The sequence below is a fragment of the Bombyx mandarina genome, chromosome A1 (genome assembly GCF_030267445.1).
Source record: "Bombyx mandarina strain Sakado chromosome A1, ASM3026744v2".
Taxonomy (NCBI): Eukaryota; Metazoa; Arthropoda; class Insecta; order Lepidoptera; family Bombycidae; genus Bombyx; species Bombyx mandarina.
Genome location: NC_143234.1, coordinates 6,311,782 through 6,562,039, shown reverse-complemented (window position 1 = coordinate 6,562,039; position 250,258 = coordinate 6,311,782). Strand labels below are relative to the sequence as shown.

The 250,258-nt window shown below is 38.1% G+C and overlaps 2 protein-coding genes across 14 annotated transcripts in view; both read right to left on the bottom strand.

Moving 5' to 3' along the window:
* Positions 1-35,578: 35,578 nt before the first annotated feature.
* cas (castor zinc finger transcription factor) lies at positions 35,579-170,287 on the bottom strand. Of its 4 annotated transcripts, XM_028182035.2 has the most exons (28): positions 170,247-170,287; positions 169,466-169,655; positions 90,066-90,139; positions 88,428-89,337; positions 88,189-88,354; positions 87,202-87,340; positions 86,105-86,209; positions 81,148-81,211; positions 53,530-53,614; positions 53,121-53,247; positions 52,473-52,613; positions 50,994-51,195; positions 50,476-50,698; positions 49,492-49,624; positions 49,003-49,145; positions 47,505-47,655; positions 46,456-46,860; positions 46,213-46,314; positions 45,315-45,831; positions 44,569-44,912; positions 43,540-43,650; positions 42,523-42,671; positions 40,698-40,823; positions 40,191-40,310; positions 39,605-39,700; positions 39,202-39,290; positions 38,611-38,760; positions 35,579-38,129 (listed from the first exon to the last, which is right to left on the bottom strand). In XM_028182035.2, the coding sequence occupies exons 4-28, from the start codon at positions 89,287-89,289 to the stop codon at positions 37,972-37,974; spliced, it is 4,908 nt and encodes a 1,635-aa protein (XP_028037836.2). In that variant the 5' UTR covers positions 89,290-89,337; positions 90,066-90,139; positions 169,466-169,655; positions 170,247-170,287; the 3' UTR covers positions 35,579-37,971. The 4 variants fall into 4 exon arrangements, with proteins under 4 accessions (XP_028037836.2, XP_089596033.1, XP_089596034.1 ...); XM_089739907.1 differs by lacking the exon at positions 170,247-170,287 and having other exon boundaries at positions 43,540-43,647; positions 169,466-170,011; XM_089739908.1 differs by lacking the exon at positions 170,247-170,287 and having other exon boundaries at positions 38,611-38,754; positions 169,466-170,008.
* Positions 170,288-217,475: 47,188 nt separating this feature from the next.
* The window catches only part of bent (projectin protein bent), a 155,731-nt gene continuing 122,948 nt past the window's right edge, over positions 217,476-250,258 (bottom strand). For 7 of the 10 annotated variants that reach the window (XM_089739458.1, XM_089739460.1, XM_089739461.1 and 4 more), the window contains 37 exons: positions 246,082-246,234; positions 245,320-245,469; positions 244,414-244,608; positions 243,930-244,134; positions 243,306-243,464; positions 242,569-242,773; positions 241,519-241,655; positions 241,164-241,373; positions 240,152-240,507; positions 239,855-239,975; positions 239,427-239,624; positions 238,378-238,497; positions 237,500-237,664; positions 236,572-236,742; positions 235,832-235,948; positions 235,084-235,249; positions 234,206-234,366; positions 233,342-233,500; positions 232,881-232,922; positions 231,803-232,010; positions 231,197-231,383; positions 230,711-230,865; positions 230,151-230,303; positions 229,474-229,603; positions 228,643-228,742; positions 227,839-228,004; positions 227,395-227,519; positions 226,162-226,357; positions 225,708-225,877; positions 225,062-225,180; positions 223,740-223,881; positions 223,011-223,177; positions 222,192-222,330; positions 221,320-221,437; positions 220,201-220,337; positions 219,257-219,426; positions 217,476-218,240 (listed from right to left, as the gene is read on the bottom strand). In XM_089739458.1, the coding sequence (XP_089595584.1) occupies positions 218,034-218,240; positions 219,257-219,426; positions 220,201-220,337; positions 221,320-221,437; positions 222,192-222,330; positions 223,011-223,177; positions 223,740-223,881; positions 225,062-225,180; positions 225,708-225,877; positions 226,162-226,357; positions 227,395-227,519; positions 227,839-228,004; positions 228,643-228,742; positions 229,474-229,603; positions 230,151-230,303; positions 230,711-230,865; positions 231,197-231,383; positions 231,803-232,010; positions 232,881-232,922; positions 233,342-233,500; positions 234,206-234,366; positions 235,084-235,249; positions 235,832-235,948; positions 236,572-236,742; positions 237,500-237,664; positions 238,378-238,497; positions 239,427-239,624; positions 239,855-239,975; positions 240,152-240,507; positions 241,164-241,373; positions 241,519-241,655; positions 242,569-242,773; positions 243,306-243,464; positions 243,930-244,134; positions 244,414-244,608; positions 245,320-245,469; positions 246,082-246,234 (5,979 nt within the window). In that variant the 3' untranslated portion in view covers positions 217,476-218,033. The remainder of the gene's footprint in view (positions 218,241-219,256; positions 219,427-220,200; positions 220,338-221,319; positions 221,438-222,191; positions 222,331-223,010; positions 223,178-223,739; positions 223,882-225,061; positions 225,181-225,707; positions 225,878-226,161; positions 226,358-227,394; positions 227,520-227,838; positions 228,005-228,642; positions 228,743-229,473; positions 229,604-230,150; positions 230,304-230,710; positions 230,866-231,196; positions 231,384-231,802; positions 232,011-232,880; positions 232,923-233,341; positions 233,501-234,205; positions 234,367-235,083; positions 235,250-235,831; positions 235,949-236,571; positions 236,743-237,499; positions 237,665-238,377; positions 238,498-239,426; positions 239,625-239,854; positions 239,976-240,151; positions 240,508-241,163; positions 241,374-241,518; positions 241,656-242,568; positions 242,774-243,305; positions 243,465-243,929; positions 244,135-244,413; positions 244,609-245,319; positions 245,470-246,081; positions 246,235-250,258) is intronic. The other 3 variants (XM_089739465.1, XM_089739466.1, XM_089739467.1) reach the window with 1 other exon arrangement.

The window sequence follows — 250,258 nt, the reverse complement described above, 5'->3', positions numbered from 1 at the left end:
CACCTACATGTTAGGGCGAAGCTGAAATAGCCTCTCAAGGCTTTCAGCATAGGTAGGGAAAAAAAAGAAAAATTAAATCATTATATCGATGAGTAGGTATTAGTTTGAAGAAAAAATAATTTATTGTTTCCGTTGGGTGTATTAATGTCGTTTTCGCTTGGGGAACAATCCTCTTATGAGCTCCATGTAATTTAACGCCACGCCAATAAGATAAGATACCTTTACTTGTTGATAAGAAAACATTTTTGCGTATCTAAGTTTAATGATAAAATACTGTTCTGTACGTAAACTAGGTACCCAGATATAATAATAATGTTGGCGTGAATATAATTATGACGTATTTTCAACGGTTACATGACGTATAATGTGCAATTTAGCAATAATAGCAAATGTACGTCTAAATATTATCCACTGAACATGCTTACAATTTATTGTTTAAGATGTTCTTGCTACTAAATCAATATTTTAATTCTTGTCTGTTTTTTTTTTATTTCTTGTAAAAACGTGCAAATTTAGCGTGAAATAGACTATAATTTATTGCACACGAACAAAATAATACATGACGAATAAGACAAAAATGCAATCGACGGTTATATCGCTTAGAGCGATCTCTTCCAGACAACTACGGCGCGTGCAGTTGACATGTTTTTATTTTTATTTTTTTTACTGCTTAGTTGGGTGGATGATCTCACTGTCCACCCGATGTTAATTGGTTACCGGAGCCCATAGACTTCTACTATGTAAATGCCGCCACCCACCTTGAGACATGAGTTCTAAGGTCTCACTTTTAACTACGGCTGCCCCGCCCTTCAAACCGAAACGCATTACTGCTTCATGGCAGAAATAGGCAGGGTGGTGGTGCCTACCCGTGTGGACTTGCAAGGCGTCCTACCACCAGCAAACAAATCAACAATAGCTCTCGTAAATCAGTGAGGTACTTGTGTGCCTTTATATAAACACAATACATAATTAATAAAAAAAAAGATATATATAGTGTGAAATAAATAAACAATTTAATATTACAAAAAAACTATATTGTTCTTATAAAAACTAATCATTAAAATACCAGTACGTTGTGTATAAAATATGCAACGATTTTGAGATCGATTTTTTTTCAAACTTTATAAATCGATTTCAAAACTGGTTTTATTAACTTAACGGGAGTTTTTAAGCCTTGGCCTAATGGTTGAGGCCAGTGGAATAATCTTACCGAGTAGTGTGGCTCTGTTGAGCTTAAATCCACTGGCTAGTCAATACAGAAATCCAGATTTTTACCTCCCGATGTGGGAGGCGGTATAGTTATTGTAAATAACTGCTTGCTAGTTAACAGTCTTATTTATCTACATATAAATATATTTTTTGTGATTGAGGCATTACTGGTGGCCCATAGGCCTTTCCAGTTTCACAAGGATAGGTGAGCGAGCAAAGGCTCAGCCAGAAGTGGTGGGATTTGTTAACAGCTACCCGAGTGCCTACAAGGGAGACCTAGACCAGTTCCATAGTACAACTTCTGCCCTAGCCTTAAAACCTGAATGTGCTACGCTTGGCTTGTAATCCAAATCCTAAAGATCTAAAAATCTAAAGACCTAATTAAAAATAAAGATATGAAAATATGACTTGATTAAAAATAAATATTTACATTTTAAATGAATCTAAAGAATTAATTGCAAACCAATGGTGCAATGATTACATTTAGGTTATCCGAGGTCGCCTCTAAGCCCGCGTTGCACGACACTAAGGCTATCTATCAAGTTGATTAAAAACATACGTATTTCCCCATATGCGATCCAGTAGACCGAATGGTAAACAGTCGACGTCGCCCTAAGCACGTCATTACGGATCCTCCCGATTCATTAACGGTGCTTTTAGGCACCTCAAGCACCGGTCACCATCCTCGCCGAAACCGTCATTTGCGACGAAGTAACTCGACGAGTAAATTAACCCATAGACACAGCCCACTGAGTTTCTCACCGGATCTTCTCAGTGGGTTGCGTTTCCGATCCAGTGGTAGATTCTGCGAAGCACTGCTCTTGCTAGGGCCAGTGTTAGCAACACTCCCGGTTTGAGCCCCGTGAGCTCACCTACTCGGTGAATCTAAAATAACCCTTCGAGGTTACTAAAACCGGTAGGAATATAAAAATATTCGTATTTACTTGAAATACTTTTTGTTATTGTCTTTTTTTCGGAATAACCGCTGCGCGCGTCGCACATAAAAAGTGGTCATTCGGTCAGAGTGGCCCAGACACTGTCATTGTTTGCTCGGACTTAACGTTTGTTTCGTTTTACGCTGTCCATATTACACACCGAAATTGTTAGACGAGCGATTTATGTTTCAAATTCAAAGTGTATACGCTTTTATTAGCTTCAGACGCATGTATGTTTGTAACGGAATCTTTGAACATGATTTTGACCCTCTTCAAAGTGTCGGATTAACTCGAAATTTGGTATACTTATTAAGGACCGATGACAATACAATATTTAAAAAAAAAATGAAAAATAATAATTGAATAAATTGAAATTCAACGAAAAAATTAAAAATAAATAATAGTTTAAAAAACTGCATGGTATCAGTAGTTATAAATATTTTATGAACAGATATGAGTAGAAGGGTTAGTTCGATAATATTTTGAAATGCACCCCACACTTTTTTTTAATATAAAGTCATTTTTTCTTACACTATTTTTAATTCAATCATTTTTTTAATGAAATCAAGCGGCGTATGGCTGTTTCGAGGTCAGCCATGGACAGGCTGAAGAAAATATGGGGGAATCGAAATATCACTAAAGCCACTAAAATCAGACTTGTAAGAGCACTGGTCTTCCCCATTTTTCTTTATGCTGCTGAGACCTGGACATTGAGAGAAAGTGAGAAAAAGAGGATAGATGCTCTCGAAATGTGGTGCTGGAGAAGAATGCTGCAAATATCGTGGACAGAGTTCAGAACGAATCAGTCAATTCTACAGGAACTCGGCATCAAGCAGCGACTATCCTCCATCGTTCAGGGTCGCATTCTCACTTTCTTCGGGCATGTGTCGCGGCGGGGTGACGACTCAGTTGAGCGCCTTGTGGTGCAGGGCATGATAGAGGGTACAAGACCGCGCGGCAGATCACCGTTACGATGGACCGACCAAATAAAGGCAGCTCTAAACGGTCCCGTTAGCGAGTGCACAAGAAGGGCCGCGGTACGCGAGGAATGGCGACGTCTGGTGAAGCGCACCACCAACCAAAGTGATGACCACGACCACTCTGCCAAGAGTGCATACGACTGAGAAGAAGAAGAATTTTTAATTCAAATTTATTAAAATTTATTTTCTATTTTTTAGTTGGATTTTCTATAAAAGCGTATGTTGTTAGTTTTTTAGACTATTATTTATTAAGCTATAGTTCCGAGAACGCTGATTGAATGACAAAAAAAACGAAAACAATGGCGGGTCTTTGTAACTTTTTATTTCTATTGCTCTGGTAGATAGACGAGCGTACGGCCCACTTAATGGAGAGTGGTTATCGTTGCACAGAGATGTAGGCAATGACAGGGCCAAAGTCAAGCCTGTTTCTACTGCTAAGCTTTGCGAAATGGCTCTTTTAAATATGACTATGACGTTTTGTGGCAATAAAGAAAAGCATGATGCGTGCGGTACCGCAATAGATGCTCCTTTCGATCTATTAACACTATTATTAGACGCTTTCAGCTCTAACACTTGGAGCACTCTTATGGACCTCAATAACCATACTCGTCGAACACTACAAAAAGTTTAACGTGCAACCTAACCCATACATCAGTCCACTAGTTTTCTCGCCGGATCTTCTCAGCGGGTCGCGATTCCGATCCGATAGTAGATGCATTAGTAAAGCAGCTGCTCTTAATCTTTCAGGTTTCCTTTAGAGTCACTCGGGCACCTTTTATTAAGTCCCACCCTGACCTCCCACATCCCACCATATCTCATACCCATATACCATACCCATTACAAGTCCCACCCTGACATAGTGATACTTCGGCCTTCGGCCACCAGTAGTGCTTCCTACAAAAAGCACGCATAGTGGTTTTTGCCATGATACCCTCTTATCCCTCGTTCGTTTCTGATGATAGTACACCAAGTAAGTATAAGTAACATCAACCAGCCCATTTCTATGGCGACTTATCTTACGACTTATCTCTCAAGACATGCGACGGCATTTACGTTCTATTGCACTCTATTCTCTAATTCTACGTCCAAAGGCCAATTAAGACCAACCGTAAGCGCGAGTAATAAAAAAGACGGCTTTCCCACCCATCAAACCGGAACGCATCATTACTTCCGTAAGTAATTATCTCATTACCAACGATGTTAACAATAATACATTTACAATGAAAAAATAAACATGCAAAATAGGTAGAAATAGCGTTGTAGATAGACTATGCCGCTATGTTTACTCTGTCTACGCTTGGTGAGAATCTTCTGAAATTTTACTATTAAATGTTAAAATTTTTTAATATCGACACCAATTTGATTGATTATGAACGAAAATAGTGAAATAGTGTTCTTTTCAGATCATCGTAGAGAAACTTCTTCTGTTTGTTTAAGCTAAACAAATTCTTCATCAAGCAACATTCGAAGATTCTCCCCAGTGAGGATTTGGTTAAATTGCTTGCCTATGCCTGTCGTATTGCTAATATTCAGTACCTACAACCAGGAGAAGTGTAAGAGTCTGAGTATCTGAAGCTATTTTTTTCTATTGCCCTATGCTGTTAATGTGTTCTCCATATTGAATTGAGGGTAATGATTTTTCGTCATGCATCGTTGCATCACTAAAAAGAAATTCCAATTTTTAAGCCTTGTTTAATGTAGCCGAGGCTTTGGACGAGATAACAGCGGATGACATCATCTGCAGATAGTGTAGTAGTTATTCGTGTGTGACTTATCTACTGAAAATTCAGAACATCAAATTACCTATATAACTATGTTTTTTTTTTATTGCTTAGATAGGTGGACGATCTCACAGCGCACCTGGTGTTAAGTGGTTACTGGAGTCCATAGACATCTGACACGTAAATGTGCCACCCACCTTGAGATATAAGTTCTAAGGTCTCAGTATACTAATAGTTACAACGGCTACCCCACCCGTCAAACCGAAACGTATACTGCTTCACGGCAGAAACAGGCAGGGTGGTGGTACCTACTCGCGCGGACTCACAAGAGGTCCTACCACCAGTAAAACGTAAATTATAATTTTGCAGGTTTAATTTTTTAGATTAGAATTAAAGAAAAGAAATTAAAAAGAAAAGACGAACAGTTTTATTTGGCGTGGAATCCACAAATTGCCTGAAAGATGGAAAAAAATTGTAGCCAGTGATAGTTTTTTTACTTTTCCATTAGAGACTAGTGATTTATTTTCACAAAAAAAAACGCACCTTTCATACCGGTAAACCTGGTCTACAGCGGGCGTTATCCTTGAGGCGACTAGGACCAGTTCCTAAAACAGCAAGCATCCAGAAGGTTCTTTAGACGTGCATTTCTTTAGCAGCGGTATCAAATCTCTTCCTCAATAAAATAGTCACCGTTGTTGATAAATGAAAAGCCAATATTCTCTGCGATGTTCAATTATGTTCAACCTTGAGTGTTTCCTGATGATTGCAGCGTTATTGTATAGTCGTACTATTTGTCCCTTCACAATTAAACTGCTAATTATATCGTTCCCACGGCTCGTGCTGGACAAATGCAAATTAAATTAAGTCTTGTTTGGTTTATACTTTTAGGGATTAATATCATTTATCTTGGCGGTCGAGGAAGTCTAAGCGCACGGAATATTTAAAGTTATCAAAAGAACAAAACTAGGTAATTTGGCTCAGAGATCGTTCAAACATCTAGTGTGATAAAAAAAAAAAAAACAAGGAAATACCCAATTGACTCGGTGGTTTTGTAGTTAGCGCTTCTGACCGATAGGCGTGGATTCGATTCCGATAGTGGGAAAATATTTGTATGATGATCAGATTTCTTCGCTCTTCTAAAGCCCATTGTTTTTTTTGTATTTAATGTTTTGCATTTTTATTTGTTTTGATGTACAATAAAGCATACTCTTTCTCTCTCTCTCTCTATCTCTCTCTCTTATTTATTTCTATTTAATTGTATATAAGTATGCATATCAGTCTTCAATTCCCAAAGCTATGAATTCTAATTTGTCACTATTATTGTTTTTGTTACTATCCTGCTCTTTCCGTATTTGAGCTGTTTTTGTATTGTGTCCTCCGTATTTTTTGCATAAACGTGTTTTTTTGTGGCCTTATTCGTTTGGTTGTTCGTGCTGAATGCATTCGCTAGCAATTTTCGACAGAATTGAAATTTGTTTTTAGGGTTCGGGCCATCAAAAGTAGAAATAAACGGAACCTTTACAATGCTATTCTGTTTGTCCATGTCCTAATATCATGTCGTGCGACACTTAACATTGTTTTCTTATTCTCGATATTAAAGTATCTGACGAAAGGAGTTCCTAAAAATCGCAAACATCTCAGTCAAGCCAAAAAAGTCAAAAGTTGAATAAAATAAAATGGTATTCTCAAAAATAACTTTATATCTTTACTTGTATCTAAATCTATAGGGCACTTTCTATGACCTTTTTTCCCTACCTAATCCCTAGTAGCCGGGCTATTCCAGCTTCTCCCTTACGGGTAGGTGAGCTCACGAGCACAACCTAAGAGAATTGCTAACACTAACCCTACTACCAATATAATCTTTATAATATTAAGCAAGTTAGTTGAAGGAAACCTGAACTTAGCAAACTAATACTTGCAGGTAAGGCATAAACCGTTACATACATAATGTATGGGCCTTAATTTTTTCCATCGCAAATTTAAGTTTGTGTTGTCGGACATTCAAAATGGGAATGCCAACATCACTTATGATTGCACTGATATATTTTGAATTAAAAATCATTTTAGTAATTACTCTTTTATTTATATGATCTTTCAATTAATTACGTCTTCCTATAAATTAATTAATTTTGCTTACATATTTTAAATAATCAAATAATATTAAAACTATTTTTAAACATTAAATGAAATAATTTTATCAATATTATGACGGAATCTTGTCGCGCGCTGTGACCTTTGTTTATATCTATCGCGAGCTCGCAAGGTCGATATGCGAGGGCGTTGGCTAAGTGTGCAGCAAGACAGTGGCTCTCAAATTTTTTGAATACTTATTATTATTTTATACGTATCCGATCGATTTGGTACCACTTATCTATTTCTGCTGAAACAGAGTGGGAAACAACGACTATTGTATTTTTTTTGTATTGCCTCGATGGGTGGATGAACTCATAGCCCACCTGGTGTTAAGTGGTTACTGGAGCACATAGACATCTACAACGTAAGTGCGCCACCCACCTTGAGATATAAGCTCTAAAATCTCAGTATAGTTACAACGGTTGCCCTACCCTTCACACCGAAACGCATTACTGCTTCACGGCAGAAATAGGTAGGACGATGGTACCTACCCGCGTGGGCTCACAAGAGGTCCTACCACCAGTAAATTGTAATACATACTATATAATATATCAATGACTATTATTACAATGCAATTGAGACTTCTACATCAAGTTTTGCTTAATTTTATAAAAATACTGATGGTGGACGGAATAAATTACACTGGCGGTAGGACGTCTTGTGAGTCCCTACCTTGCCTATTTGTGTCGTGAAGCAGTTATGCGTTTCGGTTTGAAGTGTGGGGCAGCCGTTGTACTGTAAAAACGGAGAGAGGTAAGAACGGTAAATGGCGGCATTTAGGTTGTAAATGTCAATGGGACCCCATAATCACTTAACACCAAGTGGGCCGTGAGCTAGTCCATTCATCTAAGTATTAAAAAAATTTGTATTTTCAAATTCAAATTATTACTTTTGCGAAACTAATGTAAAAATGCAAAATAATTTAATAATTGTATTGATTGATTTTGCATTATTTAATTTATAAATAACTCGTGTTGAAATTGTTATAAATACATACTACCTTTTCTATATTGTTACTTTTAATTTAATATTAAAAATATAAAATTTTAAATGCAATAATCAAAACAATTTTAATCTTGTAATAACAGTGCAAATATTAAATGGATAACTCCCACCCCATCCGCAGCACGTTGGTAATACCAAATTTTCAACTCAATAAAGTCGAATAAACTAAGCAGAATAAAAAAAGCAGATAAAGCAAAGGAACAAACTTACAAAATGAAATAGTCTTTTTAGATAATTTTAAACTTTGAGAGCCGCAGATAGTGAGTTACGAAGGCTGTCATCTCAGAATTTTTTAGATTAGCTAGAAGCAGATAAAACATAATATTCCTTAAAGCTGTTTCTTTTTTTGCTTAAAAAGCAAATGAAATCATATTATTTAACGCAAGGAATTCGTCGATGCTAAATAAGGCTCAGTGGTGTTCTATGGCAAACACAATTTGAGATTGTTTGAAGAGTGTTCACGAGTGCTCATTGTTATCAGCCCGTGTATTTCAGTCCCTTTTCAACAAACGATGTAAACTAATCAAAACTTAATGTGAATATTTCCCTTGAGGAAAACCCAACCGTACGTATTATAATATGAGACAAAAATAGTATTACAATTTACATATGTGAAAATTATAAAATATTTCTTTGTTTATCCGAATCGTTCTTTAGAATTGTTTATGAGAATATATATTTATATACGAAAGCATTCATAATAATTTGAAAGGTAAAAAAATATATTAGAGCCATTACGACTGTTTGTTGCATAGCAAACATGGATTTTGGAGTCGTCGTGGCCTAGAGGATATGACGTCTGGTGCATTCGTATCTAGCGATGCACCGGTGTTCGAATCCGGCAGGCGGGTACCAATTTTTCTAATGTAATATGTACTTAACAAATGTTCACGATCGGTAATGTAATAAAAATCAAACCCACAAAATTATAATTTGCGTAATTACTGGTGGTAGGACCTCATGTTAGTCCGCACGGGTAGGTACCACCACCCCGCCTATTTCTGCCGTGAAGTCGTAATGCGAAGGGTGGGGCCGCCGTTGTAACTATACTGAGACCTTAGAACTTATATCTCAAAGTGGGTGGCGCATTTGCGTTGTCAATATCTATGGGCTCCACTAACCACTTAGCACCAGGTGGGCTGTGAGCTCGTCCACTCATCTAAGTAATAAAACAAAAACACCAGTTGTGAGAACTAGATAGCAATTTAATTTGAAATGATAAACGAGTAAGGTAAAGGAAGTCATTTACCACAGAACCAAAGTTGCTGATCTAGTTGAAGAACCGATAAACTTTGGAGTAGACTCGAAAGAAGATCGCGAACCGGTTAAGATTAGTGGCCTAGTATCAAGGTAAAGGGACGATATAGGCAAGACGGTAGTAGATGAGATGAAAGTAGATATAAGCAAGAGGTAGTGGATGAGACGAGAGGCCCAAGAGTGCCTTGGGAGATGCCCATGTCTAACAGTGAACTATAGACCTTTAGTAATAATGAATGAACGAAGACATTTCTATTGGTATTGAAGTTGGGAATTGAGTCAGCCTCTACGTCAACTTTTTTTTCCACATTGAAATCCTATCTTAGTATTTTACGCGCGTATGAATCATTATTTTATCAAAGCGATAGTATTGTTTGATTTGACATCACGATACACTGATTTAGAATCGGCTTTGAGGAAGATAGTCTTGGTATGCACTATGATATTTTATATAATTCCGTGCTATGAAGTTTAATATCAAAGTTATTTTACTGACTGAATGTTGTTTAAAATTGCTTACTATGCCGTTATTTCAACATACGTACACTTTTCAGATTAAAGTTTTCCATTGAGTTAAGAACAAAACGATTGAAAATTCATTATAACGCAATTATTTTCATCGTTAGACAATAAACTCTGTGTCTGTATGCAAGGATACTTGCGGAATCAGTGTGTTTACACTATTGGAGTTATATATTAAAGATTTGATATGAATAATGCTTTATTTTACTATATTTTATCCTTTGACCTTACCTTATCCTTTTATTAAATTAAGATAAACAAAATTCAAACATTTAATAAATATAAAATAATTCATTTAGGGCGTTTTTAACTAATATGGCTAATATTTTATCAAAAGTTTTTTCAGGTGCCAATTGGATTATTTCGTATGTCCACAAAAACGACATAATTGTTGTCACGTGGGATACCAAGGCAGTTTTATGCCCGATATTATTTAACGACAAAACGATACTAATACTTATAATTGTCACGATGAAATCCAATTTCGATCAAGCGAATACTACCCCTGAATTGGTATTTGTTACTCTTCAACAATTGATCAAAAGCATGTCAACACCACTTAAAGCTTATCGGGCGAACTGTAAAATGAAGATTAAATTACAAAAATCATGTTATCATATCTCGTATCGTTCGCGAAAACATTACAAAATAGATTATAATCGCTTAAAGGAATGTTTTGTTAATGTTTATAAGGAATCTGTCAAGCAAATTCATTTTGCTTCGTCTATAATTTCTTCTGCCCTCAATTTCCGTATTCCCATGTCTATTTTCCCTGATAGCCCCTGCCATTTTATCGTTTATAGAGTCCACTTTTTTTTTTTTTTTTTTGTCTACGTACTTATGTAACTATGTGTTGCCCATTTCCAAACCTGTCTTAAACCGTCCTTAAGACTGTTAACTTAGTTCTTCTTTTTTTTTTCCTCCTACCTAAGCTGAGAGCCTTGAGAGGCTATTTCAGCGTAACCTTGACTAATAGGTGAGCTCACGGAGCTCAAACCTGACGACGTTGCTAACACGAACCCTAGCAAGAGTCGTGCTTCGCAGAATCTACCACCGGATCGAAAACGGGACCCACTGAGAAGATCCGGCTAGAAACTCAGTGGGCTGTGTCTGTGGGTTATTTTCTCGGTGAGCCCTTCGTCGCAAGCGACGGGTTCGGTGCGATCAATGGCCCTATACGGGGCGCCTGTGTGGGGCCAGTCCCTGGCCGCGGGGGTGGCGAAGCTGCTGCAACGGCCGCAACGCACCATCGCGGTCAGGGTCATCCGTGGTTATCGCACCATCTCCTTTGAGGCGGCGTGTGTACTGGCTGGGACGCCGCCTTGGGTTCTGGAAGCGGAGGCGCTCGCCGCTGACTATCAGTGGCGGGCTGACCTTCGCGCCCGGGGCGTGGCGCGTCCCAGCCACAGTGTGGTCAGAGCGCGGAGGGCCCAATCTCGGTGGTCCGTGCTGGAGTCATGGTCCAGACGGCTGGCTGATCCTTCGGCTGGTCGTAGGACCGTCGAGGCGATTCGCCCGGTCCTTGTGGATTGGGTGAATCGTGACAGAGGACGCCTCACTTTGAGGCTCACGCAGGTGCTCACTGGGCATGGTTGCTTCGGTGAGTTCCTGCACCGGATCAGAGCCGAGCCGACGGCAGAGTGCCACCATTGTGATTGCGACTTGGACACGGCAGAGCATACGCTCGTCGCCTGTCCCGCATGGGAGGGGTGGCGCCGTGTCCTCGTCGCAAAAGTAGGAAACGACTTGTCGTTGCCGAGTGTTGTGGCATCGATGCTCGGCGACGACGAGTCGTGGAAGGCGATGCTCGACTTCTGCCAGTGCACCATCTCGCAGAAGGAGGCGGCGGGGCGCGTGAGAGACGCACAATCCCGCCGCCGTCGAGCGGGGGCCAGGGAGGCGGATCTCGCCCAAGCCCTGGCCCTCTAAGTGTTTCGGGTCCCCCCTCATATGTCGGTCTGGGGACCGGCGAGGGGGACCTAAGAAGACGACGTGCAAGCTGCTCTGCACGCGTTTTACGCAAGAGCATCCGGGTGATGGAAGGCCGGCTATCCTCGACCCACGCTGGTTCTGGTCCAGCGGGGTATTCCGTAGGATAGCTCATTCTAACCGGCGCCATCTAGGCGGGCTTCGGATAGCCTGCCGACCGAGAGGGCTGGTGGTCGTGGCGCCGACGACCGCCGGTCCGGCGTCCCGAGGGGGAGGGTGATGGGAGAGATGTGCTCCGCACTAAACGCTTCACTTTCCCCCCTTTGCCTCTTCATGAGTTCTGTCTTATGCGAGGTTTGGACGTTGGTTGTTGAGCGACAGGAGGTTTTAGTCAGTTCGACTCTGACATGCCCCGCCCTCCATCCCCAGTCGAGGGAGGAAGTCCGGCGATTTCCTCCTGACCAAAAAAAAAAAAAAAGCGACGGGTTCGACGAGAACGATGACCGGTGCTTGAGGTACCTAAAAGCAACGTTAGTGGGTCGGGAGGATCCGAAATGACGTGTTTGGGGCGACATCGACTGCTTTCCATTCTGTCCGCAAGATCGGGAATGTCGGTTCTTCACAGATATCTCTATTTCTAGTTCTATGTATTCTTTTTAATTTAAGGACTCTCATTTCATGACAGTATTTTATTCCACGTTGTCCTGGTACGCTCGAAAGGTTGCAAGATGAATCTCAATAGATTACAAATCTTTAAATACTATTTTGTTTTAAGCTGTCGTTTCTTCTGAGAACATCCAGCGAGTAAGTCACCAAGAGTCACGTCATGGGATAGGTTTTACGTTGAACCTTTAACGCGAGTTCGACGAGTAACTTTACCGGGGTCCCTAAATCTGCTCCTAATGCTAGAGCAGCCAGATTCCGTTAATTTTATTGTGTTGATGCAATAGTATTTCCTCGATATTATATTTAATAAACCATTTTTCCTGAATATACGTAATCAGCCAAAATAAAAATAAAAACACGATATCGTCTTTTCCCTGTTTCGATTTTAGTACATCCTTCGGTTTTAGCGAATTGTTATAATTTTTATTACTTTATTAAAATTATAAAGTTATAAAATTTATTAAAACTATTTTTATATGTTTCGGATAGAGTTTTCGGGGTCGTCGTTTTAAGCAAAGCCGTTTTAATGATGCCAGTTGCTGTCTTGTAATTTGGTCATTTGTTTTGGAAAAATTGTTCGGGTGTAGAACGACTTTTGGTATAGACAATTTCTTAGACTGGGGGGTTTCTTGTCCAAACTCGATTCCCTAAAAAAAAGGTTATCTGTCTAAATTCAAATTTAGACTCTCCTCATTGTTTTCAGATTTACCTACTCAGAAAACAGTTTATTGGTCGCAGAATGAGTTGAACCTATATTTCCTCTTTGCATGTCATTCAACGTTCTGGAATTGAGTACAAGTTACACTAAGCATATTAGATAAATCGATTATCGTTATCGTAATAGCGTGACGTTAGCATAATAATATAATCCGTGTCTTTTATGGATAGTCGTAGTGCGCTGAAAAGTTCTAGATTATTTTTGGTCGATCTAAAGTGCGCTTTATCGCGTCGAATATAAAGATCTTTATAAAACGCTTGGGGAGCCTGAAGTGAATATGTTTTTATTTTCAAAACATAAATCGTCAATATGTTAAGGTCCTTGAAGTTGTCACCCCAGAATATAATTCTCTTATCTCTTATTTAATCCAGTAACAGGCACTGCTCTATTAATATATCAGAACACAAAAAAAATCAAAATTTAAAGTAGATTTAATTCTCAAATCGATAATTAAGAACATAATATGAAATTTTAATAAAAAAAATAACGTTGCCTTCAACGGGAAAAAAAGGAGAATTTCATCAATTTATTTTTTCCTCTACCTAATCGTTGGTAGCCAAAGGGGCTATTCCCACATTGCGCGGACCAGTAAGTGAGCTCACGGACTCATCCTGAGAGAGCAATGTAGTCGGCAGTCAATATGTATTGTTAAGGACAATGCGAAAACTACTGATCAGATTTTCATATAATTTAGATGAGGCCACGTTAGAAGTAGCAGCTTTCAAAGCTTCAGCAGCTTTTACTGCTGGTAGGATCTCTTGTGAGTCCGCACGGGTAGTTACCACCGCCTTGCCTGTTTCTGCCGTGAAGCAGTAATGCGTTTCGGTTTGAAGGGTGAGGCAGCCCTTGTAACTATACTGAGACCTTAGAACTTATATCTCAAGGTAGGTGGCGGCATTAGCGGTGTAGATGTCTGTGGGCTCCGGTAACCAGTTAACACCAGGTAGGCCGTGAGCTCTTCCACCCACCTAAGCAATTAAAGAAAAGAATCGTCAAAATCATCGCACTTAAAAATAGTACAACTGAATTGATAACCTCCTCCTTTTTTGAAGTCGGTCTAAAAAGCTATGGGGTGTACGTTCTAATACATACCCTGGTTATTGCAATGATTTTCAATTCTATTGAAGATTTCGACTATTTTAGCATATAGGGCGATGATTAATTCAGATAGGTAGGTAGATGAACAGTCTCCCGGCTGACCGGTCAAGAAGTAGTTCCGCGTCCGACGCCTATAGACCTCACAAGGCCAATGCTGCCATCCAACTTGAGACCCGAGGTTTGGGTCACGGGTTTTGCTTTTTATAACAGCTATGTTGGATATTGTCGGAGATTTTCTCGAAAAGTCTAGTGATTGCTTGCCTCGTGACACGCTAATTCTGCCCTTCGGTACCTATCAGTAACATGAAAATTATTACCATGAATGTAATGAATGACATACACTGGACGTAATCAGTTTAAGTTACAACAAATGTGACATAAAATTGTGTCCATGTGGTCAAATCTGTTAATAGCATGGCGCGTATCTATTTATTTCTTTTAAAGGGTATGTTAGTTAGATTATCATGTATTTTTCTCTGTTATGCTTAAATTTTACCCAGCCCACTGCTACTTCAATCTTGCAGTGCTTTGAGCAATTGCAATCATTACTGAATTTCCAATTTAGTCTTGCACGAAATTAATTATCTTTCGATTGCTCTTTGGCTAACATTGAGTCTTCTGATAAGATCTCTTGTAAGAAAACCGGCCAAGAGCCAATGAGACAAGACGTGGTCGTCTAAGCTAAATTATTCTTAAGTGGAAAGCGTGTAAGGGAAGACGTAGTGTGGGTAGGCCTCCCACAAAGTGGATCGACTTGTTGAAGGTCGCGGGAACCCGTTAGATGCCAATAGCGTAGAACTAGTTATTATGGCGGACCTTGGGAGAGGCATATGTCCGCTAAGAGCAGTAGTAGAACTTAGTACACCCTTAACTTAATACATTTAAAAATTAAATTTTAAAAACAAATAGAAACACTCCTAAATGGCAAAGCGAATTAACGATCAATACCACTTTTTTTTAAATCCAGCTGATACTGGACAGGATATTAGAGCGAAATGATATACATATTGTCTTGTTATCAGTTCTTGATGTTTATGCAAATTTTCAAGTCAATCGGACCTCTTGAAGTCAGTGACAATGACATTCAAAGATTCTATTGCGTACAAACCAATCACGCATACCAAGCAATAAAAGCGTTTTATTTTTCTACCTATGCTGATAGCCTTGAGAGGCTATTTCAGCTTCTCCTTGACGTGTAGGTGAGCTCACGGGACAAACCGGGAGTGTTGCTAACACTGGCCCTAGCAAGAGCAGTGCTTCGCAGAATCTACCACCGGATCGGAAACGCGACCCATCGAGAAGATCCGGCGAGAAACTCAGTGGCTATGGGTTAATTCACTCGTCGAGCCCTTCGTCGCAAGCGACGGGTTCGACGAGGACGATGACCGGGAAAGCGCTTTAAAACGTTCCTAAGTTTCTACTTCAAGTGGTTTCTGTTCTTTTTGTTATTCATTACTCCTCCTACCACCTACTACTACTTCCTACTTACTACTCCTCCTACCTACTCATCATTCTATTCATTACTCCCGAAAAGACAAGTATTAGTAACTTTAATAAATTTTACATATGAATTTTGAATTTTCGCAAGAAAAGCAGCAAAAATCTAGCACCCGTACGAAGCTAGATCCGCTGTCAGCTTTATTTGGGTTAAATAGGGGGCCCGATCAATAACAAATACATATTTGTTCCTCATTTAGTAAACGATTTTTTTTTCTCGATGCACTTAACAGATAACACAGGAGAAATCCTAGATGATGTCGAATGTGAAACTGTTACGCATGCCCCTCAATACCAACACAATATAAAAATTCATTCTAAATCATTCCCGGATATATTTATTGTCTTTGTGTAAAACAATTTGTTATTAAAAACGCAGCAAAACAGATTTGGCTTTAGTAGTGGAAACGGATATGATTCGTACCAACTCTTATATATTTTTATTTCAAACTAGCGACCCGCCCTCGCTTGGCTTCGGAAACATTAAATTTTATTATTGTTGATAGCTGAGTCCCGCGTTGCTAACCGCGGCTATTATCGTACCACGGATGACGACGCGGGGCGAAGCTAGTCTACAAAAGGCTATCAGCTACCTATCAGTGAAAGTCTTGTCAAAATCAGTCCAGCCGTTCCAGAGATTAGTCGGAACAGACAGACAGACAAAAAATAAATAAAAAATATTTTGGTTTAAATACTTACGCATTTTGTAAAAAAATGTTATTTTATTATTACAAACAGACACTCCAATGTTATTTGTTTATATAGATAAACTCAGCGTCAATCACAGAAATCCTTTTCTTAAAGAGTTCCTGGACCCCCTTCGTAACAGACCGTCTTGTGGGCATTTGACCCCGACTAGTTAAGCCTGCGTCCAGCTCTGTTCGAATGCATTGTTATCACAACGACCTCGGCGCTCGCTGCTGCAAACGCTGTGTATTATCGAGCTGTTTTAACATTGAATTATTGTTAAATTTACCGAAGAACGAACCGTGAATGACTCACGAATTGCGATTAGAACTATTCGAGGACATTCCCGAAAAGAATAGGCGATTCAAAATTTTTGAGAGAGAGAGAGAGAGAGAGAGTATTCTGTATTCTAGCTCCAACAGCATCCTGGCCATCATATTCTCTAGACTAGATGGACCTTTACTGAATCATTGCAGAGAGGTCCACAAAATTTGCTCGTAGTGCCGCTATTGCAGTCGTATGTAGTTTGTATGTCGTTGTTTTCTTTTATTACTGTTTCCTTACTAACTTATTTTTAAGAAATCACTGTTACTAACATTTATATGGATCATTATCTGAAATAAAATAATTTAATAATAATAATAATAATAATTTATTGTACACCAAAAAAATAAACAATGCGAAATATTAAATACAAAAAAAAGGACAATTGGCGGTCTTATCGCTAAGAGCGATCTCTTCCAGACGACCATCAGGTGGACAAAAACCCCTTTGGAAACGATTTTTAATGCAATTTTTTATTGAAATTTTAGATTTTAGTTAGTCGGATATGATTATTACCAGTAGACGTGACATACAACAATTAAAAGGATGCAATATTAATAAATATTATCCTCACAAAAATTAAATTTTATGTTATTGTTATATCCTATTGTTAGTCATCAGTATCGTGTCGTGCGATAGTATAGTCGTACAATAATAGAATGCTACGCGTTGGGGTACAGGTAAAAAAAAAATTCTTCCGAAGTACAAATTAAAACTGTATTAGCACTTAAAACACTTAACGGTCAATTTAAAATTCTCAATTCACTTCTTCCGCTTCGCTTCAGGTGATCCGTGTGCTGTTTCGCTTCGAGTAGAATCGCTTACCATGTCATCTCTGCAAGGCTTTTATAGTGCTGACATCTAAGTTGTGACATTTAATAAGTGATTTTGAGTTTAAATTTTAGTCGAGTAGCCGTATGCGCCCGCTTCGCTGGGCATTTCATATTAACATTTATTGTCATTATTATTAGGGAGTCCACCACTCATATAAATATTAGCCTATCCATTAAGTACATGTATTTTCTACACGGATACCAAGTTTCAAGTCAATCGGATGCATGGTTCAGTAGTTATAACGGAACATCCGTAAAAACCACTGTAGATTTATATATTAGTATAGATACGATATTATCCCTTGAGTTATCGAGAACAATCTTGACAAGTCGAGTAGTTTCGATTTGTGTTTCTGCTATATGATAATAGATGGCGTTGCACTTCTCGAGCGTTCTCGATCTTTTCTGCTATTCGACAATAGATGGCGTTGCTCTCAGGGGCGTAACAAGAATAATTTAAACTACTTATACGGTTTTATTTCGCATTTATTGCTGTCTTACCCTCAGTTTCTAAGGCGACGACCAGTCCTCCGTGACCACGAAAAATGTAAAGCATTTGAAACCTTGAAAATAATGATTTTAAAAGACGCAACGATAAATCGTAAAAGTAGCTTTACTTAGTCTACGGACACGAAACTTGCGATGGCCGAGCGATGGCGACAGCAGCGCGACGGCGATGTATACAAAAGCATTGCACAGTATGGGGACGGGCACGAAACGGGCGATGGCGGAGCGGGGCGATCGAGCGATGTACGGGCGATGATGGGGCGACGGCGACGCGGAAGCGACGAGAACAAACTAGTTTGGTTTCGTCGCTTGCGCGGGTACACAGTGTTGTGTTCAGTTATTATTTTAGTAATGGAAATTGATAATGAGGAATTTATAATTTAACAAGGAATTTAAAATTTCATTGAATGACACCTTAGCGCGTAATAAAGCGTAGAAAATTCTCCCCAATTGCGTCTTCGTTGATTTATTGGATGAACACCATCTCTAAGTAATAATAATAATTCCCTCATCAGGGGTCTAGGCTCCAATAGTTATTTTCGACGTAAGCTCATGATTCGTACAATACTGTATGAGCGCGACTGCTTGCCAGCTTGTTTCGTGCCCACGCGAGATATCGCTGCCTGCCCGCCCCGTGTCGCGTCGCCTCGCTGCCGCCATCGCTCAGCCATCGCAAGTTTCGTGCCCGTAGACTTAGTAATCACGACTCGAGGAAGGGAACATCGGATAATGCAACTTAGACGTCGGCGTTGTGATGTCCAGGGGCTGCGATAACCACTCAACACCGAGCGGGCCGGGAGCTCGGTCATATATCTATGAAATATATAAACAAAATAAGACGATGTAAATGTAACTTAATATAATTTCCAATTGATTTCGTGTCAGATTAGTGAACCTATTTAATAATATCGAGGGGTGATAGGCTATTCGGCTTAAGCGATATTTATCTTGGTAATTAAAGGTCCGTTGGCATTGCTGGCGTCGATGAGCGACAGTGACCACTTTCCATCAGGTGGGCCGTATGCTCGTCTGCCTACAAAGGAAAAAAAAGATATATATATATTATGCATCTCGCTTATCGCTCGCGTTTTTACGTACCTATTCGATTGAAAACCGTAGTTGCAATAAATAACCGCCAATTTAATATTTCTATGATTAAATAGCCCGGAGCACGCGACTGAGTTGTGAGTCTTGATTTTATGTAACGCAACGAGCATGCGACTTTTACATAAGTCTCTTTGTGAATTAACTAGTAGGTCGCCAATGCAACTGCAATTCGTATATTGACATTTCACGAACACGTTTTTTTTTTTTTTTTTTATTTTATTTATTGCTTAGATTGGTGTTAAGTGGTTACTGGAGCCCATAGACATCTACAACGTAAATGCGCCACCCACCTTGAGATATCAGCTCTAAGGTCTCAAGTATAGTTACAACGGCTGCCCCACCCTTCAAACCGAAACGCATTACTGCTTCACGACAGAAATAGACAGGGCGGTGGTACCTACCCGCGCGGACTCACAAGTGGTCCTACCACCAGTAATTACGCAAATTAAAATTTTGTGGGTTTGATTTTTATTACACGATGTTATTTCCTTCACCGTGGAAGTCAATCGTGAACATTTGTTGAGTACGTATTTCATTAGAAAAATTGGTACCCGCCTGCGGGATTCGAACACCGTTGCATCGCTTCAACACGAATGCACCGGACGTCTTATCCTTTAGGCCACGACGACTTCAAGGATACACGAATTCTGTCACACGTCGAAAGTATTCTATTTGAGGTTGTCGTATCAAGCGATGCTGCTATGCCGGTGCTCGAGCCTACGTACCAGTGTGCTTACAGTAACTAAACATTAATAGAATCATTACGTGCGTCCCTATAAGAACTAAAATAAATATATTTCTCGAATGGTTTCTTTGATACTGTCGTATAAGTACACTTCAGTGTGCGCGAGTTTTTTAACGTTCTCGATAACGTAAAAGTTAACTCTTAATTGTATGCAGTTGGAACAGCGCGCCTAGCGGCAAACGTACGCAAACGTTCCAAGTACATACAAAGTTGAGTTAACTTTTACGCTATCGAGAACGTTAAAAAACTCGCACCGAGCAGACAGTTTTTCTAGCGAAATACGTACTCGATTCACGTTCACGGCCGACTTCCGCGTCAAAACAAAAAGTTCGTGTATTAAAATTGAAATCCGCTAAATTTATGATTTGCGTAATTACCATACAATTGAAACATAGTTGTCAAGTCCCAAGGCGGGTGTCGGTATTTATGGCGTATTAACAAAAACTAGTGGTCCCGCAGTAGTCGAAATTCGACTATAATTAATTGAAATTATAAGTTTGAACACACAGATAAGGGTTATTTGTGTTTGAAAATTATTAAGGGTCTATTGTCAAAGATACGAAATGGAATGAAATGAAATGAGATGAGATTATATGGGATGAAATATCTCAGTAAAATAGTGGTCATTTACTGAGACTTTTTCTGTGTACTTTTTGCAGGATCCCGTAAAGTTACGCTCAGCAGATTTGTTTCATTTTCCCACATTTGTGCACTTTCACAGAACTACACTTTAGACAAATATTAATAAACGATATTTAATCTGTTCTCAATTTGACCACAGACTAAGAAAAGTTTGACAGTAAATAAATAGTATGCATGCGTGTGTGTGTCAAGTACATGGTAGGGTGTGTAATGATTTTTATTATTGATATAACGTATTTTTTATGCATAATTTAAAAAAATATTAACATTCTGAATTCCTTCTCTATATTATCTATAAGTTTGGGAAATTTCATACTCCTCCGTCCGCGCAATTTTCATAAAAAGGGGTTTAAAGTTTTTGCTTCACGTATTAATATGTAGGTACTAGAGGTCCCGCAGTAGTCGAAATTCGACTATAATTAATTGGAGTTGTAAGGTTGTACATTATTATGATTGTATTTTATACTTCTATAATCTCAAATTTCGCCAAGACTACACTATAAAAAATATTAACAAAGACAAACAATATTCTATTCTCAATTTGACAACAGACGTCAAGAACAAAAGTTTGACAATAAATAGTATGCATGCATGTGTGCGTCAAATACATGGTATGTAGTGTGTGTAATGTTTTCTTTATTGATTTAATGTATCTTTTATGCATTATTTAAAAAAAATATTAGCATTGTGCACTTCTTCTCTATATTCTCTATAAGTGTGGAAAATTTCATACTCCTCCGTCCGCGCAATTTTCGTAAAAAGGGGTTTAAAGTTTTTGCTTCACGTATTAATATGTATATAATAATAAAACTGGTCCCGTTGCTATTGTGTCATCGGGAAGGTCTTATATTTTATTTTTACAAGAAGTTTTGGGGGAATTGTAGACAAGAAGAAGTAATATACATAAAAACTATGCTATGATTAGAACATTTTCTATCAAGAAAGTATATTACACCAGCCATATATGTATATAAATAACTATATCTAAGTATTTAGTATCTCTTTTACAATACATCTTATTTTGGAAACGTTATTTTTGTTATTCGAAACATATTATTATTGAGTAAATTTTTGTTCTAATCTGCACACCTCTTACAAACAATTATAAGCGAGTTTAAGTCTGTTAGTTGGTAACGACAGTTTTGAATGTCATTTTCACTGAAGATAGACGCATAAAGAAACGATGATAAGAATATTCAACGAGTATTATTTCGCTCTAATATCATGACCGGTGTCAACAGTTTACGAAAAACATTAAATTAATTGTACTTGGGCTTCATATTTAAACTCGTTTTTTTTAAAATCACAAATACTGTTCCTTTACTGAAATAACTGTCTAAGTTACGCTCTCTCTCTCTCTCTCTCTCTCTTTCTGTGCATTCTATTTGATGTAATACTTATATCCAAGCAGAATTACGAATAGAACAAACAAATAGATCATTTTAAATTGAAAATTAGTACAGCTATTTACGAATAACTATTGGAGCCAAGGAAAGAGGAAAAATAAAACTATTTTAATTAGCAAATTTCTTTTTCCTATGTTACTTAACTAGCGGCCCGCTCCGGCTCCGCTTGTGTCTTTAACAAAAATTTCAATGATATTTGACGTTGTTTTATTTTTTTAAATAAAAGAACATTTATTGCGGCATAACTATAATAGTTAGACATATGCTGTTGCGACACTTTTTGTAAATAATAATGTGTAAATAACAAAGTTGTAGTATATTATTTTATTCTATCATCAATAGTTTTCGCAGGGCACGCGATGTAAAGAATATTTTAGGTAATTTTTTTACACCTTGGGTTACATTATTGGAGTTTTAGTAAGGATCCCTAATTTTTTTCAAAAAATATTATATTCTACGTCACTCGGGAATAGTGTAGCTTCCAAACAGTGAAATAATTTTTCAAATCGGTTCAGTAGTTTCGGAGCCTATTCAATACAAACAAACAAACAAATCTTTCCTCTTTATAATATTATATATTCCTTAATAACGACTTTATGAAGTAGTCATTTTTAAATTACAATAGTGTTGTTCTAAAACAAACGTGTTTTGTAAGTGATATTGCTATCTATACTAATATTATAAAGAGGAAAGATTTGTTTGTTTGTTTGTTTCGAATAGGCTCCGAAACTACTGGACCGATTTGAAAAAATCTTTTTCCATTAGAAGCCGACATTGTCCCTGATGAACATAGGCTACTTTTTTTAATTTTTTTTTTTTTTTTGGTTTCATGTGTGTTTTAATGTTTAAGAAACGAAGCGAGGGCGGGTCGCTAGTAAAAAATATTAGTGACACATATTGATTAAGAACAATGAGTTACTGTTTTTTTTGTTTTATTACACTAGTTAAATTAGTATATAATTAGCCAATAATAATTATTTCTATAAAAAGCCTAATAATATACTTCTGGAAGTTACACCCGCGACATTTGTCACACATTGTTGATATTACGTCAGAAAACTTTGCCAGTGTGTCAAGAAACACTGGTTCCATACCAAGTTTCATCACAATCGGATGAATGGTTTAGGAAATCAGAAGACAAACTTATGTACATACAAATGTAGATGTTTATGTATAATTTAGTTTACATCATACCGTTTACTTATATTGTGTATTACATACATAGGTTTAGATGTCTGAGTTGTGAGTTGCTAGGGCGCACTCAGAATGATATTTCAATTATATTTATTTAGATGCATATCGACGCTTGAAAGGCAAACGTGACTAAGCGACAATAACTGCTTTGTACATAAATTATATATTTCTATAAAAAATATATATTTCTAGGTCTATTAAAATCATTTCAATCTAACAGCTAGATTCGTTAAAATAAAATTTTTTTCAGGCATTTCAACTTTAAATGAGTCTACTGTAAAGTTTACGCATTGTCGCTTAGTCACGTTTGCCTTTCAAGCGTCGATATGTGTGTACATAGGTAAGTCCCACTTTTATGAGTGATTCGAATTAATAAAAAAAGTGTGCGTCTCTGGACGCCCTACAGAAGTGATAACACTAATTTAAGTTGAACTATTTAATATTAAAACGTTTCAATTGAGAAAAGCTTAGGCTATTACTTAAATTATATGTACAAATATTAATATGACAATTTAAGGAGCATTTTAACATAAATTGAAGAACATATAATATAAATAGTTAGAAGTTACATACGTTCTCAATACCGCTGCCGTATGCGTGCGAGAAAGGGATGCCAGACAGACTGGCGCCGTAACGCGTTACGTAACGAAGTGGATTAGCCTCCCATAAGAAGTGATCACTTCAGTATCTTATCTGGAAATTCTAAAGATTAATATAAGGAGAGCGGGGCATCACTGTTAATGCTTAGTGGAGGAGGCGACCATTTAAAAGGCACTTTTTATATACTAGTTAGACTAGGTGGAAATTTTTTTTCCTACCTTAGCTGATAGCGTTGTGAGGCTATTTCAGCGTAACCTTAACTAGTAGGTGAGCTCACGGGGTTCAAACCTGACGACGTTGCTAACACGAACCCTAGCAAGAGCCGTGCTTCGCAGAATCTACCACCGGATCGGAAACGCGACCCACTGAGAAGATCCGGTTAGAAACTCAGTGGGCGGTGTCTATGGGTTAATTTACTCGTCGAGCCCTTCGTCGCAAGCCACGGGTTCCACGAGAACGATGACCGGTGCTCGAGGTACCTAAAAGCCGTTAGTGGATCGGGAGAATCCGAAATGACGTGTTTTGGGCGACGTCGACTTCTTTCCATTCTGTCCGCAGGATCGGGAATGTAGTTACCGGCGGCCACGATGGAAGGGTTCTCGTGTCGTGCCGCTTTATCGAAGTGGAGGGGAAAGAAAGAAAAACAAAACTATAATCTAAATATACAACTTGTTTAAGTGATTTTTCGATCGCATCAGATCAAACTCAAACTCAAATCAAAGATCGGTTCAAAAGCGCTCGGTTTGACTGGTATTTAACTAGTATTAATAGAAATGTGAACATGTAAGAAATTTTACACAATACATATTTTTATGTAACTTTCCAACGTCATTACCAAGGGATTGAACTTTAAGTGCTTATTAAGCTGAGATTTTACATGACACATTCAGAATGTTACTATTGAAACATCGTCATCTGGGTACCGTTCAAAATCCTGTTTCTACCAAGAAGAGTCATGAGTACACATGGATCAACGACGATATCATTCGCTTTTCTATGTAAATTGGCAAGCAAAAAAAACCAGTTACTATTTTAAATACTGATTCAAATATCGTGACTCAGGTCCTAAAATAGTTAAAGAGTCATGATTGAAAAGCGGAGACGTAGTTAAAATATAAAAATAATTAGGTTTTGTCGAAATTTTAAAATAAAACCCTCTTTATACGTAATGCTAGATTATACTTAGTCTGGCCATAAATACTGTTACAATTATAAATAAAAAAAAATCTATTGCAAATAACATTTATTACTTTTACAGTGTGTTAGTTTAATACATAAATATAAAACAATTTAAAGTATAAAAAGCTTATTCGAAGTGGTCTCCATTGGCTGCAATACAGTCCTTTAAACGTTGAGGCCAGTTATCAATAGAAGCACGGACTCTTTCCATGGGAAAAATTGTCACTGCCAATCGTACGGATTGTTTTCGGGACTCCAAATTATCATGGCGCTTAGAGTAAGCCGTACTCTCTAAAACTGACCATTAATCATAATCCAGCCGATTAAGATCGGGACTAGACGACGGCCAGTCTTCAGGTCTGATGAAGTCCGAAACGTTCGTTTCCAACCAAGACTGCGTAGACCGAGCTTTATGACCTGGCGCCGAGTCTTGCTGGAAGGACCATTCTTGATTATTGAACATGGTGTTGTTAAGGGGCTTCACTACCTTCACAAGAATGGTATCTTGATACACTTGTGCCGATGTTTCGATACCTTTTTCACAAAAATATGGCTCAGTCACTCCTTCATAGCTAATACCCCACCAAACCATCACTGAAGTCGGATAGTGCCCACGTTGCACTCTGTCGACTAATTGGGAAGCTTCCTTAGAGCTTTGAGCATAACTATGGTCATTTTGTTTGTTAAAACGTTGCTCAATTGTAAAAATTTTCTCATCCGTAAACAAAATTTTTCTATGACCTCCCTTTGCGTGCCGCGTCAGTAGTTGTTTCGATTTTACCACCCTATTCTCTTTTAAATTATCAGTTAAGAAATGACCAGTACACATCTCTTATAGGCTGCAAGTCCTAAGTCATATTTTAAAATACGCGACATGGTTCTAGGTGCTATCTTCATCTCCCGAGATAAAATCTTTTGCTTTCGGACAGGATTTCTTCGAATTCTTTCCCTTACTGCTTTGACCACCTTTTTCGTACGACCACTACGTGGACGGCCAGATCTTTTTCTGTCACAAACAGAGGAGGCCTCATTGCACCTATTAATAGCCCGGTACACAAACATTTTACTAATATCAAGCGTATGGAGAGTTTTAAAAATTGCATTTGGCTCCATACCTACTTTGTGTAATGCAATCACAGCGATTCGGTTCTCTTTATCACCCCACTCCATTTTAATATCGCAAAATATTGTACAATGTATTAGCGCCAATATGAGAAAACTCAATGAGCAATCATATAAAAATGACAGATTCCAAATTCAAAGGTAATATTTTGTTTATTTTTAATTGTAACAGTATTTATGGCCAGACTAAGTATAGGTATAAGTTTACATCAATCATTTGAGTGGTTCTCGTATTGCAACGGCTTAAACATTACTTAGCTGCGGCGAATTCCTTATCACAGAACACAATTTGTTTTTTACTTGATTAAAATTACTGTTAAGGCTTAATCCCGAATCCCGAGTTATCTTAATTCGATTGTATTATTTCTCAATATCAATATAATTTACACAATAAAAAAAATAACTGTTCTCGAACTATTACGGTTTTGCTTGTTTTTGTCGCGAAATAAGTGTAGTAGATATTGCAGTCTCATTGAGTTCTGACCACGCCCCGCAATTAACAAATATTAGCAGATTTAGAATTATTTGGGATAAAAAAAAATCCTACCTATTCGTTGGTAGCCTAAAAGGCTATTATTCCAGCAGCTAGGGTAGGTGGCCTCATGGGCTTAACCTGAAAGAATTTGCTAGCACTAGCCCTAGCAAGAGTACCGGAGAATCTACCACTGGGTCAGAATCGCGACCCATTGAGAAGATTATGGTCATAACAAATATGGTCGTATTTCGACTACTGGGCGACCACTTGTACAATTAGTATCACCTAGTGCCTTGCTTCATTTTCTTCGTTTTTTGTTAATATTAAAATACAATACCAAAACATTAGAAGTATGTATAAAATAGTGTTTTTCACTTATTTACTTTTGAGTGTAAATTTTCCGCCAATAAGAGAGTAAATTATAAACCATATTACAAAAATTACATTTAAAAAAAACAGTGAACAAGTAGGTATAGTTGTACAACAGGCGATCTTATTGCTAAAAGCGATATTTTCCAGACAACCGTTTTATTTACAGAAATTCAGAAAAGATAGAGATACAGTAGCAGGTATGATGCGGTGTACAATTAATAATTTATTATTGAAGAACATACATTTAATATGAAATCACTATAATATGATTTATATACCAATATACTTACGTAAACATAATAAATCAACAGTATGGAAATGATAAAGCCTATACAAACAAACAGCAATTAAAGCAGATAAGTAATGTTCCATCATAATTCTTTTAAAGTATAAAAAAAATTGTTTAGAAGATAAGTACTATATTAATATAGCATTGAATATGATTATGAAGCACTGAACATTTAATAAATTTAGTGCGGTTACACCGTGTGCACAGGTGTATGTTAAAAGCGAATACGATTAACATCGATGGCTTGATGTCACACGTTCTTGGTATTACCTTGTTCAGGACTGCTATTTATAGGTTGTGGCGTTCAGCCATCACACAACACAAGACATTTAACAGATGCCTGAATCTCGCTTACAATTTTTTCAACATAAGCTTGCATATATACAAGTTCGGAACAACAAGATTTGGACCACATGAAGGCGGCGTCGAACGGTACTTCGATAAGCCTATGCGTCATGATAAACGCCTTATCGTTGCCGCCGCTGACTACTCCCCGAATCCTGATCACGTAGGAGCCAGTCACCGTCGACTCCCTAAATACTTCCTTACGGATCCATTAGATCCACGACTCTTGCTGTAGACGCCTTCAACTCTAGAATCAGGCTTAGGGGCCCGATCCGGTAGTAGATTCATTCGTGAAGCAGTAGCTCTTGAGTTGTTAGGTCTCCTGTGGAAGCGCTCGGTCAGCTGTTAGCAAATCTTCAAGCACTTAGCATCAGGTGGACCGTGAGCACGTCCAGCTATCTAAGCAATTAAAAAAAAGATTATACTTGTTAAATAACAAATTGTTTTGTAAAAAAAAATCATCGGCATGTAACGTTTTTGACAACCCTGACATCACTTAACCGGGGTGTGGTAACCGCGGAATATGTTTGTGAACCGTTTTCACACTTCTGTGTAAGGATGGCTTAGTTATCTGGCTTCGAACGTGATATTACACTAAAACATTTTAGTTCTAATAGCAAATAAGATTGTTTTAAAATAATGAGCGCTACAAGTCATAAACGTTACTTTGTTTCAGAGTATTTATAGGTTTTAAAATAAATTAAATAAGATCCATTATTTGCAAACTTTACAAATCACTTCAGTTGGCGCGAGTCGATAACAGGGATTCGAAATGGGATAATGATTTAAAATTGACGTTCGAAATTTACTTGATTAACATTAGATTATTCTCTTTTGATAGCGGACACACCCACTGAGTTTCTCACCAGATCTACTCAGAGTGTTCGGCGTGTGGCGGGATTTACGTTGTAGATGTCTATGGGTTCCGGTAACCACTTAAGACCAGGTGGGCCGTGAGTTCGTGCACTCATCTAAGCAATAAAAAACAAAAAAGCTAACCTATTGCGCGGAGTCATTCATCAAATTTTGGCGAGTAGTGGCCGTGAATAATTTACATATTACTTTGTAGTGGAGTACTTCGATGCTCAAAAAGGCTATCTTGTGATGAGATAATTATTATTACAACGAAAGCATACGGTGCTCTCATTATTGCTTCTTTATCTTGCAATTTTACCCGGAACAATGTCTAATTATGTGCCAATTTATCCTGACTTTTTGGGTAAATTTTCTGCGCCCGCAACACCGTCCCTTAACTTGAATTTCAGTCACTCTCGTGTTAATTTATCGAATCATACAAAAATATTTCGAATACTGCATGCACACTTTTCGTGACTGAGTTAATTGAGTGAATTGCATAAAGTTAAATTTGTGTTTTATCGTTGAATACAATTGGCTACGTATATCCGGCTTTGGAATGAGCTCCCCTCCACGGTGTTTCCTGAGGGCTATGACATGTCCTTCTTCAAACGAGGCTTGTGGAGAGTATTAAACGGTAGGCAGCGGCTTGGTTCTGCCCCTGAAATTACAGACGTGCATGAGCGAAAGTTACCACTCACCATCAGGTGGGCCGTATGCTCGTCTGAATATACAACAATAAAAAAAAATCGCAGTTAATTTTGTTTTTCGGTATAATTCCGTATTATGTTCGTTTAGTATAGCCGTTGTGTCGAAGCCCGGGCGTGTATGTATTTGAAGTTAGCATAGACGACAAGTATTCGGCGACCGGTTCGCCTTGGAAATCCCTGATAATTCATCGCTCATAGACACGCGAATCATTAAATATATTTTTATATTCAATTAAGGTTTTATAAATCTACATTGTAAGCATAAATTGATCGATAAATTTTAGTGGTATTCAAATAACGTTTCTTTCAATATTGAAAAAAAAAATTACTATTTCTACTTAATGTATTTTGAAATTTACGCATGTACGGCTCGCCTGTTTGTTAGTAGTCGCTCGTGGACAACAGCAATGCTAGTTAGAGACATAAATCGCCGCCTAAATCATTGATGTACCACTTATGTAACTAATGAGTATAAATCAATCTTTAAAAGGAGTACTAGAGGCGAAGCGTCTGGATTTTCGACGTGTATAGTAGAAAATAATGAAGAGCCTCAGATAAATAAGCTTGAAAATGTATGACTTAAAAATGCGTCAAGTATACATATTTAAATGCATGCAACACTCAGTCGCATTGAAAGAAGTCAGTTTATTCACTATCAAAATCAAGATGTTAGGGATAGACGATGCCATTTGTTACAGTTAATTTAGTTGAAGATCAAATGTAGATCATTTATTGCCAGTTCCTAGTTGCAATTATTATCCAACTAATTCACGAAAGATGAAAATTAGGATAGTGTTTAGTTTGAATTTTTTTTTTTATTGCCCTTGTGGGCAGACGAGCATACTGCCTACCTGATGGTGAGTAGTTATCGTCGCCCATGGACTTCAGCAATGCCAGGGGCAGAGACAAGCAGCTGACTACCGTTAAGTATTCTCCACAAGCCTCGTTTGAAGAAGCACATGTCATAGCGCTCGGGAAGCACCGTGGAGGGGGGCTTATTCCAAAGCCAGCAACGTTCCAACTGCATACAAATTTGAATTAACTTTTACGCTATCGAGAACGTTAAGAAACTCGCTTTTTTTCCTGCTTAAGCTGATCCTGAGAGACCATTTCAGCGTAGTCTTAAGTAGGTGAGCTCACGGCGCTCAAGTCGGAAGTTTTGCTAGCACTGGCCCTAGCAAGTGCAGTGCTTTGCTAGAATCTACCACCGGATCGGAAACGCGACCCACTGAGAAGATCCGGCGAGAAACTCAGTGGGCTGTTTCTGTGGGTTAATTTACACTCCGAGCCCTTCGTCGCAAGCGACGGGTTCGACGAGAACGATGACCGGTGCTTTTAGGTACCTACTCCAAGCACCGGATTCTATAACGGATCTCTTCCGGATCCACTAACCGGTGACGTGTTTTTGGCGACGTCGACTGTTCATCATTCGATCCGCAGGATCGGGAATCGCAATAAGCACACAGCAATCCTTCAATCATAAAAAAAATATCTTAAGGCCATTCTAATAATGAGTCATCTTCGTTCATACACGGCACCAGAGGCACGGCCTAGCCACTGTTTAGCATTAACTCTCATTTGAAATCACATCATATACATACTCACTTTCCACTAGGCGGCCTAAATTGTTGTCTGTCCGAGATGGTGAAAGTGTAAACAACATCGGTTTGAAGAGAAGCGCCTTAAAAAAACGTACGGCAATGTTTTTATTAAGTAGATAGATCGTGTGAATATTGAACTGTTATCTACTTAGTTCTCTGGACCGAAAATGCTGTTATATATTTTATGATAGCCAATAACAATTCGAGTATTTGTTACTGCCAGGTAAACGGTCAATACTATCTTGAAAATTATGTAATAAACGCTTTTAATTGTGTATTTTTTATTCGTTACCATAGATGACACATTTAATATATTTGTTACTTAACCTTTTTTTATTTTTATTGCTTAGATGGGTGGGCGAGTTCACAGCCCACAGTGGTTACCGGAGCCTATATACATCTATAATGTAAATACCGCCACCCACCTTGAGATATGAGTTCTAAGGTCTCCGAATAGTTACAACGGCTGCCTCACCCTTCAAACCGAAACGCATTACTGCTTCACGGCAGAAATAGGCAGGATGGTGGTACCTACCCGTGCGGACTCACAAGTGGTTCTACCACCAGTAAATCTCTGTTATATGCTGAAAATTAAATATATGTAACTGGAATGGAAACTGAATTCATTAATTCGTCTATTTCTTCAAACAAAACACAGACAGAACCACTAAAGCAGATTGGGAAATATTAAAAAAAGGAACCTTAATTTTCCAATATTCGTATAAAATAGATACTAATTCTTTATGGTTTTTTAATTATTTCTTGAAGTGTTTCCTGATAATAATAGGCCCAGCACTCATAATTTCCGATTAGGATCGAAATTTCTGTTTCTACTGTGAAATCATCTATTTCTGTGGGTATTCGATAACAAGCTTCTTTGGTCTACATAATTTTCAGCGTTGTATGATATTTCAAGAATGAAAAGTGCATAGTAATACAGAAGTTGAATGGATATACTATTGACACATCGTCCTACATTAACAACTTACTTAATTTCTGACTTGTTCTATGTAAAGTTGGTTTACGGACGATAGTTCTATGTGATAACGTCAGTAGCAGAACTATTCGAATTGCTAGCTCTGACGTCACGTGAGACGAGAGATAAATGTGTCATAAGCCAATGCTTGGGCTGATCGTGCCTCTCTATCGCTTGTTCCGCGCTCTCTCTTACTCCCTCAGGCTTAGGCGGAACGTGACTCTTTTGCGTTCGTGCAACCAGTGTTAATCTATACTATACTAATATATAAATATATAGTGGTTTTTACGGATGTCCCGTTATAGCTACTGAACCATGCATCCGATTGACTTGAAACTTGGTATCCATGTAGAAAATACATGTGCTTAATGGATAGGCTAATATTTATATGAGTGTTGGACTCCCTACACCAGTGGCGGGGGCGTTACTGATGAGAATCTTTATGAGGGTGAGAAGCCCGGGCGTGTATGTATTTGAAGTTAGCATAGACGACAAGTATTCGACGACCGGTTCGCCTTGGAAATCCCTGATAATTCATCGCTCATAGACACGCGAATCATTAAATATATTTTTATATTCAATTAAGGTTTTATAAATCTACATTGTAAGCATAAATTGACCGATAAATTTTTGGGCTTTTCAAATAACGTTTCTTTCAATATTTAAAAATAATTAACTGTTCCTACTTACGCTGAGAAGATCCGGCGAGAAACTCAGTGGGCTGTTTCTGTGGGTTAATTTACTCGCCGAGCCCTTCGTCGCAAGCGACGGGTTCGACGGGGACGATGACCGGTGCTTTTAGGTACCTACTCCAATTCTATAACGGATCTCTTCCGGATCCACTTATCGGAGGATCCTCCCGATCGGAAGGATCCGTAATGACGTGTTTTTTGCGACGTTGACTGTTTACCATTCGATCCGCAGGATCGGGAATCGCAATAAGCACACAGCAATCCTTCAATCATAAAAAAAATATCATAAGGCCATTCTAATAATGAGTCATCTTCGTTCATACACGGCACCAGAGGCACGGCCTAGCCACTGTTTAGCATTAACTCTCATTTGAAATCACATCATATACATACTCACTTTCCACTAGGCGGCCTAAATTGTTGTCTGTCCGAGATGGTGAAAGTGTAAACAACATCGGTTTGAAGAGAAGCGCCTTAAAAAAACGTACGGCAATGTTTTTATTAAGTAGATAGATCGTGTGAATATTGAACTGTTATCTACTTAGTTCTCTGGACCGAAAATGCTGTTATATATTTTATGATAGCCAATAACAATTCGAGTATTTGTTACTGCCAGGTAAACGGTCAATACTATCTTGAAAATTATGTAATAAACGCTTTTAATTGTGTATTTTTTATTCGTTACCATAGATGACACATTTAATATAGGGTAAGTCCGGGGTAGTTGGCCATAGTTTTTTCTAAGCTCTGTCAAAAATCAAATACTTATGTTTTTTTAATTATATTTATTTTTCATTAAACTTTGAAGAATCGACTATGATATTTTAAACAAAAAAGTAACAACTTCTAAAGAGATCACCTTATTAATTTAACTTTTTCTTAAATCTCAATTGGCCATCTCTCCCAAGGTATCCGGGTGTGATGGCCACAGTATTAAAGGTAAAATGGCCATAGCTTAATTCTAGACTTATAATTATTTTTTGGTCTTATTTTCTTCGTTTAAGTCTTGTTTTCTCCTCTTCGTCACATCTGGAACACGTCGTTTTAAATTCAGTGTAGTGTTCGTGAACTCAATACTGACACACTGTATATTGAAGCCACTCTTCGATGAGAAGTGTTTCGTAGTAATTTTCACCACCACGCCCAAGACAATTATCCTTTTCGAATCTTTTTCTTTTCTCATTCTTATCTGACAGTATTTTTAATGGAATATCGTCACTATTCTCAGATAGTCTTCGAATGGCTTTTCTTGTTATACATTGAACAGTCCTTTTATTGTATTTTTTCCTTCTTTGTTTTGACACATTTTATTACTTTCTTTTTTATACTTTTTTCTGCAGCATTTTTTCTAGTTTAGATGTTTTCTTTCGAAGTCAAAGGTGTTTCGACTTGCTTTGTTCATTTACGCACTTGGATTAATTTTTTGTGGACTAGGTGATATATCCTGTAGAATTCGAGATGGAAGTGTAATCTGGATCCTTACTGAACGAAGCATCTTTCGGAGTACTCGGGTGGAAAACATTAGACATCGTGGCAGTTTTAACGCAGGATTTTGGAAACACGATTATTAGGCATCTAAAACAAATAAGAAAATATATTAATACTTTGCAGAAAACATCATTTCTGTAACCACGCACCATGGCCATCATATACCGACTGCACTTGGCCATCTCTCCTTTTTTTACGGGAGAGATGGCCACAACAAAAACTAAAACAAGCCATGACACGAAACAAACCATTTTGAGATTTTAAAGTAGCACTGTTTGTATACTTTGCATTAAATACAAATATCACGATAATTTAAAGAATTTGATACCACAATTATGTAAAACATAAAACATCAAATAAATATTTACAATAGTCGAAACAAAAAACAAAGGATTTACTTACTTTTTATGCTTTTTTCGTCAAATATTTTATCGCACTGTTGCCTTTACGCACGACGCGCAGAAAACTAAACGTTAACCTATGGCATTTAATGAACGGTACCTTGAAATATTTCGATAGGCCATCTCTCCCATATGGCCATCTACCCCGGACTTACCCTATTTGTTACTTAACCTTTTTTTATTTTTATTGCTTAGATGGGTGGACGAGTTCTCAGCCCACAGTGGTTACCGGAGCCTATATACATCTATAATGTAAATACCGCCACCCACCTTGAGATATGAGTTCTAAGGTCTCCGAATAGTTACAACGGCTGCCTCACCCTTCAAACCGAAACGCATTACTGCTTCACGGTAGAAATAGGCAGGGTGGTGGTACCTATCCGTGCGGACTCACAAGTGGTCCTATCACCAGTAAATCTCTGTTATATGCTGAAAATGAAATTTAGGTAACTGGAATGGAAACTGTGAATTCATTAATTTATCTATTTCTTCAAACAAAGCACAGACAGAACCACTAAAGCAGATTGGGAAATATTAAAAAAAGGAACCTTAATTTTCCAATATTCGTATAACATAGATACTAATTCTTTATAGTTTTAAAATTATTTCTTGAAGTGTTTCCTGATAATAGGCCCAGCACTCATAATTTCCGATTAGGATCGAAATTTCTGTTTCTACTGTGAAATCATCTATTTCTGTGGGTATTCGATAACACGCTTGTTTGGTCTACATAATTTTCAGCGTTGTATGATATTTCAAGAATGAAAAGTGCATAGTAATACAGAAGTTGAATGGATATACTATTGACACATCGTCCTACATTAACCACTTACTTAATTTCTGACTTGTTCTATGTAAAGTTGGTTTACGGACGATAGTTCTATGTGATAACGTCAGTAGCAGAACTATTCGAATTGCTAGCTCTGACGTCACGTGAGACGAGAGATAAATGTGTCACAAGCCAACGCTTGGGCCGATCGTGCCTCTCTATCGCTTGTTGCGCGCTCTCGCTTGCACGCTCAGACTCAGACGGAACGCAACACTTTTTCATTCATACAGCCAGTGTTAATCTATACTAATATTATTATATAAATCTATAGTGGTTTTTACGATGTTCCGTTATAGCTACTGAACCATGCATCCGATTGACTTGAAACTTGGTATCCATGTAGAAAATACATGTGCTTAATGGATAGGCTAATATTTATATGAGTGTTGGACTCCCTACACCAGTGGCGGGGGCGTTACTGATGAGAATCTTTATGAGGGTGAGAAAATGTTAATTTTAAATATCCCAGCGAAGCGGACGGGTACAGCTAGTGGATTTATAAGAATCGTCAAAAATAAAATACATTCAATAGGATAATCTCATTTAATTCCTAGAACTCATGAGGTAAACAAAACTAAATAATATTAAACCAATGTAATCTCGTGATACAAAAAAAAACAGCCGCTCATTTTACAAACGGAAACGAATCCTGCGGGTAGTCTGCGCGAACGCACATTCGCAACACAATCTCTCGACGCAGCGAACAAAATACTGCAGTAATTGCATTAATAATCAAGAAACATACTACAATTAAAGCTACGTACGTACTCTTAATGCGATTAAACTATCAAAGGGAGGAGTCAAATGAAAATAGCATAGAGATAGAGAGAGAGAGATAAGATCGAAACAAAAAAAAATATGTAAAATTAGTTAACAAAACAAAATATAACAATTTATAAAACGTGTATTGCGTATTGATTTACGAAATATGAGTTTATGGTAGGTTTTTTTTTGTTAAAGAGGTTTGATGGATTACTTGTGGTTTATTCTGTGTGTTTGCAAATTTCATTTGCCGTACCATTTTATTTTTAATATACAAATAGCTACAAAATTAACGTTCTATTATTTTTATAAAAATATCAATCATTATTGTCTGTCTTTTTGTTGCATAAATTTTTTTAATTATCAAGATTATTAATAAAGGGACAAGTAATGACAAATTGATGAGTTTAGGTGTTTTGGATTTTTTGGAAAAAAAATATATTTCAAACATTAATTACATTATTTTAAGAATAAAAATTCATTTACTTCGTCTTGAGACGCTCGAAAGAGTCTTCAAATAAATCTATTATAAATATATTGAGAATAATTTGTGACTATAACGTTATGGCACTACAACGAAACGATTAAGAAAATTGAAGGAACAATAAAAAAAAATACACTGGGAAGTAGAGAGCTTAGAAACTGAATAACTTACTTATTTAATCAATATACATTGATGGTTCGAGTCTGTGTTGCCAATGCAAGAACAACACGTGAGTTATGGTAGAAAATAGTGCAAGTGACTTAATAATAGGAACAACGGAAGTGCTTAGTCTAGTAAATACTGATTACTAATTAAGAGTTCAAAAGTGATTTGCGAAGGAAAAACATCTCGACGCCAGCGACATAAGGTCATATATCCAATGACTTGTCCGATGTATATATTAGTTTTATACGCGATCAGTTTCAGATGGGATTGCTTAGAGTAATCGATCTTAAAATTATAGTCTAAACGTTGAGGGATACATGTAATGTTAAAATTAATTTTCACTAAAAACTAAACTGGGCGCTAGGAATATTATAGGAATGCAAAAGGTCTGAAGGATGTTTCATTGAGACTAATACTGTTTCATAGACAACTAATTTAAAAAAAAAGATACACTTACAATGAATTTATGGCATTATATGGCTACCTCATGAATTACCAAAATTAGCATTCTCTTTTCACTGTACATTAGTTCAGTATGATTACACATAATATTTTATACCATTTTGTTTTTTTATTTTTTATTTTTAACAAATACATTCGTTTTTCTAACATATTTTATATAATCCTAATCTTATTTACATCGAATTTTTGTTATAGAATTGACATTTTCTTTTTAATTATAATATTATTATTAAATAGCTCTCCTATTAAATATATTTTTGTATCTCTTTTTGATTCTTAATCTTAAAATCACTTTTAGAATTTTTTACGTTTACAATTATTCGTGTGCGGATTCTAAGAACTATTAAATATTATTTGCAATAGTTTCTGACAGTAATAAATGTTTCTACGTAATCATTTACCACCAGAATCTACTGGAAATGCATAATATTGTCATGACATTAACGGTACAGGCACAAACCGGTGTTTTTAACCCAAAAATAAATTTATAGCCCTAATTTTTCGACAAGTCTACATTAATAATACTATTCGTAAAAATGTCTTTTTTTATTGGGGGGGTAATAATAAATATAAATATTTTTTCTCAATATAAACTAACCTAAGATTGGTCAGGGTTTAGGAAATACACATTTTATAAGAACATGCGTTAGTCTATAACACACACGCTTGTTTTCCATACTTTACTACCTAAATACACACTTGGCATGTAAATACTAGTTTTCAATACATATATAAGTCATAATAAATTGCTTTATGTTTTAACATTCATAAGATTTACGGTTTTATTTGGCACATGATTTGCCACTTATTTTCGGTCCATAATTTAATTTGCATCTAAGGCACGATTTTATTGAGGGACACACACACATCTACGTAAAACAGTCACTCATATAAATCTAAAAGTTTTTTTTTGGGAGATTGGTAGAAAAAAACTACTAAACTCTCGTTACTGTTTTAGTACGAAACTTGTAATCGTCACTTTGGCGATAGACGTGCAGTGTAATTTTCCGATTTAGTTTCAGATACAAGTTTGTAAGTATGACTCTTGGTCAGTTGGTGCCGCTGGTCGAGGGTCCTAGATTTGCTTCTTGATGTTTGTACTTGTGTGACGTCATCTGGGAGAGGCCAAGCACAGCGAAACCGCACTGAAGACAGTGATAGTGGGTTTGCTTCTTACTGTGAATACATTGCGGTTCGTATCCACAACCTGTGAACAAAGATCATGTTTAGCTATCAATTTACTACTACGTCGTTGTGGCCTAAGGGATAAGACGTCCGGTGCATTAGTATTGAGCGATGCATCGGTGTTCGAATCCTGCAGACGGGTACCAATTTTTCTAAGGAAATATGTACTCAACAAATGTTCACGATTGAAAACATCGTGTAATAGAAATCAAACCCGCATAATTATAATTTGCGTAATTACTGTTAATAGCACCTCTTGTGAGTCCGCACGGGTAGGTAACACCACCCTGCCTATTTCTGCCGTGAAGCAGTAATGCGTTTCGGTTTGAAGGGTGGGGCAGCCGTTGCAACTATACTGAGACCCTAGAACTTATATCTCAAGGTGGGTGGCGCATTTACGTTGTAGATGTCTATGGGCTTCAGTAACAAGGCTTCATCTAAGCAATAATAAAAAAACTTCATGATGAAGCCATAGTTAAAGCTATATTGATTATTAGTTTTACCTTTGCTGGGCGGAAATTTCTCGAAGCCTGCCGCTTGAATGGAATCGAGCTTCTGGTGCTGGCGACGATGAGCGACCACTTTGTTTGTGTCCGTGCAAACGAAGTCGCACTTGAGACAGTGGAAATGCGATGCCTTGTTCTGGCCTGTACCTAGAAAATATATTTGTTAATAAATGATTCCTGTTGTGTACGAAGTTGAGGGTGTAAATGACAAAAAAGCAAACGGTAGGCGGCGGCTTGGCTCTGCCTCTGACATTGCTTAAGTCCATGGGCGACGGTAATCACTCACCATCAGATTTTGACATTTCCAGTGACGCCTCAATATCACAAAATAACGTCTTTAAGTTGGAAGATTTATTTTAGTACAAATCAATTAAATTTCTAAATAACATTTTAGATTAATCAACTTAATCATTTATCATGCTTTTTTTATTGAAACTTTAAGACGCGCAAAAGTCATTTATTAAGTTGAATAATTGATTATTGTTTAGATATTTATTAGGTTCCTTAGCGATCCAATTAGCGGGATATTATTGCGTAGGCCGTAAGCACATTTGTTCACTTTAGTTAATTAATTAAAGCAAATCGCACCGAACGTGGAAGCATGCGGACACTCCGGCCTCTGACAATAGACGTTGGCTCTGTATTGCTGGAAATCACCTCCCATCAACGTGTCCAATCTGCGAAAATGAAATATTATAAATTAAAATCAATTGAGGAATTATCATTATTAATTTTGAAATAGGAATAGAAATAGGCAGGGTGGTGGTACCTACCCGTGTGGACTCACAAGATGTCATACCATCAGTAGGTAGTTCGGATGCTCTCGTCAAAATGCCACAATCTATGTGTAATTATGTGACTTGGTAGATTTATTGCAGCTATGCCATTTGTTTTATATTATGTATTACTTATGTAAGAGGAACTCAATTAATTATTGTTAAAAAAAAACTTTATCAGTAATGCTAACAATATTGATTTTTTTATGACCTACCTCTCATGTCTGGCGGTGTGCTGCACGAATCTGGTCTTGTCACAGAAGGAATATCCGCAGTCCTTGCGAGTGCAGTGGAAGTGAGTTTGATGTTCCCTGTTAATAATTATTTAGTACATATCAAAATTTTATGAGTTCACGGTAGTTTTTATAGTTTTTTAAATCAGCGCCATTTCTCGATCTTTATGTTTTAGAGTTGTTCAACATATTTTCAGTAGACAAAATATTTTCATGTTGTTAGTAATACTTTTTTTTTATACTACTATATTGAATTATTTCATCTCCATTGCAAGATGTTTGCTGGTATCGAAGATAAATTGTAACATTTTACTGTTTTAAATTATCAATTATAGATGTCGCTGAATAAATGAATGAAATAAGTGTACAGATAATTGTTTCAAAAAAAAAAACCGTTTTATGCTTTGAACACGATTATAGCTAATAATAATTAACAATGTTAAAACATGCCCATAAAGGATCGATGTAAGCGTACCCAATTGATTTTTGTATTGTTACATCTTTATTTAATGTTTTGAACACTAGTTATAGTCGTAATTATGCATGCTTCATAGATTTATTTGCTTACCTGTATCCGCAGTTTTGATAAGCGCAGTCCTCGTTGAATCTGAATCGCAGGTAGCCCTCGGGGATAGGCTCGTCCTTCAGTACGCGCATGTGTGGACCGCGGGCCGTGTGCGTCCGACGACTGGAATGCCAATAAATAAATGAATATTAATGAGTTCATGGTAATAATTCGGATGGTTTTTTCTTAAGTCTTTTGCAAATACATATAAAACTTGTTTTTTTTTTCTTTCAGAAGTTTCAGTAAGGTGTAGTGTAATGGGAGTCAGCTCGGGTAGGTTTCACCGATCTGCCTATTTATGCCACGAAGCATGCATTCCGGTTTGGACGAGTTATAGAATACAGTTTAAACATCCTCCTAATGCTTAAAGATGTCATGCCATATCCATGGTCATTACTTAACATTACGCGAGCCATAAATAAATTTAACACAAGCTACCGCTTTCCAATTTTTGTTATGGCCCGCTTAAAATATTTGCACGTTATTTTTGAAAACCTACTAAACACTCACGATTTAGCGATCATTTCGGCTTCCTTGTCCATCCCGGGGGGCAGGCCGTGTCCCTGAATGAGGCTTTGCTCAAGTAGCAGATCCGGTGGGTACAGCATCGTTGGGTAAAGCGGGAACGGAGGCCCGCTGCGAGCGAGAAATGTTACAATCAGATTATCGTGATCTTGACTTAGCACTCACGAATGGTCTTAAAGACTTTAGGTATGAAAGTAGATGATAATGGTATTAGGGGGTTGTTCTAAAAAGACTTAGATCGACTGTGTGTAAAAGGATATGCAAGAGAAGAGTGGAGTGCAGAGATGACGATGTATTGAATGGAATAAGCGGACATGCTGTCCCAATCACAGAGTGGGATAAGGACAAGAAGAAAAAGAAGAGTCAAGGGTTTACAAGCAATAGGTATGTGTTTGATCAAGACTTGGATGGACTGTGTATAAGAGGACATACAAAAGAGGAGTGGAGTCCAGAGATGACGACGGCCTTAATGGAATAAGAAGACATGCTGTCATGATCACAGAGTGGGATAAGGGCAAGAAGAAAAAGAAGAATCAAGGGTTTAGTTAAGCAATATGTATGTGTTTGATCAAGACTTGGATGGACTGTGTGTAAGAGGATATACAAGAGAAGAGTGGAGTGCAGAGATGACGATGGTATTAATGGAACAAGAAGACATGCTGTCCCGATCACAGAGTGGGATAAGAACAAGAAGAAAAAGAAGAGTCAAGAGCTTAGTTAAATAAAATGTATTTGTTTGATTATATCATATCACAAGTGGTCGATGAAATAGAGTCCTGTGCTACCACAATACTAATAAATTTGTTAAATATTAATATCCTTGTACTAATAGTTCAATTACGCTTACAAATTAACTATCAATTAGGAAAACGTTCAACCATTATAGATCTTTTTTCTGAACTGGTTTATTGTTGGGAGCATTGTTGATGGCCATGGGCCACTCAAGATAAAGTGATCCGTGTATGCATCTACCTTTTAAACCATTAAAATCAGATTGATGCACACAAACTGACAACAAATTCGCTTATAAATATTTTTTTATATTATGCTATCGAACAACAAATGTTTTTATTAAAGGTGTCAAATCCATTGCGATTGTCATTGCCATTGTCAGTAATATAGATTCACTTAAATCACAAAAGTCATCTTTGATATAAAAAGCAAATTTAAAACATGCGAGGATGTAGGGAGTATTGTAAGCTCCTTGAGACTGGTACATCCTGCCATCCACCTATTTCTGCCAAGAAACAATCCGTTCCGGTATGAAGGTTGGGGCAGCCGATATACAATACTTAAGACAATAATAGAGATTAATGAATGAATGAATGTTTTATTTTATTTCAGACAACATCCGTACACGGGTATTTGGAATAGCCCATTAGGCTGCCATCGATTAGGTAGGGAAGGAAGGAAAAAACGGAACCAAAACAATAAGTGCTTATGTTTTTTTTTTTTTAATGAATATTGAATGATTTATTTTATTGCAGACAACAAGTCCATATGTGTACATAGTATATTGAAACATACTTAAAATTATAAAAACCAATCAAATAAAAAAGATACATTTATTAAAAATAATTATCAGTTGAATACATTTCAAATAATCCATTCAACTGATACTTACTTCGAACAAATCATTATTATTATTATTTTTATTTAGTCCGCAAGTGAACCATGGTACACTGGTTCAAGTACCGACAGATCAAGACCTCGTGTCTCAAATTAAGTCACTTACGTAGCACCAGATGAGGCGCGATATTTACGCAATAAAACTAGTTAGTTAATTAAACGGCTTGCTAAGGAGACTCACCCCTGAGAGAAGAGGGCCACTTGGGCCAGGCCCGGCAAGCCCGCCAGGGAGGCTGTGTACTGCTGCTGCATCTTCAGCTGGTCCTGGAGACTGCCTTTCCGGCCCCCGGCTAGGTACTGCTGCAGGAGGAGACTGTGGACAGCTTGGACCTGAAATAAAATATACGTTACACGAATGGTTTCCATAATGAGAGGAACATTTTATAAATTTACGTAATTATTGGTGGTGGACGAAAGAAGAAGAAGCTGTCTTAGGAGCTGATGGATCGACAAAATAATAGCAACAACAGGAAAAGATTTTTTTTTATTGCTTTGATGGGTGGACGAGCTCAGAGCCCACCTGGTGTTAAGTGGTTACTGGAGCCCATAGACATCTACAACATAAATGCACCACCCACCTTGAGATATAAGTTCTAAGGTCTCAAGTATAGCCACAACGGCTGCCCCACCTTCAAACTGAAACGCATTACTGCTCACGGCAGAAATAGGCAGGGTGGTGGTACCTACCCGCGCGGACTCACAAGAGGTCCTATCACTAGTAAAAAATGGAGAAGCAAAGCCAAGAATAGGGAAAAATGGAGTAAGCTAGACGAGGCTTATATCTGAATTTTTCTATTCCATTCTCTTCTATCAGCCGTCATCTGAACACTCACTCCTCTCTCTCTCTCTCTCATATCGTCATTCACACACTCCATACATGTCTTCTTCGGTCGACCTCTTCCCCCTCTACTTTGCACTACCATTTCCATACATCTTCTAGTCACATGCATCTCCTCTCTACCCATCACATGTCCATACCACGCTGTTTGCAAACAAAATGGGTTTATTATTATTGCCATTATTGGTGGTGGGATGTCTTATGAGGCTGCACGGGTAGGTACCACCATTTCTGCTGTGAGGTACAACTTCACGTGAACTGCCACAAAAATTCCTTTCAAGGTAACGTTTGAGTATTAGTTGGGTCGAGAGGTGGTGCAATCCTGGCAATAGCAGCAATACAATAACGGTCGATAGCTACCTGATCAGCAGGGTTGGGTTGTCTCTGGCTGGGTGAAGGGGCCTGGCTCGCTGAAGAAGAAGCCGTCGAGGGCAGAATCGATATTTCAGGATACTCCCTCTCCAACGTCTCCTGAGTAAAACATTGATAAAACTACAGTAAGAAACTGGTAAGGTATATCTTTAAATTATTACACGAAGCAAAAATTTTGTAGCCCTTTTTACGAAAATTACGCGAACCGACGAGTATATGATTTCCCACACTTATATAGTATATAGAGAAGGAGTGCAGAATGATAATTTTTTTTTAAATTATGCATAAAAATACATTAAATCAATTAAAAAAAGACATTAGACACACTACCATGTATTTGACACACACACATGCTTTCATACTATTTGCTTATTGTCAAACTTTTCTTATTGCTTAAAGTCTGTGGTCAAATTGAGAATAGATTAAATATTGTTTGTCTTTATTAATAAATTTGTCTAAAGAGTAGTCTTGGCGAAATCTGTGATTATAGGAGTATAATAAATAGTCTTCGACAATAGAATCGTAACTTATACATAATTTCAATTAATTAAAGTCGAATTTGGACTAACGGGGGACCACTAGTAACAATAAATTTATGAAAAACTAGCTGACCCGGCAGACTTCGTAGTGCCTCAATCGATTAATAAAAGACCTAAACTTTTGTATAAAAATAAACTTAAAACAAACAAAAGGAATCCATCCGACGGGGGACACATCAAAGGAAAAACAAAATTGTGTTTTTTATTTAATTCTGAGTATATTCATATCCATCTACCTTTTAAACCTTCTCTGGACCTCCACAAATAATTCAAGACCAAAATTAGCCAAATCGGTCTAGCCGTTCTCGAGTTTTAGCAAGGCTAACGAACAGTACCTAATTCATTTTTATATTTATGAAATTATTGATTACCAATTAAATCTTAGAAGAATCGTAGAAGTTTAGATTTTACTGCTTTTCTAACAAAAAAGTATGTCCGATAAATTTGAACCTATTTACTTTGGTTGTGGACGTCCTACCTTAGTGGCTGCCAATCCGGCGGGTGCTGACTCGTTGTTACTGTGCTTCTTCATCATATGACTGAACAGTAGCTTCAGATCCACGTACGCCTGACTACAATGAGGACAGTGATAGTGGAGGTTCATCCCTCCAGCAGACTTGTTCAAAGGACAGGTCTGGTCGTGGCACGAGGGTGGTATGGTCGGCCCGGTATTCTTGTGAGGTTCGAAGGCCTTCTTCTCAAAGTCTACGCGAGGCTTGAGGTCTTTCGATGGAGACGCATCGTAGATGCTCCTCGGGGATGGAGAGGAAGCGTTGCTTCTTAAATGTGACGACGGGTAAAACGTGCCCGTCGCTTTTACTACTGGAATAAATATTTATTTTATGATTAGTTATGTCGCTGCGACCTCTACTCATCTTTGAGTAAGTTTTTTATTTTTTTTATTGCTTAGCTAGGTGGACGAGCTCACAGCCCACCTGATTACTTGAGTCCATAGACATCCTACCTTGAGATAAGAGTTCTAAGGTATATAGTTACAACGACTGCCCCACCCTTCAAACCGAAACGTCATTACTGCTTCACGGCAGAAATAGGCAGGGTGGTGGTACCTACACGATCAGACTCAGTAGAGATCCTACCATAAGGCAATCAATCAATCGATTGATTTGACAAAACTAACAATTCAAATATATCATTTACCCAAATAAACTTGCCAAACATTGAATTTAAGTATGTGCTGCAAATTTTTCACGAAGTAACACTCACCAGAAACGTTATCTTGTTCCCTTTCGAATTCGCTTTTGATTGTGAAATTCGTTGCTGCGTATATATCGGCCTCTTTCGTCGAACCTACACTGTCCACTGACGCTCTCTCTTTTAAAGAATAATCTCTGGCTTCTTCGAAAGATTTATCTTGTTCGGATTCACTCTTGATGACAGGAGTGCCGCGTCCGTGCTTATGCGTTGCCAGCACGGAGTACTGAGTTATGATAGCCGGGCAATTGTTCCCTTGGGCGCAATGGAAATGGGACCGCAACTGGTTCTTGAAGCAGCTTTTCCCACCGCAATGGTCAAACGAGGGAAAGTGATCGAATCCGTCAATTAGGGGGGAGATCGAGTGAGATTCTCGCATGTGCGTCTCCATGATGGAGTAGGTTTCGCCAGAGAAGCTGCAGTTGAAACAATGCAAGTGGATCCTGGTCATTCTCAGTTGACAGTTAGGGTAATATTGGCTGCAGCCGTCCAAATTCGTGAACACCTCGAAATGGTGGAATTTGATGCGCTAGAAATGGAAACGAAGGTTTGAGGTTAAAATCGATTACACGTTAAGTGATATTCGTAATGACCGCTAAGGTTCGTTTGTGAAGTTGAAAGTTCAATCCAAAAAGTTATTAAGTGTATGATATTTCTTGCTCGAGAAAGTATCTTACCCTCTCTCTAGCTAATAACATTATTAAATAGTGGATTTCGAACTTATTTTATGAACTCTGACCCGATGCTTAAATCTGCATCTATTGCAAAGGACAAATTGGGTAATAGGTTGGTATTATTATAGCTATGTAGCTTATTAATTGGGATAGTCAATATCAAATGTCCGTACCACTCAATGAGGATTCGTGCATCCAAGCAGAATGTTCTTCAAAATGACTTTGATCATACTTACCGGAAATTCTTCGACCGTGGCGATGATGGGCGACGGTATAACCGAAGGCATCTGATTGCTTTTAGGGAGTTTGAATGACGTGAATATCGCTTGAGGTGTTATCTAAAAATATTAGGGAATCATAGATTTTACATGACATCGAAATCGATTTTTAAGTTATAAAATTGATTGTTCTTATTGTGAGGTTCGATTTTGTATCTCAACTATGTCTAATAGTGTTTTAATGAATTATTAGTTCCTTACATTGTCAGTCCAGACTTCGACAACTCTATTCTTCGGCGGCCTTCCTCGCTTCCTACTAAACATTTCGTCCAGGGAACTTGAGGGATTGACTTGCTGAGGCACCACTCCGGGATTGGGCCCAAGGTTAAGTTGCGCCTGCAGGTTTGGTGTCAGCTGCGGTCCAAGGCTCGGCGCCATTTGGGCCAATTGAGCCAAGTTCGGAGGGAGATTTGGCAAACTTGGAACTTGGCCGAGCTGGGCAGCCATGTTCGGATGTAGTTGAGCAGTTAGTTGAGGTGTGAAGTTGGGAGCGAATCTAGCCGCTAAGTTAGGGGACATTGGGCTGAGAATCGCATGCTGACGGTGGTGTTCTAGTCTTCTGAATGGATGCTCTTCGGACGACAAGATTACTGCACCGCAATTTTCCTGTTGAAGCATATTGGAGCTATTTAAAATTTGACTAGATCATGCTTCGTTGTCGGTCGGATTAACTTACTATCAATTACTTTAAGATATCTCATATAGGGAATTGGTAATCTATGAAGATCTGTATTTATTTATATACATACTCATAAAATCTAGTCAGCGTGAATTGTGACAGCAGTCCACTTAGTGGCCGGTAATTTGGTGAAATGTTGGTATGTACTGGTATTAGTTGAAACGATTTATCGTTGATATGTTCCAAGAATGAGCGATTATGAAACTGTAAAAAGCTTCAACTCAATCGGACAAACGATGCACGATCCATACATGACGAACGAACAAACATGTCATTAAAAGCAGAGAAGACAATAGCCATTAACCAAATGTCTTAAACTTAACGATTTATGTTATTCTAGACTAGTAGAATAATAAACTAGGCTAGTGGTTGAAAAGTTTCACATGTTTAATGTATGATTGACTGTATTGGTTTTGGTTAAAAATAGTATACTGTTTCGCGTCCAAATCATTGAACAGACTTGGGCGAGATTCCGTAAGGATACAGTTTAAGCCTTCAAAGGGTCTCCGCCCACGCGAGGCCAGACGTAATGGACGCAGGCGGTGGGTAGTCGGCAAATTCAATAGCTCACCCAAGTGCAGTGGTAGTGCGTGATGTCCCGGATGTGCTGACAGGCTGAGTTCCCGCACGGACTGCTCCTCGAGTACATCACGAAGTACGCCTCGGTTACCTGGTTCTGTTGTTCGTGTTCCATTGCGTGTTTCACCATCGTCGTGTGACAACTGATCAAAGGACGAGCGGACTTTAGCGCACATGCTGAGACTTATTGGTGGAAAATTAAGGAGCGAAATTATGTAATTTCTTTTATTTTATTAACTACTAGCTGACCCGGCAGACTTCGTAGTGCCTCAATCGATAAATAAAATAACTAAACGTTTGTATAAAATAAACTTAAAACAAACAAAAGGAATCCGTCCGACGGGGGACACATCAAGGGAAAACAAAGTTATTTTTATTTCATTCCGGGCATTTTCATATTTATCTACCTTTTAAACCTTCCCTGGACTTCCACAAATAATTCAAGAAAAAAATTTGCCAAATCGGTCCTGCCGTTCTCGAGTTTTAGCGAGACTAACGAACAGCTATTCATTTTTATATATAAAGAAGAAGATATAGATTTAGCATCTTTGAAAGTGTAAATGTAGGAAAATGAGACAAAGTCATTGGACGTAGCTTCTCAGCTTCTTTCAAAAATTCCACTGAAGTCTCACTAAATAATCATCATTTTACTGATACTTTTAATTCATCTCATCTTTACTCATTTCATTTACATCCCAATTTATTTAAGGCTCAAATTAATCAACTTCATCACATTTCACTTCATATAAATTTTCTTAAAGAAGCAAACTAAGTAGAAATAAAACTTGGCCTAAGGCTCTCGTTACTGGACCATAAAATCTTCAAAACAATCTCGGTTATGTTTATAGATTAAAGTGCAAATTTTAAATATAAAAAAAAGTGTGAAGTTCAATATTGTTTTTGAACGATCTATTCACGAGATGTAAAATAATTTGAACATATAGTAAAAATATAGCAAAAAAAAACTGTGTGTCGATTTATTTGTATGAACCTTAAACCGTTAAGTCGCCGTATTGAGAACGACGAATGTTTATGGGTAAACGAGCTCACAGCCCATCTTGTGTTAAGCAGTTACCGATTATTTCGCAAACAATATTATCCATCAAACGTGGAAGTCATTCGTGAACTAATAAGTACATATTTGGCATAATCGCTTTGCTCAATACGAGCATCTTATCTTTTAGGTCAGGGCTGTCCAAACACACCTTTGCAGGCTAATTAAATTTACTGAAAAAGCTGGAGGACCGCAGAAAAAAATACATATTTAAAAAAAAAACGGTAATTCCTCTAAAAATAATAAAAGATAACTTCACTTTTAAATTGTGTCATGGGAATGGAATGTTTCAAGATTAAATATAAATTAAACCAAATATTGATTTTATATTACAAAGAATTCTATTAACCAAAAATATTTTCTGACTTTCTGAGCGCTGCTTCAGGGCATATCCACAACATATCTAAAAAAAAAACAAAAATGAAGGTAGTCTGACCTGTGCGCCATCTTGCATCCGTCCGCCGCGCAGTGGTAGTGCTTGTTGAAGGCGCTACACTTGGTGCACTTATCGTCAGCATCCTTGCCCCCGGTGAACGTCTCAATGAACTTCCTCGATACTTCCTCGACTATTGCGGGGTTCTGTTGAAAATTCATTAGCATATATAGCGGTAATTAAAAATCATATTATAGATTTATTTATTTTTTATTGCATAGTTGGGTGGACGAGATCACAGCCTACCTGGTGTTAAGCGGTTACCGGAGACCAGTCATCTACAACGTAAATGCGCCACCCACCTTGAGATATGAGTTCTAAGGTCTCAAGTATACTTACAACGGCTGCCCACCCTTCAAACCGAAACGCATTCCTGCTTCACGGCAGAAATAGGCAGAGTACCTATCCGTGCGTACTCACACACATGAGGTCCTACCACCAGTATCCAGTATTTGTTGTTGATCTTGAAATGTAATGTACCGTGATACTTACGAAAGGAAGCGAGTAATCCGAGTCCATGATCTGATTGGAGATGTCATCGTCGATGTGCAGATTCCCAGGTGAGTACAAGCTGAGGTCAGCTCCTTGCTGCATCAAAGCCGATTGGATGACCGACGTCGGCAGTCTGAGGGAGATGAACTTGGTGCAGTGCAGAAAATTGCGAATCCTACCCACTTAGATACAAGAGTGTGCCGGCTGAAGTTAGCTTATCATTTTTTTATTGCCCTGTAGGCAAACGATCATACAACCCACCACGATGGTGAGTGGTTACTGTCGCCTATGGACATCAGCAATGCCAGGAGCAGAGTTAATCTGCCTAAAAATTTAGTAAAGTTGCAAATGTATGTATCGAGCCATTACAAAATAAAGACAGTCACACATAACCTCGTCAACCAATACAATTGCATTATACTATTATATGAGTATATTGTATAAGAACCTTATAAATCAGTGTTCAGCAAGTTTACAGTATGTAATAATAAATGAATAGCATACATATCCTAACTTATCTTTGTCTGAACTTACTCTGCCATACAAAATATAATAAACTTCCACAAATAATTCAAGACCAAAATCAACTAAATCGGTCCAGCCGTTCTAGAGTTTTAGCCAGACTAACGAACAGCAATTCATTTTTATATATATAGACTAGCGGCCCGCTCAGGCTTCGCTCGGGTATTTAACAAAAAATTTAGGTAATTTTTTTACACCTTGGATTACATTATTGGAGTTTTAGTAAGAATCCCTAATTTTTGTTAAAAAATAATACAGCCTATGTCACTCGGGGATAGCGTAGCTTCCAAACAGTGAATGAGTTTTTCAAATCGGTTCAGTATTTTCGGAGCCTATTAAATACAAACAAACAAACAAATGTTTCCTCTTTATAATATTAGTAGATAGATTTTGATTTGAACCCACCATGAAGCACGAAGAAGACCTGTAAAGCAATTATTGGCCGCATTGTAAGAAACTCACCCGAAGCTCATTTCTTGTTCCTTCCTCTCGTGTTTCCTCTTGTGTGTAAAGATCTGGCTGCTGGAATGCAGGACGTAGTTGCAGTGCGGGCGGATGCAGTGTATGTGGTTGCAGGTCCGGCTGAACCGGCAGTCCCGGTACGGACACGCCTCGTTCTTCATGTACTTCTTGAAGCCGTCTTTGGACAGAGCCTCGTCTTTGATGTGGTACGTCTTGTGTTTCTCTGCGTTGAACATCAGGGATGCTGTTTTATCGTCATTTCTCTGTTCTTTCTTAATGCGCTTAAGGCATCTTTTTTTTATTGCTTAAGTACGTGGACGAGCTCACAGCCCACCTGGTGTTAAGTCGTTACCAGAGCCCATAGACATCTACAACGTAAATGCGCCACCCACCTTGAGATATGAGTTCTAAGGTCTCAGTATAGTTACAACGGCTGCCCCGCCCTTCAAACCGAAACGCATTACTGCTTCACGGCAGAAATAGGCAGGGTGGTGGTACCTAATAATGTGTTTGCTCACCCATATCCGCTTTGTTCTTGAAAGTGTAAGTGCATCCAGGTCTCCTGCAGTGGAAATGTGTGGTCCTTTGCCCGGCGAAGATGCAGTGAGAGGCTGTGCAGCTCTCGGTTGCTCTGAACCTCTGGAAGCCTTCCTGGAGGATCGCAGTGTCCTTTCTGTGGTAGTTCGCATGCATCTGCACGTCTGACGTTGAGATGTACACCTAGAAGTAAGTTTTGTATGCGCTTATTCCAGAAGCTTCCTTATTCTTTATTATACACACAGTTAATACAATAAAATAATTGCGAAAAGTTATAAAATGGTGGTCTTAACTCAACAATTGAGTTCTCTACCAGCTAACCGTTCTTAAAGAGGGAGAGCTTTACGTAAGTGGGTAGAAGAGTACAATCTTTTCTGCTTTTCTTTGTGGTTTTCTGGAAGCTTTTCTGTTTGGGCTAATATGATAACCAATTTATCAATACTGATGGGATTTTAATTACAATACTGAATCGGTCACACTAAAATTAACCAAAGCACAGTGGTACGCAAATTTTTTCCCTAACCTAATCATTGGTAGCTTAACGGGTTACTTTAACTACTCTCATATCGATTAGAGGCTTTTTTTTATTGCTTAGATGGGTGGACGAGCTCACAGCTCTGGTGTCAAGTGGTTACTGGAGCCCATAGACAACGTAAATGCGCCACCCACGTTGAGTTATAAGTTCTAAGGTCTCAGTAAGTTACAACGGCTGCCCCGCCCTTTAAACCGAAACGCATTACTGCTTCACAGCAGAAATAGGGAGCCCGCAGGCTCAACTTGAGAGAATTGCGAACACTGATCCTAGCAAGAACAGTGCTTCGCTAAATCTACTACCGGAATTGCGACCCCCCTGAGAAGATTCGGCGAGAAATTCAGTGGGATCTACCTATGAGCTAGTTCATACACCGAACTCTTCGTCGTAATCGACGATGGCACGCAACTAAGTTTCATTCTTTCAACGTCTTATATGGTTTAAGCGGACTTTTTGGCGGGAACGCGAGGAGTGAAGTTGTGTGATTTGTTTTATTTTGTCTATTTAGTGTTTCTTCGGGTTTAAATGTGTAATAACGGTGGTTTAGTATCTGTGACTTTTGTATCTGTGAAATTGCACATATGTGGGAAAATAAAACAAAGCCGCTGGACGTAACTTCTCGGGATCCAACAAAAAGTCCACTGAAAAAGTTTCAGTATGTAAATGACCACCATTTTACTGGGATTATATTCATCCCATATCATCTCATCTCATTTCATTTAATTTCATCCCAGTTGATTAATGTCTCAAATTAATCATTTCATTTCACTTTATGTTATCATTTTTCATAAAAATAAGAATAAAAATTAAAATAAGACATGACCTAAAGGTCTTAGTTACCAGGTCATAAAATCCCTAAAATATATGGTTTAAATATATGGTTTAATCAAAGCGTCATCGAAATCTGATCTAATTCTCAATAGCTTACCTTATCACAGCCGTCTTGTATGCAATGGTAATGCGTTTGACTTCTGTTGTGTGGACAATCAGCGAATCTTTCCGAGCAATCGTCTAGCGGGGAATACCTCATGAAGCCGTGCGCTAAAGACTCGTCCCGTTTCTTGTGCCACTGCGAACAGACAAGGAAGGAATTAATTAAACGATACTGAAGATTTTCAGACAAGAACCAGCAGATGAGTAGATAGATAGTGTTTGGTAATACAGTGTGTCAGTTTACGTTTTTAAATGGAGACAATTTGCTGTTAATAGGTCAAAGAGTACCTCGTATGGAGTCCTCATTCTCGGCGACAAAAAAGTTGCCTTTTCATTAAAACTTACTTTTACGATTATTACTGGTGGTAGGACCTCTTGTGAGTGCGCGCGGGTGGGTACCACCACCCTGCCTATTTCTGCTGTGAAGCAGTAATGCGTTTCGGTTTGAACGGGTGGGGCAGCTGTTGTAACTATACTTGAGACTTTAGAACTTATATCTCAAGGCGGGTGGCGCATTTACGTTGTGGATGTCTATGGGCTCCAGTAACCACTTAAAACCAGGCGAGCTGTGAGCTCCTCCATCCATCTAAGCAATAAATAAATAAATATTAAAGCCAAATTCAAAGTTTTAAAAGGACGGTACCTTAAAATGCCGTATCATCTCTTCTTTCTTGCAGAAAACCCGAGCAGTGCAGTCCATGCAATGGAAATGCTCTCGGTAACCGAGATCTTTGCAATACGATGAGCCGCATTCCAATGTTGATCCATACCTAGTGATTTGAACATTCGTTTCAAAAACTCCTCAGTCTTACGCTAAAATGATTCAAGTAATAAATACAGAACAGAAAAAGCAGATGAAGAGCGTAATTTAATGAAATAGACTAATTGAAGTGTTCATGACGGCACAAGATAAGGCATCATAATTAAAACTATCTCATTATATCTGTATAAAGTAGCCGGCGATTTTCTAATATTAATGATGCCGCAAAAACTATATAGCCGCTTAATATCGTAACAAATTTATATCGAATACAAAAAAAAAACGAACATACCTCTTAACGTATCTAGAGTAATCTACGGTCGTCTGCAAAGAGTTCTTTCGGGCTTGGTCCAAATGATTCAGCGCGCTTAAAAGACCTCAACAAACAAAAAACATAAACGTACAATTGATATTACAAAAAAAAAAATATGCTAATACAACGAAACAATCAGAACTAACGATACATTCATCCCATTCCCTTTTCCGTAAACTTATTCTTTTGTTTGGAACAGCCAAATCACCTCCATGCATCATATTCCGACGAACAATATACTGTTTTCGTTGTAAGAAATTATTCGAGCCTCTAAGATTTGGAGTTAGCCGCGCTCGCGTTACCAGCTCCATCGTTAACCGTTTTTAGTTCAAAAAGAACTTAAACGTCTTTCGGGTTGTGTAAGCGGCCCCTCCCAGTATCAAGTTTTGGAGTATCAAATAAATTATTATGGTAATTAATCAATGTTTTCTCCGAGTCACTGTGGAGCGCTCTATTGTGAGTGATCGTTGACTCTGCGTCTATGTACATTACATCACGAAAGTGTTTTTGTGTGAACGCTTTTTTTTTAAGCGTGCTTTAAGATCGTATCACTTAAATAGGAACGAATGTGTTCTCTTAAACAGAAATTGCTTTTCGTGTTCCTTTATATAAATAGCGTTCTCAGAAAATTGTTCATTGAATTATGTACAAGATGACGCCATCCCGAAGATACAACTGTAGATGCGCTATCATTAACGTAATTACACTAAACACATACCACACATTTCGGAATTACTCAAAAATATACAGACTATGAAATACGTTTATTAAAATTCACAAAAAAAAATTCTTTGCCCGCCAGTACCCGATCTAGATACAAACACATGTACAAGCGTTGTACATACAAGGCATTGTATTGAAAAATACGGATCGCAGTGTACCGTTTTCGACAGATTAAACTTTTGACATGACGAAACACCTACTCGGAGTGGTATTTTTTACAGAAACGTTTTGTGAAAGACGAATTAATACCTATACTTATGTAGATTAGAGTTCGTAGCACAATGGATTTTAACATATGGGACGATAATTTCGAATTACGTAAGCCGTGCTGTGATACTCGCGGATATAATAATAGGAGAGGCTCGTACGAACCAAGTTATTATTAATGAGGTAGAGAAATCACTCGTTTTGTACGCTACACGCTTAAAATATTTAATGGATCACGATTTTTGTGATAGTGCAAATGTGGAACGTATTGTTATAAGTCAATAATTTTTCGGAATCGTGTTTATTGCGTCTAAATTGCGAGATATTCCGAGATAAGTGCACCAAACCGAGATGTAGATTGATTTAAGACAGATACAGAAACGGTGGAATGGCTTGTTCGTGAGTACACGGCAAATAAATAGATGTTGTTAATTTTTTTTTTGATACGCAACTCTGTTGGTAAAGAGGACGGGAAAGTCATGAGGTATTAGAATTCATTGTTTCGTTCCAGTGCCTTATTTTGTATTTATTGTTCAATATTTTGGGAGTTACGGTAAAGGGGCGATTTTTCACTGAACGAGAGCAAGTGTTGGGTAGACCGACAGCTCGCATGTTGTTGTTTGGAGTCTATACTAATATTATTAAGCTGAAGAGTTTGTTTGTTTGAACGCGCTAATCTCAGGAACAACTGATCCGATTTGAAAAATTCTTTCAGTGTTAGATAGCCCATTTATTGAGGAAGCTTAAAGGTTATATTATTACAAAATCACGGTAAGGCCAATACAAGTGGAGCACCAATAAAGAATGTTTCAAAATAGGGGTTTAAATAGCTCCTTAACATTTTATAATAAAAAATATTTTCACTCTCTACGTAAATGAAGTGGTGGTAAAATTTAGCGTTATGCCAAAGTAACTATTGCACGCGGACGGAGTCGTGGGCAAAAGCTAGTTTCTATATATCCAAACTAATCCTAAACATGTCGTTGTGCAGGTATCTCTCAAATATCTTGTGTTCTGTGTTATGTACCCACTACACATTCCCGCAGGGGTCTGTTCAAACACCTGTCTATACCGCTTAGCTTGCTCCACGATTTCGCTCATAGACTTTTGAATTTGGATTGTGAATGACAAGAATTAATAGATAGTTTAAAGACAAAAATAGAAGCTTTTGCGATTGGCCAATCCAAATACAAGGTCTTCTTCAATATGTAGGTACTTACAGATTTAGGATATATGAATATTAACAAAATTTGTGAGGGAGATGAAAAATAAAATACAACAGCTCACTATTCGTTTGTTTTCGATACGATTCCACTTAAATTACCCACAAAGGTAAAATATACAATTTTAAAACACAAAGTGTACGATAATGAAGAAAAACAAAAAGACAATGGACGAGCCTTGATGCCGCATCAGATAATTCCGTACATAATAAAACATTTATAAGAGTTGATTTTAGGAAATTTCGTAAGATATTGTGCCGGCTCATTCGGTCGAGACAATGGGCTCCCATAATGTACATAATGGGTTTTTGGACTCAGTCAACGGAACCTCGGACTTCGATGAAAGTTCTAATCGGATTTATGATTCGAAGAAAACTGGGTGTGACTTCCTTTGGGGATCGAGATGATTATCGATGACTAGTTGCTATCATGAATGCATATGGGCTTAGTTTCAATTTTTGTTGGTTTTATGCCATTGTTCCTAGTCTATACGGGATGCTAATGCTATGCTTGCCTATTTTTGCCGTGAAGCAGTAATGCGTTTCGATTTGAAGAGTGGGGCAGCCGTTGTAACTATACTGAGATCTTAGAACTTATATCTCAAGGTGGGTGGCGCATTTACGTTGTAGATGTCCATGGGCTCCAGTAACCACTTAACACCAGGTGGGCTGTGAGCTCGTCCACCCGACTAAGCAATAAAAAAAAATGCTACACGACACAACCTAAGACTAAGGTCTGTTAATGTGGTTTCCCATTATTGCCGCTCGTAGTAGGGACCACATCTCATATTCTTATCGACTGGTAGGATAGCCGTGATTTTAAAAGAGTTGAATCTTCTATCGCAGCTTAATATTAATTTGACTAAGAACCTCTCAGTCCGCGTAATGTTATAAAAAACTGTAATCTATTTTTAAATATTTGTTTTCATACTTAAAGCTATAAGAGGAAAAATCATGATATAAAGCCGTAATCTTATGATTGACACGCTCAATATTTTAATGTGTTATCATTGTTCAAATCTAGTTTTTTTTTGAGCAAGCTTATAATAACGTTGTGAATACGACACAGGAAAATTATTACGTAAAAACGTTTGAAATCTATTGAATTGCCGACAACAATGAACAGAAACGATCATAAAAACGATTTTGATACTTTAACGAGTGTCTATTGAGTTTTAATAAAATGATACAATGATACTACGTAATACCAAAGTAAATAAAGCCATCGTACGAAATATAATTAATACCAGGAACAAGGATGACGACAATTAATCGAAGAACAGATATACGAACAAAAAATCAAATTTAGAAGTTACGAAGAAGTATACAAACAAAATCTCGCATACCTAATTCACGCAATTTAAATTGTGAGGAGGATCCGGGTGCGGATGTCGTATTCCAAGATACTTCGATAGAGACTGTGCGAGATTCAACATTTAAAGTTCACTGATAAGAGACAAAATTTATAGTAATACAGTAGATACATGAACAAATCATCTATACAAATAAATAAAATTGAAGTATCTGTTTGTAACCGCTTTTTACTACATACATATTATGTACGTATTCTTCTTCTCAGTCGTGTCACTCTTGACAGAGTGGTCGTGATCGTCATGTAGTGTTGGAAGGGGCAGACTTGATGCGTCTCACGATGTCGCGCCATCTCTCCCTGCTCGAAGCCATTCTACTGCACTCATTTAAGGGACCTCCCACTGCAGTTTTAATTTGGTCGGTCCACCGCATTGGTGGCCTCCCGCGCGGTCTTGTACCATTAACGCTTCCCTGTACAACGAGGCGTTCTATGGAAAGACCATCACGTCGCGAAACGTGTCCGAAGAAATTCACCATTCGAGACTGTACTATACCAAATAGACGCTGCTTGATGCCGAGTTCCTGAAGTATCGAGACATTTGTACGAAAGTCGGTCCACGAAACTCCAAGCATTCTTCTCCAGCACCACATTTCCAGAGCGTCTATTTTCTTCCTTTCCACGTCTCGCACGGTCCACGTCTCAGCAGCGTATAGAAATATAGAGAATATTAGTGTTCTAACGAGCCTGATCTTTGTGGTTTTGGTTATGTTTCTATTTCTCCATACTTTCCTCAGCCCGTCCATCGCTGACCTCGTGACAGCCATGCGCCTTCTGATTTCGTCCATGCATCCGCCATTATTTGAGATTAACGCCCCAAGGTATATGTAGGCCTGGACCACGTCGCAACCCGCTATTTGAGTCACGTCCGGCGAGTTATTCATAGCGCGATCGACAATCATCACCTTGGTCTTACTGCGTCTTATTGTACGTATACCAAAATAAATTTTTTTACAGTTTTTGTTTGTCTGTCTGTCTGTTTGTTTGTTCCGGTTAATCTCTGGACCTAAGGAGTAACTTAGGCTGCTATCATTATAGAATAATTTTAGAAAAATGCAAAATATTGTAAAATATTATAAATGAATATAATTATTGTTAATTTCCAAGCGGACGAAATCGCGGGCACAGCTAGTTAAGAATACAGTTCGGATACGAAACGAGAATGTGACATGTAAATGTTGATAGTTTGCAGTGATTTAATTACTACTAGAGGTCCCGCAGTAGTCGAAATTCGACTATAATTAATTGGAATTGTAAGTTTGTACACTATTATGATTGTATTTTATACTTCTATAATCACAAATTTCGCCAAGGCTACACTATAAAAAAAATATTAATAACAAACAATATTTAATCTATTCTCAATTTGACCACAGACTCCAAGAACAAAAGTTTGACAATAAATAGTATGTATGCGTGTGTGCGTCAAATACATGGTATGTAGTGTGTGTAATGTTTTCTTTATTGATTTAATATATCTTTTAGGCATTATTTAAAAAAAATATTATCATTGTGCACTTCTGCTCTATATTCTCTATAAGTGTGGAAAATTTCATACTCCTCCTTCGGCGCAATTTTCGTAAAAAGGGATACAAAGTTTTTGCTTCACGTATTAATATATAGATATGTATATTATTCGATTGATAGTTGAGTCCGGTTGGGAGTAAAAATTAGTTTTATTTAAAAGGGATTCATTCTAAAGAGTTTTATTTGAAACATTACGTGTTAAATAAAACAAAAATAAAAAATGCATGACATTTGTGCTGTTCGGAACTATAATTGCAGTTCCTTGTTCCATTTTTCGGATTACATAATAATAATGCACATTAGCTCATTCCGGCTATGGAATGAGCTCCCCTCCACGGTGTTTCTCGAGCGCTATGGCATGTCCTTCTTCAAACAAGGCTTGTGGAGAGTATTAAGCGGTAGCCAGCGGCTTGGCTTTGCCCCTGGAATTGCTGAAGTCCATGGGCGACGGTAACCACTCACCATCAGGTGGGCCGTGTGCTCGTTTGCCTACAAGGGCAATAAAAAAAAAACAAAAGTGACCGGTAACTCTTGTTTGAAACTTTCCTACGATATATTCTCATAGGAATCAACGTGTACGTAATCCACTTCTGGCATTTGGTTAAGGTGGAAAAAAGCAAATGCCGCTACTACGCGTGACTCCGACACTATGACTAATTGAAATTAAATGTCACTTAAGATTTAGATAAACGGATTTAAAGAGTCAAAAATTGTTCTCATGATCAACATTTCGTGATGGATCCGTTATTGGAAAATGTATTTTTTGTTAGTTGTGTTTATTTTAATAAGCTTAGCTTGGAATCCGTGACATGTAAACTCAATTCGATAATAATTACACAGGAGAGAAAGGATTCTGTTAAAACTGGTCAAACTTAACACGTTGACTGGCATGTAAGTCACCGGTGCCCTACGTGGTATAATATAAAATATTATATAAAATATAAACGTTAATAATAAAAACGTTTATATATACATAGTAAATAATATGCCCTACGCGTTGCACTGAAGTAATTATGTCTATTTTTGTTACTAAGCGCCTGGATTACCTTTTTTTTTTTTTTTTTCGGGTAGAGGGCCGAACCTCCTACGAGGTCCCCGCGCAAAAGGGGCGCGCGGGGTATGTGAGAATCAACGATCTGCATGGTGTTGTGAGCAGACCGCGGGCCCAAGGATTTTAGAGCCCACCCACTAAACGACTCCCCTGCACTCTTACACCCGACGTCCGATCCCCTCCGAGGTCAGAACCCGGATGAGGTAGGGGGGCTACCGCGGTCAACACTACAACCAGACGGCGCGGCTCACCCCAAGGACGCCCAGCCGACGGAGCCTTCGAGGCGAATCGAAGGCTCTGAAACGTCGGCCGTCTCGGTACGGCAGCCCGTCGGGCCGCCCAGACGGTGCCGCTGGTGTCCCGGAATACCCCGCTGGACCAGAACCAGCCTGCCGGGTCGGGACGCGATACACCGTCGACCGGTCGCTCTATTCACTCCACAGCAGCGCGCTAGAGTGCTGGTAGCGCGCCGCGCGGCCTCACCCCCTCAGGTCGCCCCTTGACCTTCACCGGGGGGAGGCCGCCACCTACAGGGGCCGGGACGTACGGGCGTATTCCCGCCTCCGGCCCCCGGGCGCCTGGATTACCTAACTTTGCGTTCTTTTTTTCCTATCTAAGCCTTGAGAGGCTATTCCAGCGTATCCTTAACTAGTAGGTGAGCTCAAGGGGCTCAAACCTGACGACGTTAGAAACACGAACCCTAGCAAGAGCCGTGCTTCGCAGAATCTACTACTAGATCAGAAACGCGACCCACTGAGAAGATCCGGCGAGAAACTCAGTGGGCTGTGTCTGTGGCTTAATTTACTCATCGAGCCCTTCGTCGCAAGCGACGGGTTCGACGAGAACGATGACCGATGCTTGAGTTACCTAAAAGCACTGTTAGTGGATCGGGAGGATCCGAAATGACCGTGTTTTGGGCGACGTCGACTGTTTTCCATTCTGTCCGCAAGATCGGGAATGTAGTTACCGGCGGCCACGATGAGAGGGTTCTCGTGTCGTGCCGCTTTATCGAAGTGGCTTTTGTTTTAATGAATGTTTTAGTCCTGTATGTGTCTTAGACATAGATTCATTCTCAGTATCTACCGTCGATTCGTCTTTCTCAGAGTCTACTACTAGATATTCCGGTCTTTTAGTAAGAAGATCGAAGAGAGAAATCGACACGTTTACTTCACTACACAATCAACAAACCGGATAAACGGTAAATTCATTTAGCCAGAAATGTTTATAATAAAAAACTCCACACCGAGTTACTTTGGAAAACGTTGATAAGCCTATAAGTTGAAATTTAGGGTTGAAATTTCTCGAAAATCCAAAATTAGTGGATGCTTACAACGTAGAAGGCATCAACTTCCAAAATTTCAAATTTATCGCCGTAGTGGATTAGCTTCAGCATTAATGAATCAGTCAGTTAGGATAAATTAATTTATAGTGAACTGTCTATTACGGTTGTGGTCAGAACTTTATAATAATGACTATAGTATGACCGATGTTGGTCTGTATAATATGGTTTGTGATAGTCACACAGCGCAGCGAATTTCACTAGTAGGTTATAAATTAAAATAGTTTTTTTTATTCCCTTTTAGGCAGACGAGCATACCCACTCACCATTAGGTGGGTGGTTACTGTCGCCCATGGACGTCAGCAATGTTAGGGGCAAAGCCAAGCTGCTGCTTACCGTTAAGTACTCTCCACAAGATTCGTTTGAAGAAGGACATGTCATAGAGCTTGGGAAAAAGCCGTGAAGGTGAACTCATTCCAAACCCGGATGGTACGTGACAAAAAAGATCTCTGTCAACGCACTGTGGATAAACGCAGTGGCTCCAGGTAGTGTGGATGAGCTCTGCTCTAGTGGTGGGCGGTGCGATGGTAAAAACGAGATGATAGGATCACCTTTTTTTTTTTTTTATTGCCCTTGTAGGCAGACGAGCATACGGCCCACCTGATAGTGAGTGGTTACCGTCGCCCATGGACTTCAGCAATGCCAGTGGCAGAGCCAAGCCGCTGCCTACCGCTTAATACTCTCCACAAGCCTCGTTTGAAGAAGGACATGTCATAGCGCTCGAGAAACACCGTGGAGGGGAGCTCATTCCATAGCCGGATGGTACGTGGCAAAAAAGATCTCTGGAAACGCACTGAGGATGACCGCAGTGGCTCCAGGTAGTATGGATGAACTCTACTCCGGTGGCGGGCGGTGCGATGGTAAAAACGAGATGCCGGTATCATCTCAAACAATTCCTCAGAGCATTCCGCATAGAACTCCTCGTAGATGCCTCTCGATCAATAATTCGACGCACGGATATATCATTAAAGCAAAAACGAACAAATCATTTCTTGCGAACAATCCGTCAATTTATAGGATAAACGAACGTGGCCTCATAAAAATGTGATTTCATCCATTAATAAATTGTATTGTGTACCCTTTGACGGTTGCGTCCTCAACGAGTTCAATAACTGCATCAATTCCCTGCATCAGCTCTCGTCTTCCATCTAAATTGACATTTACTCTCTGCAAGTATGTCTAAAATGTAAATGCGGTTACTACACACACCGATCCACGAGAATACCAATCGTTCCTGCGTCAAAGTCGAACGCTAAATATCCAAAAACGAACTCTAAGATACAATTCTAAAGACTACAATGACGAAAATTACAAGCAACGTGTAGAGTCGACGAACGGCGATGGCCAATGTAACGTGAAACGTAATTCTGATTAAACTATTAATGTTTTTATTGAGAACGGGGATCAGATAATTCTGGCGTTCCAAAGTCAATGTAATAGTACATTCAAGTGAGGCTGTATATCGTACAGAGGAGGTAATGAGGCGGGGCGATGGGAGTACGTCCGCACAAAGACCTCACTATTCACATATACCCACATATATCCACTTTGGATTCTTAAGCTTATTAACAAGTTATGAAGTGGTTGACGACTTGTTTTGTGACAACTTGAATTATTAAAATAAGCAAAACTGTTTTTATTTAATTTAAAGGTACCACAAAAAGTTGATCTCACACTTGTGATATGATTTATAAACGGGCAGTTCCAAGTGCTGAACTCAGTGGAGCACGAATAATTGGCGGTACAATTTTAGTATCACCCAAAACTTACTTCAAAATAGAATAATCACCATGTGTTTTAATATAAAATTGGTGATGATTTTAAGGTCCAATTAGGGACCAGATAGGTATATTCTAACAGCAGCTTTAACAAGAATTTTTCGATTGACGGAACACAAGGAAGACTCAGAATTGATTATAAAATACGTTAGTTCCTTCCCGAATAACTCCAGACTTCTTATTGCTGATCACAAAAATCGTTTCGAATTGAAAATTTGTAATACGCAGTGCTATAACACAATCTAATCTTCAAATAAACCGTGTTATTGAACACATCACAAATACGGCTGTTCCTATGTAACTAATTGAATAAAAATTTGAATCTCATATCCCAATTTGTATGACCAGATGAATCATTGCGTTCAACGATGGTTCAATGTGTGTGATGACCAAATGCGATTTGCGGCCGGGCGAATGTTTATATCAATCTTTGACCTTTATGCAGTAGAAATATGATTGTGTTTAGAATGAAGCTTGATTCTAAGAACGCGATATTAAATTATGTTTGTTTCTACGTACTTTTTATTACGTTATTTCGTTTTAAGATGTATCAGATAAGGTTAAGCGTCTAGTTTTTTTTTTTCTTCTTCCTATATTCGATAAACGTATTGTTGTTGCGAGATATGTTCGAAAAGTTTTCTTGTACAAATCTTGTTTCGTTATTATTTTGCATTTTATCAACTTAAAGCATCTTTTGTTGCGTATGATTCCGATTAATCGAATTCTCGCTAAGCGCTGTGGTATTTTGTACGTTCTATTTTTATTTTCTATAATATAATGAAGCAGTCCATTCTTTGTTCTGCGGATAAATGTTTAATTTTCATTCCGTGTGAATTGAAATAGCCGATATCACTCATTCAAATCGCTCACGGAGGTTAAAATAAACGAAACTTTTCAAATACATAATTAAATCTACCGTATACATTACAAGTTTGAAATGAGCAAAAACCCGGGGTCATTCGGGGTCCAATTTTCGGGACCACTTTTTTACGTGCATTCCGTTACATCTTATTAATATTAGTTCGTCTACTTGTCGAGATGATGTATCTCGTCAAAACTAACTAGAGCTCCCCGTAATGCGTGAACCCCGAAACGACGTGGTTCTTTTAAAACTAGATGCATCACGGCAACATTTCTTCGGCCACTAACGGTCTATGAAACGTTACCGCCAAATTGTCTTATTACTTCGATCATTTGGTTTTGTAATCTCCCTACATTGTTTAGCGTCTTGTTAATTGTCTGCATTAAGGCATGTAAAGTCCATTAATTATTGCTGGTATGATTTGAGACGTTTACAAGGTGCGTTCGGTCATAAACTTGGTCGGCGAATGAAAGAGGAAAGATAATTATGAACGTACGCATGCGTAGATCAAATCGGGTTCCATCGGCCGATAAGGGATCTAGATATGTTGCTCCGACGATCGATTGTTTGAATTACGTGTGCTGATGCCGACTGTACATCCTTTTGTTTGATTAGTATGTTGTCGCTGAGTCTAACGAGCTCTATGTGTTGCAAGAAAAGTATAATCGATCCATTGTCGAACATAAACATGAATTACATAGTTTAAGACAGTAAATACAATGCAATTTACTATTTTATTGCTAAGATGGGTGGACGAGTTCACGTTTTATAAGATGTTAAGTGCCTACCAGAGCTTATAGACATTAACAACGTAAATGCTGCCACCCACCTTGAGACATCGTCTTCTCGCATTAAAACTGTATAATCTCAAACCTTACTAATTTTACAGGAGAATGTTTTAAAGGCTTAACATGTGATATTTTTAATATTAATCATCTTTGCAACATTTATTCTTTGTTTTTTACCAATTGCATTATCTGTCTTTTGAAGTAAGATAAAATTATGTATTAATTTTGTTAATAGTAGTCAAAACATAGGAAAAGAAAAAAAAAACCTAATCTACCCTCTTTTGACAGTATTTATGAGAAAAATACTGGTGATACCAAATGATTCCGCATAATAACCCAATTTCGAATATTTTTAGAAGTTGAACACTTTTAATGCGAAAAGACGACATGAGTTCTAAGTCTCGTAATAGCCAGTAATTTACAAGAATTGTTTGTTTCTTCTTCTTTTACTACCTCACCGTTTACATCCAGAGCAGGATTCCATTATATCCAAATAACCTGCATACATTGACTGTTTTAAGGCGATATTTTTTAAAGCCTACCGCCCTTGCAACGAACTGCCCGAGTGCGATGTTTGAAAATACAGTTATACATGTGTGCAGTTGTCTTGAATGGCTATCAAGAAATGCCTTACGCCATTGAGGTTAGGTACAAGAAAATGAATTCAGAAAACAATCGTCAAACGCACACGTAACTGAACCCCGATAGTCTCTCGTCCCGCACAGGCCGCGATTGGAGTAAATGATTCCGCATCATCTCGCTTAGTTTTTGCTCCGTTTAATGTCCTACAGCGCTTTAAGATATCCTTTTTACTTTATCTTTGGCACCGGCAGTCAATTAGGAGGAAGATATGCCGCAGAGGACAGGGTGTTCGTTTTGTGTTTTAAAATTTTTGTGTGTGCGTGTGTGTGATTGCTTTATTGTTTGTATTGAACGACATTTGTTCCAATGAATGATTTCGGTTACAAATGGAATGTTTTGTTGTGTTATTAATACTTTGGTCATTAATTGGTTGATCACACTTGATTTTAGAGTAGTTGGGGCCGATTTAAATGTATTCATAACTGTCATTCACACACACACAAGGAACTTAATTTTCTGTTAAATGAAGAAACAAAATAAGAATTTTATTAGCATTTAAAACCCACAAAATACACCGTAAACTAGTTCAGTATTAAGAATTCCAATACGTATTATTATAAATTTCTTTGCAATGCTCATTCATGTTTTATAGCTAGTTGTTGCCGGTCAGTTTCTTATGGGGCGGTCTGATACAAGGATCGTTTAGATTGCGGATGTAATATTCGATATACGGATTTGTTCTAATTAATGAGATATTAACAAAAAGACACGACGTTTTCTAAAAGCTGATTCGACCATCGAATTTATTTACTACACGCAATCTGGTTTGTCCATAGGAAATGGACTTATTTGAATGCTTAGTTTAAATTACGCGAAATTATATCTTATCTTTGATAATGTTTACGGCTTAATTTCGCGTTGATTTATTTGGATTCCTTTCTCCAATTAAAGCTCGAAGTTGAATAAACTGAGGAACCTTTAGATACTGTTAGTCGCTTCGGTGTGAATAGAAACGTGCCAGTATTGATGGTTTATTAAGAACCAGCGTATACTTCGCTTCGGTCTTCTTATTGAGAATAATTATGAGAAATTGATCCATAATATGCAAATCAAGTTTAAGTAAACATAAATTCAATTAACTGGATTAACGACGTGCAATCTCCTAAAATAAGAACAAACAAACAAAGATGCAACCTTTATTTTTTGTATATCAGGAGAATATTCCTAAGGGCCATATCTGGTCGAATCTTTCATTCATTAACATTAATTAAGTTCTGAAAGTTGTCTGAAGACGACCACATTGATGGATGCGCTTTGTGCGTACAATTGAGATTCATTGCGGCGATTCTAGCATCGATTATTCGATTGTTTTATTTGTATCGATACGCTTTGCCTGCGATTTCGATTTATGTCATCTTGCATTGAGGAGTTGGCCATTATTTTTCGATTAGTTTTTTATAGTTATATTTAATGATTTAAAAAAACTTTATTTATTTTGGATTTAGTTTTAAAATTCTATATGCAATTGTGGGTTTGAGACTTAATAAAAACGGATCTTGGTGGGTTCGTGATATTTGAAAATATGCATTACTCACGTACGCTCAAGGGTAAATCAAAAACTGATCGATTTTAAGATCAGGAGAGTGTAATAGTAATCGTATAATAGCGGCATAAACCTTGATGTTTGAATCTCAGTTATATCGGAAATTAATATTGAATTTTGTTGTTTTAATTGCCCAACGACTTACAGATTTTCTAAATAGCTCTTAAGATTATAATAAACCTTATGTAGACTTTGTCCTTATATACCAAAGTGTATGTTGGTATTTTTTTTTCCTACCTAAGCTGGTAGCCTTGAGAGGCTATTCCAGCGTAACCTTAACTAGTAGGTGAGCTCACGGGGCTCAAACCTGACGACATTGCTAACACGAACCCTAGCAAGAGCCGTGCTTCGCAGAATCTACCACCGGATCGGAAACGCGACCCACTGAGAAGATCCGGCGAGAAACTCAGTGGGCTGTGTCTGAGGGTTAATTTACTCGTCGGGCCCTTCGTCGGGTTCGACGAAGCGACGGGTTCGACGAGAACGGTGACCGGTGCTTGAAGTACCTAAAAGCACCGTTAGTGGATCGGGAGGATCCGAGATGACGTGTTTTGGGCGACGTCGACTGCTTTCCATTCTTTCCGCAGGATCGGGATATTTTGTATAATGTTACTAATTCGTTTCGGCAATATAGACGCATGTTTGACTTCATAGAATTCAATATTCCAAATTTAAGGCAAGCCAAAAGGCCGTGCACGCCTAGTCCATAATTCAGATACCAAATTTCACATTTTATTCCGATACGAAGTTTCGTAACGAAAACGGAGCGGTAATAAGAAAAGTAAATTGAAATTTAACCGCAAAAATACGACACGTTTGCTTAAGAAATAATGGTTCTATCGCTGTGTATTTGTAACAATGTTTGATGCTGATAAAAATTGTTAGTTCGTTGTAAGCAGTAACAAGCACTCGTGAACTTCAACGCTTGACTCAGGAACTGGCCTTAGCGGTTTCTGTTACAGAATTTAACTAAAAGTGTAATAAAACTATTTCCTAAAACAAAGTTGGGCTGACGATACGTTACATGACAGCAATGAATAAAACGCAATGTAAGACAAACTGATTCGCGGGGTCATCAGCCTCGAGGGAACGGGGAGGGCGGCTGTCAGCTGTGTACGTGTTTTTTAGCGAGCTTTTATGTGCTTGAACTATTTATCAATATATCGGAATTTTTCAACGACATCTTCAGAAACCTGAAGAAGTTCGATTAGCTTGATTATGTTCACACGTATCAAGATCCAATGATATTATTATATTTTATTGGTTTAGTCTAATAGCCTATGGATAGCCGAATTTAAAAAGTGATTTAATTAATTTTGAATTTACTTTTATAGCTCCATGTTTTAGTTATTGAGCTACATTTTATGCATAAAATTTTTGGTTTCGTTCTGTTATTGACATTTTTAATTGTAAAGATGTCAAGATGACTGCTTCAAACAAACGAAGGCAAACATTTCCTGATTTATTTTGTTTCTACCTGTTTTTCTAATAAAGATTTAATAACTAAAAAATTAGCCACGGTTAGCGTGGTATGAACATGTGATGCGTAGAGAGAAGATGCATGTGACTAGGAGATGTATGGATATGGGAGTGCAAGGTAGAGGGGGAAGAGGTCGACCGAAGAAGACATGGATGGAGTGTGTGAATGACGATATGAGAGAGAGAAGAGTGAGTGTTGATATGACGGCCGATAGAAGAGAATGGAAGAGAAGAATTAGCTGTGGCGACCCCAACTAGTGGGATAAGGTGAAAAAGAAGAAGAATTAAAAATTATTACGCGTACCTTCGGCTAATATCCCCATTCCTAGATTTAATACAACCGGGTTTTTTATTTCAACTATTAACAAAAAACTACTAATAACAATGGAAAAAGTGTTCAAATGTTAAACTGAAATTCTTTTAAGGGTACCTCGAACCAATAGTTAGGTTCTAGCATAATTTAACATTAATATCAATGATTTACAAATAACCGTTACAAGGAAACGCTTCGCCATAACCAGAACGGGAAATAAGACGAACCCACACCGAATAAACAATAGGATACGCAACTTGTACGAAGCAAGGAACATTTTACGTTGAGACGAGTAAAAACGAAGCAGAATCGAGGCTCACTGTACTGCATTATAATTTAATACAAAGATACAAAATGCAAAGGGCGAATGAATATGCAAAAGCGATGCCTAGCGTATTGAAATTGAGTTATTGTGTGCGTTCAATGTGTGCGTCGCTTATGCGTGTGTGTATATGAACCGATTCACGCGTGTGTGCACAAAGAAATGCATATTTTATGACGTCTGCTCACATTCGCGCGGTGCCACAAAGAAATTATACGCGCATTAAATCTGTGGAGGTGTTTTGGACTTTTTATTCGTTCCAGCTTACACGAATGTAAGGTAAGATCGGAGAAAATAGTCATAAAAGGATTTTTGTAGTACGTACGAAGATTTTATATGTTGAAACTGGAATAAATCAAGGTTACGAGAGTAGCTTGACTGGACGTTATAGAAATTGTTTAACTATATTTTCTTTTTTTAGATCGGCAAACGAATTCACGACAAGTAATAAGTGGCCAATCACTGATTTATCTAAAAGAATTACTTTATATATTTTCACTATTGTGGTAATGAAATAATTACCAGTGGAGCTTTCTGACACTAGAATCTCACAGCCGACCCTTTTAAAAGTATTTCAAGCTTTGTTGTTCATTTGAGGAGTTTGAATAGGTATAATATTAAATGCAATGATCTTTTGATCAAACTTTAAAGAATAGCATGAAATATTAGCATTAACAACTCTATGGTTTCTGTTGTTCTTTCGCCGAGAGGATGCAAGTCAGGGTCCTAAGTTAATTAACAAAAGACGCGGGCACATGTACATTGCGCGGATGTTGTTCGTATTGTTTATCTCCTTCCTTTATTGCACTCTGTTTATTTATTACATAGAGGCGATAATTAAATGCACGATGACAGCACATCTGTTTTGTACTGTTGAGTTCAAAATTCTTTGAAATACAAAAACGGAGATTCTTGGCCTGAAATGACGTGTAAACTTCTTACTATTCCCTCTCATGATCCTCAATGTACATAAACCGTGCGTAATATCATTATTATAACATATCTCTCAGCGAATTTTTAATCTTATTACAATTACTTGCTTACAGACATGTACTTTCTCCAGGCGGTGTTCAGATAAAATATTTCGTGTCCAAAAAACATAGATGAACAATAGTTTTAACTATGCTTAACACATTCAAACATCAAAATCGAAATAAAAATATTAGTTACAAATAAAGCGATCATTCGAATAGTAAAATCTAATTAAAGACCGAAAGATATAATCGATTAATTAATCGATTACGTTCGACACGCGGCGTTCGGCCTGTCTACCAAATTAGAACATGCCTTAGTATAATCATATGTTTTGTTCGAAAAAATTTAAGATCGAAATGTCGTGTGTAAGATTGGTTCCGTGAAACTAATTTCTATTTTTTCCATATCCAATTTTTCACTCCATACTTCACGGAAACATCTATCTAAGTTAAATTCTGCTAATTCATATGAGGGTAGTAGGTTAATAAAAGTTTTGCCATTAACTTTCTCTTACAGTTATCTTACAAATAAAATTTAAGAATATCATTCCGGCTTAAAGGGTGGGGCCAGGTGGGGCAGCCGTTGTAACTATACTGAGATCTTAGAACTTATATCTCAAGGTGGGTGGCGCATTTACGTTGTAGACGTCTACGGGCTCCAATAACCACTTAACACCAGGTGGGCTGTGAGCCGTCTACTCATCTAAGCAATAAAAAAAACAGTCTACAAATTCAATAAAAAAAAGGTATCTGCCGAATTTGATGTATTTATATTACTGTTCAAGAATGAGAAGGGCTTTAGAAAAAAAACGTGAATTGGATATTACTAACCTAAATCTTGTTTATTCATCATGGCGTTTTATTGTGTACTTAAGATAATATTTATTCGTCAATAACATGACTTTAAATGGTAATACGCGAATTACAATTCATAGACCGTCCTCATTGGTCATCGGCGCTTGTTATTAACACATTCGTATACAAAGTAAAATAATTATCTGTCAATGACTAACGTTTTGGGCTTCATTCATAAATGCCTTGTCAATTGGAATAGCACATAGTTGCGTCGTGTTTTTTGTCTTTTTCGATCGTATTTGATGTTCCTGCTATTGCTAATGCTATTCCTGTTAATGCCATTCCTACACAACACATTCCGAAACACATAGAATTCGTTCAGTCTTGGTAATATTGACGATTAAGATGCTTGCTTGTCTTTGAAATTTCACTGTGCGTAATCCTGCGCAATACTTTATCAAATATCATCGTTAAGTATGTTTTATGTATATTGCCCTTTTAAGCCGATGAGCATACGGCCCACCTGATGGTGAGTGGTTACCGTCGCCCCTGAACGTCAGCAAAGCCAGGGGCAGAGCCAAGATACTGCCTATCTATATCTTAAGGTTATTGTTTAGAGAAAGAGAGGGAGAGAGAATACACTTTATTGCACACCAAAACACAATTTAAATTCAAAAATCAGTTAAAAAGCAGATAGATTTGTACAATAGGCGGTCTTATCGCTAAAAGCGATCTCTTCCAGACAACCGTTGTTTAATAACATGTCCGAACTGAAAACGTTAAAGGATTAATTTAGTATTGCTGCCTTTCAATTTTTTTCTTAAATTTCCTCAATACGAACTCCAATAAAATTAGGGATCTCTAAGTAAAAAAATAAAAAATCTTCATAACTAATACGTAATCGGATGATATTGATAAATATTCAAAAAATCACGTTACTATAAACGAAAACATCGAAACAAACCGACTTTAATTACTGTAATTAACTGATTTTTAAATAAATTACAACTATATCGCCTCGGGAGCAGTTCCTAATAAAAATTCAGTTAGACAAAGACGACGAATATTCGTTGGGCGTTAAAAAGAGACGGGTGTAGACGATTTATGTTTATGGAGAAATGCGGGCGTTGTATTTTGTTTATGAAGTTTCTGATATTTAAATTCATACTTTCTGGTAGACTGGATTGAAATTTTGCATATCCCTAAATCCCGATACAGAAACAATTTTTATTTTGATTAATTTATTGTTTATTTATATAACTGGGCTGGTCACATATGTCGCAGAACGGATAACCGTTGGGGTAGACGTGTTCTGGAGTGAAGACCGCGAACCGGCAAACATAGTGTAGGACGCCCTCCTGCTAGATGGAGGCACGACCTGCGCAAGGCAGCTAGCAGTGACTGGATGCGTAGAACCGAAGATCGGGTTCAGTGGCGAGCTTTGGGGGAGGCCTATGTCCAGCAGTGGACTGCCGCAGGCTGATGATGATTTATATAATATATGAATTAATAAATCTAAAATACTAAGACTAACTTTATAGAAGAAATATGTTGTTCTTCGTGATTGTTTGATGATTATTTAATCATCAAACGGATAAAAGTTAGAGAAGTTCTAAATGAGTCGTCTATTATCAAAGGTGGCAATCTGTGCATTTGGACAAAAAAATGTTATTGATAAGTCAATACAGATTGATTTGAATATAATCGTCTCCTTCAAAGAATACGGTTCAAAACCTGCATTAAATAAAGGTTAATACTTAACCTGTTATTTATCTAAGATGTCGTTCAGAAGAGTTTTGTGACTGCTGTGTGCAAAGTCAATAATTCTTTTTTCTGATTTACCAACAATTGTCCAAAAGTCACATTGCCGGCTTTGATAATAGTCGACTCAAATATTGATGCTAAAAATAATGGTAGTTTTTTTATTTAAAAATGCCCTAAATATTTCTAAGATTTTGTATCAACTTTTCACCGCTTCGTATTAAAAAATGAAATAGCAAATTTTAAAGTTCATCATGATCAATATATAATTAATACTTTATACTCAAGCGAAACCGCGTGCTCTCACTAAGTGTATTATTACAATTTAATCACCCAACGATCGTTTCCTCTGAGAAATTGTAGAAATAGCACAGAGGATTCTCCAATAGGATTAGAAAGGGACGGAACATCTATAGATTTTATCGATATATCGAACAACTAATAATTTTTATGAGTTTTTAGAATAATTTCCTAGTAGTTTTGTGTTTAATTGTGATTTGGTCGTTATTTTATAGGAGATTGAGTTTTTTCGAAGTTTATGTTTAAAGGTTGATTGGGAAATCCGCGCTTTGCTCTTGTTTCTAAAATAGAATACCATGTTCGCGTGTTGGTGCTCTCCACTAGGAAGACCGTGATCATCTACTGATCTAGGCTATAAAAATCTTGAGAGATATACGGGGCTAAATCGGAACTGCCTTACCTCAAAAAAGTTTTCAAAATGCTTAGACATAGGAAGCTATAGCCCAGGCAGCCATATAGGCATTGTCAGATGTCAATGAGCAACGTTGACTACTTACTAGTCGTTAGCTCGCTTTGATGATCTTGATAATATTAAACAAAAAAAATTGACAATATGCCGAATACTTTCTTTGTTTTAAATTTGATATTAAATTTTCAATTATATTTCATGCCATATCATCTCATCTCATTTTATTTAATTTCATCTCAGTTGATTAATTAATGTCTCAAATTAATCATCTTCATTTCATTTCATTTCACGCCATATTGTCATTTTTCATAAAAATAAGAATATAAATTAAAATAAGACATGACTTAAAGGTCTTAGTTACCAGGTTATAAAATCTCTTATAAAAAAAACTATTCTTCAAATCGATTTGTATATCAGACGGTAACATTTACAGAGATGTAAATACGTACAAAGGTATCACTTAAAACTTTAACATTTTTTAGTACTTGTACAGACGTATTAGACGTAATAATTGTGATAGATTGTAGTATTATTATATTATATTAGATTTGTTTTCTCTATGTTTTGACCTGCGATCATTCGTCAAGAGCATAATCAGATTGATATCGGGTAGAGCCACTGCTCCGTCTTTCTTTAGAGAGATAGCATATCGGCTCTGTTGAGCCTTCTAATCGGGTGGAAGAGTACACTTGACAACGGATTTGGGTTGAGCTGTTCAGAGGTTATAGTTGGCTGCGAAGATCCGGCGAGAAACTCAGTGGGCTGTGTCTGTTAATTATCTATTTACTTTAATTTTATTATTATTATTATAGGCTAATTTACTCGCCGAACCCATCGTCGCAAACGACGGGTTCGACGAGAACGGCGACCGGTGCTTGAAGTACCTAAAAGCACCGTTAATGGATCAGGAGGATCCGAAATGACGTGTTTAGGGCGTCATCGGCTGTTTACCATTTGGTCCGCAGTGGCGGGTATGGTATGGTCTGTCGATTAACTTTTCTTCTTTAGTGTAATAAAAAAAAACCAAAATTTGTACCTATTCTTAAAATGACAATAACCGTTGAAAATATATCTCAATTACGATTTCTTAGTCCGCACATCAAAGGGATGAATATTGATGAAAATTCATATATTCAAATTTTATATGTACAGAACAATAGATCGGTAAGAGGTGAGAATATAAAAGTCTCCGGGCATGATGTTTCATAAAACGTCTCAAATGATACACGTCTTAATTAACTGGGCACTTTATATCAGTAATAATGACTTTATTATGCGCACGAAAGGCTTTTGTTCGGTTTGTATTATTAATAATTATTGTAAATGTATTATGTATGTATATATTTTGTTATATGATCGGTGATTATACGTTCGCGTGTTCGGCTATGTGTGCTTAGTGCGAGTTTTTTAACTTTCTCGATAGCGTAAAAGTTAACTCAATTTGGAACAGCGCTCCTAGCGGCAAAAGGTAAGTAAACTTTCTAACTCTATACAATTTTTTCTGCATTACTCGACCCATTCAGATGGGTGGACGAGCTCACATCTCACCTGGTGTTAAGTGGTGACTAGTGCCCATAGACATCTACAACGTAAATGCGCCACCCACCTTGAGATATAAGTTCTAAGGTCTCAGTTATAGTCACAACGGCTGCCCCACCCTTCAAACCGAAACGCATTACTGCTTCACGGCAGAAATAGGCAGGGTGGTGGTACCTACCCGTGCGGACTCACAAGAAGTCCTACCACCGGTAAGTGATGAAGGAACATTGTATAAACAATAAAGACTTAACTTTTACGCTGTCGAGAACGTTAAAAAACTCGCACTAAGCACACTGACTCGCGTCTGTGTTGCAATCACAGTACGCTCGCACGACAATAAAACGCAAATCGTCGGGCACCGGACGCAGCGCCACCATTATACGGTAAATGGGAAACGCTATTTGCCTATTTGGTCCCTCTCGACACTGGGACGGTGTTATTCAATAAAGTGACTTGCAATTAACGGTTTTGTTTGTTTGACGTCTCGTTTGATTTGACATTTGACAGCTGTTAGCAATATTTTATCTACGCTAGTAACCCCTGAGTTTTGGCGGGAAAATAAAATGTGTCGTGTGAATTGTTTTATCATAATTGACGGCTTTAAAAGGTGTAGTAATTATAAAATTATACAAATTTAGGGGAATCGAAGAAAATAAACATTAGTTCAGGGTTTTTAATACATTACAGACGCCGTCAAAGTTAAGGATAAAGAAGAAGAAAAAAAATTTTTTCCTTTGAAGATTTCTTAGGAGTGTAATACAGAATGAAGAGTATCAACGCAAAATTATCATAAAAAAAACTTTAGTCTATATTAGTTTACAGAGAGCTATGCAATATGAACACAAATAATAAAATACTACATCAAATAAAAACCTCCTTTCTTTTTTATTTCTTTAGGGACTTTACAGATTTCGATTAAATCGAAGGAGATAATGATTTTATATTAGGTAGCTCATGGCAACCAATTACGTCAGGGGTACAGCCGAGTCATTGCATGCCGTTGAGAAGACTTCGATACTTGAAGACAGATATGTCATTACGTCAGAAACATTTCGTAGAGAAGTTCATGCCAGAGAATGAAAAATAACAGCATAGATTAATGCATAATAAAGGTATGAAACTGTCCCACATGTTTGTCCTTCATTCTCACTCAATCATCTGTATCACTTAAATTAAAATTACAAGTATCTTTAGATTGAACAACATCAGAACAAAACAGAAACCATCCCAATAAACAATATATCGTTTTTCATTAATTTACCTGTGAATTGACTATACAATTAATAAAATTAAAGTTTTTGTCGTTCATCGCGATACGAGATATACATATACAGTTAAAGCTTCTTAATCGCGAGGTATATGTTCCATAAATATGCCGTGAATACAGAAACCGTGAATATAGAAAATCGCGTTTACAAAGGATATTCAGTTGGGTACCTACATATTGGAATCCTTTTTATCAATGTGTATGTACCGATTAGATCCACCAACATAGGAATTGGCTTGCATTTTTTAAATTTAATAGAAAAAAACGCGAACGAAGAAAGCGCGAATAAGGAGCTTTTACTCTATTGAGAACACACTGATTTTTATTTATATAGTGCTGTTAATGTAATTACCGCGAAGCCCTTTTCGGGTTATTTATTCAATTAATTTTTTTAAATCAGCTTCGAAAAGCGGATGATATGATTAAAAATATATATTACTTTCACGTAGCATCGTTTTAATATTATGTGTTCGTTTCTCCCTCCTCCTTCATGAAGCTAAGGGAGCTAAGCTAAGCTAAGCTAAGCGTACGGGAAGAACTGATGCAACGGGGAAGTCACGAGGCTCAGTAATGAGGAAAACGACGCGAGGAGGAGGGTTCGTTTCTAATTAATTGGAAGTAGATTGACAACCCTAAGGTACAGGGATGGCCGCTATGTGACAGTTATCCAACGTACTCACAGCCCTAAAATCTAATAGTTCCAATACAAGAGTGATGGCTATGTTCGATACTCTTCCTAATCCCCTACTACTGGTTCTTACTATACTGATAACTTACCAAAAAAGCTTAACATTTGAAATTGCTTTAAACGGTGCGTTGCGAGTACATTATGCGGCTGTTAACATTGTCCGCTCCCAGAGCGAGGCAATTGAATGAATTCGCTCTATTGAACAAGATTAGACCGCCGAGGTTTGTACAATTACCGGTAGGGGGACGTGCGCTTGTTTTATCGTTAATAAACACTGATATTGTGTATTCACCTTCCGAGTCCAAGATTTTTTTTTTATTGCTTAGATGTGTGGACGAGCTCACAGCCCACCTGGTGTTTAGTGGTTACTGGAGCCCATAGACATCTACAACGTAAATGCACCACACACCTTGAGATATAAGTTTTAAGGTCTCAGTATAGTTACAACGGCTGCCCCCCCACCCTTCAAACCGAAACGCATTACTGCTTCACGGCAGAAACAGGAGGGGCGGTGGTACCTACCCGTGCGGACTCACAAGAGGTCCTACCACCAGTAAAATTGATACCACCAGATTGTGTTATCTTGTTTGAAACTATCCTTAAATTTTGGTTATTCATCATCATTCATCATTCTTTCTTATTACCCTCTGCTGGGGTGTAGGGCTCGAATCAAATTTTTCCATTTACATCGGTCTTGGGTAGTCTGTTCTAGCTCCTCCCACGTCATGCCCAAGACCCCTAGCTCCTGCTCGACCTAGCGACGCAAGTTGTTCTGGGGCGGCCTCTCTTCCTTTTGCCAGACATTTTCCAGGTCAGTGCTCTCTTTGATAGGTGGGTATCGGGCTTTCTCAAAATGTGACCAATCCAATGCCACTTCCGCGTAAGGATCTCCTTCTCTATTGGTGTCTGCTTAGTGATACCAATTTTGGTTATTAGGATATTCTAGAACAATCCCGTTTCTGCCGCGAAGTATTTCATGTGTTTCGATTTGGGAGGGGGGAGCCGTAATGCAATTGAGATCCAGGTCTCATTTCCACGTTTTCCGATATAGTTTGATACTAGATCCGGGTTCGCCATTGGGTGCTAAATGAAACCTGTTTGATACTGTCCTTAAATTTAGGTTACTAGAATGTTCTAAAGCAATTCCGTTTTTACCGCGAAATATTTCATGTATCTTGATTTGAAGGGGGGTAGACACAGCCGTTATACAATTGAGATCCAGGCCTAATTTCTCAAGGTGAGTGACGGAATTCGCTTTGTGATATCCACGCGCTCCGATATAGTCTGATCCTAGATACGGCTTTACCATCGAGTGCTAAACAGATTATCACATCGCAAATTCCATAGTTCTCTTTAGATATTTTTGAATCCACGATTTTTACGGGTAGGTACAGCATTGGGTTTTAAATGGATTATGACATCGCGAATTTTATAGTTCTCTTTCGATATTTTTGAGCTCCCGATTGTATTGCAGTAATGTAAATGACTGTTTCGCAATAGGAATGGCTAATATACAAAAATGCGAGCTTTCAGGATTCCCCAACAGAACTACGTGCGAGAAAAGGTCTTTGAAATCTTAAAGCAAGTAGTTTATACAAGGTACATACAACACAGTAAAAGCTGGTTATAAAAGCTGTTCAACGTAATGAATTCGATTTTTGAATAATGCTATGCACTTCCGTTCTACAGTACCAATGAGCTTACACTAAAAAAACAGTAAAATTTTATATCTTTTCACACGAAAACGTCAAATACTCCCAGTGTTCGTGTTTTTTTCGTGTAGACGCGTCGAAACACGCATTAAACAGACAGAAGACACGCGCTAACGATAATTAGATGCGTTCATCAATATCATTTGAATAAGCGGTAATATTTAATTACTTGGCGACAGACAAAAGTTAGTTTATAAAAAAATAATAAGGTACTGAACATTTAATTTTTGTTCTTAAACAAAATAAATTAAAAACATTTTATTTTTATTTATTTTTATTGCCTAGATGGGTGGACGAGCTCACAGCCCACCTGGCGTTAAGTGGTTACTGGAGCCCATAGACATCTACAACGTAGACGTGCCACCCACCTTGAGATACAAGTTCTAAAGTCTCAGTATAGTTACAACGGCTGCCCCACCCTTCAAACCGAAACGCATTACTGCTTCACGGCAGAAATAGGCGGGGCGGTGGTACCTACCCGCGCGGACTAACAAGAGGTCCTACCACCAGTAATTATGCAAATTATAATTTTGCGGGTTTGATTTTTATTACACGATTTTATTCCTTCACCGTGGAAGTCAATCGTGAACATTTGTTGAGTACGTATTTCATTAGAAAAAATGGTACCCGCCTGGGATTCGAACACCGGTGCATCGCTCAACACGAATGCACCGGACGTCTTATCCTTTAGGCCACGACGACTTTTAAATATCGATGCAACAGCGGACAGGTTGCGGATGTAGCGTGTAACGCTTGAAGTCTGAATTTTTACTAACACTAACCGCCCGAGAGGGCTTGAAAGTGAGTCCGCGTTCGAAGTAAAACTTAAATCAAGCCGCACTTAGAACTACAGAAAAATGTTGCATTCTTTACATGTGCCCGTGAAAAGTAACGGGTCACTAATTTATTCTATGATCACTTGTTTCTGATATTTCGGCTTTAATTATCGATACAGGTACAAATATTTGATTTTTGTACGTCCGTGCAACGAACTCTGTCGGTTCTTGACTTCATGTTTCATTTGTGACGTTGTCATGTAAATTAAGCTGTTCTAAGTTTAATTCTCGTATTTATCTGCACTAGTTGTCCCGCAGTAGTCGAAATTCGACTATAATTAATTGAAAATTTCTTTATAAACATTATTATGGTTCTATTGTCAAACACTGTTAGGATTTTTTTATATAATCACAGACTTCGCCAAAACTACACTATAGATAAATAGTATTATAGACAAACAATATTAATTTATTCTCAATTTGATCGTGATTTGATCACAGACTTTCAACAGTAGCAAAAGTTTGACAATAAACGCAGAGTATGTGTGTGTGTGTATATGTGCTGTGTCAAATACATGATAGTGTGGGTAATGTTTTCTTTATTGATTTAATGATTTTTTTATGCATAATTAAAAAAATTATTAACATTCTGCACTCCCTCTCTATATTCTCTATAAGTGTGTGAAATTTCATACTACTCCGTCCGCGCAATTTTCGTAAAAAGGGGTTACAAAGTTTTTGCTTCACGTATTAATATATAGATTTTGTTTACCGTGTTCCGAAAAAATAGTTCATAGATCACATACTGCGTAACGTTTGAAGAATTTATAACAAAATTTACATATAAGTTTATCGTTCGCTATCCCTATATATGCTTTGATAGATGCCCTGTGACTTGTGTTCCCTAAGCCTGGTATACCTCGTAGCAAGTTCGGCCCCCTGTCCGAGACAGAAAAAAAACCAAACGAAACTTTGACAAACACTTTCAAATGGTTGTATATTTTCCAGCGTTTTGATAGGCAGCGGCTTGGCTCTGCTCCAGGAATTGCTGAAGACCATGGGCGACGGTAACCACTCACCATCAAGTGGGTTGTATGCTCGTGTGCTTACAAGGGCAATAAAAAAATCGCAATTTTTTTTTATTTTTATTTTATTGCTTAGATAGGTGGATGAGCTCACAGCCCACCTGGTGTTAAGTGGTTACTGGATCCCATAGACATTTACAACGTAAATGCGCCACCCAACTTAAGATATAAGTTCTAAGGTCTCAGTATAGTTACAACGGCTGCCCCGCCCTTCAAACCGAAACGCATTACTGCTTCATGGTAGAAATAGGCAAGGTGGTGGTACCCGTGCGAACTCAAGATGTCGTAACACAAACCAGTAATTACGCAAATTGTATTTATGCGGGTTCGACTTTTATTACACGATGTTATTCCTTCACCGTGGAATTCCATTACTTTAAGATAGGCTTGTGAGTGAATTATTTTAAGTGAACTAGTTAAAATCGAGGCAATGTAACACACGTTTCACACAACTGAAAACGCTAAGTACCTATTCGCGAAACGTCCTAAACGATTTCGTCGCGACCAGTCGAAGGTCCTAATTAGTGTTGCTCTCGACAGCCTCACTAACACGCATTGAATTAGCGTCACTGTAACTGGTTGCGATTTTAGTGCAAAATACACAGCGATGTCGAATTTTCAACTTTAACTTTAGATATTTGGAATGGATTATGGAATGTTGGCCAAGTAGATGGAAGATTTCATATTAATCAGACTAATTCGATTATTCATTATTATAAAAAAAAAAATTGTATTTAGAATTCGCGGTTCTTAATAAAATTACAATAATCCTTTATATCAGTGTTCAAATTTTTTCAGAATAACTTAAAGGCACTATAAAAGTTATTTAAAATACCTATTAAATCTGACGCTTGTAGTTTTTGATACAATCTGTGACGAGTTCGCTATTCCTTAAAAAAAATTAAATCAATTCACTATTTCTTTTTTGTTATTAAGCTTGAGTAAAAAAAATAGCATAACACATCCAAAATCACCGAGCACGGATTTTCTCCTGTGTTACGGATGCTGAAAATATAAAATGGGACGAAGACAAGTCCAATCGGGAATCACGGGCATACTTCTCAATCAACCAGACGATCATACATTAAAAGCTAACATTGTGTACATTAATGTTATTGACACTCACCACTGGCTTGAAGTTTTCTTTCTTGTGAATCATCAGCGTCCAACGATTGCTTCTGGAAGTAGCCCTGTCGGTACGAAAGCACATTAACAAATGAAGACATTTTTTTTTCCTACCTAAGATGATAGCTTTGAGAGGCTATTTCAGCGTAACCTTAACTAGTAGGTGAGCTCGCGGGGCTCAAACCTGACGACGTTGCTAACACGAACCTTAGCAAGAGCCGTGCTTCGCAGAATCTACCACCGGATCGGAAACGCGACCCACTGAGAAGATCCGGCGAAAAACTCAGTGGGCTGTGAGGGTTAATTTACTCGTCGAGCCATTCGTCGCAAGCGACGGGTTCGACGAGAACGGTGACCGGTGCTTGAGTTACCTAAAAGCACCGTTAGTGGATCGGGAGGATCCGAAATGACGTGTATGAAGACATGAGTTGATGAAGTGATTAAGTACTATTTTTAAGATTCTTGAATTTATACATTGAATGAAGGTGTTATGTGCCTATAAAACATATTAGACCTTAAAACTTTGTGTTTAAAGGCTATTTTTAGAACTTGCATGTGAAGAATTTTCGAAAATACAAAAAGAATCGCATCGAAGATAATTGGGTCCTTTTTAAGTCTGCTAGGAATAGGTGTAATCAAATGATACGCAATGCCAAGCGCCGCCACATTCTGGATAATATCGCTTCTTCTTCTCCTGCCGATGTTTGGAAATTTCTCGGAACTTTGGGTATCGGCAGATCGCGACGTTTGGACATTCCAAATATTATTCAATTAGATGATCTCAACCGACACTTCTCCACATCCTCCGTGATAGATCCCTTAACTAAAAATCAAACGTTAGCTTATTTGTCTGGCCTAAGGCGTCCAGATGTTGTCCCCTTTCAGCTCTTTCCAGTTGCCCCCTCTGAGATAAGAAAAGTGATACTTTCCATTAAATCTAATGCGGTGGGATATGACAACATATGTCGCCGCATGATTATAACTATCCTAGACTGTCTCCTACCTGCAATTTATCATATTATTAACTTCTCTCTTGACTCTGGAGAGTTTCCTTTCCTATGGCGCAGAGCTTATGTTCGTGCCCTACCTAAAATTCCTGACCCTTCTGTTCCTAATCACTTTCGCCCAATTTCAATCTTACCCTTCCTATCCAAAGTGCTCGAGATCTGTGTCCATAAGCAGCTTTCTCGATTTATATTTAATAATTCCCTAATTAGCCCTTTTCAATCTGGGTTTAGACCAGGCCACAGCACCATTTCCGCGCTTCTGAAAGTGACAGGTGATATCAGGGTGGGCTTGGAAGAATCCAAAATCACTATACTAGTTTTGGTTGATTTCTCAAACGCGTTTAACACCGTTTGTCACGATATCCTTCTTTCCATCCTCTCTCATCTCAACGTCTCAAAAGGGGCGTTGGATTGGTTCTCTTCCTATCTTCAGGAACGTCAGCAATCTGTTCGTAATGACGAACTCTCATCAAACTGGTGTAATCTTGAATCTGGCGTCCCACAAGGCGGTGTCCTCTCTCCTCTCTTGTTTTCAATTTTTATAAATTTTCTCACCCCTGAGCTACGGTGTGCATTTCATCTTTACGCCGATGATCTACAACTGTACGCACAAACCGATGTTGATCACATATCGGATGCTATTACCAAACTAAACAATGATTTAAAATCAATCAAAAATTGGTCCGATAGGTTTGGTCTGGCGGTGAATCCTACCAAATGCCAGGCGTTAATTGTTGGTAGCCATCGAAATATGAGTAAGATCAGTAATTTTAAGCTGCCGCCTGTTGTTTTCAATGACATAATCATCCCCTTTAGCCGAAACGTGAAAAATCTTGGATTACACATTGACACTACACTTGGTTGGAGAGCGCAAGTAACATCCATTAGTCAAAAAGTCATCAGGACCTTGCGATCTCTCTATCGGCTAAAAAATATGCTACCATCAAATGTAAAGGCCATGCTTGTGCAGACTTTAATTTTCCCTATGGTAGACTACGGTGATGTGTGTTACTATGACCTGAATGCAGATCTCCTCAACAAACTAGACCGCCTTCTCAATAATTGCATTCGATTCGTTTTCAATCTTAGAAAATATGACCATGTGTCCGCGCATCGAACTCGTCTGAAATGGTTACCGATCCGTCAGCGTAGAGAGGAGAGAGCGCTTACTACCTTGTTTTCTCTTTTGGACTCTGCCTCTTCACCCTCTTACTTAAAATCGCATTTTAAATACTTGAACGCAAGCCATGACAAAATTCTACGTTCTTCACATAATCGTCTCTTACAATGTCCTATCCATCGCTCAGATTTTTTACATTCTTCTTTCTTTGTACAGTCCATAATATTATGGAATTCGCTTCCCAAAGAAATCAGGATGATCAGCAATCGCTTTACTTTTAAACTCAAAGTTCGCGAACACATCCACAAAAAACTGGAAGAATCATCTCCAAACTAGTTTATTTCATTTTTCAATTATTATTATTATATTATATATATATATATATTTACTTTTAGCCATTCTTAACTATAATACTAAATTGTGTATTTTCATGTGTTATTGTGTGTAATTATGTGTATGTATTTATTTTACTATTTTGTACATAGGTATATTGAATTGTAGTATATGTATTCTATAATACTGAGATATTATTTTAAGGAAGATTTTTGTTTTGAGTTTGTTCTTTTTTTTTTGTTTTGTTGTTGTTGTTTGTTATTTTTTTTGTCAATGCACCTACCATGCATTATCTCTGCACCACCCTATGGTCGACTGGAAGAGAATGCCCATGGCATTAAGTCCGCCTGTGTACAAGTTTTGTTTTGTGCATAAAGTATAAATAAATAAATAAATAAATAAATAAGAAGGAGTCACGTACGAAGAAAAAGTACAAGTAACAAAAGTTTGTTGCCTGCCGGTTTTCTCAAAATTAACAAATTGTAACATATCCTCTTCATCCACTCATGTCTTCAGATATTTTTATTTATTTCTTAGGTGAGTGGACGAGCTCACAGCGCACTTGGTGTTAAGTGGTTACTGGAGCCCATAGACATCTACGACGTAAATGCGCCACACACCTTGAGATATAAGTTCTAAGATCTCAGTATAGTTACAACGGCTGCCCCACTCTTCAAACCGAAACGCATAACTGCTTCACGGCAGAAATGGGCAGGGTGGTGGTACCTACCCGCGCGGACTCACAAGAGGTCCTACCGCCAGTAACGGAAATATAATCTAAATTATTCAAAGCCATTTCAAAACTTGAATAACTTAATATTTCGCCACACTATGTTATAAAAGTATGTAGTCGTTTTGATATTACGGGAAAACGAAAAGTGTATTGCACTTGTAACGTCAAGAATGAAAATAAATAAAAATACATTTTGGGCTGTTTTTGGATCAATTTATGACCAAAAAAAAAAACATTTAAGCCGTTATAGTAGTTCTAATTAAGTTTTGTTTTGATATCACGCATAATTACAATTAGAAGCGCCCATATATCGGACATTAATGACGAATTTAACATAACTAGTGGTCCCGCAGTAGTCGAAATTCAACTATAATTAATTGGAATTGTAAGTTTGTACACTATTATGATTGTGTTTTATACTTCTATAATCACAAATTTCACAAAGACTACACTATAAAAAATATAAACAAAGACATACAATATTTAATCTATTCTCAATTTGACGACAGACGTCAAGAACAACAGTTTGACAATAAATAGTATGCATGCGTGTGTGCGTCAAATACATGGTATGTAGTGTGTGTAATGTTTTCTTTATTGATTTAATGTATCTTTTATGCATAATTAAAAAAATATATTAGCATTGTGCACTCCTTCTCTGTATTCTCTATAAGTGTTGGAAATTTCGTACTCCTCCGCGCAATTTTCGTAAAAAGGGATACAAAGTTTTTGCTTCACGTATTAATATATAGATATTGTATTATTCTTTATTTTTTCTATCTTTAACAACGCATACGAAAGGCAAGTTTCGATGACATTTAAGAAATGAAATCCAAACGAGTGAATTAATGAAAAGTAATAAAAATCAAGAATACATGATGTTTCAATTAAGTTATAATATCGTTTTAATTAGACTAAGAGCATCGTTTTTTTTTTGGTTGATTCAAACTAACCATTACGATCCGACGGAATTTGTAATTAATGATTTTTTTATATGAATTTTTTTAATTTGTCTTTTGTTTTTTTCTCAGCCTTTAGATTGTGCCACTGATGCCAAATAATTAATTGGAATTTGTTGTTTTACTTAAACACTTATGCTAGTGTTGACCGTGTCGGCCAGGTATAACTGCAACTGATCCCAATTCGCGGATGTCGTAAAAGGCGATAAGAAATTCACCGGATAAATGGGTGGCAGCGTTAGTATTGTGTAAAATGGTATTTATGTACAACATGATATTTAGCTCTAAATTGTTTGTTCATTTTTAAGTGTAAAGTAGTAACATTGTTTTTATATTTTTGATGTACATGTTCTTTTTTAAAACGCTTTAATTAGCTTCAGACGTATGTATGTTTGTAACGGAATCTTTGAACATGATTTTGACCCCCTTCAAAACGTCGGATTAACTCGAAATTTGGTATACTTATTAAGGAATGATGACAATTCAATATTAAAAATTGAAAAAAAAACCGATTTTTTAAATTCAACTAAAAAATGAAAAATGTATAATAGTTTAAAAAAACTAAAAAAATACGCTTTTATAGAAAATCCAACAAAAAAATAGAAAATAAATTTTAATAAATTTGAATTAAAAACAGTGTAAGAAAAAATGATTTTATTGTGAAAAAGCGTAAACTACTAATATGAAGGCGTTACTGATAGGCCCGAAAAACTAGTTAGATAAAATAAAAACAAGTGTTTTATACGAAAATCTTTCAAGCTTAGAAACACATAACACATTTAGCATCAAGTTATACGGTAACTGACCTGCATCTGCAGATTGGCCAGATCTTCGAGATTCTTCCTCATCAGCATGTTTTGCTGTTCGAACTCTGATACACTGTTTCCCGCGCTCGACGTTGTGGACTGTTCCTTGACCAATAAAATGATTTCATTAAAACAGGGTTTCGTCAAGAAATCGATAGACGACTAAACAGTTGAAATGCTGCCTATAAGTAACCGTGAGCACTCGTGATCAAGCAAGAGAAACAGATTTTGTGCAAACTACTCGTTAAGTTAAATATGCCATTGAATTAATCCATCGGAAGCTCGTATTTCAGATCATTAGATCCGCTTGACAATACGGTAATTATGGTACTGTTGATTAGTGTTACACGCAATTGCAAAGGTTTAGAATCATCCAGAAATCAGGAGTGGGTGGAAATTTTGATTTAAATATTTTCTATTGCCCCACATTCCTTTAATGTTGAAATGAAGCCTCAATTGAAAAAAATTAGCTATTTCTTCTTCTTCCTATTCGCACACTCTTGACAGAGTGGTCGTGATCATGCATCAGTCGGATCCTGCGAGACCGATGCTCTCGCGATGCGACGCCATGTGGCATGATGTTTCGCAGAGTGAGAGCAATCATTTATGTTAGAGTGAGTCACAGATTTGATGAGGTCGGTCCATCGTGTTGGAGATCGTCCGCAAGATCTTTTGCCCTCGACTTTAGTTACAATATTACATTATTTCGTTATCCGCCTAAGTGAGGAAGATAAACCTTCAAATGTTGAATCTTTTTCGCGGGGATTTGACACGCTATATAAAACAATTTCCGAGTCTATAGACACCACAACGCTTTGAAGTAGAATATCGATATTTGAATTTGAAAGTGGAGGAACTCAGGACTGCTTCGCCGGTAAAGACAGAAGGTCGTAATTGGTTATTGGCTTTGTGAAGCTTATTAATGAGAACTTAAAGGTCAATGAAACGTACTAATAAAACAAACTGATAACGGAAAGTACGCCTGTAGCTGGAATACGATCTCCTTCACAAGGAGTTCGTCTCCGTCTCTAAATAGAAACTGGATCTCATTGTTCAAGAGGCCACAATAAAATTATAGTTATCACAGCAGCTCTTACTTGACCATCAGTGTCCCTGGACACACTCAAATCGAGGGTCTGGTCTCCGTCATCAGATCCGCTGCCGTCTTCCTCCTGGGCCTGAGATCTATTAAACAGCCTCATTGATTGTTGGTTGATTATTTGTAAAGCTCTTTGTCTGAAACAAAATGATCATCACAAAAGTGAAAACTGAAAATGATAACGTGTTAGGTACTAAATATCACAATGTTAGGGAAGTAAGGTTAGTTATCCATGTTTACATTTTCCATTTGATGATATGGTTGCTATAGATAGATTTACAATAGGTAACGGCAGTATACGTTCGATAGTCTCCTTTTTTAAAACCAAAATCGTTTCCTTTTGAGTTCCGTAACTTTAGTTAATCCAAAAACAATTAATGCCAATAATCTTTTTTTCAATATCAACAAAAGAGAATTTGTCATAAAAGTAATTAAAATTAATCTAGATCCTAAGGTTGTTAGTAATTATGGTTGAATTTCGATCGTCAATCGACTAACATATTTTAGAATATAATATTTCTATCAGATATTGTTCGCTAACAGATTTTTACAGGCTTTTTTTAAAAGCGGCTTTCCGCACAACACAAAGAGTATAAAAATAAATAACGTATTTAAGCTCTTCTAATTGAATATTATTTAATCGACGCTCTACAAGACAAGATAATCTTAGATGTATGGTCCAGATTATCATTAAAAGACTTTGTCACTTCCTCATGACCATCTGGGGCACTGGCACCTTATTAAGAGGAGCAAGCACTAATTTCAATCTTGAATAATGGTGGTTATTCCTTGTGGATTGATACTGGTTTTCACCTATTTCTTGCCCTGATGCAACCCTATCTTTTTTTTGAAAGGTTAGGTAGTTATTGTAGTACAAAAAAAAACCACGAGCATATCTCAGAAGCTGAGTGCCAAGAGTTCAACCAAATGGGAATCTGTCTAACTATACAAACTATATAAATCTACATAACTATATAAATCTTACCTTTGTGCTTGCAATTCGTTATCCGGTGTCTTCGGTGGTGTAATATTCGTAGAGTCCTCATCCTCGGTAGCCGACGAGGATCGTCTGATACTTCTTTCGGTGCCGTCTTCCAGTGTTGAGTCATGGCGCCTCTTCAGACTAAGCGGTAGTTGGGTGAAAGGTTTACCTGTGTTAACCAAATGTACAAAAAAATTAGTAAATATTTGTAGTTAAGGCTAATTATGTATGTATATACACACCTTGAAGTGCTTCTAAAGCCCTTATCTGCCCACTTATGGCCTCAGCGACTTCATTAGAAGATAAACCGTAAATCCCGAGTAATTCCTTCATTGTATTCATAGCGTAATCTCTCAAGATTCTGTTTGTAGCATTGTTCGTGTCTCCATTAGATTGGGCATCGGTTTCTATCGACTCTTGATTTTCTAACCTTTCATTAGCGTTTATGTCCTGCCCTTTGTCTTCATCGGAATCAGAGTCCCTTCTCCTCGGCGGAGAGTTTGTTTTGATTAGTTGTGATATAGCAAAAGGATTTTTGGCACAAAATGTTTTGTTTTGTAAATTACTAAAGTTTAACACGGTCCTATCGTTTTCACTGGCTTGGGTCATCTGAAGGCTGTGGATGTAGGATCTCTGAAAAGAATCTACCTTTTTGTTTTCAGTTAACCTATCTTGGTAATTCGATTCTATATTCTCATTTGAATCTGTGCTTAATCTTCTACTGAGATCTACAGCACCTCCTTTTAATAGATTAAAGTTCTTCACGCCGATTTTAGCGTAGCCTCCGTCTTCTTTGTCATCTTCTATGTGTTCAGGAGTAGTTCTCTCATTTCCGTTGATTGAACTCCTCGTGTCCTCGCAGTTGCCTTCGTTCGAGTCATCAGAAAATGCTGACGTGTTAGGAGCACATCGAGGCTTGAAGTTCTTTCTTTTGTTCCGTTTGGGCATGTTGTAGTACGGAGATAGGTCGGCGCTGTGATCTTCTTGGTTGTCATTAGCTTCAGGCCAAGTTGGCGTTCCATGGCGGAGATATAGCGGTTCTTCTGGTGCCGGTTGAAGTCTCTCATGGATAGAATCTTGGTGTGCGGCCATCGCAGTAGTCATTGCAATGCTTGGACCCCTACCAGGACCACAACCCAAAGCGAGCCGGTTCTGCAGACAACATAGTATTAATTAATTCGTAGAATTAAATAAAAAAAATGGGGTATTTTTCTTCAGGTAAGAGCTACATATAATCACAGACAATGCTTTGAATAGAACGAAACTATTGAGTGGTGACTTCTTTTAATTGATGTTACACAAATATTTTGATCTCCCCGAAATTGATTACAAAATAGCGTCCGAGTTTTCACGTGTCATCCGTCTCACAGATGTTTTAAACAAACGAAAACACTCAATACAATATAACGTTTAATCAAAACAGTGATTCATTTTTGATTTATAACGAAACAATGTGAATCAGAAACAATAGTCTTTTGTCGATGAGATTAGCTGAATAATGTGGAATGTTTTGAATTTAAATATTCATTGTTTTTGTTCGGATATAAAAATTTGATATTTCACAATTTCGTTTCGTCAAGCTTTTTATGGGCTAACCGAGGAAGCTGTAATGCCAATGTGGCTTATCGGTTATTATCTAATAAGATAATCTGGACTTTTTTTGTCTTGCAAGGACTTATTAATAATAAAACTGTAAATTTTAAATTAATGATTTTTTTCAAGATTAACTACCTAACCACTTTTTAATATAACTAAATATTTTAGGTGAATTGACATCTAGCATTATGGATCAATGTCTAATATAGAATTCAGTGAATTGAAACTTACAGTAACTTATTTCTAACAAATCGCATAGAACCAAATCACATTAACAAACATACCTTATAATAAGCTTCATGGATCTATCATTTCTTAAACTTCTTAATTATTTAATCAGTCTTCAGAGGTGCATTGCCTGGAACAAGCAAAATGAAAAGTCAATTCTCTTATTCGTAATAACCGTATGGTCGCTTACGCGCTTTTATGATTTAGAGGTCTTTTTTGTTAACAAACAACATTTTTGGAGTAACAGTTTGGATGTGCCTGGGTGAATTGTGAGCTTGCAAGAGCAGATACTCCCATTGGTTATACGTCACAGTTTAAAAGATGGAACAGCCCTGACCAACAATCCACGTCGCCCAAAACACGTCGTCGGGTCGCGTTTCCGATCCGGTGGAAGATTCTGCGAAGCACTGCTCTTGCTAGATTTAGTGTTAGCAACGTCATTTTTGAGCTCCGTGAGCTCACCTACTAATTCGGCGAATCTAAAATAACCTCTCGAGGTTACTAGAATAGAAAGGGAAAAAAAATTAAGAAATCTACGTCTGATCTTCTGTTTTTTCGGATTTTATTTTTAATGTTTAGGGCTGCCGGGTAGCCTCAAAATAAGAATCTAATGATGATATATAATTAAAATAAAGATTCTCGATTGGAGTGTTCACTGAAAAGTTATTACCGAATAAGATTTTGATATTATAAGCGATGCCAATAAAACAGTACAGCTGAAGACGACCAGACTTTTTAAATTTATAAATATTCATCCTATTGTAGATCACAACATCTGGATGACAAAGCAGAACAGAAGAACATGATGCAGTGCGCCAAGATGTAGTACCAATTAACATTTACTGACATCGAACAATAAATAGCACTAAAGTCTGTTCTCTTTACAGAGTATACAATTCTAAATACTTCGCGTATGTTGTGATTTCAGACCTGAATACCTGAAAGACGATTGTATCCATAAAGAGAGAGAGCGTAAGACGTTATCTGTTTGTGGGATTATTAAAGATTTCAGATTTACTATATGTATATATAATATAGGTACATATCGACGCTTGAAAGGCAAACGTGACTAATCGAGGATGTGTGAACTTTACAGTAGACTAATTTAAAGTTGAAATACCTGAAAAAAATTCTATTTTAACGAATCTAGCTGTAGGATTGAAATAATTTTAATAGATCTAGAAATAAATATTTTTTTCGCATCGAATATGGTTATTGCCTATCATTTATGTATAAAGCAGTTATTGTCGCTTAGTCATCTTTGCCTTTCAAGCGTCGATATGTAATTACAACATTATTTGTCTAAAGAATCGTAATGCGTCACGACACGTCATAAATCCTGAATCGCGCCAACGACTTTTTCGGACAATCTCGATTACGTCACGAACTAAATTCGTTCGAAGCAAAAGTGAGATTCTTTCCGAATTTAATTTCGCGTCAATTCGAGTTTACAATTCGTCTGAGCCTCTCCTTCTCTTTATACGACTTATTACTACTGTTTTTTTTAAAGGACGACACACGTACTCACCTAACAAGTAGGTACATTCAACTGTACTATGCGAGTTCGTCTAATGGAAAATAACGGTATAAGTTCTTAACGAAATCATGTAAAATTACACACCACGTAATCTATGTTGTATAGATTAAGACCGGTCTCATTAATTCTATATCATTACTCATGTGAATAATTTTTAGAATACGCGTCACAGATATGTACGTGTATGCTTCAAACGTTTGATCTTAATACCTTTTTTTTTAAAGTTGATTAAGTCCCGTATTCAAATTTCGAATCTTTTTTTTTTAAATACCCTCAAGCGATTTAAATAATATCGTTGGATCGTTAGAATAAATTGAGCAGCAATCTAAATCGCGCTAACAATGATTTCAAGATGTTTGCATGATCTTCTGAGAAGTAAGATGATATTGGTGGAAAATTTTAGCACTTCAATAAGATGCAGTCGTGATTGGGAGCCAATTATGAACGTGCGACTTCTGACATGGACTCATTGGGCCGCGAGAGTTTATTAAAGTTTAATCTTAAAGCAGAATCTATCGGAAACCACTGAATCAATCGAAGAGAACGTATTACATTCGTGCAGTGAATGTGAAACGAAATACAAAATCATGTCTAAATGTTCCGATATCTGTGGTCTCGAGTCGCTACATATCACCAAAAGGGCTAGAGCATGTTTGAGCCGGGTCCTTGTAGTCCAATAGTGACCCACAACAGCGGAGAGCGACTAAAGAGGTTCAAAAATAGCAGTATGCATGTGAATACGTACAAAAACACCCATCACAAACTGTATGAATAAAAAATAAAGGTCCATTTCTCATTCATACTGACGTAATAAAATGTAACTTAAAGTAGTGTTCGTATGTAACAAAAAAAAAACAAATTCAGAAGTAACACGCATCGATCAAACAACTCTGAATTAATTATATCCAATACATATCAATGCGCTTGGCTTCATCCGTTGTTCGAATGTCAAATTAAAAATTAATTTATAGATTATCTGTGGGAAGAATAAAGTGAAAATAATCTATTGTCTTTGGCTTTATAAAAGTCGCATTAGGACTCGATTGAGGCTCTTTTGAGATTTATATAAAAGCAATCGATCTGTGATATAACCCAAATAACAATCTCCATTGTTTGTCGTGATAAGTTAGAACGGACTTAACTTCGTTGGCTAATCAGAGGAAGTTTTGCCGCTGACGGTAATATTAACAATGCCAAAGTACTGCCTTGTTCGAGAATTCGCAAACGAATGATTCTGTTACACCTTTAGTCAGTTTATTCTATATATTAATACGTGAAGCAAAAACTTTGTATCCCTTTTTACGAAAATGGCACGGACGGAGGAGTATGAAATTTTCCACACTTATAGGGAATATAGAGAAGAAGTGCACAATGCTAATATTTTTTTAAATAATGCATAAAAGGTATATTAAATCAATAAAGAAAACATTACACACACTATATACCATGTATTTGACGCACACACACATGCATACTATTTATTGTCAAACTTTTGTTCTTGACGTCTGTCGTCAAATTGAGAATAGATTAAATATTATTTGTCTTTAATAATATTTTTTTATAGTGTAGCCTTGGCGAAATTTGTGATTATAGAAGTATAAAATACAATCATAATAGTGTACAAACTTACAATTCCAATTAATTATAGTCGAATTTCGACTACTGCAGGACCTCTAGTATGTGTAAATACTACAATGATGGCGATCGATTTCATACCAATACCTGTCACAATTTGCCCAGTTTTTAATGAGATTTTGTTATTCAAAATCTGTAATGTTAATTGCGCGCGTTACACAATTCGAATTTTATTGCAAAATTAAAACACTCAAATGCAATAGCGAACAGTCAATGTACAGATTTCCAAACTATCTCGCGTTCAATGCGATCGTATTTTAATTCTATTTTCGAGAAAACGGGTTAGCCCCAAGCGAGGTGAGATAGAAAAAAAAATATGTACGTATAGTAACATTGTGTGTCGTGACGAAATTCTTGCGCGGCTCGGGTGTACAATTACTTAATATAAAATAATATTGTATTATGCTCGTTATTGGCAGCATTTCGTATGAAAGGTTACGACGGATTGAGTCATCGAATTCAAATTTAATTCTATACTTTGAAATTTTGAAAAAATAAAAAAAAAAAAATTATATTAATAGTGTCGTTTATGGTAAACTTTTTGCAGAGAAAGAACCGACTAATGCCACAGCTTACTAACCATTCAGCCTAAAATCATATCAAAAATATTTTGCAATTTTCTATTAAAAATAATCACACAAAAAAAAACAATGAAGTGTTAATGATTTATCTATATAAATTTAACTTGTCTTGATATTCTCCAAAATTTTGATTTTTATTTGTGTGGGTAATTTATTTTGGCACAGACAGTACGTTTGGCCTTCGTCGTCTTTCGTTAATGTGAATTGGAACGTATTCTACTTGACTATAAAGTTGAAATTAAAAATATTGTGTTTCAAGATGAAGCAACATTTTAATTTACATTAAGAAGACTTTGATATTTACTATTAGTTGCCGTGAATAATGAGACTCTGTCAGTAAGTATCTACAGTCGGCATCGCTGCGCCATTTTGAGAAGGCGGCACGACATGAGAACCCTCTCATCGTAGCCGCTGGAAATTACATACCCGACCCAGTAGACCGAATGGTAAACCGTCGACGTCGCCCAAAGCACGTCATTACGGATCCTCCTGATCCATTAACGGTGCTCTTAGGCACCACAAGCACCGGTCACCGTCCTTGTCGAACCCGTCGCTTGCGACGAAGGGCTCGACGAGCGAACTAACCCATAGACACAGCCCACTGAGTTTCTCGCCGGATCTTCTCAGTGGGTCGCGTTTCCGATCCGGTGGTAGATTCTGCGAAGCACTGCTCTTGCTAGGGTCAGTGTTAGCAACTCTCCGGTTGAGCCCCGCGAGCTCACCTACAAACGTTAGGGTGAAGCTGAAATAGCCTCTCAAGGCTATCAGAATAGGTAGGAAAAAAAAAAAAAAAAAAAAGTGAATAATGAATGCTAATTTGTCGAAAGAACAATGAAATTTATAGAAATAACTACATTTAAAATACTGTTTTTATTGTGATTCACAATTAATTGTAAAATTAAAGTCATTAAATTTTATGAAATAAAATTTCTGAGCTTTATTTATTCCCAACAAAAGTATTTGTAGTTTAAAAGCCCATGGAAACATGGTCGTAGCCCTTTGAGACCTGAGCCTCATTACTTAAGAGTGTTGCCAAACACGTCTATGAAAGTACAGTATTAATACTTTTCGAGATCATTTCATCATCATCAACAGCCCACAGTCGTCCACGGCTGGACATAGGCCTCTCCCAATCCACACCACTGAGCCCGGTCTGCGGCTCTCCTCATCCACTTCTTGCATTAATTCAAACTAAATAAACGACATTAGTGAATATTAAAAGTAGCCGAACATACGCAAAAAAGTAATTTCAATTTTAAAATAATACACGAAATCTATTTACAATGTAATTGAGCAAACATTATCAAAGACACCAGATAGTTTCTAGGTCCGGTTCGAAAGTTACGTATTTCTACTAAAATTACGAGCACGTGATGTTTTTTTAGTAATGGCAACACATTGAGGTCACTCGCAAATGGTTTCCGATTGCCGCGTTATAGAATTAGCGTAACATTCATTACAGAGGCGCATAAATTTTTCTTTTTTGGTTTTTTTTTTTTTTTTTGCATTCCTACGATAATATATTAGGTATGTAGTTAGTTATCAAATTATTTTGAAAAAGCAGTACCATTTGATAAAACACACATTTTATAAACAACAATACGAGTATAAGCAATCATAATTAATTGTATAGGTAATTAGTTTCATAACTTTTTGTTTTTAAATATAAAAATTTCAACGTTACGAAGAGACAAACAGCCATCCGGTTTCAACTCCGGTTAAATAATTATAATAAGTTAATGATCTAATAACATGTTCACATGTCCGTATTCCGTATATACGTAATGAAGTAAAACGTATCACAAAAAAACACTAGTATACTCGGCTTGGCCGATAAAAAATACATTTTGATCGTGAATTCACGTGCGACATTCGCGTTTTTGAATGTGTTTTAATTAGTCTTGTTTTTAAATTGACTGACTGGATGGTGCAGTAGTAAGCACTGGTGGGCTGCACTGGTAAGGACTGGTAAGCACTGGTAAGGACCTATAAGGAATTCCTAAGAAGGAATAATATCGTGTAATAAAAATCAAACCCGCAAACATTATAATTTGCGTAATTACTGGTGGTAGGACCTCTTGTGAGTCCGCACGGGTAGGTACCACCGCCCTGCCTATATCTGCCGTGAAGCAGTAATGCGTTTCGGTTTGAAGGACGGAGCAGCCGTTGTAACTATACTGAGACTTTAGAACTTATATCTCAAGGTGGGTGGCGCATTGACGTTGTAGATATCTATGGGCTCCAGTAACCACTGAACACCAGGTGGGCTGTGAGCTCGTCCACCGATCTAATCAAAAGAAAAAGATAATCATGGCATAGAGTAGAAAAAAAAACTTCAGTCCATCACAATTATTACATCTAATCTGTACAAGTACTAAAAATGGATAGTTTTATGTGATACCTTTTTACGTATTGACTAATTTGTAACTGTTACCGTTCGATATACAAATCGATTTAAAGAATAGCATTGAAAATTTAATGTCTAATAACAAAGAAACACTTAACACCAGGTGGGCTGTGAGCTCGTTCTCCCATTTAAGCTATAAAAAAGCGCTTCTGACTGTTGAGCCGAGGTTCAATAATTTGGGGCCAGATGTCTATGCGCGATTTGTTTACAGTTATTTATATATACGTGTTTAATGTATGTACTTTGAAGCCTAAAATTGAAACTTAATAATGAAAGAAACATCATCGTTCTGTTTCAATAGTTGATTGACTAACGCTTGACAGAGTTAAGAACGTATATTAAAAAAAAAAAAACTTTTGGAAATCGATAATCTGTCTTTTCGTATATCTCACTGAGAAGGTTGTCAGTCATTGTTCAAGAGCGCAATTAGTGTGCGATTCCATTCCGTGCGACAGAGATAGCACTCTACAAAACCGAAATTCTCCGATTGTCTCTTTCCAAGTGCCGATGTACAATATTTATCGTTGGATACTGTAGTGTGTAGATTCATTAACTGCTTAAATTTTTTTTCAATTAAGATTAGGATTTAAAAAATATTTTCAGAAATAGAAACTAGAGTTGAATGTAGTTAGTTTAAAATAATCGATGGAACAAATCTGGGCACGCGACGCGTGACAGTTGTCGATGTTGATCCGAAGTGATGTGACATGTAGACGTATTTTATCGATATGTCGATCGATTTATTTAGATTATGTTTGGCCTTATTTCGACACTAAAAATTTAATATATAAATTGTTTATCGTGTTGCTGCCGTCAGGCACGAGATAAAATCATTGTTCAAACAATATCTTTGAATTTAATACTCGGTTGCGCGGCCATACGTGTAAATAGCAATAAGTTATTTAATTATATCGGTATATCAAACCGTTTCGCAAGCAGCGAGATATTAGTTGAATAAACTAGATGTGTAATTAAATATAAAGCATTTAATTAAGCAATAAAATACCGTTTTAACAGTATAGGGGCTCTACTAATGCCATCCATGGGGCCGAGGATAGACGGGCCAGGCTGAGAAAGTTATTCAGGGAGGTTACGACCCTTTGCATTGAGGATTATTGACCCAGAGAAGAGGAGAATGCTAGTACCCAGACTGTGGGGCAAATGTATGAATTGAGGTTAAATTCCCGTTTTACTGGACTAATGGTTTATTAATTTTTTTTCCTACCTAAGCTGGTAGCTTGGAGCGGCTATTCCAGCGTAACCGTGGCTAGTAGGTGAGCTCACGGGGCTCAAACCTGGCGACGATGCTAACACGAACCCTAGCAAGAGCCGTGCTTCGCAGAATCTACCACCGGATCGGAAACGCGACCCACTGAGAAGATCCGGCGAGAAACTCAGTGGGCTGTGTCTGAGAGTTAGTTTACTCGTCGAGCCCTTCGTCGCAAGCGACGGGTTCGACGAGAACGGTGACCGGTGCTTGAAGTACCTAAAAGCACCGTTAGTGGATCGGGAGGATCCGAGATGACGTGTTTTGGGCGGCGTCGAATGCTTTCCATTCTGTCCGCAGGATCGGGAATGTAGTTACCGGCGGCCACGATGAGAGGGTTTTCGTGTCGTGCCGCTTTATCGAAGTGGCGCATCGACGCCGACTGCATATACTTACTGGTGGACTCTAAGTCCAGGACGTCATGGAGGTCGACGTTCCTGACGAACCACGGGGCTCCGACGGACTAATGGATAGAAACGCAGCATTTTTATAGCGATTATTTGAATGAAGATGTTGCATATCGTAGACCGTCCGAAGTATAGCATAGTCGTTGCAACATAGAGGTTAGTTATTCAAAATGGACAGTTGCATTACCATGTCACAGCCTTGAAGTCGACTATGTACCTTAACATACACATAATTACAAAGTGGTGGAAATCGATTCCTACTTATTTGAATCGTGTTATGAAAGCCACAATAGTGTATGTACGTTAGTCTAGGTAAAAAATAACGCTTAGACGAGTGAGCGAATTCACGGTCCATCTAGTGTTAAGTAGTTACTGGAGCCCACAGACACCAGCAACGTTAATAATCAGTTCTATAGTACAACGGCAGCCCCCATTTTCAAACTGAAAGGCATTCTTCTTCACGCATACTCACTCATGCTTACAAGACGCTCTACCACCAGTAGTTACACGATACTATTCCTGCATCGTGGACGTCATACGTGAATTAGTATTAATTACGTACTTCATTACCAAAAATCGGTAGCTGCCTTTGGGATTCGAATACCAACATAGTTGTGCATCGCTCGATCGAATGCCCCGGCCGTCTTATCCTCCAGACCACAACTTCAAGATCCACAGTAAATATTTAAATCGACACAATCATAACGAATCTCAATGCTAATACCATCGAACACGTATCGGAGTACGAGCGAGGATCCTCGCATCCTTAAACGTACGGCATTCCGTTTTCGTATCGGCCTTGGTAAGAACAATATCCAATAATAACGATAAAGGCTGTAGGTACATGCGGAGTCGCATTATTAATATTTAACGCGTTACGGGCTTTACGAAAACGGCGGTAAATACATTATATAGGTATTGAGACAGCGAACATTGTCTCTATCGACTTCTGTGTGCTTTTTGGAGTTGGAACAGTGCCCCTAGCGGCAAACCAAGGGAAGCTGTTTAGACTGGTGTTTTAAGCTGGTTTAAACTGTTTTTACTGGTGGTAGGACGTGTTGTGAGTCCACACGGGCAGGTACCACCGTCCTGCCTATTTCTGCTGTGAAGCAGCGTTTCGGTTTGAAGGGTGGCGCAGCCGCTGTATCTATACTGAGACATTAGAACTCATATCTCAAATTGGGTGGTAGGATTTGCATTATAGATGTCTATGGACTCCGGTAACCACTTAACATCAGGTGGACCGTGAGCTCGTCCACCCATCCCAGATTTTAGCTAGCTTTTCGCGATCGAGGATTAAAAAGACACGTGCTAAGCTGATCAATTGATGTTTACGGGTCTCACGTCCCAGCTGGTGTCAAGTTACTGGAGCCCATAGATATCCACATCGCCGCCATCCTCGAGACGTAAGTCACTAAGTCTCAGTTTTACAGTAAAACAGCTGCTCCACCCTTCAAACCGAAACGCATTACTGCTTCACGGCAGAACTAGGTGGTGGTGCCTTGGTATTTGGAGTCACAAGGCATCCTCTTACCATGGATTTGAGTGCAACAGTCGCAACAATGTCCCCTGTCGAATTTTATGAAGGAGGTCTCATAAAAAAAGGAACTTCCATTTAATTTGATTGTTTGCTTAAAGTTGGGTTGCATAGTGTAAGAATCGTGATTCTGCCTTATATGATCACGCTCCGATTTGTAGGCAGCAGCTTGGCTCTGTCCCTGGCATTGCTGACGTCCATGAGCGACGGTAACTACTTACCATCAGGTGGGCCGTATGGTCGTCTGCCTAAAGGCAATAAAAAAAGAAGAAAAAAATCGAATGATACTTTAAATATTTATATATTATATGCTACTGAAATCGCAAGTTGTCTAATACATTATACATTTCGCGTTCAGCACAAAACACTATGTATCGCAACCGATCGATTGTTTTATAACACAAAACAAAACTAACGATTTCGAAAAAATAAAATAAAAATCGATTTTTTAAGATCACGATTAATCAACACATCGATTTAGATTAGTCAACAGCGTTAAAGAACTATAATCGATCCCGATCTATAATTGCGGGGTTACGCAATTTGTTAAAAAACTTTAAAGCATTTATTATTTGGTTCCGACCTTTGCCCGACTTCGGATGAAAGAGGTACGTAATAGGTTCATTAAATTGTAATTATTAGACAATGCCGGCTACGATTGGTAACAACAATGGACATTGTGCCGCATTCTTTTCTCGTTCGTATTATTTCAAGGTTTTCTTAACACGATACCATGTTAATTGCTTTGATTATCTTTATATATATATTTTTCGGTTTTTATTAAAATTGCTTTGTAATGATCTGACGTGTACAAAGTTGGTGCTTACGATTATCCGCCATTTTTTTGTTATAAATCAAGTGTTGTTATTATTAAGAGATAGGTAGAATCTAAAATAGTGTCGGAAGTCGTCCGTTATAAATATGTGTACTTAATTCACATTATTTGACTAAATTTTAATAATAACTAACGTAAACATGTTTTAACATTTACAAAAAAAAACTTAAAATATTCAAGTCCGTAAGTCGCATACAGAAAAATCGTACCAAAGATTTCCTACATAAAAATTCGAACCGTACTAGACGACCTTAAATTAATAAATCTAATATTCTTATTAATAAAAATGTGACAAAACAGCAACAATATTTATTCAAATATACAACCTACACGCGTTATACATAATTATCACAATGGCGATGAAAACAGAAAAAAACGCCTCGGGCACCGTAATAAATTATTTTCGAGTTGGCAACTTGTAAAATTACAAGAGTGTGGAAAAGATAAGACGCCCACGCGAATAGATCGTTCTAATTAAATTATATCGATAATCGTCGATATGTCTCGTAACTATACGCGTTCGAAAATCGTTTTTGAATTTTATTGAATTTGAAGCAACTTAATTTGTTGTTGATTTTTTCTTTTCGTTTATTAGCTATTCTTGCTATCTATGCTTTTATTATTTAGTAACATTTTTTTTATTGCTTAGATAGGTGGACGAGCTCACAGCCCACCTGGTGTTAAGTGTTTACTGGAGCCCATGGACATCTACAACGTAAATGCGCCTAATAATAGTACCTAACTAATAGTACCTATGCATTTTATTTATATCGTGGGTAGAATTGTTTGTGATCGAGGTACTCGAACTTAAAAGGATTCGAAGACATTTTGGTTCAGAGAAAAATCATATAACATACACATAATCACAATATAATATTAACTTTATTAGTCACTACGTAAAACTGGCGCGAAGCCTACTTATGCTTTACGGCCAAGATCAAGGAGCCTCGTTCGTGTGAGCACTGTCTGATGACGGGCGGCCAAGTGCCACTGGCGATGCACGGGGCCACAAACTCAGTATGGAGCCTCAAACAGCCTTTCACCAAGTAGCCAAAGCACTTAAAATCTGAACTATCAGTTCTTTGACTTCGTACGTCGGTGGTGGGAATGAAACGCGTCCATGTTCCTTTGTCTTTGTTAAGTGTACTTTTGATTAAAGGGTTCGATTGTAAAACTTCGCTCGTATTATTTTACTCATACATGTTGTTACGTAATTGTTAATTATAATAATTATAATAACTAGAAAATGCGTGGTTACTACGCTATATCTTTACATATATATTTTAACAACCAATTAAGTCAACTGTAATACAAAAAAAGAACATCTTAAGCTGGAACTATTTTTAAACATGGAACAATCTCGGAAGCGCGTTCCGTAAACGGTTATAAACGGTCCAATAAAAACGATTAGTTTTGAATATTCAAAAATCGAATAGAATTCGATTTATTAGCCGCTGCCAGTGTCGGAGGTTAGTAACTATAGCAGAGCACAGAATATGGTAGATATGGCAATTTTATATTATATGTTTTTAAATTTTCCTTTTTTATGCAATAGTCGGAATGTTTTGGTCATAGTTTGATAATCTTAATTATTTTAAGTGAAGCATTCTAAGTTTAGTTGATAAGACTCTGTGATTATATCGTGGGTCAATTGTGTGGCGGGTATCAATATTTCCAATTAATTATTATACTTCACATATCGTAAACCTAATATACCTAATATATAAGTAAAAATACAACATACATTTTTTTTTCTAGTTAGTACGAATAAATCTCTCAATTTTAACTTTATATATATTATGAGCCTTTTTCAGCAAACCAAAATTAACGGAACAAAGATTTTAGACAGGGAATAAGATTTGTTATTCGAACAGGGAAGAATTTGTTATTCTATATTATTACACTTCGCGCTTACCCAATACGTTTAGAAATAGTAGCAGTACCTGAAAAGGCAAGTCGTAACGTAAAAAAGTAAGTTGAAATTATAGACAGATGGATCGAACAATAAACATCACTATTTGCAAAATTCTAAGTACAAAAATTCTACGTTTCATGTAAACGAACAAAACAGTTTTATTGAAAGATCTACGATCGTAGCGTGTCTACGTTCATCGTAGCTCTACGTATGAAGCGGAAGCTGCTTTCACCGCAGAAGACAATCGTTGATGCACTTTTAAATAGAGTTGTTTTTTTTAATTCTTCATAAACACACTAAATATATATTATGTGATGGTCACTATATCATAAGTGACCAATGTAATACTAATAACTAATTATTCAATTCAACGACGTTCAATTTAATAACAAACAAATTAAATACAACTATCTCATAATACTAACATGAAATTAACGTAACCAAAAATAGTGTTGTCTGCATCAAAACGCAAAATCAAAATGAGAAATTTCACAAATAAGAGCGATGCCCGTTATGAAACTCAAACTAATATATTTTAATTTTAGTAATTACAGCGTTCAATAATTTAATCGTATAGCAGTACATACAAGATGCATGTGTTATCAATCAATCATCCATGTGGTTCCAGCGTCAAAAAAACCAGTAGTCTGATGTTTTGATGACCCCTAAATATATGGTGAATTCGAAATACTAGGTGAAATATATTTATTATATGCGGCAAATTTTTTTAAATAGTGGCAAGCAGAGTTTAATGTTTTTTTTCATTTCTGTTTGAAAATATAATTTATTTGCAGAGTAAAATAAAATTTAACCACAGATAACTTAAGTAAACAAACCTAGCTTGTAGTTCACGACTTTTTGGCGGGAGCGCGTGGCTGCGCGGCGACCAAGGCGGTGTGATTTTTTTTATTTTGTTAATTTATCCTATTACGACTCTGACTGTTATCTAATATGCTAACAGAATTTTAATCGGTAGTGCGTGTTAAGGTTCTTTGTTTAGTTTAGTTTTAAATCGATCGCGACACTCAAATGGTGCTTTGCTAATCAAATGTCCATAAGCCAATCGTTTCATATAATTCAATTAAGCTATCAATAAATTTATACATTTTCGTATTGTTTACACCAAAAAAAGTCTCGGAAATGTGACGTACATACTTGCTCCCGCTCAAAAACGAAACTCCGAATTCGAAGCATACACATTAATCGAATAAGTCAGCATACTAAATTCAAAACCCGGAGCGAAAAAAAAAACTTAAGATTCGAATTATGATTTAGAACGTGTTCCGGAGAAACTCGCGCGTCCGTGAAAACGTCTAGCGGCGGTCATTATACATACGCGTAATGAGTGACGGGCTGGCTAGCGAAGCGGACATTTACGAGAAATTTATAAGACACTCTACTAATACCTAATAATTAATTAATACCTGATATTTCTCGTCTTTGTTTTTTTGTTTGCAGGATACTTTAAACTATAATTTAAAACCAAACCTTATTTAAAAAATAATTTTTAGTTACCTAAAATGTTGAACAATGCTTTGTTCCAAAAAGCCTAACAGTAATAATTAAACAAAAATTATAAGAAAGTAAATAACCATGTTTATGAAATTAATTAAATAGCTTTGACCTAATTTTTCTTCCACTAGTAGTCTTGTCTCTAAAACTATTAACCTTAATAAGAGTCCGCTTGGCAGCAGTGTACCTCAAAGATAGTGTACTTTATAATAATATAATGTTTCAAATATTTCAAGGCTAACCGTTCTCAGCTGTCAATCATAATAAGCTATCCGTCTTACTCTATCCCGCGACTAATCTTTCGCTCTCTCTCTTGTACTAGTGGGCCCAATCGACCGCGAGTTCTTTATTTGAAATTTTGGTTTTAAATGTGGAATGAATAAGCATTATCTGAGAAATCGGTTCTTTATTTGAATTTTTAATTTCTTTTTAAACATCGACTACTGGCTGTGTCCTCTTTGTTTATTTTCGGCCAGCATTTTTGTGTTTTAAGATTTATTAAGAGACGTAAATGTGGTCGAAGCTGTGTAACATGTGTTTTTTTATGTTTGTCGTTCAATTCTTCTTGTTTTTGATGTTTGTACAATAATGGTAAAGGTTCGCTATTATTATTATTCACTGGCAAACTGACAATATTTAGACGTTTTGCGTTTACTTCAAATTTTATTTATACTTATTTCATATATATATACAAATCCGTTTTTTAACAGGAGAAGGAGCTAACAAGGGGTCACCCATGACAGTGTCAAATCGTCTATTTCGAGCCATTAACATTAAAACAAGAGAAGATAATATAACCATACGTTTTCGTAAGAAACGAAGCAAAAATGAATAGCTTATTAAAGCATTTTAAGCACAAAACTTGGCCACCCAACGAATTATCAGTGTTTGTGTAATGCAATACTACAGTCATGAGATTGGAATTGAGGAATTCGATGTAAGACAATACTGTGAATTGCTGGCTCCGTCTCCTGTGATAATGTCGGTTTTTATTTTAACATAACAAAAAATGAATGATTCTTTGAAATCATAAGCACGATTCGATCGATTTTTTTTAAATTTAAATCTTGCTGTGTACTTGTCGTATAGATTGTAAATACAATAGAACAAAAGAACAATTTGAAAATGCGCGCGCAATTTTTTTTTTTTTTTGCAAATATGTATGTTCTATTCTACGATCGCTACAAACTCCCGTTACTAAATATTCTATATTCAAATATTAATTTTAAAAAAACAACAGAGGAATATGCAAGCATGTTTGTATTTATTGTCTTTGTCGTAAGGTCTCTATTAGTGAACGCACGTTAATATTTAATTAAATTAATTCTATTAAAAGGAGGGTCGTGTCTAATTTGGAAAATATTCAGCAATTCCTAAATAGGATGAGGTACAAAGAAACGTTATTTCTAAGTGGTCTAATGGTAAAGGAAAAATTATGGCATGACATTTTGAATAGCTGATTCCCTATAGATATTTTTATGTTCATTTTCATCTGTATAATGAGACCACCTCTAGCAAGGACCCACCACAGTACAATATTTGTAGATAAGACACGCGTATATCTGCGAAATTTGAGTAACATAATACCTTTTTATAAACATGGTCAAATATTAAAACACATTACTGCCTCAAGTATTCTTGGAACATCTATATCAAAACATTATTACTGCCGATTTAAGTGTGCTTTTTTGTATTCGAAAAGCGTTCTTAAACCATCGCAATAAGACCGTTTCGGTTCCGATTCGGAGGCAAATTTTAATATTGTGCTAATAAAGATTTGAATTTAAATGTTTGAAATTGGAACGCGTGCGTTGACAATTTTATATGCTTATCTTTTATACTTTATGACGATGCGTTAAAGTTTAGTATTGCATGATTTTTTGTTATCTTATTTTGTAAAACGCAGGTGTCCTATTGGCTGTTTATTTTTATTGTTTCACTGAAAGCTTAGGAAGCGTAATTTTCACGATCGCATTAATTCCCATCAATGCCATTAGATTCGACACTTTCATTCTCAATATATAACGTAGGTTTGCACTGAATGTTTAATTTTGATGGACTAGAATAATTTATAATTCATCACCAGCTTCTTGAAGCATTCTTGCAGCATTCTTGAATTCATTTAAATACGAGAGTATAATAATTTTTGTCGCGTATAAATAATTTAACTTGTGCTCTTTATATTCTAAGAAATAATTTACAATGAAACTGTTTAAAATACATCGGCTCGGTTTTTTTAAATTCGACAAAAACAATTGTAGAATCCGTTTATGTCATACTGACATCATCGGATACTGTCAATCCGCAATGTATGGATTTGGTGTTTTACATTTCAATGAGTAAAATTACATTGAGCTGAGAGTGAAAAAGCGAACATCGAGTTAGGTATACAGTTGTTGAAGTATAAACAAAATCATTCTCTTGAAATTTTGTAAACACGTAATATATTATTATTATTATTATTTAAACAAAAATATTCATTAAATACAATTTTAGTTTGCCGTCTTACATATGTATGTACTAATGTTATATAAAATGTATTAAACCACGCAAAAAAATCGATCACAGTCAAACCAACGCTGGTTTTTAATTGGCAACCCACTAACATCATTAAAACAATGCAGATGATTAAACTAATTTGCAGTATAAGTAACACCGAATGGAATGTGAAAAGGCCTCAGACATGCTTTTAATATTAAAAAGACGGTTTTCCATCGTTAATCGTTCACCATTTTCCTGTCAGCGAAGGACATAGTGACAGACACGTTGAAATCCAAGCTGCGCGTAGAATTTATAATGGAAATTATTAACAATATCGTTGGAAGGCATTATGCATTCGTTTTATTGCACACTATGTTAATACGAATGCACCTACTTACCTAAATATTAATATAGCGTCGAATACAATGACAGTGACGGTTGCCACATTTGTATAGTTGAAACCGTTCGAAATGGAAGCACTATTTTTGACAATGAGTGGACTGTTAGTTCGTTATTTTATGAATTTGTATTTTGATATATTGTTTTTGATCGCAACGCTTACGTTGTACAAATTTTAATCTAATTTCTAGGATAAAAAGCGGGACTTAGATTTGATACCGAATGTAAGGCATGTGGGAAGAATGCGTTTATTTTTTTTAAGGTCGTTTTTCTAAACGGTCTTAATTCTCGGTCTAAATTTCGGTCTCTTAAGGTCTAAATTCGTTTAAGGCAATTTAGGTCATTGTTAACTTGATTTTCGAGAAACATTTGAAAATAATTCTTAGAGATAAACTACAATTTTGTTGGTAGCAGACTCTATCTATATCGCACCCTTAAAATTGATGTGGTGTAACTAAAATTTTAATACATAATAGCGGTAGGCAACGGCTTGGCTCTGCCCCTGGCATTGCTGATGTCCATGGGCGACGGTAACCACTCACCATCAGGTGGGCCGTATGCTCGTCTGCCTACAAGGGCAATAAAAAAAAAAACACAGCTTAATACTTCGAACAACTTATAAACATGTAATCTACCAGTTTATATTAAACAGTCTCTTTTAGTCCGGAGTAGGACAAACGTACTCTTTCCGTCTCTTTCAAATATTAAAATCGAAAAAGGAAGAAATAATAATTTCGTCAATTACATTTTTGACGTTTATCAAAAAAAAAACAATAATTTAGGATTAATTACAAATCCTAAGGTTGCGATATATAAATTAATGCAAAAGTCGCATAAAACTCACGCCTATCTACACAACGGTGAGTACAATTATGTATACCTATATTGTGATATACAGACAATAACGCAGCATTCGTCTGTGTTTTATTTATAAGAATTCATATTAAACGCCACTTGAGACCTCTCAGTGTTTAGTCTGAGTTATACCACGTCTGTCGGTCAAATGTAAACTTGCATTTATATAAACAACTTCTTATCAAAAGTGTGGATACATATAACAGCTTTTTTTGTAAATTAATATAGTCATTTGATGCTTGTTTTTTTATTGCACTCGATAACGTGACGGAAGCAATGGAGCACGTAGCCTGATGTTTTCAAGATATATTTTTTTTTATTGCTTAGATGGGTGGACGAGGTCATAGCCCACCTGGTGTTATGTGGTTACTGAAACCCATAGACATCTACAATGTAAATGCGCCACCCACCTTGTGACATAAGTTCTAAGGTCTCAGGTATAGTTACAACGGCTGCCCCACCCTTCAAACCGAAACGCATTACTGCTTCACGGCAGAAATAAGCAGGGTGGTGGTATCTACCCTCGCGGACTCTCGAGAGGTCCTACCACCAGTAATAATAATTTCTTGGTTATTTTTTGTGGAGAATCCGTGTCGGTACGCAACTTGTTATTCAACGTTTTTTTTTGTTATTGTAGACATACGGGCATACCACCTGAAGGTGAGTTGGCGTCGTTCAGGGCCCACTGAGTTTCTCGCCGGATCTTCTCAGTGGGTCGCGTTTCCGATCCAGTGGTAGATTCTGCGAAGCATTGCTCTTGCTAGAGCCAGTGTTAGCAACACTCCCGGTTTGAGCCCCGTGAGCTCACCTACACGTCAAGGAGAAGCTGAAATAGCCTCTCAAGGCTATCGGCATAGGCAGGAAAAGAAAAAAAAATGGCGTCGCTCAGGGATGCGTAATGCGGGACATGTTATAGCGCTTGGGAGAAACTGAGGAGGGAAGTTAATTGAAAAGCCGGATGGTACTTGCCAAAAAAGTTCTCTTCAAAACACACTGTTAAAAACCTAGCGGCTCTAAACAGCATGGATGGACTTTGCTCTGCTGTTACTGGCGGTAAGACCTCTTGTGAGTCCGCACGGGTAAGTACTACCACCCTGCTTATTTCAGCCATGAAGCAGTAATCCCTTTCGGTTTGAAGAGTGGGGCAGCCGTTGTTACTATACTGAGACCTTAGAACTCGTATCTCAAGGTGAGTGGCGGCATTTACGTTGTAGATGTCTATGGGCTCCGGAAACCACTTAACAACAGGTGGTCTGTGAGCTTGTCTACACATATAATAAAAAAATATATTTCAAAACAATGATTGCAAGTTACCGTTTTTTCCTATTCGCTGGTAGCCTAAGTGGCTATTCTAGCTACAATATAACTGGTAGATGAGCTCACAAGACTCATCCTGAGAGATGAGAGATTTTGCTAACATTGACCCTGAAAGCTATCATGTCACCAAGACAATAGTAATAGATGTTTGAGCGAGAATTAAGTCAAATCGTAATCGTAATGTCATTTTTAAAACCAAAGAAACACTTTACTTACGTTAGAAACTTTCACGTAATTCGATTATTAAGCCAAAGCTCTTAAATTAAGCGATAAAGCTTGGTATACGAGTATACGTAACATCAATCAAAAACAAAAGCTCTGTTGTTGTAATGTAAGCAGTTAATCTACAACGCACGAGAGCGACCCGAAGCGGCTTATTGCCCAAGCGCCCTGTCTTCCAATCACACCGGTTCCGACCATTTCATTTCGCCACACAAGTCGATAAATTAATCTACTTAAATTATTATAAAAGACAGCGCTTTACTCGCGGGTTCGGTTGGATTTGGATACATTTTTATATGAATTATCAGAAATTTTCTTTGGATACACACTTGCATATGGTAGATAAGTTCATGTAGCGATTGGACAACATGAACTCCACAACCTTGAGACATGAGGCTGAAGTCTCAATGTTACAACGACTATCCCTACGAACTGAAACGTATGAGTGTTCGGCCTACCTACAGACCTACCATACATTTTACCAGCAATAATAAATTATGTATTAGTATTCTCTTGTATGCATCTATACTATATAAATCTATAGTGGTTTTTACGGATGTTCCGTTATAACTACTGAACCGTGCATCCGTTTGACTTGAAACTTGGTATCCATGTAGAAAATACATGTATTTAATGGATAGGCTAATATTTATATGAGTGTTGGACTCCCTACACCAGTTGCGGGGGCGTTAATGATGAGAATCTTTGTGGGGGTGAGAAATAATAATGTTCATTTTAAATGCCCAGCGAAGCGGACGGGACAGCTAGTCTAATATATAAGCGAACATAGTACTTTTATTACTCCGTCATTATAGTGGTAAAGGATTAGTAGGAATAATAAAGGATAATAAATTTAACGTGATTTTAAAGGGATAAGAAAGTGTCAATTTCATTATGTCTTTGTAGGTTGAGGAGCATAGGACCCGTTTGATGGTGAGTGGTTACCGTCATTCATGGACATCTGAAATGCCAGCGATCCATGCAAACCGCTTCCTACCGCTATATGTCCAAGCCACCACGAAAGAAGAACATTGCAACTGGCAAGAACCGATTTATAAAAAAACCCTTATACCTATGTATGTAATTGTATTTCCATTTACAAGCTAAAAACAAAAACACGATTCTTTTTTAAGTACACCCGTCTTCAACTCAATTACACGAGAATATCATTAATATAGCCGAATTCGGAATTATATATGCATTAGTGCAACTCAAAAACATACTGATCAGATAAGAAGATGGTGGTAGGACCTCTTGTGAGTCCGCACGGGTAGGTACCATCACCCTGCCTTTATCTGCTGTGAAGCAGTAATGCATTTCGGTTTGAAGGGTGAGGCAGCCGTTGTAACTATACTGAGACCTTAGAACTTATATCTCAAGGTGGGTGGCGCATTTACGTTGTAGATGTCTATGGGCTTCAGTAACCACTTTACACCAGGTGGGCTGTGAGCTTGTCCACCCATTTAAGCAGAAAAATATCGTGTGAAAAAATATCCAATCGAATTTAGTACTTCCATTTTTTTTAAATCGATCAACTGTCCACGTCATTTGACGCGGGCCGACATATATTTTTGTATTAGTTATATAGATCAATGTTAAGATACAGTTTCTTTGGAACCGGTCTAGTAACAATTGCATTCGTGAGACGGAAAAAAAAAACGACCACAGATCGAATAACCGTTGTGCTAATGACTAATCACGCTATTAATATTAAAATGTGAGAGTGTGGAGCGCGTATTATGTAAAAAAATTGGGTCGGCCATTTAAATTGTCGAGCCATTGTGTGTCTTTGAAGTTATTTTTCATATATCAATACCAGCTCGGTTAATGCTTAAAAATCACTTCTGATTCATTTTCTAATCTCCGTACGAAAATATAATTCGACGGGTGAAAGGCTTATGCGACTTTACAGGAGATCCATTTAAAGTGGTAGGCGACGACTTGGCTCTGCCCCTAGCATTGCTGAAGTCCATGGGCGACGGTAACTACTCACCATCAGATGGGCCGTATGTTCGTCTGCCTACAAGGCCAATAAAAAAATGCTTAAGCTTTTGAAAAAAAATCTGTAGTTATTTCAATGTGCTGCTATTTGAACACAACAGTGTGCTTAGTGCGAGTTTTTTAACGTTCTCGATAGCGTAAAAGTAAACTCAAATTTGTATGGAGTCTGGTACGTTTGCCAATGTTTGCCGCTAGGGGCGCTGTTCCAACTGCATACAATTTTCAGTTAACTTTTACGCTATCGAGAACGTTAAAAAACTCGCACTAAGCTCACTGAAGTCCAATTAAAAACATCGAATTGTCGATACTATAATAATACCAAATAAAACGGACCTTTAGTTACAAAAATAAATGATGCCTATTAAATTAAATAGCCTTTCGATATATATACATACATATATAAATAAATTAATTTTATTAGTATTGTACTTTACATAATACGCGACCGACAATAGATGTGCAACGTTTGAAAGTTGACAGATATAGTTTTAATGCCCAGGCAAAGGGTAAACCGATCAAACAGCCACTCTTAAGTTGACAGATGCCCATCGACGTCGCCTACTAAAAATTTTTAAACAACAGATGAAGAAACTGTAAGCGAGTTTTAAGATTACAATTTCGAGAGGCCTGATAATTCTCTGTTTAGCATACAAAGGAGAAATACCGTATTGCTTTTGAGTAAGCATGTCACTGCGTTTGTTGTATACGACCACGCCTTGTGGCTCTCGTCTGGAGCCTAATTAGGAATGACTAGTTATATTACGAAATTAGACGATATGTTGCTTGACAAAAGATTCTAATTACATTGTTGTAATGCTCTCGCGAAATTAGGATGCTGTGGTAACCCGTGTTGTATCGCAAGTATATATGCCGTGTACTGAATTCACTATGTTTTAATTATCTTGCTGTATATGTTTGTGTGTGTTGAACTTAATTTGAAAACTTACACACGCATTAAGAACCGAATCCAATACAATAATTTAATTTCGCTCTAAAATCCGCGTTCAGTAACGACAGGATAAAAAAATCAATTAATTGTTACTTCTATTTGCTGCTTAAGCTTTAAGTTTTTAAAATACATATATTACCTATTAGCTGTATCAGTTAAGTAAGTAAATTTTAGTAATATAAAGAACAAGAAACGGGAGATTAAATCGTAAAATTACTCTAAAACTCGGGAAAACTAAAGAAAATCCTAAAATTTATAGGTTTGTTGTTAGGATATTTAAAAAAAAGACACGTCGTATTTCATTTATTTAGTGAGCGAAAGTCATATCACAAACTAAAAACTAAAAATGAACACAAAGAAATGTTTATAAAAGAAGCGTTAAACAAAACAACAATTAATAGAGTTTTGTCTATGCGCAGTCCATAGACAATAAACAACGTTCGATCAGGAAGGCTTACTACGAACCGCCATTAAATTCTTGACACTTTCTTCATTTAAATTCATATTATATCCGGTGCAAGTCAGTCTCGTTGTGCACACACGTCACGGAGGCACGCAAACACAGACAAACCCATAGACACACATTCTGTGTTGCCGATCGCTACTGTAATAAAACGTTCTAGAATGTGCCCTGCTGTCTGTGACGCGTGAAGTTATACGATTCACTTAAATTAAATAGTCATAATGTACTTTTAAATTTTATTTCGATTTAAATGGTATTTATGATGCTTTTAAATCGCTTCGGACAACCCTAAAGAATTAATACTTAGTTATTTATGTTATACGTCAGAAGTCATCTAGTATCCAGGATCATTTTGGGTTGATACTCGACTATCTCGTGTGTATTAGATTCATATCACATATATCTAACACTATCTTATCGTGTAGAAAAAACCTATGACAAACAAACTATTAGACCTCAAGTTAGTTACTGTTAGTTCCATTTTCATACAAAGAAAACCTAACTGTCGATGAACAATTTGATACAAGTCGGTGCAAAAATCAAATTTCAAATAACCCAGTCGTCCAACCAAGAAAGCTGTGAAGTATTCGAAAGGTTAGAAATAATAAAATAAAATTAGTCAAATTATGTCGATAAAGTTCGTCCCTACTGTTTGGCATTTAAAAGGAAAATGTTTGTAGCTGCAATGTAGTTGCAAACCCTTAACAACATATTCGAGAAAATCTTAAACATAATAAAGATTTAAGCTCGCGTCTGTTATTAAAAAAATGTTCTTTTTCTTCTTTCTTTTTCTCCACCTTATCCCACCCACTAGGTGGGGTTGACACAGCGAATTCATCTATTCCATTTTCTTCTATCAGTTTTCATCTCAAGACTAACTCCTCTCATATCGTCATTCACACACTCCATCCATGTCTTCTTCGGTCGACCTTTTCCCCCTCTACCTTGCACTACCATTTCCATACATCTCCTAGTCACATGCATCTTCTCTCTACGCATCACATGTCCATACCACGCTAACCGTCCGCTCTTTAATTTGTTAATTACCGGGGCTAGTTTAAAAAAAAAACGAATTAAATTAAAAAATTTAGGAAGATTACGCCCAAGACTGATGTAAATGGAAGAATTTGATTCGAGCCCTACACCCCAGCAGAGGGTTATAGGAAAGAAAGAAAGAAGAAGAAGACTTGCAATTCGCTGCGACTCTACTAATACCATATTACTGCGTCTACATATTTTATTGGTAGCAGCGTTTAAAACATAAACATCTATAGTTGATAATTTATTTTCATATCAGATCATGTTCCTGATGATTACAGGACCATTCGGGAAGTCTACCCGTTTGAACAAAAGAATTATAATTATCAGAATCGGTTTAAGTATTCTCGAGAAATCGGTGAACATACAAAGACAAAGAAATGGTGGTAGAATTGTTAGCCTCCTCTTTTCAAGTTGATTAAAAAGCGTGATTTTGGTACCATAAATAGCTCCTTAACATTCTATTATTCAAAAATATTTTCACCTACGTAAATGAAGTTGCGGGTAAAATTTAGCGTTATCTCAGAGTAACTTCCACACGGACGAAGTCACGGGCAAAAACTAGTTGCATATGCATATGTGGCTATCAAAATACGTAATCCTATTGAACGCAAGTGCGTTATTAGCGGTTTATTAACAATTTAGATTCCTGACTCACGCTGTCATACGTGACGAGTGACAGGCAAACGTCAGTTTGACATTTCGGATTCACGTCATACAATGCGGTGTAGGTACGGCTTTGCTAAACATATTTGTGGAAAGTTTCACAATGCATGGTGAGTATCATGTTGTTATTATAAATTTTTATTTTTAGCTTATTTGGGTGAACGAGCTCACAGCCCACCTGTGTCAAGTGGTTACCGGAGCCCATAGACATCTACAAAGTAAATGCGCCACACACCTTGAGATATGAGTTCGAAAGTCTCAAGTATAGTTACAACGGCTGCCCCACTCTTCAAACCGAAACGCATTACTGCTTCCCGGCAGAAATAAGCAGGGTGGTGGTACCTACCCGTGCGGACTCACAAGAGGTTCTACCACCAATAATTAGGCAAATTATAATTTTTCGGATTTGATTTTTATTACACGACATTGTTAAGCATAATATTTCAAATTATTAGTTTAATTGTAAATTTTCCAATTTTCCTTTTTAAGCTGCATTACCGTCGTGAAGCTCGGTGATCGTTAAAGCTATTTGAATCTTAGACGTAAAAGTTCGAAAGTTTAACTTTACATAGAATATTTATAATCTGTGTCATTGGCACAGGTTTTTCTATAACGACATTCTCCCTTATACCGTTTATCAACTTTACCATAGATTATGAAAGACGTGCTAGCTAAAGTCAATATTTTTATTCAGATCAATATAAGCATTACATAACTAATCTAGATTTTGGATAAAAACAATGTAAAAAGAGAACTTTTTGGCGGGAACGCGAGGTGTGAAGTTGTGTGATTTGTTTTATTTTGTCTATTTAGTGTTTCTTCAGGTTTAAATGTGTAATAACGGTGGTTTATTAACTGTTTAATATCTGTGAAAGTGCACAAATATGGGAAAATGAAATAAAGCCGCTGGACGTAACTTCTCGGGATCCTCCAAAAAGCCACTAAAAAAAATCTCAGTAAATGAACATGATTTTACTGATATTATATTTCATCCCATATCATCTCATCTCATTTCATTTCATTTCATTTCATTTCACTCCATAATATCATTTTTCATAAAAATAAGAATATAAATTAAAATAAGACATGACCTAAAGGTCTTAGTTACCAGGTCATAAAATCCCTTCAATATAAAAAGACAATATATTTTTTGCAATCCTTTACGCAACAGCAATTAAAGCATCGATTTGAATTATTAACACAGCCGAATAATTGAATGCTGTAAAAGTATACGAGAACGGTCATTAGAATTTAATTATAAATTTTGTAAAAGTAAACGAAATAAAGAGACTTTTCGACACAAGTCAACAAGAGGGGTACGGTTTCTAAAATTAAAACTAGGTCAACGTTGTGAAACTTATATCGATTTACTCCAAAACTTGTGTAATATATCGAGTATTTATCTAAAACGATCTCCATTCAGTATTTTCGCAAAACATTCTTAGACTATCCAATTCACGAAGATCTCCGTCCCGGTTCCGCTGTCAAGTCACGATAGGCTTTAACTAAATGGACGCTGTAACAAAATACACGCAACTTATATTACAAAGAAATCCATTTGCCAAACAATAGTCCATATACGCGGCTCTGAATTCGATTATTTTATTTTGTAATTAAAAATAAAGAACAGCGTAAGCTCTATGCCCGCGAAATTCAAATTTGGAATACGCTGTTCTGAGTTCGCATTCTTAATTTTATTCAAATTATGTGTTCCTTCGATAATAATATTTTTTTTTATGGAAGGACTCGTAGACGGTCTTATTGCCCTAGATTTTATATTTGCAAAGAAGTCGATGTTGAGAGTATGCTTCATGTTTTCGAATGTTACACGCTCAAATTGCAAAATTTAAATTATTCATGTTCTTAATTAGCGTTAGAGGCGGTTAAGACGTATTAAAATTCGACAATCGTGTATATATGTTTTTGAAACAAACAGACAGTTTCGGATCGAGAAAAGATTAATGGTCCCGCTAACCGTACTAGTCAAATTTCGCAACACACAAATTACCGGTTCAAACAGCTCTGGCAATAAACAATTCGTCTACCAAATTACACGTAGAGAGAGAAAAAAAAATCGATTTCCGAGATCGAGTTTTGTACGAAATATGAACGTTACATCATTATTCCTAGAAACGTGTTCTAAACGTTTGAAATTTCAAAAAAAAAGGAACACCAATAACAGACGCAAGTCGGTAAACAGAGCTGTTATTATAACAGAAGGGGAAAAAATTTACTGAGGTCATCGACACGAGAGTGTTCCCAGCCACTCGAATGTTTTATAGAGAAAACACTTCAAAACGTATATTACTATTTCCATACTTTAATTACGTACTTAGACACCCACACGGATGCCCGCCACGCACACACAAACGTTAAAGTAATTATAAGATAAACATATGGCTTTTTAAACGCACCAACAACAGTCAAGTTTAATACTCGCGAGCGATATTAGGTTACTTTCCTGTGTGCGCGGCTACAAAGAATCTTTTGAGATATAAAACAAAACAACTGAAAAAGCGAATCTGAGTTCCCTGAAGCGATTTCGTTATTTACGCGCCAACAATTAAACGAACCGTTTTTTTTTTAAATTGCTCATTGTATTATTTTTTTTGTATGGAAATGTCACTGGCTTGTGACACTCGACAGGAAAAAGAACCCGTTCGACATTCAGATTGGAATAGAATTTGAATAGGTACGCGATTGTCATTGGTTGACAATCAATCATTATGGTTTTTGAAATTCGAATTCCACGACATACGTGAGCTACGATTTGATCGGTAACGAGAGAGCGGCCAGTTTTTGTATCTTGATATTATTAGGATGACTTTTTTTTCTGTTGTAATTAGCGATGGTTCTTTTAAGCCATGTTCGTGGCTTACTCTTAATAACCAAAAAGTTAGTTATTTAATTAGTTAGTTAGGAGCTTTTTTGAACAGCTAAAATTAAGAAGATTAGCATCGTTAATATTGGATTGTCAATAGTAGCAGCCTTTAGTTAAGACCGGAAGTCGACGAGTGACATTTGATAAATATCGGCGTTGATTAGCTACTTGGCATATAGGATTATACCAGTTGCGAACACACACTGTTTCTTAATTTGATCTACTGCTGTTGTTCTCACATATTAGGAAAATTTATTGATGTATTAATTTATTCAGTTTTTTTTTTTAGTTTTTAATTTAAAGCTATAAAAGGACATACGTGTTTAGGGCCGGTATTAAATGGTTACAGATTCGGAGACTCGTTACTGTCTTGCGGTAGAAATGGGTAGGGTCCTTAATTACTCAAATTGATAATGACAGTAATTGAATAAGCTAAAAATTTTGCCTCCTCAGGACTTTCCACTGATTGTTTGACGTACATTGCTTTCTCGATTCCAATTTCCGCCAACGATTTCATTTTACAAATTAACTGGTTTATCTAAATTTTTTTTTTTAAATAAAACGTTCAAGTAACGTTTTCAAGTGTCCGCCCACTAATCAAACATTAATCTTAACTAAACTTGTACTAACACTTGATTAGACAAACACTTCGGTAGCAGTAACTCGTAAATCGATGCTAGTGTTAGCAACGTCCTCAGGTTAGAGCCCAGTGAGCTAACCTGGTGAATCTAGCATAGCGCCCTTAGTTACCTGCTTAGGCAAGAAAAAATGTCTATATTCATATCAATTTCATACAACGCACATAAAATTTTACTGTACAAATGTAGTGTCATAGGGATGACTAGAACAGAACATTAGGGCGAAGATTGAATTGTATGCGGATGTTCCTTCTTCGGATATAGCTTAAAAACTTACCACTTGCACTTCGGAGGTTAAATAAACATACCTATAAGATAAGCCGATAGCGAAATCGAAGTGCTTGGAAGCTACGAAGCCACAGTCAAGTTACCAAAAAAAACTTAGCTTTTTACTGGTGGTAGGACCACTTGTGAGTCCGCGCGGGTACGTACCACCACCCTGCCTATTTCTGCCGTGAAGCAGTAATGCGCCCACACCAAGTGGGCTGTGAGCTCGTCCACCCATTTAAGCAATAAAAAAAAACTTAGCTGATCGTAGATAAACTAGAACTGCTTTGAAGGTTTAATTTAGAGTTTTTCTTTCTATATACATATCGACGGGTGAAAAGCTATTTGGTTTAAGCGACATTTCGCTTAATACGCAAAATTTATCTTTGTAATTAAAGATCCGCTTTATTTAGTATTTGCATCAACCAATTCAATGTTTTTAATTGAACATCAATTTGTGTTTACCACATTCAGATAGCTAAAGAAGTTTTTTGTCATGACATTTTATTTTCTTAAATATACATTAGTAAGTACGCTGTTCAAATATCGATCAGTGACCACCGCGGAAATAGTAAATAATACGAAAAAAAAAAAACGCGACACAAAACCGTTTATCAGAATCGATTACGAAAAAAAAAAAAAAAAAATTTAGACTATAAACTATTAAAGCGCATAGCGTAAATATACTTTCCAAATAATTATTATTCGTTACCAAATTACATGTGTGCAAGACGACCGGATTACGAACGTTTTATGATAGACCGCGTGCGAGCCAAAAACTTGAGTATAAATGATTGAGAGAGAAAAAAAAAAAAAACACACACACACACACACACACACACACATACGATAATAGACGTTCAATAACTGTTTTCCATCAAAGCCGAATTTCTAATCGAAATCTGACAGAGCGGATATTTGGAGCGCGAGGTACCGCAAGCGCCCCGGGCGACGCTGTCTTATCGTAATAATACATTTAATTTTTGTATGTTCGCATGTGTAAAACAAGAACGATGCTTGTACTGCTCAATCCGGGTAACGAAGAGAATGCACCCCCCCCTAAAATGTATATATCCGTGTAATATTCCTACATCGATATAACAGTTTTTATCTAGTCCGAAAATCAAAATTCTGAAATTCTGAAACGATAATCATCATAGACTTCCTTTTTTTGAAGTCGGTCAAAACAAAAATCTGCATCGTGTCATATCGCATAAGATCGTTTCTCTTCTGTTTTCAAATTTATTGAATCGAACGATATTTAGAGGGACATTTATTTATTAAAATGCAAAGATTTATCTAAGCTATCCATTATAAACCCTCTTTTTTTTAAAGTCAGTCAAAACAAAAATCTGCATCGTGTCATATCGCATAAACTCGTTTCTCTTCTGTTTTCAAATTTATCGAATCGAACGATATTTAGAGGGACATTTATTTATTAAAATGCAAAGATTTATCTAAGCTATCCATTATAAACCCTCTTTGTTTTAAAGTCAGTCAAAACAAAAATCTGCATCGTGTCATATCGCATAAACTCGTTTCTCTTCTGTTTTCAAATTTATCGAATCGAACGATATTTAGAGGGACATTTATTTATTAAAATGTAAAAGATTTATTGGTCTCTCGGTCATAGAGAACATTTTTTTTTGTCTTCAAGTGATTGGCATGTCCATTAAAATACTAGACCGAACTAATTGGAGTATTACACAATCGTTTATTATATCCAGTCAGATACAAATGATTCGGTAAATGTAAACCGTAATTTTGAAATTTCGAATTCGTGTTCTTTTTTTAACTGCCAAAATTACATACATTATTATTATGGTTTATTTTAATTACTTCTAACTCACTGACGCGATTTTTATATTCGAAAATGGAAGAGATAGATTTAATTTTTCTAATACTCAATAATATGAACTTGATTGATTACTGTATGAGCACAATATTTTATGTTACAGAATATTTTAAGAGCTTTTATTTCACGTCCAAAATTATGTAGTTAACGGTCATTATAAATCAGAATATTAATTCGTTCGCTCTAAAATTATTTTAGTAATATCGTTTTTGCCGAGAATGTTTTATGCAAATTTGATTATTCGAAGTACCGATAACATAGTATTATGTTAGTTCAAGTGTTTACGTAATCGTTCTAGATAGCTTTCATTATCGTAACTATTGCAGAGAACACAAAATTTATTTACTATTTTTTTAAATACCTCTTTCGTCTTATTGGGTTTACTTTGGTCCTTTTGGGTGACCGAGCTTGATGGTCGATCCGGTGGTAAGTGAAGTTGAATGCCTACGTTTTTTTTATTGCTTAGATGGGTGGTCGATCTCACAGCCCACCTGGTGTTAAGTGGTTACTGGAGCCCATAGACATCTACAACGTCAATGCGCTATCCACCTTGAGATATGAGTTCTAAGGTCTCAAGTATAGTTACAACGGCTGCCCTACCCTTCAAACCGAAACGCATTACTGCTTCACGGCAGAAATAGGCGGGGTGCTGGTACCTACCCGCGCGGACTCACAAGAGGTCCTGCCACCAGTAATTACGCAAATTATAATTTTGCGAGTTTGATTTTTATTACAAGATGTTATTCTTTCACCGTGGAAGTCAATCGTGAACATTTGTGAGTACGTATTTCATTAGAAAAATTGGTACCCGCCTGGGATTCGAGCGCCGGTGCATCGCTCAATACGAATGCACCGGACGTCTTATCCTTTAGGCTACGACGACTTTAAATTACTACGGCACACTACAATTTTTGCCGAATTTGAATTTTATTACACGATTTTCATTCCTTTAATGTACAGTGCGGAATATGTGCTAATTACGTATTTCATTAGAAAAATTGGTGCCTGCGTGCGGGATTCAAACACCGCCACATTTGCATCGCTCGGTAATAGTCCACCGGGCGTCTTATCTCTTAAGAGACGTGACGATTTCAAATGTCACCATAACTTGGGGATATAATGTATATCAGTCTTATGAAAGCTTTTTATGCGTTGCTCAGAACAACATCGATCAGACGACGTCAATTTTACAGTTGTTTCGTAACCGGTCGGATACAAGAAGGCTTGTGTCACGTCAACAAAGCGATCCGGGTTGATTTGCTCGCCACGAAATCCGCCATCATCGATCCTGACGCCGCATGAAATTAATTAACTGACGCAATAAATATAATAACAAAATGTATAGTGCAAATATTGTGCAGTTAATTCGGCAGACAAAATGTTTATTAATGAATTTCATATTAACAACAGATGACGCTTCGAAAATGTGTTGTTCTTTATTTAAATTTTTTGAATTTCGAACTTGATTTGTTTGTGTGAATTTTCGTTTTGGTCCAATACGGCCAACGCGTATTGACGGCCAACGTCCAATATTGACCAACTGCGCCGCGTGCGCTGTGGCATAAGTGTTTCTGGTAGCGATCGAGACTGTACCAGCTCTTATCACGGTCGTGCATCAAACTTAGCATTATTTTGAGAAGTAATTATTAATGTTAAGGCGGTTACCGAATTTCAGGTCGCCGCAGCACGGTCGACGGCCACCACGCAACAATGAGCTTAATGAATAATAGAAAACCGAACTGTCCAGGTAGCCGATACCGTCGGCAGATAAATGATGAATGCGTTTTCGGTAGATACTTTTTAGTGTAATTATCGTTGGAATCCAAGCGACTTTCGCTTCGGCCGGTATTATTCTGGTGAGAATTTTCTCGTCGTTCGCGAGGGTAGTATTATCGAATGTTTCCGACATAATAACCGCACGAGTTTTTCTCGAGGCCGATGATTTCGTTAAAGAATCCGTCGGCGCGTCCACTTCGTTCTGAACACCGGCGTAAATTTGACAAAGGTATTTTATGAACGTATAAATTCGCGATGTGCGCCCCTCATCCGATCGGTACACTTCAATACGCCGGCCGGATTCGGAGAAGCATAGGCTTTTTGTGCGGCCCGAGATCGGAACTCGTTCAATTACCGGCTAAAATTAATGATTGAACACATTTATACAAATACATTCACATGAGGCTGGCACTCACAATAGGATTACATCGCCATAAACGGCGCGCGGAGACCAGTTATGACCGCTTATGACTTGCTTCCATAGTTGCTGCTTAACATTTTTGTAGCTTTTGTTTTGAATAGGACTCTGTGCGCGTGCATTTTAATTCAGGCTTAGGTAGGCTGCTACGATTCATAATGCAGTTATCCATATATGAAAATTCATAAAACTCTTTTTTTTTGTTTTTTTGTTCGACCGGATCCTTTGTTTCAATACCTATAGGTTTCGTGCTGTTTTTTTTAATGTTGACTATTAGTATGTATGTTTTTTTAATTATTTTTTTCACTTATAATCCAAGAACAAAATCGTTTTCACGACCGAACCTGATTCGTCGTCAGTCAATCGTTGTTTGTCTAAATTAAATCAAAGAACTAAATCTTGCGTCACGAAATTATGCAGATTCGCTAAATTTTCTTAGAAACTGAATTATTACGCGTATCAATCTTTTGTGGAGACAAAAAATAAGCGTGGAGAATTGAAAAACGACTCTTCACCATTTATTGTCTCTTTTATGGATAACCCCGACCCGACCCATTAAAACTTCAAACGGAAGCCCCATAAAAGCGTATCTATTAGAAATAAATTTTAATAAACCATGTGAATCAAAATAAAAAATAAAAAATGTTACCGACATTATAAAGATTGTTGCTCGGATGGAACGATCCAATATTTCAAATTAGGAACAATTCAAATCAAATCTTCGAATTCTCGTTAGAGCAGGACGCCCGTAGGGTTGATGACCCGTTGATATGTCAGCACTCGACCGTCTCTTTCACTCATTAGTAACAAATAATCTACCATCTCGTTTCCCCTATGAGATGTTGATCTTGATACGTCACATTTTTAATAAACGAACTTCGTATGACATGGCGCACGGAAATTCGTTCGAATGATTAATACGGCCGCCTCGTTCTTATAAGAAACTAATATACTTTGTTTTTAAATGTTATTAGAAATATTGATAGCTTCATGTCATTGGACGTGTTTGTGATCACCCGATAAACTGTTCCGATGTAGAAAGTTTGACGGAACACAATTGAACGTCGGGGAACAGAGCGCGTGGGCAGCCAACGCAAAAAATGAACTACACACTCTCGGAGAATTTACATTTCTATGATGCTTTATTTTTTAATAGCTTCAACTATTCGAATGTGTTATTTGTAATGTCTAGTGCACGTCAATATTTGCATCGCTGATTCTCGATAGAGACGTTGTGAGTTCCGCTGTTATAAAACTCGATGACGTTATTGCCGATAGCGATTCCGTCTAGCGCTCGCAATCGTATTTTAATTTTGACGTTAATAAGTGTAGCCGTGCATAAACAAAATAAACGAAAAACGACTCAAGCGCTTATACTATAAAAAACAACTTCCAAGATGTTGCACTAGACATCAAACTGAGCGAACGTTTCATTACAATTTAAATCTCGAATAAAAAGTTCATATTTGACGTTTAACAAATTGTTCCTTTTTCAAATCGACCAATGAGACCATTGTGTTCGCTCCTAATGGTGTGTTCTATTTTCAAATCTCATTCTCTTTTCAAATCTCGCTGGCCTTTCAGATTCATTCGAATTTGGAATGCGTCGGTCGGATATGTATACGTTTTCCCACACGACTTATTTCGTGTCTTTTTAAATGAGTTGATTAATAGGATGTTTCGTTGGCGCTAATTGTTCTCGCTGTTTATGAATGACTCTGTAATCACACGGGCCGTATTGTGAGTTCTGGCGTGCTTACACAAACATATAGTCTCTTTGAAATAGAATCGACTGTGAAAATTCGAAACAGAGAAGCGTCACGATCGAATCCCGTATTAAAGCAGCTTTTCCTTTTGTATCGCACGATCGGACTGATGGTATTAAAATTTTAATCTGTAAAATGCATCAGTGAAATCCTCGAAATGGCCAAATGTCGCGCACACACGTATCGAAGCGGGAGATATTGCCGAAATGCATAAACATCAAAGGGTTTTTTTTTTGTTGAAAAAGATTTAAAATTCGAGGGCGCCTCCCTATTTAGTAGGCAAAATGGCGTCCGAGATTATAATAACGATTTTAAAAAGTCCCCTTCGACTTTTTTACGGTTTTTTTTTTGTCGAGATGGGGTTGCGTAAGTGGACGCGGGGTCCGAACGAAAATTTGACACTAGCACTTTCAATAGGGTGAAACTTTTGCATGTTGTGTCGGCCGCGGATTTCGCGATATTCGGGAGACGGCCGATCGATCGTGCGTGTCGCTTCAGGGTAGCTTTAAGCACGCCACTATATTTTATATTTATGACCGTGAAATTAACACGTATTAATAACAACGCAGATTCCTTTATTGCTTACACGACTAAACGGACCCGATGTTGAATGGCTACTGGAGCCTTTAGACATCAGTATCCGTTACCGCCAACCCCCTTGACATGCGAGTTCTCAATCTTAGTTATTTAGCAGTAGCCTTCAAACCCGAACGCATTTATTACTGATACGCGGCAGAAATAAGCAGGAAGGTGGAATACCCACCCGCGCGGACTCCGAAGTCGCCCAACCACCAAAGAAGTGGTTTGCTAATATGCGTCACTAATCTCACATAAGGAATTTTGAAGTGTTCAAAATACAACCATAGGTTGAGATTAGGAATTTGTTTCTCATCAATGCAATATCGCTATCGTGGTTCATAGTCTAATGGTTAATTAGTAATAATAACTGATTGGAAATTGCTAATAGTATATCTAGATGGCATTTAAGATTGCCAGTGATATTGAAATAGGCGATCCTCTTTTTTCTTTTTAAATTTTTCTACCTAAACTGATGGCCTTGAGAGGCTATTTCAGCGTAACTCTAACAAGTAGGTGAGCTCACGAGGCTCAAACCTGACGTTGTTGGCTAACACGAACCCTAGCAAGAGCAGTGCTTCGCAGAGTCAACCACCAGATCGGAAACGCGACTCACTGAGAAGATTTGTTGAGAAACTCAGTGAGCTGTATCGATGGGTTAATTTACTTGCGAAGCCCTTCGTCGCAAGCGACGGGTTTGACGAGACTGATGACTGGTCCTTGGGGTACCTAAAAGCACCGTTAGTGGATCGGGAGAATCCGAAATTAAGATTTTACAATGACGGTTGTAACATATGTATGCACTTTTTAAAAATTTCAGCAAATAAAGAGTAGATAAAGTCCAAATTTGTGAAAGCTGGAGATTTTTTGCGTTTTTTTGATCTCATCTACAGCCTTCCCTGCACTTTAAAAGCGAGCTCGACGAGGAGTCGCGTACGAAGGCTAGCGTATAATATATTATATACACGTATTCAATGAAAATATGTCAGAACGCGACGTTCTTTCTATGGAAAAATGGCGATAACGCACACCGATCAGTATGCAGGACCAAAGTTCGATTCCCGATCACGTTTCCGTGAAGATGTACTACGTTCCGCGTTCGTGCAACGCTATTATTATTATTATTATTGAATATAATTTATTTTTAATGACGCTTTCTCTAAATTATTTCGTTCGTAAATACTTTGTGTTGCCGTTCTATATAGCTATGGAGGTCGGTAGCGTATTGTGAATGTTAAATCGAAACTCACCTATGTTGCTTAGTTAGGTAATCAAATTACTACGATATAAAAATATGTATAAATGAGTGATCGTTGTGGCGAGGCTTGGGAGAGGCCTATGTCGAACGGTAGTCGTCTGTGGGCTGATAGAATAGAATAGAAAAAGATGCTGTTAAAATTTCCTTAGTATTGTTTATTTTGATTGGCGTTTGGTATTTTTTCAGAAGACGTTGTTAAAAGTTCGAGAATATTCTCTTCGGAATTTCTCAGTGGGTCGCGGTTCCGGTGGTAGATTCAGCGGATTTCTTGTGAGGGCCAGTGTTAGCAATGTCATTTAGGCTATAACTCACCCGCACCTCACGTTAATAAAACTATAGTGAACGAAAGAGATGAAAGATCGGCGTTGCTCTGAGTGGGAACGGTATGGCATGTACATTTTGGCCGTAGAAGTTTGATGAAAATGCGAAAATTCGGAATTATTTATCGGAACTTTATCCGCCCGTTATAAGAAAACCGTCAAACAGTGTTTGTTATTCATGTGATTTTATGAAATTTGTAAACAGTCGACGTCGCCCTAAACACGTAAGTTCGGATCCTTCCGATACATTAACGGTGCTTTTTGGTACCTCAAGCACCGCTCATCGTCCTCGCCTAACCCGTCGTTTGCGACGAAGGGCTCAACGAGTAAATTAACCCATAGACACAGCCCACTGAGTTTTTCGCCAGATCTTCTCAGTGGGTCGCGTTTCCGATCCGGTGGTAGATTCTGCGGAGCACTGCTCTTGCTAGGGCCAGTGTTAGCAACACTCCGGTTTGAGCCCCGTGAGCTCACCTACACACGTTAGGGTGAAGCTGAAATAGCCTCTAAGGCTATCAGCATAGGTAGGAAAAAAAAAAAACAATATGAATTTTCTTTGGTTACTTACGAGTCGTAGATATAATTAAAACTGCTATATCACAAGATATCATTAGTTTCTGCTTTGTGAAATGAAACTTAGTCTACAAATTTTTTTTTATTTAATACACCGTACTCGTCCATGACCACGTAATTGATAAATTATTTGAAATAATGTAGCGATAGTACAAACCGCATAATTAAATTATAAAAATAGTTTAAATAAATAATTTTGAATATGACTATTCAACAACGGCCTTATAAGTCTCCGATAACTCATTGATTCAAAGTTAACTGCATTTGACCATGATGTACAATACAATACGTATAAGATTTTTTAATTAAGCTCAAGAATTAAACAATGAACAAAGATATTAGAATAGATTCAGAACGCATTAATAATATTTAATAATTATTGTATAGTAGAGGGGACTAGTCTCGATTTGTATTTAAAGTTTCCGTAAAATTTGAGTTAACATCGACTTTGTCAATGATTATAGTAACTTTCTTTAGTCTGGTTAGCATTTAAGATGTTTCTGTAAGAATGCTAGAAGCAAAATGCTGCGGGGCATGATTGTATTTAAAATATCGATAATAACAGAAAATTATCTGCCCTGGATTATTTAATCAAGTATTTGAAATAAAAATAGATTTTCAAATATTTCTAGTATCGAATCTGATCTAGAATCACTTCTGGATTACGCACAATTTGGAGAGCCATTCGGCTAAAAACAGGTATTCTTATATTACATAGGCGTAAACGAAGAACAACTAGTCATATATAGGGACGATATAAAACAAATCACATGTCTATAAACATCAATTTATTATAACAATAAAAAAAGAAACGAACATTACAGAAGTCTATTCTAGTCGACATATCGCCACTTGAATCCATTGTGAAACTTCAATAACGCATGCGTAGCCCGCATATTAAAAACCGTGGCTCCATCTACGAGCGAAAACGGGAAACAATCGGCCCGTTCCATATTTGAAAAACAGTGTTTGAATATGGAACTATTTAAAATTTCGAATCCGTTGCGTTATCGCCGCGACGTGTTGGCGTTTTCCGATTGTTCTTTTTTTTTTTTTCGTTTAAATACGAAACGAGGACGCGCGTATTACAATATCCGTTTATTAGAGCTCACACTTGCCGGTCGGTGTCGGTTCACACAAGGGCCCGAATAACGTCGTATTGAATTATGGTCACTGCGCCGAATTTATTCGGATAATCATAAGATTAAAAAAATAAGTTCATTTTAAATAAACAATACATGTACATCAGAAACATTCGTCGTTCGGATACGGCAAATTTTGTCAACGAAAAATCGCGAATTCTTTTTTTTTCTTCCATCACTAAATATGGTATTCATAAAATCTCGTTTTCTTAGAACGCGATTAAGGGTCGCGCGCGAAGTGTACAATAATAAAATACGACCTGACCAACCGTGAACTTTGGAATGACGTATTTTGAAAACGAATTTGATTTTACGGGAAATTCAAAAGAGATCGTCTTTACTTACAACAGTTTCGTGAAAGAAAACAACTTATCCGTATGGATAGATCTATGGCAGACTCTTTTTTTAATTAGTCGGCAAAATAAACATTGGAGTCAATGTCACGAATTTCGTCGATATTTGGCGACTCGGATGTGCCCGTTTTCCGAAACCGACATAAATAATGTTAATACTTTACAAAAGGAGTTTTTCGTTGAATTCACAAAAAAAAAGCTGTTCTTGCGTCGAAAGCGAACCGAGGAAGTATAAAGATGTTCATAAATTATTCATTGCACTTTTGAGATTTTGTCACTCTCGAATAAAATGCGCGCGCGAATTTCAAATTTCGAAAGGATCGATTCGTTCCATTTTTAAACTTCCAGAATGGCGACCTACGTCCGGCGTTTTCCAAAGTGTGCCGCTATAACGAATAATTCTAAACTGACAGCGCTCCCACAATAGATACCTAATCTCTTCGCTCACAATTACATTATTAACGACAATTACATTTAAAAAAATAAAAATAAAAAAGAATCTCATGAATACAGACGTACAGACAATGAGCTTTAAATGCAAGTCACTTCATACGAATTATCTCGGCTTTGTTTCAAACACGGCCGGACAAAAACATCGTTTTCAATATCAATATGGTTTCTGAGTCGATACGCCGATTCGTAATTATACATATTCTATTATAATTACAAAACGTATACGAACCGGGTACTAATTAAACTTTCTGAAAGTCTTGTGTACTCATTTGTTGCGTTGAATTTAAATCAAGATGGCGATTGTCGGATGTTTTCAGCGATGAAACGATTTAAAGTTTAATGATATATATTTTTTTTATGCTTAGATTTGTGAACGACCTCACAGCCCACCTGGTGTTAAGTGGTTACTGGAGCCCATAGACATCTACAACGTAAATGCGCCACCCACCTTGAGAGATCAGTTCTAAATTCTCAAGTATAGTTACAACGGCTGCCCCACCCTTCAAACCGAAACGCATTACTGCATCACGGCAGGCAGGGTGGTTGTACCTACCCGTGCGGACTCGTGTCACCGCGATTCACACTTTGAGATCATGTGGATAGAAGAGTTATTTAGTTTGAATATTTTCTGTATTAATCTGTGATTTAAATATCGATTCTCGTAACAACGAAGCCACTACTATTGTACCGAAAGTGTGTTTACGAGAATGAAGTCTGCGTCAAGTTTTTTCGGGTTATTGGTATATATATTTTTTGTTTTACTGGTGACAAACAGTTTTGTCGCATGTGATGTCTTACCATTGACATTAAATAGCGAACAGTTTGAGAAGTCACGTCAGCTATTATCACATATTCTACCTTTATTGATAAGAGTATTCTTCTATCATACTAAAAACGCGAAATTTTCAAAAATAAATATAAAAATGTATGACTTTTTTTATTCAATCAAGTGTAATCCGTCGAACAGATTTAGATATCGTTTTCCTCTTAATAAAGTTACTTTTTACGGGAGCGAAGTCGCGGGCAGAAACTAGTTTTTTTTCTTTACCTTCCTATGCTGATAGCCTTGAGAGGCTATTTCAGCTTCGCCCTAACGTTTGTAGGTGAGCTCACGGGGCTCAAACCGCAGAGTTGCTAACACTGGCCCTAGCAAGAGCAGTGCTTCGCAGAATCTACCACCGGATCGTTTAGTAGCCGAATAAAAGTTTCGTGTAAATTAGGTACCTACTTCGATGCTTCTATTCCGAATACGAGGGCTCGTACCAAATCCACATACACGCGTACCTATGACGTAACTGAAATCGGTTCTGCGCTGCATACAACGTTCCAGAATTCACCGAAGTCCAGTTATAAGCTGCAGCGGCGTGTGGGAGCTGCGTGCATTAAGATAACAAGATTATATAGGGGCGAGTGCTTCAATTACATCCCTAAGCACGCTTACAATTTTAAAGCTAGTCGATTTCAAACAAGGGACAACGTTCTAGTGTTGTACTTGTCTATACTAATATTATAAAGAGATTACTGTTTGGAAGCTATACTATTCCCGAGTGACATAGGCTAGAAACTTTTTTGAGAAAAATTAGGGATCCTTACTAAAACTCCAATAATGTAACCCAAGGTGTAAAAAAAATACCTAAAATATTCTTTACATGGCGTGCCATGCGAAAAGTATTGATAATAGAATAAAATAATGTACTACGACTTTGTAGAACACCTTATTTATTACAAAAAGTGTCGCGACAGCATACTATGTCTAACTATTATAGTTATTTCAAAAAATATCGTTGAAATTTTTGTTAAAGACCCGAGCGGAGCCGGAGTGTGGCGCTAGTAATTCATATAGCTTTTTTTTAGCGTCTCATACGAACTTGAGATGAGAGTCTCGGTATGACAACTCTATTAGGTATTGAATCGGAAAGCATAATGTAATGCTAATAATATAGACAGATCGTAATTACGTCTATTAGAATTCGACATTCGTATCGCCGCTCAGCCTATATCGGTCATGAAGTAATCATTCAATTTCTAAGAAAATTTCTATATGATGTTATACATATGGTATGCTAATATATGGTCTAAAAGATTAAACACCCGGTATACTTGTAACAAACTACTATATTGACGTTCGAATCCCGCATGCGAGTACATATTTTTTTCCATAACCACCAAGCCCGCAAAAGTTATAATTAACACGATAGCTATACAATTGTGATATTAGCCTCAAGCCTCAAGGTACGGTCGCCTTCGCGGTGCGATGTCTGTATGCTCCGTTACCACTCAACAGCAGGTGGGCTGTCAACTTGTGCACTAGATGAGCCATTACGACTACCGCCCATCTAAATTGTTTGAAAAAAAAACCAAGACGTACACCAATGCTTTCTGTAGAATAACTATAGGAAACTATGTACCTTGGTATTTTTTTTTTAATTAAAAAGGTTTTAGTATCAATGTCATATGTCCACGATTGCTTCACAATTACTTTGTGAATTATTTAATTTTCAATAATAATAATATCTAATATTGAAATTTCGCACAATCGCCGGTATCTAGTTTGATTTCAAAAAAGGAACATGCATCTATATATATACAGTATAAACTATTGTCTTTTTGGATGTAATTACAACTCACTCGTTCTCGGAACGGTTCGTGACAAACCTCGTAAATCTTACAATCCATTTGCGTTTCGTTTTCTAAACATGCTTCAGATTGTACCTGGAACATTATACATACATATTATTATAATAGCACACAATTAATTTTGTAAATGAATTCGTTCACAAGCAAAATTTTCAAATTTAATCGAACTCATTTGTGATTACAACTATGTTCCGAATACGAATTCGAACCCAATTAGAACTATCGATCGACTTCCAAATTTAAAATCAGATAACCGCATCCGTATTGGACAGCACAAGAAAGGAACGAGCATGACGGCACAAATATTTTTGAAAATGGAATATTAAGTGAAGCTATTATACCGTCGAGTGATTATTATTAGGCTGGAAACGTGTTATTAAAAACTACATTTCGATTGTACAGGATGTTCGGAAACAATTATGCCGTCGTGCGTAGTCAGTAATGTTCGATATAATGTCGATTATAATAAGAAGTCCCCGTTTGCGTATTGAGGTCAAAGACTTATGTATGCTGGCTGCGTGTGATGCTATGCGTCAAGTGACCCCTTAATGTGACTTATTGGTTACTCATTTAAAGTGCAAGACTGGCGCAGACTACGATATCTTCGTTAGCCGCATCTTACGTTTGAGCATTTAGTTATTTAACCTTATAATTATTTTGCGGCTTTAACGACGTTAAATAAGTGATTTTGAAGATGTGTTATCAGAACTAGTCGTAAACGTCATTAATTAAAAAAAATCACCAAATGGACGTATTAAATCGATGCATAATGGATATGTAAGCTGCGGTGTGGGAACAATGTCATTGAGACGCTCTATAGAAAATCGCCTACGCATGTCGAAACAAAAACAGACCGCGGAGAGTTCCACAAAACATCATTAAATTCAATATTTCGTTTAAAAAGCACTCCACATATCAAAACCATTAATCACTAAAACTACCAACCTTCGAGGAGAACATCAGAATAAAATCGGCAATCGAAATAAAGCACTTAAACCGAAACGTCATTATCGCACAACATAAATAAAAACAACTGAAATCGAACGCAAAAATTGAATATCGAATTCGATTTAAAACAGAATACGATTTTTAAAAATACGAGCGCGGCCGAGCGCATTAATTAAAAATTCTCGGTAGAATATTCAAAAATAGAATTCGCATTCGAACGCTCCTTGTACGGACCCAAAGTTTGAATTTGGATGGAACAAAAGAAGGAGAGCGCGGGAGCAACCCTTTTAGCGCTGATAATCTGTTCTTTCGCCGTGTTGCATTTCGTTTTTTTATTGTTTTGTTGTCACTTTTTTGTCCGAACCAAGATTGTACACCACATACTTTACTTCGAAATAGAGTTTTTTAAGAACCGGCTCCGAGATTTATTTCTTTTTATTAACTTTAATAACGAGTCTCTACGTCCGTTTTATTGACGAATGGTCACGAGCAAAATGTTCTAATTTTAGAGGTCAGCATTAATTTGACATTTTGTAACGCGTTATTAATAAAAGCACTTTTACTAGACTATTACGAAATGCATCGTGAGCATGAGCACTGAAAAAAAAATGTAATTGAATTTCGAATGAATAATGGGATCACGAGTGTAGAGACTGGTTTCACATTCAAATTGCTTCGAAATATAAAATTTTAAAAATAGAACGCAATCCTTCCGCCCTCGGTCGGGCGGTTAGTGCTTTACATGAAATATTATTTTATGGAATCAACATCTGCGGCCGTGCGCGTGTGTGAGTGCGTATTATCCCGTACGAGTGCCGGCGAGGGGTTTATGTACACAAGTGAAATTACTTAAAAGTAACATGCTTCAAGTGGATGGGAACGTTTTCAGGACTACTTTCTTTTCATGTTCCAATTTTAGAATCACATGTTTAATTTTTATTGGTGTACAATATTAAGAGCCACCTCATAAATTTTTAAATATTTATATTATGTATATTAATGACTGAGCCGTACCGATGTCTAAATTGAAAGCTCGACGAAAATGTATCAACTAAAATATAACTTGTATTTCGCTGGACGGGATCTGAATTTATAGTTTTTTTTATGAGGATAGTTCACTCTTGCATAATGAAATTCATTTTACAATCCATCCAAATCGTCAAATCACTCGTGGCGGCCTCTTTTTTTAAAACTGGAACTAAAAGTGAAACCCTTCTATTTTTTAAATTGCTTTCGTCATGGCGCTCCCTTTGCCAGTAACACAATGCAACAACGAAGCCCCGTGGAATTTACTGTTTCTGTATAATTTATTATAAAGTTTTTTTTATTTTTTATTTAGTAATTTTTGTTCAATTCTCTTCGTTTTATGAATGTGTAAATTTGAATTAATACTTCTCGTTTTGGGCGTTTCAGATACGTTTTTGCTAATATTAATATTCCGTGACTTCAAAATGTAATCACAAATCTCGCCAAGTAATGGTCTACACGCGCTAACGACTAGAGATCCATCAGAACGAACGTTATTATTCTGAGATCCGCTCAGCTGTGTTAGTTTTAGGATTACGTTTTTTTTTTGTGACTACCCTCCATTTTAAATTTAACTCTTTTGACTATTTTAATATTTTTGGAACATTTTCGGCTTGGGGCGAGGGTTGCGTAGTTATGTGGGTGTTTTTAAAGTAAAGGGTGTACAATATTTTTAGTTTAAGTTCTTCGTATTGTATGCGGGCGACGTACGTTGGAATTAATTTTTTGAATTGATTGAATCGCATCGTGATATTGAAAGGGCCCTTTTTAGTTGCTGGAGAGAGAGGAAAAAAGGGTTTAGCGTATATATTTGATTCTGGGTGGAGCAGCTGAATTTTACTAGCGTTATTAAAATAATTCGACATTTTTATTTTTTATAGTCGTAATATTACTTTCAAGCAATTAAAGTGGTAATATTACTTTAGAACAATTGAAAATCTGCTACGAGGAAACCAAATGTTGGTAGTTTCGAAATTCGAAATATTAAATTATACAGCCCGTCTTACTTCAAACATCAGTAATCTCAAACACAATGGGACCGTTCGAAAATCAAAATTTAAACGACAAGTAATAAACAATTAAGCGAAATGACTTGTCGACATTCGATATTCGAATTTCAATAAAAGGAAGAAAATAAACATAATAATAACCTACACAATTAAATTCCAATAAAAAGTGACCGAAAAAAGGAAGAGTTCGGTTTCGTCGGAGAAAAAAAAAACGAAAGAATAGGGTTAACGTCCTTGCTTGCGTAGGGATGTGTAACGTTCGGGAACTTGTGTAACATATCGACAATTTTGTCGTCCATTGAACGATCCTTCAGCATACCCGATCCTGTAGACCGAATGGTAAACGGTCGATGTCGCCCTAAACACGTCATTTCGGATCCTTCCGATCCACTAACGGTGCTTTTAGGTATCTCAAGCACCGGTCACCATCCTCAACAAACTCGTCGCTTGCGACCAAGGGCTCGACGAGTAAATTAACCCATAAATGTATCTATGAAACTCGCTGGATCTTCTCAGTGGGTCGCGTTTCCGAGCCGGTGGTAGATTCTGCGGAGCACTGCTCTTGCTATGGCCAGTGTTAACAACACCTCCAGTTTGAGCCTCGAGAGCTCACCTACACACTAGGGTAACGCTGATATAGCCTTTCTTTCTTTTTATCAGCATAGAAAAAAAAGATCCTTCAGTGAATCTGGCAGCTCAGTTAAGTATTTAGTCGATACGAAACGACATTAGCAAAAGGGTTGCCGCTGCTAAAAGGACGTTTTATTAAAGCTTTAAGTTAATGACATACAGATATTATATACATAAGGAACTAAAACTATTATTGGCGTGGACCGCCAGCTACATACATAAATACTACAATCTAATTCCATTTGAATAACGTTAACGATAACAACAATGAATACTGGTCACAATTTGACGAACCATTTATTAAACTCACGTAAAATTTAATTAACTCTTATGCATAGCTAATATTGCCACATCTACTTTGGACTGCGCTCCTTTAGTAAGTTCTTGTATCGCCAATTAAAGCACATTTTTGTATGTATATATATATACACATATATATAGCTTATGTTGAATTAAAAAATTTATACATTTTTCGAATTACATACGAATAATTCGTAACTATTTCGTATTTATGTTACTACTAATATCAACAGACAACAATATGTATTTGTTTGATGGTTGTTTCCAAGCAACTTCGACTCCATTTTGCCATGATTTATAAGTTTTAATATTCCTAAACAAAATTACAGTTTGATTTTAAATAAATATTAGCAAGCAATGTATAAGTAACAATAATATAATATAATGCTGAGCATCACAGGAAGTTCACTCAAACACATATTGGGTACGGCACTGTGATTATTATTACGATGAATTGAATGAAACAAAAAAAAATGTTTGTTGATTTTTAAGTATGTATTTCTTAAACTAGACTAATCTATCTTAAGATAAATATTTAATTGAAGAGACCCAGCATCTAAAATATAAATTTAAATACTTCGGAAATTGTTTTTTTTTTTGTTTTATAGGGCGGATGAGCTCTCGGCCCAGCCGTTGTTAAGTGATTACCGGAGCCCATAGACATCAACAACGTAAATGCCGCCCACCCATGAATTCTAAGTTTTAGTTATACAATACGTCAGCAGCCCCACCCTCCAAGAAATAGGCAGGGTGGTGGTCATTTTTAACGTTTTAACTTTTACGCTATCGAGGACGTTAAAAAACTCGCACTAAGCACACAGGACGAAATCACTTGATAACACGATCTCTTACAAGTTGGGCCGCGGTATCTACCTACCTTCATTGCATGACTAACAACTTTTTTTATTAGATTAGAACGCCCATCGGTCTTTTGAGCCACGCATCATAGATCTCTACAGATGTTATATTACAATGTACGTAATTGATAAAAAACTGTCTTCCTACATCCGAGCCATACACAAAATCGCTAAAGAATAATCCGGTTAATTGAAGACAGTCGGATGAGCGAGTTAACAATCATACCAATACTGACTTGTAAATTTTAACGGATGATATTTTGTAGTTAACCTAAGGTTTCATTATGAGTATGTTTATGTTTACGGCTGCGCTCGTTAACGGCACGTCTCGTGTTAACATTAACAGATACATTACTGTTTACTGCGAAATGAATACGATTGAAAGTGAATAGTCGAATGTTAGTTCATTAGACTGCGGTAATGTTTCGCTTTAGTGCTCGTTTACAATTCATTTAATTAATTCTCTATCTCCGATCCTCAAGAATTTAATGCTAATTTAAATTATTTAGCGATAGTTCTCAGGAATATTTATATTGTTTTCTTTTAATAAAAGGCTCATATCTTTTAATCAGAGCATTAGGAAGAATAGGATCGAATCCTTTGCTTGTAAAAAATATATTTTCGCAATGCTTTTTAGCTATTTTGTTTTGTTCATTCTTAGACATTTTAGACATTTGTTCATTTCTTAGACATTTGTTCATTCTTAGACTTATTTGCCTAAAATAAAGTTTAAAAAAACCAGAATATTCTATAATTACTATGCACAACATCGAAAATCGAATTCCGCTTCTTAATTTGAATACAACAACAATATTTCAATAAATTCGCATTTCAAAAAAACGAAATAGGTAATAATACAAAAACGCTTCGGTACATGACGTAAATTGCGTTCTGCAATCGAACACTTAGAACGGAATTCATAGCTATGACTTAAAATGTCTAAATCGTGGCTCCCTTTCGCACTCACGCATATTAATTACATCACGAAAAAGACGGCTTATACACAAGAAAGTCAGAGCTATGACCTCTGAGGGCTGGTTATTCGCGTCTATACGTTTTGTTGTTCTAAATGTAACGATACGCATTTTGTTTGATCTTCGAAGTGAAGCGATTCGAATTTTGAATATTTGAATTGACTTTATCAGTGGAAATAGTGGTGAACTTTACGTTTCCACAATGCTTAGGGAAAATTAAAACCAAATTACTTATTTTTTAGTGGAAGTTTAAGCGTTACTTACGTTTAAGCGACATTTTTGAAAACTATTTAAAGTGTAAAATTTGGGAAGTTTGGAAAATTTTGGCTATTTGAAAATAATGAATAAGCTCAATTAAAGCTTAATTAAAACATCGAATTGTTGATACTAAACTATAGGTATATATAAATGAATTGCTGTTCGTTAGTTTCGCTAAAACCCGAGAACGGCTGAACCAATTTGGCCAATTTTGGTCTTGAATTATTTGTGGAAGTCCAGAGAAGGTCTAAAAAGTTGATAAATATGAAAATGCTCGGAATTAAATAAAAATAACAATTTTGTTTTTCCTTTGATGTGTCCCCCGTCGGACAAAAGTATACAAAAGTTTAGGTCTTTTATTTATCGATTGAGGCACTACGAAGTCTGCCGGGTCATCTAGTACAAAATAAAACGGATCTTTAAATTACAAAGATAAATGTCGCTTATAACAAATAGCCTTTCACCTTTCAATGTGTGTACTAGGTACTAAGAACATTAACATCAATATTGATGTTTCCATGATTGATGATTTTAATGTGACGAATCCTTCAAGCTCCGAGGAGGACGCGACCGAACAAGACATAAATAAATCATCTCAATTGTAGAAACACGCAGACGAATAAATCAAAACGATATTTCGTCGGCCCGAAGTAGACTATAATATTAATTAGCCCGAGCACAGAATACGTCGCGTATTTCATTTTAATCGGCGTTTCTAGTTTTCGCACAACGCGCGGGAATGCGCATACGCACCTGCCCGCCACTCCGTTACGAGCGGCTGACTTAAATAGAGCTCCGAAAACAACTGCACGGCGACACGAGGACAGCTCATAGGACAGTGGACATTATTCAACGACCAATTTAGTTGGAGATGCAAAAAGTACTGTAGCGCTTCGAGCACAGAGTTCATTTGATAGTGGACATTGCACGCACTTTGTATGCGTAACGCGTTGTTACGGAGTTATTGTGATATATTTCCTAATGTTGGTATGAAATTTATAATTGTATTTGCAGACGCATTCTAATGTAGCTTTGTGACGTAGGTATATTGGAATTATATTTTTTGGCGTTTTTGGTGCAAATAATTATGGCGCATAAATACCATAACGCGAATATAGAGGCTTTGGATCTATGACCACCCTTTCAGGCCTTCAAACTTGCGGCAAGAGAGAGAGAGAGAGACAGATTTTTTTTTTTTCACAAAATGATTTAATGGTCATCTACCAACATAATTATGTAAACTAAGTAACCTAAGTTTATGATGAAATGGATTTGAATATTTATATTTCTAACAGTAAAAGACGGACCAATGAAATGCAAAATAATTTTACTGTTTTCGTTCAAATTAAACACGATTGATTGTCAACTGTCTCAAAACTAAAAAAGCGCAAGTTAAAAATTATTTTTTAAATGATATTTCGCATCCCAATTAAAACACCTATATTAAAATTCTCTAAAAGATTATTCTTATAAATTATTATTCTTACTTGCAGTTAATGTATATTTGTTTCTGTTATATTTAATAATGTCCTATGCGTCAACGATAGTGATCAGGAAACAATGTACCTAAAGGCATTTTTCGTAAACCCGTAAAATACTTCGACAATTATAAAACATATATACGAAAGAACGGAATTACATTTGTTTCGTTCTATACAAATAGTTTTGTCTCGTTCTCCAGCCGCACGCGCCGCTATTGTGTCTGCTTCGTTCTCTGTCTCTTTCTAACGCCATAGCTCCGTCGCTTTCTGCCGCGCGTCAATGCAGTTTATTGTCGACGCTAATGGCTCTTATTACAAATGTAAATTTTCAGCGCGCGATCGCGTTGGTCGGTATTTTTATGTTCGATTTGTCTATGGTCTTAAACTGCAATAGATATATAGCTATTAAAAATAAAAACTTTATTCGTGTAGATTTTCTACCTAAGTGCATTAAACATAGGTGGGTGTGGTATAGGGGAATAAATTTTAAAAGAGATATCATGTATAACTGTCGTATATTACAACTCGAACGCTAATTGCCTTTCTGACCCAATAACTCATTTAAATCAAATGATTAATTAATCTAAGAACAAAGGGACCGTGGCCAAAGCAAGTTAGACCGAAATAAAATAGGCGACAGTTACCGCTCGTCCGACGCACTGACGGACAGACTTACCTATTAATCGCATATCAGGGCACTTTATTTATAAAACACATCCAAATTTAATTGGCATATCGGTGCGTGGTTAATTAGTTCGAAAACGATGCGTGCTGAAGCAAAACAAGGGTCTTCATAAGCTGGACGCTTTCACAACGGTTTCCCAACTGAATACCGTTCGCAAAAGATCTCACACGGCTGCCAATTTTCAGAAAGACAGAGCTAAAATAATTGCTGCAAACGCGCCCTATTTCGGGCCGCTGCACTATAGTTTAGATAGATTTAAATCTAGAACATTATTATCCGAGGACTGTTTGTTTTATTCATCGAACGTTGTTAGGAGGCGAACGAACGGGAATTTTCCAATTTTGAATACGTACCTACTAAATGAAAATGAAAAATTCGAAATTCAATTATGTTCGGAAATAGTTCTGAATTTAAAATTTGTATTGATATCAGACAGTTTTTTTTAATTCACTGTTTTCTTTTAAGAATCGATTTCAAATGAAAAAGGAGGTTTTCAATTTGAAGGGTCAAACTTTTTTTTTAAAGTTCACATAATTCAGTACATGATAAATCGGTACGTATAGGTACGACCGAACGAAAGTTTCGTGTACGCTATACATACAGCTGCACATAACTCCAGCTTATTGTTAGCTTTAAGCCCGAGCTATTAAGTTTCCTTGGAACCACTCATAACATTACCGAGAACTGTTTTATTTATATTCAGATAATTTTAATGAACGTCTGTACGCTATATGACACCTCAGCTGATAAACCAGATACCAAGTTTATTACTAATCATAATATTATGGTTTCGATTTCTCGGTAGCATTTCACCTTTTTGCGAACTTACGTAGGCACGTTTTGTCATGAGAAAAATAAATGATACGTATAAATAAATAAATAACTGTAAACAAATCACGCACGGTCGTCCGGCCCCAAAGCCCAAATTAGGATTCCCCGTGCTATGGGTACCAGAGACTGACAAACATACTTATATATATTTGAATAACGTAAGACGAGGAGCAAATAAACAAGTTCATGACACGAATATTTGCCCGATGTGGGTATCGAACCCACGACCCTCGGCGCAACTGTCAGGAGCGCTAAGTACTGCACTACCGAGTCAGTATGGGCGAACAGTTACAGGGATACATTCGCACCGCATAGCTGCTTCACCACAGAAAAGTATGGGTTGGCTTTTTTTAACCCATACAGGTAGCCTTGAGAGGCTATATCAGCGTTAATCTAGCGTGTCGGTGAGCTCACGGGGCTCAAATCGGAGGTGTTGCTAACATTGGCCCTGGCAAGAGCAGTGCTTCGCAGAATCTAACACCGGATCGGAAACGCGACCCACTGAGAAGATTCGACGAGAAACCAATGGGCTGTGTCTGAGGGTTAATTTACTCGTCGAGCCCTTCGTCGCAAGCGACTGGTTCGACGAGAACGGCGACCGGTGCTTGAGTTACCTAAAAGCACCGTTAGTGGATCGGGAGGATCCGAAATGACGTGCTTAGGGCGACGGTGACTGTTTACTAGTTGTTCGTTAAAAATACGTCCCAACTATACGATTAGGACGTATACATATTATAGTACTAAAGCCATCAAACTTATTTCGTGAACTGATGCTATATACTCAGTAGTGACGTTACGTAGAATGTTATCTCGCATAATCTTAGCAAATACATGGAAAAAGTAAGAAACTACTGAATTAGCTATAACAAAATTAAACTGCAACACGGTAGGTAATGGCAATACGAATCGCACGTCCAATGGCAATACGGATTCATCAGATCCAATAACCCTTGCATTAGACGCCTTCAGCTCTAACACTAGGAGCAGGCTTAGGGACTCCAGTAAGCGTATTCGTCGAACTTGACAAAGAGTTCGACGTGCAACCTAACCCATGCATCAGCTCGCTGAGTTTCTCGCCGGATCATCTCAGCGGGTCGCGATTCCGATCCGGTAGTAGATTCATTCGCGAAGCAGCTACTCTTCAGCTGTTAGGTCTCCTTTAGAAGCACTCGACAGCTTTAAACAAATCCAATCCATACTGGCTGAGCCTTTGCTCGACCACGTGGCCTGGAGAAAAAAAAAAACGAATCGATGCGAGTACTCATCCAATCGAGTAATAATTACGTTACAAACGTCTCGCAATGACATTCTAGATGGATACCTGAATGTTGGCAGTATTGTTAATAATCATTGGCAACGTTACAATCTAAGGAATTTTATTTCCACTTGTTTGTTCGTTTCCGCCCGTCGCACCTCGCCCGTCACATTTTTTCAATGTCCTCAAAATAGATTATTATTAATATTTAATTAGACGAATGAATGTTATTGTTTCTTCAATGTCGTATTTGTGTTTTTAAAATAACAATTATACCTGCATACAAAACAAAAAATATAAATAAAACAAATTGGATAACACTTTTAATTGCAATTTGTAGATTATCCATCAATAATTTATTTGAAAGAAAAAAATCTTCTTACGTAATATTATTGTGATGTATTCAAAAAAAAAACAACGACAATACATTATCAACGGATACATGATCAACGACCTCGCGTGCATCCAGTGTAATGTAAACCATTAAAATCGAACCCACATAAATCACCGAAAAACCCGTATCGAAATGTGCGAGTCTGGCGCGACTCGCCCATCCGTCCGCGTTCATATTTACAGCAATAACCGCCCAAGCAACAATTACATTTGCACACAATAAACGTTCGATAAAGAAAGCAAAATGAAGCGCTTTTCTAAATTCGAACTCGGAGCGGCCACGTTCGAAACACGAAAACGAATTGTCCAAGAGCGAGCTGGTTGGTGTACGCCAAAATGTCAACCGGTGACAAACAATTAGGAATGCGTTCTATTCGAAATTCAAACGGGCATTCGCATTTCGTTTATGAAAATTATAACAAACAATTTTGTTACGTACATTCGTGACGGTTTACGTAACAACGATTTTTTTTTTATTGCCTTTGTAGGCAGACGAGCGTACGGCCCACCTGATGGTAAGTGGTTACCGTCGCCCATGGACTTCAGCAATGCCAGGAGCAGAGCCAAGCCGCTGCCTACTGCTTAATACTCTCCACAAGCCTCGTTTGAAGAAGGACATGTCATAGCGTTCGGGAAACACCGTCGAGGGGAGCTCATTCCATAGCCGGATGGTACGTGGCAAAAAAGACCTCTGGAAACGCACTGTGGATGACCGCAGTGGCTCCAGGTAGTATGGATGAACTCTACTCCGGTGGCGGGCGGTGCGATGGTAAAAACAAGACGTTGGTATCATCTCGAACAATTCCTCAGAGCACTCCCCATGGAACATGCGGTACAAAATACAGAGGGACCCGAAGTCCCTCCGCAGACCCAAGCAGTTTACCAAATAATTTTTGTTACGTTTAAATTTTTACCAAACAATTCAAACATCCGAACGGCGTTCATACGAAGCAAACTTAAACAGCAAACTAGAATAAATTTTTTTAAACTATAATTCACGAAACCTCATCGACTAGACTAGAAATACGTCGTGTCAAACATGATCGTATTAATTTAATTTATTTATAGACGTTAGAATTTATCCACTGACGTATTTATATTCGTTCTAAATGTCACGGGAACAATGGATGGTCGGAGCGCGTTTGACGAGTAATCCTCGTTGAAGGAAGGCGGAAAGTTTGTTATGTAATGCACACGTCAGATTATGTTCTCTGATATGTTCGCTTGTGTCGTGCGGGGCGGGTCGTGAATTAGGCACAGCCGATGTCCGGTTTCAGTAAAATTTTATATTGTGTAACCGGTCAGCCGGCAAGTTGTACAGATTAAGCTAGATCTTCAAAGCGGACGCCATAATTGGAAATATCGAAGGCGACCTCAACATGTCTCAATCTATTAATTCGGTAGGTTCGTCTGTCGTGTATGCGTTTGTAAATAACTAATCTGATTGTGATGTTGTTACATTTGTCGTTAGAACCTATTTCAAAGTTTCTGTCATAGTATCCTCAAAGCACTGTAGGCGTGTAGCTTCAACAAATTGGTGTTTTCATACAATTTCGCGTAAATCACAGCAGTACGTCACCAGGCTTAATAGATTATGGGATCATGGGTAAAATTAATCTCATACTAGATCTATATACATATAAGAAAATATTAAAATCGATTTCTCTTTGTTGGTAGCACCGCAACAACGAAAAAAAAAAAAACGAGCCGGCGATGAGAGGAATTTTAATAAAAATCGTGATCGAGTTTCTAAAACATCAAATTATAAACGTCGTTAATAGTCCGCGAACCGCAGCGGAACAAGAAAATAATTAATACCAGTTTCGGAGCGAGAAACGAAAAACATTTAAAAACGGACGTAACAATAAAACAATACGACGGACGCTCGCAAAACGAAATAAGCACACAGAAAAATATGAATTCCGATCGGAACACTCGCAAAACAAAAGATGGCGGATTTTTAAATGAAATGAAATAAAATATAAATTCCTTTTCCAAGCGTGAATTCTTACATTTTTAATTCGGCACCGCGGAATGGTTCTAAAAACGTTCAGGTTCGAAATTCAAAAGCGTTCGAGAACGTTCCGGGAGTGGGCCCGGCTGACGAATATTCATTTTTATTGAAAATCGATTCCCGCCGAATGCCTATGAATTTTTATTTACACAAATTCTTGTCGGTTTTATGAATTAACTAGTACTGTTTGATGATTGGTGGAATCGTAAATAAACAAAATCGTATTTCGTGCACGAGAGATAAACATTTTTATCGCTTAGTTTTTAAATTATGCGCACGAAAGTATTCCTGAATAGACGCCCTCCATTTCAATAAAGAAATTATTTTCATAAAGTTCTATTACAGAACTTAAGTTTACCTTCAAAACTAAGTTTTTATTAAAGGCCTTTATATCTAATTCAAAACAGAGATACCTTCGCTAATTGTTCTCGTATCGTATGTGAATATTAGTTTAGTTAGACATAGTCAATGTTCACTGACCGCGTACATCGGCAATGCCGTAACTATGGTTAAGTTATTGTCTACGAAATGTTACACTAAGAATTTCCCCCGCAGAATACGTTAACTTATCCCAATTGTTGAGGTATATGTCTATGGGCTCCAGTAACCACTTAACACTGGGTGGGCTGTGAGCTTGTCCAACCATCTAAGAATATTTTTTTTAAAAAGGCCAGGTTTTCAGACCAGGACCGCGTTTCCGGTTCTGCTTGTAGCGTCTCCTAGCGCACATTAAGATGCTCTTTCACCACGTGATCAAATAAATATTCCAAATCGAATAGTAAGACAACAAAAATGTGTTTACATTATAATCGAACGTTCATGCGTGGAGCGCACAAAACACCACATGTCTTTCAAGGAACGCTGACCGAGACGCTGACGAGATGACGCGAGCCACGGACCAATATCCATTATTAACGTTTATTTGTTTACATTCGAACGAGTTCATTTTGTTGAACGACTCCCTTTTATAAAAATATTTAGTTGTTTATAGCTTCGATATTAACAATTTACTGGCAGGTTTTGGTCGACTTTGGGGGTTTTGGGATCCGGCTGTAGATGAATTCGCGAAGCAGCTGTAGTGACTCTGCCCCTGATATTGCTGACGTCTATAGGCGCCGGTAACTATTCACCACCAGGCCATAAGCTTGTCTGCCTACAAGGCTGTTTTTGTGACGAAGACGATTGAGCAACTGTTGACAACCCTTCTCGCTGAGCCGCTGAGTTCACCCGTCCTAACGAAACTGGAAATCACGAGGCACTACCCTACCCTTCCATCGCTGATAGGGAAACTGTAGAATCTGCTCTCCTATCTATTCCTACTGTAAAACATCCAGGCTCTTCATTCGAACGATACATACGTCAAATTCAACAGAACTGAGCGAGACTTCGGGCTGCGTTAATAAAATCTAAAATACTGCCATTATACATCGCAGTATTATTTTTTATTTTCAAACAAACATAATTTTTATTTTATTTATTTTATCGATTGTAAACGCAAACGTGTCCGGTGCAAAAGGAACAATTAAAAAAGTAGTAAACTCAAGAAACGAAAATACGTAATTGTATTAAATCACAATTACTATACGTCAACCAATGCGTCAGTCCCACAAGGATTTGACATTAAAACTAGACCTTCCACAATACGCCTTCGCAGAGCACTGGAGTTTTTTGGACACATTTCTCATAAAGGTCACAATCTCGAACAGCTGATTGTGACAGGTAAAATAGAGGGCAAGCGCCCCAGAGGAAGCAGTTTCACGAGATAGACCAAATTCAATCTTTTCTGAATATTAAGTTCTGCGATGCCCTTTATGAAGCCTAGGGTCGCAGCAGATGGAGGGAATTCGTACGTGAGAGAATGATGGAGTTGGAGAGTCACGACCCTCCGTAATGAGGAAAGCAACGCAGAAGAGGATACTTTAATCATCTTTAGTCCTAATAAATATTAGGCAATAAACATAATTTCCGTCATTCCCAGAACTGAATCCATTGCATAATTAGATTTTTAATACATCTGTAATCTGCCTTACAAACTTCATCTAATTTTTACGCCAAAATAAATAAAATGTCTCAATATTTGTCAAATTAATTATAGACGAAACAAAATCGAAGCAAATTATAATGAATAATGTTCCGAGCCTTTTGAAACTTTGAACGAGTATCGATGGATTATATTCCGATTACAGTGATGTATTAATAGAGATTCCCTCGTTTATTTCCAAACATCGATATAACTTAGGCCAATGTTGTATTTGTATCGATAATTTAAAGATCGAACGGGATTATCGGGATACGATCAAGTGGATTTTTATGACTGTACGTATGAGCTATGGTAGCGGCTTTGAACACAGCGGTGCTATTAATGATGACCGTAAAATGTTGACAGACCGCGAACATTTCTGAGCACCTCCCGTCTGTAATATGATGACTCAGAATAACTGAACTTAAATAATAGTCATTATATAAATATTATGGTCAAAGTGCGCGTTAAGTACTCTTGAAAAAATCTTGTAACCCAAACGTGCGACGATTTATCGTGTTGGAACTCAAGATCGGTATCGGATCGTTAGACGACTGAATCGCTAGTAGTCAATAGATAGAATACTCGTACGGTATTTGTGAGTTAAAAACAGTTAGCTACATGTTTTTTTTTATTGCCCTTGTAGGCAGACGAGCATACGGCCCACCTGATGGTGAGTGGTTACCGTTGCTTATGGACTTCAGCAATGCCAGGGACAGAGCTAAACCACTGCCTACCGCTTAATACTCTCCAAAAGCCTCGTTTGGGAAGTCCAGAATAGGGCAAAGTTAACGAAAAAGGTTAATAAAGTCGATCTAAGCATTAGAATTAAACCTTAAGATGTTCTTTTTTTTTAAAAGAAATTCATCCTTGGCTTTGCTATCGGTTTTTACGTTTCAAATATAATAAAGTATGTTAACGTCGAAACTCATGATTTATTATAATCGATATTTTCCGTGTGTAATTCATTTATTTCACATCACTATAATACGCGGAGCACTCAAAATATCTATTTTTAAGCCTAATTCTGTACAGTCGGGAGGTAAATGTAAAAAACTGAGTCGGAACACGGTTATGAAGAAAATGATTGATTTTATTGCTACCAGTAACTGTATCGATGTTTTAAAATACACGCTGGATGGATTTGTTGTTGCTTTTGTATGTTTCCCAGCCTGTTGTCTGGACAAGGTTCCGGCTTAATTAAATCATTCCTTGTTTAAAAATTGATGTTTTGAAATTATTTCTCTTTTAGGTTTACGTAATAATAATTGTAATAGGTAGTATTTGTTGAATACATATTTAGAAGTTAAAAAAAGAACTTTTTTTAATAATTGATGGAGCAGGTGACGAAATAAAAAATTCCATAATTCGTTTTTGTCTAAGATTCTGATAAATCGTAGATGAAAATAAACAAGAACAAAAAAAATTTAACAACTCAATGGATAGTTCGAAATTCGAATAACCCCGATGACGTTCCAGTGAAGCGTGAACTTGTAACTTTTTTTAACTTATTAGTAGGCAACGGGCTCGTCAAGCGAGACCATAGAGTCGCCGTAAAGCCCATGTTTAGCGCCACAATGGCGGGCGTGGTCCTCGAGCTAGCAGCGAATAATTACAGCCCCCTCCCCCCTCCAACCCTCCTCGTGTCATTGGGCATTGTCTTAACATCTCAAAGATGTGACCTCTCACTTACATACATGGTGTTAATGCGATAATTTCGCGAGGAAATTGACTCTCTTTTACTCGACTGAATTGTCACGTCTTATCTATCCATGCACAGTTATTTTTAGAAAGTTTTGAATGTTTTTTTTTTGTTTTATGATTTACACCTAAAAGTCGATCTTGACATAAATGTTTATCTTCCTCATAATTGATTGTCTACAACAATAGAATACTAATATTGATCAAGACATACATTTCCACGTTAACATATTCCGTCTAGTTTTCGATATTAGCATAAGCCCATTATAAATCGTATGGTTTTTATCTATGAGGTATGCGTTCGTTAAAGAATGTGATGGCCACCCCGCTTGCCTTATTGCGAATACGTGAAGCCGGCGCGTGCCGACCCCTCGCATACACAATACAACAACTTACGTAACCCGCAACGCGGACAGAATTACACAAATGCGATTTCTCTATCGCACCTTTCATACTCCAATGACAATACAATGCCTAGACAAATTTATTGGTTAATAAAAAAAACGTCTGGACGTAAAAGCGTGTGTTCTAAATTTCAATATTTCCGACGTCACTCGGTAAAGTAAAAAAAAAATCAAACGGAATTCTTATCTCGAACTCATCGTTCTAAATTCAAAATATAAGTGAAGCAATTGAAAAACGAAACGCACTAAGTTCATATTTCGAACGCGTTCCAAATTCGAATGTATTCAAATATTGAACGGCTCGAGATGGATTATGACGAGCGGCGTTGTGCGCGGAACCGACCGCTTCATCTTGATATGCTACAAATCAATTTTTTTTCTACACTTTTAATAGAATTTATTCAAACGTTAGTCACACGCGTGTTTAGAATTGCAAATAGTATTATTAATCATTAGCCATTTGATTCTATATTTTCTGAAACCGTGAAACCACAGCGTACCAAACTCAGAACATTCAATCAACCGAAAATTTGAATAAAATATTACTGGAATTTTAGAAATCACGATCTTAGACATGACTAGCTCGTTTCGGCGCTGCGATATGATCCCATTGATTGATGGGTGACCACGCTGCGTGTGGACTTGGAGCGTCCAATTTAATTTGATATGTTATTTTCTATATTATACAGTATTAGGGGCTCACAATATTTTGGTCGTGTTAAACCAGTGTGTTGACCCCAAACGGTGGAATGGACTAGTACGTTCAATGTTTTGTACTTAATTAAAAATGTATAAAGAATTTATTGCGTGTCAAGTATACGCCCCCGTGTTTGTAGAGCAGAATTCTTTTAATTGCCTCCAATTGGATTTCATAAAGGACAATCCGGCCGTGAGGGAGTGCTTATGAATAGTCGAAAGTTTTTACTTTTGACACTGACATTCGTCTAATTTCTTGTTAGCCTCAGATTCTTAATGGCGTTAACTCGACTACGTTTTACTGACTCGTATCCCCGAATCAAAAATATTAGTTGAGCGATGACTAAAATTAGCGGCAGTGATCGAAACGACACAGTTGTAACTTTAAAATAACAAACTTATACAGACACGGAAACGGATATAATTATAACACAGAGACAAATAGAAAAACAATTTCGAGAGCAGCCGTGAAATCGACTGTTTTAATTAACTGGATCCTAGTTTTTATTATTGATGTATAATTGGTATATCGGATACGTAACGAAACCAGTGAGCCGTTCATTGGAACGCATCAGTCATAACGAATCATTCACATTCTATTTTGAAAACAGAAATTTGAATATGAACCAAACGAAAGCAACATTTGAAAATGGAATGCTCCCTGTGTTTGTAATTCGTCCGTTTGAAAATGGAACGTCTTGTTCTTATTATGAATGCGTTAAGGATGCGCAAGAGCATTCGTCTGACGGTTTAGTAACTGATGCATTAATGTTTCGAATGTTTTTTTTTTTTGTTCGACGCCCGGAGATTGGTCATTACACATCTGAATATGTGCTCTCCAAAAAAGTAGCCTCACGATTCGGTAAAAAGTCGAAACGAGTCTTGTGATGTAAGTAGATAGCAAACGTGCTCTTTATATTATTAGAATTTGAAGTTTCCGGATTGATTTGAAAGTTTAACGGGGCGAGACTATTTGCTACCTGCCGCGGTCGGTAAATTGATCTCATAGAAACTTCTATAGTCTCTCTTTGTAAGCTCGTTAAGTAAATTGATTTTTCTTTTATAAATAAATTGAGTTCTTGGATTAAATTGGAATGTATTTTTGTACCTATCATGTTATTTGCTCTGAGCTAATGCTTAGCAAGCGTTCTCTGATACTATTTACTGCATATATTTAATTAAATTGAAACAAAAACGATTAAAATAAAAATCAATCAATGAACGACAACCAAAACATTATCAGAACGACACGAGAGCGCCCGTTCCTCACGTTCTCATAATTAAACTCTACATATTCCTTAAACACGAGAATTAACCCCAATTGAGGGAGCGCTCTATTTAAATTACTCATAACGTACTATACAGCTTTCTGGAAGCGTGTGACACGTCACTAATCTATCCGCCAGCTGAGGAGCGCGTCTCGTTTGAAATATGATGTTCGATTTTTATATTTAAACTTCAACAACAGAATTCGAATATCGAATTTTTTTTTCTTAATTTTTATTGAGCTTCGAACTCCTTTGCACGTGTAAAAATTCGTCGAAAGCGGTCGAATATAAATACATACACATTTTGGGACGATCGATTTATTAGTTGTAATTAATTTATTCAGAAAAAAAATTGGTATAATTAAACTAGTATCCAATAAAAACAGTGTAATAACATCGGATTCCTGTTTCATAAAGGCACATTTAAGAAATTTCTCACGGAAATTAAGTTTCGCAATAAACGAACGAGCTATTATGTTTTAATGCGACAGTCTTGCTTTATTTCTATTCGTGATAATCCGAACGTCGCCGCGTCGTATAGCAGGCAAAAGGACCGACAGTTAAATTTAAATTAGTGTAACGCAAAATCGATTAATATTTGAAAAATTAATTAGTTATTCAAATATAAGGAAAATAAATCCTATTAAACAATTTCGGTTGTCCATTAGCTATGCGATATCGGCCTAAATTAGCATCGCTCTATCTTTTCGTGTCTTAAAAGATCTAAAGGATTCAATGAAGAATAGGAAATTAAAGATTTTTTTTACCACTACCCTGTCTAATTCCAAATATAAGTAAATTTAGAGATACGAAAAGTGTTACATACCTAACCATCGCTGGCCATAAATCATAATCTATGATCACGTTAATGATTATTGGCCGTGTTCAACACAACACAACTTTAATCTGTCATTAATACCATATTATGAATTCTTAAATACAAAGCAATACTAAAATTATCATAAGCCATTCGAACACGTTCATTCATAACAATCTGATATTTGAACGAGTGCCGATCCGCCATCTTTGAAACAATGAACGTTTATTGTCTCTTAATTCCATTTTTGAAAAAATAATCCATTTCGCATTTCATCGGGACCGGTTCATTGATTGGTTCTTTATATTTGAAAATGAACTTTCGTAAAACGCACTTAAGTGCAGTATTGTGTGTGTTCCGAGTCGCAGCTGTTTTTAAACAAATATCTGTCAGGCGAATATGATCCTTATCGGTACAAGTTAAGAACGAGAAGCGACCGTAATTGATTTACAGGAACTACATGTGCGGCGCGACGACCTTAGTACCAAATACGAAAGAGGATGGGATCTGCAAGTTTTGTTGTTCGTTTCGTTGTGTTGGTACCAATGTAGCAATACGAAAGTAATTATTCGAATCGAAGAACATTTGAAAATGTTTCCCACTTTTGTTTGGCGCTCGGCTAAGTTTTTGACTAGAAGACTTGGCTTAGTTATCTTGGGCCATCGAGAAGTTTCAGCGTTGGGTTTTAATTTTATTTTTATTTTTATTGCTTAGTTGAGTGGACGATCTCACAGCCCACCTGGTGGTAACTGGAGCCCATAGACATCTACAACGTAAATGCGCCACGCACCTTGAGATATAAGTTCTAAGGTCTCAGTACAGTTACAACGGCTGCCCCACCCTTCAAACCGAAACGCATTACTGCTTCACGGCTGAAATAGGCAGGGCGGTGGTACCTACCCGCGCACACTCACGAAAGGCCCTACCACCAGTAATTACGCAATTTATAATTGTTGCGGGTTTGATTTTTATTACACGACGTTATCCCTTCACCGTGGAAGTCAATCGTGAACATTTGTTAAGTACGTATTTCGCGAAACGAAACGAAATGTGAACTTAGAATCGATTCATTAAATAGCATCCGAGTTCTCGTTCATAATCGAGACGGCGACAACGACCGACATTGATAGCGAAGCGACTTTATTACAATGCGCTGCTCGTATTTACAATGTGGTTTTTGCAGCGTTTGTTTATATGCGGGTAGTTTTTTTTAATTAAATGTATGTACGGCTAAACGACGGTAGCAATCAAGTATGTATAAGCTCAGGAGCACTCACTATGAGCGTTTCTGTTGAAGGCATCGCATCTTACTTTACTCGTATCTTTAGCATCGCTTAGCTTAGAAGTCGTCGTGGCCTAAAGAATAAGACGTCCGGTGCATTCGTGTTGAACGATATGCACCGGTGTTCGAATCCCGCAGGCAGGTACCAATTTTTCCAATGAAATACGTACTTAACAAATGTTCACGATTGACTTCCACGGCGAAAGAATAATATCGTGTAATAAAAATCAAACCCGCAAAATTATAATTTGCGTAATTATTGGTGGTAGAGCATCTCGTGAGTCCGCACGGATAGGTGCCACCATCCTGCCCATTCCTGTCGTGAAGCAGTAATGTGTTTCGGTTTGAAGGGCGGGGCAGCCGTTGTACTGTTGAGACCTTAGAACCCATATCTCAAGGTGGGTGGCGGCATTTACGTTGTAGTTGTCTATGGGCGCCGGTAACCACTTAACACCAGGTGGGCCGTGAGCTCGTCCACCCACCTACGCAATAAAAAAAAAGCTGTAACTGTTATTTTTCATTACCCTCCCCTGAAGTCGCAAAGCATCATGAAAAGCCGGCTGAGCTTTTTATAAGTTGTCGCTTCAGATACTTGGTCAGTCTGTCTTCCTCTCCAGATTAAGCCGCCTAGATCTTTTTCTATTTTTCTCTTCATATAAAAAAAAATGTCCAAAAAATTACCCGATTAAAATGACAAGTTTTGTTAATTTGGATGTGCTTCGTGTGCGACCGCCCTTACGAGTGTATCGAGTACTGTCAGTGTCAATCTGTCACGGGCCGCCCATCTATGGCCTAAACATCCATAGTAATTTATTGACTGCATTTACGACCGTAAACGGTAATAATTATAATTGAAATACGACATCAAACTTTTTGTTTTTCAATTATAAAAAAACGCTTGTTTGTTTTAAGATTGATTTCTTTATTATTGACGGGTGCGGGCTAGCCGAAGTCTTTTTAATAATTCTTACATTAGATTCGGGAGATTCAACCGAATATTGAAGCTTGGAAAGGTGTTTTGAACGAATCCACGAAGCTATGTCCGGTTCGGAGGAACTCATAAAGGGAAGATCTTCCTTCTAGCGGCTAAAATTGCTCAGTAGACCTAGAGTCTAAATGACATTTTGCGGAACATGTATACATGCAAACTTATCTTGAAGATGTCGTAAGCGCAATTTTTTTTATTTTTTTATTCCTTAGATGGGTGGACGAGCTGCCCTGGTCGTTAAGTGGTTACTGGAGCCCATAGACATCTACAACTCTCAGTAATTAACAAACACACCCTAACATAATTTTATCCATCCTATCACACTATAGGCTATCACACTCAAATCGTTTTCTGGCGCAACCTATCAGTCGGGTTCAGAAAGGGTTTCAAGGGTGTAAAATCAACTACCTTATAGTTTTGGGCAAATATCAGTGGTATTTATTAGCAAAATACAGTCCATGTTTTTATTAAAGTTGAATTCAGAATATTTTTTGTTTTGTTTTGGCACCACTTAGAAGTAAATATATTTAATTACACCTCGGAGTCCGCCATGGTGAGGGGAAATAGATGTGCCTATATCAATTTCTCTTCTAAATTTCAAACAAACAATGAAACATCTAGTTTTCTTCTTGTAACTGGGAAACGGTTGCACAAAGAAACAGACTTCTGTGTAAAGCCACCTTCTCATTCGTCCGTGCGTATATGAAGTCAGCGTCGGTAAGCTAATTCGTTTATCTACTATTCCCTTATCAAGGCCGCTGTCTACCAATATTCGCAGCATCAGCTATCCTTGAATAACCAATCTTTCTCGTAGGCACTTTACTGTGACTTTGTTGTGAGTCCGCGCGGGTAGGTAGGTCGACGAGGACGGTGACCGGTACAAAAAAAAAACACAATTTATACTCATCATCTTTCCACTTTATCAACGGATTGGATTCATTTTCTTCATTCTCCGGCCTTGACCGGACCATAATTGAAAGATAATAAATTTTACCTAACAGAAGAAAAAAAAATGTTATTTTACACACAAAAATTTTAGAGCCTCATGCTATATAAGAATAAACATTCGCTATTTTACAACCAACAATGTCTTTATTAAGAATTATTAATTGTAGTGTATTTTGTTCAATCATGGTTGTAAAGTTTTTTCGATGTTCTGTTCTGTTTTTGAATTGATTTGGTATTATTTATAGCATTATGAGCTTGAGGGTTCATTATACAAAATAGGTATAATTGGTGAAATCATTAAAGCGATATTTAGTTTTCTTTAGAGATATTTTCTTAATAAGGTAGCTTATTATAGTACGTAAATACGTAAATAATAGTGTTATGTAGCCTATGTGTAATCCCTCTTCATAGGAAGACAAATTAAATGTTAATTAGTTTTTAGTCGGTAGTGGTGGGAAGAAGATGATCTCAACAAAGCTTCAATCAATGATAACTCCGTGATCAACCATAGATACTAATTACAAAGGAAATCATGCATTTGTCTACATATTTTATGTAATTTTCATCTTTGAACGTAAATGCGCGTATATTAATGACTTAATTTCGCGTCTTTTTATAATTTTATTATTGCCGATGTTTCGAGCACTACGGTTTTCGTGGCCACGACCGTACAGAGTGTTGTTATTAGTTGCTATTTAAATATTATGGTAATAGGGATTAAAGCGTAAAGGAGTAAAATTATGTTTGCGATTATGGATGGAAATTCTATATCAGACATGACTAAATATTTGTTTCTAATTTCATACGTCTATTGTAGATGAAAATAAAACCTTTAAGCATTTGTACGATTCTTTAATATACATAATTAATTTAATTTATTTTATGTATATCTATATATTAAGCTTTAAAGTCTTAAATTAGAGCACAAAAATCGATAACGAAATCTATATATGTACCTATATAAAAATGAATTGCTGTTCGTTAGTCTCGCTAAAACTCGAGAACGGCTGGACCGATTTTGCTAATTTTGGTCTTGAATTATTTGTAGAAGTCCAGAGAAGGTTTAAAAGGTAGATAAATATGAAAATTCCTTTTTTTTGTTTTAAGTTTATTTTATACAAAAGTTTAGGTCTTTTATTTATCGATTGAGGCACTACGAAGTCTACCGGGTCAGCTAGTTAAATATAAAAATTAGAAACGTTAATCCGACTTTCCATTCGCTTCACCAGCGTTGACATCGACACGGACACCACTGGTCAAGCATAAATTGACAATAAGTTCCCTAAAACAAAAACTTACTTACATAACAACAAACCGACATAAAATATTTGTATGAATCACATCACATATGACTCAATGCCATTGTTCGTATACGTATACGACACGACTTTAGTAAATTAGGAAATGTGTTTTTTATTGGTAAAGCATATAGAATTACAATTGATCGTAATAGTGTGTGTTTCCAGTTAATTTCGTGAGAGTATTTCATACAGAGTCGTAGCTACTGCACGCGCAAGGCGCTCGGCGAGTACGTTTGTTTGTATTGGGTAAGCGAACGGTGTACTTAGTGCGAGTTTTTAACTTCTCGATCGCGTGAAAGTTAACTGTTACTGAAGCTAAGAATGTATATTACTAATATATGCCCAGGCGACTGGATAACGTAAGGCCGCCGGATTCCAATCCGGTGGTAGGTTCTGCGAAGCACTGCTCTTGCTAGGACCAGTGTTAGCAAATTGTATCTGCAGAAAGGGGACCTGGTCTTTTGATTGACTGTACAAGAGCTCCCAAAGCCCACAGACATCAAGATATGCGTTTCTCATTACCCACCTTAAAACATGAATTAGAAGTATCGATTGAATTCTACACGGCTATTCTTTCGAACTGGGATAATTAAAGAATGAACTCGATGACGTCAAACTCGATGACGTCATAGTTCAAGTTAGGTTCCTAACAGAATAAATCCTAGATGAACCGAAACACGTCAAGGTATAGATGCGAACCTAAAAAAATACAAGGAATTTTAATGTTAGGAAAAAAAAGATCCACTTTCATGTGCCGCTTCTAAATATTTACGATGCATTATGTAGTAGATTAGTTGTTAGCTCCTTTCATCAATGATCATTTGGAAATTTAAATTTATTGGTCGATATGACGTTTTTCTTTTTCCAAGACATTAAGATCTAAAATCTAAGACCTAACAACACGTAACAGACAAAACGTAGCGTATTAAATTGGTTACGATGTACGTGACGGAATCATATTTAGATGCAAAAAATACCTTATGCTGAGGGAATTTTTTCAAATATTAATTCAAATGAAATAGAATTTCGAATACATTCTTTATTAAAAACATTCAAATTTAGCTTACAACAAGATTGCTTAGATGGATGCATGAGCTCACAGCCCACCTGGTGTTAAGTTGTTACTGGAGCCCATAGACATCTACAGCGTAAATGCCGCCGCACCTTGATGTATGAGTTCTAAGGTTTCAGTATAGTTACAACGGTTGCTCCACTCTTCAAACCGAAATGCATTTCTGCTTCACTGCAGAAATAGGCAGGGTGGTGGTACCTACCCGTACGGACTCACAAGAGGTCCTACCACCACCGGTATGATGAGTGCAAAAAACATATTCTTATTTAAGAATCCCATTGGCAGATTAAAGTTTGAAATTTTTAAATGAATTCGATTTTTTTATTAAATCATTTACAGATTTCCATTAATCATGAATTCTCAAAAATGATACCACCTCAGGCGTACAATCATCTAAAAGATCATGCACATAAAAAGCAAATTAAATATCGGATTTTTTACTATGAATATTTGAAATTACGGCTATCGGTCCTCTTCGATGACCCAAATATCAAAAGTTAATGGTAGAGGAGCGAATGAACTACCAGAGAAAGAAAAGTCAAAAAGATTGACAAGTTTTTTCAAGGTCTTATTCACATAAGACCTATTGCCGCGATGCTAGACATTTCACCACCCTATTAGATAGAATATGAGAATCCAATTCAGTACCTATTCAAAATTTGAACTAATAAGAAAATGAAAACAAATTCTTATAAGTTGGAGGATGATGTTATAAAAGCAATCGAAGGTGTTTAGCGGCGTGAACTTGATGATGAAAGAGCTAACCCCTAAGTTTCTCGTGGGATCTTTTAAGGGAGTCAAGATTCAGATCCGGTGTTAGATTCAGCGAAACAATGCTCTTTCCAGGGCAGATGTTAACATATTCTTTCAGGCTGAGCCCAGTGGACTCGCCAGCCAGTCATGGGTTCAAGCTAACCCCTAGAACAGGAGCTCCCAAACTTATTTTGTCTACTGCCCACTTTGAGAATAAATTATTTTGTAGCCCCCCCATTTTTTCACTTACTTAAAAATCACTATAGCGAGAGCTCAGTCCGTGTCTATGAGTCCTCCTAGATGAAATTACAAATCGCCTCCCAAGCCTCTACAACGCCCCAACAACGCCCCAATTTTTTTTCTGGGTCTCTTACCATTCCCCTTTAGGCCTGCAGCGCCCACAAGGGGGCGTTATCGCCCACCTTGGGAAAGGCTGCCTTAAAGGGTACTTTCAAAAAATAATAATAATGATGACACTTTATTTGTAGTATATAAGCAAATGGACCTTATAAGATCTTATTTTAAGACCCATTTTGAAGTATGTACATGGTCTGAGAGACGTTAAGTTAAATCTCAACCTTATTCTTTTCTCTGATACTGGCATAACCTGACAAATCTGTATTATATTATGTAGATATGGCGAGACTCCGAAAAAAAAACTCGATTGAATTCTTCCAACACCTACAATTAACATAATAAATTGAAACACAATACACTTATAACATTACCAACATCTCATTGTTTTAAAAAGAGAGAAAACGTATTTTTTGTTTTCGATTTACAAAACAATCACGTTCGGTTTGATTGTTCGCTGTGACGTCACGTCCGGTCGCCTGATAAGGGCGGGTTCCGGTCGAAATCCGAACTGACCGAGAATGAGTGACCGAATGAACGGTTCCTCGCGACCTTACCCATCACTATCCACTATGTTAAATATTATACAACCGTTCTAGACCGATTTTTCGTTCATACCAATAATCGAAGCATCTCATTTAGATGTGGTCAATGAATACATTATGTGGCAAAATACTTTATAGGTCTTCCGCATCCGACAATGATACCAGGAGTTTATGCTTTCTGATTACATATTACTGAGGAATAGGCATTTTTTAAATATTTTTTTTTTTTTTTTAAATTCTATTTCATCTATTTTACGTTGCTACTATCTTCGGTTTCTCTTAAAAAGCATTCACACAATTACAGATACCGTGGTAAAGTGCACTGCGAGCCCGTACGGAAAGACGGTACAATGAAGGAAGGAACAATTCTGCCCATATTTACTGCGATTCGTTCATTCAGTCATTCGTTCCGGTTCTATTGAAATATGTATCGTCTCAAACTGGGTGGAGTCAATCGCGCTGTGATATTTATGGACCCCGGCACATAGCGCTACACGGGCCGTAACACTGCCCACTAATATATAGCAATAAAAACAGTCATAACATTAAAGCCGTTGTAATAAACAAATAATATCTAACGTCTCAAAGTGGGTAATGGTATTTGTCTAGCGTGACCACTAAACGCTTAACACAGAGCGGTCCGTGAGCTCGTCTACCCAATCGAAAAACAAAAAGACATTACAATAAAAATTACTATGTTAATCTTAGTAATTTATCACCGACAACGTTAACTTTTATAACACCTACATCACGTAGCAGTTGATGTTCAAATTATATTTATTGTTTTGATGAAATATCGCATGATTGTGTTATTCTTTTTATTATTAAGTACTCGGGAGCTTTTGAAGTCGTGTTGCAATGGGTAAGACTGGGTATACTTGTAACATTTTTTTAATTTTTTATTGCTTAGATGGGTGGACGAGCTCACAGCCCACCTGGTGTTAAGTGGTTACTGGAGCCCATAGACACCTACAACGTAAATGCGCCACCCATCTTGAGATATAAGTTCTAAGGTCTCAAGTATAGTTACAACGGCTGCCCCACCCTTCAAACCGAAACGCATTACTGCATCACGGCAGAAATAAGCAGAGCGGTGGTACCTACCCGCGCGGACTCACAAGAGGTCCTACCACCAGTAATTACGCAAATTATAATTTTGCGGGTTTCATTTTATTACACGATGTTATTCCTTCACCGTAGAAGTCAATCGTGAACATTTTTTAAGTACATATTTCATTAGAAAAATTGGTACCCGCCTGCGGGATTCGAACACTGGTGCATCGCTCAACATGAATGCACCGGACGTTTTATCCTTTAGGCCACGACGACTTCAAAACGATGAAGCGATTATGCCGTAATCCGGATCCTGATGCAGTTATGAATGCTAAAGTCTCCGGCGAGTGTTGTGGACGACTTCAATGATGAAGGAATGACACGGCTTAGAAAAGAAATTAGCAGTATCCTTGAAAATGTGTGGAGATATATGAAAAAGGGAAGATCTTCCACCGAGTGGGTGGTAATTGTTTGGTAGACCGACGATCCGAATGTTGTTGTTCGGAACTTGTATATATGCAAGCTTATCTTGAAAATGTCGTAAGCGAGATTCAGGCATCTGTTAAATATTTTGTGCACTGTGATACCACTTGCAGGTTTTAGGCAATCGTGCTGTATATAAATGAATAATACGATAACTATACAAACGAGATATGGATTTTGGATCCCAAATTCGGTAATCACTTAAAAACAAGCGACGGGTGATATTTTTCGCTACGGCAATAAATAATAAATATTTTTAAGAGACTAAAATGTTGTAGATTTGTTTTGTTAATTGTTCTCAGAAACGTCAAGAATAAGCAAAATCTTAGTTAAGCGAATACGATGATTTGTCAATCATTTTTCTGTTGCATTTCAAGCTTTGTAGACTTTACGGGTAAGACGATTTTACCTTGTGTGCTGTTTGTATAAGATCGTATTGCTGTTGCAGTTTTTTCGTCGTGTATGATCTCTTACCTTTTAGTTTAAATATGTATGAAATCCACTCGGAACAATAACGCAAGAGAAAAAATATAATGTTTAATTTGTATATATTATATGTAGAATAGGGATCGCAGCGCATAAAATAAAATTTACGCCGTTCCAAAATCTTCTGTTATAATAATAATTAAAAAGGAACACTTTTATTATGTCTTGCTCATTTTTCAACCATCTTCGCCATCTTCCTTTTCTCTGTCATTCCATCTGTCATTCTCTTCTCCATTTCTTTCCGTTTTCTCACTCACATTTTAACGTTCCGTTCCACACTCTTTTTATACGTTACGTTCTTATAAATCCTAGATATATTATAATATTCTATGTATTTATTTAAATTTAATTATATGCTCGTTTAAAAACACAGTATATTGTATATATAGCATTTAGTTTTTCTATAATTTAATAATCAATGCACTTACTACCTTATTTTCTGCGTCACCGTTGTTTGACCGGCAGAGTATGCTTTAGACATTGAGCCCGCTAATGTGCATTAATGTGCATGAACTGCTATTAATAAATCGACTGTCCCTACGTATAATATCGAAATTGAAAAACGGTACTTTACAGGAGAGCACTTTGAAGTTAATTTTGTGTACCAAATTGTCATTTATTGGCCTATCTGCAAATAATTTCAGATATATGGGAAACTTTTACTGGCAATTAAATGTATATCTCATTTTATCCCAAATTCTTCATAGTTTTTGAGAAATGTTAGTTTCGATACTTTACTACGTTAATCAATTAGTGTGAACAATCGAAACGGCCCGTTTCGATTGTTTACTTGGGAACTATTTTATCAAAATTATCGAATGTGACTCTTTCGATATTTTACGTTGTACATTTAAATTAAGAAAGTATCGCAAGTGTCACTTTCGATACAGTACGTCAAAGTATTTTATACGTTTCGATACTTGGCCTGTAAAACGATTTTAATTAAAACAAAGACAAATTTAGTTAACTAAGGTTTTAATTGATTTCATTTTAATTTATAAAATGAAATCAATAAAATTCATAACTAATATTGCAATCACAGATTTACATTTAATATAATGATATCAAATGAAACACACTTTTATTCTTCAGTTAGTTAAAAATAAAATATAGAAATAACAAACTTCTTTGAATAAAATATGAACATACTTAATTCTACAAAGTAAAAACTAAACAAAATAAAAGCTTTAAATTAACTTAAAATCCAATAAGATTCGCATTTCTTAGAGTAATTCTAATAATGATTTAGTATTCTTATTAAAATAAACATTTCTTATAATTACTTCTATAAATAATCATAAAAATTTTAAACACTGAACAAAGGAAAGTTTTAAAAAGGGACGTCTTAAAAATTAAACTAAAGCAGGTAACATAACAGATTCAGGTAAGTACAGACTGTAGGATAACTGTACTGTAATATTGTATTTAGTCTGAATCGTCAGTCTTCTTCAAATGTGTTCCTGCTATATTTCAAATTCTTATAATAACTATGGTATTCTTTGGGTATGGCTCCAGTGTTACTTAAATGAATTAAATCCTTATATGTATTTGGCTTCACGTAATGGTAATGTTTGACTCTACAATTTATTTAATGCGATATTAATTACTTGCCTTCTTCCATGACTTCTTGTTTCTATTTTGGTGTTTAAGCATGAAGGATTATTTTTAAGGTTGTATTTAAAATATAAACAATTTGGATCATCTTTACGCACATTAATTTCTTTAATAAAAATAAATTCCACTTCATATTTTCGTTTCTAATATCTTTTTTCCACTTGTGATCATCCAATATAGCTTAAAAATTAAAAAGGTAATCTTGAGTCATTTCCACTACATTATATGGGGTTTTATTAGTTTTAGACCAACGCACTAAAGCAAACCATTGATCTGGGGTGTATGTATATCAGTTCATTTGGACTCTTGCTCTTTATGAGCGTGTACGCTATCTCCTTCGTTCTGCGTGTGCCCTTGCTCTAAAAAGCGATGAGTAATATTGATTTTATATTCTTTTGCTAGATACATATATAAAGAGTATATTATTCGGTTACGGTTTTGGCCCGCGCAATTATCGGACCAAAAGAGAAATTCCTAGGCACCTTACTTTACTTTTCTGTTAACAAAATGAAGTAAGCAACTGCTTACTTCAGTTGCTCCCCTTTTGCCTGTGCACTCTGTCTACATATAGCACGTCTGTTTCTTCTTTCCAGTATCAAATAAAGTAAAATTGTACACACAGAGCTTCCGTTTATAATAAAATAATCCCACGTCACCATGAGGACAATTCAAAATTTTCTGGAAATCCAATGTGGCACAACTGTTTCAGACCACTTTTGAGCAATAAATTTATCATTATTTTTAAATTCTCTAGCAACAGTTTTAGTCTCAATAATTATGTTTTTCATAGGCGCTAATTAGCTCTTCAGTTGGAGAGTTTTCGTTAGAAAAACTGTGGCATTGGTCACATATATCGTATTCATATTTTAATTAATTATATCTGTATACTGGCGTAAAGTTTGCGCTTTGTTATTATAAAGATGAAGATTGTCCCAACCATTATTTAAGTTATATTTTTTTCATTGATAAGTTATTATCTAAATAAAGCTTGCTACTATGTTTTCGGGCGTAATGGGATTCAACTGGTTGAAAAGTGGCTACATAATCAGATACACTTTGAATAATATTAGAATCTATCTTAACTATATGGTTGCTTTCATCTGTTATCTGGTAAAGTAATACCTTCCTGATTTAGTTTTTGATGAGCAGTACGGACGAATTGATCCGTAATCGACAAGGTGTTCAAAAAAGTTTTAAGACAAACACGTTTATATTCGCAGGGATAGTTTTGATTTTCGACTGGATCTGGTAAGAATAACTGTCTTCTAGATGTCCTTTCAGTGGTAAAACGGTGCTTGTTTAACTTTTTGGTAAATTTGTTAATAAAATTCAATTTTTTAGCATGGTCAGCCAATTGCCAAAAACTTGTATGAATTTTCTGACGAGTTGTTTCATTACAATGTTCGCAGCAGTTTAATTTACAAGTTGCTTTACAAATCGGTCCCATTCCTTTTTTGTTATGTACCTTTTCATTCCTGTAAATATATTGTTGACCGGTATTCACTACAATTTTTCGTTTAACATCTATCCAGTTGTCTTTGCACCTTTTCCTTTCCTCCTTTTCTTTTTTTGCTTGGATTAACTTTAAAAGTAGATTTTCTTTTTTAACTGTAGATGACGAGTCACCTTCCAACAAGGTTATAAGTGGAGACTCACATTCAGTTCAGTTCAACTCAGTTATAAGTGACGCGACACTAGGTATGGCCACATTAGGAGAAACTATAATAGTGTCCATGTCTATACTAATATTATAAAGAGGTAATATTATAAAGAGGAAAGATTTGTTTGTTTGTTTGTTTCGAATAGGCTCCGAAACTACTGGACCGATTTGAAAAATTCTTTTTCCATTAGAAGCCGACATTGTCCCTGATGAACATAGGCTACTTTCTTTTATTTATTTTTTATTTTATTTTTTTGGTTTCATGTGTGTTTTAATGTTTCCGAAGCGAAGCGAGGGCGGGTCGCTAGTATCAAATAAGTTAATAAAACAAAAATTGATTTGTAAAAAATATAGTTCTGTTGATATGCATAAATTAATTAATTAATAAAACATACAAATTGATTTTAAGAAAAGCCATATTCTATGGTAGATATATCGAATATAAAAATAAAAATAAATATAATTCCGAATGAAATCATCGAAAGTGGTATTTTCGATAGGCTCGTTGACTAATGTACCCACGTATAATAATGAATGTACCAGATTCGATTACACAAGGAAATTAAACATCAGCGAATAATATCGAAACTGTCACTTTCGATACTCCAAAAAAAATGTTAATCGACGTACAAAATCGAATTTGGGACTTTCGATAGTATACTTCGGTTGAATGACAATTACTTTAAAATACATTGTTTTTGAGGTAAACTTAATTAATCACAGAATATTGTTAAGGAAATCAGATTAAAAAAAAAGGAGAAAATAAACATCATGCACTCGGAATTAATAAATCTGTTAATATACTTATCAGTTTTCCGTTAGAACCACATTACTTCAAAATTGCGTGGGAACGCGCGGGCGCGCGGGGCACCGCGTATACCAACGAAAGCGGTAGTTTCGTCCGCACGCACGCTTCTTGTATCCGCGTATAGTACCGAAATTAAACATTCGATTTTTTACGCTGATTGATTTGTTAAGTATCGATATTATACTCATTGAAAACATGGCTTAATATGTATTTTATAGCTTTTTCTCTTTTTTGTGTGAAAACATACATAAAAAGAAATATTTTAGTGACATAAAAAAAAATCGCAAATTTTCAGTTTCGATACTGTACGTAGGGACAGTCGAAATATGTACTATATAAATAAACGACCTTATAATCGAAAAGATTGGTAGGTTCTGGCGTCGCTGAAGTCCTAGATGATTACTGATCATCAAAGCTGTGGTCAGCCGGAGAATAATGAAAACACCAAAATAGTAAATGTTCGGTATGACAACACATAATAATTTTTTTTAAATAAAAAAAATCTAAACGAGTCTAGAAATTTGGAATGCAATGATTAATTAATTAGGGTAAAGTTAATAATGCCTTGCTTATTGCATTTAAAAAGCCGTCGTACTGAACATTTACCATTTTGTAAACATCACTATATAGTTCGGTAAGTCACCACAGAAATTAAGATTGAAACATAAAATATAGTTAAGAACTGATTTCTTTAATCCGAATCATCAAATATATTCCGGTGAACTGAAATTGAGGAATTCTATGAAGTTAATCAGATCATCTTGGACGGGGTCACAGGTGAGAAGATCCCGATAACAATCTCATATTACAACGCTAGATCTTATATTACGATGTTTCAACTCGAATGCTTTTTTAAATTATTTCATAAGTCATTTTATTTTTGAATCAATCCGAACTTGTTACTGCCATCTTTTTTTCTTAGATGAGTGGACGAGCTCACAGCCCACCTGGTGTTAAGTGGTTACTGGAGCCCATAGACATCTACGATGTAAATGCGCCACCCACCTTGAGATATAGGTTCTAAGGTCTCAAGTACCTATAGTTACAACGGCTGACCCACCCTTCAAACCAAATGCATTACTGCTTCACGGTAGAAATAGGTAGGATGGTGGTACCTACCCGTGCGGACTCACAAGAGGTCCTACCACCAGTAATATCTTGCCAACCCATACTAATAGAATCCTTATCTAACTTTCTAACATTAATCCACAAATCCTACATAGATTTTCCAATCAAGACGATTCACATGTTGACCGGTATTTTGATTACGATAAAACCAAAACATAACGTTTATAAAAATACATTAATTACATCGATTCTTAGACTTAATAGGTGAACGAAATCCCGGCCCGTTTGCAGACCAATGAGTTTCTCGCCAGATCTTCTCAGTGGGTCGCGTTTCCGATCCGGTGGTAGATTCTGCGAAGCACTGCTCTTGCTAGGGTCAGTGTTAGCAACTCTCCGGTTTGAGCCCCGTGAGCTCACCTACAAACGTTAGGGTGAAGCTGAAATAGCCTCTCAAGGCTATCAGCATAGGTAGGAAAAAAAAAGGCCCGTCTGCTAAAAAGTGATTATCGGAGCTGGAGACATCACAGCGTCATCCATCAAAGCTCAGAGCCAACTTCATGCTTAAAGTCATAGCTGCATTTGAATAAGGCATTCCCAACTTTCAAATACCAACTCTTCAGAAGTTGAACACGCTCTAGTCCTAATACTAGTATCACGCGTCACTGGTCAACGCGTGCGAGTAATGAAACGAATAGCTTGTCACAAGGTTCGTCCAAGACTTTTAAAGACTAGTGAGACTAATTCTACGATACAGGCGAGAAATACGGTGCCCGGTCCGTATGTGATACGTATCATATGCAACGGTGTTCGAATCTCGCAGGCGGGTACCAATTTTTCTAATGAAATACGTACTCAACAAATGTTCACGATTGACTTCCACGGTGAAGGAATAACATCGTGTAATAAAAATCAAATCCGCAAAATTATAATTTGCGTAATTACTGGTGGTTGGAGCTCTTGTGAGTCCGCACGGGTAGGTACCACTGCCCTGCCTATTTCTGCCGTGAAGCAGTAATGCATTTCGGTTTGAAGGGTGGGGCAGCCGTTGTAACTATACTGAGACCTTAGAACTTATATCTCAAGGTGGGTGTCGCATTTACGCTGTAGATATCTATGGGCTCCAGTGACCACTTAACACCTGGCGGGCTGTGAGCTCGTCCACCCATGTAAGCAATATAAAAAAAAAACAAATGATTATGTTAGTGTGATCGGTCTTTAATCATCGACTTTGACGTTTCTAGCCAGTTTCTGGGTGTTACTTCGTTCGGACCGTCACGCAAATACCAAAATGAGGTATTCAAGAGTATCCAACTATTTAGGTTTAAAGTTGTGTAAAAGCTATAGATCAGTGATTCTCAACCACTGTGCCGCGGCACTATTGTGTGCCGCCAAATTTTGCAAATATATAATAATGTTAATATTATTAAATTATATCATTTAAAAAGAAAAATATTTTTAACATGAATATATATTTAAATTCACAAAAAATTAAATTATTTTATTATTTGCTTTGCAGCCTTGCATTTATGCAGTGTGTTGTGGTAAGTAAATAATTTTTATCTTTTTCTTTGTGTGCCGCCAAATTTTGAAATCGTTAAATATGTGCCGCAACAAAAAAAAGGTTGAGAATCACTGCTATAGATAGATAAACGGTGGTTAAAGAATATTGCTTTTTTATTCCTAGCTCAGATGTTAACTTAGTGAGTCAGTCCAGCGTAACCTAGCGAGTAGGTGAGCTCACTGGGCCTTAATCTGAGAACATGGCTTACACTAGCTTTAGCAAGAACAGTGCTTCGCTGAATCGGAAGAGCCGAATCGGAAACATGACCCACTGAGAAGATCCGGCAAGAAACTCAGTGGATTCAATATAATCTCTACATATTACTCAATATTACATATAAACACGCTTATACACCTCTTGTGGGTCCGCACGGGTAGGTACCACCGCCCCGCATATTTCTGCCGTGAAGCAGTAATGCGTTTCGATTTGAAGGGCGGGGCAGTCGTTGTAACTATGCTTGAGACTTTAGAACTTATATCTCATGGTGGGTGGCGCATTTACGTTGTAAATGTCTATGGGCTCCAGTAATCACTTAACACCAGGTGGGCTGTGAGCTCAGCAATTTAAGCATTATTGTCTAAGCAATAAAAAAAAATCTCCCTATGTCCGTATGTGATTAGATCTTTGAACCTCATTTTCAAAGACTTCGAGACGCGTCTGATTAACCTGAAACTCTGCACACGGATCATAGTCCGATGTGACAATAAAATAACTTTATAACTTCACTCTAATATCACTGAGCAGCATCAACACGACAAAAATTTCATTCATTCATTAATTAATGTTTCTTGAATTTGAATTTGATGAAAACAGCGCAATGCATATAACGCAACAAAAATAATAACTAATTCAACATTAACAAAGCTCGGTTTCCAATAAACTAATTATAATAGTACCTACCCAAAATTAGTATTATACAGTTCATAATAGATGGCGTATATTTTCGATACATACGACTTTTTAATGTACTACCCACCTATCCAGTCTGGCAGACCAGTGATCGTAATGAAAGGAATGGTTGCTGACAACAAAAAACATGTGGTTTTATCTGATTATCGCGGAACGATTAAATTAATAAAACTGCCGAGAAAATCTATTGTATTTGTAATGCAATGCGCGCAATGTAAAACAAATAAAAAATGTCGGATTGTTTGCCATTTTTTGTAAAGGATTAGGACTAATGGCCCGGAGGCCTTTCCAGTTTCAGCAGAACAGGTGGGCGAGCAAAGGTTCAGCCAGGAGAGGTGGGATTAGCTAACAGCTACCCGAGCGTCTCCAAAAGAGATCTAATAACTCATGAGTAGCTGCTTCGCGAATTAATCTATTACCGGATCGGAAACGCGACCCGCTGAGAAGATCCGGCGAGGAACTCAGCGGGCTGATGTTAAGTTAGGTTGCATGTCGAACTCGAGATTCCTAAGCCTGTTCCTATTGTCAGAGCTGAAGGCGTCGTTTTGCCCTTGTAGGTAGACGAGCATACGGCCCACTTGATGATGAGTGATTACTGTCGCCCATAGACTTTCAGTAATGCCAGAGCCAAGCCGCTGTCTACCGATACCACAAGCCTCGTTTGAAGAAGAACATGTTATAACGCTCGGAAAAGACCGTGGAGGGGAGCGCATTCCAAAGCCGGATGGTACGTGGCAACAAAGATCTCTGGAAGCGCATTCCTCAAAGTGGAATTCACGTTATCTATGAAGTCCGACGCTGAAGTGCTCTAATCATCATCTACATGCATACATCTCAAAATTGTAGCCGACACTGAAATAATATTATTACATCCCAATATCATTTCTCTGGAAGAAAATCAATGCGTTGACCAGCTAACACAATTGAATTATTCTTTTATTTCGGTTCTGTTTGGCTCCGACGGTTTTAAATTGACTTTACCATTGTTGCAGCTTCGCCCTTAAGCAGAATCTGTATGAAGTTAAGAGCTTCCTTTCGTCCAAGTTTAGTAAAATTTAAAACATCGGATTTATTGTTTAGATCGGTCAACGGGCCCACGACCGACCCGTTGGTAATATCGCCGCCCATTTTGAGACTTTCGATCGAAGTCTCAATTGAATTGTATAAAGCATGACCCGTCATTCGAATGATTGCTTCACGGCAGAAATGGGAGAGCGGTCGCACGCACACGCATCCTCAATAATACCTGGCCCATAGCAATATCTAATTACTACTTTAAATTAGTTGTCCAACAAATATAAGCACCGAATAGAATGTACTTTTAAAAAGCACACTAGCCGATCGCAATGGACGAATACATGATTAAAATCGTATTAATCACAATCGTACAAGCAAGCATGGAAGTTAAGCTGTTTCCTAATTAGGCGTCCGTGATCACGAAGAGTGTAACGTAACCGTGACCGTAACGTATCCGATACGTCGGAAAATTTAAAAGTATTAAATAAACCCGAGAAAATTCCGTGAAAGCGTGTCAAAATAATGTTTCCTCGCGAATTCATTAGAAATACCAGTAACACCTTAATTAATTATAACATTTCCTACGATCTGATGATTCTGACCATTAGGTGATTAGAGATGAAATTTAAATGCAAATTAAAAATAACATTATTAAGATACAAGAGTCTACGAAATAAATAAATAAAATTATTTCCTATTAATACAAGTCAGGATAGCAACAAATTGTATTTGAAAATAAGTTTTTTAAGAATCAGTTAACAAATCAATATGATAAATGTAATTTCTTCTTTTTGTTTTTAAGAGATAGGTACAAGATTAAAATAATATTTTCATTTAATCTTAGCAGATTTTGTTATTTACTTATTACTTACTCATTGCATAGATACATTGAGATTTCGATTTTGGGGTGCGAATTTACTCTAATTTTTCAAATCTACATTAAAACTTTAATTGGTAATTTGTCTTATCTATTAAGTATTATCCGAATTGTGGTAGGTTTAGTTACTACAACTTTTGCGTTTATAAACAAAAATAGAACAGAAACTCACCTTAAATTAATTTATCCAAACTCGTGAGCACGCGGAAAAATTTATGAACACAATGTCACAGTTTTTCACAATAAATCCTTATTGTCACTCCACACACACTCCTGTTGGGATACGAACACAAAAAAAGTCGAAACAATCACAGTTTTCAAACATAAACAAACGTCTTTTGTCCTTTCCTATTTACAATGGCCTGAAAGAAAATGTATCAGACGAACTCCGCGGAAAGTTGACAGGAGCGCGCGGGAAAATTTCGAAAAAAGAACATAAAATAATAGGAAACACACAAAATGCACTAGCCGCGCGCGCCGTACACACGCGACTGAAAAAAATTGCCACATCTGCGTAAGACTCGGAAACTAAATCAAAATACTCGCTAGGAGAGGGACGAGTCAACCGAGGCCCCACCCTTCCCCCACCAGCGGCCAATACGCAAAAACATTCATAAAAACCACGCTCGACTCCTCCGCGAAATTATCAATTGTTTATATCACGAACAAAAATGTAAAGCCGATCGGATACATCTCGTCGAGGCCGCGCAACGGACTCGATATAAAACAATTAAGAATCGCACTATACAATCCCGACAATGTCGGAATATTTTAAACAATACGAGGTTTAATTTGTACAATTCATAATAATAAACAAGGTTACTGCGTCGCGACCGAGCAAGCGGACGGTTCTTCGAAATCGTTCGGTTTAAATTAATTCGCAATATGGAGGCTTAGTTCGGTTCTCGAGTTTTCCCGCGCTCCTGGAAATTCGAATCAGGAATGCGTATTACGATTGTGTTGCTATGCGACCGCGCGCTGCAGCCGCCCGGCCACGAATACGGACCGAGTCGGGCGCGAGATACGCCGGCTGTTTTTTTTTTCCGCCAAAAAACGCAAGGGCTCCTTCTTCGCTTTAGGGTTAAGTGTAACAAGAATGACATTTTTTTTTTTCATTCAAGTCTTACGCGCGCATTTGACCTTCGACCAGCCGTCTCTTAGGTCAGTTTCCGAGTCTTTTTTACCGTGCATTTTTTGTGAACGTTATCACGAGACGTAATGCGGTTATAACAACGATATGTGGCCACAATGTGTTACTATGTCTCGCTTGGCTTATGAATTAGTAACGCAATTTTTTCCTGCCTCTTACATACAGGATGTCAGTCTTTGAGATGTTCTAGGAATTTTACTGTTATCGATACTAGTGAAATGGGAAATAAATTGTTGGAATACGCGTCGTGACGTGAATGTTTTTCTAAACAGCCCTCGTGTTCCTGTGTATCCAAGATTAGTTGGGATATCAGCATTTGAAATTGAAGTCAAAGAATATACATTTTTTGGTATGATCATGAAAATTAATACATTTCAATGACCCGTTTAAACTAAGCTGTCAGATCTTATAATGTGTCCTGCTAAAAACAAAAATCCTCCACTCCCCCCTTTAATATTGCAGCATGTCCTACCCACAACACAGCCAACCCTCCTACAACACGATAGATACGTCCCTACAAAGACCCGTGTTGTGCGAAACCGCGTTATAAGACACTAGAAGCCAATACAAAAAGGAGAGTAATTTTTCTGAATGAAACATCTCTACTATACCTGTATATATTTTTTTTACATAAAAAATAAGCAGTAAATTTTCGGTTATTCCCTTAAAATGTGTGTTCATGTTGCATAATGTTATTCTCTAAATAGATTTAAACAAACGTCTCGTTGTCGTGTTGTAGAAGTACTGTTTTTTTTTATTGCTTATATGGTTTTTTTTTTTATTTATTGCTTAGATGAGTGGACGAGCTCACACCTCTTACATATCGAGGCGTCAGTGTGCCGCATCGCGCTGACGGGACACCAGCCGATCGTCATCGCATCCGTATATCTCCCTCCTGACAAACCCCTCCTGAGCAGTGACCTCGAGACACTGCTCGGTATGGGGGACGCGGTCATTCTGGCAGGCGATTTAAATTGCCACCACACTAGGTGGAACTGCCATCGCACGAATGTGAACGGTAGGCGTCTCGACGCGTTCATAGACGACCTCACATTCGAGATATTCAACCCCCCGACCCCCACGTGCTATCCGTACAACGCCGCGCGTCGTCCGAGCACAATAGATCTGGCACTGCTGAGGAACGTAACTCTGCGCTTGCGCTCCATCGAGGCAATGTCAGAACTCGACTCAGACCACCGACCTGTCGTAATGCAGCTCGGTCGCCCAGTCAACCGCGAACCAGATACGAGGACCATGGTGGATTGGAAGAAGCTGGGCACGTGCTTAGCTGACACCGCTCCACCAATCCTCCCTTGCGGCCCGGATTCAACTCCATCCCCCGAGGATACCGTCGAATCCATAAACATCTTCACTGATCACGTCTCGACGGCGATCATAAGATCCTCGAAACAAGTCGATGTGGAGGACTGCTTCCACCGCATCAGACTTTCCCCCGATCTTAGGGACCTCGTTAGAATTAGAAACGCGGCGATCCGGGCCTACGATCGATATCCCACGGATTCAAACCGGACTCGGATGCGTCGCTTACAGCGGGAGGTCAAATCCCGCTTGAGCGACGCCCGAAACGAAAACTGGGATAGTTATTTAAAAGAACTCGCGCCCACTCACCAAGCATACTGGCGACTAGCTAGGACCCTCAAGTCCGAAACTATCGTCACTATGCCGCCTCTCGTACGCCCCTCAGGCCAACCACCGGCTTACGATGACGATGACAAGGCAGAGTTGCTGGCCGATGCACTGCAAGAACAGTGCACCACCAGCACTCAACACGCGGACCCCGAACACACCGAGTTCGTCGACAGGGAGGTCGAGCGCAGAGCTTCCCTGCCGCCCTCGGACGCGTTACCCCCCATTACCACTTCCGAGGTTAAGGAGGCGATCGATAGCCTACAACCACGGAAAGCTCCCGGCTCCGACGGCATCCGCAACCGCGCGCTAAAACTGTTACCAGCCCAACTGATAACGATGTTGGCCACAATATTAAATGCTGCTATGACGAACTGCATCTTTCCCGCGGCGTGGAAAGAAGCGGACGTTATCGGCATACACAAGCCGGGCAAACCGAATAACGAAACCGCGAGTTACCGCCCCATCAGTCTCCTCCCGGCGATAGGCAAATTATACGAACGGCTCCTTCGTAAACGCCTCTGGGATTTCGTATCCGCGAATAAAATTCTTATAGACGAGCAGTTTGGATTCCGCGCCAGACACTCGTGCGTCCATCAAGTGCACCGCCTCACGGAGCACATCTTACTAGGGCTGAACAGGCGGAAACCCATTCCGACAGGAGCCCTCTTCTTCGATATAGCGAAGGCGTTCGACAAAGTCTGGCACAACGGTTTGATATTCAAACTGTATAACATGGGAGTGCCAGACAGACTCGTGCTCATCATACGAGACTACTTGTCGAACCGTTCGTTCCGATATCGAGTCGAGGGAACGCGTTCCCGGCCCCGTCACGTCACAGCCGGAGTCCCGCAAGGCTCCGCCCTCTCCCCGTTACTATTCAGTTTGTATATCAACGATATACCCCGGTCTCCGGAGACCCATCTGGCGCTCTTCGCCGATGACACCGCCATCTACTACTCGTGTAGGAAGAAGGCGTTGCTTCATCGACGACTTCAGACCGCAGCTACTACCATGGGACAGTGGTTCCGGAAGTGGCGCATCGACATTAACCCCACGAAAAGCACAGCGGTGCTCTTCAAAAGGGGTCGCCCTCCGAACACCACGCTGAGCATCCCCCTCCCGACTAGGCGCGTCAATAACCCCGCCCCCGCCGTTCGCCCAATCACGATGTTCGACCAGCCCATACCGTGGGCCCCGAAGGTCAAATATTTAGGCGTCACCCTCGACAGTAGGATGACATTCCGCCCCCACATCAAGACGGTACGCGATCGTGCCGCCTTCATTCTAGGACGTCTCTACCCGATGATATGTAGGCGAAGTAAAATGTCCCTTAGAAATAAGGTGACACTCTACAAAACTTGCATACGCCCCGTCATGACCTATGCAAGTGTAGTGTTCGCTCACGCGGCCCGCATACACCTAAAAACATTTCAAATTATTCAATCCCGTTTTTGCAGGATAGCCGTCGGGGCCCCGTGGTTCGTCAGGAACGTCGACCTCCATGACGACCTGGACTTAGAGTCCATCAGTAAGTATCTGCAGTCGGCGTCCATGCGCCACTTCGATAAAGCGGCACGACACGAGAACCCTCTCATCGTGGCCGCCGGTAACTACATTCCCGATCCTGCGGACAGAATGGAAAGCAGTCGACGTCGCCCAAAACACGTCATCTCGGATCCGCCCGATCCACTAACGGTGCTTTTAGGTAATTCAAGCACCGGTCACCGTTCTCGTCGAACCCGTCGCTTGCGACGAAGGGCTCGACGAGTAAATTAACTCTCAGACACAGCCCACTGAGTTTCTCGCCGGATCTTCTCAGTGGGTCGCGTTTCCGATCCGGTGGTAGATTCTGCGAAGCACGACTCTTGCTAGGGTTCGTGTTAGCAACGTCATCAGGTTTGAGCCCCGTGAGCTCACCTACAAAAGTTAGGGTTACGCTGACATAGCCTCTCAAGGCTCTCAGCTTAGGTAGGAAAAAAAAAAAAAAAAAAAAAGAGCTCACAGCCCCCCTGGTGTTAAATGGTTACTGTAGCCCATAGACATCTACAACGTAAATGCGCCACCCACCTTGATATATAAGTTCTAAGGTCTCAGTATAGTTACTACGGCTGCTCCACCCTTCAAACCGAAGATTAAGATTATATGAATGTATAATGCAGATTATAAGAAGATTTTGGAAAAAAAAATCTATACTAATCTATAACCGTGTTGTAAAATACAGTGTTATGGAAGGGTTACCCGTACTTACTATTTACTATTTATATACTTACTATTTAGTAAGACGTAAAGTCCCAATTTTAAGCCCGTTTTGATAGCTTATAAATAACAAAATCTAGCCTTTCACCTATGATGCATGTGGGTTCCGGTAACCACTTAACACCAGGTAGGCCGTGAGCTCGTTCATCGGTCTACGCAATAAAAAAGATACATAGGATCAGAGACAATGAGACACGTTCCCGTTAAAGCTAAAGAGCATGTAGCGGACATCAAGAATGGGTATAAAAATCTGCAGTTTGTCAACATGCCCCGGACAGTGGTGCCAACCGTTTTCATAAGATACTAGCCGTACTCGCCCGCTTCGCTAGGCATTTAAAATTAACATTATTATCTATTGTCATTATTATTAGGGAGTCCAACACTCATATAAATATTAGCCTATCCAATAAGTACATGTATTTTCTACATGGATACCTAGTTTCAAATCAATCGGATTCATGGTTCAGTAGTTATAACGGAACATCCGTAAAAACCACTGTAGATTTATATATTAGTATAGATTTCTATATTAGTATAGATGGCAAAATCCAAATATTCGCTAAAGAATAGAGAGAGAGGCAATTAAAATTAAAAAAAAATACCAAAGGTGTCGGGTCATCTAACAAACCTAGGAACATAATAGTATTATCGTGTACAACGAAATGTAAATATATATTTTTATATAGAAAATTAGACGTTTATGACGTAACAATGTTTAAATCACAATAAATAACTAGTAGTCCTGGCGGTCCGCGGTGAACACAAAAACTATGAAGTATTCCAAACTTCGGGTCTAATAAAATGAAAATATTTAACGCGAGAGAAAACCGTGAAGTAACTTTTAATTTAGTCACCAGTGAATCCGGGATTGAGCAGTTAGGTACGTGGATACATACTATACCATACATAGTCTGATGACATAGAAATAGTGGCGGTAGCTCGAAAAGAATTGAGTTGCAATATACAATTAATAATCGTATGCCATTGAATTAAGACTCAATATTCTTTACTAGTGGCAGGACTTCTTGTGAGTAAATTTTAATTTAGTCACCAGTGAATCCGGGATTGAGCAGTTAGGTACGTGGATACATACTATACCATATATAGTCTGATGACATAGAAATAGTGGCGGTAGCTCGAAAAGAATTGAGTTGCAATATACAATTAATAATCGTATGCCATTGAATTAAGACTCTATATTCTTTACTGGTGGCAGGACTTCTTGTGAGTAAATTTTAATTTAGTCACCAGTGAATCCGGGATTGAGCAGTTAAGTAGGTGGATACATAGTATACCATATATAGTCTGATGACATAGAAATAATGGCGGTAGCTCGAAAAGAATTGAGTTGCACATGTATAATTAATTAACAATCTTATTACATTGAATTAAGACTCAATATTCTTCGAATTCAAAAATACTTTTTCTTATTAGGTATATATGTAAAAAAAAATACTTTCATCAAGTTACGAAACTAATTGTATACAGTTCAAATGTCAAATGACCTAATGAGCTGAATTCAATTAATTCGCATTTTTGTTACGTTTTCGAAACAAGAATTATAATTGTTCGCACCCGGCTAGTGTCGCGGTAATCGTACGATCTGTATGTTGCCAGGAATGATGTACGGAATTTCCAAGAATAATTCGCAACACATTATTCGTTATTTGAATTACACTACGTTTATTTTTGTGTTGGCTGTGAATTAATTTCTAGATGAGACCAGTGTGTTCGAAATTTAAAAAAAATATGCTACATATTTTCTTACGTATTTCAACAAATTCTCAAAGTATCCAACAGAGACACAATAACCCATGCACCTATGATCGAGTCATGCGAAGATCCGTAACTATGTGACAAAAATTCAACTAAGTCGGTACTAGAGTTGTTGCTAACCCTATTTCACCGCTAACGGGTGTTGTAAATAAAATCTTGCCAAGGCAGCTTCGACTCATTGCTTTATTAGTATTGAAGCAGTTAGGTCAATAGCAGTAAGCAATCGGGACGGAGGGGTCGCCCCCCAAAAAAAAACACAAACACTACATTCTGAAAAGCGTAACCCCACATGAAAACAATTTGACATTCGTGCTCGCACTCGATGACGAATCAGAATCGATTTCGCTAAATCGGGAAAAGGCGCATAAAACAACACACGTATAAAATTCAGTTTCCCTTAAATCTTAGATAATTTTTTTGCAACAGCAACACACTATCGGTCGAATACTGCAACTCTAAAAATGTCAACGAATATTTTAGCGCAAGAACTAGAATTGCCCGCGCGTTACAACGCCACTGTCCGTATTGTTTTATGTTTTTTTTTTGGTTTGTAAATATATAATATATTTATGTTAGTTCATACTTGGATTGTGAAAGAATTCGCTTCTTTAGGGCAAATTATGCGGGATGTGTCGGTATTTTGTTTAATTGTCACCACATTTTTAACAACTATAATGGTTTTTTTATTATTAATCATTCCCTTTAAGTGCACGAGCAAGCTCTTTAGTTATGTCCATAACAATCAGCAGTCCGGCATGTATCTGGACTGGACATTTTCCAAGTCCGCACGGCTGATTACCACCGTCCAGACTGTTTCTGCCGTGAAGCATTCAAGCTACAATAACTGCAATATTAAAATACTATTTAGATCAACACGTCATTTTAGATCTGAGTACTTCAATTGTCACTTAACACCAAATAAACAATTTGTTGGTGTACATTGAAAAACGTGATTGTAAAATTAAACCCGCAAAATTATAATTATAATAAATATAAATATAATGCGTAATTACCTGTGGTAGGACCTCTTGAGAGTCCACGCGGGTGGGTACCACCACCCTGCCTATTTCTGCCGTGAAGTAGTAATGCGTTCCGGTTTGAAGGGTAGGGCAGCCGTTATAACTATACTTGAGAGCTTAGAACTTATATCTCAAGGTGGGTGGCGCATTTACGTTGTAGATTTCTATGGGCTCCAGTAACCACTTAACACCAGATGGGCTCTGAGCTCGTCCAGCCATGTAAACAATAAAAAAAACCATTATTTGTTTTGAACATCGAGAGAGCTCCGAAAAATAAATCTATTATCTACAAAGCTTTACCCAAAACTATAGCATTCCTAACAAAAACCTATCGCTAAGCTTCTTCTCAAAATTTAGTTTAATACCAGCAATGTTATGCGGATTAAAATTAGTAATGCTAACCACTTACCATCGTGCGGTTCGTATGCTCGCCTGCCTACATAGGCTAAAAAAATCTCGATCACAGCGTCCGAAGCCTTCTAATAACCTACTTTCATAATTGGCGTGTAAACTTTATAAGTCCCGCATAAAGTTATTTCGCACCAAAACACTAGTTTAATTATCATTTTAACAATAATTTATGTGTATTATCTATAAAATTAATCTCTATAGCACGTTTTACTAATGATGTGTTACAATTTCGATATATAATTTAGTGATGAAAAATTCTCATTAATTCACAGAAACAGTGGATGATTGATATCTCGAGACACGACAATGAATTCAAATACTATATGTATGTGATATGGCTAATCATCAATAACATTTCAACCTAAAAAAATGTGTGAATTACGTACAAAATTTCGAACACCCAGCGAGTTACGTTTTACGTGACTACAAAATCGAAAAGTTAGTCGCAATTAAGTCCCAGGAAAGAATCGCACATTCAAATCGTACAACGAAAGAATTGAACAATGATTAAGTCTATCAGCAAAAACAGAGTTGAGTGGACTACGCCTTTATATTCCTCTGGACGATTCAAAGGGCTCATAGTCTGCCATGGTGTTATGTTGAGACACGTCCTTCAAACTAGAACGCACGGCTGGCATGGGGCAGAACTAAACAGGAGTACCTAGTGATTTTTTTCCCTTTCTATTCTAGTAACCTCGAAGGGTTATTCTAGATTCACCGAGCTAGTAAGAGAGCAGTGCTTCGTAGAATCTCCGGTCACCGTCCTCGTCGAACCCGTCGCTTGCGACGAAGGGCTCGACGAGCGAATTAACCCATAGACACAGCCCACTGAGTTTCTCGCCGGATCTTCTTAGTGGGTCGCGTTTCCGATCCGATGGTAGATTCTGCGAAGCACTGCTCTTGCTAGGGTCAGTGTTAGCATCACTCCGGTTTGAGCCCCGCGAGCTCACCTACTAGTTAAGGTTGCGCTGAAATAGCCTATATTAATAATTTGCGTAATTACTGGAGGTAGGACCTATTGTGAGTCCGCACGGGTAGATACCACCACCCTGCCTATTTCTGCCATGAAGCAGTAATGCGCTTCCGCGTACTCCGCTAAGTATTTAAAACCAGGTGAGCCGTGAGCTCGGTCACACATCTAAGCATTAAAAAAAAGCGTTTTTTTTTTTAATCTCCAGAAATCAATGCAGTTTTACGTTCGATTATTCCGAGAATCTTCTCGATCGCAACCCGATACATATTTAATAATGATAATTAATTATTATGAAGGCAGGTAATATATCAATGATCGCGTTCTCGGCGGCGGAACAAAAATATGATTTACGGGCCGCTTAGATCGCTTGGAACAGCTTCGGGGACACGAAATTAAGTGAAATCACCGGAAAAATAATAATAATACTTATTGTCAAAAATAATTGATCATGTGAATATTTTATTGTCTATTACGTCTGTTGCCGCATTAATGCCTAATGAAAATTGATATGCTTATAAATAAATCGAAGTTTTTTGGTTTTAACTTCGGCAGTAACTGTGTCGGCCTGGCCGGTCATAGCTGAAGAATATCCAAGGAGCTTAAGAAGTACCACAGGGGTATGACGTCAGTAGTTCAGCTTGGCCGTAATGCGTATTAACACTATTCAATATTCAATTGTATTCTTTAATTAATCATTTTCTATTGTTTCTGCCACCACTCCCTAAAAATATAGTGTATTTTTTTTAAACGTCAGCTATGAATAAAACTAATTTGTAACTAAAACATCATTATGTCTTCTGAGTATTGCATAGTTGTTGGGCAGTTGTTAGCAAATCCCCCCCCCCCTCTTGGCTAGGCTCAAGCTCGTGCACGCATCTCGGCTAAGCTGGAAACTCCTACAACACCTGCAGTTTCTCCAACTCAAGTTTTCCTTTCAGAGGCGCCTTCCACCTTGAGACAGAGGTCAAAATCTCACTTGTATCATATAACGGGTGTCCAATCCTTCAAACCCAAATACATGACTGCTTTTCATCAGGAATACAGATGATGGTGTCGGTCCTACACCAGTGCGTGTCCACTACCACCGGCATTTAGGTAAATTATTAATTATTACGGGCTTAAAATTTTATAAAATACATGTAACAAAACTACTTTTGTATGCAAAAAAAATATCATCAAAATTAATCAAATAAATTTCATTGAAGCGGTAGCCTAATTAGCATATGCCACATCCACGTCTTCCTAGCCCAAGAACATCTACCATAAAGTCAAACAAAAGGACTTTTTGGTGGGAACGCGAGCATTGAAGTTGTGTGATTCGTTTTATTTTGTCTATTTAGTGTTTCTTCATGTTTAAATGGTTATTGGTTAATGGTTAATGGTAACCACAGGTTTAAACGGTGGTTTATTAACTGTTTAATATCTGTGAAAGTGCATAAATGTGGGAAAAGAAAACAAAGCCACTGGACGTTACTTCTCGGGATCCTCCAGAAAGTCCACTGAAAAAATCTCAGTAAATGATCACCATTTTACTGAAATTATATTTCATCCCATATCATCTCATCTCATTTCATTTAATTCCATCCCAGTTGATTAATTGTCTCAAATTAATCATCTTTATTTCATTTCTCTCTATATTATCAGTTTTCATAAAAATAAAAATATAAATTAAAATAAGATATGACCTAAAGGTCTAAGTTACCAGGTCATAAAATCCCTTAAAATATGTCAAACAAAGGCTGCAACAAAATCAACTCATTGAATATAGTGTTCGATCAGCAATGACGTCACTATTGCATTACAAAACATAGCGTATTGCAAAAACAATGGACAAAATTGGTGGTACGATTCCTTGTAAACATAAAGGCAGTGCTTTCGAGGCATCACGTCCTACCGGGGCTCACTCGCATAATAATCTGCGGCCGTCTGCGCGACTGTATGTGTGCGCGCAATGATACTTTCCACACATGAATTGTTACCCGTGTTAACAATAAATCATATGAATGTATTTGTGATCGGAATTGTTTTAGTGACGTTCGCTCGATTTGATAATCGATATCGAGGAAAGAATAGTCCGATTTCTAATAAGTCAAATTTATTCCTGAATTTGATAACGACATAGGATATTTAATTTTATGAGTTAATAAAAAAAATGTAATATCTTCTTCAAACTATGCTGAGTGTAGGTCTCTTCGAATGCACCCCATTCTCTTCGGTCTCTTGTCTTTCTCATCCAGTCTCTACCGACCACTTTGAACAGTTCATCGGTCCATCTCGTTAAAAAAAAAAAGTAATGTAAAACAAATAAAATGATTTAAAAGAGACGTTTTATTTTCTGCTAATAAAAAAAAAGATAAGACTATATTAATCATATTGCTTTAATAACAGCGTCCCCTCTTAGGCCTGTGGGATTTGAAAGCCGTTGCATCGCTCGATACGAATACACCGGGTGTCATATCATTAAGGCCACGACGTCATCAAATCTCATACAAAATACATTCAATTTCAACTCAATAGATTTAATTTTTCTCATGTTATTTCATCCTAATCAAATTTATTTTCAAATAAAAATAATAACAAATAAGAATTTGGCTAAAAGACAAGACTGCAGGCCATTATATAATTTAAAAAAAGGTAGCTAAAGTCCAAATATACATTGCAATTACTGTCAATTTAATACAAGATACCCTACTAAACTAATGTTACCAAGTATAAATACTCGTTATTACCATACAAACTGTTATCCTATGACTATCAGAATATTTAATAAGATACCAAATAGCATAGGAGATCTTCCACTAACTCAATTTAAAAGAAAATTATATTTATGGCTAATAGACAAGGCTTATTATAGTGTGCAAGAATTTTTAAATGATAAGTGTTGTACATAATAAAATATTAGAATAAGAAGTGATAGAATGTAAAAATAGATAGATTTAGTAAATTTTGCGTTAGAATTAATATAAAAATAAATTAAATTTTCGCATGCATAAACAGGCGAAATATATGAAACTATGTCCTATATCCATAATATCTTGTAAACTATATTTCTGGCGAATAAAGATTTTCTTTCTTTCTTTCTTTCTAATTAATCCATTATATATTAGAAAAAGATTTATCGATCGTTCAGCAAGCTTTAAATCGTAAAAAAGGTTTAAATCTTGCTATAACGGTCTTACAAAGCTTCGATAGCTCATTACGCATGACGCTGTAAGTGTGTAAGAATATTCATTATAAAAACTAGATAAAATATCATCGAACTCCCACAAGACTAAATAGTTAATAATATTCATGAACAAAAAACTGTGTTGTTGAGAACAAAAAGTAAACTAAGATATTCACTTATTTTTTGTTCCAAGGAACAAGAAATCTAATTAAGATTTTTCAAAATCTAGTTTTATCTGTATCTCAAAAATTGTCGATAAATTATTGACACGTTCCGATTAGTCTCGCCCCCTCCCTACCCGCGTGTGTTGCCGCGGTCACTAGACTGCGCGCTTGTGTGCGTATCGTGTAGCATTTCTTTCTCGTATTGTAATTTATTGGTCTGTAACGAAGTTAATTATTGCGATTTTTGTTATAAAACGTTGGAAATTATTTTTAGCATCGCATACGAGAGGGACTCGGATCGAAAGCGCTTTTTTTACCGAGAAACGTTCCGAGTCCTTTTTATCGATCCCCGTAATATCGATGATTGAGTATAGCGATGCCTTAAAAGCGAATAAGTTATTCGCGTTTGTATCGACAAAGTAGAAATGTCAAGTGGCAAGATAAGTTCAATACTTCGATGTAAATGGAACTTGTCTTTGTTTTTCATGTAAAGATAAACGTTTTGAGTTGTTTTTTTGTTTGTTTTGTTTCTTTGCAATGCGCCGTAGCCTAATGGGTAAAACGCCCGATTTATTCGAATATCGAGCGATGCGACAATGCCGTTCGAATCCCACAAGCGGGTACCAATTTCTCTTTTATGGAATGCGTAACCAACACGCATTTATGGATGATTTTAATGCTGAAAGAATAATATGTTCTAAGTCGAGATCGCAAGGCTTATAAATTTTGATTGACAAACGTCATCCCGGCTACTACTACTTCTACCTACTACTACTACTACTACTTACCTTTGACGGCTGGGATAGCGATTATACAAGAGAATACTAATCGAACTTGTATCTCAAGATGGGTGAAGGAAATCTCTTATCACTAGATTGACAGTCGCCATCTATCCATTAATTGCATTAAAAAACAAGGAATAAACAATGATTTGTTGTATTCAGGCCATCAATGCGCATAAACATGTTCCAACATACTAATTTTTTTGAAATGGCCAGGAATTTAATTCTATATGAAACCCTGCTGTATGAAAAGTGAATCTTAGCTTAATGAAATTAAAGTGATTTATCTAATATTGTATATGGGATGAAAGGATATGAACCGAATTAATTTTCCAGAAAAATGTTCGAAGCTTATCACCACATCAGTAGACTTTTTGAAAGCGCACTGGAAGACTAGCAATTTAATTTCAATCTCCAAAAGTCATACACTTTTACAGAAATAATAGCTTCGAGTTCCCGCCCAAAATCCCGTAATTAATGTGGTGTGGTATTGCTAAAGAAAAAAGTAACGTCCAATACCAGTCAACATTGATGACGTCACCTCGCGTCCTTGAATAAGCACGGCTTAGTACAAGCATTTAGACAAGTAGCATTGGTTCATATTTAAATACACATTAAATAATTACTAAAATAATTAATGCATACCATTCCGAGAACGGTGCTACTTTTGGAACACATACATACATTAATTATAAAATATAAATTATACTCATATTTTCTGTACTGAATTAGATATAATGGCTAAACTAGTTACATTGAGTTCTCACAAGAAAATGTTCTTAGAGGCATCGTCAAAATCGACAATAAAAAAAAACTGGATCGAATTTCAAAATAACATAGGGTTAAACCTAGTTCACAATGTCGAGACCTCATCAAAAAATAGGGTCATTTTTTACATTTTTGTATGAAAAAAAAAAGATCTAATGATATCAATCCTAAAATGATTCAGTTTTTGATGTTCGCAAAGCGTTAAAGAGAGACAACCCTAAAATTGGGGTGAATCGTGGGAAATTACAGGGGTCGAGAGATCCCGTTTCTTAGTTTAAAATCGCAAGGTTAATCTGTATTCAGCTTAAGATTTATTTTAGGCAATTATTTATGTGCGACTGTCAAAAATAGTTCCAAAAAAAAACCGCATATTTACATATTTTTATTAAAGCGAAAATTCTTACGTGGTTCATCCCTAATATATGCCAGCTCTAAATTTATATCCAGTATTATTCAGGTGAATATATCTTCTCTGGGTGTTCGCGGGTGTTATGAGATGTCTTTATCCCAACAATTAGTTACAGCCTAGCATGGCTCTCATTCTTAAATGACGCTAGTACTAACTACCTATTAGTATTGCCCAATAGTATTTTTATTGCCCTTGTAGGCAGACGAACATACGGCCCACCTGATGGTGAGTGGTTACCGTCACGCATGGACTTCAGCAATGCCAGGAGCAGAGCCAAGCCGCTGCCTACCGTTAAGTACTATCCATAAGCCTTGTTTGAAGAACATGGCATAGTGCTCGAAAAGCACCGTGGAGGAGAGCTCATTCCAAAGCCGGAAGGTGCCTGACAAAAAAGACGGGTGCTCATTATAACGGGTGCTCATCTGCCACCGACAGTGTTAATGCCGGTCACTAGACGTAAAATTAACTACGCATCGCGTTTAGAGATGGTCTGTATAATTTTTTTTTATTACTTAGATGAATTGGACTGATGGTAAGACCTCATGTGAGTCCGCACGGGTAGGTACCACCACCCTGCACATTTCTGCAGTGAAGCAGTAATGCATTTCGGTTTGAAGGGTGGGGCAGCCGTAGTAACTATACTGAGACCTTAGAACTCATATCTCAAGGTGGGTGGGGACATTTACTTCGTAGATGCCTATGGGCTCCGGTAACCACTTAACACTAGGTGAGCCGTGAGCTCGTCCACACGCTTAAGCAATAAAAAAAATATTTAAAAATATTTGATTAGCTCACGCCCCACTCGGTGTTAAGTGCTTACCGGAGCCTCTAGACATCTACAACGTAAATGCCACTCACCTTGAGATATGAGTTCAAAGTCTCTGTTTATACAGTAGTACGGCTGTTCCGTCCTTCAAAGAGCAACGTATTACGTTTAGCCCCTTAAAAAAAAGTTGTTTAACTTTACGGATCCCACAAAAGTGCACAACAATTTCTGTCGACTAATTAATTCCTTGAGCAATTCGTTAGAAGCCATCCCTGAATTTTCAGGAATTCCATGACGGAGTCCATGAATTTCGGATTTTCAAAATCGTTTTGAAGTCGTCATGGCCTAAAGGATAAAACGTCCGGTGCATTCGTGTTGAGCGATGCACCGGTGTCCGAATCCCGCAGGCGGGTACCAATTTTTCCAATGAAATACATACTCATCAAATGTTCACGATTTACTTCCACGGTGAAGGAATGACATCGTGTAATAAAAATGAAATCCGCAACATTATAATTTGCGTAATTACTGATGGTAGGACCTCTAATGAGTCCGCGCGGGTAGGTACCACCACCTTGCCTACCACTTCACACCAGGTGGGCTGTGAGCTCGTCCACCCATATAAGCAATTTAAAAAAAAACCTAATACTACTACTACTGCGCTGGCGCTATGACCCACAAGTGGGTCTTGGCCTCCGACAATAAACTTTGCCATTAATCCCGGCGCTGCGCAACACCTTGCCAGTTATTTTTTTTTTTTTTTTCCCTACCTATGCTGATAGCCTTGAGAGGCTATTTCAGCTTCACCCTAACGTTAGTAGGTGAGCTCGCGGGGCTCAACCGGAGAGTTGCTAACACTGACCCTAGCAAGAGCAGTGCTTCGCAGAATCTACCACCGGATCGGAAACGCGACCCACTGAGAAGATCCGGCGAGAAACTCAGTGGGCTGTGTCTATGGGTTAGTTCGCTCGTCGAGCCCTTCGTCGCAAGCGACGGGTTCGACGAGGACGGTGACCGGTGCTTGTGGTGCCTAAAAGCACCGTTAATGGATCAGGAGGATCCGTAATGACGTGCTTTGGGCGACGTCGACGGTTTACCATTCGGTCTACTGGGTCGGGTATGTAATTTCCAGCGGCTACTATGAGAGGGTTCTCATGTCGTGCCGCCTTCTCAAAATGGCGCAGCGATGCCGACTGTAGATACTTACTAAATGAGTCGAGCTCCAGGTCATCGTGGAGATCCACATTCCTAAGGAACCATGGCGCTCCGACGGCTATCCTGCAGAATCGTGATTGAATAACCTGAAGGGATTTCAAGTGGGTGCGGGCTGAGTGAGCGAACACTACGCTTGCATACGTCATGACGGGGCGTATACAAGTTTTGTAGAGAGTTACCTTATTGCGGAGGGACAGTTTGCTTCGACCACAAAGCATTGGATAGAGTCGTCCTAGTATAAACGCGGCGCGGTCGCGTACCGTTTTTATATGGGGACGGAATGTCATCCTTCTGTCGAGGGTGACGCCTAGATATTTGACCTTCGAGACCCACGGTATGGGCTGGCCAAAGAGAGTGATGGGACTAACGGCGGAGGTGTTTGCGCGCCTACTACGGAGTGGGATGCTCGAAGTGATGTTCGGAGGGCGACCCCTTTTGAAGAGCACCGCTGCGCTTTTCGTGGGGTTGATGTCAATTCGCCACTTCCGGAACCACTGTCCCATGGTGGCTACTGCGATCTGGAGTCGCCGATGAAGCAGCGACATCTTCCTACACGAGTAGTAGATAGCCGTGTCATCGGCGAAGAGCGCTAGATGGGTCTCCGGAGACCGGGGTATATCATTGATATACAAACTAAATAATAACGGGGAGAGCGCGGAGCCTTGCGGGACTCCGGCGGTCAGTTGACGGGGACGAGAACGAGTTCCCTCTACTCGATATCGAAACGAACGGTTCGACAAGAAGTCTCGTATGATGAGCACGAGTCTGTCTGGCACTCCCATGTTGTACAGTTTATAAATTAAACCGTTGTGCCAGACTTTGTCGAACGCCTTCGCGATGTCGAAGAAGAGGGCGCCGGTCGGGATTTGTTTACGCCTATTTAGTCCTATCAGAATGTGCTCCGTGAGGCGGTGCACTTGTTGTACGCACGAGTGTTTAGAGCGGAATCCGAACTGTTCGTCTATGAGAATTTTGTTCGCGGTAACAAAATCCCAGAGGCGTTTCCTAAGGAGCCCTTCCAAAATATTTTCCTATCGTCGAGAGGAGACTAATCGGACGGTAACTAGAAGTTTCGTTTGTCGGTTTGCCCGGCTTTTGTATACCGATAACGTCCGCTTCTTTCCACACCGCGGGAAAGATGCAGTGCGTCATAGCGGCATTTAAAATTGTAGCCAACATTGCTATCAGTTGGATTGGCAAGAGTTTTAGCGCGCGGTTGTGGATGCCGTCGGAGCCGGGTGCCTTCCTAGGTTGGAGGTTGTGGATCGCGTCTCTAACTTCGTCAGTGGTAATGGGGGGTAACGCGTCCGAGGGCGGCAGGGAAGCTCTGCGCTCGACCTCCCTGTCGACTAACTCGGTGTGTTCGGGGTCCGCGTGTTGAGTGCTGGTGGTGCACTGCTCTTGCAGTGCATCGGCCAGCAGCTCAGCCTTGTCATCGTCATCGAATGCCGGTGGTTGGCCTGAAGGGCGTATGAGGGGAGGCATAGTAGCGGTAGTTTCGGATTTGAGAGTCCTAGCTAGTCGCCAGTATGCTTGGTGGGAGGGCGCGAGTTGTTCTAGATAACTATGCCAATTATCGTTACGCGCGTCGCTTAAGCGGGAGTGGACTTCGCGTTGTAGACGACGCATCTGCATCCGGTTTGAATGCGTGGGAAGACTTGCCAGTTAGACACTTGGAACTCACATAAATTTCCTTCCACAGCGTCAGACCAGCGGTACTTGGGGGTCCCATCGGGGCGGCGTCCCCCCCTGTACACCCGTGTATACCCGATTTACAGCCCGATCCTGCTCCATATTTGGCATTATTATCCGGGTCAGTCCTAATAGTATCCTGAAGGCATCAACAGACCGTTATGACTGTCGGTACTTGAACCATTGTACCATAGTTCACTTGCGGACTAAATAAAAATAATAATAATAATGGTTGGTTCGAAGTAAGTATCAGTTGAATGGAATATTTTAAATGTGTAAAATTATTTTTAATAAATAATTATCTTTTTTATTTGATGGTTTTGTTAATTTTAAGTATGTTTCAATGATACTATGTACACACGTCCATATGGACTTGTTGTTGTTGTTGTCTGAAGTAAAATAAATCATTCATTCATTCATTATTAAGACCAAAACCCTAATGCTCCTTCAAAATTGGTTTGTCTTATTTCGGACTTGACGAATCCACGAGCTTACGGTCTACATATTGTGTTAAATGCTACCAGTTTCCATAGACATGAATGCCCCCGTCCGCAGACCTAAAGCGTATAAAAGCGGTCTTGTCTTTTAAACCAGAACACATGGTTTCTTTACGGCAGATCCAAGCTAACTAACACCCTACCTAATCTACTCGTACTGATTCACGCACATCATACAATCAGTGCTTTATTTAAGGCTCGAAACGGTATATTACTTTTTGGGAAGTAATAGGTCGGATGTGGAGTATGCTCAAAATACTTTCTAATAGATTAGACAAATAACTTTTGATTTGATGAGCCGTTTTCAAGTTATGATAAACACTATTTTCACGATTGAATCTAATTTAATGCATTCCTTGATGAATTCGTAACGTTACGAATAATTAACAACATTATTTTTGGTCAGGGTCTATTGAAAATAGTAAACGGAAGAAAAAATCATAATACTGACTATTTTTATAATTATTATGACTCGTGAAAAGCGAAGAAAACACTACGCAATTTGTATGTTTTTTTTTTATTGCTTATATATAGGGTGGACGAGCTCACAGCCCACCTGACGTTAAGTGGTTACTGGAGCCCATAGACATCTAGGACGTAAATGCGCCACCCACCTTAAGATATAAGTTCTAAGGTCTCAAGTATAGTTACAACGGCTGCCCCGCCCTTCGAACCGAAATGCATTACTGCTTCACGGCAGAAATATTCAAATGTTCAATGAACAAACAAAATGAAATTTGGCATTCAATAAAACTGTAATTCTTTTTATTTAGTAAACGGAAGAAAAAACCTTAACATTGATTATCTTTATTATTATTATTACGACTTGTGGAAAGCGAAGAAAACACTATACAATTTTTATGTTCAATGAACAAACAAAAATTGGAATTCAATAAAACTGTAATTTTTTTATTAAACCCTAGCCTGACTGACCCTGGGTCGCACACGTATCGTATGACCAAAAAACGCACAAAACCAACGTAAACCCGCGAAATTTAAGACTCTATAACTGACCTCATTTGACACAATAACGTGACCCCTTTATAAGTATCCTATTGAAGTCGTGTGACTTGCGACCCGGGTGACCTTTTCTCTGTAATTCTTTCTTGTCCGCGTGCAAAGTCATCTTGGTCACGATTGTGTTTTTTTTTGGACAATGACAACTGATTTTAGGGAATGTAAAAAATGTGTTAAGTAAAATGTTCGGTCAGTAGGGTCATGAAACGGAGATTAATAATAATACCCTAATTTATTTTAATTTATTTTTAAGTAGTAAATAAGTCCATCACGAAGGATTGTCAAATCTTCGATATTTACAGCAAACAAAATTTAGGAGCATATAACCTTTTTGCTCAAAAAAAAAACGAACCCGTAATGACAAAGCACCTTTAGAACCGCGAAAACCGTTAATAAATTCGGATTTCTCCTACAACAAAACGAGTTTCCGTAAAAATCTCAAATTACTGCAAACAACTATAAATCAAACTGAGAAAAAAAACTATCTCACGTCTCTTCCTTCCTAAAAGGGGTGAAATAAAAAAATACACAATACACAAACGGTACCCTTGCGAAAACAGTTAGAAGAAAAAAAATTAAAGATTTTTATGGAAAAAGGGAGTCTTTTACCGTATCTAACTCTTTCCCATGGGTCTTAACCTTGGCGAAACTTTTTGTCCAAAATTGAGACACCTTTGCCATCTTTACGCTTTTTTATTTAATGCCAATGTCATTTTTTGGCTTTTTTATCGCCAGAACCGATGATCTTAGGGCGAGGGTCGGGCCCTTATTGTGCTTGCCCTTTCATTGTGTCTGTGGAGATGAAGCAGGTGGGTCAGATACAAATGCTGCTTTTGGGTTATACCGATACTTACGTAATAATTATTGGAAGTGTTACCTTGAAATTATATTTTTGCAATGACCAAATGAATCGGAATGGCTTCGCGGCGGTCGCGGTCTTTATTAAGAAAATTTAAATGCTAACGTCTTCAAATCTCAACCTTTGTTTGTCATAGTACTATGTAGTTTAAATACTTCAGATGATTAATATAATTTCCATGTTTTATACTTCAATTTATTATTATTATTCTCTTGATTAATGGCAATCTGCCGATACGTTCAGTAATTTCTGCCAGTGTCGTGTTATGGCTACACATGGAACATTGTCGAGCTATTTAAGCACACTTTATATTATGAAAAGTATCCAATTTTGGCAATAATAATGGTGCCTGGAACAAACACAAAATTAATGTTACTATAAACTTACATATTACAAGCGGCCCGCTCCGGCTCCGCTCGGGTCTTTAACAAAAATTTCGACACTTTTTATATATAATCATGTGTTCTACAAAGTCGTAATACGTTATTTTATTCTATCATCAATAGTTTTCGCAGGGCACGCGATGTGAACAATATTTTAGGTATTTTTTTACGCCTTGGGTTACATTATTGAAGTTTTAGTAAGAATTCCAAATTTTTTTCAAAAGAGATTAAGATTATGATAGATATTAAGATAATGCCTATGTCACTCGGGAATAGTGTAGCTTCCAAACAGTGAAAGAATTTTTCTAATCGATTTAGTAGTTTCGGAGCCTATTCAATACAAACAAACAAATCTTTCCTCTTTATAATATTAGTATAGATTTATAATATTAGTATAGATAATAAAGTTTATGTACAGAGAATAATACACTACATATAATTATAATTTTATAGATTTAGTACTTATAAACTTAATAAAAGCACTTATAATACGGTCTGGGAACAGTGAGAGGAGGTGGCGAACATTTACCGGCCGTTGAATTTTCAGTTCGCTAATCACTTGGTCCCATATGAATGAGTTGTTCCAGCGACAATTGAGGAAAATGTGATCTATACTGCCGTCGTCCAAACCACATTCACACAACGAATTGTCATGTATTCTAATTTTATTTAGAAATATCGGAGAGCAGCAATGACCCAGACGAACCCTACAGAGCACAGATATAACAGGTTTCGATTTCTTTTTGAATTTAAAAAACCATGGTTTTGTAGGAATGGTGGGTTGGTTTGAAGCATATAAGCCTCCCTTCGTCTTGCTGGACTCTGTCCAGGAGGCTTGCCATGACAATTTATTAATTGCAATTTATTACCCAGATCGTTTTTTTTTAATTGTTTAGTTGGGTGGACGAGCTTACAGCCCACCTAATGTTAAGTGGTTACCGGAGCCCATAGATATCTACATAGTAAATGCCGCCACCCATCTTGAGAGATGAGTTCTAAGGTCTCAGTTTTTACAGTAGGTACAACGGCTGCCCCACCCTTCACAACGAAACGCATTACTGCTTCACGGCAGAAGTAGGCAGGTTGGTGGTACCTACCCGTGCGAACATCGGCACATTGCTTGATACGAATGCACCGGACGTCTTATATTTTAGGCCACGACGACTTTGTAAGTATAATAATATGTTCTTTCGATACGATCTCACTTATTTTACTTTAATTTGAGGCTAAGATTTCATAGATATCACGTGAATGTTAACAGCCACCTTGGAACAAGGGTCGATGTTCTATTTTAAAACAGCAAACCCCATAACAGCAAACGCATATCCCATCCCAAACCGGGTACATGATCGTATCGCGGCAGTAATAGGCTGAACGGAAGCTAATTTTTTTTCTTTTTTTTATTACTTGTTCTAGTAACCTGGAGGGGTTATTATATTCACTGAGCTAGTAGGTGAGCTCAGGGGGCTCAAAACGGGAGTGTTGCTAGCACTGGCCTTAAGAAGAGCAGTGCTTCGCAGAATCTACCACCGGATCGGAAACGCGACCCACTGAGAAGATCTGGCGAAAAACTCAGTGGGCCGGTAGCTATTCTTATCCTTACTGCCTCACAAGAAGCACTATCTTCAGTAATTTATTTAAAGAAATTGTACGTAAATTGTTTTAAGACTCTCAAGGATTTTCAAGGAAAAAACCCAATAAACATATTAACAGTATTAAAAATTATGAATTGTTTTAAACTTTCGCGGTTATCTACATTACAGAAACTAATATTTGAAATGTTCTTATCACGATATTCACATTTAATTTGTACGTTGTATTACGTGATATAACAAAGCAAATATCAAATGTGACTAAAAAATATATTCTACACTAGCGACCCGCCCTCGCTTCGCTTTCATTCCCGATCCTGCGGACAGAATGGAAAGCAGTCGACGTCGCCCAAAATACGTCATCTCGGATCCTCCAGATCCACTAACGGTGCTTCTAGGTACTTCAAGCACCGGTCACCGTTCTCGTCGAACCCGTCGCTTGCGACGAAGGATCGACGAGTAAATTAATTCTCAGACACAGCCCACTGAGTTTCTCGCCGGATCTTCTCAGTGGGTCGCGATTCCGATCCGGTGGTAGATTCTGCGAAGCACGACTCTTGCTAGGGTTCGTGTTAGCATCGTCGTCAGGTTTGAGCCCCGTGAGCTCACCTACTAGTCACGGTTACGCTGGAATAGCCACTCTAGGCTACCAGCTTAGGTAGGAAAAAAAAAAAATCGCTTCGGAAACATTAAAATTTTATTATTGATAGCTGAGTCCCGCGATGTTACCCGCGGTTATTTTCATAATGCGAGTGGCACCGCGAGGCGAAGCTAGTCTAACAAAAGTAGCCTAAGTTACTCCTGATATCATCAGCTACCTATCAGTGAAAGTCTCGTCAAAATCGGTCCAGCCGTTCCAGAGATTAGCCGGAGCAAACAAACAGACAGACAGACAAAAATTGTAAAAAATGTTATTTTGGTGTATGTACCGTATATAATTTCATAAAATTTATATGCATGGTAGTTCAATATTACTATTAAAATATAAGTATTAATTAAAAGCGGCTTTTTCAATATTACCTACAAACAGACACTCCAATTTTATTTATATGTATAGATAGTACAATCACAGACTTCAAAACCACCCTTCTTATCTGCCTAATTAATACTTATCATAAAACTGATTCTATAGTTTACCTTTCTATACGAAGGACGCAATGTACATACCTACTGTAACACAAAAAACGATAATTATGGAGTATTCTGTTCCCATTGCGTCTTCGAGAAAAATCTTTTTACACCTTATTTATGGATGAGTTTGTGAGACAAAAAAACGACCAAATGAATGATAATAAAATAACAGAAATTAAATGACGTGTTTAAAACGTTGCCATCCACAGCTTTTTTTCATCTCGCTCACGGAAAATGAACGCGCGCATCTGTCTCGCTCATCGCCGCGTTTCAACAAAAAATTAAAGCCGAAATATTTGGCGCGTAATTTTTCGCATAGTCCGCGAACAGTTTTGTTAAAATTTTGTAAATTAATAAAACGGAGCGGAGCCGACGGATTTTTTCGCGGTTCGGCCCCGGCTTTAATTAGAAATATTTTGAGATTTGACATTTTCCGTCGGCGATACCGCACGGAATGCGACCTGAAACCGACTCTAACGAAACACGATGCTTTACGGGTCTTTGTCATCTCATATTATTGTTAAATATTGTGAACTTTACAGATTAAATAGCCCCAATCGTATTGTCTTCTGTGTTTCTTTTACAAAGATACTGACTTTGACTTGGAATCGAATCCTATTTGTATTCCCTGATTTTTATTCAAATTGTTGTTAGCATCTAAGGGATGTACCACTTACACATATTTTGGTAGCTGAACCCACCAAAATATGTGTAAGTGGGGGGCTCAATCTAGGAGATATAAATCCGAATTTCATGGTATACTATTGACTACTAGTCAATAATTATTCAACTAATGAGGCGATCAAAAATGACGATGACATAATTTTAAATGACGATATATTATTAAATTACTCGTACATCATCCTACACTGGTAAGTAAGTGGCTTTAAACGCCGACACTGACATTAACATTGGACATTCCATTGTAAACAAGTTGCCGATTCTTGATATTAGTGAATTAATTTCGAGATTCAGGAGTAATTTTTTGACATTCGAATCTTCAATGGGAATAGTAAATAGACAAAATAAATAGAAAAATATCAAGACTTGGAAACGGTTACCGGCTCAGTAATGCCTAAAGAATGGGTACTGGGGCGCTGATTTTTCGACAGCATCAAAAATTAAGAGAAATAGAACAAATCACTTCACGCTTTTTTAATTACTTCTTTAAGCAGCCTAGAATGTGTTCCACGTGTAGATACCGTCATAGGCATTAGCAATGCTACAGCCAAACCGATCGCTAATTCGCATGATTGCCTATTTTATTGCTTAAAATGCTAAACGAGCTCATGGCTCAACTAGTACTAAGTGATTACCGAAGCCAATAGAGATCAACAATGTAAATGGCGCCACCCACCTCCAGATAAGAGATATAAGTCTCAGTTTTACAGTACAACGGCTGCCGCAACGCATTACTGTTTCACGGCAGAAATAGGAGAGGTGGTGGTACCTACCCGTGCGGACTCACAAGACGCTCTGCCACCAGTAACTACGCAAATTATAATGATTACCATCACCGTGGTGCTGATTCGTGAATATGCATTAAGTACGTATTTGATAAAAAAAAAACAAAATGTTACCTGTCTGCGGGATTCGATCACAGGCACGGTCGCATCGCTCGATACAAATGCACCGGGTGTCTTATCCTTTAGACCACGACGACTTCTTTGGCAAAAGACGTGCGCGCTTTGCTCTCTTAAATCACTTCATTTAAAAACTAGGGCCTTAAATATGTTAAGTGATAAGACTGTTAGTACGTTAAATTTGGATTCGACCAGTAAATTAGTTTTTATGTATACCTCCGATCTGGCTAGGGGTTTGTTGCGATGGTTCACAGTTGAAAGCATATGAACAGTATTTTCGTCTTCTTCGGGCGTAGTTGTAATAAACAATGGCTTTGCAATGTGCATCACGACAGCCCACTGAGTTTCTCGCCGGAGTTTCTCAGTGGGTCGCGTTTCCGATCCGGTGGTAGATTCTGCGAAGCACGGCTCTTGCTAGGTTTCGTGTTAGCAACGTCGTCAAGTTTGAGCTCCGTGAGCTCACCTACTAGTTAAGGTTACGCTGGAATAGCCTCTCAAGGCTACCAGCTTAGGTAGGAAAAAAAACTCTTAAAAAAGAAACACTAAATTATCAAAACAAAACAAAAAATCGCTTCGTTTCTCGTTTTCCCGCCAAAATGTCTCAAACGACGCATCAACCTCTGACTCCCAAGAAACACAGCCAAAAATTAAAGGAGAAAAGATATAATAATCGCATCCGGTAAATCTGAAATGTCTTTATTCCCACACCCGGCAGAAACATGACTCGGCAGCTTTGTCAAAATATTACGTACTTTTTATATGAAATTACCCCTTTACGATACATTTCTATGGAAAGGGTTGCTTTTTCGAGACATCTGATAGCTTTTTTTTTGATGCGATTTCAAGATAGCAGTCGTTATTTTGTGTTCGTTCCGCTACTTTTTAAAAATAGAACGGTTACTCTCAGAACGTTGTGCTTTGAAATAATATTACAGTACCTAATTAATTTTGGTTTGTACACGCTTTTTTAACACGCGATTTTGAAAGCGCTATCGTTATAACTGTATTTCGCAATTAACGCCAACTTAAAAGATGATCAACTTGAAAATATGCATACGCATCAAGGTCTAATGACAATACAATAACCATTAATAATAATATTAATAATATTTTGACGAAATTAACCTTACAATTGAAACAAGATCTTAATTTTTAGTTCGGATAGCTATAAATAATATGAAATTCCTACTAAAGAAGAGAGCAGTGTGTTATAATTACGTACATATTTAATTACTAAAAAAACATTTATAGACACTTGCAGAAAACTTTTATTTATTTATATCAATATATATTGTGTATATACATATTTTTTATTTATATATACTAAATTATTGTGCTGTACAACGTAAGTTTATTTCTGGAACATTTTAGAATAGAATATTGAAACACCTTATAATTTAATAATAATACAGTCAAGAAAAACTTGAGTTCGTATTGAAGCTAGTAACGGAACACAAAATGCTCGTGACATTTATTATGAAACAATGGTGTTCCGTACTCGACTAGGCTGACTAACAGTCGCCCACGCCAAGAAATACTAAATAACAAACGACTCAGAAAAAAAATTAATTAAATAGAATCGTAATTGTGTAATATGCGCCCGCGCCGCCATCATCCGAACATCTGTTATTGTCAACACACCTGAGTATTAAGCGTCTAGCTCTTTCTAACCTATACACTGACAGCGGGTGCGAAAGAAAAAGAACTATAGTTTCGGTCCGTACGAACGTGGAAGTAACAAAAAACTCTTGCTTCCTGTGTCTTTGGAATCATTGAAAAAGGAATAATGTTGTACGCAGTATATTTGAATAGTACAGATGCAACTTTTTTTTGTTTCAGTGTTAAGAATTCACATACATAGGTACATTCACGTACATTAAAATTTCATTTACATATATCCCTTTCATTCGGGTTTTAATTGAAAATAATGACATGTAAACATAAAAAAAGTTTGAAGGATCAGCAAGAACGTGAGAAGTGCTGTTTTAGAGGATTTCGCAAATGTATTTTTTGCAGATTTTTTCTGGGAATTCAATCACCATATTGATAACTACGCTTTCTTAAATTTATTCCGTTATTATTTTTGCTTCTATTTCTTTAGGTAAATATTGCAAGTAAGCATAATACGTTTGTTGTTGAGAGCACTTCTCAATGGCTTAAAGAATAATTAATATCCCTTTAGGGTTTTATGACTAGAGGTTAGTTAATGCTGATTAAAATCAACAACATGTAGGTATTTCAGTTCAATGTTGATTATGTGTACTACATATCGCCTTATCAAGGAATGTAATTAAAAGTTAACTATTACGAGTATGACAATAGCTGGTAAGCTGTCATTTCGTGCTTATTATAAACATAAAAAAACATGTTTTAATTTTTATTAGTATGTTAAATCTTTATGAAATAATATGTGTGTTCTTTTTATATACTACAGAACGTGAGTATAAGTTTTGACGTATTCCATACAATGTGGACTTTTTAACTATTCGAAAATAGAACGTTTTTAACTTAACCCTTCCATATTTGACAAAAAGAGTTTTATTTTTATTTTAAAATTTGGAACGCGACGCGGTCGGAATGAGAAATTCGTTCTTTTGAATTTAGAAACATTTACAAAAATGGAATTGTTCGTTCGACGATTCGAAATATGGATTTGAATGACGGATTTTTTTTTGTTTAAGTTATGTACATAATATTGACTATTGAATTTTATTATTTAGGCATTTAAAAAAATGAACTCATAATCTTCTGTATCTACAGAGGAAGACAAAGCAGCTAAGTACGATTTTGTATGTGTTCGATTGGTGCTGAGATATTGATAATGGATTGATCTTATTGTGTACGAAGCCAATTGGCTTCAGGCGTTGTTTTCAATCGTGTGACCGAAGGTTCGAGACGACTAATGCGGCTTTTCTAATACACGCATGAGATGAATAGATTTACGCTATCATAATATAATCATATAATGTTACATTATAATAACCATTTAAAAATATAAATAAATCTGAATTATTATACGATTCCTGTTATAATTTTTATCCTAAAGATTTTCTCGTAAAATCTAATCAAATTAATTTATTAAACAAATCATATTCCGGAATAATGTGATCTATCTAATAAAATAAGATTGATGTATTTTCTTCTTAAAATCTGTCCCAAATAATGATGATCCAAAAACACGGTTTTTAATTGAATATTCAATTTCGAAAAGGGCACATGTCGCATATTTTGTCAAATACGTTTTTTCATATACATGTAGTTTTGAGGCTTACCTACACCCATTTTATAATAATTCCAGTAATTTTCAATTGCTAATTAACATTAAAATATTATCTTCTTCTTTTTCTCCACCTTATCCCACTAGGTGGGGTCGGCACAGCTAATTTTTCTCTTCCATTCTCTTCTATCTGCCGTCATCTCAACACTCACTCCTCTCTCTCTCATATCGTCATTCACACACTCCATCCATGTCTTCTTCGGTCGACCTCTTCCCCCTCTACCTTGCACTACCATTTCCATACATCTCCTAGTCACATGCATCTTCTCTCTACGCATCACATGTCCATACCACGCTAACCGTCCGCTCCTTAATTTGTTGTTTACCGGGGCCACTTTCACACTTCCTCTGATATACTCATTCTTTATCTTATCCATTCTTGTCACTCCACACATCCATCTCAACATTCGCATCTCTGCCGCATGCACTCCTCTTTCATGCTTACCTTTCGTCGCCCAATACTCAGATCCATACAGCACGACAGGTCTAATGATCGTTTTGTAAATTTTTCCCTTGAGCTGTAGGGGCATTCTACGATCGCATGCGATCGTTGCAGAGACCTGTCGTCATTTCATACAACCAGCGTTTATTTGACTTGTGACGTCCCGGTCTATGTTGCCGTCGTTCTGGAGCATAGAGCCGAGGTACTTGAAGTCGGAGCAGACTGACAGGGATACACCATCTAAGGCGATTGGCGTGAAGTCTGAAGAACCACCAAAATCACAAAACATGTGCTCGGTTTTTGTTCGACTGATCTTCAAACCCACGTTTTCCAGCCTTTCTTTCCATTTTGCCAATCTCCTCTGTATCTCAGGCCCTTCCTCTCCAACGAGAAAAATGTCGTCGGCGAACAGCATACACCAAGGCGCCTCTTCCTGTATGTCCGATGTTAGGGCATCCATTATTAGGATGAACAGGTAAGGGCTTAAAGCTGATCCCTGGTGTAAGCTTACCGCCACACTGAACTCGTCGCTATCGCCAGCTGCGGAGCGTACGTACGTACTAGCTCTACCGTACATAGCTCGAACAAGCCGTTGGTATTTCCCTGGCACTCCTTTCACTTTCATGCTCCACTACAAAACCTCACGGGGAACCCTATCATACGCTTTTTCTAAATCAACAAACACCATGTGCACATTTTTACTTGCACGGCGATATTTTTCGCACAATTGGCGCAGGGAAAAAATGGCGTCCGTTGTACTGCGTCCCGGCATGAACCCGAATTGGTTCTGTGATACCTCACACTCATCTCTCATTCTTCTCGCTATCACTTTCTCCCAAGCTTTCATACTATGTGACATGAGCTTTATTCCTCTATAATTGTCGCATACCTGTATGTCACCTTTGCTCTTAAATACAGGCACGAGTGAACTTTTGCACCACTCGTCAGGCATGGCCTCTTCTTGAAACAATTTATTGAAGAATAAAGTCAGCCACGTGCATCCATCCGCTTTCAGAAACTTCCACACTTCTATTGGAATACCATCTGGTCCAGTAGATTTTCCATTCTTCATATCTTGTACAGCCTTTCGTACTTCTTGCATACTTATTTCCCTTACTACACCAGTATTTATCGGAACATTTTGCAGTTCACCACTCCAGTCATTCTCTTCATTCATCAACCTTTCAAAATACCTCTTCCATCTATCTCTTATTTCCTTATCATTTGTTAACACTCTTCCAGCACTATCTTTCACGCACTTAATGTGGTTAAAATCTCTATAACTACTCTATAACTATACTAAAATATTATCTCAAAAGTTAATATTTTAAATTTTACACTGCCGTCAGAAAATAATCAATTTTTTTTGATTTCCTGAACATTTTACATTTTCAGAGTGCATTTGCCCTTTTCTAAATTGAATATTCAATTATTATACACAGAAAATGGCCTATAAATGGTACAAAACAAACAAAATAAATAGAGCAGAGACGGCTTCCAAAATTCGGCGGCCGCACGTTACACGAAACCCCTTTCCGAATTTCGAATTTAAAAACACAACAAAAGAACGTAATACAATATCTCATTATGTCAAAAAAAAAAAAAAACAAAGAGAAAAATATGGGATTTGACCCAAAAAACTCCCCTCAATCAAAGGGTTAAAGAGCAGGACAGCGGGTTAAAGTACCGAGTTAGAGAGAGACGGTCATACAGACCCAACCCTTTAGCTGCACCTGGAAGTTTATTTGGAAGTTTGAAAAAGTGCAAATTTTCAAGTAAAATATTGATATTTTTTTTCCGATACAAATAAACCATATCTGACAATGCGTTCGTTATCTGTGCGTTTAGATGCTGGGTCATTAATCTTTAGCCTCTCCGCGCGACCAGTGACAGTTATTGTCAGTGTCACGTCGGAGGAGCTACATCAAGTTGTGTCATAACAGCTGACAGATCTCTGTTGTGACTGTGCTCTGTTAAATATCCGATATAACAAATCATAATTGGATGTTAATTATGATAATACATTATGATGATATTGCATGATGGTCGCGAATTCGGTATCCTATGTTATATTCGAAAAACAATTTTTAAAAACATACAAAACAATTATAAAAAAATATACATTTAAAACAAACAAACATACAAAATTGTTATGCTCGAAAAACATGGCAATCAACGTGTTAATATTCCTCAGACCTAAAATTCCTCAGAGCACCTTCCGGTAATCACGCTACAACTTCACACCTATAGAATAAAATAATCATACCAAACAACCCTAACAGTGAGATCGTTTATAGTAAAAATAAATAAAATATCTCAACAATATTAATATCGAAATATAATTAAAAACAAAAAGTGCACTGAACAGTAAATTAATTACGAATTAGTTTCCAATATTAACATCGAAAATGAACAAAGCGCAACAATTTAGATTATTAAGAGGACGGCTCCTACCAATGGTTTCACTTGTCGCTCACATCTCGCATTGGCTGCTTTTTTTTATAATTTTTTAACCTCGAGGGGTTATTCTAGATTCACCGAACTAGTAGGTGAGATGTTGCTAACACAAACCATAGTAAGAGCAGTGCTTCGCAGAATCTACCACCGGATCGAAAACGCGACCCACTGAGAACATCCAGCGAGAAACACAGTTGGCTGTGTCTGTAGGTTTATTTACTTGAGGAGCCCTTCGTCGCAAGCGACGAGTTCGACGAGAACGATGACCGGTGCTTGAGGTACCTAAAAGCACCGTTAGTGGATCGGGAGGATCCGAAATAACGTGTTTTGGGCGACGTCGACTGTTTACCATTCGGTCCGCAGGATTGGGAATGGGGCTTTTACTGCCCGTGTGCCGTGACGTGTACTTCTATATCGAACCGACTCGCTGACGACACGTCTGGAGCTGAGCCACTTCGAATACCCATAACACAAACTTATTGGTAGGAGGACCCTTCAGAAGAGGTGGAAGCTCTGATCCTTTGTTCACCAAAGACACTTAATCTCTGCGTCTTGTATCGTACATTCCAAGGGGAGTGCTCTGAGGAATAGTTTAAGATGTTTTACTAGTGTAAATTTTTGTACATTCAATACGACTAAAAACTGAGACCTTAAAACATATGACATGTCCCGAGGCGGGTGGCATTTACGCTGTAGATGTCCATGGGCTCCGGTAACCACTTAACACCAGGTAGGCTGAGAGCTCGTCCACCCATCATCATCATTCTTACTTCATACTCCTCAATCATATACTGTTTCTTCCATTTCTTTTATCTAGATAATTCGCTTAGCTTCTGATAGTAGAACGTCTTCTGACCACGTATGGGCAGGAACTAACACCTTGCGTATATCTGAAGCGAGGTAGTAAAGCGTTCCAATATCGAGGGTGGGGCTGCCTTTAGAATAGAATTGACACTTCTACAAAACAAGTCCAACGACTCATCGTCGCGTAGCGTATCTCTAGTAACCATTTCACAACAGCTGGTCAGTGATCTCACCGTCACCAGCAAAAATGTAAAACATTGATAAATCACAATGAATGCACAGCGTTGATTTTACTAATTGTCTCTTTAATAAAAAAAACTACAATATCTAAGATACTTAGTTAACACGATGCAAATGGTAAGGCCACAGGAAACGATAAAAATATAAATTTAAACGTCTCAATGCGATACAATAGCGAGACGAAGATAGTCCTTAATGTAAAACCAGACTTAAGGAGCAGCAAATGGGAAACACGAACAAAACCTTCACAATCAAATGAGGGATGCGCAGGAACTGAACTGAAAACGAACAAAAAACAACGCTATGGCGGATTGTTTTTAATTATCAAGTATCGGCATAAATCGATAGACGTCGCCGCGGGCCCGCCGTGTGCGGGAATACATCGAGTCGCCGTGCATACTCGAATATTTCGAAATGTATTTGGATTTATATAGGAAATATATGTGCCTACTTACACACGTATTTACATAAGTAGGATTAATTCCAAGTCCCTATGGGTTCTATATCTATTTATTCCATTAACGGTGCTTTAAGGTACCACAAGCATCTGTCACCGCCCTTGTCGAACCCGTCGAAGGGCTCGACGAGTGAATTAACCCATATACACAGCCCATTGAGTTTGAGGTGAAGCTGAAATAGCCACTCAAGGCTATCAGCATAGATAGGGAAAAAAATCTATTTATGCTGTGAAGCTATTGCTTGTTCTAGTTGGAGATACCTGTTTAACTATACAAGATTTTGACCTAATGCGTCAAGGTCAGCGGAACACCCACGCTGTGAGTGAGTTTATGGGCTTTGGCAAGATAAGTTTTAGACTCGTCTACTTTCCTGTAGTAATAAAAAAACTTGTAAGTATATAGCTATTATGTGTCAAATTCAAATATATAAAACATTGTGATTTAATGAAATATATAAAGAATGTTTAGTTTTGAATCGTGAAAAAAATAATTAAATCGAAAATTCTCCACACCATTCCGTGTCCTCTCTTCATAAAATTCGTACATACCTACGAAGACAGCGCCATTGCGAATGCTCTTTACATTTTCATGTAAAACATTGTTTTGTTTGTTTGCAGTTAAATCGCGGACAAGAGAATACTTGTAGATTATATTAACTTTAACATTTAAAAGAAATTAATGAGCACTTCATTGTTGTATTTTTCAATAGCACAGATATTACGAGTGGCTACAAAAATGATTTTTGTTACCTACCTAAGCTGATAGCCTTGAGAGGCTATTTCAGCGTAACCTGAACTAGTAGGTCAGCTCACGGGGCTCAAGCCTGACAATGTTACTAACACGAACCCTAGCAAGAGCCGTGCTTCGCAGAATCTGCCACCGGAGCGGAAACGCGATCCACTGAGAAGACTCACTGAGAACTCAGTGGGCTGTGTCTGTAGGTTAATTTACTCGTCGAGCCCTTCGTCGCAAGCGACGGGTTCGGCAAGGACGGTGACCGTCTTCAAACAAGCGACATGACAATAGTTAACAAACTACGTGAATTACCGCATACAATTTAGCTGAAAGCGGTGTTTTTATTGATCTAGAAGGGCTAGTCGATTCACACATTACAACGCGAAAGTCACTACCCTTTCTTTCTTTCTTTAGATTTGGAATCGAGTGGAAAACTACCGATTTATCTTATCCTAGATTTATTATACAATGTAATTCCTGATTCACAGCTTCGCCACAACATCCGAGTATTGTAACTCCAAAGTCGCTTAGTATCTCTTTGTCGTTCGGCGTATAAATAAATCGCGTGCATCGGCGCCTAAAATAAATCTAGACGCACTAAATTAAGCCCTAGAATACATCTAGTACATACTTAGATTGAATTGTCTTCAAATGTCAGTGTGCGTGGTATAAGACTGGAGTTTGTTTACCGCTCGTGTACTAAGGGTCGCTTTTGAACGAGCGCTCGGAGATCCGATACCGGGATAATCATTGTCATTATGTTAAGAAGATGATCTCATAGCTGAAGGTGTGGCTTTGAATGCAATATGTATGGGCTCTAAGTACTGAAAAGCTTATAAGTGACCATGACTTAGTTTACGTAACTACAATACACTGAACCTCAATCAGACCCCGATCGAACCCCCACCTACACGTAACATTATAATTATGTAATAATAATGTTGGTAATGGATTGGTAAGAACGGAGCGTATGAAAAGAGTGGAATGGAGCGTTATGATGTGAGTGAGAGAAAACGGAAAGAAAGGGAGAAAAAAATTACAGACAGAACGACAGAGAAAAGGAAGATGGCGAAGACGGTTAAAAAAATGAGCAAGGCGTAGGTAATAAAAGTGTTAATTAATTTTTAATTATTAATATAACAGAAGATTTTGGAACAGTGGAAGTTTTATTTTATGCGCTGCGATCCCTGTTCTAAAATAATAATAATAAATAATAAAATCATTTTTACTTTTCACACTAAATAAAATAAAATATAAATAAAAGAAAAGAAAAAAAGAAAAATGCAAAAGGAGGTGGCTCAGCTAATACTGTTCAAAGTTGATAAATCGAACTGCGCTGATTTTCAGTCACCCCCGTTTCCCTTTGGTTCATATATGTGCATATAAATACAATAGATATTTCCAAATAATAAGGGTCTGTGATAGTAATCTAAAATTCGACGAACTATTAACCGTATTCAAACCATAGACCTATATATTAATTCAAACCTTAACCTTATTCTGAAACATTTGTCGGATAATATCAGCAGTCAATTGTAAATGTAAGTGCTACTACACACGTCACCAAATAAATCGGTAAAACTTTAAGGAAATAAAAACATATGTATGTATTTATGTATATGCTTTATTAATACTCTCAGAAAATCCATGAGAATACGCATGTGTCAGGAATTCTAATCTCAAGTTTCCTTCAAAAACAATAAAAACCAAAAAATTCTCACTCACAATACGACCGCAAGAAAGACTAAAGTTATTGTGACCATGACTTTGTTTTGAACGTGGATTCGAACGAACCTTCCCTTTATTCGTGGTAGGGTTATACCTACGTACTTACCATGTAGTTAGTAGTTACCACTAAATTGAATGTTAGCAGTGAAACATACCTAGATTTGTTATCAAATAACGTCTTCGGCAACATTTTTAATGATAGGAATTCACGATGGGACTTTTTGGCGGGAACGCGAGGAGTGAAGTTGTGTGATTTGTTTTATTTTGTCTATTTAGTGTTTCTTCAGGTTTAAATGTGTAATAACGGTGTTTTATTAACAGTTTAATATCTGTAAAAGTGCACAAATGTGGGAAAATGAAACAAAGCCGGTGGACGTAATTTCTAGAAATCCTCCAAAAAGTCCACTCAAAAATCGCAGTAAATGACCACCATTTTACTGAAATTATATTTCATTCCATATCATCCCTTTTAATTTCATTCCAGTTGATTAATGTCTCAAATTAATCATTTTCATTTCAATTAATTTCACTCCGTATTATCATCTTTCTTAAAAAGGAGATTATAAATTAAAATAAGACATGATCTAAAGTTACCAGGTTATAAAATTACTTAAAAAAAAAAAAGAATTCACGTTGTGTTCTTGCATTTATCTCGTGTATATTTACAGCAATTATTATACCAGAGAACATTCTAGGTTAGATAACTTCTATAAAAAACGCTTAAAAATACTAAAAAAATAATCTCTTAAGAATTTATCCCGATTCGCTGTTAAATCATTGTCACTGTAACCGAAACAGAAAACTACCGAACAATGTCCGAGTCTTGCTTTATTTTATGCCCTCCCGACCGAAATACAATTTGGGCTTCGGAATTTGTGGGTTTCTTCAAAAATGATCAATGACAGACGGCGATGATGTAATGCTGCCTGCACCTTTGGAGTTTTTTCGAATTCTTTTGTGGGAGAGAAACAATAGAAACAGGGTCGATGACCTTATCGTGATAATGCTTTGGATGCGGTTTGTATAACGCTTTATAGAACAGTATTCATTTAGACTGTGCGGTGTCCTAGAAATCACTACCCTTCTTCCTGTGACTGTGGAGGGGACTAAAGAATTCACCAGGGAACCGGTGACAGCATCCTCTGAGTAGCATACCACGATATTGGCATTTATGACGTCCATTTTGGTATTACAGACGTCCAGGGCGACAGAGACTGCCTACGATCAGATGTGCCGTAGGCTCTGATAAGCAAGGGCAACTAAATCCAACCGAAATTACAGACAATGATACCTTCAGCCTATTTCTGCCATGCAGCATCACCCATTTCGATTTCAATAATGGTATATAAAATGGAATTGAAAATCCGACAGCTGGTGTCAATAGGTGGGTGGCGATACTTACGTTGTCCACAGACTTAAATAATCGCTTTATCGCCAGTCGCAAACATATAATAATATGTATTATGTTATGTATGTAATATATTTTTACTTTTTATTTTTATTGCTCTTGTAGGCAGACGAGCATACGGCCCACCTGATGGTGAGTGGTTACCGTCGCCCATGGACTTCAGCAATGCCAGGGGCAGAGCCAAGCCGCCGCTTACCGACCTCTGTCCTTGTAAACAGACGAGCATAATATGGCTAACCTGATGGTCACATTGACACTTGAGTTCTGAGTCTCAGTTTTGTAGTGCAATGCCTGTCCTTATAATTAGAGCGCATTACTGCTTTGCAGTATCAATAGTAATATATCAATATAAAGCAGTATCAAAATATATATATCGATAAGGTTATTTTTGGTGATCACGTGTCGTAAACATATTTAATTAAAGATAAAACTCGATTTTTTATTTGACTTTAAATTATTTCCGCTGTTTCGAATAATTTACGGTTTTGAGTGGTAGCCGGACGAATGTATTAAAGGATATTCGAAAATTGGGTATATCCTTATATCCCTGTCGTGCTAATTTGGAATAAACTCTTACTTAATAGACTTATTACCACCAGATCAGAAAACAAACTAACACGTGGTTTAAACATAATAATTTAGTACAGAGCAATAAAGATTTAATATAATACAATATTTTTTGTCGCGTACCATCTGGTTTTATTTCTTGAGCGCTATGACATATCCTTCTTCAAACGAGACTTGTGGAGAGATTCAATGATAGGCAGTGGGTCCGCTCTGCCCCTGTCATTGCTGAGGTCCATGTCCGACGGTAACCACTTACCATCAGGTAGGCCGTATGCTCGTCTAACTATAAGGGCAAATTACAATAAATGCGCAAATATTAGTGTAATATCTTCTTGTATATTATTTTGTGTTCTAAAGTGGGTTGCTGTACTTAAGAGAGTGTTTTGTATTTTCCACTAATATTAGATACACTATAGTCTGTACTTATGAAAGAGTTTTGTATTTTCCATTAATACATATTATATTAGATACACTATAGTCACCGTCCTCCTCAAACTCGTCGACTAATCCATAGACGCAGCCCACTGACTATCTCCCCAGATTTTCTCAGTGAGTCGCGATTTCAATCTGCTGGTAGATTCTGCGAAGCACGGCTCTTGCTAGGGCTAGTGTTAGCAAATTCTCTCAGGTTGAGCCCGTGAGCTCACCTACCCGTCCAGGCGTAGCTGAAATAGCTTCTTAGGCTGCCAGCGAATAGGTAGGGGGAATAAAATACAGTATACGATTTGCCGCGATAGTCGGTTTGGTTTTTTATCGCATGACCTTGTTCATTGGGGGCGTGGTTCGCGAACGCCTGTTCGATTCGCTGAGAAAAAACTGTAATTTTCGCGCGTTTTCCGCACATCGGCAGTGTCTTTTGAATCGATGCCAAAAATTCTGTTCAAGCAACTAATTACTCACAAAACAAAACGTAAAACACAATGGCAGTGCAAGTAAAGGATAAGATTTTGCTCGCATATGTTTTTTTTATTTGCTTCGGCCAAAAATGATTTAAACTAAATGTATAAAAACAAAAGGAAATCACCTTTTAAAAGAATCGTGTAGTAGGTAATATAAAACTTCTAAATGAACGACAGTATATACGTGGATAGCACTCGGTAATTTTACTGATACGATTGTTTTGTTTAATTTTTTATTTATATATTGCATGAGTGGACGAGCTCACATCCCACCTGGTGTTAAGTGGTTACCGAATCCCATAGACATCTACAACCTAAATGCCGCCACCCACCTTGAGATACGAGTTCGAAGATCTCAGTATAGTTACAGTGGCTTTCGTACAACCCTTCAAACCGAAATGGATTACTGCTTCACTACTGAAATAGGCAAGGTGGTGTGCCTACCCCCTCTCACAAGAGTCCACCATCAATAATGTAATATTAATTTGGAGCACGGTTTTAAGATCATAATATGAAACTAGTTTTGTGCTTAGATGCGTATGATTCTAGGTATTACAATAGGGCATATACCTCGATGATAATCATTTATTTCCCTTTTTATGGATGGTTACGGCAATACTGAACAGTCTTTCTCCGGTTAATAGTTCGAACAATCATTCATAACCACATGTATTATTAAATTTCGGTAAAAAATAACAACTTCACATATCTCATGTTTTATAACATTCCGACGTTGTACAATTTATTCATTGCGGGAATCGACCGTGACTTATTTTAATTAGATGCAGAGTCATGTAAGAACGCTTTCTTACAATATCTGTTGGATCTACGACTTACAAGCGATTATACACCTAATTAAGGTAGATTAAAATTGGTATTGCAAAATAAAACGTCAATAGATGTATTTTGGAATAGTTTTGAAATTTACTCTAAGATTTTCAGCATAAGTTACCTACGTAGATAAATTAATTTGTGAAGGTTATAATATTTATTTTTGCGTAATTGTTGGTGGTAAGGCATGTAACAAATCTAGACTTTTGCCTACTTTTGTCCAAGAATGTCATACGCTTCGGCGTGAAGGATGTAACTGGTGTATGTAATATATTACACAATTGAGATTTGCCTTGATGTTATAAACGCGGCATTCAGGTAGTTTTATTTGTAAGCTTTAGTAACCGATTAATGCAGATGGTTCGTGAACAAAAAAGTACTTTTGCGAGAATGAGCAAAATTAAAAAAAGCTACAAATCAGATACATTACTATTTTGGAAGTCGGTTAAAATAAATTAAGGGCACATCCACGTTCCCCAGTCCAACATCGGACCTCCACAAACCGCGTAAAGGAACCCAAAAACGGTATGATTTCAAAAAAAAAAACGTATTCCTTCGTCTGCGATCGTTTATAACGAACTTTAAAAAATCAAATAAAAAAAAAACATTGAATTTTGTTCGAAAACGAACGATCCAGTGATAAATATTGAAATATGGAATGGAGATATGAAGAATGTGACCATGGTTAAAACGCTTACGCGGCTAAATCTCGGGTTTGCTTCGAGGTCCATTGTGCTTTTTGTGCATCGCTACGTTTGCCGCTAGGGGCGCTGTTTGAATTCCATACAAATTTGAGTTAACTTTCACGCGATCGAGAAATTAAAAAACTCGCACTAATCACACATCGATCGGCTCACAGCTTACGTGGTCACGGATCGATGATTAAACTCTAAAAGCGCTGTGATCCTGGTCACTCATATACGTTAAATGATGTATCCAGATTGTGAAGAATTCATACGCATACATCGATATGTATGCGTATAAATTCTTGTTTAAAAACTTAAACTTAAAAAAACCACTTGATTTTTTTTTATTTATTAAAATCCTAACGTGTGGTCACATCGCTCCGTCTTAGTTCCCGTTCGTCAAGTTTATTTATTTATTTTTTAATTTATTATTTATCCTAATGACGTTTTGAGCACGAGTTAATGTCGGATCCCGACGCGGTCTGCTACTGTTTTATAGGCTATTCACTTGTCGGTCACGTCACGTATTGGCTTTATCATAAAAGACGATCAGACATAAAAATAAGTTATTTTGACGTTATGATAATATGAAGTTTTGTTCGTGTCAAATAAAACTGTTTTTTTCTATGATTAATTTTTGTAATGACAATAGATTTATTGACATTGAAAAGTAAATATCGTCCCCCGTCATGAGCGTTGAAGTCGTTCTATCAATGGGACACGGGAACTCTCAATTTCTCATACTCGGCTATAGCTGGGCGAACGAGCTCACAGCCCACCTGGTGCTATGTGGCTACTGGAGCTCATAGACGTCTATAACGTAAATGCCGCCATAAAAATGGAGACATTTCATTTCATAGTACAACGGCTGCCCCGCTCTTCAAACCGAAAAGCGTTACTGCTTCACGGCAGAAATTGCCAGGGTGGTGGTACTCACAAGACGTCCTACCACCAGTAATGACGCAAAGTATAATTGTTGTGGGTTTGATTTTTATTATACGATGTTATTCCTTCACCGTGGAACTCAATCGTGAACATTTGTTAAGTACGTGTGTTTCATTAGAAAAATTGGTACCCGCCTACGGGATTCGAACACCGGTAGAGTCGTATTGTTCGATATCTTTAAGCCACGACCACTTCAAAACCTACAAAGTATTACTGTTTTTTAGTTTATATCTTATTTCTTATATAAAAAGAACAAAAGTGTTGAATTCGATTTTATCAAGCACTACGGCTTTAGATGATCTCAATGTTATTGTTCTTTTTTTCAGATTACGTTTTATGTTAATGAGCATTTCTTGTTTTATATTAATATCAGTTTAATAATCTATCTTGGATGTGTTAATGATTGCTTTTATTAAAATAATTGACATTGAATTGAATTTTTCTAATGAAATACGTACTCAACAAATGTTCATGATTGACTTCCACGGTGAAGGAATAACATCGTGTAATAAAAATCAAACCCGCAAAATTATAATTTGCGTAATTTCTGGTGGTAGGACCTCTTGTGAGTCCGCGCGGGTAGGTACCACCACCCTGCCTATTTCTGCCGTGAAGCAGTAATGCGTTTCGGTTTGAAGGGTGGGGCAGCCGTTGTAACTATACTGAGACCCTTAGAACTTATATCTCAAGGTGGGTGGCGCATTTACGTTGTAGATGCCTATGGGCTCCAACAACCACTTAAGACCAGGTGGGCTGTGAGCTCGTCCACCCATCTAAGCAATAAAAAAATAAATTGAAATGATATAAATGTTGAAACGAAATGACCATATTACGTGTCGCAGACAAAATTCAATTATCATGTAATAATTCAGTCGGGAACAAATCACACATCTAGATTTAAACTAGGACGTTCGTGGCTTGGTCTTTATTCACACTTATATACATTCGAATATGTAAATAAATAAATATTAAACAGGCAACAGTAACTGCAGTCCGTATTCAATAAATTATTATATTTACTTAAACACCAATACGATTAGAGCTTGTGGCTTTAAAAATATGCCTCATAATCTTGAAAGTACTTTAAATTATTCAAATAATAATTTTACCGTTTATTTTCGCCGCGATGCGGATTTTTGTTTGGTGTTGTATGAAGATACTGCTCTTGTATAATGCAATGGAGGTCAGGAGTTAATGTCACAGAGTGGTGACGTTTGGTGAATTTGGTTAATTTATGTTGGGCGTGATGTGCCCTCGCTCTAGCGTGCTGGTTCCAGGAGGATGGGACGACGTATCGGTGGCTGCGGTCGCGTCGCAGTCGTCGCCAAACATACTGTGGAAGAGTAACCCGGTCGGCGGTGTATCGCGTTCTGAGCTGGCTGGCTGGTTCTGACCCAGCAGTATGACGTGCTGATATATCGCGGAGATCGACGTAATTGGTAGTCAACGAATGCCTTGATGACCCATCGGTAGGACGTCATAGAGGTGGCGCCGCGGGTCTGGTTGTAGTATTGACCGCGAAAAACCCCTACTCTGACCGAGTTCTGACCCCGGGCGGATATTGAATGTCAGGTGAAAGAGTGCAGGGAAGTCGCTTAGTGGGCAGTCCAAATTCCATTCCTTGGGCCCAAGGTTCGTTCCCAAAATCTGCGAACTATCCAGCCCCCAAGGCGCGGGGCCCACGTATGAGGTTCGGCCCCGGCCCGAAGAAGGTGAGGCGTGATAATAATAATATTTTTAAAAATTTTTGGCTAGTAGATACATATTCATCGCCACTCAACGTAACGATAATTGGCATAGTTATTTAGAACAACTCGCGCCCTCCCACCAAGCATACTGGCGACTAGCTAGGACTCTCAAATCCGAAACTACCGCTACTATGCCTCCCCTCGTACGCCCTTCAGGCCAACCACCGGCATTCGATGACGATGACAAGGCTGAGCTGCTGGCCGATGCACTGCAAGAGCAGTGCACCACCAGCACTCAACACGCGGACCCCGAACACACCGAGTTAGTCGACAGGGAGGTCGAGCGCAGAGCTTCCCTGCCGCCCTCGGACGCGTTACCCCCCATTACCACTGACGAAGTTAGAGACGCGATCCACAACCTCCAACCTAGGAAGGCACCCGGCTCCGACGGCATCCGCAACCGCGCGCTAAAACTCTTGCCAGTCCAACTGATAGCAATGTTGGCTACAATTTTAAATGCCGCTATGACGCACTGCATCTTTCCCGCGGTGTGGAAAGAAGCGGACGTTATCGGTATACATAAGCCGGGCAAACCGACAAACGAAACTTCTAGTTACCGTCCGATTAGTCTCCTCCCGACGATAGGAAAAATTTACGAACGGCTCCTTAGGAAACGCCTCTGGGATTTTGTTACCGCGAACAAAATTCTCATAGACGAACAGTTCGGATTCCGCTCTAAACACTCGTGCGTACAACAAGTGCACCGCCTCACGGAGCACATCCTAATAGGACTAAATAGGCGTAAACAAATCCCGACCGGCGCCCTCTTCTTCGACATCGCGAAGGCGTTCGACAAAGTCTGGCACAACGGTTTAATTTATAAACTGTACAACATGGGAGTGCCAGACAGACTCGTGCTCATCATACGAGACTTCTTGTCGAACCGTTCGTTTCGATATCGAGTAGAGGGAACTCGTTCTCGTCCCCGTCAACTGACTGCCGGAGTCCCGCAAGGCTCCGCGCTCTCCCCGTTATTATTTAGTTTGTATATCAATGATATACCACGGTCTCCGGAGACCCATCTAGCGCTCTTCGCCGATGACACGGCTATCTACTACTCGTGTAGGAAGATGTCGCTGATTCATCGGCGACTCCAGATCGCAGTAGCCACCATGGGACAGTGGTTCCGGAAGTGGCGCATCGACATCAACCCCACGAAAAGCACAGCGGTGCTCTTCAAAAGGGGTCGCCCTCCGAATACCACTTCGAGCATCCCACTCCCTAATAGGCGCGCAAACACCTCCGCCGTTAGCCCCGTCACTCTCTTTGGCCAGCCCATACCGTGGGCCTCGCAGGTCAAATACCTAGGCGTCACCCTCGACAGAGGGATGACATTCCGTCCCCATATTAAAACGGTACGCGACCGTGCCGCCTTCATATTAGGACGTCTCTACCCTATGCTTTGCAAGCGAAGCAAACTGTCCCTCCGTAATAAGGTAACTCTCTACAAAACTTGCATACGCCCCGTTATGACGTATGCAAGCGTAGTGTTCGCTCACGCAGCCCGCACCAACTTGAAGCCCCTTCAGGTTATTCAATCCCGATTCTGCAGGATAGCCGTCGGAGCACCATGGTTCCTGAGGAACGTGGATCTCCACGATGACCTGGAGCTTGACTCTGTCAGTAAGTATCTACAGTCGGCATCGCTGCGCCATTTTGAGAAGGCGGCACGACATGAGAACCCTCTCATCGTAGCCGCTGGAAATTACATACCCGACCCAGTAGACCGAATGGTAAACCGTCGACGTCGCCCAAAGCACGTCATTACGGATCCTCCTGATCCATTAACGGTGCTCTTAGGCACCACAAGCACCGGTCACCGTCCTGGTCGAACCCGTCGCTTGCGACGAAGGGCTCGACGAGCGAACTAACCCATAGACACAGCCCACTGAGTTTCTCGCCGGATCTTCTCAGTGGGTCGCGTTTCCGATCCGGTGGTAGATTCTGCGAAGCACTGCTCTTGCTAGGGTCAGTGTTAGCAACTCTCCGGTTGAGCCCCGCGAGCTCACCTACAAACGTTAGGGTGAAGCTGAAATAGCCTCTCAAGGCTATCAGCATAGGTAGGAAAAAAAAAAAAGCCACTCAATTTGTCATTCTTAGCAGTGTAATGATTATGGGCAATATTAAAGGGCGCTTTGTACTCCACTTCGCTTGTCAAGGTAGTCTCATGGAGACTTGCATTCTCTGATCACCTTACCATGAGTCTTCCTTTGGTCTTGGAACGCGGAGACAAAGGTGTAATGCAGTATATAAATTTAGATAAATTTAATTTGTTTTGCCTATTCGACTTGTTTGGCGTCAAGCAGTTAATGCAGCTCGTAAACGTGATTGCTGCTGCCCACATTGAAGATTCAGTTGCGACTAGCAGCAGGAATGTGGAAGCCCCGCTCTGACTCCAAGATATATTCATACAGACATTATTCGGCAATGCCGCCTACGCCTGAACATAAACCTATGTTCCTTAATCAATCTATTTTCTATGAACAATAACATGTAATAGAATATTGAGTTCGGTGATTTAAAATATGTGAAAGATGATTCTAAAACACAATCGATCAACAGACGAACGTTAGAGAGAAAAAAAAACGTCAAAAAACTGAAAGGAACCTATTAATCTATGATAATCATTCAAAATCGTGGTGGAAACATTACAAAAAAGAAATAAAGGTTCATCTCCACATGTCCGCTTTACATAATAAAGGGTGGAACACAATCCGCCGCGTCACTTCAGTCGACGCTTCGACGATCTGATTCTAAAATAAAACTAAATAATGTAACCATTTTTATACTTTCCGTGATATCGTACGATCGCCGTACGGAGTTATAGTATCGGACAGTTTTTTTTTTATAGGAATAGTTGCCCTTAAAAGAGTGGAGTTGCCGTTGTACTGGAAAACTGAGACTTAGAACTCATGTTTTGATGTTAGTGGCGGCATTTACTTTGTTGATGTCTATGGGCTCTGGTAACCAATTAGTACTAAGTGGGCTCTGACCTCGTCCACCTGTTTAACCAATAGAAAATAATTGAGAAATTACTGGTGGCCCGGAGGCCTTTCCAGTTTCACCAGGACAGATGGGCAACAGAGACTCAGCCAGGAGAGGTGGGATTACTAATAGCAGCCCGAGCGTCTCCAAACGGGACCTAACAATTCAAGAGCAGCTGCTTCGTGAATGAATCTACGACCGGTTCTGAATCGTGACCCGCTGAGAAGATCCGGTGAGAAACTCAGCCGGCTGATGCATGGGTTAAGTTGCACGTCAACCTCTTTGCTGACTTCGACGAGTACGTTTACCGGAGTCTCTAAGCCTGCTCCTAGTGTTAGAGCTGAAAGCGTCTAATGTGTTATTGGGTTAAATCTGTCATTGGATTTGATGGATCCGTGCAGAAAAACTGTATGTCAAAATGCAGAAACCTACATATTCCCAATAAATGAGTCACTGAAAATAACGTTTAGTGAGTGATAAATGGAACTTCTTTCACGGGGTAAGCGTTTTCGTTTGGCAGTTGCTCTTCGGAATTTGTAAGTCTGCAACTAGAGATTGTCGTTAACCAGATTAAAGACTTGCCGTATTTATTCTAATCGCAATAGCTGCAACTGCAAATGATATTAACAAGCTGGTACTGTTCTATTTCTAATAAAAAAAACCACTGTTTTTAACATTGTTAAACACGTAACGAAACTATTCTAATGCTATAGTCGTATTACCTGATATTTTTTTAATTTATTCCTCCCACTAATTCCCGACAATTCCCAAGTGGGCTTAAAGCTGTGAGTATAACCGAACATACCGATTGTCGTGACATGTCGTACGACAAATCGTCAATTGTAAGCAACCTCGCGCAACTACAACTCGTTCCTACGAGGATTTCATATTTTAAAAATACATTTTGAATACGTTCTGTGCTAAGTCACGTCCACTGTTGTTTGATTCGTGTTCTTTTCTTTAATTTGGTTTTTTTTTTTGGTCTCTCTACTTTTTACATTTAGATAAGCAATTACTGTACCGAGGTGTGTTGGATTCTCACTAAATGAAACTTAATTATAATTCTGGTAATTAAAAGCGTTAATACTCTATTGAACTCGATATTCAATTCTATGAAGGATGAGTTACGAATTTGGAATTCACGTTCAATCGTGTTTATTGCTTAGATGGGTGAACGAGCTCACAGCTCACCTGGTGTTAAGTAGTTACTGGAGCCCATAGACATCTATAACGTAAATGCGCCATCCACCTTGGGACATAAGTTCTAAGGTCTCAAGTATAGTTACATCCGCTGCCCCACCCTTTAAACCGAAACGCATTACTGCTTCACGGCAGAAATAGGCAGGGTGATGGTACCTACCCGCGCGGACTTTCAAGAGGTCCTACCACCAGTAAAAAATTTGGGCTATTGGAAACATGACAGTGTTCCGTTGGCCTCAACATGCTTGTATGTTCTCAAATCTCGTTGGAATGTCTCATGTTTCGTCTCAAAGTTTCAGAAATGGCAGTGTATGATTCGATCGAGAGGCACGTTTAAATATCTCAATACTTTGGTACTACAAACTACACAGATGCGTCAAATTAGACTTAAAGAAGAAAGTTTAAGAAACTTTATTTCTTTTATTATTCATTTAATGATTTTATGATTTATTTTTCATTTAATCTTCAATTTGTTTCAGAACTGAATGAACGAAGAGGGGTTATATAAGGGAGACTTTTTTTTATATTGCTGAGATTGGTGGATCAGCTCACGGCTTACGTTGTGTTAAGTGGTTACCGGAGCCCATAGACATCAACAACATAAACGCTGCTACCGACCTCGAGAACATGAGTTCTAAAGTTTCGGATTCTACAGTACAACGGCTGCCCCACCCTTCAAGCCGATATGCATTACTGCTTCACGGCAGAAATAGGCAGGGCGGTAGTGCCCGCGCGGACTCACAATTTTTACTGATTTCAGTAATATCACAGGACCTCATGTCCCATAACTATACTGAGACCTTAGAACTTATATCTCAAGGTGGGTGGCGTATTTGCGTTGTAAATGTCTATGGGCTCCAGTAACCACTTAACACCAGGTGGGCTGTGAGCTCTTCCACCCGTCTAAGCAATAAAACAAGCAAAAAAAAACATGGCGACTCGTTTACGAATATGTATGTGAATATTAAACCCAATTAAGGACAAGTCAAAATCACCTATTTAAAAATGGTTTTGTTTCATTGAAACACACATAAAACAGAGGGTATTTTTATATTATAATGAATTCACTGTTCATTGAGGAGACTTTTTGGCGGGAACGTGAGGAGTGAAGTTGTGTGATTTGTTTTATTTTGTCTATTTAGTGTTTCATAACGGTGGTTTATTAACTGTTTAATATCTGTGAAAGTGCAGAAATGTGGGAAATTTTAACAAAGCCGCTCGACGTAACTTCTCGGGATCCTCCAAAAAGTCCACTGAAAAAATCTTAGTAAAGGACCATCATTTTACTGAGATTATATTTCATCCCGTATCATCTCATTTAATTTCATCCCAGTTGATTAATGTCTCAAATTAATCATCTTCATTTCATTTCACTCCATAATATCATTTCTCATAAAAATATGAATATAAATTAAAATAAGACATGACTTAAAGGTCTCAGTTACCAGGTCATAAAATCCTTAAAAAAAACTGTTAATTGCCGCGGCAGTTCCCCAAAAATAAAACACGGTCGTTATTAAGTAATACATATTTATTTATAAATAACGCGCGGTCACATGATATAAATTATGTACAATTAAAATATTAACAGTTAAAATTTATTAAAAAAAAAAGATTTATGTATATATATATTTTTATTTAGTTTAGTTCGATGAGTCGCCCGTCGCGGCGATCCCGGTACACCATCAGGTGGCGGTGAGGATGTACCGGGGCAACCGGAACGGGCCGACCGCGATCCGTACGTGGCAGCTTTAATTATTCAAGCTTTTAATGAGAAGCTTCTGTTAGAGGAGGACGTATATAAAACAAAATAAATAAATCGCCCTTCGCGTCGCTAGGGACGATCGCTTAAACATTAAAATAAATATGTTTTTTTTTTTAAATTAAATAAAAAACCTTTACACACTTTTACTCCGAATTGTATAAAATCGTTTATTTAGCGTACGTATTATTCGTTTCCAGTTATTATATAGGGGGGGTGTCGACACGGGCGCTCACTAGGTGTCGCCTGTGTTCGCTTGTCGCGTCGTTTCGCTTCTGTCAATGTCAATGTGGTTGTCAATGTCATGGGCTAGTGCTCGGTGACGTTGAGATAGAAGGATGCGAGCGCGTCTCCCTTGGAGCCGACGGCCCGGGCCTGGTACTGGCCGGCGTCACCCTGGGCGGCGCCCACCAGCTCGAGGCGGTACCGCGCCTCGCCCTCCATGCTGAACCGGTACCGGGGCGAGCTCTCGTCCACCGGCTTGCCGTCCTTCAGCCACTGGAGCTGGAGCGGTGGCTGGAGACGGAATTCGAGTCAGCATATTCATACAAAACCAGCCAATCTATTCTATAGGCAGACGAGCATAGGGGCTACTTGATGGTGAGTGGTTCCAGTCGCCCATGGACTTCAGCAATACTAGGGGCAAAGCCAAGCCGCTGCCTACTGTTAAGTAATCTCCACAAGCCTTATTTGAAGAAAGACATGTCATAACGCTCAGGAAGCACCATGGAGGGGAGCTCATTCCAAAGCCGGATGATATGTGGCGAAAAAGATCTCTGGAAACGCACTGTGGATGACCGCAGTGGCTCCAGATAGTATAAACCGTGATTGATGGGAGGGAGGATGAGATCTGTGTTCACAAGTGAATTCTAAGACTTAGTTTTGCAGTACAATACTTGTCCCAAACCCCAAGCCGTATTACTGCTTCACGGTAAAATCATGAGTTGGTACGTACCCAAGAGACTTCACAAGACGTCCTACTACCATCAGTAAAATTGACATTAACGTTATAATATTTATGGGCGGAGGTAACCACTTCAAATAAGTTGAACTGTAAGCTGAATTTTAAAGTCGTCGCGGCCTAAAAGATAAGACGTCCGGTGCATTCGTGTTGAAGCGATGCACCGGTGTTCGAATCCCGCAGGCGGGTACCAATTTTTCTAATGAAATACGTACTCAACAAATGTTCACGATTGACTTCCACGGTGAAGGAATAACATCGTGTAATAAAAAAATCAAATCTTCAAAATTCTAATTTGCGTAATTACTGGTGGTAGAACGTATTGTAAGTCCGCGCGGGTGGTACCACCGCCCCGCCTATTTCCGCCGTGAAGCAGTAATGCGTTTCGGTTTGAAGGGTGGGGCAGCCGTTGTAACTCTACTGAGACCTTACAACTTATATCTCAAGGTGGGTGGCGCATTTGCGTTGTACATGTCTATCGGCTCCAGTAATCACTTAACACAAGGTAGGCTGTGGGCTCGTCCACCCATCTAAGCAATGAAGAAAGAGGGTTAAGTTCGCCGGTGCTGACCTTGTCCAGCTCTGCGGTGAAGACGGCGGGCTCGGTCGCGTTGACGGTGAGCGAGGCGGGGAAGGCCACGTAGTGCGGGGCGGGGGGCGCCTCGCCCGGCACGCGCACCACCACCGAGCACGACGAGAACGACTCGCCGGCGTCGTTGAACGCCTCGCACGTGTATGTACCTACATTACATATCAATCATTCATGACATAAATAAATGTTTGTAGGAACGGAACGGAGCGATATGGAGCATGACTGAGTGAGAGAGATAGGAGATGTCGTGTTAGGAAGTAAGAAAGGAGACGAGTGAATGCGGAGCATCTAGTTTTATTGCATAAGGAACAGGGAGTAGTTTCCGGACGCGACGACGCTGAGACGCATTGTCACCCGGAAGACGAAAGACGTTGTTACTTAAGACGAAATAAAGCGTCGAGTTTTTGTGAAGTGATCGAGCGTTTCACTGGCCCATCCCGAATTTAAAATACCACATGTATATAAGCGTCATCTATTGACATTAAAGAGAACTAAACTCGGATGCTTATATATTATATATATTATAACGACCTTTATGGCTTTGTGGCCGATAATATGTATAATAAATAAATTATGTGTAATAAATAAATGGGTTATCTAACACTGAAATAAATTTTCAAATCGGACCAGTAGTTTCTGAGATTAGCGTTTTCAAAAAAACAAACTCTTCAGCTTTATCGATACTAATATATAAATCTACAGTGGTTTTTACGGATGTTCCGTTGTAACTACTGAACCATGCATCCGATTGACTTAAACTTGGTATCCATGTAGAAAATACATGTACTTAATGGATAGGCTAATATTTATATGAGTGTTGGACTCCCTAATAATAATGTTAATTTTAAATGGCGAGTACGGCTAGTAATATTAATAAGTATAGATGAGATGATGCAAATGATGATTTCTAGTAACAAACGCACCGGCATCCTCTGGGAATATTTCGGCGATGTGCAGCTTGTGTATGTTCGCCTCGCTCGAGTACTGGAAGTCTTTGGACGGTTTTATCTCCTTGTTGTTGTGCAGCCAGACGACATCGAAACGTTCGGCTCCCACGATCCTGTTCAAATTTTTTTAATTTAGCGACATCTATTGATGTAATTCCGTACTAATCGATATACAATTATGTACTTTAACTGCTAAAATAATAATATACGGGTGGACGAGCTCACAGCCCACCTGGTGTTAAGTGGTTATTGGAGCCCATAGATATCTACAACGTAAATGCGCCACCCACCTTGAGATATAAGTTCTAAGATCTAAGTATACTTACAACGGCTGCCCTTCAAACCGAAACGCATTACTGCTTCACGGCAGAAATAGGGGGGGGGGGATAGTTTTGCAACTTTACCGGAGAGTCATTGAAAGGTTTAGGTTTGGAAAAAAAATTTCTAGAGAGAAACTTATTTATGCTATTTAAATGTAGTAAATATTAATTAAAAATATGGAAGTATTGATGTATTGATACTATATTAATAATATAATAATAATACTAATTAAAACGGACCTTTAATAACTTAATAACAAACATAAATGTGGCTTAAAGCAAATAACCTTTCATGCCTTGATATACGTATATATAATATTATATATAATGCATGTTCTTGAGACTTTTGCGGGTCGTAGACCTAATTAATACTTTCCTTACGGTTTAATTTCGCGTTTTTTACCATCAGTACATTATTTTTTACGTTTCCAATAGAGTACAATTTTATGATGAGCTTTAAAGTAATTACAATAAAGTGCATATTCGAAAATTTTACTGGTGATAAGACCTCTTGTGAATCCGCACGGGTAGGTACCACCGCCCTGCCTATTTCTGCCGTGAAGCAGTAATGCGTTTCGGTTTGAAGGGCAGCCGTTGTAAGTATACTTAGATCTTAGAACTTATATCTCAAGGTGGGTGGCGCATTTACGTTGTAGATATCTATGGGCTCCAGTAACCATTTAACACCAGGTGGGCTGTGAGCTCGTCCACCCATCTAAGCAATGTATAATGTATAGACAATGTATAATGTATATTATTCGTGGAAGGTTCGTACCTGCAGGACAGCGTGACCGGGTCGCCGTCGTTGACGACCTGCGAGACGGCGTGGTCGACTATCCTCGGCGGCTTGTCTCCGGCCTTCAGTGCCGCGCTGCCGGCGCTCGTGTCCATTGCTGTCGATACAACACAAAATCATAATTAGTTTCATACTAAGCCAACATTAGAGATCGTAGTGAACGTTATGAATAATTGCGTTAGTAACGTCAGACAATACAATGTTTTATTTTTCATGATTCAAAAAATTTATTTTTTAAGACGTGTTTATTAGCTATGTAACGAAATATTTGAGCGTAATTTTTATAGACTACAAGATGTGTGATTAACATGAAAGTTTCCAAACGTACCAAGTACCGATGACAATACAACAATTCGACAAATTCGCTCTGATCGCTCTGATATCCCCGGACCATTATCAACAAGATAAAATACGTTGAAATTAATAGCTAATTTAAAAGTGTTTTAAACGAAATATATTTATGAATTTACTTAAACAACAATGAAATGTCATTTTGATATCAAATAAAAGCAAATCACAATTTTTTTAACAGTTATGTTTGTTTATTGTTTATATATGATAATTATTTTGACCATAATGCGAGTGTATATCGACGCTTGAAAGGCAAACGTGACTAAGCGACAATAACTGCTTTGTAAATAAATGATAGGCAATAACCATATTCGATGCGCAAAAAATATATATTTCTAGGTCTATTAAAATAATTTCAATCCTACAGCTAAATTCGTTAAAACATAATTTTTTTCAGGTATTTCAACTTTAAATGAGTCTACTGTAAAGTTCACGCATTGTCGCTTAGTCACGTTTGCCTTTCAAGCGTCGATATATAGATTTAATACAAAAGTACTTACGTTTAACTGTAACTATACATTTGGTCTCCACCTCTCCCTGGCTGTTGGTGGCCTTCAGAGAGTACACTCCTTCATCCTCAGGGAACACCTCGTTGATGGCCAGCGACGCTACGCCGTTCTTGTATTTCAAGTCCACGACCTTAGAACGGAAATATTTATTTAGTTTCTTTAAATCATGGTCCAATTGGATTGTAACGATATTTGGAATCCATATGTGGTAAAGATGAGAGGGACTGCGTTATAGATTCCATAGTCCCATCATCAATGAAGTTTTTTTTTGTAAGAATCACCGACTGAGATATTTTAATTACATAATACACATATCATGAGGAAAAAAACATATTAAAATACATTCGTATTGTGTTATCAAAATACCGTCTTTTTAATCGATAAATGAGAGCTTATACGTATTAAACACAAGTACTTATATCCTCACTTGTTTGACCGACTATAACAGTTTAGTGTCCAAATATCAAAAATTAAGTACAGTTCTGACACGTTATTACAGATCCTCCCGATTCATTAACGGTGTTTTTAGGTACCACAAGCACCGGTTACCGTTCTCGCCGAACCTGTCACTTGCGACGAAGGGTTCGACGAGTAAATTAGCCCACAGACACAGCCCATTGAGTTTCTCGCCGGATCTTCTCAGTGGGTCGCGTTTGCGATCCGATTCTGCGAAGCATTATTTTTACTAGGGTCAGTGTTAGCAACACTCCGGTTTGAGCCCCGTGAGCTCACCTACTAGTTAAGGTTATGCTGAAATAGCCTTGCAAGGCTATCGGCTTAGATTAGAAAAAAAAGAAAAAAAATAGTAACCTCTGAGGAGTGCAGCGGGCTCGCGTCCTTGTACCAGCGCACGGCGGGCTCGGGGTCGCCGCGCACGGCGCACGACAGCAGCAGCGGCGCCGCGTCGCGCGCGCACAGCGTGGCGGGCAGGCTGCGCGCGAACGTGGGCGCGCACATCGACGCGTCCGCCGCCGGCACTGCCCACGCAACGCAACGTCATTGTACATCCATACATCAGCGAGAGAGAGAGAGATAGACAAAGAGAGAGAGAGAGAGAGAGAGAGAGAGTATTCGTTAATGTATTAAATATAAAAAAACTACAATTGGCGGTCTTATAGCTAAGATCGATCTCGTCCAAACAACCATCAGGTGAACAAGAATAGTTTGGAAACGAATTGATATTTTGGTTATAATATTTTGTATGGGAGAGTAAGTTCAGATAAGTTAAGATAAGTTAGTATATACACTATTTATAATGAGATACACTTGCCGAGCAAAGATTTACGAAATTATTATACAGTATATAATGCAATTGTATTGAATGAAGAGTTACGTGCGACTAACTTACTTCGCAATTCGATACATTACAGCTATATGCTATTTTTTTAATTATACTTAAACACCAAATAAACTTTATTATCAATTAATACGATATCGATAAATTTCTACGTTCTGTACATACAAGTTTTGTAATAGGAAAATTTTACATATATATTTAATTAGACTTTAAAAGTTCAAGCACACATCGGGAGCACTTACTTATCAATTCCTTGGTGGCGCTTCTGGACCGCGACGACGCGTCCGAGTCGAGTCTGGATCCGTACTTCTTCTTCGCGTCTACGGAGCTCTGGGGGGAGTACTTCGGACGAGGACCCGTCTTCGATGGAGGGTCTATCGTCACCTGAACATTTTAAATGAAACAAAACGAATTTAATTACATTTCAACATAATGTATCTTATGATATCCTTCTTTGAAGACGACAAGAAATTTATTCATAATCAGCTAACCCGACAGACTTCGTAGTGCCTCAATCGATAAATAAAAGAACTAAGCTTTTGTATAAAATAAACTTAAAACAAACAAAAGGAATTCGTCCGACGGGGGACACATTAAAGGACACACAAAATTGTTATTTGTATTTAATTCCGAACATCTTCATATTTATCTACCTTTTAAACCTTCTCTGGACTTCCACAAATAATTCAAGACCAAAATTAGCCAAATCGGTCCAGCCGCTCTCGAGTTTTAGCGAGACTAACGAACAGCAATTAATTTTTATTTATTCACATAAATCATAATGAGAAGCACAACTGCATATGCGATGCAAAGTTTAATCGAAAAACTGATTTATTTAATTACTAACGGATTGCAGTGACTTTTAGCGATTCATTTAAATGTGAATCTAAAAATTAAAGACATAAGGTTGGATTTTGTTTTACGCACGCAACGCATCGTATAGAATATTTCAATACATATCTAATCCTATATGACTTTATACACAGTCCAGTGGTAGGATCACCACATAACTATGAATACAAAAGTTACGAGTAGAGTCTGATGTCGAGCTTTCATGTTCTTACGAATCTATTAGATCCAATAACATTTGCATTAGACGTCTTCAGCTCTGACAATCTAAAATCTAATATTTAAATAACTTAAGATTTAAAAAAAAAAGACATGCCCGTTGAGTTTCATGCCAGTTCTCCTCAGGACGGAGGCTAGTTTTTGTGAATTGGCAGTAGTTCTTTTTTTATGTTCAACAAGTGTGTACTTTCATTTATGTTGAATAAAATTTTTTTTACTTGATTTGGTTTGAACACTAGGAGCTGGTTTAGGGACCCTGGTAACCGTACTGGTCCAACTCGACAAAGAGGTCGACGTGCAACCTAACCCATGCGTCAGCTCGCTGAGTTTCTCGCCGGAATTTCTCAGCGGGTCGCGATTCCGATCCGGTAGTAGATAGTTAGCTAATCCCACTACTCCTGGCTAAGCCTTTACTCGCCCACCTGTCCTGGTGAAACTAGAGAGACCTCAGGGCCACCAGTAATCCTTCATTTATAAACAATAAAAGTCTGGCTACCTTCGTCTTGGTGATGATGGGCGGCGGGGCGGGCTTCAGCGGCTTCTCGATATACCTCCGGTCTCCCGAGTGCAGGAAGTTGTGCACCATCCGCTGTTGCTCGGGTGACGTCACCTCGCCTGCGTCACGCGCTCCAAGTTAGTGGGGTCGGGCACAGATCATCGCACGGAGAACTATTTTTTCTTATTGCTTAGAATACTGGAGCCCATAGACATCTACAACGTAACCTACACCTTGAGATATAAGTTGGAAACGCATTACTGCTTCACGGCAGAAATAGGCGGGGTGGTGGTACGTACCCGTGCGGACTCCCAAGAGGTCCTACCACCAGTAAAGCTATTTGTTAGAATTATAATGGTTTTCTATTATAGTCACATAGTACGTATGAGGATTGCGAATGAAACTGTTTAAGTTAAAAAAATACTTCTACCCTCACAATTAACTTGTTCTCGAATAATTCCTAATTCCAGCTAGACAATACTTTGTAGTCCTCTTGAGGATCGTTACTTTGTGCTTCCCTGAAGGGTAGGGTAGCGTAATTTCTATTGCAACTTCTACGGGCAAAGGCATTATCTACGTAATGCCCGTGATCTTCGTTAACCATTTATTGGGTGTCTAGTTAAGATAGTGAAGCTAGAAGCCGTACCTTCAACGATAACGACGCACGAGGTCTCGTCGGTGCCGTGCACGTTGGTGGCGACGCACGTGTACTTGCCGCTGTCCTCGGGCCGACAGTCTATGATCTCCATGGTCACGACGCCGTCCGAGTGCGCCATCGCGTAGTCGTACTTCGACAGCTCGCGTTTGTCCTTGTACCTGTTATCAAACGACCGTTAGCGTTGTTGTCTTGCAGTGTGTGAGTGACAGAGGGACAGGGTGAGTAAAAGAGGTAGAGTGTGAGTGACAGAGTGCGATAGTGTGAGTGAGAGAGGGAGAGGGTGAGTGACACCAGTGGGATAGTGTGAGTGAGAGAGAGGGAGAGTGTGAGTGAGAAAGGGAGATTGTGAGTGAGAGAGGGAGATTGTGAGTGAGAGAGGAAGAGTGTGAGTGTGAGAGACTGAGAGTGTGAGTGAGAGAGAGGGAGAGTGCGAGCGACGTACCACTTGACGGTGGGCGTGGGCTTGCCGCTGAGACAGCACAGCAGCTTGCAGGTGTCGCGCGCCTGCATGACGCGCGGCCGCAGCTGGAAGGTGAAGGCGGGCGCCGTCTCGCTGGTCTCCTGCCAGAACGTGTAGGGCAGCGGCTCGCGGCGCCGCGGGGCCTCCGACACGTGCGTGCGCTGGACTTTGGGCACAGCTGGATGCACAAACATACACCATTGTTATACTGGTCATTCATTTATATACATATAAAGTTTATATTCAGAAAAAAAATCGATATGAAACGTCATAAATAGAATGAATGAAAAACTTAAGTTGTCATTGATCATAGTGCAATTAATCATAACTCAAGAATTCTCAGAAATAATTACTGATTGAATACGTTAGGTTATCGACAAAAAAATATTGTGAATTTCGGTCCTTAATATACACACACAAATTTATTAAATAAGAATAAAAAATAAAAAAATTAAGAACAAAGAAAAAATGTTTATCAACTAACAGGACTGACTAATTCTTCAGTTGTCTTCCAAACAAATTTTTTCTTTATAAATAATGCTCACAGATTCTACGAAAAATCTTTTATCACTGCACACAATGACATGAGCAATGAACCAACACCGATATTAATAGAAATCGAACTGAACTTTCAAATGGTCCACTGAAAATAGATTTGCATTCTCGACCTAGTTCCTGACCGATGACCGAATGACGACAGACACGATAGTGATCTCTACATTTAATTATCTCATTCGTTCGTCCAGAAGTTGCGTCAACGCGCAGTTTGAACGACCGACTCGTCGATCGATCTCGGACATTTCATTCATTTCATTCACTCATACACACATACAGTTCTTTCTAGATGACTTAATGAGATATAATTTGCAATATACAGGCAAGCATCGTTTTTTTTAGTCATTCGAAGTATAAACATTGATGATGCAAAATATTTTAATCTTTTAAAAATTAGCAGTAGTGCTTCTGGCAGAGTTCTTAATAGAGGCTAAATGGTATGTTGTAGAAAAGATCATTGCGAAAAATCGATCCGTCTGTATATACACGAAATCTATAGCGACGGTGTGCGTTGACATGACGAGTGTCTTGGCAATCGAGATGGGATTACCCTAACACGTGTCAATATGTGAAGAGAGAGAATCAATAGTTGACGATACGGTCAATGGTCGTATATAAATAGAAGAATTCGTTGTGTCGGTACGTCACAGAGATACTCACGTTGCACGTTCAGGAATACCACTTCCTCCCTGAAGCCGTAGTGGTTCTCCGCTCTGATGATGTACTCGCCGCGATCCTCCAGCTTGGCGCGGTTTATGATGAAGTAATAATCGTCGCCGGCGTATCTGTTCACAACAACGATATCAGGACCAAGAAACATCAAAGGGCCTTTATCTGATGCCGAGCCTACTGGTGGTAGAACCTCTTGTGAGTCCGCACGGGTAGGTACCACCACCCTGCCTATTTCTGCCGTGAAGCAGAAATGCGTTTCGGTTTGAAGGGCGGGGCAGCCGTTGTAACTATACTGAGACCTTAAAACTGATATCTTAAGGTAGGTGGCGCATTTACGTTGTAGATGTCTATGGGCTCCAGTAAACACTTAACACCAGGTGGGCTGTGTGCTGGTCCCCCGTCTAAGCAATAAAAAAATAGCTCGTGACGTACCTCTTCATGAACTTGACGGACTGGCGCAGCTCGTGGTTGTTCCGGGACCAGGTGACGGTGGGCGTGGCGCAGGCGATGATGCGGCAGTACAGCTTCACGGACTGGCCCTCGTAGCAGAACGCAGACTGCGGCTTGATCACGAAGCGCGGCGCCGCCTGCCGACGGTCTGCCGAGCGATAACCGACCTTAGTGCCGCACTCACAAGCTCCATTGTTCATTGCAAGCGTCAACAGACATGTTTAAGTTGGAAAAGCTATTTTAAAATATTTAGAGAGCGAGAGAGAATGCACTTTTATCGCACATCAACACAATTTACATTCAAAATACGGTCAAAAAGCAGATACATTTGTACAATAGGCGGTCTTATCGCTAAAAGCGATCTCTTCCAGACAACCGTTTAATTTACAGAAATTCTGGAAAATATAACAGGTATTATAAGGGTGATATATATATATTTATAAGGTGATTTAGACCGATGAGTATTATAGTCTTATAGTGTAAGTTGATGTAGAAAATAATATGTGCGTATTGTGTTGCTTTTGTTTTTTTGTAACTTAAATTTCTCTTCTCCGTTCACTTTCTACTTATATGTGATTTTGATTGTGGAAACAAACTTGATTATTGTTTTAGCAATTTTTTTAAATATTATATGCTTGTATTGTACTGTTTGTTTCCCAAATAAATAAATTATGTTCGTTATATTAACCACGACAACAATCGCTTCGGACCACACAAATGACGTCATGGCATTTTTTTCTTTTTTAAGAATAAGCTAATTCCGAAATCGTTCTAGGGTTAGCTCACCGAATTGTCCGTCGTATATCTTCCACTTCTCGATGAGGAGTTTCCTGAGCGAGCTGTATTCGCTGAGTCTGCCGATCGGCAACTTGAATGACGACCAGTTCTACAAACGAAAAGTTTTTATATCGAATTAGAATCTCGATGATTATTTGTTACAATCGTGGATGTGTAGTAGTCAACTTCACTAGACTCCGAGTACGCCATGAGTCATGGCGTCAAAGTTTCGACTAACACACAAATGGGTCTTCTGTACCAGTTCACCCCGGTGCATAGTGAATTATTTAAATGCCAGTGCCAGTAAAATATCTACTGTTACTAATAATTCGTGAACCTGAACACCTATAGGATATTATCTATACTCTATACTAATATATAAATCTACAGTGGTTTTTACGGATGTTCCGTTATAGCTACTGAACCATGCATCCGATTGACTTGAAACTTGGTATCCATGTAGAAAATTCATGTACTTAATGGATAGGCTAATATTTTTATGAGTGTTGGACTTCCTATTATTATTGTCATTATTATTAATGACAATAACTAAAAATGTTAATTTTAAATGCCCAGCGAAGCAGGCGGGTACGGCTAGTTATTTATTAAACCATAATCCTGTATACATGGATATCTGTTCTGTAAACATAAATCATGTAAGATGATCTTGGATTTTAAATACGTAAATTTATTGGTATTAGTCGAAAACTATTGAGATTTAAAATTCAGTACATTCGAAGTATCTGTATCATTTTAGTCAAAAGCTTATCAGTGTTATCGAAATTGCTGATGTTTCAAGAACACGCTGACGCGAGAACGCGAGCAGTTTATCGGTCCCACCTCGTATCTCTCCCGGAGCCTGTTCCTCATGGCTTCGTATCTCCTCGCCTCGATGGTGGCGGTGCGACTAGAGGCCGCGTCTCCGGCCAGCCACTTGTGAACCAAGCACTCGTGGGCGGTCATACGTTTTCTATAATAGCAACGAAATTAATTAATCTAAAAGTCTTGATGGTGGATCAAAATCAACTGATCATAACGTAGCTTCTGTAGAGGAACAAAAAAATTGACGCTCGTTCGGAAATCTTTACTATAGATGTAGCCAAAGTATAAAAAACAATACGAAACTAAGTTTGCAAATATTATAAAAACCAAATTATACTAGAAAAAAAAAAAAAAAAATTTGTGGACCTCAAAATTGATAAAATATAAAAAGAAAATTATACACTCACATGGACCTCCGTTAAGATTGATTATTTAGAAGTAACAGTATACATTGACGATATTGTAGTAGTAAGGGGAAACTTCAAAAACGACACGAACGTAGCAACATATTACTTACAGGTAGCTGACAACATATTTAATCCAAGGTTAGATTAAGGGAGACAAGCTGGACGCTCTTAGACAAGACTGAATACATTGTACAAGAACCACTTGAAGAACGTTAAGTTAAGCATACAACGCGAGTCCGTGCCACGACCACTACACGCAGACTAATGAGCAGTATTAATTATACGTACTCCTTGTTCTTGATGAGTAGCCTCCTGATGAAGTCCTTGGCGTCGTCGGAGACGTGCTGGAAGGCTTCCTCGTCGAACTCCCAGTCGCAGGCCTTCACATTCTTGAGCGTGTCAATGTCGTTGTTGCCGGCGAATGGCGACAGTCCGGATAATCTATTAATGAAAGTGGGTGAATGAAGAGGAGTGATATTGTGTAATTTTGTTTTATTTTGTCTATTTAGTGTTTCTTCAGATTTAAATTTATTTATTAACCATTTAATATCTGTGAAAGTGCACAAATGTGAGAAAATGAAACAAAGCCGGTGGACGTAACTTCTAGGGATCTTCCAAAAAGTCCACTGAAAATATCTCAGTAAACGACCACCATTTTACTGAGCTCCCATATTATCTCATTTCACTCCGTATTATCATTTTTCATAAAAATAAGAATATAAATTAAAATAATACATGACTTAAAGTTCTTAGTTACCAGGTCATAAAATCTCTTTAAAAAAATAATTAAAGGAGTTATACTTTATTTTTCTTTGTGAGCTGAATACATTGTCAACAAGACTACTTACAGCACATAGGCCAGTACTCCCACGGCCCACATGTCCGTGTAGAAGCCGACCGGTTCCCTCTCTACGATCTCCGGGGCGGCGAACTCTGCGGTTCCAGTCGAAATCTTCACCACTTCGTTCGGGTCCAGCTTCGTCGCTAATCCGAAATCGATGATCTGTTAACATTTCAAAAGGTAATTTAGTCACATGATAATTTGAAATAGCTACATCTGAAGAGTTGTCATCCAAGACTCAGATGATGATGACATGATTAATTATATATAGCGTATTTTTTATTTATTAACCTAAAAAATATTTAATGAATCAAACGAAGAAGCTATACTACTATTCCTTTCATTACTAGGTTAGTTGTATATACCGTATTTTTTATTTATTAACCAAAATTTTTTTTATTAATCGCACAAAGAAGTTGTACTACTGTTCCTTTCATTACTAGGATAGTCTAGTAATATATTTGAATCGAAATCCCTCTCGATTTTAACGGACCTTAACGTCGGTTCCGGTCCTGGTCTGGCACATGACGTTCTCGGGCTTGAGGTCGAGGTGTATGATGTTCTGCTCGTGCATGTGCCTCACGCCCTCGCAGATCTGCCTCATGTAGTGCGCGGCCTCCGCCTCGCTCATGTTGTAGCCGGGCTCCGTTATGCGCTCGAACAACTCGCCGCCGGACAGGCTGCGAACAAAATTAGCATTTATAGTTTTATTGTTTAGGGTCCAAAAAAATGTCGTGCTAGTAAAATTTTAAGGAAGCTTTATTTTTGTAAAACAGATAAAAGGAAGTCAAATGAGCTAAAAAATACTTTCGAAAACTGGTCGTAGGTCCTCTTGTGAGTCCGCACGGGTAGGTACCACTGCCCTGCTTATTTCTGCCTTGAAGCAGTAATGCGTTTCGGTTTGAAGGGCGGGGCAGCCATTATAACTATACTGAGACCTTAGAACTTTGATGTCAAGGTGGGTGGCGCATTTACGTTGTAGTTGTCTATAAGCTCCAGTAACCCCGAAACACCAGGTGGGCTGTGAGCTTGTCCACCCATCTGACCAATAAAATAATAAATATTGCGACCATATAGATACCGAAAAAAGAAAACTCACAACTCGAATATGAGCACCATCTCGTCATCGTCCTCGAAGGCGTCGTGCAAGTTGATCAGCTTCCTGTGGTGCAGCTGGTTCATGATGTCGATTTCCTTCTTGATGAGCTCCTTCTCCATGGCCCCGGCGACCGGGATGAACTTGGCGGCGAAGATGTTGCCGGTGGCGCGCTCGCGGCAGCGGTGCACCACGCCGAACGCGCCTGTGCCTACAACAGTGCGGTGCACCTCATGCGTCTGTGCCGCGACAGCGAGACCGGACTAGGGCTGTCACAGTCCAGTTCTATATATAGGTATTTTGGTTGAAAATTTGTAAATTCGTATTTAGGGCTGTTACAGTCCAGATCTATATATAGGTATTTTTGTTGAAAACTCATAAATTCGATTTTAAAATAATGACCTAATATTAATAGGTGACTCATTTGAATCTTATTGCTCGCTAATACGTGTCAAAATCGTCAAGCGCTAGTCCAAACTCAGGACATAAGGCATTCACGCAATATTTTATTTAAAAAAAAAAAACTATGTAGCTTCGTACTAATAAAGAAAAACATCTAATAGAGCGCATTCTCGTTAAGTATATAACGTTCATTGTACGTAAAATACATAATAATATATGATAATATGAAGCCGCAAAACCGTGCATTTAACTACCTACAAGAAAAATGTCCTTTAAGTGAACTTATTATTATTATTGTATCCTAGGGTCACTGGAAAGTGTTTTTTATTTAAAGAATGTATGTAAAATGTATTTTTTTTGTGTATGTGTGTTCGTGTTCGTGTATTACATTTTATGGACGTCAACAAATAATAAAATACTCTTTAATTAATAATTTCAATTTAACTAATTTTGGGTTTGTTTAAAAAAAATATACCACTAATAAGACCTATTTGTAGACTAAATCGATATTAAGTTTTCCAATAACCCTAATCTCAGTAACACATGTATCTAAGTTCATAGCGCATGCTCAATATTTGAAGGAAACAAAAAATTGCATTAAGTAAATATATAATAGTATGCGTGTGAGAGAGAGATGCAGATAGAGAGATGCACTACATCGATCTATTCACACACAGACCTCCGCTTCGATTCCTTTTACCGGTCGCCTTCACGAAGTCACCTGCGAAATTCAACTCTATGTACACTTCGAATAGAGTTCAACGTTCTATTCTGCATTATGTTAGTAAATACTATGTTAATGGTATGTAAAAAAAATCACTTAAATCTCACAAGCAACTTCATGAGTGCGGTTTAGTTTTAAATCGATAATAGCATGCGCATTTATCGAAAAAATCATCGATAGTTACAATCGATTTAAAAAACGATCTGGAATAATTCTAAGTACTGCCCTACATTATTTTGTTTCATAATTTCTCAAACAGTGTATACATGTGGAGTGTTCAAATATAAATAATTATAATATCACTACGATGCGTTGTTTCTTCTATCCTCCCTTAGACTCGATGTAGAAATACTCCGATACAAACACGCTAAACCATAGACAGTAGATTTCACTGAACAAACCCGAGTAGGACTCACCAATCTCTTCTAGTATGTCGTATTTGTCGTAAACCGAGCACGTGTTGATGTCCACGGGCTGCGGCACGTACTTGCTGTAGATGTCGAACACGTAGCTGTCGTAGTCCTTGACGGGGCCGTGGTCTGCGTTCGTGCGGATGCGTTTGCCTGATTCGTCCACTGAACAAAAAAAAGCTTTTATTATATGATATATCTAGTCGAGGAAATCTCTGTAATATGGAATCTGGATATTACGCAGATTTTTATACTAATTAAATTGGTGGCAGGGCATCTCTTGACTCCGTACGTATCACCACCGTGAAGCACTAACGCCTTTCGGTGTGAGGGGGGAAACCCGTTATACTATAAAAGTGAGACTTATAACTCATGTCTCAAGGTAGGTGGCACCATTTACGTTTTTGATGTATATAGGCTCCGGTAACTTAACAACTTTGATGATGTGAAAGACACAGCTAAGTCGACGAGAGCTGAAGAAAAGGTTGACTCTACCACTTTACGGAAAGGGAGATCATAGGAGAGATATTTCTTGAGGTACGATAGCACGTAGCCTCGGGTTTCTCTAAGATTTAACCAAACAAACAAACAATTAGACAAAACCGTCATTATAATTACAAATTGTTCAATCCAGTAGCGTAATGTCGTTTTGTTACTTATCACAATGCGACATTAATATGCGCCGCGAAAACAAACTTTATTCGCACTTTTTGTTTTGCTTAGATGGGTGAACGAGCTCACAGCCCACCTGGTGTTAAGTGGTTACTGGATCCCATAGACATCTATAACCTAAATGCGTCACCCACCTTGAGATATAAGTTCTAAGGTCTCAGTATAGTTACAAAACACGAGTTGCGAACAAAAGTTTACCCGGGTATTCCTTCTTCTTGAGTTCCTTTTTAACGATCGCCTTGGTCTGCACCAGGGAAGTCGGCTCGCTGGGGTCCGACCTGCCGTATATGTTCTCAGCGTACACCCTGAACTCGTACTGCTTGCCCGGGACCAGACCGGTTATAGCCATTGTCGTGAACCTGCACAATAAGCGATATTAGTATTCGATAATACATTTTAATATATACCTCTTGTTGTGAGTGTTCATATGTGATTTCAACGAATGGTGGATGATAATTATATTATTGTCATTGCATTACGCCGAACTTTACAATTTCCTCAATCATTTCCATCCAAAGGTTGACCGGAAATGTTCGATGGTAATTTATTTTTAAATTAAATTTTTCCCACTAAATTGTACTTTGTTATGTTGGTGTACTTATGTACAATAAATTGTTCTATATTGTGTTGTATTGACAGTATACAGAAATATTATGTAACAAGCTGCGTCAGTATAGGTTTAAGGTTATTAGTGAAACCGAGGGGTGAGTGATTCTTGTTATTTCTGCAATATTAGATTTATAAAATAACTAGTGCTCCCCGAATAGTCGAAGTTCGACTATAATTAATTGAAATTATAAGTTTATACACTACTAGCCGTACTTGCCCGCTTCGCTGGGCATTTAAAATTAACATTATTATATATTGTCATTATTATTAGGGAGTCAAACACTCATATAAATATTAGCCTATCCATTAAGTGCATGTATTTTCTACATGGATACCAAGTTTCAAGTCAATCGGATGCATGGTTCAGTAGTTATAATGGAACATCCGTAAAAACCACTGTAGATTTATATATTAGTATAGACTAAACGCGCAATGTAAAACAAATGATTGCGAGGGCGGTACAGCACCTGGTATTCCCGACCCTGATCCAGCTGGTCATGGGGTGCTCTCGCTTCTCGACCAGGTAGTTGGTGATGTCGGAGCCGCCGTCCCACACCGGGGCGCGCCAGCTCAGCGCCAGCGAGTCCACGCCGATGCTGTCCACCGCTGGGAAGCGCGGTGGGTCCGGCCGATCTAATTCATGATATTAGATTTTAATTTTATATGTGTATAGTGATCGTTTATCGATTTAATAAAGCTAAGTTATTTTTAGGTAAAAAATTGAAATAGTTTTTTTTTTAAATAAGAAGACCGTCATAAGTTGTAGAGCTGGAGTGATGCCAACATCATGTTAAATTTCCCCACAATCTCCATTAATTTGTACCAATCTGTGTATTGATGAGGGAACGCAATAATATAATAATATATCAACTGTTTTTTAAATTGGACCATCCTGCTTATTTTTGTACAGCAATAAGTTGGCACGTAAAAGTAAATACGAAAATTCGACCGCATATCAAATCCATTGTATTTAGATTGTAATGATGTTCAAATGTCCACACAGCAGTTATTCTCGTAAAAATCGTTAAGTAAGAGAGAATTCGGTAGGCAGCGGCTTGGCTCTGCTCCTGGCATTGTTGAAGTACATGGGCGACGGTAACCACTCACCATCAGGTGGGCCGTGTGCTCGTCTGCCTAAAAGGGCAATAAAAAAAAAAGAATATCTCTGGTGTCTTCTCGACACAGAGAGTCCTGGCAGCCGCGCGTGCAACTGACCGCTGATCTCGATGTTGATGATGGCCGTGTCCTGCCCCAGCTCGTTCTCTGCCGTGATCCTGTAGGGACCAGAGTCGATCTTGCTCGCGTCGCGGATGGTCAGGATGGCGTGACGTTCTGAAATTATTCGACATTTGTTATTCGGTCTTCATAATTCATAGTTTATTCTATCGATATTAAAAGTATCAATATACTACAGGACTACTAGCGCCACCTGTTATCCGCTGATAGTAGTCTGCAGTCATCCGCAGTGCCTACAACTACCTTTAGTAGCATCGCAATCCCATCAACGGTTTACAAACGGATAGAGAACAAATGTACACGGCTACATAGTTTTTAAAAAACTTAGTTTTCTAAATAGCATGTGTTTCTATTTGACAGCCGAACTAGGGTAATGTTTCATATTGTATTAGGCAATGACATGTTGACTGATTATATCTCAGTGGCATATTAAAGTTGGCCCTGTCTGAGTACGTGATATGCACTCACTTAGCGTATAGTCTCAACACAAATCGCTTCCTCACATTCGATACTCTTTCTAGAAACTTGAGAATTTCTACAAATGATTTACTATGTTATTAACTAAGTGTACCTAAGTCAATCATGTATACAATATTCAGCTGGTGAGCAGTATATGAGAAAGGCCGAAATAACAGTGCGTTACATAATTGGAGTGTCCTGACAAGATGTGGACTGATGGGACGAATGTTGAACATAGAGTGGCACAAGACAAGGTATACCTTTCCTTTCCACGTGGTAGTGGAGTCCAGACTCGATGGTCTCTCCCTCTCTGACCCAAGTGATCTTGGGTATGGGGTGTCCGGTGAAGGGAATCTTGACGACCACGTTTTCGCCCTTGTCGAAATAGGCGGTGACGCGGAACCGAGGTGGCACGTTCAGTTTCGGGGCGGCTGTTAGATTTAATAACAATTTAATATCAACAATTTAATATTTGAGAATAATTTATGTTGGATGCTTGGGTTTTTTGAATAAAATTTCCAAATCGACCTGGAGCTTGCATTTTCTTTATACAGGTTTTTTTTTATTTTTACGTTGCGAATGAGTTAGCTTGGCACGGCCATTAATTGAAGTGTGTGAAAATGGTGTAGGTAAACATAAATAAAATTTTGTACATTGCTCCTTAAAAATTCGTAGGCGTTAACATTTTAATATTTGAGGGTAATTAAACCTTAACGAAACATTATGCTGTTAAGTGCCTATTGCGCTTTCACAACAATCAGGAATTCACTCACATCCTTAATTAGTTTTAACACACATCGTCGCTGTCACACCAAAAGTTTCTATGTGCAAAAACTCTATTTTGAATTAACGAGTAAAAACATTTTCGTATTTATATGAAGGTGAATTTTTAAGAACTATATCAAATGAAAGCTATAGATAAATATTAAAGCTATAGACATATAAATTTTTCTTATACGGTAAACAGGGCTGTGAACTATACGAAAAGGTCAAAAGTAAAAATCTCAAAAAGTGCACATAGCAGATTTTGGTTTGACAACCGCGCCTTTTGTTAATACCATTGGTATCACACTGAGTGTTATGACTTCTATACAATATTTTACACTATTATTTCTAAAATTTAAGTAACCGATTTTCATTTGTGACGTCACTTACAAGTCACGTCTTAGAAGATATCGTTAAACTCACTCATAATAAGCAGTTCAGCCCTGGTGCTCTTGACTCCTGCCTTGTTGACGGCCCTGCAGACATATTCATCGGCGTCCTCGCCGAACACGTCGTTGACGGTCAAGAAGTGGTTGTCGCCCTCGCTCCAGATGCGGTACCGCGGTCCGTTGGTTATCTCACGAGCACCTATCGGAGACAAATACCTTTGTAACGATCTAAATGTACTTCAGGATTACTGGCAACAGTATGGGCATTTTAGTATTTAAAAAAAAAGGGCTGCACAATACGGTGTTGCTCGTGAAAAATCTGTTTTTTTTATTGCCTAGATGGTTGGACGAGCCCACAGCCCACCTGGTGTTAAATAGTTACTGGAGCCCATAGACATCTACAACGTAAATGCGCCACCCACCTTGAGATATGAGGTCAAGATCTCAGTATAGTTACAACGGCTGCTCTACCCTTCAAACCGAAACGCATTATTGCTTCACGGCAGAAATAGGCAGGGCGGTGGTACCTACCCGCGCGGACTCACAAGAGGTCCTACCACCAGCAAATTATCGCATATCATCGTAATTGCCATAAAGAACTACATTGGTTCTGGAGTATATAAACGTTAACCAACATGCGTAATTTACATTAATATAAATAATATTTATTAATAGTTATGAAACGATATACACATAGCTCTGTTATATGATGCTATATCGTATGTTCATGACGAACATTGTTCATGTTTGATACAAAGAACCAGTTGACTAGTGTAAGTATTTTGCGGTAGGCAGCGGCTTGGCTCTGCCTCTGGCATTGCTGAAGTCCATGGGCAACGGTAACCACTTACCATCAGGTGGGCCGTATGATCGTCTGCCTACAAGGGCAATAAAAAAAAAAGTATTACTCACCCTTGTACCAAGTGATGGTGGGTCTGGGCGACCCGGTGATGGTGCACTGGAACTTGGCGTTGTGGTACTGGATGCAGTTGGCGTTCTTCAGTGGCTTCACTATCTCTGGTGGCGTGGCGGCTGACAATGACAATCAAGATTATAGGGTTATTTGAGGCCGTCAGCGCAAAAGTGGCCTAACCCACAATTCATATCCGGACTTATGTACTTATTGCAATTTATTTAAAACATAATAAGTTTTGATGAGGCAAATCGGCGTATCCCTAGTTTCATCCGTAGATAACAGATGACTTTGTAAACATCATTTTAGTGGCGTATTTTTTTGCCTACGAAATATTGGTAAGGGTAAATTCGAACCTCATTATCTCCGTATTAACTATGGTAAGCTTAGCTTAGCATTTAATATTTGACCAACGCAATGTTCATTAAAGAGTGAACCTAATTATAACTATTTTTACGGTTTAGTTTCGCGTTTTATTATTTTCAATGTTTTCGTATTCTATACAGTTTTGTGGTCGCGTACGACTAAAGAGTTATTCATCGTCATTTAAATATTTTACACATTTTCACAATCGCGTTTTTACATAGATCAATGAAACCTAATAAAGTACACTGTATTGAAAAATCGAATCCCTGGTATGCGGCAACATGGCGACTAATCAATACATATTAGTGTCCGAATACCAACGGATATTTTCGTTTTATAGATACGCATCTAATGATTTTATTTCATAGTTTGATAAAAACCGTAACTTGTAGGAGACTAACTAGACGTAACTTGTTTTAGGAGATGTATGGAAATGGTAGTGCAAGGTAGAGGGGGAATAGGTCGACCGAAGAAGACATGGATAGAGTATGGATATGAGAGAGAGAGGAGTGACTGTTGAGGTGGCAGCCGATAGCAGCCGCAAATAATGAAAGAGAAAAATTAGCTATGCCGAGCCCGTTTAGTGGGAAAAGCGTAACTTGAAGGTTACATTTTATCGACAAAAATATGTCAAGTCAATTAAAGTTTTAAAGTAGTTAGAATAGAGTAGAGATTTGCACACCTTTAGGATCGACGACCTTGACCTGTTGGCTGGCGGTGCTGGGCGGCGACGCGCCGGCCTCGTTCTGCGCGACGACGCGGAACTCGTACTGGCGGCCCTCGATGAGGTTGGAGCAGTTGATCTGGTTCGGCAGGCACAGCGTCGGGTTCACGCGCTGCCACGTCGACGTGCCCACTTCGCGCTTGTCGACCCAGTAGCCTGAAATTTTGTAATTTAGTAGGTGTCATTTTTACCACATAATGTTAATCCTCCATCGTGGAAGTCATTCGTGAACACTTCTTAAATACATATTCCCACAGTCGCATCGATCTATGGAAGTTCATAGGGTGACTAATCCTTTAAGCCATTATGACTTCTTGCACAAATTGGTTCTATGGCAAAGAGCGAAGAAAACTTTAGGAATTATATGAGGGAACATAGTAACGTACCTAGAATCCTAGCACCTCCATCATTTTCTGGTTTGTCCCATTCCAAGTGGACGAAGTCGCCTCCGACCTCCAGGATCTTGGGAATACCAGGAGCAGATGGCGGATCGTATGGTGCTTTAGCCTACGAATGAAATTGATTGATATTAAAATAATTAAAAATATTTTTGTAGTGACATTTATTAACAGAGACAGTCTAACCATATACGCTAGATTATTTTTATATCGATTACGATCATCACTATACATTTTAAAATTTAACAATACGTATCGGATAAATAAATAAAAAGCAAAACTTACCTTAATCGGATTGAGACCTTCCAGAGCTGGTCCGATACCGTTCTCATTCGCCGCGTGAATTCTAAAGTTGTACTCGTGTCCTTCGGTGAGTCCCTGGACAATGAACTTGGTGTCCCGGACGGACGAGGCGATGGTGATCCAGGCCGTTCCCGAGGTGTCGTTACGCTCGATGACGTAGTGAGTGACGGGCATCCCTCCGTCGTACGTGGGAGGCTTCCAGGCCAGCGTGCAGGAGTGCTTGGAGATGTCGGAAGCTTCGAGGGGTCCCTGTGGCGGGCCGGGCAGCCCCGTCACCGTCACGGAGAACGTGTCCGACGTCTCGCCAGAGTTGTTCTTTATCGATACTTTGTATATGCCTGGGAACGAACAAACAGAACGTAGAGTTCATTACGTGTTTAGACATTCCTGAAATGAAAAAAAATTGATACAAATACAGATATATAAATATTTTTCATCTGGATTGTTTGAATGTTTGACTATGTAGTAACTCCATCTGTTATTATTATACCTTTTCAAGAATTATAGACTACTAGCGGCCCGCTCCGGCTCCACTTGGGTCTTTAACAAGAATTTCAACGATATTAGACGTTGTTTTATTTTTTTAAATAAAAGAACACTTATTGCGGCAGAACTATAGTAGTTAGACATATGATGTCGCGACACTTTTTGTAAATAATAATGTGTTCTACAAAGTCATAGTACATTATTTTATTCCATCATCCCATAGTTTTCGCAGGGCACGCGATGTAAATAATATTTTAGGTATTTTTTTTACACCTTGGGTTACATTATTGGAGTTTTAGTAAGGATCCCAAATTTTTTTCAAAAAAGATTATAGCCTATGTCACTCGACTATAGAGTAGCTTCCAAGCAGTGAAAGAATTTTTCAAATCGGTTCAGTAGTTTTGGAGCCTATTCAATACAAACAAACAAACAAATATGTCCTCTTTATAATATCAGTATAAATAAATTGAGAGCAAAAGCCAGTATCAGAAATGCAAAGATAACTGACCCATATCGTCTTTGGTGATATCCTTGATGAATATAAGTATGTAATCATCGAATACGGTGAACTTGAGATGCGGCGACTCCTTGAGATTGTGTCCGTCCCGGGACAGCGTGACGTCAGCGGGCTGGTCTCCCGTGTACAGGATCTTGATCTTGGTGTTGTCGTGTTCGGGGAGGTGAAGGTCGCCAGGCATTCGGGTGATGCGTGGTGGACCTGAGAAATATATTTTGTTATTACCCTCGGTCCATAAAAAACAATATTCTTAACTTTTAAGAAAGACAATTTAATTTTTGTACTATTGAGACATTTAGAGACACTTATAACCATGTCTATTGTTTTATGGTAACTGTATACTCACTTCCAATCTTAAGGTGACCAGTACAGTAGATGAAGCCAATATTATTAACCGCCTCACAGGTGTAGTCACCCTCGTCGGCGTCCGCGGCCTCCAGGATGTTGAGCTTCAGTGTACCCTCACGAGACTCTGATATGAACCTGAAATTTAAATATTTTCACTTTGTTAAATTTCATTTCATTTATTAACTGTATATCTGCGAAAGTGCGCGTGTGTGGGAAAATAAAAAAAATCTACTGGACGTAGCTTTTCGGTTCCTATCAAAAGTCCACTGACAAAGTCTCAGGAAATAACCACCATTTTACTGAGACTTTGTTTTATCATCAGCTTAATATCATTTTTCATATTTAACAGAATATAAGAAGAATACATAAGACTTGACTTAAATGTCTCGGTACCAGGCCAGGGACTTTATATGTTTAAAAAAAAAAGAATGATCTGAGAAACAATGACGTCAGTGTTTGCTATAAGTGCTTTCTCGGTCTAGCTCAACTTTCCTTCGAATTAGGCTTTTATTTTACTTTTGTCGATCGGTTGCATTTTTATGGGGAAATGAAGAGAACATTCATAATAAATTCTCTTTTTCTTAGTCTTCATTGCTGAAGATTGTGTCCAGCTTGAAGTGTAGATCACTCGATACACAGTTATTCGGAGTAACCAAATTCGATTGTCACTCTCACACAATAGATTCATGGATATTTACAAAGTAACGATTTTTTTTTTTAAATCGATCTTATTGAAGCTACTATTTAATTAATTGTGGTTTTCTCCATTTTCATCCTTAAATCAGATTGTAATAGGGAATGCTGTGTATAAGAGATGCGACATCTTCAACATTTATATTATATATATTTTAAATTATGGATAGAAAAATAAATAAATATTTTTTTTAAATACTTCATTAAAATATTGAACGCTACTCGTTGCTGACGCTCGCGTTGTCCAGTAACAGGTATACTATGCATTCACTCTCGCTCTGTCTCTTTCTTGTTGAAAGTCGCATTAGAAGTTTCACTTCAATACACAAAGTAAATGTAAAAAAGGAAAATATACCTGGTACCAAGAACGATTTCTCTGCCGTTCTTGAGCCATCTACCCGTGGGCACGGGGTTCCCGCTCGCCACGCACTCCAGGGTGTAGGGGCGGCCGAGCGGGGCGCTCATGATGGCCGGCAGTTGCTTCACCCACTCCGGCTTCGTTCCTCCGATCTCTTCGCCGGTGCGTACGGGGGTCGTGCACGAAGAAGGCTCGGATTTACCTGATATTCGAGTTGAAACAAATATATATATATACTAGCTTGTGCCCGCGACTTCGTCCGCGTGGAATAGTTCACAAATAATGCTTTATTTTAGAACAAATTTGGTGAGCATAAAAAACGTTATAGTGAGCCAACCTTAACATATAGACATATGCTATCGGGAACTTTTTTTTAGATCTTTTAAAGGGGAACAATTCTCTCATACATTATTTTAGCGAAACTTTAACCGTTTCCGCAGTGCACCCAGTGGAAGCTCTCAAAAGGAAAGAAAACCTCGATTTTGAAATATTATTTATCGGTGCTCCACCTGCATTGGTCTTAGCGTGATGTTATATAGCCTATATATAGGCTTCATCGATAAATGGGCTATCTAACACTGAAAGAATTTCAAATCGGACCAGTAGTTCTTGAGATTAGCGCGTTCAAACAAACAAACTCTTCAGCTTTATAATATTAGTATAGATTTGGATTTAATTCTCGCAATTAGAAATGCAAGAGTCGATTTATCGATTATCCAATATGGCGGACTCACCCGCCGCGTTGACGGCGATGATGCGGAACTCGTAGTCCGCCTTCTCGTTGAGGTTGAGCGCGGTGAAGGTCGTGTCCTGCACGTTGTAGTCGTTGCACTTCACCCACACCGAGCTGCCCACGTCGCGCCGCTCGATCACGTAGCCGGTCACGCGAGAACCTGACCACGACATGTGTACCGGTCTTACATTCCGTTTTGTTACTCTGTTTGGATGCTGTCTCTTAGGAACACGCTTCATCTGATGATAACTCATGGATGTCACTCCACACAGCATTTTCTATTTACTACCATATTACATTTTGGAAATATATATGACCGTTCAGGTAAGGGGATATCGCGTATTTACTGGTGGTAGGACCTCTTGTGAGTCCGCGCGAGTAGGTACCACCACCCTGCCTATTTCTGCCGTGAAGCAGTAATGCGTTTCGGTTTGAAGGGTGGGGCAGCTTTTGTAACTATACTTGAGACCCTTACAACTTATATCTCAAGGTGTATGGCGCATTTACGTTGTAGTTGTCTATGGGCTCCAATAGCCACTTAACACCAGGTGGGCTGTGTACGAAATACGTTCATCGATAGCAAACTATGGTGATAGTAAGGCGGAGCGGCGTGACAGCGCCGTACCTCCGTCGTGCTTGGGCGGGTCCCAGCTGAGGTCGACGTAGTTCCTGCCGACGCGCAGCACGCGCGGCGCGGTGGGGGGCGCGGGGGGCCCGCAGCGCGCCCGCACGCGGAACCGCTGCGACGAGCCCGAGTACTTGCTGAAGCCGGCCGCGTTCTTGGCGCGCACGCGGAACTCGTACTCGTGGCCCGGCTCCAAGTTGTACGCCTGTACAGTACAAAAAAAAATTTGGTCTTGAATTATTTGTGGAAGTCCAGAGAAGGCTTAAGAGGTAGGTAAATAAACAAAATACTCGGAATTAAATAAAAAATAACAATGTTGTTTTTCCTTTGATGTCCGCCCCGTCGGACGGATTCCTTTTGTTTGTTTTAAGTTTATTTTATACAAACGTTTAGGTCTTTTATTTATCGATTGAGGCACTACGAAGTCTGCCGGGTCAGCCAGTATTTGAATATAGATTAATTCAACAATCCAGCAAACAATCACCTGGTAATTACAATCCTTAACGAGATAGTCAGCGCTGTTCCAGACGCCGTCCTGCACGTCCCTGTACTCGATCTTGTAGCCCTGGATGCGGGAGCCGCCGTCCGAGCGCGGCCGGTCCCACAGCACGGTCGCCGTGGAGCCGTCCCAGTCCGTGACGCGCGGCGCTCCCGGCGGCTCGGGGATCGTGAACGGGAACTGTAATTAGGACCGTAAATTGTCTCTGTTAATTGTCACTGTTGTTAAATGTTTGTCAAGTGAATCTGTTCTTTATGTGGGTAGTTAGTATTTTTTTACTTTAGAGTTTAGTTTGCTTTGAATGTAGGTCTAATAGGTTACGAAGTTACTTCACACTGGTGTCAGGACCTCTTGTGAGTCTGCGCGAGTAGGTACCACCACCCTGCCTATTTCTGCCATGAAGTAGTAATGCGTTTCGGTTTGAAGGGTGGGGCAGTCGTTGTAACTATACTTGTAGACCTTAGAACTTATATCTCAAGATGGGTGGCGCATTTACGTTGTAAATGTATATGGGTTCCAGTAACCACTTAATACCAGGTGGGCTGTGAGCTCGTCCACCTATCTAAGCAATAAAAAAAAACACTCCTGCAGTGCAATTTTATTCCCCCACCTATTCGCTGATAGCGTAAAAGGCTATTTCAGCTTCTCTCATCTAAGAGAATTTGCTAAAACTAACCCTAGCAAGAGTAGTGTTTCGCTGAATCTACCATTGGACCAGAATCACGACCCACTGAGAAGATCCGGCGAGAAACTCAGTAGGCTGTGTTTATGGGTTAGTTCGCTCGTCAAACTCTTCATCATAATTATTTGATTGAGTTTTTGTGTGTATTGTATTGTATGTTCTCCTACCCTCCCATCCTAAATTATAGTGCTGTGCTAATAATTACTTACCTTGGCCGTAATAGAGTCGTCCATTGTCAAAGGTTCCGATACGCCATATTGATTTTCGGCGCGTACCCTGAACAAGTATTTCCTGTTCGGTTCCAGGCCCATGACGTTGTAGTGACAGTTGCGAACGAACGATGATATCTTTGTCCAGATCTGTTGATCAGTGTACAGTTTAGTAAAGCTCCATAACAATAATATATATTTTTACACGCCACCTTAGCTGGTCCCGTGCTAAGTTCGTAAGGAGTTTGTGTTACAGGTACCAGATAACGGAAATAAATATAAGATTTTTATTATACACATACATATATGAGTCGTCTATTATCAAAGGTGGCAATCTGTGCATTTGGACAAAAAAATGTTATTGATATGTCAATACAGATTGATTTGAATATAATCGTCTCCTTCAAAGAATACGGTTCAAAACCTGAATTAAATAAAGGTTAATACTTAACCTGTTATTTATCTAAGATGTCGTTCAGAAGAGTTTTGTGACTGCCAATGGAATACAAAGTCAATAATTCGTTTTTCTGATTTACCAATAATTGTCCAAAAGTCACATTGCCGGCTTTGATAATAGTCGACTCATATATAATATACATCCATAACACTGGAAAAGACATTTTTTTAAATATTTATCATACAAATATCTTCCCTTGGCGGGATTCAAACCCGCGACCCCCTTGTGTAGTGACCATGTCTCTTACCACTACACCAGACGGCCGTCAAAATAGTTGATTTTATATTATTTTTTGATGCACTTACTCCGTTATTGTCCATCTTCTCGACGACGTAGTTGGTGATGGGAGAGCCGCCGTCGTCTAGTGGCGGTTTCCATGACAACGTGCACGTGTCGGGCGTAATGTCGTACGCGTCCAGCGGTCCCACTGGCGGGGTCGGTTTGTCAACTACGAGTACCTGAATAACACAAAAGTCATTGTTACGGAAATTCAATGTTAAAATATAGAAATTTTACCTTCCAATAAAATTTGTATTATGTTTCCTAAGACGTCCGAAGTCCATTATGAGAGTACATCGTATGATTTCCACTGCAGGTCGCTAAATTTGACTACTTCCGTTTTCTAAGTCCCATCTACAGCGCCCTCTATAACGTCTGGAACCGAACCAACAAGCAAAGACAAGCCGCCATATTTGTCATTGTTCGGCTCATAATGATGGATGTAGCCCCAGGAAGACATTATCTGGACTTCGGACGTCTTAGGAAACATAATACAAATTTTATTGGAAGGTAAAATTTCTATATTATGTGTTCCGTTTGACGTCCGAAGTCCATTATGAGAGACTGTTTGTTATCTCCTGGTGGCTTGTATTTGAAATAAAATAATATTTATTTAAAAAGCAACAATGTGACTTATTGTGTTTAATTAAGCAAAGCTTAAATTAAGCACGTAATTTAAATTAATTGAAGGTAACCGTATAATATTACCCACTTAATTCAAATCGACCTAATAAGATTTAGGACGAAAATACTGAGAAAGATTTCTCAGAATTTATATCAGTGTTTGATGCATTAATAATAAGTTTTTGATAGAACTTTCTAAAAGTATGCTCATGTTGTCAGTTATCTTTAGCTGAAATATCATTAATTTGGTAATTTCCTACCCAGTTTAAAGTTTTCACCACCGCTCTACAGCTTCCAACTGAGGCCTGAATACCTGAGTCTCCTAAAAGACTTTTTACCCAACTACTAATCCTCGCTGCAGTAGCTGGCTTAGTGGAGCCTTTAGTTGCTAAGAATAGATTAAATATTCCCACTGGTTTGCTGTGTCATATTCACTAGATTGCGTAGCCAGTATACTGCATCGATGATCAATTGGTCAGGAGCAGCCACGAATGTCCAACTGGACTGTTGGTGTGAAGATCAATTAGTTTTCGACCCAAATATCAGTAATTTAGAAGGTGCAGGCTTTGTCAAGGAAATAGATTTCAGTATGTTTCACTGTCGGGCTCGAAGCTATTTTTTATATCCGATAGAGTTTCACAAACGGACGCTATATAACAGACTTATAAACTAGAATGGTCCGGTAGGAGAGACCATGAGATAAATACAGATAACAGAGAAATCTAGCTACATTTTCTAATTCGGGTACACGAGACATTCGGGTACATTTTCTTGACAAAACCTTACCCCTTATTCCAAATAGGGGCGTATGTTCTTATCGTAGAGTCTCTCCAGCACGATAATAGTAAGTTTCTCTCCTGCCGATGTCCATGTCCCTGTCAGCGTGTCCCACCCAAAATGAACCAAGCTTCCAGGTGTAGATTGCTGACAGCCTGGCGGTAGCATTGTCAGTGTCCACCAGACTGATGTTCAGATCTTTGAGCTTCTTGAGTCGCTTGAGGGCAGGAGATTTCAGGTCTGGCCTCCACAGGGGCTTCTTGCACTTGGGTACCACTAGTATGTACCGACCTGAGGTTGAGTTGAGGTGGTCCAGCACTCTGGATATCAGACTGAGCGGCGGAAACGGCCATGCTAGTCAGTAATGCCAAGATCTGCTGAACGCGTTGTAGAGGCAGGCGTTCGAGTTTTGCTTTGATGGGTGGACGAGCTAACAGCTCACCTGGTATTAAGTGGTCACTGGAGCCCATAGACGTCTAGAACGTAAATGCGCCACCCACCTTGAGATATAAGATCTAAGGTCTCAAGTATAGTTACAACGGCTGCCCCACCCTTCAAACCGAGACGCACCACTGCTTCAGGGCAAAATACCTACTCGCGCGGACTCACAAGAGGTAAACATAGTTTTTTATCCATGAGCGGTCCGAGACGCGAACAAATTCCCCACAGGCTGAATAGCCTAGTAGTTGCTTTTTCTGTGAGATACCACTCCAAGCCGCCGCGATTGCGTAAGAGGTGATCGGCTTCAGTGTTGTACAGTCCCGGTAGGTGGTGAGGGAGAAGTACAACTTTGAGGTGGTCTATTAAGTTAAGCAATTTTCCAGTCAGATCTAGCAATTATCGTGACCGGGTTCCTCCCTCGTTCTTTATGTAGGAAAATTCTGTTCTGTTGTTTACAAGGGCTCCCCACTGAATGTCCGACGCGTCGGTGATGACGTGGTTCGTGGCCATTCTCTGTGGATGAATTGGTGTGCTCTGACTGACTTTCTCTAACCACCAATCCAGCTCTGTACGTACCTCGTCCGAATACTGCTTTGGTAAATGAGGATACCTCCTGAGCTTGTTGCTGTGGTACTGCAAGGACTCGGCAAAGCAACTTTCCCCGGTGGGTGATGAAAGTCGCAAAGTTGAGATATCCTAAGAGGCTTTGCGCCTGCTTTAGGTTCCAACCGCCGGCAGTAAGTCGCACGAGCAAATTCTTGGGCAGGGACTTTGTCTTGGATTTGGTGTCCCATACGATTCCCAGAAAGTCTATCAAGCTCGTCAGTGTCATAACCGGTTGCTTAGATGGATGGACGAGTTTACAGCTTACCTGGTGTTAAGTGGTTACTGGAGGCCATAGACATCTACAGCGTAAATGCCGCCACCCACCTTGAGATGAGTTCTAAGGTCTCAGTATAGTTACTTGAGATTTCAACAAGTCTTTTGCCCTTGTAGGCAGACGAGCATACGGCCCACCTGAAGGTGAATAGTTACAGTCGCCGATGGACTTCAGCAACGCCAGGGGCAGAGCCAAGCCGCTGCCTACTGCTTAATTCTCTCCACAAGCCTCGTTTGAAGAAGGACATGTCATAGCGCTCGGGAAACACCGTGGAGGGAGCTCATTCCATAGCCAGCTGGTACGTGGCAAAAAAGACCTCTGGAAACGCACTGTCAATGAACGCAGCGGTTCCAGATAATATGGATAAGCTTTGCTCCGATGGCGGGAGATGTTCTGCCCTGGTGTACAAGCAGATAACCACTAGTCGCAGACCCTTCTGGCGAAGTATTTCGGCTATTTAGTTTGTCACTGAAGCAAAAATCCGCGGTGGTGCAGCTAAGCCGAATGGCAGACATATCATCTGAAGTAGACGACCCTGATAACTGATCCCGAGAAACGTCATTGATAGATGATAATAGGCCTGGCTCAAATCCAGTTTGACATTCCAATCTGTTATAAAACTTAGGAACTCGATGGTGAAAAAGGTGAAAAAGACTGTTTCATGTACTTGTTCAATGCCTTGAGGTTGAAAATTGTTCGATTTTTTATTGGTCTTGGGAAGTATGAAAAGAGGAAATCTGAAAGACGGTGTCGGGGGTGCGGGTTCTAAAGCTCTATTGAATTAAATTTTGGATTTTGATTGACATCAAGCTATTATTTATTTCAATATTACGTTTGGTGGATCGAGTCCAGGTGTTTCGATATAGTCTTAGACATCCGCCTGAAAATGCTGTTGAGTAATTTATTTTTATTTCCTGATTTTCGTTCCACTTTGTGCTTGTTCCCCCCTCCCCCCGTTTTTCTTGCTGAGGAATTATTTAGATAGCATCGCTCAGAATATCTGTTTTCGGCCTCTTTAGATGTATTGGAATGTGGCCTACCTCGACATGGCTTTGCATTGGCAGTACAAGCCGAGGGTTCCGGCGATGCGGGCCGGATGCGAGTAGCAGACGGTGCCGCTTTTGTAATTTATCAATACCACCAATTTTCTGTATATATGCCAATAATAAGTTGGGGTTAAACATATAATCACAAGAAGAAGATATTTTCTCTATATCTTCCCTGATATATCTATCCTTTAATTTCTTTATGAGGTATCTACGACGCTATCGTATAATCTCGGCTCGCTTACCGAAAATTATTTGAAGGATATCGTTAGAAACTTTTATAGGCGAAATCGTTACCGAATAGCGGTTTAAACTTTTCGTAAAAGGCGGAAGTATTAAGCTGAACATTCTCTGAATTTGACCCGTCGGCAAGGTTTTGTATGGCAGCATAACGCATTCGTTCTGTGCCAAAATAGCATTAGATAACGCAGGAAA

What these genes read in the sequence shown, in the direction of transcription:
- cas (XM_028182035.2), bottom strand. Translation starts at nt 89,289, where the DNA reads ATGACTACTGCGATGGCCGCACACCAAGATTCTATCCATGAGAGACTT. An exon ending in TGGCCAATCTGCAGATGCAG is followed by an intron (nt 81,212 to 86,104) that starts GTCAGTTACCGT and finishes TCGTACCGACAG; the next exon opens with GGCTACTTCCAGAAGCAATC. An exon ending in GTGGCCCTCTTCTCTCAGGG is followed by an intron (nt 40,824 to 42,522) that starts GTGAGTCTCCTT and finishes TCTCGCTCGCAG; the next exon opens with CGGGCCTCCGTTCCCGCTTT.